Raw genomic sequence first — 288,358 nt, 5'->3', positions numbered from 1 at the left:
GGGAAGTCCAGGAAGAGCCAGCAGCTTCATGGCGTTCCTGGCAGGACCATGCCTCCTGCCTGGAGCTGGAACGAGACTCCAGATGGTTTCTAACTCTCCCTCCCTGGGGTCCTGTCAGCCCTTCCTTGGCCCATGGCTACTCCTGCTTCTCAGCACTTGCTTGCATCCCCTCCCCTCCCCTCTGCCTGAGCCAAGAGCCTCCTCCAGCTCAGCCCCAGGGAAGAGCGCTGTCCTGTGGCCTCTGCGAACTCAGCCCAAAAGCAGTCAAGTATTGATTTGAACCCTGTGGGTTTCTTGAGCTCAGGGCCCATAGAGTGTTCTTTAATGCTGGGTGCTGAGGTTTGAAGGTTGCCTGTTTCCTTCTTTTAAAAAAAAAAAAGAGAATGTTTATGCAAATCCCTGTGCTTTATCCTTTCCCGCCCCTCCCCCATGCACTCTGTCTTTCAGTTCAGTTCTGTTCAGCCGGGTCAGTCGTGTCCAACTCTTTGTGACCCCATGGACGCCAGGCTTCCCTGTCCATCACCAACTCCTGGAGTTTACCCGTCTTTAGTACCCAGCTAAGGTCCCCTGGAGAAGGAAATGGCAACCCACACCAGTACCCTCGCCTGGAAAATTCTATCGACTGAGGAGGCCTGGCGTGCTACAGTCCATGGGGTCGCAAAGAGTCGGACACAACTGAGCGACTTCACTTCGCTGCACTTCAGTTTCATCAGAGTACAACTGGACACTCAGAGGGAGAGCGTCATGAGAGGCGCTGATTCAAACTGCAGTGCAGCTCCGAGCCGTCAGCACGCCACGTGGCTTGCCTTTCAGGTGCCCTGTGGGTGAGGTTTCCTCCTCTGGCACTGATGGGCGTCTGCAGCGGGGATCGTGAAGCCGGGCTCCTCTTCTCACGCCGCAGTTCCCTCCCGCAAGATCTCTCTGCTTGAGCCTTCTTCAGAATCATCTTGTCTACCGTATCAGCGACTGTGCTGGCAAGCCCAAAGCCAAAGCAATGAGATGTTAATGAGCAACAGCTAGATGCGACTGAGTCTAAGCGAATCAGTGTTCCCCAAAGACCTCTGCTGCGTCTTTGTGTACTTCTTCCCACAACCTGATCTTTGCAAGAATAGTGAAAAATTTTAAGCGTTATCACCAAAGTATTCTTCCTCAGAGTTAAAAAATAAAATAAAATAAACATTCTGTAGTGATTCCAATTCAGTTGAATTTGGTGTTTCTCCAGCTGGCAGGACAGCAGATGGAAGAGCTGAGCTGCTCTGAGCAGAAAGTTCACACCGTGTTCCAAACAAGGCAGATACGGAGGACACTAATGAAGGACCAGGCTGTGTTGAGACAGGAAGAAACCTCAGCAGCATCGACTCCTACCCCAGATTCTGTTGTTGAGGAAATAGGCCAAAGGCTTGTCCGAGGCCACCCAGCCAATTCTGGCAAACCGAGGACTAGGACCTGAGCTCCTGGCACCTAGTTCCATTGGTGCTGCCTGGAAGTTTTCCTGTGAATCTTTCCTTTATATTAATACAGACTTGAGGGTATGCTTGAATTTATTTGAAGTCTTTCATATTACCTCTAAAAGTCCCATCAATTTTGCATTTTATAAGACACTTCAGCCATGTTTCCCACGATTTAAGCATAATATTCACCAGGTTAGCCTTTCCCCACAACTCCTGGAGGAAAGTCCACGCTCCCAGTGTTACCCCAGGCTTCTCATATCTCGTGGAACACTGCTGTGGATCCTGGTTACAGAAGCCTTCCAGACGGCCTCATGTGATTTCCAGTAAAGCTGTTAATGTGCCACTGTTGTCTCTAGTGGTGATTTATTACGACTACGTTAGTTTGGTCGATACTCAGATCTGATGACCATGTGGAATGGATCTGAATGTTGGGTGTTGGCAGCTCTGCACTCACTGCTCATCTCAGCTTCCCTCCATCTGGCTGGGTTGTTGCTGGGTTTCACATGTGCTGTCTGTTGGACTGTCTCTTCTCCAATCTCTGGGGGTGGAGGGTGCTGAGAAGAATCATGAAAAACCACTGCTTATCTCTGGGCATCTGTGCATGCTGTTTCTTCCCACCATAATGCTTCTTTGCCAGTTAAGGGTCCTGCTGATTCTCCCAAAAGTGCCAGATGTCACTATCCTCATCAGGTTCCCTTTCTTCATCCGCTTTGAAAGGCATCTCCGGTTCCTGTGTTACAAACACGTGTTACGGGGTCTCTTTCTTTCTTGAAAACTGTTTGTTGATCCTTCCACTTAGGTTTTAAGCTCTCTGAAGGTGTGGCTCTGTCATTTTTGCGTCTCCAAATTGTTTGTTATGTCTTTCATCTAGTAGTCATTTCATCAGTCTTGGTTGACTCGAACGTCTAAGTCAGGAAAAAGCCTCATTTCAGATGGCTTTTAGCATGGAAGACTTAGGAATGTTCTCACGTCTGTTTTATGTTATATTAGCATTAACAAATGTTCCACTCTTGATATTTCTTTCCCCACAAGCGTTTTTCCTTCAGGGAAGCTCAGTGTGAAGGATCACGCTGGGGACACACAGCAGTCCTAACAGAAAGAGTGAATGCTCTGTAAGGAGTGTGTGTTCCAGAATGTTCTTTTCCAAAGTAAGCCCTGCCCGTCTCACTCCCTGAGGATAGGCACGACATCTTTGTATGCTGAGCACCTTGCCACCAGAGGAAGGGCCGAGTCTGCTTGGCCCCAGCCAAAGGGATGCAAGGGGCAGGGCTGACTCCCAGGGAGTACTGTCCTACATGCTTAAAAAAAATAATTTATTTTATATATTTATTTGGCTGTGCTGGGCCTTAGTTGCAGCGTGCGGTCTTCTCTTGTGGAGCACAGGCTCAGTAGCTGTGGTACACGGGCCTAGCTGCCCCACATGGGAATGTTGAACCTGTGTCCCCTGCCCTGGAAGGCAAATTCTCAACTGGGGAAGTCCCTGTCCTACATGCTTTGACAGGGTGGAAAACCACATGGCCATGACTGAGCTTAGTTATCTAGGTCTTTGCAAACCACACCTCAATTCCTGAGAGAGATAATATGAAAGTGTTTCTAATTATTACAAGGGGGAAACCCTACAAAGAGTCTGCATTAGCCAGAGCATGCCTGCCCCAGTCTCAGGGGCTCAACACCAGAAAGTGTTATTTCTCCATCTGTCCCCGGTGACGCGGGTTCCTTGGGGGTGTGGGTGAAAGGAAGGGTACTTTGCTGCATCAGGACCCAGGCTCCTTCTATCAGTGACTCCATCATGCCCTAGGGCCTCAAGGCCTTTTCTGAATCCTCCACAGCTGGCTGGCAAAGGAGGCGGTGGAGTTTCCATACCCTGGAAATGGCATTCACTGCTTCTACCTCCGTGCTGTCGGCTAGACCCTGGTCATATGGTCCAAGTGACTGCAGGGAAGGATGGAAATGTAGTCTAGTTTTCAGAAGAAGAGAGAATAAGTTTGTTGATTATCTAGCCAGTTATCACACGGACCTTGCTGGATTCATTACTGTTAATACAATTTGTCTTTTAAACCTGATATCAGTTATTAAATTAACCATTATAGGAAAGGTTCTGTGAAGGAAATAAATGGATTTTCCATCCCTGCAAAACCTTCCCTGATTCCCCCTCTCTCTTACCAGCTCTGGCCTCTCTGATGATCTCTGCCTCCTTCCATCCTTGTGGCTTATGACCTAGATCTGTGACCATGTCCTTGAAGGGTCTGCATGTCCATGATTGATAACTCCCACCACACTGCATCACACACCATGGACAATCCTTAGAGATTTACAGATTTATAAATGACTGAAGTCTTAACTCCCTTACCCTCACTCCAATACACCTGACGTTAGCTGAGTTATATACACGTGGCCACACCTCATGCACCCACACTGATGGTATAGTCCAGCCTCCAGGTTAGGACTAGAGAACTAAGTGACTATAAATTGCTAGACTATAAATGCCAAATTATATAGACATAGACAGTTACACGTGTTCTTTAAAAATATCATATTAATGTTTTTCTCATCTGAGTTGGAAGGTGCATGAAAACTATGGCCTGAGATTTAGCTCCGCTAACAATAACCTCGTGTATGCATTGGCACTAGGCGAATGGAAGCAACAGGTTTCATCTGTGTGTCTGGGAGACGGAGAGCCAGCAGCGTGTGGAACATGGCCCCTGCACCCTCTGCTACGGTAAGCCTGGAGGCGCTGCTGGTCGGATTGATGTCTTCAGAGCAGGGTGAATTAGCTGGTGGCCACAGGCCAGCTCTGCTCTGCAGATGTGTATCAGTTTTTCTTGGGAAGTCAGAATGGGCTGGAGCGTCTCAGACACAGCATTCCTTTGTGGCCACAGTCAGCCAGAGATGCCGGTGCTTGCCCCCTTTGGAGAGCAAGTGTCAGCAAATGCCCCGCCATCCGGTCCCTCCCCCTCCCTGGCTTCTCATCCCGGCCCCTCCGCCTCCTTACCTGTCCTGCCAAGGCCCCTGGATATGCCTGGGTTTGTGTCCCTTCCTCATTGGCCTGTTAGTGTGATGGGCAGACCACTGAGCTCAGGTCAAGATCCTTGAGTTCTCGGCCTGGAACTGCCATTGGCCACCAGCAGGGTCTCGGAAAGACCCCAGCTTCCCACACCTCACACCGGCCTGGGCACAGAAGTAGCAGTGCTGCTGAAACCCACGCACACCCACATGTGAAGAGCTGTCCTGCACATCACCTTCCCCTGGGGCCAGCCCGAGTCCTGGACAGGAAAGCGAAAGGGAATTCTGCAGCCATCTCTACTAGGTCCACCCTAAGTCCTAAAGCTGTCGTGAGAGGCATGGCTCTGAAAACCTGGTCAGATACAAGAACTGCTGTTCATAGGGCGTGTTACAGCTGATGAACTTCTTTCCCGTTCATTATTTTGTTTAACACTGTGGTCCGTCTGGGCCTCTACCCTCTCCTGCACAAGTGAAAACCCAGCTGGGGTTTATGGAGCCTGAGCTTTGTTCTGAGCACTTGCGTATATTAACTCACTTTAAAGTTAAAAACTGCACAAACAGCTTCATAAGGCAGGTTTATTATTATGAGTATCATTATCTCCATCAGTGGAGAAGGAAATGGCAACCCACTCCAGTACTCTTGCCTGGAAAATCCCATGGATGAGGAGTCTGGTAGGCTACAGTCCATGGGGTCACAGAGTCAGACTCGACTGAGCGACTTCACTCTCTCTCTCACGTTCTATCTCCATCAGACAGATGAGGAATCTGAGTAATCTGCCCCAGGTCACACACCCAGTAAGAGGCTGGCCTGACTGTACCAAGTAGAGGGGCTCTGAACCGAGGGATTAGGAAGCCATGTGGCCTAGTGGTTAGAAACATTAACTGTGGAATCAGATATACTCTCAGCTCTTCTTCTGAAAAACAGGGGTGTTTATTTACAGCGCCCATCTGCTGGCCGAAGTCATTCCCAGGCAGGCAGCCTTCAGCAGCGGCTCTCCCTACTGAGCGCCTGGAAGCGTGTCTGCCTGGAAAGGGAAGGGACACGTGGTAACCCCGCTTCTCCTCCACAGATCAGTGCCTCCCGGCCCCGAAGTGCGGGCGGGGCAGGCCCGGGCCTCTGCAAGTGGATGCGGACATTGCCTTCGTGGTGGATGGCTTCCGGGGCATGGGCGCCAACCTCTACCGCGCAGCCTTGACCCTGGTGGACGCCATGCTCGACGAGCTGGAGGTGGCTAGGCAGCCGAGCATGTCTCCCCATGGAGCCTGCGTGGCCCTGGTGACACACATGGCCTCCGGCTTCTGGCCTGGAGACGGGCGGTGCCCCGTGCTCGAGTGCTTCCACCTGACCGCGTATGGCCACCAGACGCAGATGCAGAGGAGTGTCCGCGAGGCTGCGGGCCACCTGCTGTGGGAAGCCCCTGCCCTGGGTCATGCCCTGGAGTGGACACTGCGGAAGGTGCTTCTGGCCGCCCTGCTGCTCCAGAGGGCGCAGGTCCTCTTTGCCATCATGGCCAGTGAGACCAGCAGCTGGGATGGGAGAAGTTAAGGACTCTGTCCCTGGAGGCCAACTGCAAGGGCATCACTCTGTTTGTGTTGGCCTTGGGCCCGGGCGTGGGGACCTGTGAGCTGGCAGAGCTGGTCCACATGGCCAGCTCCCCCTTGGAGCAGCATCTGCTGCTCCTAGAAGGGGTCTCAGAGGCGGAGGTGGCTTATGCCCTGGGCTTCACGTGGGCCTTCCTGAACCTCTTAAAAAGTGAGCGGACGGGGATGCTGGGTGGGGTGGGAAGAGGCAAGCACAGAGCCTGGCATATGGGTGGGTGGGTGCCCATGCCTTCACCCTTGCTGAGCTGTAGGCTGCCCCATGGTCTCCACCTCTAGGGGAGACCCCAGGGAGCACCCCGCTTCCTGAAAACCCTAAGCTATGTTGCCCTGACACGGTGCCAAGCTTAGTGCTAGCTTCTTGTCTGGTGGCTGGGAGGCCTCAGGTTTCCACTGAATCTTTTGATTTTGTCGTTTACCAGAATGAGGATAAAAATCTCTTCTCTATTTGTGAACCTATCTTCAAATATGTGCGTGGAAGCACCACTGCTGTACGTGCATAAAGAATAGTTGCTGCTATTGCTGTGTCCGGTGATCCAGAATCCACTGCTATACAACAGTGCTTCTCAGATTTTGACATGCACAGGCTTTTCCTGGGGATCTAGTTAAACTTTGGATTTTGATTCAGTGCCTCTGAGCTGGGGCCCGAGAGTCTGCATTTTTAAAAAAGATTTCACTGAAGTATAGTCAGTTTATAACATTGTTCATTTCTCTGTGCAGCAAAAGTGGACAGTCCGCATTTTAAATAAGCTCCTGGTTGATGCTGCTGGTGCAGGGACCATAATTTGAGTAACCAGAGCTTTCAGGGATTTTCTAGGAAATGAGGGAGACAGGACAGGAATCTGGAGCCTCCCATCTCAGGTTGGAGTACTGGTGAAAAGTGCTGTGACCGTGCCTCTTGGCCAGAATTCTTCCCTGTATCCTGTCCTACTTCCTCACTTCCAGTCAGAACAAGTTGGATGAGATTTATGGGTAACTGGCACCAAATCTGTATCCTTGCATGATGATGGAGATGGTTAGGACTGGAGGGTGGGTATTTGCAGGAGTTTGTCTTGGGCTTTGTCCAACTGTGCGAAGTCCCAAACAACTCATGTGTGGGTGCCTCCTTGTGACATGGGAGGCCTTCCTGCCCTCTTTGCTGGGAGACATCAGCTTCTCAGTTTATAAGCGGGTATGACATCCTGTCACACGAAGCTCCGCTGTCACGGAGGGAATAAAGGCAGTCTGATGGACGCCTTAGAAATAGAGACACAGCACGCGTGCCTCTGCAACTTGAGAGACATGGACATTAATGACTCGGTTCTAGTCTAAGCTTTGCCACTCAAGAGCTGTGTGATTCTAGAAAGGGCAGTGAACCTTGAGCTTCCTTACCTTTGCAAAAGGTCAAAGAAGGAATTGTAACAATGACTGAAGACTTAGTGATTCTTTGAGGGAGAAGGAGGCCAGAGGATTATTTTTCCAGTCTGTTTTCATTTCATTTTATTTTACATGTTTTATCACATTAGGTTCATTTCATATTTTCTTCTGTTCTTTTATGTTGTGATTTTATTTTATATTGCTTATACAAAATAGAATTCATTTTGTACTTTTATTTTACTTTTTATTTTATTTTTATTTTTGTATTTATTTTATGCTTTGTTTAAGTCTTTTTGATTTTATGTCAATGGCCTTTTTTGTTTTGTATTTTATTTTGTCATACTTTATTTTTTTATATGTTGTATACTTTAATTGATTTTATTATGCCTTATGTCTTAATGGATAAGGTCTTTAATGGATTTTGGTCTTGTGCTTTATTTTAGTTCATTTTGTTTTTGAGTTTCATACTATTTTATGCTTTATTTGATGTGATGTTTTATTGCATTTTTAGGTGGCACTAATCAGTACCCACCTCCAGAGCTCATTGAAAAGTGTGGGGGCCCAAGCCGAGGGGACACCTTGCTGCAACACATCTTGCCTGTCAAGAGGTAGGCTGAGGGCAGGGCTGGGCTTGTCCCACGGCTCTGTGCCCTGCAGGGACTGTCTCCTTCAGTTCGGTTCAGTTCCATTCAGTCGCTCAGTCGTGTCCGACTCTTTGCGACCCCCATGAACCACAGCACGCCAGGCCTCCCGGTCCATCACCAAATCCTGGAGTTTACCCAAACTCACATCCATTGAGTCAATGATGCCACCCAACCATCTCATCCTCTGTTGTCCCCTTCTCCTCCTGCCTTCAATCTTTCCAAGCATCAGGGTCTTTACAAATGAGTCAGTTCTACGCATCGGGTGGCCAAAGTATTGGAGACTCAGCTTCAGCATCAGTCCTTCCAATGAATATTCAGAACTGATCTCCTTTAGGATGGACTGGTTGGATCTCCTTTCAGTCTAAGGGACTCTCAAGAGTCTTCTCCAATACCACAGTTCAAAAGCATCGATTCTGCACCCAGCTTTCTTTATAGTCCAATTCTCACTTCCATACATGACCTGGAAAAACCATTGCCTGTCTTCCTCAGGTCATAGGCAAACCAGTCCTTGACTCAAACCATTGGGATTCAGATGCTCCTGTGTTTGATGATTCTGATATGGTTTGGTTTCTGTTTTCTTATTTTTCAATAGTAAGAGTAATACAGGACCAATAAAACTCAAGGAGCATGTAAGTGTATTAGAGCAAACAGTAACAATTTTCCTATCCACTGCATTTCCCATCCTCTAATCCCACGTCCTGGAGGTAAAATTGATAGTGCTAAACATATTTTTCTGATGTTTGTCCCAACACCCCTGCAATCCGAAGACAACAGCTGGTTTGATAATGAAGCCATCAGCAGATATCCAAGCCTGAAGCTCCCCGAGCCCAGTGGTACCGAGTGGGACTCACCTCCTCATTCTCCCAGTCTTTTGTTTATGCGCATGTTGCCCAAGCGCCAGTTTGGCAAATCTGGCCTTACTGATGATTTGGAAGCACTCAAAGCCGCAGGCTCTTTTCGAGAGGAGAATAGAGAAGCCACGTTGACGTCTATCACTCAGCGAGAAGCACTTGAGAACTATGAAAAGAGCGGCTACGCTGCTGAAGGAAACCGTCAAAAAGATCCAGCAAAACTGCCAAACACTGGAAAAAAAGAGAAATTCAGGCCATGTCTGTGGTAAAAACCCAACTACCCCTTGCTCCTTGGGTTGAATTTACCTTTAAAAATCTTTAGCTTAAAAAAAAAAAAAATTCCTGTGCACTGTGTTAGTAGGCAGAGATCAGCTTTTTATAGTTTGCTTGCAAGAGCACAGATTCGTGTATGCAGCTAAAAATAACTAGTTTAAGGAAATAGTAGAAGGCTGACTTTTATTTGACTATAAATATGGAGCTAACAGAAGCTGTCTCAGGGAATGTTACAGAGTCTCACCCCATGGAGTGTCTGTACTTCATTGTGGAAACAATGATCTATTGCAGAAGTGGGGAACATACCCTTGACCTTGAGGGAAGATGCTCTGGCTTGTAGGAGGCTCCTTCATCTGTGAGTGGCCACACGTATTCTGACCGAGTTTAAGGAACATTTTGGATCCATCTAAGACTGGCACCCCACTGCAGTACTCTTGCCTGGAAAATCCCATGGACGGAGGAGCCTGGTAGGCTGCAGTCCATGGGGTCACTAAGAGTCGGACATGACTGAGCCACTTCACTTTCACTTTTCACTTTCATGCATTGGAGAAGGAAATGGCAACCCACTCCAGTCTTCTTGCCTGGAGAATCCCAGGGACGGGGGAGCCTGATGGGCTGCCTTCTATGGGGTTGCACAGAGTTGGACACGACTGAAGCGACTTAGCAGCAGCAGCAGCAAGACAACCATGCTTCCTTGGTGGCTCAGATGGTAAAGAGTCCACCTGCAGTGCAGGAGACCTGGGTTTGATCCCTGGATCCTGAAGATCCCCTGTAGAAGGGAATGGCAACCCACTCCAGTATTCTTGCCTGGAGAATTCCATGGACAGAGGAGCCTGGCAGGCTACAGTCAGTGGGATCTCATAGAGTCGGACACAACTGAGCTACTAACACTTTCATTTTTCAAGGCAACTGTAGCATTAATTTTGGATTATAGCCAATGCCATTGCCACCTCCTACATGGGATCAACAAATTAAGCCAAGCAGTAAACACATTAGAAAGAGATCTGAGGGCATTTGATCCTGAAGTTTCTAAAAGGTAGGGAAAGGGTAGCTGAGAGTTTCTAGTGAGTGGTATGGTCAGTCTCGCTTAGATTAGAGGAGAGGTCGCCTCCCAGACGATTTGAAGGTGCCTGCGTGATTCTGTCTCTGGTGCTCTATCTAGACGGCCATGGAAAAGTTATTTCCTCTCTCTGCAGCTCAGTTTTCTGATCTGTAAAATGGGGATTATGTGAGTGCCTACGTCATGGAGTTGTTTTGAAGATGAAACTTGATAATTCATATGTTTGCCACACAGTAAGCATACAAGCTAGCTGCTAAGATGCTGATTTGTCCTATATGTCTTTTCCAAAGAAAACACATATCCAGAGGAAAGGAAAAACCAGACAGACATGTGAATACTAGGCAGGACAGTAACATTTCCCCTCCATAGGCTAGGCATTAACCACAGAAAAACTTGTCTTGTTGAGTCTTACGCTTTTGGTGTATAATGTCTGCCAAGTGTGCTAAACGTTACTAAGGCAGTGGTTTTCAATCTTGGCTGTAAATGAGAATCATCTGAGAATTTTTAAGCATTCTCACTGCCCAGACTTCATCCCAGAACAATCCAATCAGAATCTCTAGGTGTGGAGCTGAGCCAGTGATCCTCCCGAGCAACTGAGAGTGAGAAATACCCCAGTGAGTCTTTCCCCACAGAATCAAGGTGAACAGGGTGGGAGAGAGCCGCCTCGTGATCAAGCTCAGTGCTATTTGCAGGGGCGTGACGGTTTCCAGAATTCCTCGGAGCTCTGTCCCTTGGCCCTGGCCGGTGCCCTCTCCCGCTGTTATCCCAAGGTTGTCCTGAGCCTTTGCCTCCTCCTCACCCCCCTACCTCCATGTCTCCTCCTCTAGCACCTGCCCTGTTTTCCTGGTTTCAGAAGTAAAGTCAGCCAAGTGCAACCTCCTGCAACTCCCTCCAGTCAGAAGAAAGCTGTCTCTTGACTTTAAGGGTGTGCAGAAAGCCATCAAGGGACCAAAGGGCTCGTCAGTCCTCGCTGACTGCAGCTCCTCAGGGCTGAATCACTGCTGCCCACTGCCTTCCTCAAGTCCTCTCCTGTGTTAGCTGCAGAGACGACACAATTTTTGAAATTCATTCTTTATTTTTTTAATGGAAATATAGTTGATTTCCAGTGTTCTGTTAATTTCTGCTGAGTGACTCAGTTATATGTGTGTGTGTGTGTGTGTGTGTGTATTCTTTTCCATTGTGGCTTATCACAGGATATTGAATACGGTTCTCCGTGCTTTACAGTAGGACCTTGTTGTCTATCCACTCTATATGTAATAGCTTGCATCTTCTAACCCCAGACTCCCAGTCCATCCCCACCCTAGCCATTTTCCTCATAGCAACCACAAGTCTGTTCTCTGTGTAAGTGGGTCTCTTTCTGTTTCACGGATAATTTTATTTGCATCATATTTTAGATTCCACATATAAGTGATATCATAGGGTATTTGTCTTTTTTTCTGATTTATTTCCCTTAGTATAATCATCTGTAGGTCCAACTGTGTGCATGTGTCTGAAGTTGCTTCAGCCGTGTCTGACTCTTTGGAACCCCATGGACTGTAGCCCACAGACTCCTCTGTCCTTGGGATTCTCCGGGCATGAGTTCTGGAGTGGGTTGCCATGCCCTCCTCCAGGGGATCTTCCCAATCCAGGGACTGAACCCACATCTCTTATGTCTCCTGCATTGGCAGGTGGGTTCTTTACCACTAGCACCACCTGAGAAGCCCCTAGGTCCAATGCTGCAAATGGCATTCATTGCTTTTCATGGCTAATGTCCCGTTGTACCCATGTACCATATATTCTTTACCCATTCATCTGTTGATGGATATTGGGTTGTTTACATGTATTGGTGAATTGCAAATAGCGCTACTGTGAACCTTGGGATACATGTATCTCTTTGAATTATATTTTTTTCCCCCAGATATATGCCCAGGAGTGGGACTGCAGAAACATATGGCAACTCCATTTTTAGTTTTTTTGAGGAACCTCCACACTGTTCTCCATAGTTGCTACAGCAATTTATTAATATATTCCCACCCACAGTGTAGGAGAGTTCCCTTTTCTCCAAACCATCTCCAGCATTTGTTATTGGTAGACTTTTTAAAAAAAGTTAATTTATTTTTTAATGGAAGGATAATTGCTTTGCAGAACTTTGTTGTTTTCTGTCAAACTTCAACATGAGTCAGCCATAGGTGGACATATATCCCCTCCCTCTTGAACCTCCCTCCCATCTCTCTCCCCATCCCACCCCTCTAGGTTGATACAGAGATCCTGCTTGAGTTTCCTGAGACACATAGCAAATCCCTGTTGGCTGTCTATTTTACACATGGTAATGTCAGTTTCCCTGCTACTGTCTCCATGCATCTCATCCTCTCCTCCCCTCCCCCTGTGTCCATAAGCCTGTTCTCTATGTCTGTTTCTCCACTGCTGCCCTGCAAATAAAATATTCGGTACCATCTTTCTAGATTCAGTATATATACATTAGTATATGATATTTATCTTTCTCTTTCTGACTTACTTCACTCTGTATAATAGGCTCTAGGTTCATCCTCCCCCTTGGAACTGACTCAAATGCATTCCTTTTAATGGCTGAGTAATATTCCATTGTGTATATGAACAACAGCTTCTTTATCCATTCATCTGTCAATGGACATCTAGGTTGCTTCCATATTCCATCTATTGTAAACAGTGCTGCAGTGAACATTGGGGGTACATGTGTCTTTTTCAATTTTGCTTTCCTCAGGGTATATGCCTAGGAGTGGGATTTCTGGGTCATATGGTGGTTTTAGTTCTAGTGTTTTTAAGGAATCTCCATACTGTCTTCCATAGTGAATCAATTTACATTCCCACCAACAGTGTAAGAAGGTTCCCTTTTTTCCACATCCTCTCCAGCATTTATTGTTTGTAGACTTTTTGATGAGGGTCATTCTGACTAGTGTGAGATGATATCTCATTGTAGTTTTGATTTGCATTTCTCTAATAATGAGCAATGTTGAGCATCGTTTCATGAGTTTGTTAGCCATCTGTATGTCTTCTCTGGAGAAATGTCTGTTTAGCTCTTTTTCCCACTTTTTTATTGGGTTGTTTGTTTTTCTGGTATTGAGTTATCTGAGCTGCTTGTATATTTTGGAAATTAATCCTTGTCAGTTGTTTCATTTGCTGTTATTTTCTCTCATTCTGAGGGTTGTCTTTTCACCTTGCTTATAGTTTCCTTCCCTGGTGACTCAGACGGTAAAGCATCTGCCTACAATGCAGGAGACCCGGGTTCAATTCCTGGGTTGGGAAGATCTCCTGGAGAAGGGAATGGCAACCCACTCCAGTGTTCTTCAGTTCAGTTCAGTTCAGTCGCTCAGTCGTGTCCAACTCTTTGCGACCCCATGAATTGCAGCATGCCAGGCCTCCCTGTCCATCACCAACTCCCAGAGTTCACTCAGATTCATGTCCATCGAGTCAGAGATGCCATCCAGCCATCTCATCCTCTGTCGTCCCCTTCTCCTCCTACCCCCAATCCCTCCCAGCATCAGAGTCTTTTCCAATGAGTCAACTCTTCGCATGAGGTGGCCAAAGTACTGAAGTTTCAGCTTTGGCATCATTCCTTCCAAAGAAATCCCAGGGCTGATCTCCTTCAGAATGGACTGGTTGGATCTCCTTGCAGTCCAAGGGACTCTCAAGAGTCTTCTCCAACACCACAGTTCAAAAACATAAATTCTTCGGCGCTCTGCCTTCTTCACAGTCCAACTCCCACATCCGTACATGACCACAGGAAAAACCATAGCCTTGACTAGACGGATCTTAGTCGGCAAAGTAATGTCTCTGCTTTTGAATATACTTTCTAGGTCGGTCATAACTTTTCTTCCAAGGTGTAAGCGTCTTTTAATTTTATGGCTGTAGTCACCATCTGCAGTGATTTTGGAGCCCCCAAAAATAAAGTCTGACACTGTTTCCACTGTTTCCCCATCTATTTCCCATGAAGTGATGGGACCAGATGCCATGATCTTCGTTTTCTGAATGTTGAGCTTTAAGCCAACTTTTTCACTCTCCTCTTTCACTTTCATCCAGAGGCTTTTTAGCTCCTCTTCACTTTCTGCCATAAGGGTGGTGTCATCTGCCTATCTGAGGTTATTGATATTTCTCCCGGCAATCTTGATTCCAGCTTGTGTTTCTTCCAGTCCAGCATTTCTCATGATGTACTCTTCATAGAAGTTAAATAAGCAGGGTGACAATATACAGCCTTAATGTACTCCTTTTCCTATTTGAAACCAGTCTGTTTTTCCATGTCCAGTTCTAACTGTTGCTTCCTGACCTGCATACAGATTTCTCAAGAGGCAGGTCAGGTGGTCTGGTATTCCCATCTCTTTCAGAATTTTCCACAGTTTCTTGTGATCCACACAGTCAAAGGCTTTGGCCCAGTATTCTTGCCCCCCTCCCCCAAAAAAGGGGCTCAAAGAAATATTTGGATCTTCCCTGGTGGCTCAGATGGTAAAGTGTCTGCCTATAATGCCTACCATGTGGGAGACCCGGGTTCAATGTCTGGCTCGGGAAGATCTCCTGGAGAAGGAAATGGCAACCCACTCCAGTATTCTTGCCTGGAAAATCCCATGGATGGTGGAACCTGGTAGGCTACAGTCCATGGGGTCGCAAAGAGTAGGACGCGACTGAGTGACTTCACTTTCACTTTTCACTTTATAGTTTCCTTTGCTGTGCAAAAGCTTTTAAGTTTAATCAGGTCTCACTTGTTTATTTTCGTTTTTATTTCCATTACTCTAGGAAGTGGGTCATAGAGGATCTTGCTTTGATTTAGGTCATTGAATGTTCTGCCTATGTTTTTCTCCAAGAGTTTTATAGTTTCTGATCTTACATTTAGGTCTTTAATCCATTTTGAGCTTACCTTTGTGTGTGGTGTTAGGAAGTATTCTAATCTCATTCTTTTATACGTAGCTGTCCCGTTTTCCCAGCACCACTTAATGAAGAGGCTGTCTTTTCCCCATTGTAAATACTTGCCTCCTTTGTCAAAAATAAGGTACCCATAGTTGCATGGATTTATTTCAGGACTTTATGTCTTGTTCCAATGGTCTATATTTCTGTTTTTGTGCCAGTTCCATACTGTCTTGATGACTGTAGCTTTGTAGTATTATCTGAAGTTAGGAAGTTTGATTCCTCAAGCTCCATTCTTCTTTCTCAAGACTGCTCTGGCTATTCAGGGTCTTTTGTATTTCCATATGAATTGTGAGATGTTTTATTCTAGTTCTGTGAAAAATGACATGGGTACTTTGATAGGGATTGCACTGAATCTGTAGATTGCATTTGGTAATTTAGTCATTTTTACAATATTGATTCTTCCTTCCCTGGTGGCTTAATGGTAAAGAATCTGCCTGCAATGCAGGAGACCACATTTAATCTCAGGGTTGGAATGATCTCCCAGAGAAGGAAATGGCAACCCACTCCAGTATTCTTGCCTGGGAAATCCCATGGACAGAGGAAACTGGCCTCCATGGGGTTGCAAAGAATTGCACACAACTGAGTGATGAACACTTGCACACTTGCACCCAGGAATATGGAACATCTCTCCATCTGTCTGTATCATCTTTGATTTCTCTCATCAATGTCTTATAATTTTCTGTATACAGCCTTTTGTCTCCTTAGGTAGGTTTATTCCTAGATATTTTATTCTTTTTGTTGCAATGGTGAATGGGATTGATTCCTTAATTTTTCTTTCTGATTTTTCATTGTTAGTATTAGAAATGCAAGTGATTTCTGTGTATCAATTTTATATCCTATGACTTTGCTAAATTCACTGATTAGCTCTAGTAATTTTCTGATACTGTCTTTAGAGTTTTCCATGTAGAGTGTCATTTCATCTTCAAACAGTGAGAGTTTCACTTCTTTTCTGATCTGGATTCATTTTATTTCTTTTTCTTCTCTGATTGCTGTAGCTATTACTTCCAATGCTATGTTGAATAATAGTGGTGAGAGTGGATACCCTTGTCTTGTTCCTGATATTAGGGGGAATGCTTTCAGTTTTTCAACATTGAGAATAATGTTTGCTGTGGGCTTATCATATATGGCCTTACTATGTTGAGGTAGAGTTCCTTCTATGCCCATTTTTTGAAGAGTTTTAATCATAAATGGGTGCTGAATTTTGTCGAAGGCTTTTTCTATATCTATTGAGATTATCATATGGTTTTTATCTTTCAGTTTGTTAATATAGTGTTTCACATTGATTGATTTGCATATATTGAAAAATCCTTGCATCCCTGGAATAACCAAACTTGATCATGGTGTATGAGCTTTTTAATGTGTTGCTGAATTCTGTTTGCTAAAATTTTGTTGAGGATTTTTGAATATATGTTCATCGGTGATATTAGCCTGTAGTTTTCTTTTTTTGTGTTGTCTTTATCTGATTTTGGTATCAGAGTGATGGTGGCCTTGTAGAATGAGTTTGGAAGTGTTCCTTCTGCAATTTTTTGAGAGAGTTTTAGAAGGATACGCATTAGCATTTCTTTAAATGTTTGATAGAATTCTCCTGTGAAGCCATCAGGTCCTGGGCTTTTGGGAGATTTGGGGGGAGATTTTTTTTTTTGTCACAGTTTCGATTTCAGTGCTTGTAATTGGGTTCTTCATAATTTCTGTTTCTTCCTGGTTCAGTCTTGGAAGATTGAACTTTTCTAAGAATCTGTCCATTTCTTCCAGGCTATCCATTTTATTGCCATACAGTTGTTCATAATAGTCTGTTATAATCCTGCCGGGAGCCAGTGTGAGGAACTCCGCCCATGGCAAAGGTCATGAGGAAGGAGCCTTGGCATACGCAAAGGTGTGATCAAGCCTCAGGAAACCCCCTGTTCCTGAGCATCTAACCCCAAAACCAGAGTCTGTTTTATGCTCTCACCTATACCTCTGACTTTACAGGGGGCTCTCCCCCATAACCGTTTCTCTTGGAGAAGGAGTAAACGCGCAGCTCCAAGGCAATAAAAATTCCTGGGCGTGACAAGAGTGTTTCAGCTTACGGACTCCTCTGAAGGTTATCTAGCCCACCTGTATAGGTTCATCTGGCCACATGTGATTGTTTACAGCCTCCCAATCTGAGAGGCACGAAATGTTTTAGACTTATTAAAGGCGAATTCTTTTGGGGAGTTAGAAATTATTAGTATAATGGGTTGGTTAGGAATTATACTGGTGAAGGGTTTTTCATTTGTTGTGTCAATAATTGCTACTAATTCCCTGCTCTGGATGGGACAAGGGTGTCTCAGGTCAAACCTCTCTGCTGACAGACTAGCTTGTGTGACAAGATTATCCATACTCCTGCCACATGATTGTTTACTACCTCTTAACCATAAACAGCACAGAGAGTTTTGGAGTATTTTGAGAGTCTTAATTAGCATAGGGCTTTTTCTTCTTGTTGAGTCAATGATTGCCGCCAGGCCTCCATATCCTTAGGCACCTGGGAATATATTAATCAATGTATTTGGAATATAGCAAAGGAAATATAGTAGTTTTTGATGTTAGCAATACTAGACTTTTTGAGTTAATGGATTTTCTCTTTTGTAATAGATCACTGTGCTTTGTTATAAATCACTGTGTCCTTGCTATGTAAGAATGTAACTTTATCATATCTTAAGACTAAATAGATCTTAAGGGGAGCATTGGTGAAAGGATTTTCATTTGTTGGGCTGATGTTTGCTGCTAAATCTCCATGTTCCCTACTCTTATAATGAATATAACTAACATATAGGAGAAATAAGTATTAACCTTTAAGCATATAGGAGAAATAAGTGTTAACCTTTAAGACTAATCATGTTAACCTTGGGTTAAATAAATTCCTTTCTTGATTGTAACTCACTACACCCTCACCCTATAGGAATGTAACTTTATTTGGAGGGTGGTGCCTGGTTTAAGAAAAAACACCCTTGGAAGAAATAAGTTTTTTGGTTATCAGAAAGAAAGGATCATAAAATGTCAGCAGGTCTCACTCATGGCCAGAAGATGATGTACCTTTTTTATACATTTATGTGAAGCACCTGATTTTGATAAATATCAGGACTGCTGACCCCCGCGTGACTCTGTATTCATCCCTATGTGTAACAAAACGTATATAAGCAAACCCCAAAATAAAGAAATTGGATCAGTTTCCGGAAAGACTGACTCCCCCATGTCGCTTCTTTCTTGCTTCCATTTTTCTGGCTGAATTCCCATCTGGAGCATGGATGCTATTCCACGTAATCCAAGTTATTCAGCTTCTTTTTCTCCACTAATCTTCCTACTACGCTATCCATTTCTAATCTCTCTATATCTGTGATTAAATATGTATTTTTCCAAAGACACTGACTCCATCCCCACCTTTGAATCACCCTGGATCCACCGGGGCTGGATCCCGGCATAATCCTTTGCATTTCTGCATTGTCTGTTGTAACCTCTCCTTTTTCATTTCTAATTATATTGATTTGATTCTTCTCTCTTTTTTTCCTGATGAGACTGGCTAGAGGTTCGTCAATTTAGTTTATCTTCTCAAAGAACCAGCTTTCAGTTTTATTAATCTTTACTATTGTTTCTTTCATTTCTTTTCCATTCATTTCTGCTCTGATCTTTATGATTTATTTCCTTCTGTTAATTTTGGGGGTTTTCTTGTTCTTTTTCCAGTTGTTTTAGGTATAAAGTGAGGTTGTCTATTCGATGTTTTTCTTGTTTCTTGAGGTAGGATTGTATTGCCATAGACTTCCCTCTTAGAACTGCTTTTGTTGCATCCCATAGGTTTTGAGTTGTAGTGTTTTCATTGTCGTTTATTTCTAGTTTTTTGATTTCCCTTTTGATTTCTTTAGTAACCTGTTTGTTATTTAGAAATGTATTGTTTAATCTCCACGTGTTTGTGTTCTTTACAGTTTTTTTTTTCTTGTATTTTCTAGTATTTCTAGTATTTTCTTGTATTATGTAGTCTTGTAGTGTGGTTGAAAAAGATGCTTGATACGATTTCAATTTTAAATTTCTTGAGGTTTGATTTGTGACCCAACATGTGGTCTATCCTTGAGAATGTTCCATGTGCACTTGAGAAGAAGGTGTATTCTTCTGCATTTAGATGGAATGTCCTGAAGATATCAATGAGACCCATCTTGTCTAATGTATCATTTAAGACTTGTGTTCCTCATTAATTTTCTGTTTTGGTAATCTATCAATTGGTGTAACTAGGGTGCTAAAGTCTCCTACAATTATTGTGTTAATGTTGATTTCTCCTTTTATGTCTGTTAGTGTTTGTCTTATGTATTGAGGTGCTCCTATATTGGGTGCATAAATATTTCAATTATGTCTTCCTCTTGGATTGATCCCTTGATCATTATGTAGTGTCCTTCCTTATCTCTTGTGATATTCTTTAAGTTCTACTTTGTCTGACATGAGAATTGATACTCCAGCTTTCTTTTGCTTTCCATTTGTATGGAATATGTTTTTCCATACTCTCACTTTCCGTATATGTGTATCTTTAGGTCTGAAGTGGGTTTCTAATAGACAGCATATATACGGGTCTTGTTTTTGTATTCATTCAGCCAGTTTGTGTCTTTTGGTTGGAGCATTTAATCCATTTACATTTAAAATAATTATTGAAATATGTGTTCCTATTGTCATTTTCTTAATTGTTTGGGGTTTATTTTTGTAGATCTTTTTCTTCTCTTATATTTCCTGACTATGTAAGTCCTTTTAACATTTGTTGTAAAGCTGGTTTGGTGGTACTGAATTCTCTTAACTTTTGCTTATCTGAAAAACTTTTTATTTCTCCATCAATTTTGTTTGAGATCCTTGCTGGGTAGAGTAATCTTGGTTGTAGATTTTTCTCTTTCAGTACTTTAAATATATCCTTCAATTCCCTTCTGGCCTGCGGAGTTTCTGCTGAAAGATCAGCTGTTAAACGTATGGGGTTTCCCTTGTAAGTTACTTGTTGCTTTTCTCTTGCTGCTTTTAATATTCTTTCTTTGTGTTTAATCTTCGTTAGTTTGATTAAAATGTGTCTTGATGTGTTTCTCTTTGGGTTTATCCTGTATGGGAGTCTTTGCCCCTCTTGGATTTAATTGACTATTTCCTTTTCCATCTTGGGGAAATTTTCAACTATAATCTCTTCAAAAATTCTCCCATACTCTTTCTTTTTTCTCTTCTTCTTCTGGGAACCCTATAATTCAAATGTTGTTGCATTTAATATTGTCCCAGAAGTCTCTGAGACTATCCTCAGTCCTTTTCTTTCATTTTACTTTATACTGCTCTTCAGCAGTTATCTGCACCATTTTATCTTCCAGCTCACTGATCCATTGTTCTGCTTCATATATTCCATTATTGATTCATTCTAGAGTATTTTTAATTTTAGTAGTTGTGTTGTTTGTCTCCATATGTTTATTCTTTAATTTTTCTAGGTCTTTGTTAATTGATTCTTGCATTTTCTCCATTCTGTTTTCAAGGTTTTTGATCATCTTTACTATCATTATTCTCAATTCTTTTTCAGGTGGTTTGCCTATTTCCTCTCCATTTATTTGGACTTCTATGTTTCTAGTTTGTTCCTTCATTTGTGCAGTATTTCTCTGCCTTTTCACTATTATTTTTTAGATTTAGTGTTTTTGAAGTCTCCTTTTTCCTGGCTTCAAGGTTGAATTCTTTCTTCCTTTTGGTTTCTGCCCTCCTAAGGTTGGTCCAGTGGTTTGTGTAAGCTTTATATAGGGTGAGATTTGTGCTGAGTTTTTTTTCCCCCCTCTGATTGGCAGGGCTGAGTGCTGCCCTAATCCTGTCTGCTGATGATTGGGTTTGTATTTTTGTCTTTTCTGTTGTTTGGATGAAGCATCCTGCACAGGGTGCTACTGGTAGTTGGGTGATGCCAGGTCTTGTATTGAAGTGGTTTCCTTGTGGGAGTTCTCACTGCTTGATATTCCCTAGGGTTAGGAGTTCTCTGGTAGTCTAGGGTCTTGGAGTTGGTGCTCCAACTCCAAAGGCTCAGGGCTTGATCGTGAGTTTTCCGTGTTCTACACGTTCTTTCCTGGTGTTCAGGTACTCTTGTCTGCTCCCAGCTGGTGTACTGTAAGCACTTCTGTGTCTGAAGGTGTATTTCTGATGCATTTGTGGAGAGAGATGTACTCCATGTCCACCTACTCCTCCACCGTCTTGTTCAGTCTTTGGTAGACTTTTAAATGATGGCCATTTTGACCAGTGTGAGGAGGCACCTGTATTTTGGTTTGCATTTCAGAGACAACATCCTTATCTTTTCTTCCACTTTTGACCAGCCCATATTTGTGGGCTCCTTTCTCTAGGTTCATTCTCATTGGGCATTCAGGTATCATGGAGTCTGAAGTTCATAGAACTTAGGGGACCGTCAGTAAGAAAAAGATAGAAAATTACTTAAGGACAAAATTAAATACTTATTTTGAAGAGGAGTATACACATATGGGCCCTTTGTGCATTAGGGCCTTGAAGCTTAGGCTTCATTAATTTCATGGCAAATCCACCATGCCTTCCCCAAGTCTTGTCTTCAGACCTCGAAGCTGATTACACATACTACCGGGCAAGCTTTACTACCATGACTTCAACTATCCCCTCTGGATAAATGTTTCCAAATCCATGTCTTGCAGCTTTAACTCTGTTCTAAGCTGCAGACCAGTATGTTTAGCTGCCCTCCAGACTGTATCACTGGAAATGCTGACAGTCATCTCACACAAATCAGTTTAATCAGACTGGCCTTGCCTGCCCTTAGACCATTCTCTCCCTTTATTTCTATACCGGAAGGAGCCATGCTGGCCCAGGAATGGAAAACCAGGCCCATGTACCACCAGTCATTCTCCACTCACCACCGAATCCTCAGTTGGGAACCAGGTCTTGGCATGGCTCCCTCCTCGGCATGCCTCGGACCTGCCCCCTTCTCCACATCTTCCCAAGATATCTCCTGCCATCCATCTCACGTGGAATTGCAGTGGTCTCTAATGGGTTTCCTTCCTTCCCATTTGTTCTTTCCCCAGTTCCATTCTGAAGACCAACTCATTTTTTCCACGATGCAGATCTAGCCATGTGATTTCTCTTCCTCTGTAGTCCCCACTGTTATGAGAGCTTGTCCGGGTGCCTGGGTAAAGCACACAGGCTTCTACATGGTCCCAAGAGCCTCACTGGCCACCACTGCCCTGAATACACATCTTTTGTGCCACCGAAGTAATCCTTTTATCTTCTTCTTTACCCTGTGTCCTCCTTCCATCTCTCCCATCACCTGCCTGTCTCCGCATCCTCTCCACAGTGTCCATCTGGACCATATCTGCTTGTCTTTTACTGCTCAGGCCCGTATTATTTGAACTTAGAGCCCTCTTCAGTCCTAAGTAGTGTTAAGCTCCCATGGCTTCCTGCATCTCAGGCCAAATTCTGCTCGAGTTCTGGCCCCTTTTGCTGTATCTAGTTGTGAAGAATTAAATAAACATCCTTTCTCTTCTCAGCAACCAGGCTGATTTGGTATACTTTCAGTTTCTGTGGTATCTCCAGAGTACACAGATCTATTCTGCGGTTTTCTCCTCCGGGTAGGACTGTTATAGGACATACACTGGGAGGCAAAACTGACCTCGGCAAAGTTGCATTTTCCCCGTCATTACTGTCTGTAACTTTCCAGAGCTTTTCTGTCTCTCCTCTCATTTTCTTTCCTTTCTTCCTGAATTTCATGGACTTGTTTCAATAAAACTGACACCTGCTGCAGGGTTCTTCTGAAACAACAAAAGTTAATACTCATGGTGAAAATAGCACCAAATATAAAATTGGAAGCTATCAATAATTATGTGGGTAAAATGGCCCCTGATACTATATCATACAGATTAAAAAAAAAAAAAAAAAAAGAGGAGTCTGAGGCTTCCTGAGTGTTAGGTTACAAAGAACACCTTAGATATAATTAGTTCACTTACCTAGAGTTGCACCACACTATTTCCATTTCCATTTCAATAATTTGCAATTGAATCAAAGGAAAAATGTAGTTCCTTGGTTGCAATAGCCACATTTCTAATGCCCAGCAGCCCCATGGGCTCCTGTATTGGATGGGGCTGATATAGAATGTTTCCCTCATGGCACCAAGTTCTGCTGGGTAGTGCTACCCTAAGAAGTATAGTCTAGAAGAAGAGACCTATGTTGATTGCCTCAGGCTAAAGACAAGGGTGGGGCTTCTAAAGAGAAAACCACAAAGGGTCACTGGGAAAAGTGTGTGATTTGTTACGCTAGTGCTTGGCGGGTCTGTTTGGAATCAGTTTGTGATGGTAGAGGTGGGGGCCAGCTGATTGTTGAGCCCTGAGTCTATGTGTTGATCTGGCAGAGCACAACGGTCATCCTGGGTTGTTTTCCTGTTGATCACCCCCACCTCCCATGTTTTTGGAGAAGCATTTTCTCTGGTTTACCCTGGGCACTTGCTACTTGCTGTGTTACACCCTCCATGGAGGCATGGAACAGGCTAGTTCTGATGTGCTTATTTAAGGTAGAAGACAATTCCCAGGAATATATCTCATTTGCTGGGAGCCAGCACATCTGCATACTCAGGAAAGCTGATCTGTGCTGATTATGCTAGTGGGAGGTGAGTAGGCAACTTCCCGGGAACAGACCATGAATTTCTTTCTGAAGACAACATCCTCTTTATTTGGCAGTACTTGGAAGGCTGAGGGGAAATTATTTGGAAGACACCATCATTCTGCACTTATAAGACAAGGATATTTTCCTCCAGTATAGAGTGTCCCAAGGAAATCTGTTCTCCCTAAAAGATAGCGGTTACAGACCTGGGAAAATTCATGTCTGGTTTAAAATTTAAAATAGGCATTCCAGATCTTGCTCTTTCAACGGGTGGAATCCCAATGCTATTTTCCAGGGACATTGTATTTTTCTTTTAATAGATAACTACTTGGGCAAGTGTCAGGCTGAAGTAAATAATAAATTAGCTTGATTTGCTTAGGCCTTTAGAAGCCTGGAACATTGGGGATTAGGCAAGGGATTAAGCGATGGTTTGGAAAAAAAGGGAGATAAGCATGATAAGCAAGTGAGGAGTTCTCTTGAATTTTGTCAAGTGCTTTTTCTTCATCCGTTGAGATAATCATATGATTTTTACATTTCATTCTGCTAATGTGGTGATCATGTTTATTGGTTTGTATATGTTGAACCATCCTTGCATCCCAGAGGTAAATCCCACTTGATCATGATATACGATCCTTTTAATGTGCTGTTGAATTTGGTTTGCTAGTATTTAATTGAGAAAAGCTTTATTGATTCACTCATTCACTCATTTATACATTGTCTGGTATATCTGCCATATACTATACACCGTGCCAAAGAATAGCTCTAATTGTATTACCCTTTCACATACGTTATGTGACACTTTATGACAAACTTGTAATGCAGTTTTTTTTTTTTTTAATATGTAAGAAATGAATCACCAGTCTATGTTTGATACAGGATACAGGATGCTTGGGGCTGGTGCACGGGGATGATCCAGAGAGATAATATGGGGTGGGAGGTGGGAGGGGGGTTCATGATTGGGAACTCTTGTACATCCGTGGCTGATTCATGTCAATGTATAGCAAAACCAATACAGTATTGTAAAGTAAAATAAAGTAAAAATAAAAATAAAAAAATTTCAAGATAATTCTGATATGCATCTGGATTTTAAAAAGTGATTACAGGTTTTTCTATTAGATTCTAATTTTAGTGATATAGAGTTCTATTATTTTTCTGTTGACCAATCACGATACAATGGTATTAAGTGAGCAACAATTACATAATCTCTTCCCTTGTGGCTCAGTGGGTAAAGAATCCACCTGGAGTGCGGGAGACCCCAGTTCAATTCCTGGGTCAGGAAGATCTGCTGGAGAAGGGATAGGCTACCCACTCCAGTATTATTAAGTTTCCCTTGTGGTTCAGCGGGTAAAGAATCCACCTGCAATGCAGGAGACCTGGGTTCAATCCCTGGGTTGGGAAGATCCCCTGGAGAAGGGAAAGGCTTACCCACACCAGTATTCTGGCCTAGAGAATTCCAGGGACTGTATAGTCCATGGGGTCACAAAGAGTCAGACATGACTGGATAACTTTGACTTTCACTTTCACTCTAAGTTACATAATTACAATAGTAAAAGATGTTTATCAGTCTTTACAAATAGTAGCCAGTCACCCCCCCCACCTCAAAAAAAAGATAATTACAATTGCAAGCCATAATGGAAGCATGACTAACTTAACAATATAAAACAATTACATACAATTTGAGGGGAGGGGGTGTCAAGCAAGTGATGTGGTAAGTGGAAGTGCATACAAGCACATGCTTTCATCCACCCAGCTAGTCTATGCCTTTTGGTTGGTGCATTTTAATCCATTTACATTTAAGGTAATTATCAATATGTATGATCCTATTACCGTTTTGGTAATTGTTTTTGGTTTATTTTTCTGTAGGTCTTTTCCTTTTCTTGTGTTTTCTGACTAGAGAAGTTCCTTTAGTATTTGCTGTAAAGCTAGTTTGGTGGTGCTGAATTCTCTTAACTGTTGCTTGTCCGGAAAACTTTTGATTTCTCCATCAAATCTGAAGGAGAATCTTGCTGGGTAGAGTATTCTTGGTTGTAGGTTTTTCCCTTTCATCACTTTAAATATATCATGCCATTCCCTCTGGCCATTACCACTTCTGGCTTGTAGAGTTTCTGTTGAGAAATCAGCTAATAGCCTGATGAGAGTTCCCTTGTATGTTATTTGTTGTTTTTCCCTTGTTGCTTTTAATATTTTATTTTTGTCTTTCATTTTGTCAGTTTGATTACTATGTGTCTGGGTGTGTTCCTTCTCGGGTTTATCCTTGCAGGGACTCTCTGAGCTTCTTGGACTTGATTGACTATTTCCTTTCCCATGTTCAGCAAGTTTTCAGCTATTATCTCTTCAAATATTTTCTCAGGTCCTTTCTCTGTCTCTTCTCCTTCTAGGACCCTACACCAACTAGAATGCGAGTGTTGGCGAGTTTAATGTCCCAGACGTCTCTTATGTTGTCTTCCTTTCTTTTCATTCTTTTTTCTATATTCTATTCTGTGGCAGCGATTTCCAGCATTCTGTCTTCCATCCTTTTGCCTCAGCTATTCTGCTATTGATTCCTTCTAGTGTGTTATTCATCTCTGTTTGTTTGATCTTCAGTTTATTCTAGGTCTTCGGTAAACATTCCTTGCATCTTCTTGGTCTTTGCCTCCATTCTTTTCCCAAGATCCTGGATCATCATCCCTGTCATTATTCCGAATTCTTTTTCTGGAAGGTTGCCCGCCTCCACTCCATTTAGTTGTTTTTTCTGGGATTTTATCTTGTCCCTTCATTTGGAATGTAACTTTCTGCTTTTTCATTGTGATTATCTTTCTGTAATATGGTTTTTGTCTTAGCTCCTGTGAGACTGTGCTTCTTCTTGCTTTTTTCCTGTCTGCACTCTGATGGAGGAGGCTAAGAGACTGTGTAAGCTGCTCCATGGGAGTTACTTACTGGTGATGGGAAAAATAGGTCTTGCTCTGGTGGGCAAAGCCTTGCTCAGTAATGCTTAAATACCATTATTTACTGATGGGTGGAGTTGTACTCTCTCCCTGGTAGTTGTTTGGCCTGAGGCGACCCAGCCTTGGGGACTATGGGCTCTATGGTAGGGTTAGTGGTGAACTCCAAGAGGGTTTACACCAGGGGGGGTCTTCCAGTGCCCCCATCCCTGTGGTGAGCCCCTGCCAACTTGCGCCTCTGCAGGAGGTCCTCCAATGTTAGCAGGTAGTTTTGGTTCAGTCTCCTGTGGGGTCACTGCTCCTCTCTTCTGGATCCTGGTGCACACAAAATTTTGTTTGTGCCCTTCAAGACTGGAGTCTCTGTTTCCCCCAGTCCTCTGGAAGACCTGTAATCAAATCCTGCTGGTCCTCTAGGGGATTTCCAGTCCCTTTGTCAGATCTCTAGGCTGGGAAGCCTGATGTGGGTTCAGAAACTTAATAGTGTGAGAATTTCTTTGGTATTATTGTTCTGCAGTCTGTTGGTCATCTTCCTGGTGGATATGTGCCGGGGTCCAGCCCCAGTGGATCCAGGGAATTCAAAGCGGGGACGGTGTTGGCGAGGGAAAAAACTTATTTATTAATATAAGATTAGATTAGGAAGAAATAGTATAGTAGGAAAATTAAGTGGAGAAAAGAGGCTGAATAACTTAGTTTATGGGGAAAACCAATAAAACTTCGAGACCAGAAGTTTTCACCATCTACGTTAGGCCACTAGCGCCAACTTCAATATTGAAGGGTGCCCCGCCTTAGGCTCCCTTCATGTGGGTCTTAGAAGCCAGGGCAAGTAAGTACACGTGGTGAGCCTCCTTGCTCCAGATGGGAATTCAGCCAGAAAAGGAGAGAGAGGGAGAGTGAGAAAAAGGAGAGAGAGACATGGGGGGAGCCAGATTCCAAGAAATTAGGCTGAGAGACTAGTCCGAGAAACTGGTCCATCCTTTATTGTTCAGAAGGCCTTTTATACTTTTGATAATGCATGGAGATCAATGGGTAATACAAAGTTATGCAGTGTTAGCAGTCCAGACTCTTATCAAAACCAGGCTTTTCTCTCGGCATACCTAGTTGTATACACAAATCTTAGGTGATTTACATCATCTTCTGGCCAAAAGGGCCAAATAACATTTTACAGTCCTTTTCTGATAAGGTTTTTCAACCTGAAGACTTATTTGTGTTGTTCTTATCAAAGTCTGGTGCCACTCTCAGAAAGCACTAAATAAAGTTACATTCTTACGTAGTGGAGATACAGCAATTTATAACCAGTAAAATGAGTACAGTGAATTACAACAAAACAAAAGTAATTAACTCAAAAGTCTAGTGTTGCTAACATCAAAACTACTATATATCTTTTTCCATACCCCATTTACATTGATTAACATCCTCCCAGGTGCCTAAAAGATGAAGAATATGGAGGCCTGGCAGCAATCATTGAGTCAACAGTGAAAACCCATCACCAATATGATTTTTAGCTCTTTAGAAAAGGCTCTGTATCTTTAAGATGCTTTAAGCTTTGTGCCTCTCGCAGCTGGGGGGCTGTAAGCAATTCACAAGCTGTAAGAGGTCCGGGGGAACCTGTTAGGCAAGTTAGAGAGTTATCAGAGGGGGTTTAATGGAAACATCCCTTTCAAATGCAGAAGACTAAAGCCCTGGGTTGACTTTTTCCAGAGAATATCAGGAGAGCAGAGTACAAAGGCCGGCAGATTTTTGGTTTTGGGGTACGTGCTCAGGAAATACCAGGGGGACATCCTGAGATCTGACTTGCCTTGTGCATCAGATCTCTGCCACGTGACCTTGTCACGGGTGGGATTCCTCATGCTGGCTCCCGGTAGATATGGGATTTGATTTTATCATGAGTGCACTCCTTCCATCTTGCTGAAGCTTCTTGTCTTTGGCCATGGGATATCCTTTTTGGTGGGTTCCAGTGTCTTCCTAAAGATGGTCGTTCAACATCTAGTTGCGATTTTGATGCTCTAGCAGGAGGAGATGAGCGCACATCCATTTATTCCGCCATCTTGAGCTGGAAGCCTATTCCTAGTTTTTTAAGGAATCTCCATCATGTTCTCCATAGCTGACTGTATCAATTTACATTCCTACCAACGAGGCAAGGGGGTTCTCTTTTCTCCACATCCTTTCCAGCATTTATTTTTTTGTAGACTTTTTGATGATGGTCATTATGACTGGTTTGAGGTGACACCTCATTTCAATACAGGAAGAAAGCTAGAAAATTCACGAATATGTGGAAATTAAACAATACACTCATGAGCAATTAATAGGTCAAAGAAGAAATAAAAAGGGAAATTAAAAAATATCTTGAGATAAATGAAAATGGAATTGTCATATTCCAAAACTTTGGCGTGTAGTAAAAGCTGTCCTAAGAGGTTAGTTTATAGTGATACATGTGTACAGTAAGAAAAGAGAAATCTCAAATAAACAACCTAAATTTTCACCTCAAAGAGCTAGAGAAAGAAGAGACTAAGCCCAAAGTTAGTAGAATGTAGGAAATAAATATTGGAGCAAAAACTAATAAAATTGAGTCCAGAAAGATAATTGAAAAGATCCATTAAAGCAAACGCTGGTTTTCTAAAAAAAAATAAATAAAAGTGTCATGTCTTCAGGAAGATTAAGAAAAAAATAAAGGCTCAAAACCAGAAATGAAGGGGGAGGCATAACTGATACCACAGAAATACATGAATCATAAGAGATGTGGTGCTAGTTATAAAGAACCTGCCTGTTGATACAGGAGATGTAAGAGACAGACATGGTTTCGATCCCTTGGTTGGGAAGATCCTCTGGAGGAGGGCATGGCAATCCACTCCAGTATTCTTGCCTGGAGAATCCCATGGACAGAGGAGCCTGGTGGTCTACAGTCCATGGGGTCACAAAAGGTCGGGCACAACTGAAATGACTTAGCTCACTCACTGCGTGAACAGTTATACGCTAACAAATTAAATACCCTGGAAGAAATGACTAAATTCCTGGAAATATACAACTTACTAAGACTGAGTCATGAAGAAATAGAAAATCTGATGAGACCAATAAAGACTAAGGAGGTTGAATCTGTAGTGAAAAAAATCTCCCCACTAAGAAAAGTGAATGAGTGTCAGTCTCAGGCTATTGATAGTAATGCTATTGCATAGAAATGCCTGGGGATACTCCCCTGAGCTGATACCACTTGCAGTGAGCCCCGATGAATGTTTTCCTGACTCGAACTAATGTTGTGGCTGAGTTGGCCCATGCAGTTCTTATGATCGCAGGATGCACCTCAGTGACAACTGTCAGGGACCTTTAAGAAAAACAAGGCTTATTATAAGCCTGGAAGGCATACAGTATGCCCAGGGCCACACAACAAAGTTGCAGTAGAGACAGTGTATACAAGCCTGGAGTAATGCCTTTATTAGGGCTGACTGTGGTGTCCGGAAGATCTCCTGGAGAAGGAAATGGCAACCCACTCCAGTACTCTTGCCTGGAAAATTCCATGGATGGAGGAGCCTGGTAGTCTACAGTCCATGGGGTCGCAAAGAGTTGGACACAACTGAGAGACTTCAATGTCAATGTCAATGTGTGATGCCTAAGGTTTCACAAACTCACTCTTTTTTGGTGAAATTAAAACATAAGAGGAGAAACACAGGGTGACTCAAATGATCAGTTATCTAGGTCCCCCAGGGCTTTCTAGGAGGAAAGATTCATGGGTGGGGCAGCCAGGCTCTTTATCAGTTGTGTAGCTGGTGATGTGTCTGTTTGAGATAGAAGTCTTTGAAATGGTTGCAATGGCAGTTAAGAGCATAACATCAGTTCAGTTCAGTTCAGTAGCTCAGTCGTGTCTGACTCTTTGCGACCCCATGAATCGCAGCACGCCAGGCCTCCCTGTCCATCACCATCTCAGTCCATTGAGTCCGTGATGCCATCCAGCCATCTCATTCTTGGTTGTCCCCTTCTCCTCCTGCCCCCAATCCCTCCCAGCATCAGAGTCTTTTCCAATGAGTCAACTCTTTGCATGAGGTGGCCAAAGTACTGGAGCTTCGGCTTTACCATCATTCCTTCCAAAGAAATCCCAGGGCTGATCTCCTTCAGAATGGACTGGTTGGATCTCCTTGCAGTCCAAGGGACTCTCAAGAGTCTTCTCCAACACTGCAGCTCAAAAGCATCAATTCTTTGGCACTTAGCCTTCTTCACAGTCCAACTCTCACATCCATACATGACCACAGGAAAAACCATAGCCTTGACTAGATGGACCTTAGTCGGCAAAGTAATATCTCTGCTTTTGAATATACTGTCTAGGTTGGTCATAACTTTTCTTCCAAGGAGTAAGCGTCTTTTAATTTGATGGCTGCAGTCACCATCTGCAGTGATTTTGGAGCCCCCCAAAATAAAGTCTGACACTGTCTCCACTGTTTCCCCATCTATTTCCCATCAAGTGATGGGACCAGATGCCATGATCTTCGTTTTCTGAATGTTGAGCTTTAAGCCAACTTTTTCACTCTCCTCTTTCACTTTCATCCAGAGACTTTTTAGCTCCTCTTCACTTTCTGCCATAAGGGTGGTGTCATCTGCATATCTGAGGTTATTGATATTTCTCCCTGCAATCTTGATTCCAGCTTGTGTTTCTTCCAGTCCAGCGTTTCTCATGATGTACTCTGCATAGAAGTTAAATAAGCAGGGTGACAATATACAGCCTTGACGTACTCCTTTTTCTATTTGGAACCAGTCTGTTGTTCCATGTCCAGTTCTAACTGTTGCTTCCTGACCTGCATACAGATTTCTCAAGAGGCAGGTTAGGTGGTCTGGTATTCCCATCTTTCAGAATTTTCCACAGTTTATTGTGATCCACACAGTCAAAGGCTTTGGCATAGTCAAGAAAGCAGAAATAGATGTTATTTCTGGAACTCCCTTGCTTTTTCCATGATCCAGAGGATGTTGGCAGTTTGATCTCTGGTTCCTCTGCCTTTTCTAAAACCAGCTTGAACATCAGAGTGTAACATCAGGCACTTTTATTACAGTCAAAAAAAATGAAATGTCACGCATTATAATAGAGCCCAGATGGTTTCAGTGATGAATTCCACCAAACATTTAAAGAATTAACACAACCCTTCTCAAACTCTTCCGAAAAGTTGACAAGGATTAGACACTTCCAAACTCATGTTACGAGGCCAACATTACCCTGTCACCAAAGCTAGATAAGAACACTGAAAACTAAAGAAAAGAAAACTATAGACCATCCTCTGCCGTCCTCTTCTTCCACCTTCAATCTCTTCCAGCCTCAGGGTCTACTCTAATGAGTCGGTCCGTTGCATCAGGTGGCCAAAGTATTGGAGCTTCAGTTTCAGCATCAGTCCTTCCAATGAATATTCAGGGCTGATTTCCTTTAGGATTGATTGGTTTGATCTCCTTGCAGTCCAAGGTACTCTCAAGAGTATTCTCCAACCTCACAGTTCAAAGCATCGATTCTTCAGTGTTCAGCCTTCTTTATGGTCCAACTCACACATCCATACATGACTGCAGGAAAAACCATAGCTTTGACTAGACAGACCTTTGTCACCAAAGTTAATGTCTCTGCTTTTTAATATGCTGTCTAGGTTTGTCATAGTTTTTCTTCCAAGAGGCTAGTGCCTTATAATCTCATAAATGCAGTCAACATCTGCAGTGACTTTGGAGCCCAAGAAAATAGTCACTATTTCCATTGTTGCCTCATTTACTTGCCATGAATAGATGGGACCGAATGCCATAATTTAAGTTTTTTGAATGTTGAGTTTTAAGCCAGCCTTTTTCATGCTCCTCTTTCACCCTTATCAATAGGCTGTTTAGTTCCTCTTTGCTTTATGGATTAAGATGGTGCCATCTACATATCTGCATGTCATCAGCATATCTGTTACCATACAGTGTTCCTTTTTTTTTCCTCCTGAGCTCTTGTAGCTCCTTTCCTCCTCTTTTTAGCATTTTGCTCCCCACTTGCTTCTAAACTCTTGATGTGAAACAAACAAAAAAAGCCTTTTCCCCTTTCATTCATATTCTTTATTTGATTTTAAAGAAAGTATTAGTTTAATATTTTCTTCAGCTGATCAAGAAAGATTAGCTTCCATGAAAAGATGACCATTAATCAAAGAAACATGAGCTGGAGACTATGAGAAAAATATTGAAAGATACAGATAAACTCAGTATAGCAATAATAAGAGAACAATGAGTCTGCAAAGCAGAAGAATATATTGAACAAATAATTTTATTCAAATCAAATAAAGAAGATGAATTAAAGGAATTATGATCTTTTTGTACCAAAAGCTTAGAGAAGTGAGGTAAAAAGAAGATAGGGAAAAATACTAAAATGAGAAAAAATGAGTTGGAAGAGCACAGGAAAAAAACATAATTAAAGGAGAGACTGAAGCCTTTACATTATTATAACCATATTAGAAACAGAAAAATAAAATAGAAAAAAAGAGTTTAAAATAATCCAAGAGAAAATAATAGAAAAAGAATTTTATTTATATGTAATTAGTATCCTTGAATCCAGGTTGAGAAAAATCAAACATGAAAAATTCAAACAAATAAATTAAGAGAATTTTTGTAAAACAGATATAATTAAGCAAACATCAGAACTTTTCTAGTTACCATGACTGAAAAAACAAATGATCCCCAAATCTAGGGATGTAAAAACTGTTTGTCATGTTCACTGATACTGTGGATTGTGAATATGCATTGGGCATGGTCAGGAGAGCTTGACTCTGTTCCACAGTGTCCAGGGCCTCAGCTATGGAAAACAGAGAGCATCTCTTCCACTGTCTTCTATTTATCAACGTGGTCACCAAGCCTTGTCTAGATTCAAGGAGAAGGACCGTATACATTATTGCTTTAGAGAGTGTTAAAGAGCATTTGAAACTGGAAATATTGCTGTGGTCAGTTTTGCAAAACAATCTCACAAAAATAAAATATGAGATATAACTATAGATAAAATGCAGGTAAAGGAAACCTGAGAAAATATTAAAATGCAATATTATTAAAAACTTAGATAAAAGATAATTTTCTAGAATTTAGTGAAATTGACTTGAAACAGGGAAAATGAAATAAGCTAGTAACCAGTAAATAAACTAAATCTGAAATCAAAAGTCTTTCCACTCAGAAGACACTGAACCAGTATCTTATAGGTAAGTTTTATCAAATTTTCTTTTTCTTTTTTTTCCCTAGAACTTTCAACATTAAATAATGCATATATATGATTTTTTTCCTCCCTGGATTTAATAGTCAAACTATTAAACAGTCAAACTATGTTATCTCTATTAGATATTTAAGATTGTAAAATTATAAATTGAACCTAAGAAAAACATGCAATAAAAATAAATTGCTTAATGTATGTCAAGCACAACAGCAAAAAAGGAAAGAAAGAGAAGTCATGTGTTTAATTTTTTAAACTTTTAATTTTTAAACTTAATTTTTTTCACTTTGCTTCTGTGATGTTCAAATTTTCAAGGAATAGATTACCCATATCTTACCCCCAAGTGAATTCCAAGGATAGGAAAAAAAATTATTCAACTATTTCATAAAGCTAGTATAAACCTCATATTAAAAACAAAAAGGACCATACAATATAACAAAATTATTGCAAAAATCTTAAATACACTATTAACTATTTGACTTGTTGCATATGAAAAGATATCTCATATTCAAATAGGATTTATCCCTAGAATCCAAGGATGATGTTGACAAGATCCATCATGGTAAGATATCAACAGAATAGAAATTGTATGATCATCTCATAATTATAAAAAAGGTATTTGATAAAATACAACATATTTATGATTTTTAAAAATTCTTACTTTCTTAACCTATAAAGAGGAACTACCAACAACCATAGGAAATATTATACTTAATGGCTAAAGTTTAGAAATATTTCTGTTAAGTAAGGGGAGAATATTGATGCTATCACTTCCTCTTTCATCCTTTTACTAGAGATTCTTACCAATGAAATAAGACCAAAAAAGGAAACATTAGGGTATAATTATTAGAAAGAAGGGGACAAAGTAAATTTTATGGACTTGAAAATGAAAATCAAATGGGAATAGCAGTGGTGGGGAAACTTGTAAGAGTGTTCTCATCATTCATAGTAGGATATCAATTGGAAATAACATGTAGTTAAAAACAACCCGCTGCCCATGATCTCATTATTTTTTTTATGACTATGAGCTTTTTTTTTTTTTTAACTTAGAGGACTATGCAATACTTTAAGGAATATTTTTTGTCCTGAAGAAGTGTCTGCGTTCATGTTCAGCAATTCCCTTGCTTTTACTTACTTTTAAGTTACTTATGCTTGTGTTACATTCAAGCTTTCAGACTTTGATGGATGAAAACATGGCATATGGATTTCTGTTTCTGACTATGATAGAGTTAACTGATATTTACTACCCTCTTGCTTTAATCAAACATAAAACTGGTCAAAACATACGCAGCAGCTATTTTCAAACAGTGAACAGTACACACAGCTGTAATCCTCAAGAAAAAGGAAAACATTCACACCAGCTGTCTGCACTGAGGCTTTCCCAAACTGCAGCACAGGAAAGTGGATTCCAGAAACCAGGGAGCTGCTGGGGTGCCCTGGAGAAACAGCAAAAAGGGAGAAGTGAGGAAAGGGGTTTCTCCAGAAATCTCTGGGGACCTCTTGAGCCTTTGGTTGAATTTTAATTGGGTTGATGCAGCCCACTAGGACAGAAGCAGAAGGGTCGCTGTGGATTTGTGAGCTAAATGGGAGACTTCTGAAGTCACAAAGTGCTGGGAAACATTGGAGTCTAACCAAACAGGCTGGAGAGGCTTGCAGAATGGAGGAGACCCCCAGTTGAGATCCGAGAGAGGACAGGATAGAGCAGAGCTCAGGAGCTCTATAATGGGCTACTCTAAACCTACCCTCACAGAGTCCAAAGGAAGGAATCTGACTTGTCAGTAAGCTAACTGCCCTATACAACAAAATTCAGCATTCATAAATAAAAGTGACCCGTAGGTACTGTGTTGCACTGCTTCATGTCATTTCTTCCCATCTGTCCCTGACTTCCAACCTTCCTTGCTTTATTCTTTCCTTCTTTCCTTCGTCTCAACTTTCTCTGTTTTTTTTTTTTTATCAGTGTTTTATGTTAGCATCCTAGAATAAATTAGATAGTGTCTATAATTTTCTATGCTCTTGAACAATTGCCATAATATGGGAATTTTCTAATGATTGATTCACCCCATTCATAGTACTATCTGGGTGTGGTGGTGAAGTGGTTATTTTAGGTTTATTTTGAGAACTTTTGTAGTTTATCTTAACATTGTTGGTTTATTAAGGTTTTCCGCTACTTAAGATTATTTGGGGAATTAATATCTTCCGTCTTGGTCAATGTTAATGTTTATTGGATGAAGCTATTCGTAGTACTCTTTAATTTCTAATCCCATTCCTGGGTGTAGCCTCACAGTCTCAACTCGAAGTTATTCTATATGGTCTCGTTGTTATTATAAGAATGACAAACATTTTGTTAATCTTATTACTCTTTTCACAGGATCAGACTCTGGTGTCATTGATCATCTTGCTCACTTTTTAAATATTATTTTTTGTTTTCATTTAATATTATCTTTTCAATTTTTAAAAGCATCTTCCTTTCATTTTATCCTGTTTGTTTATTGTTTTGCTTTGAAAGCTTTTTTCACTATTAATTTGAATGTTTTGTAATCTGCTTTTAGTGTTCCACATGGGTATATTCTAACTTTGACAATCCTTAAACCTTAAACCTTATTGAAAATTTTCTCATTCACAAGGTATTTATTATCTCCTGTCTATGAAATCTGAAGAAATTGCTGCACTTTGAAAGTTTTTTCTTACCATCTTTTAGGTTGCCTCCAAACATTTACTTGCATTTTTATCTAGGGTCAAGTTTTATGATATTGGGCTTCTGTTCTATGTTTTCATTACTACAGTAGTCTAGTCTTAATTCCATACTAAAAATAATCAGCAGCCTCCATTTATCCTTTCAGCTTGTGACTTCTTTATCATGAGTCCTTTAAAAGTTATTTTCCATTAGTTATCTAGTTCTTTTAATCACTTTTCAAGACTCGATCTTCATAAAAGCTCATGCTTAATGTTTTGAGTCATTACATTTTTGCAAAAAAGCCTTTTGATTGTTTTCAAGTGCAGAGGCCCACTGGCTGGTGACTAATGCAGAGTCCAATCAGGGAAGTAGAATCACTATGAGCTCGGGATATAAGATGCAGTGTACGAGTCAGATTCTGTAATTGTGGCAGATCCGGAAAGTCAGATTGGGAGTGAGTTGGAGGACATGGGACCTCACAACCTAGGATGTCAAGCCTGCCATGGAGGCCAACCTGCAGAGGAAGCGGGTGCACAGGGAGCTCTGCCTCTGTGTGGCTGCCACCCCTGCCAGTCTTCTGTCGAGCAGCTCGTGTTCAGCTTGGGTTGATGAACAGGACCATCAACTGGGAAGATCCAGAGATGAAGCAGAGAGAGCAAGGATAAGCTGCATTATCCCCGCCGGTACCCACATCCTCACCAACCCTTGTCACTCTGTTTAATCATGGCAGCCTTCAGCGACCTTCTGGGCTTCCCTGGTGGCTCAGATGGTAAAGAATCCCCTTGCAAAGTGGGAGACCAGGGTCGATCCCTGGGTTGGGAGGATCCCTGGGAGAAAGAAATGGCAACCCACTCCAATGTTTTTGCATGGAGAATTCCATGGACAGGTTACAGTCCATGGGGTCACAAGGAGTTGCACACGACTGAGTGACTTTCACTTTCACACTTTTTTCAGCGACCTTCCCTTTCAAACTTCCAAATCGCAAGCAAATGTCTCTTCTGTCCAAATTGAGCCTGTAATCATACAGCGAAGAGAATTCCAGGAAATGTGGTTTTAAATGAACTGACACAGTACCAACTGCTATAATTGGGTATAAGCATTTTTGTAGTTTTATACAGCTTTGGATTCATATGAATACTCTTAACCTCCTTCCCCACTTTATAACACATACTTCAGATCATAAAATATACATTAACATAAATTTTTAAAAATTTTATTTTATTGAAGTACAGTTGATTAGTGTTGCTTTAATTTCTGCTGTACAGCAGAGTGACTGAGTTATACATATATATATATATTCTTTTTCATATTCTTTTCTGTTATGGTTTATCACAGGATACTGAATATAGTTTCCAGCTGGGCCTTGTTCATCCATTCTCGGTGTAATACTTTACATCTGCTAACCCCAAACTCCCAGTCCACCCCTCCGCCCCTCCTCCACCTTGGCAATCGCGTCTGTTCTCCGGGTCTGTGAATCAGTTTCTGTTTCATAGATAAGTTCACTTATTTCATATTTTAGATTCCAAATATAAGTGATATCACATAGTATTTGTCTTTCTCTGTCTGGCTTGTTCCACTTAGTATGATAACCTCTAGGTCTATCCATGTTGCTGCAAAAGGCATTATTTCATTTTTTTTTAAATGACTGAGTCGTTATTAACATACATTTTAACTTCTTTTCTGTTATATATAACGTATGTCCGGTTAAAACAGATGCTTGTATTTACATCTGATCATCTGTTTTTTGGAAGGGCTCTGAATCTCAGAAGCTTTTATTTTTATTGCAAACATTAAATGGGTTTTCTTTGACCTATTTAAAAAGTTGTTTTATTAAACTTTCTATTATTGAATACTTCTTACAAATTTCATTTTCTTGTGGTATCTTCTTTAAGTCCAATGCCAATTAATCTATTTACATTTTTAATTTAAGTATTATTAATTATTAACATTGAACAATAACAGATCATTTTTTTTTTCCCTTTGTATCATTGTCAAACTTTGAGGCTTCCTCAGGGCAGAAGACCTAAGTAGACATGTCCTCAAAGAAGACATACAAATTGATGTTTAACATCACTAATCAGTAGAGAAATGCAAATCAAAACCACGATGAGACATCAGCTCACACCAGTCAGAATCAGTTCAGTTTAGTTCAGTTCAGTCGCTCAGTCGTGTCAGACTCTTTGAGACCCCATGGACTGCAGCATTCCAGGCCTCCCTGTCCATCACCAACTCCTGGAGGTTACCCAAACTCATGTCCATTGAGTCAGTGATGCCAACCAACCATCTCATCCTCTGTTGTCCCCTTCTCCTCCAGTCAGAATGGCCATCATCAAAAAATCTACAAACAATAAATGCTGGAGAGGGTATGGAGAAATGAGACCCTCCTACACTATTGGTGGGAGTGTTAATTGGTGCAGCCACTGTGGAGAACAGTATGGAACTGGTGGCTCAGGTGGTAAAGAATCTGCCTACAATTCAGGTTACCCAGGTTTGATCCCTGGGTCAGGAAGATCCCATGGAGAAGGAAGTGGCAACCCACTCCAGTATTCTTGCCTGGAGAATCCCATGGACAGAGGAGCCTGGCAGGCTACGTTATAGTCCATTGGTTCACAAAGAGTTGGACATGACTGAGAGACTAACACTTTCTTTAAAAAAAAAAAAAAAATAGAGTTACCATATGATCCATCAATCCCACTCCTGGGCACATATCCAGAGAAAAGCATATCGAAAGGATATATGTGCCCATGTTGATTGCAGCACTGTTTACAATAGCCGTGGCATGGTAACTGAAATGTCCAGCTACAGATGAGTGGATAAAGATGTGATACACAAATGCAGTGGAATCGTACTCAGTCATTAAAAAGGATAAAATAGTGGCATTTGCAGCAACATGGATGGACCTGGAGATAATCATATCAAGTGAAGTAAGTCAGAGAAAGACAAATATCATATGATATTGCTTATATGTGGAATCTAAAAAAATGGTACAAGTGAATTCTTTTACAAAATAGAAACAGGTTCACGGATTTAGGGAATGAATTTATAGTTACTGGAGGGAAGGCTGAGGGGGAGGGATTGATTGGGAGTTTGGAATTGGCATGTACGCACTGCTATATTTAAAATAGAAAATCAACAGTGGCCTAATGCATTAAAAAATTAAAAAAAATATTTTTAAAAAGCAATTTGGAAGCTTATTTTCTCTTTCTGGGGCTAAAGCAATTCAAATAGTGCCAAGTCTTTGTATTTTATTTCAAATGAAAAATTGACTAAAATATTTGAACCTTTTGTTCTTTTCTGGGGGAGATGTAGAGTGTAAAGAAAGAATTTCTTTGGAAACTTAGTCATCTTCCCTTACGGATTTAATTCATTTTTTTCCCTATCTCTTAAGACAGTTTTAATAATTGCTATCTTAAGACAGAAAACAATCCTTTCAATCCAGATGGGAATGGTAATGTAAATTAGTCTTATTGAAAATAGAACTTCATAGAGTTTTTTAATCATTTATTTATTTATTTTTTACTTTACAATATTGTATTGGTTTTGCCATACATCAGCATGAATCCACCACGGGTGTACACGTGTTCCCAATCCTGAACCCCCCTCCCACCTCCCTCCCTATACCATCCTTCAATTTCATTGACATCTAGACATGTACTGTACAAATATTTTTCAAATTTGTTGTAACACTTGTGATGCTACCTTGTTCCTACTTCATGTTAGTCTTTTTTTTTTTAATTTAAACAAATTTTCAAATTAAAAAAAATTTTATTGAAGTGTAATTGATTTACAATGTTGTGATAGTTTCTGGTGTACAAGCAAAGAGATTTAGTTTTACATCCTTTTTCTGTCATTCTTTTAATGAACTAATAATTTCAAGTATACTTAACAGTTTGCTTATATCTGATGAGTCTATTATCTAAAGTTCTGAGACTCTAATTATAGTACACGTTGCTTCTGCAGACTCTTGGTCATGGTGGACTGATATTCGCTTCCTTCTTTGTTGCTTTATACTTTGCTTCCTAACTTTGTGTGTGGGCTTATGTTAAGACAGAATTTTATGCCATTAGAATCCTGTGAGCCCTACGTTAAGTATATGTCTTTCCAGAGAGGATTTGTGTGGGCTTTTGCCAGGAATCCTGGGGTTGTTTTTAATCCAAGACTTTTTATGAAAAGTTCTTAGCTTGGGGATCTAAGATCTTACATAGTGTGTTTAAACCCCTGTCCTGTGTGAGAGCAGATCTTTGCCTGTAAATTATAACATTTCTTCCTCCTATTCAGGGCCCAGGGCAAAGTGGATGAGTTCCTTGTCATGTCCTTTTCTGCAAAGAATTGTTCTTTTCTGTTACCCTGTCTCACCATGACAGCATCTCTTTGAGAGTCTTGGTTTTATGTAGAGGTCTCATTCCAACCCCTTGTATCACCCAACACTTTGTCCTATTCCTGAGGGGTCATTGAATTTTAAGTCCCTTATTTTCTGTAATTGGCAAATTATGTCACGATGCTTTCAGTTTCTTTTGATTTTCCCTAGTGGCAGAACAGGGTGAGGAGCAGGGGTGCGGTGGGGAGTGGGAGGTGGGTGTTCCTGTCACTGTCTTCAAATTCAGGTATAGAATTTAAAAGTTTAGTGTATTTCACCAGTATTTCTAGTTGCTTTTGAGAGGTTCCTCCAATATACATATATAGCACAAAACGTTAATGAGATTGGAAATCTGACACACAGTATTTATTTCATCTTTTGTTTAAAATTTAACCTTAATTTTTAATAAGATTTTACTGGGATATTGATTAAGAAATCCGTGGGTTCTAGTAAGGTAACTGCAGAGGACAGAATTTTCTTTCCCCTTTTACCTCCTCAATGCACGGAGGAGGCAATGGCACCCCACTCCAGTACGCTTGCTTGGAAAATTCCATGGACGGAGGAGCCTGGTAGGCTATGGTCCATGGGGTCATGAAGAGTTGGACACGACTGAGTGACTTCACTTTCACGCATTGGAGAAGGAAATGGCAACCCACTCCAATGTTCTTGCCTGGAGAATCCCAGGGATGGGGGAGCCTGGCGGGCTGCCGTCTATGGGGTTGCACAGAGTCGGCCGCACACGACTGAAGCGACTTAGCAGCAGCAGCAGCCTCAATTAAAGGTCTCCAAAGACAATCATATTCAATATTTTCTCTCTCTCTCTTATTTTGGTTTAAAATTCTTACACATCTTCCTTGATTTATAATTATAAACATTATTTATTGAATTTCTACTACAGGCTTTCTTTTTTTTATTTCTTTTTTCGGGCTCACTGGCCTTCCTTGCTGCATGAGGGCTTTCTCTGGCTGCAGCGAGCTGAGGCTACTCTCTGCAGTGGTGAGCAGGCTTTCTGTTGTGGTGGCTCGTCTTGTTGCGAAGCACAGGTTCTTGGCACGCGAGCTGCAGTAGTTGTTGACTACAGGTTTTCTTAATCACATTTGTTTTCCTTCTCCACATCTTCCAAACAATTTTACCTATTTAGAGGAGATAAGTGCTCAGTGTTTCTATTGTGAGGATTATGTAAACATTATTCTCAGTAGAGCCATGTCTTGTATGTTTCATACAACTTCTTTGGGATTAATGGTTATTTCTATTATCGATTTTGTCTGATAGTCATTGGTATGTGTATGACTATTTCATTGCCAAATGCTGTGAGAAGTGTAACTCTTTTCCAGATCTCTTCAAACATAGTTATTCTATCCATTTTTACCTTTTTACCTCTCGAGCCCTGGGCCCTTCTGCTCTAGCCGGGACTGGCTGTAAAACTGTCACCCTGGGAATTGTGGGGTGGTGATTGCCAAGAGTGGGAATGTTGCCAAAACTTAGCCTCTGCTCATTGGTGCCAAATAGAAATGCAGGAACAGTTTTGGGTGAAGTAGAAAAGAGTAGTTTTTATTGCTTTGCCAGGCAAAGGGGGCCACAGTGGGCTATGCCCTCAAGACTGTGTGACCTACACTGGAGGGGGTAGTGAGCAGTTTTTAAGGAACAGGATGTGATCAGCTCATGGACAGTTCTCAGATTGGTTTGCCTCGAGGTGAAGTTTCAACCATCATCAACCTTCTGGTTTCAACTAGTCTAGGGTCTATGTTTTTGTGGTCAGTGATTTTCATCTGGAGGAGGTCTGCTTCCTGAAGAAAAAACTTAGGCATGCATGCCAGGTGTTTATTTATATCTTTCAGGCAACTGGGATTTTTCCTAATTCTGCTATGTGGCAGAATTACAGTCTAAATTGTTACCAGATCCCTAGGCCAACAGCTAGTGTTTGTTTCTACATCTTCACACTTCCCAATCATTAACTCTTGAATCAGCATTTTACTTCAAAAGACAAGAATACAGAGACTTATACACAGTTTCAGGAATAGCATTGGTTGTTTGGATTACAGAAGTATATGCACTTATTAAAGCTCAGCCAATGCACACTTCATTTGTGTATTTAATTGTATGCAAATTTTATGTCAAAAGGAGATGCATAGCAAATATTAAACTTTATTTAATGGTACAGTGTCTGAAGCATTTAGGGGAAATGTATTGATGTCTGAAACCTTGAAATGCATCAAAAAGAAAGATGAATGACTAAAGGGACAGCTAATTCTTTGTCAAAATAAGTAGAATAAATAGTTAACGGTAGAATCTACATAGAGGGTATACTGTAAAATTCTTCCAACTTTGCCATATATTTGAACATTTTTATAATAAACTATAGGAGAAAACAAGAATGTAGATAGCAAAATGAGTTTGTCTATGTAGTGATTTCAACAGAAGCTCAAGATAAATGTATCAACTGAAGAAGTATTGGTGAGGAACCAAGAAAGAATGTATGAAATATTATGTGTTAAAAGATAAACTCAACTCCCTGCCTTTAGAAGAATTTTTCAATATTCTGTCTTAAATATGATCCAAATCCAAGGCAACTGGTCAGTTTGTCTGTTTCTCTTTTAAGGAGAGTCAGTAGAGTTATGCATGAAGAAAAAAGTGGAAATCCTATAGAATCTAAAAAACAATGAAAGAATGAACTATTTACAAAACAGAAATAGTCTCATAGTGGTAGGGAAAAAACTTAATGATTGTCAAAGGAGATAGCGTGGTGGGGCAAGTTTGGGATTAACATATCCACACTACTATACATAAAGTAGGTAAACAATAAGCACCTCCTGTATATCACAGGGAACTATATTCAATATCTTGTAATAACCTATACTGGGAAAGAATCTGAAAAGAATAGATAGGCAGATAGATGTATGTATAATGGAATCACTTGGCTGCACACCTGAAACTAATGTAACATGCTTTCTTATAGTTGTAAATCAACTATATTTCAAAAACTTAAAAAAAAAAGGTAGACATTTTAGAGACAGGAACTCCTCACAGGAATCAAAGGACCCATAGAAAACACTTCTGCTGCAAGTGTCAGCTCTCCCAGAGAATCAGAGGTTTTTATTCAGCCTCCGCATGGAAGATTCTTTGAGTTAGAATAACTGTTACACTGACAGCTTTATTTTTGCCAATTACTTCAACAGTCATTGACAATCACACCAAATAAGTAGTGTATTCAGAAGACAATTACAGAGGACCCTGGGTTGCTACAGTGACAGACCAGCCTGCCAGACTTAATATTTCCTCTTCCAGCTCCTTATTAAAATAGACTTAAAAAAGAAAAGAGAAACAGATAAAAACTGGCAAGCACACTGGAAGAAGAAGATAAGAGAGGCTGGGCTTGGAGTGGAACTTCTTCTGAACACATCATTTTGGAATGGCCAAGGAGCACCATCTGAGACCATTTCCTTGTCCACCTTTTGCAACAGAGAATTCAGAGCCCCTCAGAGAACTGAGGAAAGATTTGAGTGATGCATTTCTAAATCTTGGGGCCCACTGACTGAAAAATAGTGAACTTCACTCCAAAACCCGATCTTCTGCCCTCCTTTTACCCCATCAGCACCTCTTCTCCCCCATATTAATGCAGAAGTTCATATTCCTAATGAAAAACATGTCAGGAGTCAAAGGAAGGCAAAGGTTCATTGTATCCTAGGGTTCTTTGTCATTGAAGAAATCCACCAAGCAATTACAGAGATAGGAAAAATCCGAGGATCAGTGCTTGCCGAGCATTTATTGTTCCCTGCACTGTCATTCACTGGAACAACAGCTGTGGACCTCTGGCTCAGAATTAGAGAGCTCTGGCTGCCAGACCAAGAGAGCACTCACTCTCAGGCTGGCAGGATTATGCTAAATGAACACAATTAGACTTTATTAATTAAATTAGTGACTGTTCAGGCCTACCTGATGTCCACATCTGGGGCTGAGATGAGGAGGCTGCCAGCATCTGAGAGAAGAGCCAAGGGACCTGAGGACATTCCACAGCGTCAGATTCCAGGTAGATCTCTCTCCTTTCAAAGTACGAAACCTCTGTGGGTATTCTATAAGGATAATGTAACACAGGGGAAAGGAAATGCTTTCCTAAAGCCTCTGAGAAGTACAAGTACTAATATTTGAAAATAGTTTAAAAAAAAAACCCCAATTTTAAAAAAGCAGTTGTGGGATGGGGTGGGAGATGGGATGGAGTTTCAAGAGGGAAGGGGACATATGTATACTTATGGCTGATTCATGTGGATGTATAGCAGAAACCAACACCATATTGGAAAGCAGTTATACTCCAATTGAAAATAAATTTTAAAAAGGCAGTTTTGGTTTTCTTCCTAAAAGATGAAAAAGATCAAACCTCTACAACACAAAACTGGACATACAAGGAAAGAAGTGAATCTCTGTAGTGTATCTCTGAAGTGCATCTCTGCCTTGACGTGAAGGCAGAGTACAAAGTGTGCTGGCGTATATAAGGAAATAATACAAAGAAAGCCAAAACATGATAGAATACTTCAACGCAGTGATAGTCAAAAGCAGAAAACTCTATCATGGTACAGAGAACAAATGTGGAACACTTCCAGAATGCACAAGGGAAAAATGAAGGGAAGAAAATGATCATGAAGTTGGTGGATATAGGAAAGAGACAGTAGAAATTTTGTTTCAATAAAGTAAATAAGAAAAACAAGGACATGGCATTGACTAACAGTGGGGAAAACACCATCCAGATCTAAATGGAACCTTGAATTTAAAATTTGAGAAGGCTCTGTTGTGTCTTTGGGGGAAATCAACAGAATAAACAACACTTGGAACTATCCTGGTGGAATTTTTAATATTAAAAGAGAAAGAAAAAATTCTCTAAGTATTCAGGTTGAAAAGGAAAGTTATATGTAAAAATAAAAATATTGAGATCAAATCAAGATGGCAGAGTAGACAGACGTGCACTCATTTCCCCCAGTGAGAGCACTGCAATGGCAACTAGCCATTGAACAACCATCAGTAGGAGGGTGTTGGAACCCACCAAAACAAGATAATCTATGTCCACAAACAAAGGGAAAGCTGCAGTAAGATGGTAGAAGGGGCCATGCACTATAAAATCAGATCCCATTCCCACCTGGTGTGTGACCCACAAACTGGAGAATAAGAACTCCTTAGAAGTTCTCCCACTACTGTGAAGGTTCTAACCCTGGGTCAGTCTTCCCAGCCTGGTTAGCTGGCTAAGGAACTGGGAATTTCCAGGGAATCTGACTTTGAAAGCCAGTGGGATTTGATTATAGGACTGGGGGAAACTCAGAGAATCCACTCAGAAGGCACAAACACAATCTTGCGCTCCCCAGGACCCAGGGGAAGGGAGCCATGACCCTAGGGAAGACTGAGCCAGATTTCACCTGCTAGTACCGGAGGGCCTCCTGTGGAGATGTGGGTCAGCAGTGGCTCGCCATGGCGATGGGGGCACTGGCAGCAGCAGTCCTGGGAGGTGCCCCTTGGCAAGTGAGCCCTCTTAGGGGTCACCATACAGACTAAAATGGGTGGGAATGGGAGAATTTAATTCAGATGAATATTATATCTACTACTATGGGCAAGAATCCCTTAGAAAAAATGTAGTTGCCCTTGCAGTCGACAAAAGATTCTGAAATGCAGTATTTGGGTGCAGTCTCAAAAGTGACAGGATGATCTTGGTTTGCTTATGAGGCAAACCAATCAGCATCACAGCAATCCAATTCTATGCCCCAACCACTAATGCAGAAGAATCTGAAGTTGACTGGTTCCAGAAAGACCTGTAAGATCGTCTAGAACTAACACACACACACACACACACACACACACACACACAATCCTTTGCATCATAGGGAATTGGAATGCAAAATAAGATATTAAGAGATACCCAGAGTAACAGGCAAATTTGGTGTTGGAGAACAAAATGAAGCACGGCAAAGGCTAATAGAGTTTTGTCAAGAGAACACACTGGTCATAGTAAATACACTTTTCCAACAACACAAGAGATGACTCTACACACGGATGTTACCAGATGGTCAATATCAAAATCAGACTGGTTTTATTTTTTGCAGCCAAAGATGGAGAAGCTCTATAAATCAGCAAAAACAAGACCTGGAGCTGACTGTGGCTCAGATCATCAGTTCCTTATTGAAAAATTCAGGCTTACATGGAAAAAAGTAGGGAAAATCATTAGGCCATTCAGGTATGACTTGAATCAAATCTGCTCATCACAGAGGAGGTGATGAGCAGATTCAAAGGAGAGATCTGATAGACAGAGTACCTGAAGAAATATGGATAGAGGTTCATAATGTTGTACAGGAGTCAGTGACCAAAACCATTCCCAAGAAAAAGAAATGCAAGAAGGCAAAGTGGTTGTCTGAGGAGGTTTTACAAATAGCTGAGAAAAGAAGAGAAGCAAAAGGCAAGGGAGAAAGGGAAGGATATACCCAATTGAATGCAGTGTTCCAGAGAAGAGCAAGGAGAGACAAGAAGGCTTTCTTATATGAACAGTGCAAAAAGATAGAGGAAAACAATAGAATGGGAAAGACTAGAGATCTCTTCAAGAAAATTGGAGATATTAAGGGAAAATTTCATGCAAAGATGGACACGATGAAGGACAGAAATGGTAAGGACCTAACAGAAGCAGAAAGGATTAAGAAGAGGTGGCAAGAATACACAGAAGAATGATAAGAAAAAGCTCTTAAAGATGCAGATAACCTGATGGCATGATCACTTACCTGGAGCCAGACATCTGAAATGTAAAGTCAAGTGGGCCTTAGGAAGCATTACTATGAACAAAGCTAGTGGAGGTGATGGAATTCCAGCTGAGTTATTTCAAATCCTAAAAGATGATGCTGTTAAACTGTTGCACTCAATATGTCAACAAATTTGAAAAACTCATCAATGACTGCGGGACTGGAAAAATCAGTTTTCTTTCCAATCCCAAAGAAGAGCAACACCAAAGAATGTTCCGACTGCTGTACAATTGTGCTCATTTCACACGCTAGCAATGTCATGCTCAAAATCCTTCAATCTAGTCTTCATCAATACATGAACTTAGAATTTCCAGACTTACAAGCCAGGTTTAGAAAAGGCAGAGGAACCAGAGATCAAATTGCCAACATTCATTGGATCATAGAGAAAGTAAAGGAATTCCAGAAAAACTTCTGCTTCATTGACTACACTAAAGCTTTTGACTGTATGGATGACAACAAACCTTGGATGACAATTAAACTCTTAAAGAGATGGGAGTACTAGACCACCTTACCTGTCTCCTGAGAAACCTGTGTGTACATTAAGAAGCAAAAGTTAGACCTGGACATGGAAAAACTAACTGGTTCAAAATTGGGAAAGAAGTTCAACAAACCTATGTATAATCATTCTGTTGATTTAGCTTACATGCAGAGTCCATCAGGTGATATGCTGGTCTGGATGAATCACAAGCTGGAATCAAAATTGCTGGGAGAAACATGAACAACCTCAGATACATAAATGATACCACTCTAATGGCAGGAGAGGGAGAGGAACCAAAAAGCCTCCTGATGAGGGTGAAAGAGGAGAGCGAAAAGGCTGACTTGAAACTCAACGTTCAAAAAACTAATACCATGACATCCAGTCCCATCACTTCTTGGTAAACAATGGACGCAGTTACAGATTTTATTTTCTTTGGCTCCAAAATCACTGTGGACATTGACTCTAGCCATGAAATTAAAAGAAACTTACTCCTTGGAAGGAAAGCTGTGGCAAACCTAGACAGCATATTAAAAGGCAGAGACATAACTTTGCTGACAAAGGTCCATGTAGGCAAAGCCATAGTTTTTCCAGTAGTCATGTACAGATATGAGAGTTGGACCATAAACAAAGTTGAGCACTGAAGAATTTGTGATTTCAAATTGTGTTTGAGAAGACTCTTGAGAATCCCTTGGACTGCAAGGAGATCAAACCAGTGAATCCTAAAGAAAATCAACCCTGAATATTTATTGAAAGGACTGATGCTGAAACTAAACTTCAACATCTTGGCTACCTGATATGAAGAGCTGACACGTTAGAAAAGACCCCAATACTGGTAAATAATGAAAGCAAAAGGAGAAGGGGTGGCAGAGGATGAGATGATTAAATTGCATCACCAGCTCAATGGAAATGAGTTTAAGCAGATTCCAGGAGATAGTGAAGGACACGGGAGCCTTGACTACTGCAGTCCATGGGGACCCAAAGAGTCAGACAGAAGTTAGCAATGGAACAAGAGTCTGTACACCCAACCTAGACTCCAGGGCTCGGTCGCTTCAGGTCAAACAACTCACAGGGAGGGAGCACAGCCCCAACCATAAACAGATAATTGGATTCAAGTTATACTGAGCATGACCCTGCCCACCAGAACAAGACTTAGTTTTTCCCATCAACCTCATCCACCAGAGGGCGGACAGAAGAAGAATTATACCCTTACTTCTAGGAAGGAAACTTATGACCAACCTAGACAGCATATTAAAAAGCAGAGACATTACTTTGCTAACAAAGGTCCATCTAGTCAAGGCTATGGTTTTTCCTGTAGTTATGTATGGATGTGAAAGTTGGACTGTGAAGAAAGCTGAGTGCCAAAGAATTGATGTTTTTGAACTGTGGTGCTGGAGAAGACTCTTGCGAGTCCCTTGGACTGTAAGGAGATCCAACCAGTTCAGTTCAGTTCAGTTCAGTTGCTCAGTTGTGTCCGACTCTTTGCGACCCCATGAATCGCAGCATGCCAGGCCTCCCTGTCCATCACCAACTCCTGGAGTTCACTCAGATTCACGTCCATTGAGTCAGTGTTGCCATCCAGCAATCTCATCCTCTGTCGTCCCCTTCTCCTCCTGCCCCCAATCCCTCCCAGCATCAGAGTCTTTTCCAATGAGTCAACTCTTCGCATGAGGTAGCCAAAGTACTAGAGTTTCAGCTTTAGCATCATTCCTTCCAAAGAAATCCCAGGGCTGATCTCCTTCAGAATGGACTGGTTGGATCTCCTTGCAGTCCAAGGGACTCTCAAGAGTCTTCTCCAACACCACAGTTCAAAAGCATCAATTCTTCGGCACTCAGCTTTCTTCACAGTCCAACTGTCACATCCGTATATGACCACAGAAAAAACCATAGCCTTGACTAGACGGACCTTTGTTGGCAAAGTAATGTCTCTGCTTTTGAATATGCTATCTAGCTTGGTCATAACTTTCCTATCATGGGGTAAGCGTCTTTTAATTTCATGGCTGCAATCACCATCTGCAGTGATTTTGGAGCCCCCAAAAATAAAGTCTGACACTTTCCACTGTTTCTCCATCTATTTGCCATGAAGTGATGGGACCAATGTCATGATCCTTGTTTTCTCAATGTTGAGCTTTAAGCCAGCTTTTTCACTCTCCTCTTTCACCTTCATCAAGAGGCTTTTTAGTTCCTCTTCACTTTCTGCCATAAGGGTGATGTCATCTGCATATCTGAGGTTATTGATATTTCTCCCTGCAATCTTGATTCCAGCTTGTGCTTCTTCCAGCCCAGTGTTTTTCATGATGTACTCTGCATAGAAGTTAAATAAGCAGGGTGATAATATACAGCCTTGATGTACTCCTTTTTCTATTTGGAACCAGTCTGTTGTTCCATGTCCAGTTCTATCTGTTGCTTCCTGACCTGAATATAGGTTTCTCAAGAGGCAGGTCAGGTGGTCTGGTATTCCCATCTCTCTCAGAATTTTCCACAGTTTATTGTGATCCACACAGTCAAAGGCTTTGGCATAGTCAATAAAGCAGAAATAGATGATTTTCTGGAACTCTCTTGCTTTTTCCATGATCCAGCGGATGTTGGCAATTTGATCTCTGGTTCCTCTGGCTTTTCTAAAACCAGCTTGAACATCAGGGAGTTCATGGTTCACGTATTGCTGAAGCCTGGCTTGGAGAATTTTGAGCATTACTTTACTAGCATGTGAGATGAGTGCAATTGTGCGGTAGTTTGAGCATTCTTTGGCATTGCCTTTCTTTGGAATTGGAATGAAAACTGACCTTTTCCAGTCCTGTGGCCACTGCTGAGTTTTCCAAATTTGCTGGCATATTGAGTGCAGCACTTTCACAGCATCATCTTTCAGGATTTGAAACAGCTCAACTGGAATTCCATCACCTCCACTAGCTTTGTTCATAGTGATGTTTTCTAAGGCCCACTTGACTTCACATTCCAAGATGTCTGGCTCTAGATTAGTGATCACATCATCATGATTATCTGGGTCATGAAGATCTTTTTTGTACAGTTCTTCTGTGTATTCTGGCCACCTCTTCTTAATATCTTCTGCTTCTGTTAGGTCCAGACCATTTCTGTCCTTTATCGAGCCCATCTTTGCATGAAATGTTCCCTTGGTATCTCTAATTTTCTTGAAGAGATCTCTAGTCTTTCCCATTCTGTTGTATTCCTCTATTTCTTTGCATTGATTGCTAAGGAAGGCTTTCTTATCTCTTCTTGCTATTCTTTGAACCTCTGCATTCAGATGCTTATATCTTTCCTTTTCTCCTTTGCTTTTTGCTTCTCTTCTTTTCACAGCTATTTGTAAGGCCTCCTCAGACAGCCGTTTTGCTTTTTTCCATTTCTTTTCCATGGGGATGGTCTTGATCCCTGTCTCCTGGACAATGTCAGGAACCTCATCCCATAGTTCATCAGGCACTCTATCTATCAGATCTAGTCCCTTAAATCTATTTTTCACTTCCACTGTATAATCATAAGGGATTTGATTTAGGTCATACCTGAATGGTCTAGTGGTTTTCCCTACTTTCTTCAATTTAAGTCTGAATTTGGCAATAAGGAGATCCAACCAGTCCATTCTGAAGGAGATCAGCCCTGGGATTTCTTTGGAAGGAATGATGCTAAAGCTGAAACTCCAGTACTTTGGCTACCTCATGCGAAGAGTTGACTCATTGGAAAAGACTCTGATGCTGGGAGGGATTGCGGGCAGGAGGAGAGGGGGACGACAGAGGATTAGATGACTGGATGGCATCACCAACTCGGTGGACGTGAGTCTCAGTGAACTCTAGGAATTGGTGATGGACAGGGAGGCCTGGTGTGCTGCAATTCATGGGGTTGCAGAGTTGGACATGACTGAGCGAGTGAACTGACTGAACTGACCCTCCAGAATGAAAACCACAACCATAGAAAGTTAATGGAAATGAGAAGGCAAAGGATTATCTCCCAAATGAAAGAACAAGATAAAACCCTAGAAAAACAAATAAAGTGGAGATAGGCAACCTTCCCCGAAAAGAAGAATTCAAGCTAATGACAATGCAGATGACCTAGCATCTTAGGAAAAGAATGGAGAATATGCAGGGAATGTTTACCAGAAATCTAGAAGAACTGAAGAACAAACAGAGAGAGATGAATCACATAGTCAGATCAGTTCAGTCGCTCAGTCGTGTCCGACTCTCTGCGACCCCATGAATCGCAGCACGCCAGGCCTTCCTGTCCATCACCATCTCCCGGAGTTCACTCAGACTCATGTCCATCGAGTCCGTGATGCCATCCAGCCATCCCATCCTCGGTTGTCCCCTTCTCCTACTGCCCCCAGTCCCTCCTAGCATCAGAGTCTTTTCCAATGAGTCAACTCTTCACATGAAGTGGCCAAAGTACTGGAGTTTCAGCTTCAGCATCATTCCCTCCAAAGAAATCCCAGGGTTGATCTCCTTCAGAATGGACTGGTTGGATCTCCTTGCAGTCCAAGGGACTCTCAAGAGTCTTCTCCAACACCACAGTTCAAATGCATCAATTCTTTGGCGCTCAGCCTTCTTCACAGTCCAACTCTCACATCCATACATGACCACAGGAAAAACCATAGCCTTGACTAGACGGACCTTTGTTGGCAAAGTAATGTCCCTGCTTTTGAATATGCTATCTTGGTTGGTCATAACTTTTCTTCCAAGGTGTAAGAGTCTTTTAATTTCATGGCTGCAGTCACCATCTGTGGTGATTTTGGAGCCCCAAAAAAATAAAGTCTGACACTGTTTTTACTGTTTCTCCATCTATTTCCCATGAAGTGATGGGACTGGATGCCATGATCTTCGTTTTCTGAATGTTGAGCTTTAAGCCAACTTTTCCACTCTCCTCTTTCACTAACTTATATGCAGAGTACATCATGAGAAATGCTGGACTGGAAGAAACACAAGCTGGAATCAAGATTGCCGGGAGAAATATCAATAACCTCAGATATGCAGATGATACCACCCTTATGGCAGAAAGTAAAGAGGAGCTAAAAAGCCTCTTGATGAAAGTGAATCATTTAGTAGGAGGAATGAAAAGCAGAGCCACTGAGGCAGAGGGATGGATAAGTGACCTGGAAGACAGAATGGTATATATCAATACTGTAAAATAAAATATAGAGAAAAGAATGAAAAAAAATGAAGATAGCCTAAAAGTCCCCTAGGACAACATTGAATGCTCCAACGTTCACATTATAGGGGTTCCAGAAGGAGAAGAGGAGAGAAAGGAATCTATTTGAAGAGATAATAGCTGAAAACTTCCCTAACGTGGGAAAAGAAATAATCAACCAAATTCAGGAAGTGCAGAGAGTCCCAGGCAGGATAAACCCAAAGAAGAACACACTGAGACACATAGTAATCAAACTGATAAAAATTAAAGACAAAGATAAAATATTAAAAGAAACAAGGGAAAAGCAACAAATAACATAGAGCAAAACTCCCATCAGGGTATCAGCTAATTTCTCAACAGAAATTCTACAAACCGGAAGGGAATGGCATGATATATTTAAAGTGATGAAAGGGAAGAATCTCCGAAAAGAATAATCTACCCCGCAAGATTCTCCTTCAGATTTGATGGAGAAATCAAAAGCCTTCCAGACAGGCAAAAGTTAAGAGAATTCAGTACCACCAAACCAGCTTTCCAAGAAATGCTAAAGGAACTTATCTAGTCAGAAATCACAAGAGAAAGAAGAAACCTACAAAGAATAAACTCCAAACAATTAAGAGAATGGTAATATGATCACACATATTGATAATTACCTTAAATGTAAATGGATTAAATGCATCTACCAAAAGACACAGACTGGCTGGGTGGATGAAAACATGTTCATATATGCACTTCCACTTACCACATCACTCTACTTAAGCTCCCAAATTGTGTGTAATTATTTTATATTGTTAGGTTAATCATGTTTCCATCACGGCTTGTAATTGTAATGATCTTTTTTTGGGGAGGGGTCTGGCTATTAATTGTGAAAAGTGATCAACATCTTTTACTCTTTTGATTATGTAACTAATATCCATTTAAATACCATTGTATCACGATTGGCCAACAGAATGTAATAGAATTCTCTATCCCTAAATCTACCATTTAATAGAAAAACCAGTAATCATTTTTAAAATTCAGATGCACATTAGAATTACTTTGGAGCTTTTTGAAAAATACAAATGCGGATGACAAATGCTCTTTCCTCCAAACTCCAGATGTGATTCTAATGAGCAGCCATGTTTAAAACTAAATGAAGTAAAGACAATCTCTTTAACAAGTGGTGCTGGGAAAACTGGTCAACCACTTGTAAAAGAATGAAACTAGATCACTTTCTAATACCGCACACAAAAATAAACTCAAAATGGATTAAAGATCTAAATGTAAGATCAGAAACTATAAAACTCCTCGGGGAGAACATAGGCAAAACACCCTCAGACATAAATCACAGCAGGATCCTCTATGATCCACCTCCCAGAATTCTGGAAATCAAAGCAAAAATAAACAAATGGGATCTAATTAAAATTAAAAGCTTCTGCACAACAAAGGAAAATATAAGCAAGGTGAAAAGACAGCCTTCTGAATGGGAGAAAATAATAGCAAATGAAGCAACTGACAAACAACTAATCTCAAAAATATACAAGCAACTTCTGCAGCTCAATTCCAGAAAAATAAACGACCCAATCAAAAAATGGGCCAAAGAACTAAATAGACATTTCTCCAAAGAAGACATACGGATGGCTAACAAACACATGAAAAGATGCTCAACATCACTCATTATTAGAGAAATGCAAATCAAAACCACAATGAGGTACCACTTCACACCAGTCAGAATGGCTGCGATCCAAAAATCTGCAAGCAATAAATGCTGGAGAGGGTGTGGAGAAAAGGGAACCCTCCTACACTGTTGGTGGGAATGCAAACTAGTACAGCCACTATGGAGAACAGTGTGGAGTTTCCTTAAAAAATTGCAAATAGAACTACCTTATGACCCAGCAATCCCACTGCTGGGCATACACACCGAGGAAACCAGAATTGAAAGAGACACATGTACCCCAATGTTCATCGCAGCACTGTTTATAATAGCCAGGACATGGAAACAACCTAGATGTCCATCAGCAGATGAATGGATAAGAAAGCTGTGGTACATATACACAATGCAGCATTACTCAGCCGTTAAAAAGAATTCATTTGAATCAGTTCTGATGAGATGGATGAAACTGGAGCCGATTATACAGAGTGAAGTAAGCCAGAAAGAAAAACACCAATACAGTATACTAACACATACATATGGAATTTAGGAAGATGGCAATGACGACCCTGTATGCAAGACAGGAAAAAAGACACAGATGTGTATAACGGACTTTTGGACTCAGAGGGAGAGGGAGAGGGTGGGATGATTTGGGAGAATGGCATTCTAACATGTATACTATCATGTAAGAATTGAATCGCCAGTCTATGTCTGACGCAGGATACAGCATGCTTGGGGCTGGTGCATGGGGATGACCCAGAGAGATGTTATGGGGAGGGAGGTGGGAGGGGGGTTCATGTTTGGGAACGCATGTAAGAATTAAAGATTTTAAAATTTAAAAAATAAAACACTAAAAAAAAAAAAACTAACTGAAATATATGATGATATTTTACTTTTGTTTCACAGTTTCTTTTTCAACCTAGCTTGTCTCACATTTTCTGTTTCAAATTCAGTGCTCCCATTTAATTTGTTTATGTTTTCCAATTTCTCTGCCTCTCTCTCTCTATTTTTTTTTATTCTTTCTCAAGACTTTATCAAGTGTAGTAGAAAAGTTTTTTGTGTGTATATATATATATATGAAAACTTATGATTTTTGCTCAGATAGATCATTTGACAGTTTGATTCCTCTCATTTGACAAAATATGAATAGAATGTTAGATTTCTAATTTACATTCACTCAAAATTTTGATATAACTCCACTTATTCTGGTATCTAGTATTACTGCTCAAAGTCTAGAAAGCTTATTATTTTTGCTGTTTAAAAAAATTTAATGAGGTTTGAAACTTCTAATCCAACTCTGAAAATATAAAGAAACACTGATTGTAAAAACAGCAACAACAGAAAGCAGTAATACAGTGCTACAGTATTATTAACCAAATTACACAGATTTTGATCAGATTTCACAAAATTTAATGCTAGTGTCCATTATTTGTTTCATACCTTATTCAAGATTCCACTTTGTACTTAGTTGCCTTGAACAGTTTCAGCTGCATGCAACAAATTCTGATAACTTCTCTTTTCATTTTTATTCTGTTACAAATATTTTATATTTTCTTTGTTATGGATTCTTAGATACACCCATCATTTAAAAGTGGACATTTAATTTTCAAATTCATGTTTTTTAAAAAAGTAACCTTGATGTCCATCTAGTCAAGGCTATGGTTTTTCCAGTAGTCATATATGGATGTGAGAGTTGGACTGTGAAGAAGGCTGAGCGCCGATGAATTGATGCTTTTGAACTGTGGTGTTGGAGAAGACTCTTGAGAGTCCCTTGGACCGCAAGGAGATACAACCAGTCTATCCTAAAGGAGATCAGTCCTGGGTGTTCATTGGAAGGACTGATGCTGAGGCTGAAACCCCAATACTTTGGCCACCTTACTCATTTGAAAAGACCCTGAGACTGGGAAAGATTGAGGGCAGGAGGAGAAGGGGACGACAGAGGGTGAGATAGTTGGATGGCATCACTGACTTAATGGACATGGGTTTGGGTGGGCTCCGGGAGGTGGTGATGGACAGGGAGGCTTGGCGTGCTGTGGTTCATGGCGTTGCAAAGGGTCAGACACGACTGAGCTACTGAACTGATCTGAATTGATATTAATTTATCATTTAAATGCTTTCTTCTCTGTAATCACCCTCTCTATTTTTTTTTTTTCTCAATATTTAACCTTCTTGAGGCTTTCAATGGCTAGGTTAAAGATCTCTGTTGGTAAATGTCACATTGCAATTGAAAATAAGTGGGTTATTTTCAACTATCTGTTGATATTGATTTCTAACATAATTCCACAGTGATAAAAGAACAGACTTTGTATGATTTCAGTACCTTCAGACCACAAAACTTGTGAACCCTACTTTATGGCACTGGATATGTTCCAGTGCCTTGTGGTTTATAGCCTGTGGAAACTTGAATAGAATTTGTACCCTGCTGCTGTGTGAAAATTATATAAATATTAATTACATTGATTTGGTTCATAGTGCCTTTCAGACCTACTATATCCTTTTGCTTTTCTGTCCATTCATTCTATTATTTTTTGAGAGTTTGATATTGATTGTCCAACTAAAAATCTTAATTTGTATACTTAAAAAATAATTGCAACAGTGGAACTGTATGTAACTTTGTTCTGTATTTTCCAAGTTTTTTGTAAATGTGTTATCATACTTTCATAATTTAAAAAATAAAAAAATGAAAACATTAGTCTGATCACAGATTATTTCTCTCCCTGCAAAATTTAATTCCAGAAGACAGTGGAGTAAGATCAACAATGTTTTAAGGGAGAAAAAAAATGACCCTCAAATTCTATACTTCATTAAATGTTATGAATGTCTAAAAGTCAGAGGCATCTAAGATATGTAAGAACTCAAGAAAAGTAATAATTATTTTTCCCTTCTTAAGAAAACTTCTCAATAATGTATCCAGTAAATTAAATGAATAAAAAATTAAAGGAAGTGTTCTGATTCTGGAAATTTCCTATAACCCGTGTGTGTGTGTGTGTGTGTGTGTGTGTGTATGTGCGCACGTGTGCTTATAAGTCACTCAGTTGTGTCCAACTCTGCGACCCCATGGAGTGTAGCCCACCAGGCTCCCCTGTCCATGGAATTCTCCAGGCAAGAATACTGGAGTGAGTTGCCATTACTTTCTCAAAGGGATCTTCTCGACCCAAGGATTGAACCCGGGTCTCCTGTATTGCAGGTGGATTCTTTGCCCCTTGAGCTAAAAGGGAAGCCCAATAGCCCACTTCTCTCACTAAATACACTGAAATAATCTGGAAGGCTGTTCTTGTGTGAGAGCATCCCTATGCAGGCTGCATATGCCCGGTGGCTTTGGTCGGAGAGCTGGATCTGAAATGAGTACAGGCCACATCACCACGTGGGGTGTGCTTGCAGCCACCACCTTGTTGGGTGGTAGGGCTGAAAGAAATGCAAAATGGCTGTCTGAGGAGGCCTTACAAACAGCTGAGAAAAGTAGAGAAGCAAAAGGCAGGGGAGAAAAGGAAAGATATACCCATCTAAGTGCAGAGTGAGAGGGTAACAGGCAGGAAGGCCAGGGGTCTCGAAACAGAGGAAATAGGCTGCAAATGTCACATTTTTTTCTCTTAAAATTCTGTGTGCCTTGACAACACCTGGTTCCGCCTGAACTTAACTTTTCTCAAACCGTGAGCTAACTGATGCGTTTTCTTATGGAAATGTTTTTCTTAAGCTATGTTAATGGAACTATGTATTTGCTTTGGAATTTACCTTTCCTAATAATGGTTTCCACTTAAGACTAAATTTTTTTCTTTTCTCAAATCTTGGGCTGATAATAGCTCAACAGACCAGTGTTCATATCAATTGTTTTATGGCTGGGGGATGACACACCTCTTCCATCCTATCTCAAAAATGCATATTGTGGGAGAGGGGCCTGGTGAAACTCCGTCAGGCTTGAGGTGTCTCTATTATCTGATTAATAGTTTTCTAACAGACATAAGACATCTGGCTGAAGACTAGCAGGGGGCACTCTTTCTGCTCACTTCTGATGTCTATGTCAGAAGATTTTCCCATCTCTTTTATACTTTAATAAAACTTTATTACACAAAAGCTCTGAGTGATCAAGCCTCGTCACTGGCCCTGGGTTGAATTCCTCTCCTCCAGAGGCCAAGAATCTCAGCATCTGTCATGGCTCAACAACAACCTTTCAAGAGTTCCAAAGAATACCAAGGAAAGATAAGAAAGCTTACCTAAGTGAACAGTGCAAAGAAATAGAGGAAAACAATAGGATGGGAAAGATCTCTTCAAGAAAATTAGAGATAACAAGGGAACATTTCATGCAAAGATGAGCACAATAAAGGACAGAAACAGTATGGACCTTAAAGAAGAGGAAGATATTAAGAGGATGCAGCAAAAATACACAGAAAAGCTATACGAAAAAGATCTTCATGACCTATATAACCACGATGGTGTGATCACTTAGCTAGAGCCAGACATCTTGGAGTGCAAAGTCAATGGGCCTTAGGAAGCATAGATGAGCTATTTCAAATCCTAAAAGATGATACCATTAAAGTCCTGCACTCAATATGCCAACAAATTAGGAAAACTCATCAATGACCACAGGACTGGAAAAGATCAGTTTTCATTCCAGTGCCAAAGAAGGGTAACGCCAAAAAATGCTCAAACTTCTGCAGAATTGCACTCGTTTCACATGCTAGCAAAGTAATGGTCAAAATTCTCCAAGTCAGGTTTCAACAGGATGGAAACTATGAACTTCCAGATGTTCAAGCTGGAATTAAAAAAGGCAGAGGAATCAGAGATCAAATTGTCAACATCTGCTGGATCATAGAAAAAGCAAGAGAATTCCAGGAAAACATCTACTTCTGCTTCATTGGTGCAGGAGGGCCTAGAGAAGCTATCCCACATTGAAGGCCAGGAACGGCGGTGATAGGGAGAGACCCCTCGTCCAAGGTAAGAAGCAGTGGCTGTGCTTTGCTGGAGTAGCCGTGAAGAGATACCCCACGGCCAAGGTAAGAGAAACCCAAGTAAGATGGTTGGTGTTGCAAGAGGGTATCAGAGGGAAGACACACTGAAACCATACTCACAGAAAACTAGTCAATCTAATCACACTAGGACCCCAGCCTTGTCTAACTCAATGAAACCAAGCCATGCCTGCGGGACAACCCAAGACCAGCGGGTCATGTTGGAGAGGTCTGACAGAACGTGATCCACTGGAGAAGGGAATGGCAAGCCACTTCATTATTCTTGCCTTGAGAACTCCATGAACAGTATGAAAAGGCAAAATGATAGAATACCAAAAGAGGAACTCCCCAGGTCATTAGGTGCCCAATATGCTACTGGAGATCAGTGGAGAAATAACTCCAGAAAGAATGAAGGGATGAAGCCAAAGCAAAAACAATACCCAGTCGTGCATGTGACTGGTGATAGAAGCAAGGTCCGATGCTGTAAAGAGCAATATTGCATAGGAACCTGGAATGTCAGGTCCATGAATCAAGGCAAATTGGAAGTGGTCAAACAAGAGATGGCAAGAGTGAACATCAACATTCTAGGAATCAGCGAACTAAAATGGACTGGAATGGGTGAATTTAACTCAGATGACCATTATATCTACTACTGTGGGCAGGATCCCTCAGAAGAAATGGAGTAGCCATCATGGTCAGCAAAAGAGTCCGAAATGCAGTACTTGGATGCAATCTCAAAAACGACAGAATGATCTCTGTTCATCTCCAAGGCAAACCATTCAATATCAGAGTTATCTAAGTCTATGCCCCAACCAGTAATGCTGAAGAAGCTGAAGTTGAACGGTTTTATGAAGACCTACAAGACCTTTCAGAACTAACACCCAAAAAAGATATCCTTTTCATTATAGGGGACTGGAATGCAAAAGTAGGGAGTCAAGAAACACCTGGAGTAACAGGCAAATTTGGCCTTGGCATGCGGAATGGAGCAGGGCAAAGACTAATAGAGTTGTGCCAAGAAAATGCACTGGTCATAGCAAACACCCTTTTCCAACAACACAAGAGAAGACTCTACACATGGACATCGCCAGATGGTCAACACCAAAATCAGATTGATTATATTTTATGCAGCCAAAGATGGAGAAGTCTATACAGTCAACAAAAACAAGACCAGGAGCTGACTGTGGCTCAGATCATGAACTCCTTATTGCTAAATTCAGACTCAAATTGAACAAAGTAGGGAAAACCACTAGACCATTCAGGTATGACCTAAATCAAATCCCTTATAATTATACAGTGGAAGTGAGAAATAGATTGAAGGGCCTAGATCTGATAGATAGAGTGCCTGATGAACTATGGAACGAGGCTCGTGACATTGTACAGGAAACAGGGATGAAGACCATCCCCATGGAAAAGAAATGCAAAAAAGCAAAATGGCTGTCTGGGGAGGCCTTACAAATAGCTGTGAAAAGAAGAGAAGCAAAAAGCAAAGGAGAAAAGGAAAGATATAAGCATCTGAATGCAGAGTTCCAAAGAATAGCAAGAAGAGATAAGAAAGCCTTCTTCAGCAATCAATGCAAAGAAATAGAGGAAAAGAACAGAATGGGAAAGACTAGAGATCTCTTCAAGAAAATTAGAAATACCAAGGGAACATTTCATGCAATGATGGGCTCGATAAGGGACAGAAATGGTATGGACCTAACAGAAGCAGAAGATATTAAGAAGAGGTGGCAAGAATACACAGAAGAACTTTACAAAAAAGATCTTCACGACCCAGATAATCATGATGATGTGATCACTCATCTAGAGCCAGACATCCTGGAATGTGAAGTCAAGTGGGCCTTAGAAAGCATCACTACGAACAAAACTAGTGGAGGTGATGGAATTCCAGTTGAGCTGTTTTAAATCCTGAAAGATGACGCTGTGAAAGTGCTGTACTCAATATGCCAGCAAATTTGGAAAACTCAGCAGTGGCCACAGGACTGGAAAAGGTCAGTTTTCATTCCAATTCCAAAGAAAGGCAATGCCAAAGAATGCTCAAACTACCACACAATTGCACTCATTTCACATGCTAGTAAAGTAATGCTCAAAATTCTCCAAGCCAGGCTTCAGCAATACGTGAACCATGAACTCCCTGATGTTCAAGCTGGTTTTAGAAAAGCCAGAGGAACCAGAGATCAAATTGCAAACATCTGCTGGATCATGGAAAAAGCAAGCGAGTTCCAGAAAAACATCTATTTCTGCTTGATTGACTATGCCAAAGCCTTTGACTGTGTGGTTCACAATAAACTGTGGAAAATTCTGAAAAAGATGGGAATACCAGACCACCAGACCTGCCTCTTGAGAAATCTATATGCAGGTCAGGAAGCAACACTTAGAACTGGACATGGAACAACAGACTGGTTCCAAATAGAAAAAGGAGTACATCAAGGCTGTATATTGTCACCCTGTTTATTTAACTTCTATGCAGAGTACATCATGAGAAACGCTGGATTGGAAGAAACACAAGCTGGAATCTAGATTGCCGGGAGAAATATCAATAACCTCAGATATGCAGATGACACCACCCTTATGGCACAAAGTGAAGAGGAGCTAAAAAGCCTCTTGATGAAAGTGAAAGAGGAGAGCGAAAAGGTTGGCTTAAAGCTCAACATTCAGAAAACGAAGATCATGGCATACGGTCCTATCACTTGATGGCAAATAGATGGGGAAACAATGGAAACAGTGTCAGACTTTATTTTTTGGGGCTCCAAAATCACTGCAGATGGTGACTGTAGCCATGAAATTAAAAGACGCTTACTCCTTGGAAGAAAAGTTATGACCAACCTAGATATTATATTCAAAAGCAGAGACATTACTTTGCCGACTAAGGTCCGTTTAGTCAAGGCTATGGTTTTTGCAGTGGTCATGTATGGATGTGAGAGTTGAAATGTGAAGAAGGCTGAGTGCTGAAGAATTGATGCTTTTGAACTGTGGTGTTGGAGAAGACTCTTGAGAGTCCCTTGGACTGCAAGGAGATCCAACCAGTCCATTCTAAAGGAGATCAGCCCTGGGTGTTCTTTGGAAGGAATGATGCTAAAGCTGAAGCTCCAGTACTTAGGCCACCTCATGCGAAGAGTTAACTCATTGGAAAAGACTCTGATGCTGGGAGGGATTGGGGGCAGGAGGAGAAGGGGACGACAGAGGATGAGATGGCTGGAAGGCAACACCGACTCGATGGACGTGAATCTGAGTGAACTCCGGGAGTTGGTGATGGACAGGGAGGCCCGGCGTGCTGCGATTCATGGGGTCACAAAGAGTCGGACACGACTGAGTGACTGAACTGAACTGAACTGCTTCATTGACTATGCTAAAGCCTTTGACTGTGTGGATCACAAGAAACTGAAAAATTCTTAAAGAGATGGGCATATCAGAACACCTTACTTGCCTCCTACAAAATCTGTATTCAGGTCAAGAAGCAATAGTTAGAACTGGACATGGAACAATGGACTGTTCAAAATTGGGAAAGGAGTACATCAAGGTTGTATATTTTCACCCTGTTTATTTAACTTATATGCAGAGTACATCATGAGAAACGCTGGGGTGGAAGAAGCACAAGCTGGAATCAAGATTGCTGGGAGAGATATCAATAACCTCAGATATGTAAATGACACCACCCTTATGGCAGAAAGTGAAGAGGAACTAAAGAGCCTCTTGATGAAGGTGAAAGAGGAAAGTGAAAAAACTGGCCTGAAACTCAACATTTAAAAAAAGCAATATCATATCATATGAGCCTATCACTTCTTGGGAAATTGATGGGGAAACAATGGAAATGATGAGACACTATTTTCTTGGTCTCCAAAACCTCTGCAGATGGTGACTGCAGCCACGAAATTCCAAGATGCTTACTTCTTGGAAGAAAAACTATGACAAACTTAGACAATGTATTAAAAAGCCGAGATGTTACTTTGCCAACAAAGGTCCATCTAGTCAAAGCTATGATTTTTCCAGTAGCCATGTATGGATGTGAGAGTTGGACCATAAAGAAGGGTGAGCACCTAAGTACTAATGCTTTTGAACTGTGGTGTTGGAGAAGATTCTTGAGAGTCCCTTGGACAGAAAGGAGATCCAACCAGTCAATCCTGAAGGAAATCAGTCCTGAATATTCATTTGAAGTGAGACAGTCATTTCCTAGGCAGGTTGATAAGAAGTCTAGGGGTCCCCGACGAGAGAGGGGTCTGGAATTCTCAAGGAGGAAGAAAGGACAAACTTTTTTCCTTATCTACTTTCCTTAGGATTATATAACAACAATGTATTCTGCCTGAGGACAGTCTCTGGATTAAACCTTCTGGCTAATTCTGTTTTCTTAAAATGTAAATTATGCGAGTAGGTCTGGTGAGGTCTTTACAAACTCCAGACATTCTTTGGATTCATTGGAGAATATATAACTTCATTGCTAACACTAACAAGGGGGTACTCTTTCTGCCCCCTTCTGATGCCTATGTCAGAAGCTTTCTCTATCTCCTTTATACTTTAATAAAACTTTATTACACAAAAGCTCTGAGCGATCAAGCCTCGTCTCTGGCCTCAGATTGAATTCTTCTCCTCCAGGGGCCAAGAATCCCAGTGTCGTGATTCAACAACAACCTTTCAGAAGGACTATGCTGAAATTGAAGCTCCAATATTTTGTCCACCTGACGCAATGAGCTGACTAATTAGAGAAGACTATGATCTTCTCAGCATAGTCCTTCTGAAAGGTTGTTGTTGTGGCTCAGATGGTAAAGCATCTGCCTGCAATGCGGGAGACCCAGGTTCGATCCCTGGGTTGGGAAGATCTCCTGGAGAAGGAAATGGCAACCCACTCCAATACTCTTGCCTGGAGAATTCCATGGACGGAGGAGCCTGGTAGGCTATAGTCCATGGGGTCGCAGAGTTGGACACGACTGAGAGACTTCACTTCACTTCACTTCATGATCTGAGAAAGATTGAAGGCAGGAGGAGAAGGGGGTGACAGAGGATGACATGGTTGGCTGGCATCACTGACTCAATGGACAAGACTTTGCGCAAGCTCTGGGAGATTGTGAAGGGAAACCTGGGGTGCTACAGTCCATGGGGTTGCTAAGAATTGGACATGACTGAGCGACTGAACAACAAGTGCTGTTTGGAGTTGGAGGGGCTACAGCCAAAGCCAGATGCAACCTGGGTGTCTCATATGCTCAGTGGCTATCAGTGCCTTATGAGGAACAGGGGCAGGTCCTGAGGTAGCTGGACCAGGAGCCCTGAGGGAGTTGGGCTTCTCCTGGCCGTGAGGGCAGTCTCTAACTTGACTGGGGTCTTGAGTGGGGCCTGAGGGCTTGAGGCTGCACTTCTTGGGTGGTTTCCCTTTTCCCCTAGCATATGTGCTATGGTTAGAGATTGTTTGGTCCATGGTGTTGCTACTCTACCGAGCTGGGTTTGCTCTCTCCCAAGTGTGTGCAGGAACGTGGGTGGCAGATGGCTCTCCTTGCTTTAGAGCTAGTCTAATTCCCTCATGAGTGAGTGCACTGATGCAGGGGGCCTGGCAATGGCAGACTGCATCTTGGTCAGAGGCACACCTGGGGATCTGAGTTGGCTCCACTCCCTCCGAGTGTGTATACCTTAATTGGCCATAGCAGCTTCTGCCTTAGTGGGGAGCAGTACTGGACAGGAGGGGCTGGAACAGGAGCTCAGTGCAGGCTGGAGGTGTGCTAGGCTTGTCCTGGCAGGCTGGCCATAGCCCTGGTTAGATTTTAATCTGCTTCCTCCATGCCGTTGAGATAGGAATCTGAGTTCTCGTCTGCAGAGCAGAAGAATGGAATCCGCAGACACACCAACACTCATGGTAGAAAGTGAATAGGATTTATTAGCTTTATTAGGATTTATTTATTATAGGGGAGGAAAGTACAAAGCTCTCAGCATAGGCCCTGAGAGGGGGGAAAGAGTCCTCCTAAGGTGGGACTTACAGTAGGTTTTATATCCTTCCTTAAATCAAATTATTTCTAATCACTCAATTTAAACATCAATATTCTTAACATTTTTATGGCTTCTCTTGATCCTTGGATTAAGTCACCACCCTTTTTCATGCCATCTGACCATTTTATGATGGACCAGATGTATGGGGTTAAGATTAATGATCACCAGTTGTTTTTCCCCTCAATCATAAGGAACAGAATTTAATTATTGCTCTTCCCTGGATCTGAATGCTGATAATTTGTCAGCATTCTGAATGCTTCCCTGGTGGCTCAGAGGGTAATGCAGGAGACACAGGTTCAGTCCCGGGGTTGGGAAGATCCCCTGGAGGAGGAATGGCAACCCACTCTGGTACTCTTGCCTGGAAAATCTCATGGACAGAGAAGCCTTGTAGGCTACAGTCCAGGGGGTCGCAAAGAGTCAGACAAGACTGAGCAACTTCACTTTCAATTTTTCAGACTAAAGACACATTCCAGGAATTCAGGACAATGGAGCAGGATGTTTACTGAAAACAAGAGTGAGATCTCAGAGTTCTACACTGACTGCCTAGTAATTTCTGCCTCAATCCCCTCCTTTAGAGATGGAGACTCTAACTGCCATTGTGGGGAAAGGACTGATGACTGATCTGGCATCTTTGAGCTGTGTAGGGGCATCATTAAGGGATGGCAGTTAGGTCTCCACCAGTTGGACGATCTAGTGGACCTTGGTATATGATCTTAGGCTCCATTTCCATAACCATTTGAAGTTTGATAACTTCTAGGTGAGACATTACAAAGCAAGAGAGACAATTTTGAATACAAGGGCCAAAAAGCAATAAGGGCAAAATGAGGCTTCCCATCAGGACCAGGGGTTTCCACCAGGTGGAAATTAATACCCAGTTCCATAGGGCAGTCCCAGAAGGAGAAGTGGAATCAGCCATTGCCTGGACTTGGCTTTTCATATCTTTTGAAAATCAGGTCCTTCTAAGAGTGACAGTAACCAAGGCAGTCCGTGAATGGAGGACAATGGTAGGGCTCCACAAGCTCAACAATCCAATCACTTTTGGAACATTGCATAAGCATGTGCCCATGAAATGAAAACGTTATCCTGTGTCCAATCTAAAGGGACTTGGGAGTTCATTATTACATTAAGAAGGACAAAAATAGAGTAATGTTTGTCTGAGCATGTTGTGTTAGAAGAGTACCGGGGCCCTTCTTGAACAGTCCTTTCAATCCTTCTAAGGGGGTGTATTGATATTCCAAGCACTGAGAATTTTCCTGTGAGTTTTCCTCAGGGGGTTCTCAGATTGGATGGTTCTCATGATTTTCTCCTGGAGAATTCCAGGGCTGTATTGGTGTGTGATGAATTCAAGCATTGATACCTGTAACTTTAACAGTGGTGGGTAGAGAGAATAATAGAATAGGATCCCTCCTAGGTGGGAGTTAAGGTGGGACTATTGTCAGAAATCAGGTCCCCAGGATCATATAAGGACTTTTTATTTTCTTTTGTTGTCAGATCCCATTTACTAGGGATTGCAACTGTTTTTGAAAAGAAGCTAAGTTAGGGACATGTTTTGTTAGTTCAGCCATTTCTTGGTCTAGAAGTAAATCATTTTTGAGAAATGGCCTCCCATATAGCATTTCAACAGGGCTAAGTCCCTGTGACTCTGGAGTATTTCTTATTCTCACTAGAGCTAAAGGAAGTAAGGAAGTCCAGGAAAGGTGTCTCTTGTGAGAGTTTTTGTAAATGTCTCTTTATCATATCATTAGCTCTTCCTACCTTTCCAGAGGACTGAGGCCCCAAGGCACAATGTGAGTGAAATTCAATCCCTAGGGCCTGGGAGAAAGTGAAGTGAAGTCACTCAGTCATGTCCGACTCTTTGCGACCTGTGGACTGTAGCCTGCCAGGCTCCTCTGTCCATGGGATTCTCCAGGCAAGAATACTGGAGTGGGTTGCCATTTCCTTCTCCAGGGGATCTTCCCAACCCAGGGATTGAACCCGGGTCTCCTGCATTGCAGGCAGATGCTTTATCCTTTGAGTCAAGAGGCCCTGTGTTAATGTAGCCTTAAAGGCCGTGCCATTGTAATTTTGAATTCCACACATCAGGCCATGATCTCATGTATTAAAGTTTTAATAACTCCAGAAGTGTATGATGGTTATTTCTCTGGGCAGTTTAATTGCATCTAAGAGGTGCGTAATTCCTTAGTAGTATTTAATGGGACTGCCATCTGTGGTTTTAAAGTTTCTTTCCTTCCAGATAGCAGTGTGAAGGACTAAGTAAGCATACTTAGGGTGAGTATAGATGCTCACTCTCCTGTCAGTCTCCAGCTCTGAGGTTCTGGTTAAAGCAATCAATTCAACTATCTGAGTGCTAGTTCCAGGGGGTAGAGGATTACTTTCTAAAAGTTTAGATCTGACCACTGTGTATCCTATCTTATGTTCTCCTTTTTCCATGAAGGAGCTGCCATCTGTATAGTTTCATCAGGATCTTCTTTTTTTTTTTAATAAATTTTTTTAAAACTTCAGCTGCAATGAGAGGTAATTTTTAACTACAGTTTGGTAAAAAAAAAATGTCTGCTAACACTATCGTCACTCAGATGTGGGGAAACACCACTCATGCAGGTAAGCAGGTAAGCAGGTACAACCTTATGAAACTCAATCAGTAACATTTCTTTTTTTTTTTTTGCAGTTTCTTATATGATATTACGCATGTTACAATGCCACCTTCTCCCACTCCCACAGAGTCCAAAAGACTGTTCTATACATCTGCGTCTCTTTGCTGTCTCACATAGAGAGTTATCATTACCATCTTTCTAAATTCCATATATATGCATTAGTATACTGTATTACAAAAGTAGGAAGTCAAGAAACACCGGGAGTAACAGGCAAATTTGCCTTGGAATTCAGAATGAAGCAGGGCAAAGACTAATAGAGTTTTGCCAAGAGAACGCACTGGTCATAGCAAACACCCTCTTCCAACAACACAAGAGAAGACTCTACACATGGACATCACCAGATGGTCAACACCAAAATCAGACTGATTATATTCTTTGAAGCCAAAGATGGAGAAGCTCTATACAGTCAACAAAAACAAGACCAGGAGCTGACTGTGGCTCAGATCATGCACTCCTTATTGCCAAGTTCAGGCTGAAATTGAAGAAAGTAGGGAAAACCGCTAGACCATTCAGGTATGACCTAAATCAAATCCCTTATGATTATACAGTGGAAGTGAGAAATAGATTGAAGGGCCTAGATCTGATAGATAGAGTGCCTGATGAACTATGGAATGATGTTCGTAACATTGTACAGGAGACAGGGATCAAGACCATCCCCATGGAAAATAAATGCAAAAAAGCAAAATGGCTGTCTGCGGAGGTCTTACAAAGAGCTGTGAAAAGAAGAGAAGCAAAAAGCAAAGGAGAAAAGGAAAGATATAAGCATCTGAATGCAGAGCTCCAAAGAATAGCAAGAAGAGATAAAGTCTTCTTCAGCGATCAATACAAAGAATAGAGGAAAAGAACAGAATGGGAAAGACTAGAGATCTCTTCAAGAAAATTAGAGATACCAAGGGAACATTTCATGCAAAGATGGGCTCGATAAAGGACAGAAATGGTCTGGACCTAACAGAAGCAGGAGATATTAAGAAGAGGTGGCAAGAATACACAGAAGAACTGTACAAAAAGGATCTTCACGACCAGGATAATCACGATGGTGTGATCACTCACCTAGAGCCAGACATCTTGGAATGTGAAGTCAAGTGGGCCTTAGGAAGCATCACTATGAACAAAGCTAGTGGAGGTGATGGAATTCCAGTTGAGCTGTTTCAAATCCTGAAAGATGATGCTGTGAAAGTGCTGTACTCAATATGCCAGCAAATTTGGAAAACTCAGCAGTGGCCACAGGACTGGAAAACGTCAGTTTTTATTCCAGTCCCAAAGAAAGGGAATGCCAAAGATACTCAAACTACCGCACAACTGCACTCATCTCACATGCTAGTAAAGCAATGCTCAAAATTCTCCAAGCCAGGCTTCAGCAATACGTGAACCGTGAACTCCCTGATGTTCAAGCTGGGTTTAGAAAAGGCAGAGGAACCAGAGATCAAATTGCCAACATCCACTGGATCATGGAAAAAGCAAGAAAGTTCCAGAAAAACATCTATTTCTGCTTTATTGACTATACAAAAGCCTTTGACTGTGTGGATCACAATCAACTGTGGAAAATTCTGAAAGAGATGGGAATACCAGACCACCTGACCTGCCTCTTGAGAAATCTGTATGCAGGTCAGGAAGCAACAGTTAGAAGTGGACATGGAAAAACAGACTGGTTCCAAACAGGAAAAGGAGTCCGTCAAGGCTGTATATTGTCACCCTGCTTATTTAACTTCTATGCAGAGTACATCATGAGAAACACTGGACTGGAAGAAATATGAGCTGGAATCAAGACTGCTGGGAGAAATATCAATAACCTCAGATATGCAGATGACATCACCCTTATGGCAGAAAGTGAGGAGGAGCTAAAAAGCATCCTGATGAAAGTGAAAGAGGAGCGTGAAAAAGTTGGCTTAAAGCTCAACATTCAGAAAACAAAGATCATGGCATCTGGTCCCATCACTTCATGGGAAATAGATGGAGAAACACTGGAAACAGTGTCAGACTTTATTTTTTTGGGCTCCAAAATCACTGCAGATGGTAACTGCAGCCATGAAATGAAAAGATGCCTACTCCTTGGAAGAAAAGTTATGACCGACCTAGATAGCATATTCAAAAGCAGAGACATTACTCTGCTGACTAAGGTCCGTCTAGTCAAGGCTATGGTTTTTCCTGTGGTCATGTATGGATGTGAGAGTTAGACTGTGAAGAAGGCTGAGAGCTGAAGAATTGATGCTTTTGAGCTGTGGTGTTGGAGAAGACTCTTGAGAGTTCCTTGGACTGCAAGGAGATCCAACCAGTCCATTCTGAAGGAGATCAACCCTGGGATTTCTTTGGAAGGAATGATGCTAAAGCTGAAACTCTAGTACTTTGGCCACCTCATGCAAAGAGTTGACTCATTGGAAAAGACTCTGATGCTGGGAGGGATTGGGGGCAGGAGGAGAAGGGGATGACAGAGGATGAGATGGCTGGATGGCATCACTGACTTGATGGGTGTGAGTCTGAGTTAACTCTGGGAGTTGGTAATAGACAGGGTGGCCTGGCATGCTGCGATTCATGGGGTCACAAAGAGTCAGACGTGACTGAATGACTCAACTAATACTGTATTGGTGTTTTTCTTTCCGGCTTACTTCACTCTGTATACTCGGCTCCAGTTTCATCCACCTCATTAGAACTGATTCAAATGTATTATTTTTAATGGCTGAGTAATACTCCATGGTGTATATGGACCACAGCTTTCTTATCCATTCATCTGCTGATGGACATCTAGGTTGCATCCATGTCCTGGCTATTATAAACAGTGCTGCGATGAACATTGGGGTACACGTGTCTCTTTCAATTCTGGTTTCCTCAGTGTGTATGCCTAGCAGTAGGATTGCTGGGTCATAAGGCAGTTCTATTTGTAGTTTTTTAAGGAATCTCCACACTGTTCTCCATAGTGGCTGTACTAGTTTGCATTCCCACCAACAGTGTAAGAGAGTTCCCTTTTCTCCACACCCTGTCCAGCATTTATTGCTTGTAGACTTTTGGATTGCAGCCATTCTGACTGGCATGAAATGGTACCTCATTGTGGTTTTGATTTGCATTTCTCTGATAATGAGTGATGTTGAGCATCTTTGCATGTGTTTGTTAGCCATCTGTATGTCTTCTTTGGAGAAATGTCTATTTAGTTCTTTGGCCCATTTTTTGATTGGGTTGTTTATTTTCCTGGAATTGAGCTGCATGAGTTGCTTGTATATTTTTGAGATTAGTTGTTTGTCAGTTGCTTCATTTGCTATTATTTTCTCCCATTCCAAAGACTGTCTTTTCACCTTACTTATAGTTACCTTTGTTGTGCAGAAGCTTTTAATTTTAATTAGGTCCCATTTGTTTATTTTTGCTTTTATTTCCAGTATTCTGGGAGGTGGGTCATAGAGGATCCTGCTGTGTTGTATGTTGGAGAGTGTTTTGCCTATGTTCTCCTCTAGGAGCTTTATAGTTTCTGGTCTTACGTTTAGATCTTTAATCCATTTTGAGTTTATTTTTGTGTATGGTGTTAGAAAGTGATCTAGTTTCATTCTTTTACAAGTGGTTGACCCGTTTTCCCAGCACCACTTGTTAAAGAGATTGTCTTTACTCCACTGTATGTTCTTGCCTGCTTTGTCGAAGATAAGGTGTCCATAGGTGTGTGGATTTATCTCTGGGCTTTTAATTTGTTCCATTGATCTATAATTCTGTCTTTGTGCCAGTACCATACTGTCTTGATGACTGTGGCTTTGTAGTAGAGCCTGAAAGGCTTGTCTTTTAAGTCCTCCTTGGCTGAGTAAGTTAAAGCTGGGACTCGATGGCAATCATGTTCTGGCTTCTCATCTAATGATTCAGGAAGTAATGTTGCTGAGTTTAAGGCTGAACAAGTTTTTAGCTGAATTATGAGTCCTTCTAAGAGCAGGGATTGGCATCTGAGAATCAGATTGTCAGATAGCCATAGCCCTTCCTTAGAGCTTAAAATTCCAGAGTTAGTATGTGAAATATAGGCTGTCAGATCTTCACCTATAATTAACTTAGTAGCTTCAGGAATTAATAGAGCTACTGAGGTCACTATCCCTGGGGTATAGAATTGAGCTCTTTGCCTAAATAAGAAACAGATTCTTGTGAGCTTCCTTTGGGTTGAGTTAGAACTTCCAGTGCTATTCCTGATCTCTCTGTTACAAAAATATTAAACTGGTCTCCTGTAGGCAGGCTAAGGAACAGTATGAAAAGGCAAAAAGATAGGACAATGAAAGATGAACTCCCCAGGTTGGTAGGTGCCCAATATGCTACTGGAGATCAGTGGAGAAATAACTCCAGAAAGAATGAAGAGATGGAGCCAAAGCAAAAACAGCCCCCAGCTGTGGATGTGACTGGTGATGGAGGTGAAGTCCAATGCTATAAAGAGCAATATCGCATAGGGACCTGGAAAGTTAGGTCCATAAATCAAGGCAAATTTGAAGCGGTCAAACAAGAGATGGCAAGAGTGAATGTCCACAGTAGGAATTGGCGAACTAAACTGGACTGACCATTATATCTACTACTGTGGGCAAGAATCCCTTAGAAGAAATGGAGTAGCCATCATAGTCAACGAAAGAGTCCAAAATGCAGTACTTGGATGCAGTCTCAAACATGACAGAATGATCTCTGTTCATTTCCAAGGCAAACCATTCAATATCAGAGTTATCCAAGTCTATGCCCCAATCAGTAATGCTGAAGAAGCTGAAGTTGAACCGTTCTATGATGACCTACAAGAGCTTCTAGAACTAACACACAAAAAAGATGTCCTCTTCATTATATGGGACTGGAATGCAAAAGTATGAAGTCAAGAAACACCTGGAGTAACAGGCAAATTTGGCCTTGGAGTACAGAATGAAGCAGGACAAAGGCTAATAGAGTTTTGCCAAGAGAATGCATTGGTCATAGCAAACACCCTCTTCCAACAACACAAGAGAAGACTCTACACATGGACATCACCAGATGGTCAATACAAAAATCAAATTGGTTATATTCTTTGCAGTCAAGATGGAGAAGCTCTATACAGTCAGTCAGCAAAAACAAGACTGGGAGCTGTCTGGGGCTCAGATCATGAACTCCTTACTGCCAAATTCAGGCTTATATTGAACAAAGTAGGGAGAACCGCTAGGCCATTCAGGTATGACCTAAATCAAATCACTTACGACTATATAGTGGAAGTGACAAATAGATTCAAGGGATTAGATCTGATGGAGAGAGTGCCTGATGAACTATGGATGGAGGTTTGTGACATTGTATAGAAACCCCAAGAAAAAGAAATACAAAAAGGCAAAATGGTTGTCTGAGGAGGCCTTACAAACAACTATGAAAAGAAGAGAAGTGAAAGGCAAAGGAGAAAAGGAAAGATAAAAGCATCTGAATGCAGAGTTCCAGAGAATAGCGAGGAGAGGTAAGAAAGCCTTTCTCAGCAATCAATGCAAAGAAATAGAGGAAAACAACAGAATGGAAAAGACTAGAGATCTCTTCAAGAAGATTAGAGACACCAAGGGAACTTTCCATGCAAAGATGGGCACAATAAAGGACAAAAATGGTATGGGCCTAACAGAAGCAGAAGATATTAAGAAGAGGCGGCAAGAATACACAGAAGAACTGTACCTAAAAGATCTTCATGACCCAGATAATCATGACGGTGTGATCAGTCACCTAGAGCCAGACATCTTGGAGTGCAAAGTCAAGTGGGCCTTAGGAAGGAAGCATCACTATGAACAAAGTTAGTGGAGGTGATGGAACTCCACTTGAGCTATTTCAAATCCTAAAAGATGATGCTATGAAAGTGCTGCATTCAATATGCCAGCAAATTGGGAAAACTCAGCAGAGGCCACAGGATTAGAAAAGTTCAGTTTTCACTCTAATCCCAAAGAAAGGTAATGCCAAAGGATGTTCAAACTACTGCACAGTTGCACTCATCTCACATGCTAGGAAAGTAATGCTCATAATTCTCCAAGCCAGGCTTCAACAGTATGTGAACAATGAACTTCCAGATGTTCAAGCTGGTTTTAGAAAAGACAGAGGAACCAGAGATCAAATTGCCAACATCTGTTGGATCATTGAAAAACTGATGGAGTTCCAGAGGAATATATACTTCTGCTTCATTGACTATGCCAAAGCCTTTGACTGTGTGGTTCACAATAAACTGTGGAAAATTCTGAAAGAGATGGAATACCAGTCCATCTGACTGGCCTTCTCATAAATCTTTATGCAGGTCAGGAAGCAACAGTTAGAACTGCACATGGGACAGCAGACTGGTTCCAAATCGGGAAAGGAGTACCTCAAGGCTATATACTGTCACTCTGCTTATTTAACTTATATGCAGAGTATATATCATGAGAAATGCTGAGCTGGAGGAAGCCCAAGTTGGAATCAAGATTGCCAGGAGAAATATCAATAACCTCAGATATGCAGATGACACCACCTTTATGACATAAAGAACTAAAGAGTCTCTTGATGAAAGTGAAAAAGGAGAGTGGAAAAAGTTGGCTTAAAACTCAACATTCAAAAAACTAAGATCATGGCATCTGGTTCCTCCATGGCAAATAGATGGGGAAATAGTGGAAACAGCAAGAGACTTTATTTTTGGGGCTCCAAAATCACTGCAGATGAACTACAGCCATGAAATTAAAAGATGCTTGCTCCTTGGAAGAAAAGTTATGACCAACCTAGAAAGCATATTAAAAAGCAGAGACATTACTTTGCCAACAAAGGTCTGTCTAGTCAAAGGTATGATTTTTCCAGTAGTCATGTATGGATGTGAGAGTTGGACTGTAAGGAAAGCCGAGCACCGAAGAATTGATGCTTTTGAACCATGGTGTTGGAAAAGAGTCTTGAGAGTCCCTTGGACTGCAAGGAGATCCAACCAGTCCATCCTAAAGAAATCAGTCCTGAATATTCATTGGAAGGACTGATGCTGAAGCTGAAACCCCAATACTTTGGCCACCTGACTCATTTGAAAAGACCTTGATGCTGGGAAAGATTGAAGGCAAGAGGAGAAGGGGACAACAGAGCATGAGATGGGTGGATGGCATCACTGACTCAAATGGACATGGGTTTGGGTGGACTCCGGGAGTTGGTGATGGACTGGGAGGCCTGATGTGCTGCAGTCCATGGGGTCGCAAAGAGTAGGACATGACTGAGAGACTGAACTAAACTGAACTGAAGGCAGGCTAAAAGTCTTAAACATATGTATTTCTTTAGGTTCCCATTGTAATACCTTTAGTCTCTTTTAGTAAGTTATATAAAGATCAAGGCAGCTCTCCATATCTGGGAATCCAAATCCAGTGGTAACCAGTTACGCCAAGGAAACCACAGAGTTATCTAAGAGTATTAGGGAGAGGACATTGCAAAATATCCATTCTTTCTTTTTCCAGGACTCAAACTCCATGACAGAGTTTGATCCTAAATATTTGTCTTCTTCTTGGTGCATTTGAGCTTTTGATTTTGATATCTTGCAGCCACACGAAGCTAGATAGTTAAGAAGGTCACAGGTGGCTTGGTTACATTTTTTTCTCTGTGTCAGCACAAAGGAGAATACCATCTATATATTGATCAACTTTTATAGATTCAGTTGCCCAAAGGCAGCTAGGTCTTTGGTGAAAACCTGTCCAAACAAGTGAGGGCTATCTCTAAATCCTTGAGGCAACACTCTCCAAGTTAATTGAGTAGAGGAATCAGATGCATCCTCAAAAGCAAACAAAAATTGTGAACTTTGAGCTAAGAGTCTGCCCCCCCCCCCCAAAAGGCATCTTTTAAATCTAAAATGGTAAAATAAATGGCTGTTCTTGGGATTTGGGAGAGTACAGGATAGGGGTTAGGCATTACTGGATGTTATGGAGTTACAGCTTCATTGATGAGGCTGCTGCTGCTGCTGCTAAGTCACTTCAGTCATGTCCGACTCTGTGCGACCCCATAGATGGCAGCCCACCAGGCTCCCCCGTCCCTGGGATTCTCCAGGCAAGAATACTGGAGTGGGTTGCCATTTCCTTCTCCTATGCATGAAAGTGAAAAGTAAAAGTGAAGTCATTCAGTCGTGCCCGACTCTTAGCGACCCCATGGGCTACAGCCTACCAGGCTTCTCCATCCATGGGATTTTCCAGGCAAGAGTACTGGGATGGGGTGCCATTGCCTTCTCCGATTGATGAGGCAGAGGTCCTGAAGTAGTCATTCCCCACTAGGCCTTTGGGCTCCCAAAATAGGTATATTACATTTGATTAAGAGCCCCTGTCCTTTGAAGTTTTCAATCAAGGAAATGAGTCCCTGCTTTAGACTTCTAAAAGCACTTCTAAGCAGTGCTTTGGACTGCTTTAGAGTCTGAGTTTGGAGGTTATTGTTTCTGGTGAGGAAAGTTAATAGGATTTTTAAGAGTTATCCCTATTGGTTGAGCTAAAATGGCTCTTCCTGTCTTTCCTCCAGTTGCCCAGACTTCGGGGTTCATTTCTATTTCTGCCAGGGTTGTAAGTGTAAGTTTTCTATAGATCCTATTTCCATATGGATTGAAGGGTGCATGTTAGATAGAATATCTCTTCCTAGGATGAGGGTTGGGCTTTCTGGTATTATCAGAAAGGCATGAGAAAAAAGAATGGAATCCCAGTTACAACTCAACTCTTATTTAAATAATTTTGCAATCAACTTTCCAGAAATGCCCCGTAGAGTAGCTGACTTAGTAGAAGGAGGACCCGCATGAGAGAGGGGGTCTGAGAAAGTGGCTTCTGCATCGAGTAGGAAGTTAACAGGATGGGCTCCTACAGTTAGAGTCGCCTGAGGCTCCTGCGCAGTGATGAGGACAGGAGACAAAGCGGGAAGCCCCAGGCCGCATCAGTCTTGATCCTGGGTCTGAGTTTCTGACCCCGGAAACCTACATCCTTTGGGACAGCTCTTCCAGTGATCTCCTTTGCAAGTGGGGCAAAGCCTCGGTGGTGGCCTCTGCTTGCCTTGGGGACATTGTCCATTAAAGTGGCCATCCTTGCCACAATGGAAAGAGGCTCCACATTTTTGCTTTTGCCTCCCACCTTTGGAGCCCTAAAGTTAACTCCCTGCAGGCCACAATGAGAGCTTCGGTCTTTCTCTTATCTCTCCTTTCTTTTTCCTTATGTTCCTCCTGATCTCTGTTAAATAATACTGACGTGGCAGCTCTTAGGAGGCACTCTAAATCCATATTGGGGCTGAGGGCCAATTTTTGGAGTTTCCTCCAAATATCTGGAGCTCATTGAGTAATAAATTTGTCTTTAAGAATAAGTTGACCCTCTGGGGAATCTGGGTCCAAATAAGTGTGTTTTCTCAGTGCCTCCCTGAGCCTTTCCAGAGAAGTTGTGGAATTTTCCTTCTTTTTCTGAGTCACCCCAGATAATTTGGAGTAGTTTAAGGGCTTAACTAGTGATTTTTTTAAGCCTTCCTTAATGCAAGTGATAAAGTGACCTCTCTTCCAGTCATCACTGTCTTTGTCATGGGTCCAGGTAGGGTCAGCTATGGACACTGCATGGAGTCCTGCAGGTAACCAGGCTGATTCAGTTCAGATCTCCCCTGTGTGCTAGTAACATGCCACTCATCTCCGCATTCCTGTACATCTTAAATTACTCTACTTCTTCCTTGTCCGTAAGGGTGCTGTCAGGATTAGCATAACATCTTTTCCATGCCATTTCAAAAGATTGGGTTAGACCCTGGAAAACGCTTACATAATTGTCAGGATCTTCAGTAAAGCATCCTAGGTCTAATTTAATCTGTCTTAAATCTTGGAGGGGGAAAGGGACATAGACTTGCGTGGATTCCAAGTCTCCTTTAGGAACTTCCTGTAATGGAAGGAGGGAAGGATATAGCCTAGAGATCACTGGGGTTGGTTTAGGAGCTGCTGGAGTAGGAGCTGTTGCTGGTGCCAGAGGTGCTACCAGAGATTGTGAAGGCTCCTGTGGGCTAGGTTTGGGCAGCCCTGGATAAGGGGGGACAGTTTGAACCTAAGAGTTTGGGGTAACTTATAGGCAGCGTAGAAGGAACAAGCCCACAACTCCTGCAGTGTTTTCTCTCAAGACAAAGAAAACCTATATACATGGAACTTCTGACCATTTTCCTTCTCATCTACAAAAGAGGTCTAGTTGGAAGATGGCATTACAATTAAGTGAGCCCTCAGGGGGCCATTTTTCACCATCAGATAGATCGAATTGAGGTCATGCCTCAGTGCAGAAAAAGATCATATGTTTCTTTAACAGGGTGTGAGGGTCAAACTTCTTCCAGTTCTTCAGTATGCATTCTAAAGGTATCTAAAGCTTTAGGTATCTAAAGGTATGCATATCTAAAGCTGGGTATGGGACTCAAAGAGGTTGCTCTCATCTGAAAGAGAGAAGACCAGCGCCCAGTGCTCTTTGTCTTTTCTCTGGTTCCTCTGAAAGAGGGTGTCCCCTCCTCGTGGAGTGGAAGCAAAGAAGCAGCAACGGTGTGTGTTTCCCTCAACTTTGGAGTGCACCTGTGCTTGACCACCCTTATCTGGGTGCCCTGGGCCTTTGTCCTCTTCCTATCTCTATCTTCCCTTCCACCTAGAGATAGATAGAGTGAGAGCCCAGACTGGTGGACTTCTTATGCTCCTGAACACGAGTGTGCCTGAGCTGGAGTTCCCCTAAAGCAAGCTATGCGATGCACAAGCTTAGGAATATTTACGCACGCTCCAAAACGATCCTACCTTAAGTGAAAACTCTCACGACCTCTAGATGTTAGGAAAGAGACATGGTAGATGTCCTGCAGTCCTCACTGAGGCAGCAGCCTAGCAGAGGTTTTGATCAGCACCTCCAGGTCAATCAGCTGGTCAATACCGAGGCCCAAGGCCACTGTCTTCTAACTCTTTCTGCCTTTGGGACTCAAGCAGACTTGTGAAACAATGAGTGGTTCCAGAGACCATGCAGCTAGATTAGGTAACAAGAGGCAAATACCAGAGCTGAGAGTGAGTATCTGTGCTTACCTCGAGCAGGCATTGAGGAATCCTGGGTGAGCCCCCAAAAGGTGAGATGGGAATGTGAGTTCCTGTCTGAAGAAATGAAAAATGGAATCCATGGACACACACTCATGGTAGCAAGCAATTAGGATTTATTAAAGAGGAGGAAAGCACAAAGTTCTCAGCATAGACCCTGAGAGGGGGTTAAGTATCCCTCTAAGGTGGGACTTACAGCAGTTTTTATATCCTTCCTTAAATCAAATTATTTCTAACCAATTTAAAGGTCAAGATCAGTTCGGTTCAATTGCTCAGTCATGGCTGACTCTTTGCGACCCCATGGACTGCAGCATGCCAGACTTTCCTGTCCATCACCAAGTCCCAGAGCTTACTCAAATTCATGTACATCAAATCAGGGATGCCATCCAACAATCTCATCCTATCTCATTCCCTTCTCCTCCCACCTTCAATCTTTCCCTGCATCACGGTCTTTTCCTATGAGTCAGTTCTTCCCATCAGGTGGCCAAAGTATTGGAGTTTCAGCTTCAGCATCAATCCTTCCCATGAATATTCAGGACTGATCTCCTTTAGGATGGACCTGGTTTGATCTCTTTGGGGTCCAAGGGACTTTCAAGAGTCTTCTCCAACACCACAGTTCAAAAGCATCAATTCTTCACTGCTCAGCTTTCTCTCTAGTCCAACTCTCACATCCATACATGATTACTGGAAAAACCATAGCTTTTACTAGATGGACATTTATTGGCAAAGTAACATTTTTGCTTTTTAATATGCTGTTTAGGTTGGTCATAACTTTTCTTCCAAGGAGTAAGCATCTTTTAATTTCATGGCTGCAGTCACCATTTGCTGTGATTTTGGAGCCCAAGAAAATAAAGTCTCACGGTTTCTATTGTTTCCCCCTCTATTTGCCATGAAGTAATGGGATCAGCTGCCATGATCTTCATTTTTTGAATGTTGAGTTTTAAGCCAACTTTTCCACTCTCTTCTTTCACTTTCACCAAGAGGTTATTTAGTTGTTCTTTGCTTTCTGCCATAAGGGTGGTGTCATCTGCAAGTCTAAGGTTATTGATATTTCTCCCTGCAATCCAGCTTGTGCTTCATCCAGCGCAATGTTTCACATGAAGTACCCTGAATATAAGTTAAATAAGCAGGGTGACAGTATGCAGCCTTGACATACTCCTTTCCCAGTTTAGAACCAGTCCATTGTATATTATTGGAGGTTAATTAAAATTGATTGATGAATCAATATACCTATATGATGGAGTAGCTGAGGTTTTGTTATATTTCAAAGTCACTTTACTTTCGATTATGAATCATTTGTTATTTATGGTAAGTTTGCTTTGATAAATTTACTTTAGAGGAAAGAACTAAAAATCAGTTTCATAGGGCAAATTGTACATACTACTAACTTCTGATTGGCATTTCATAATGACTTGTAATGACAGCAGATATACACAGAAGAGAAACTACACAAAATTTAATCTAGCTAGGTCTTTGTCAACCAGAATCAGAGGTCAAATTGCCAACATCCCCTGGATCATCGAAAAAGGAAGAGAGTTCTAGAAAAACATCTATTTCTGCTTTATTGGCTATGCCAAAGCCTTTGACTGTGTGGATCACAATCAACTGTGGAAAATTCTGAAAGAGATGGGAATACCAGACCACCTGACCTGACTCTTGAGAGATCTGTACGCAGGTCAGGAAGCAACAGTTAGAACTGGACATGGAACAACAAACTGGTTCCAAATAGGAAAAGGAGTACGTCAAGGCTGTATATTGTCACCCTGCTTATTTAACTTCTATGCAGAGTACCTCATGAGAAATGCTGGACTGGAAGAAACACAAGCTGGAATCAAGATTGCCAGGAGAAATATCAATAACCTCAGATATGCAGATGACACCACCCTTATGGCAGAAAGTGAAGAGGAACTCAAAAGCCTCCTGATGAAAGTGAAAGAGGAGAGTGAAAAAGTTGGCTTAAAGCACAACATTCAGAAAATGATGGGAAATAGATGGGGAAACAGTGGAAACAGTGTCAGACTTTATTTTTGGGGGCTCCAAAATCACTGCAGATGGTGACTGCAGCCATGAAATTACAAGACGCTTACTCCATGATAGGAAAGTTATGACCAAGCTAGATAGCATATTCAAAAGCAGAGACATTACTTTGCCAACAAAGGTCCATCTAGTCAAGGCTATGGTTTTTCCAGTAGTCATGTATGGATGTGAGAGTTGGACTGTGAAGAAAGCTGAGCGCCGAAGAATTGATGCGTTTGAACTGTGGTGTTGGAGAAGACTTTTGAGAGTCCCTTGGACTGCAAGGAGATCCAACCAGTCCATTCTGAAGGAGATCAGCCCTGGGATTTCTTTGGAAGGAATGATGCTAAAGCTGAAGCTCCAGTACTTTGGGCACCTCATGCAAAGAGCTGACTCATTGGGAAAGACTCTGATGCTGGGAGGAAATGGGGGCAGGAGGAGAAGGGGACGACAGAGGGTGAGATGGCTGGATGGCATCACTGACTCGATGGACATGAGCCTGAATGAACTCTGGGAATTGGTGATGGACAGGGAGGCCTGGCGTGCTGCGATTCATGGGGTTGCACAGAGTCTGACACAACTGAAGCGACTTAGCAGCAGCAGCAGCAAAGGGTCGGACACGACTGAGCAACTGAACTGAACTGAACCAGAATCATCTAAGCAAATTATCTCTTAATGCCTTAAGGCAGTGTTTCTCAAAGTGTGGTCCTAGGCTACACCTAACAAGTGGGAACTTGTTAGAAATGCGTATTTTCAGGCTTTGCCTTATACTTTTTGGATAAGAAAGTATATGAGGCACAGTCCAGCTGTTTTAACAAGCCCTTCAGGTGCTTTTGATATTCACTGATGCTGAGAACCACTGACCTAAAACATCCTTTGCATCCCATGAATTATTTTATTTCCTTTATATCTAATACTGCTCATACACCGTTCTTGGGAAATTAGAGAAAATAGCCACTCAAATAATTATTTTTGTGTTCAGATTGAGATCATCTAGAAGGGTTCTTGGCTCTTTAGAGCTGCTATCCACCCTACAAAGGCCAAAACAGGGCCCAAAGGCTGACACATCTGGGATCTGGAGTCCTGGACATCCAGCTGTGGGCTTGTTATCTTTGGATTCAGCCCTATCTCCAGTTTTGATCATCAGTTCCCAAGCATCCCCAGTTTCTTCTGACTCTCTTCCCCTGAGATGTTGTGGTTCTCTGTGACATGGCCTCAAACTATGTATTGTCTCGGGAATTTTCTCCTTGAAGAGCCCAGGAAGGCGGCCCACATACATCTGATGGAACCTGCCTCTCTTTCTGGTGCTGGTTCCATGGGGACCAGTAGTGAGAAAATAGTACCTATGGTTGAAAGTTGGAAGAATGTCATGTGTACTTAATTTAGTTAAGCCAATCAAAAGCCACTGTTCTCCAACAGGGAACAAACAGTAGTGAAAAAAAAAATGATAAAGTTTTCCACTCTTTGTTAACAGTTGTGGTAGCTTCAAGAAAGGAATGCCCGATAACACGCAGAAGGTATTGAGGTTTGGGGGCGAACAGAGGAATAGAACCCTCTGCAGGGGAAAGGCCAAGAGTAGAAGGGACTTAGGATAACATGTCTAATGAAAATTTTTATTAGATTGTTTTGCAGTGTGTGATATAAGTCCTATTTTGTTGCCCATTCAATGATCGTCAACAAAACCTATGTTGCTCATTAATCCCTTCAATATGAGTGAATTTTCTTTAGGGAGTTTGGCTCATGTTGAGTTTGGGGCGATTAAAAACAGTAAGGAGTGAACACGGAGTCTCCGTGTGGAACATGAGTGTGTGTTCTGTTGCTTCAGTCGTGTCCAACTCTGCAACCCCGTGGACTGTAGCCTGCAAGGCTCCTCTGTCCATGGGATTCTCCAGGCGAGAATACTGGGTGGGTTGCCACGCCCTCCTCTGGGGGATCTTCCCAAACCAGGGGTCAAACCCACGTTTCCTGCCTCTCCTGTATTGGCAGGAGGGTTCTTTACTGCTGGGCTGCAGGGATGCCCTTCAATCTGGGGAAATCTGGCCTTTGGGTTCCATTCCACTCAACATTCTTTGAGTGTTAATTTAAAATTATTCCCACAGAGGTGATGACTCCTGGCTATTTTCTAGATTTCTTAAGGCCAGAATAGAGACAGTGTTTTAATTAAAAAGTAAATCAGAGATGCAACTAGAGATTACCATGCTAAGTGAAATAAGTCAGAAAGAGAAAGACAAATACCATATGATATCACTTGTGTGTGGAATCTAAAATATGACACAAATGAACATATCGATTAAACAGTAATGAGCTCACAGACATAGAGAATAGGCTTGTGGTTGCCAAGGGGGTGGGGGCGGAGGAGGGAAGAATTGGGAGTTTGGGATTAGCAGATGCAAACTATGATATATAGAATGGATACAAGATCCTACTGGAGAGCACAGGGAACTATGTTCAGAATCTTGTGATAAACCATAACAGAAAAGGATATGAAAAATGATACATACGTATGCAAAACTCCATAACCGAGTCACTTTGCTGTTAGCAGAAATAAACATAATATTGTAAATCAATCATACTTTAATTTTTTTAAAAAAGTAAGTTATAGATGGAGTTGCTTTAAGAAAAATTTCCAAACAGTGATACTGCTGAATATTGTTATGCTTTCAAAAATAAAAAAGTGTTCAAGAATCAGATGGGGATGGCTAAGTTCCCTCATCTCTTTCTCTAGATGAAGGCTCCTTTTCAAGATCCATTTTCATTTGACCAAAAAGATAGGAATCATGGGCCCCTTACACAAGTCTTGTTCTATTTAAACCTGTCTAAAGACTAAAGAAGGCGGAATGCCAAAGAATTGATGCCTTGAAACTGTAGTGCTGGGAAAGACTCCTGAAAGTCTCTTGGATAGCAAGGAGATCAAACCAGTCAATCTTAAGGGAAATCAACCCTGAATACTTGTTGGAAGGACTGGTGCTGAAGCTGAAGCTCCAGTATTTTGATCATCTGATAGACACAGCCAACTCATTGGAAAAATCCCCGATGTTGGGAAACACTGAGTGCAGAAGGAGAGGGCATCAGGGGATGAGAGGGTGGCGTCACCGATGCAATAGACGTGAACTCGGGCAAATTTCGGGAGATGGTGAAGGACAGGGAGGCCTGGTGTGCTGCAGGCCATGGTGTCGCAAAGAGTTGGACACAACTGGCTGACTAAACAACAGCAACAACAACAAGGACTATACACTGGTCTCTTTTCCTGATATAAGCTTGTCAGGACACAGATGAAGTAGCTCACACTCCACTAGCCAGGTGGGCTCTAAGTGGTCTTTGGCTATTGTTTGCACAAAGGCTAAGGGCTTTTCCATCTCCCCCCAGTGCAGAGCTTGCCTCTCCTCAATTTTTCACATTTCTACATAGAGCTATTCAGTTTGGACTCAGCTTTCTCCATCTCACATGTTCCCATCTGCTAGTTAATCCTATTTTCCAAGTATGTGAATCTCTTCTAGTGAAGATGATGACTTTGTTTGGTTTAAGTAAACAGAAACCTCCTCCAGTTATAAGCATCCCCTTTCTTAGAAAGTTATTAGGATTGTGATGAATAAACAAAGTTTTTTTTTTCTCACATCACTAAAAGCTTCAGTCTTCCTCTCAAGGCACTCAAGCCAGAAGTCCAGCAGCCAGCTCCCATACTTCTCTTTCCTTCATATCCCATATCAGATTCAATGCCAAACCAAAGTAAGCTTGTTTTCAAGTTACAGCTAAAGTCCGGGCACTTCCATCCATATTCACAGTCACCACCCTAGTCAAAGCCCCCATTTCCTCTTACCTGGACCACTGCAATGATCTTCGGTTTGGTCCTCTGCTTCCGTGATCTCCATTCAATTATCACAAAGCCCACATGATGTTCTACTTAAAACGTAAAGGAAATCATGTCACTTTCCTGCCCAAAATCTTTCAGTGGTTTCTCAATGTGTTTAATAAAATCCAGACTCTGGAACAAGACTAGATAATACTTGACCATGCTTACTTCTCTAAGCATATTTTGTGCTATGCCTCCCTCCCCACTCCATGTTTTTCTTCACTAAATTGCTAATTTAGTTCAGCTGTATTGGGATGAATAGTGTTTGCAGACTCCCAAAGCTTAGCCTAAAACTTTAGCCTGTCAGTTCTTCTGATAGCTCATACTAAAGCGTACAACACTGGCCTTTTTGTGTCTTCACTAAAGCATTTAACCTTGGGTGAATATGCACCATGAGTTCAGCTACTACAGAGGTATGTCTTCCCCAGTTAAACTTGGAACGGTTTCTTACCTCTTCCAAGATATTAACTTGCTTTAGTGTTATGAGGAATCATGTGCATATTTCTTTCAACATTTTTATTCTTAATCTATAATAGAATAAAATGTATCACATAGGTAATGTGTTGTCATATCTTCCCAGAAAATACGAAATGTCTTATTTCTGCCTAGATTGTCACTGAAGAGTGTCAGACATTAAAAAAATAATCTTTACAGTCTTCAGTCTTAATCTTAAAATTTTCTGACTAATTGCTCAATGTCATTTTTTTTTTTTGAGGGAAACACAGTTGATAAAATCGTAACTGCATGACTAAATCCAATAGCCTGGTATGTGTCCTTTTAACCATCGGAGACCTCAGAGGATGGATAGTCAGTGTAGGACTTGCGTGAAAGAGATGGTAAAAAGGACACATCTGATCGTGCACATCAATCAGCCCCCAGGTTGATAGTTTTCTCTTGTCTTATTCTCAGATGGCAAACTCAAATTGGGTAATTTGAAGAGACTTTAGTAAAGTAACCTACTACAAAGGTGTAGGTAGGGGAGAGGAAGGACAGGAAGAAATGGTATGATAACTTAGTATATAGCATATAAATTTCTGTAGAGTTTGGCTCAATTTGCTACAGAAGTTAGTCTATTCTAATACATAAGTGATCTCTTAAAATTTATAGTTTATTTAAAATATGTTTAAAAATATATATCTCTATATAGTCCCAAATTAATTTTTAAATAGATAACAAAGGTACATAGATCAAAAAACAAAAGGAATGAGAAGTTTACAGTGTTCAGTCTCTCTCCCTTATTCCTTGAAGACAAGCAATCTTTTTATCTTAAATTTAAGTATAGTTGGTTTACAAAGCTGTGTTAGTTCTATGTGTCACGAAGTTATTCAGTTTATCTATCGTCTTTTTCATATTGGTTTCCATTATAGTTTATTGTAAGATCTTGAAAGTAGTTCCCTGTGGTGGCCCAGGTGGTACGGTAGGTCCTTCTTGCTTATATATTTTATATTTGGTAGTATGTATCTGCTAATCCCATCATGCAAAATGCTGAGCTGGGTGAAGCTCAAGTTGGAATCAAGATTGCTGGGAGAAATATTAGTAACCTCAGATATGCAGATGACACCATCTTAATGGCAGAAAGTGAAGAGGAACTAAAGAGCCTCTTGAGGAAGATGGAAGAGGAGAGTGAAAAAGCTGGCTTAAAGCTCAACATTCAAAAAACTAACATCATGGCATACAGTTTCATAACTTCATGGCAGATAGATGGGGAAAAAAGGAAGTAGTGACAGATTTTATTTTCTTGGGCTCCAATATCACTGCAGACAGCAACTGCAGCCATGAAATTCAAAGACACCTGCTCCTTGGAAGAAAAGCTATGACAAACCGAGACAGTGTATTAAAAAATGGATACATCTCTTTACCGACAAAGGTCCAGCTAGTCAAAGCCAGTAGTCATGTTTGGATGTGATAGTTGGACAACAAAGAAGGCTGAGTGCTGAAGAATTGATACTTTTGAACTGTGGAGAAGACTCTTGAGAGTCCCTTCAACAGCAAGGAGATCAAACCAGTCCATCCTAAAGAAAATCAACCCTGAATATTCATTGGAAGGACTGATGTTGTAGCTGAAACTCCAATACTTTGGCCACCTGATGTGAAGAACTGACTCATTAGAAAAGACCTAGATGCTGGGAAAGATTGAAGGCAGGAGGGGAAGGGGACAACAGAGGATGAGATGGTTGGATGGCATCACCAACTCAATGACAGGATTTTGAACAAACTCTGGGAAATAGAGAAGGACAGGGAAGCCTGGTGTGCTGCAGTTCATGGGATCACAAGGAGTCAGACACAATTGAGCAACAACAACAAATCTGCTAATGCCAAACTTCTAATTTATTCCTATTCCTGTCCCCTTTTTCCTTTGGCTTGTGAGTTTGTCTGTGTGTTTGATTCTGTTTTGGAGATAAGTTCATTTGCATCATTTTTTTTAAGAGTCCACATATAAGTGATATCATATGTATTTGTCTTTTGCTCTCTGACTTAGTGTGTTCATTTCTAGGTCCATCCACGTTGTTCAGTTCAGTTCAGTTCAGTCGCTCAGTTGTGTCTGACTGTTTGTGACCTCATGAATCGCAGCACGCCAGGCCTCCCTGTCCATCACCAACTCCCAGAGTTCACTCAAACTCACATCCATCGAGTCGGTGATGCCATTCAGCCATCTCATCCTCGGTCGTCCCCTTCTCCTCCTGCCCCCAATCCCTCCCAGCATCAGAGTCTTTTCCAATGAGTCAGCTCTTTGCATGAGGTGGCCAAAGTACTGGAGTTTCAGCTTTAGCATCATTCCTTCCAAAGAACACCACAAATGGAATTATCTAATTCTTTTTTTGATTGAGTAATAAATGTTCCACTGTGTATATGCACCACATCCTTTTTCTCCATTCATCTGTCAGTGGGTATTTAGGTTGTTTCCATAGGGAGCATGTATTTTTTCAAATTAGAGTTTTCATTGTTTCTGGTTATATGCCCAGGAGTGGAACAGCTGAATAATATTTACTCTGTTTTTAGCTTTTAGAGGCACCTCCATTCTGTTCTCCATAGTCTCTGCACCAGTTTATGTTCCCACCAGCAGCGCAGAAGACAAACGCAACCGATCTTATCAGTTCACTGTGAACCTATCAGAGATATACTAATGTATAAACAAGCAAATATAAATAGTGATTCTCTTTTCCCCTTTAAAACACAAATCTTAGTAAGAATTTAAGTGTTTATCCTTGCTTCTAAGAATTTTATATTTATTAAGTCATTGATTCCTCTATAAGCTATGTATTGTTGTAACTTTTAACTTATAGATGAGGAAGCTGAGGGACAGAAAAGATTACATACTTGCTGGAGATTACACAGCAAAGAAGGACTGGGAGTAGGATTTGAACTTCCGTTATCTCATTTCAGAGTCCATCTTCTTAACAGTCATTTTGTATAGCTTTGGAGATAACCAAGGTTAACATAATGGATACATCTTACCCTATGTAGTAAAAAACCCTATAAAGTGTTGTGCCTGTTTCTGAGTCCAACCTCACTCTGCTCACCACACATCAGGCCAATAAATCCAAGAGACTAGGTGTTGAGGCAAGGAGTATAACTTTATTTGGAAAGCCAGCTGACCAAGAAGATTGCAGACTAGTGTCTCAAAATAGCCATCTTATTGGGATCTGGATGCCAGGTTCTTTTCTAAAGCAGAAAGGAGGAGAGGTAAAGTAAAAAAAAAAGTTAATTAACCTAGTAAATATCTCCTGGAATGTCCAGCTTCATGGAAGGGATGTGTTAATTTCTTCCTTCCAATAGCCATCCATGGACAGGGAGGCCCGGCATGCTGCAGTCCATGGGGTCGCAAAGAGTCGGACACAACTGAGAGACTGAACTGAACTGATAGCCGTCCACAGGGGGACAGGGCTCTGAACAAAACCATTTCGTTTTCACATGCAGGCAGGGGGACAGTGTTCCCCAAGGCAGGCCGTTGTGTATAGACAGTACCCTTTTAGTGAACGAAAGCAACCGGAAGCAACGGTTGAAGTAAAAGAAATAGATCCAACCTGGAGTCACTTCTTCCCTGTAGCATATGCTTCCTATGACACAGTAATGCATTTTGAAAAATTCCATTTATTCCCTTCTACTGGTTTGGAAACTATGCACTCTTTGTTTTTTTAGTCATTACTGTTAAAAACATGCATTCTTACCACAACAAAGCCTATAGTGAATATTTCTATCCCCACTCAAAATTCAGAAAGAACTTGCGTTTGCTTTTGCTAGGTATCAGATGGTACCACAAACTTGGAAGCACATTAACTTCTATACTATACCTGAGTAGTATAAATCTCTATTCCAGACTCTTACCAGAGCAAGGCTATAGTTATCATTTCTCTGAAAATCTATTGTTATTATTTAATAATTTTTTCACCCAGAAAAGGAGTTGAAAGAGCTGCTTCCCATGTTGCCTCCCTTTGTAAGACTTTTTTCCCTAAAGGATCCTTTTTAAGTGACTCCTGACATGATTCTCTGTAAAGGCTACTCTTCCATTCCCTGAATCAGCGAATCATGAATCCCCCACACTCTGGGTTCCTGAAACTAGCTTTTGCTCCCAGAAGCACTACCTTTGTCCATCTTCGTCTGCCTCTGTAATTGAATCTTATTTTTAATTTTCTCCAGCCTTTAGAGATTTCTTGTAGTTTCTTATGAGCCCAGCAATGCATTTAAAATATATGCATTATAATTCAGTTAGAAGCTAGCTGATTATTTCATAATAATAGATAAAGAGCTTTTCAGAGTGCTTTGTGCGCCCTACCACTCAGGGCTTTGTACCTTTAACGAGAATATTTTAATGGAGTCTTGATGATTTTGGAACAAAGGCTAAAATATATCTTTGACATGGTCTATGAAGACCTCCTTAATGTAGACATAATTTTAAGTTTATTTTTGTTATCATTTTTAAAAAAATTATTTATTTTAATTGAAGTCTAATTACTTTACAATATTGTGGTGGTTTTTGCCATACATTCACATGAATCAGCCATGGGTGTACATGTGTCCCCCATCCTGAACCCCTCTCCCACCTCCGTCCCCATCCCATCACTCAGGGTCATCCCAGTGCACCAGCCCTGAGCACCCTGTCTCATGCATCGAACCTGGACTGGCAATTCATTTCATATATGATAATATACATGTTTCAATGCTATTCTCTCAAATCATCCCACCCTCGCCTTCTCCCAGAGTCCAAAAGTCTGTTCTTTATATCTGTGTCTCTTTCGCTGTCTTGCATACAGGGTCATTGTTACCATCTTTCTAAATTCCATATGTATGCATTAATATACTATATCTGTGTTTTCCTTTCTGACTTACTTCACTCTGTATAATAGGCTCCAGTTTCATCCACCTCATTAGAACTGATTCAAATGTATTCTTTTTAATGGCTGAGTAATATTCCATTGTGTGTATGCACAGCTTTCTTATCCATTTGTCTGCTGATGGACATCTAGGTTGCTTCCATGTCCTGGCTATTATAAACAGTGCTGTGATGAACACTGGGGTACACGTGTCTCCTTCTAATGATGTCTGGTAGCCAGCCCCCAAGGACTGCCCCCTCCACACACACACAGTGATTCTCATCTCCCTGCTTTATGCCCTACGTAGTCTTCTCTCATAGGCTGACCTATGGAGCCATGATTTTGTGGAAACGACTGTGTGACTTTCAGGTGAGAGCATGAAAAGTGGCTTCTTTTCTGCCTTGCTCTCCTGGGTCTCTCACTCAGGGAGTCGTTGAAGCAACCCTGCAGGACTCCACATGGTGAAGAGCTGGACCTTCCGTCTCCAGTCAAGCTTTCATCTGGCCAACAACTTGACTCTTAAGAAACTTGAGCAAAAACGACTGAAAGAAACCACTTCTGAATTTCCTGACTCACAGAAATTGTGTGAGGTGAGGTAGCAATAGATAACAAATACCATGTCCATCTCTTCCCCAGCACCAAATGCTTCACAAAGCAGGGAGTGTGAAGCTTTCCATTGCATGCCCTGTGCCCAGCGTATAGTAAGTACCCTATAAATATGTGTTGGCTCATGAATAAAGCAACATAAAGACTACATATCTGTGCCTTAGAGAGGACCAGGGAACCTCACAATGGAAGCTGCTGGGAAAATTACCCTGACATTATATAGCATTGTCGTTTTTTTGTTTTGTTTTTGGATCATAACTTTATTTTTTATTTCTGTACTTTCTGGCTGCGCTGGGTCTTTGTTGCAGCCTGTGGGCTCTTCTCTGCGGTGTGCGGGCTCTCTCTAATTGTGGGGGGGTGGGCTCTCTTGTTGCAGAGCTTGGGCTCGAGAGTGCACAGACCCAGTAGCTGCTGGCCTGTAGTTTTTTCTTTTTCTTTTTCTTTTTTTTCTAACAGACTAAGAAATTTTGGATCTAGAGTGTTCTAATTCAGATGATGCTCTATATGTGGGTTTTCAATATATTTGGACAGAGGATGAGGCCAATGGGGAACAAGCTAAGTAGTTCTCATCCTTAAGCTCTTTAAAAGAAAACAAGAAATGGCAAATGATCCAAAATGGCTTTGGTCCTATTCTAAACAAATAATTAAAAGTGGAAAAGACAAAGTGTTTTTCTAGAATCTGGGTCTCTGGATATTTCTGGGTCTGCATATTATATGCGTTCATTGTAGTTTCCTACAGTGGTGATGGTAATGGGGGTGATGCTGGCCCTGGAGATGGGGGTGAATGGTGATGATGGTGGTACTGTAAATGAAAATAAGATGAAAATGGAACAGCAAAACATGCTTCTATAGGAGAATTTTCTCTTTAGCTGATGGGTTTATCTCACGGACTTTTCCTTGCTCTGCTTTCTCAGTATGCTTTCCTTCTTTCTCAGCGTTCCTCATATCTTCCATCTGCTTGCCTTGTCTTTACCCTTTCAACAAATTGCAGTTTGAATCCTGCTTCCACTGGATGCTTTCTCTGATTTGTTTACCGTTCAGGGATCACTTGGATTTCTATTGCACTTGTCTGTGGATCCCTCATGGGCTTCTAGGCTGGGATTACTTTGTCTTTTGATTTATCCTTATTAGCAGGTGTACCATGTGCATGATTTTCTTATATGGAACAGAGAGCATTCTCAGTGGGAGTAGGAATCCCTCACTTAGAGTCACTATTTGGAGCAGTGGGGTCACAGCGAGTCTAAAGTAGGCCTGGCTGAGGAGGGATGGAGGTTAGTCTCAGAGTCCTTGAGGTTGAGGTTCAGTTTCAGACCCAAGGGGTCTAAGTACTCAGGCAGAGACACTGAGACTGTAGGGAGGCTAGCTGGGGAGGCAGGAAGATACAGCAGATGTGGAGTGCAGGCATGAAGATGTGGGGTCAGCTTGCTGTTGTTCAGTTGTTAAGTCATGTCCTATTCTTTGTGGCTTCAGGGACTGCAGCATGCCAGGCTCCTTTGTCATTCACTATCTCCTGGAGTTTGCTCAAATTCATGCCCATTGAGTCAGTGATGCTATCTAATCATCTCATCCTCTGCCGCTCCTTCTCCTTTTGCCTTAAATCTTTCCTAACATCAGTGTCTGGTCTCCTTGCAGTCCAGGGTACTCTCAAGAGTCTCCTCCAGCACCACAATTCAAAAGCATTAGTTCTTCAGTGCTCAGCCTTCTTTATGGTCCAACTCTCACATGTGTGCATGACAACTGGAAAAACTATAGCTTTGACAATATGGACCTTTGTGGGCAAAGTGATGTCTCTGTTTTTTAATACACTGTCTAGGTTTGTCATAGCTTTCCTTCCAAGGAGCAAGCATCTTTAATTTCACAGCACAGTCATTGACCAGAGTGATTTTGGAGTCCCAGAAAATAAAATCTCTCCCTGTTTCTGCTTTTTTCCATTTCTCCTTGCCAAGTAGTGATGGGACCAGATGACATGATCTTAGTTTTTTTTAATGTTGAGGTCAAGTCAGCCCTTTCACTCTCCTCCTTTACCCTCAGCAAGAGGCTCTTTAGTTCCTCTTCACTTTCTGCCATTAGAGTGATATTATCAGCATAACTGAAGTTGTCAATATTTCTCCTGGCACTTTTGATTCCAGCTTGTGCTTCATCCAGCCCAACATTTCTCATGATGTACTCTAAATATAAGTTAAATAAGCAGGGTGTAAATAAATTCAAAGATGCTTACCCTTTGGAAGAAAAACTATAACCAACCTAGATAACATATTAAAAAGTAGAGACATTACTTTGCCTACAAAAGTCTGTCTAGTCAAAGCTATGGTTTTTCCAGTAGCCATGTAATGATGTGAGAATTGGACCATTAAAGAAGGCTGAACACCAAAGAATTGATGCTTTCAAAATGTGTGGTGTTGGAGAAGACTCTTGAGAGTCTCTTGGACTGCAAGGAGATCAAACCAGTCAATCCTAAAGGAAATCAATCCTGAATATTCATTGAAAGGACTGATGCTGAAGGTGAAGTACCAATATTTGGCCACCTGATGCAAACAGCCAACTCATTAGAAAAGACCCTAATGCTGGGAAAGATCAAAGGCAGGAGGAGGAGGGGATGATGGAAGATAAGTTGGTTAGATGGCGTCACTGACTCAGTGGCCATGAATTTGAGCAAGCCTGGTGTCCTGCAGTCTGTGGGGTTGCAAAGAGTTGGACACAACTGAGTGGCTGAACAACAACAACAAAAATCTTGATTCCAGCTTGTAACTCATCCATCCTGGCATGTCACATGATGTACTCTGCATATAAGTTAAATGAGCAGGGTGACATTACACAGCCTTGATGTACTCCTTTCCCAATTTTGAAGCAGTCCATTGTTCCATGTTCTAACTGTTGCCTTTTGACCTGCATACCTGTTTCTCAGAAGGCAGATAAGGTGGTCTGGTATTTCCATCTCTTTAAGAATTTTCCAGTTTGTGGTGATCCACATAGTCAAAGGAGTTACCATAGTCAATGACACAGAAGTGGAATTTTTTCTGGAATTCTCTTACTTTCTCTATGGTCCAATGAACATTAGCATTCTGAGCTCTGGTTCCTCTGCCTTTTTAAAATCCATCTCATACATCTGGAAGTTCTCAGTTCAGGTACAGCTGAAGAGCACCTTGAAGGATTTTGAGTATAACCTTGCTATAATGTGAAATGAGCACAATTGTACAGTGGTTCGAATACTCTTTGGCATTGCCCTTCTTTGGGATTGGAATGAAAATTGACCTCTTCCTGTCCTGTGGCCACTGCTGCATTTTCCGAATTTGCTGATATATCGAGTGTAGCACTTTAACAGCATCATCTTTTAAAAATTTAAATAGCTCAGCTGTATTCCATCACCTCCACTGCTTTGTTCATAGGAATGCTTCCTAAGCCCCACTTGACCCCACACTGCAGAATTTCTGGCTCTAGGTGTGTGGCCACACCATCGTGGCTATCCAGGTCTTAGGACCTTTTCTCTATATAGTTCTTCCGTGTATTCCTGCCACCTCTTCTTATTCTTAGTATCTTCTGTTTCTCGTAGGTCCTTACAATTTCTGTCCTTTTTTGTGCCCATCCTTGCATGAAATATTTCCTTGGTATCTCCAATTTTCTTGAACCTCTAGTCTTTCTCATTGTGTGTGTGTGTGTGTGTGTGTGTGTGTGTGTGTTAGTCACTCAGTCATATCTGACCCTTTGAGACCTCATGGACTGTAGCCCGCCAGGCTCCTCCATCCATGTGATTTTCCAGACAAGAGTACTGGAGTGGGTTTTGCCATTTCCTTCTCCTCTCATCCTATGGTTTTCATCTATCTCTTTGCAGTGCATTTAAGAAGGCTTTCTTATCTCTCCTTGCTATTCTCTGTAACTCTGCATTCAGTTGGGTGTATCTATCTCCTTTCCCCTCACCTTCCACTTCTCTTCTTTTCATAGTATGAAATGCAAAATATATGATGCCTAAAGATGAGGCCTTCAAGTTGGAAAGCATCCAGTATGCTATAGGGAAAAAGCGAGGGCAATTACTAATAGCTCTAGAAAGAATGAAGTGGTTGGGCCAAAGCGGAAACAGTGCTCAGTTGTGAATATGCCTGTTGGTGAAAGTAAAGTCTGATACTTTAAAAATCAATATTGTATAGGAACCTGGATTATCAGGTTCACAAATCAAAGTAGATTGGACGTGATGAAGTAGGAGGTGGCAAGAGTGAACATCGACATTTTGGGAATCAGTAAACTAAAATGGGCAAATGTAATTCAGATTACCATCATAAGCTTGCTTCCCTGGTGGCTCAGCTGGTAAAGAATCCGCCTGCAATGCAGGAGACCTGGGTTCCATCCCTGGGTTGGGAAGATCCCCTGGAGAAGGGAAAGACTACCCACTCCAGTATTCTGGCTTGGAGAATTCCATGGGCTGTATAGCCTATGGGGTCGCAAAGAGTCAGACAGGACTGAACAACTTTCACTTTCACTTTTCACCGTTATACCTACTGCTGTGGACAAGAATACATTAGAAGGAATGGAATAGCTCTCATAGTCAAGAAAAGAGTCTGAAATGCAGCACTTGGGTGCAGTCTCAAAAATGACAATATGATCTTGGTTCGTTTCCAAGGCAAACCACTTAACACCACAGTAATCCAAGTCTATGCCCGACCACTAATGTCAAAAAAGCTGAAGTTGACTGGTTCTATGAAGATCTTCAAGACCTTCTAGCATCGACAACAATGAAAAAAGATGTCTTTTTCATCATAAGGGACTGGAACACAAAAGTAGGAACTTAAGAGATACCTGGAGTAACAGGCAAGTTTAGCTTTGGAGTACAAGATGAAGCAGGGCAAAGTCTAACAGAGTCTTGTCAAGAGAACACACTGGTCACAGCAAAAACCCGCTTCCAACAACACAAGAAAAGACTCTATGCATGGACATCACCAGACAGCCAATACTGAAATCAAATTGATTATGTATTCTTTGCAGCTGAAGATGGTGAAGTGTATATAGCTAGCAAAAACAAGACTTTGGCTGATGGTGGTTCAGATCATGAGCTCCTTATTGCAAAATTCAGACTTAACTTGAGGAAAGTATGGAAAACTACTAGGCAATTCAGGTATGACCTAAATCAAATCCCTTACTATTGTACAATGGAGGTGACAAATAGACTCAAGGGATTAGATCTGATAGACAGAGCATCTGAAGAACTATGGACAGAGGTTCGTAACATTGTACAGGAGGCAGTGACCAAAACCATCTGAAAGAAAAAGAAATGCAGGAAGGAAAAGTGATTGTCTGAGGAGGCTTTACAAATAGCTGAGGAAAGAAAAGAAGCGAAAGGCAAGGGAGTAAAGGAAAGATATACTCAACTGATGAGACTGATTCTGTGCAATTCTCTCAGCAATCCTTTTAGTCTTGTCTTCAGGTTAACTTGCCTCATGGAAGCATACCATACCATCAAGAGCAAGAGACTATCTTTATTCAAGGGCTTTCCATAAAGTATCTTACAGAGGAAAATTCCCTGACAGATGACACTACCCTTATGGCAGAAAGTGAAGAGGAGCTAAAAAGCCTCTTGATGAAAGTGAAAGAGGAGAGTGAAAAAGTTGGCTTAAAGCTCAACATTCACAAAACAAAGATCATGGCATCTGGTCCCATCACTTCATGGGAAATAGATGGAGAAACAGTAGAACAGTGTCAGGCTTTATTTTGGGGGGCTCCAAAATCACTGCAGATGGTGACTGCAGCCATGAAATTACAAGACGCTTACTCCTTGGAAGAAAAGTTATGACCAACCTAGATAGCATATTCTAAAGCAGAGACATTACTTTGCCAACTAAGGTCTGTCTAGTCAAGGCTATGGTTTTTCCTGTGGTCATATATGGATGTGACAGTTGGACTGTGAAGAAGGCTGAGCACCGAAGAATTGATGCTTTTGAACTGTGGTGCTGGAGAAGACTCTTGAGGGCCCCTTAGACTGCAAGGAGATCCAACCAGTCCATTCTGAAGGAGATCAATCCTGGGATTTCTTTGGAAGGAATGATGCTAAAGCTGAAACTCCAGTACTTTGGTCACCTCATGCAAAGAGTTGACTCATTGGAAAATACTCTGATGCTGGGAGGGATTGGGGGCAGGAGAAGAAGGGCACGACCGAGGATGAGATGGCTGGATGGCATCACGGACTCGATGGACATGAGTCTGAGTGAACTCCAGGAGATGGTGATGGACAGGGAGGCCTGGTGTGCTGTGATTCATGGGGTCGCAAAGAGTCTGGCACGACTGAGTGACTGAACTGAACTGAAGACATATGTTCACCGGAAGATCAGACACTAACTGGAGTGGCCTAAGATTACTTGAACCAATAGAATGACAAAGCGGAGATTACCCTGACAGTTTTCGATCAATCAAAGTCTATTCCAGGAACAGAGGTGAAATCAACTTCACCCAGTTTTCATAAATGCTATAAATGAGGAAAGGGTGGAACAGATGTGAACGTTCTTGTTTTTCAGTTGCTTGGTGGTGTCCAACTCTCGGCCATGACCCTATGGACTGCAGCACGCCAGCCCTCGTCCTTCACTATCCCCCAGAGTTGCTCAAACTCGTCTTTTGAGTCGGTGATGCCATCCGACCAACTTGTCCCCTTTCGTCCTCTTCTCCTGTCCTCTGTCTTTCCCAGCAGTAAGTTCTTTTCCAGTGAGTTGGCTCTTCACATCAGGTGGCCAAAGTATTTGAGCTTTAGCTTTAGCATCAGTCCTTCCAATGAATAGTCAATGGTTGATCTCCTTTAGGGCTGACAGGTTGTATCTCCTTGCAGTCCAAAGGACTCTCATGATTCTTCTCCAACACCACAGTTCAAAAGCATTAATTCCTCAGCGTTCAACCTTCTTTATGGTTCAACTTTCACATCCATACATGACTATTGGAAAAACCATAGCTTTGATTAGATAGACGTTTGTGGGCAAAGTAATGTCTCCTCTTTTCCATATGCTGTCTAGGTTGGCCATAGCTTTTCTTCCAAGGAGCAAGTGTCTTTTAATTTCATGGCTGCAGTCACCATCTGCAGTGATTTTTGAAGCCCAAGAAAATAAAGTCTGTCACTGTTTCCATTGTTTCCCCATCTCTTTGCCGTGAAGTGCTGGGACCAGATGCCATGATCTTAATTTTCTGAATGTTGAGCTTTGAGCCAACTTTTTTACTCTCCTCTTTTTTCACCAAGAGGTTCTTTAGTTCATCTTCACGTTTTGCCATAAGGGTGGTGTCATCTGCATATCTGAGGTTATTGGTATTTTCCCCTGCAATCTTGATTCCAGCATGTGCTTCATCCAGCCTGACATTTCACATGATATAATCTGCATATAAGTTAAACAAGCAGGGTGAGAATATACAGCCTTGACGTACTCCTTTTTTTATTTGGAACCAGTCCATTGTTCCATGTCCAGTTCTAACTTGCTTCTTGACCTGCATACAGGTTTTGCATGAGGCAGGTATGGTGGTCTGCTATTCCCATCTTTTTAAGAATTTCCCACAGTTTATTGTGATCCACAGTCAAAGCGTTTAGTGTAGTCAATGAAGCAGAAATTTTTCTGGAATTCCCTGGCTTTTTCTAGGATCCAACGAATATTGGCATTTTGATCTCTGGTTCCTCTGCCTTTTCTAAATCCACCTTGTACATTTGGGAGTTCTCAGTCCATGTGCTGTTGAAGCCTATCTTGGAGGATTTTCAGCATGACCTTGCCAGCATGTGAAATGAGTGCAGTTGTGCAGTAGTTTGAACATTCTTTGGCATTGCCTTTCTTTGACACTGGAATGAAAACTGACCTTTTCCAGTCTTTGACCACTGCTAAGTTATCCATATTTTTTGGCATAATGAGTGCAGCACTTTAACAGCGTCATTGTTTAAGTTCTGATTTAGCTCAGCTGGAATTCTATCACCTCCACTAGCTTTGTTCATAGTGATGCTTCCTAAAGCCCACTTGGCTTCACACTCCAGGATGTTTGGCTCTAGGAGAGTGATCACACCATTGTCATTATCTGGGTCATGAAGATCTTTTATGTATAGTTCTTCCATGTATTCTTGCCACCTCTTCTTATTGTCTTCTGCTTCTGTTAGGTCCATATCATTTCTGTTCTTTATTGTGCCCGTCTTTGCACAAAATATTCCTTAGGTTCAGTTCAGTACAGTTCAGTTGCTCAGTCATGTCCGACTCTTTGCAACCCCATGAATTGCAGCACACCAGGCCTCCCTGTCCATTACCAACTCCCGGAGTTCACTCAGAATCACGTCCACAGAGTCGGTGATGCCATCCAGCCATCTCACCCTCGGTCGTGCCCTTCTCCTCCTGCCCCAAATCCCTCCCAGCATCAGAGTCTTTTCCAATGAGTCAACTCTTCACATGAGGTGGCTAAAGTTCTGGAGCTTCAGCTTTAGCATCATTCCCTCCAAAGAAATCCCAGGATTGATCTCCTTCAGGATGGACTGGTTGGATCTCCTTGCAGTCCGAGGGACTCTCAAGAGTCTTCTCCAACACCACAGTTCAAAAGCATCAATTCTTCAGCACTCAGCCTTCTTCACAGTCCAACTGTCACATCCATACATGACCACAGGAAAAACCATAGCCTTGACTAGACGGACCTTAGTCGGCAAAGTAATGTCTCTGATTTTGAATATACTCTCTAGGTTGGTCATAACTTTTCTTCTAAGGAGTAAGCGTCTTGTAATTTCATGGCTGCAGTCACCATCTGCAGTGATTTTGGAGCCCCCCAAAATAAATCCTGACACTGTTTCCCCATCTATTTCCCATGAAGTGATGGGACTGGATGCCATGATCTTCATTTTCTGAATGTTGAGCTTGAAGCCAACTTTTTCGCTCTCCTCTTTCACTTTCATCAAGAGGCTTTTTAGCTCCTCTTCACTTTCTGCCATAAGGGTGGTGTCATCTGCATATCTGAGGTGCTTGATATTTCTCCTGGCAGTCTTGATTCCAGCTTGTGTTTCTTCTAGTCCAGCGTTTCTCATGATGTACTCTGCATAGAAGTTAAATAAGCAGGGTGACAATATGCAGCCTTGATGTACTCCTTTTCCTATTTGGAACCAGTCTGTTGTTCCATGTCCAGTTCTAACTGTTGCTTCCTGACCTGCATACAGATTTCTCAAGAGGCAGATTCCTTTGGTCTCTCTACTTTTTTTGAAGTGATCTGTAGTCTTTCCCATTCTATTGTCTTTCCTGTTTTTCTTTGCTTTTTCACTTAGGAAGGCTTTCTTATCTTTCCTTCTATTCTTTGGAACTCTGCATTCAGATGGGTTTATGTTTCTTTTATTCCTTTGCTTTTTGCTTCTCTTCTTTTCTCTTCAGACAACCATTTTTCCTTTCTTTTTCTTGGGGATGTTTTTGATCACTGCTTCCTGTACAATGTTACAAATATTAGATGTTGAGGAGACAAGTAAAATTCTGTTATAAGAACAAAAGGAATCTTAATGAATTCTAAAGCATGCATATCAAATAAGTCATGCTCAATGATTTTGTTATGCAATATAAATATAGATGGAAACATAAAATACACTTAAAAATAACTCAGGTTGGGGGCAGTCCTAAGATGGCGGAGGAATAGGACAGGGAGACCACTTTCTCCCTCACAAATTCCTCAAAAGAACATTCCAATGCTGAGCAAACTCCACAAAACAACTTCTGAATGCTGGCAGAGGACATGAGGCACCCATAAAAGCAGATCATTGTCTTCAAAAACAGGTAGGAAAAAATATAAAAGATGGAAAAAGAGACAAAGGAGGTGGGGAGGGAGCTCCATCCCAGGAAGGGAAGCCTGTCCTGGGAATGGAATTTTAACAAGAGAGGTTTCCAAACACCAGGAAACACTCTCCCTGTCATGTCTGTGGCGAGCCTTGGAAGCACAGAGGGCAACATAACAGGAAGGAAAAATAAATAAATAATTAAAACCAACAGATTATAAGCCCAACAGTAACTCCCCCAGCGGAGAAGCAGCACAGACGCCTGCATCCACCACTAACAAGTGGGGGCAGGGCAGGGAGGCTCGGGAGGTGCGGGCTGCAGTGCTTTGTACGAATTGGGCAGCAACGCTCCACGCATAACCAGAACGAACTAACTTGGGCTAGCAAACCAGACTGTGGGATAGCTGCCACGCAAAAAGCTCGAACATAAGACACCGCCAGGACCACGCACAGTACAAAGGACGGAACGGAAATAGCCGGCTGCAGACCATCCCCCGCTGGGGACAGGCAGCCAGAGCCGTAAGGGCTGGAAAGGGGCAATTGCAGCCCCAGAGAGACTTTACCTACCAAACTGCAAGCAGGCTTCTTTGCTAAGACTTCTGGAGGTGCTGGAGAGTCACCATCTGCCTCACAAGGGGCGCCAGTGGTGCGATCACCAAACACCTGAGATACTAGGACCTGGGAAGGGCGCAAAACACAGTCCCAACTGAATCTGCACCTCTGAGGGCTACCTGAGCACCGAACCTGAGCGGCTTAGACTGGGGAGGTGCACGCAGCCTAGGGCCGGCCTCAGACGGTTCCCAGCTGAACAACGTAGAGCTGGAGCGGTTTGTGTAGGGACAGGCCCAGCGGGGCTGAGACACTGCATGCACACGACAGTGCTATTTGTTTGCAGCATCCCTCCCTCCCCACAGCGCGACTGAACAAGTGAGCCTAAAAAAGAAAAAAAAAGTGTCCACCACTGCCCACCCTGTGTCAGGACGGAAATCAAACACTGAAGAGACCAGCAAACAGAAGAAGTTAAACAGAGGGAACGGCCTTGGAAGTGACCCCACACTGCCCGCAACACTAGAGAAAGGGCCAGATAAATCTTTACTATTTTTGCAATCATTCCTTTGTTGTTGTTGTTGTTGTTTTTAATTTTTTGTTGGTACTGTTGTGGGGTTGTTGTTTTTTCTTCTTTTCTTTTTCTTCTTTCTTTTTTTTTTTTCTAACTTTTTAAAATTGTTAAGTCCTCTATTTCTCCTCTAATTTTTATCTCTATAACCTACTATTACTTTTCAAAAAAAAAGACTCTATTTTTTAAAGCAAACACCGTATATAGTCTTTGTGTGGTTGTTTTTGGTGTTTTTTAAATAATTCTTGTGGCTTTGTTTTCTTTCTTTTCTTTTTCTTTTCTTTTTTCCTTCTTCTTCTTTTCTTTAATATTGTATTTTTGAAAATCCAACCTCTACTATAGATTTTTAATCTTTGCTTTTTGGTTTTTGTTGTCAATTTTGTACATTTAAAAACCCAAACTTCACTACCCAAATTTACCTGAGAGCGAGATTACTGGCTTGACCACTCTCTCCTCCTTTGGACTCTCCTTTTTCTCCACCAGGTGGCCTCTGTCTCTTCCCTCCTCCTTCTCTTCTCTATCCAACTCTGTGAATCTGTGTGTTCCAGACGGTGGAGAACACCTAAGGAACTGGTTACTGGGTGGATCTGTCTCTCTCCTTTTCATTTCCCCCTTTTATCCTCCTGGCCACCTCTGTCTACTTCCTCCCTCTCCTCTTCCCTGTATAACTCCGTGAATACCTCTGAGTGGCCCAGACCGCGGAGCGCACATAAGGAAGTGATTACTTGTTAGCTTGCTCTCTCCACTTTTGATCTCACCGCATCTCATTCCAGTCACCTCTAACTACCCCTTCCCTCTTCTCTTCTCCATGTAACTCAGTGAACCTCTCTGGGTGTCCCTCAATGTGGAGAAACTTTTCATCTTTAACCTAGATGTTTTATCATCAGTGCTGTATAGATGGAGAAGTCTAGAGGCTACTGTAAAAATAAAACTGAAAACCAGAGGCAGGAGGCTTAAGTCCAAAGCCTGGGAACATCAGAGAACTCCTGAATTCAGGGAACATTAAGCAATAGGAGCTCATCAAACGCCTCCATACCTACACTGAAACCAAGCTCCACCCAAGTGCCAACAAGTTCCAGAGCAAGACATACCACACAAATTCTCCAGCAACACAGGAACACACCCCTGAACTTCAATATACAGGCAGCTCAAAGTTACTCCAAAACCATTCACATCCCATAACCCATTACTGGTCACTCCACTGCACTCCAGAGAGAAGAAACCCAGCTCCACCCACCAGAACTCCAACACAAGCCTCCCTAACCAGGAAACCTTGACAAGCCACTGATACAACCCCACCCACAGTGAGGAAGCTCCATAATAAAGAGAACTCCACAAATTCCCAGAATATAGAAAGGCCACCCCAAACGCAGCAATATAATCAAGATGAAGAGACAGAGGAATACTCAGCAGGTAAAGGAACAGGAGAAATGCCCACCAAACCAAACAAAAGAGGAAGAGATAGGGAATCTACCTGAGAAAGAATTTCAAATATTGATAGTGAAAATGATCCAAAATCTTGAAATCAAAATGGAATCACAGATAAATAGTCTGGAGACAAGGATTGAGAAGATGCAAGAAAGGTTCAACAAGGACCTAGAAGAAATAAAAAAGAGTCACTATATAATGAATAACACAATAAATGAGATCAGAAACACTCTGGAGGCAACAAATAGTAGAATAATGGAGGCAGGAGATAGGATTAGTGAAATAGAAGATAGAATGGTAGAAATAAATGAATCAGAGAGGAAAAAAGAAAAACGAATTAAGAGAAATGAGGACAATCTCAGAGACCTCCAGGACAATATGAAAGGCTCCAACATTCGAATTATAGGAGTCCCAGAAGAAGAAGACAAAAAGAAAGACCATGAGAAAATCCTTGAGGAGATAATAGTTGAAAACTTCCCTAAAATGGGGAAGGGAACAATCACCCAAGTCCAAGAAACACAGTGTTCCAAATAGGATAAACCCAAGGTGAAACACCCCAAGACACATATTAATCAAATTAACAAAGATCAAACACAAAGAACAAATATTAAAAGCAGCAAGGGAAAAACAACAAATAACACCCAAGGGGATTCCCATAAGGATAACAGCTGATCTTTCAATAGAAACTCTTCAGGCCAGGAGGGAATGGCAAGACATACTTAAAGTGATGAAAGACAATAACCTACAGCCTAGATTACTGTACCCAGCAAGGATCTCATTCAAATACGAAGGAGAAATCAAAAGCTTTACAGACAAGCAAAAGCTGAGAGAATTCAGCACCACCAAACCAGCTCTCCAACAAATGCTAAAGGATATTCTCTAGACAGGAAACACAAAAAGGGTGTATAAACCCGAACCCAAGACAGTAAAGTAAATGGTAATGGGATCATACTTATCAATAATTACCTTAAATGTAAATGGGTTGAATGCCCCAACCAAAAGGCAAAGACTGGCTGAATGGATACAAAAACAAGACCCCTCTGTATGCTGCTTACAAAAGAGACCCACCTCAAAACAAGGGACACATACAGACTGAAAGCGAAGGGCTGGAAAAAGATATTCCATGCAAATAGAGACCAAAAGAAAGCAGGAGTGGCAATACTCATATCCGATAAAATAGTCTTTAAAACAAAGGCTGTGAAAAGAGATAAAGAAGGCCACTACATAATGATGAAAGATCAATCCAAGAAGAAGATATAACAATTATAAATATATATGTACCCAACATAGGAGCACCACAATATGTAAGACTAATGCTAACAAGTATGAAAGGGAAAATTAACAATAACACAATAATAGCGGGAGACTTTAATACCCCACTCACACCTATGGACAGACCAACTAAACAGAAAATTAACAAAGAAATGCAATTTTTAAATGATACAATAGACCAGTTAGACCCAATTGATATCTAGAGGACATTTCACCCCAAAACAATGAATTTCACCTTTTTCTCAAGTGCTCATAGAACCTTCTCCAGGATAGATTACATCCTGGGCCATAAATCTAAACTTGATAAATTCAAAACAATCGAAATCATTCCAAGCATCTTTTCTGACCATAATGCATTAAGATTAGATCTCAATTACAGGAGAAAAACTATTAAAAATTCCAACATATGGAAGCTGAAAAACACGCTTCTGAATAACCAACAAATCACAGAAGAAATCAAAAAAGAAATCAAAATATGCATAGAAACTAATGAAAATGAAAACACAACAACCCAAAACTTGTGGGACACTATAAAAGCAGTGCTAAGAGGAAAGTTCATAGCAATACAGGCATACCTCAAGAAACAAGAAAAAAGTCAAATAAATAACCTAACTCTACACCTAAAGCAACTAGAAAAGGAAGAAATGGAGAACCCCAGAGTTAGTAGAAGGAAAGAAATCTTAAAAATTAGGGCAGAAATAAACGCAAAAGAAACAAAAGAGACATAGCAAAAATCAACATAGCTAAAAGCTGGTTCTTTGAAAGGACAAATAAAATTGACAAACCATTAGCCAGACTCATCAAGAAACAAAGAGAGAAGAATCAAATCAATAAAATTAGAAATGAAAATGGAGAGATCACAACAGATAACACAGAAATACAAAGGATCATAAGAGACTACTATCAGAAATTGTATGCCAATAAAATGGACAACGTGGAAGAAATGGACAAATTCTTAGAAAAGTACAATTTTCCAAAACTGAACCAGGAAGAAATAGAAAATCTTAACAGACACATCACAAGCATGGAAATTGAAACTGTAATCAGAAATCTTCCAGCAAACAAAAGCCCAGGCCCAGACGGCTTCACAGCTGAATTCTACCAAAAATTTAGAGAAGAGCTAACACCTATCCTACTCAAACTCTTCCAGAAAATTGCAGAGGAAGGTAAACTTCCAAACTCATTCTATGAGGCCACCATCACCCTAATACCAAAACCTGACAAAGATACTACAAAAAAAGAAAACTACAGGCCAATATTACTGACGAACATAGATGCAAAAATCCTCAACAAAATTCTAGCAATCAGAATCCAACAACACATTAAAAAGATCATACACCATGACCAAGTGGGCTTTATCCTAGGGATGCAAGGATTCTTCAATATCCACAAATCAATCAATGTAATTCACCACATTAACAAATTGAAAGATAAAAGCCATATGATTATCTCAATAGATGTAGAGAAGGCCTTTGACAAAATTCAACATCCACTTACGATAAAAACTCTCCAGAAAGCAGGAATAGAAGGAACATACCTCAACATAATAAAAGCTATATATGACAAACCCACAGCAAACATTATCCTCAATGGTGAAAAATTGAAAGCATTTCCCCTAAAGTCAGGAACAAGACAAGGGTGCCCACTTTCACCACTACTATTCAACATAGTTCTGGAAGTTTTGGCTGCAGCAATCAGAGCAGAAAAAGAAATAAAAGGAATCCAAATTGGAAAAGAAGAAGTAAAACTCTCACTGTTTGCAGATGACATGATCCTCTACATAGAAAACCCTAAAGACTCCACCAGAAAATTACTAGAGCTAATTAATGAATACAGTAAAGTTGCAGGATACAAAATCAACACACAGAAATCCCTTGCATTCCTATACACGAATAATGAGAAAGTAGAAAGAGAAATTAAGGAAACAATTCCATTCACCATTGCAACGAAAAGAATAAAATACTTAGGAATATATCTACCTAAAGAAACTAAAGACCTATATATAGAAAACTATAAAACATTGATGAAAGAAATCAAAGCAGACACTAATAGATGGAGAAATATACCATGTTCATGGATCGGAAGAATCAATATAGTGAAAATGAGTACACTACCCAAAGTAATCTACAAATTCAATGCAATCCCTATCAAGCTACCAGCGATATTTTTCACAGAACTAGAACAGATAATTTCAAGATTTGTATGGAAATACAAAAAACCTCGAATAGCCAAAGCAATCTTGAGAAAGAAGAATGGAACTGGAGGAATCAACTTGCCTGACTTCAGGGTTTACTACGAAGCCACAGTCATCAAGACAGTATGGTACTGGCACAAAGACAGAAATATAGATCAATGGAACAAAATAGAAAGCCCAGAGAGAAATCTACACATACATGGACACCTTATCTTTGACAAAGGAGGCAAGAATATACAATGGAGTAAAGACAATCTCTTTAACAAGTGGTGCTGGGAAAATGGGTCAACCACTTGTAAAAGAATGAAACTAGATCACTTTCTAACACCACACAGAAAAATAAACTCAAAATGGATTAATGATCTAAATGTAAGACCAGAAGCTATAAAACTCCTAGAGGAGAACATAGGCAAAACACTCTCCGACATAAATCACAGCAGGATCCTCTATGATCCACCCCCCAGAATTCTGGAAATAAAAGCAAAAATAAACAAATGGGATCTAATTAAAATTAAAAGCTTCTGCACAACAAAGGAAAATATAAGCAAGGTGAAAAGATAGCCTTCTAAATGGGAGAAAATAATAGCAAATGAAGCAACTGACAAACAATTAATCTCAAAAATATACAAGCAACTTATGCAGCTCAATTCCAGGAAAATAAATGACCCAATCAAAAACTGGGCCAAAGAACTAAACAGACATTTCTCCAAAGAAGACATACAGATGGCTAACAAACACATGAAAAGATGCTCAACATCACTCATTATTAGAGAAATGCAAATCAAGACCACAATGAGGTACCACTTCACACCAGTCAGAATGTCTGCGATCCAAAAGTCTGCAAGCAATAAGTGCTGGACAGGGTGTGGAGAAAAGGGAACCCTCCTACACTGCTGGTGGGAATGCAAACTAGTACAGCCACTATGGAGAACAGTGTGGAGATTCCTTTAAAAACTGGAAATAGAACTGCCTTATGACCCAGCAATCCCACTGCTGGGCATACACACCAAGGAAACCAGAATTGAAAGAGACACGTGTACCCCAATGTTCATCACAGCATTGTTTATAATAGCCAGGACATGGATGCAACCTAGATGTCCATCAGCAGATGAATGGATAAGAAAGCTGTGGTCCATATACACAATGGAGTATTACTCAGCCATTAAAAAGAAATACATTTGAATCAGTTCTAATGAGATGGATGAAACTGGAGCCAATTATACAGAGTGAAGTAAGCCAGAAAGAAAAACACCAATACAGTATACCAACACATATATATGGAATTTAGAAAGATGGCAATGATGACCCTGTATGCGAGACAGCAAAAGAGACACAGATGTGTAGAGCAGACTTTTGGACTCTGAGGGAGAGGGAGAAGGTGGGATGATTTGGGAGAATGGCATTGGAACATGTAAACTATCATGTAAGAAACGAATCGCCAGTCTATGTCCAATGCAGGATACAGGATGCTTGGGGCTGGTGCGTGGGGATGACCCAGAAAGAAGTTATGGGGAGGGATGTGGGAGGAGGGTTCATGTTTGGGAATGCATGTACACCTGTGGTGGATTCATGTCAATGTATGGTAAAACCAATACAGTATTGTAAAGTAAAATAAAGTAAAAATAAAAATTAAAAAAACCCCCTCAGTTTAATAAAGGAAATTTAAGTTAAAGTGTATTTAGAAATGAATGAAAATGAGAAGACTACACAAAAAACCTTTTAATTGTAACTGGAGTTGTGTTCAGAGGAAATGTCTATAGCCTTAGATAAATTAATTTTTAGAAAATAGGGGGAAATGTATTGATAACAAGAAGCTGAATACAGGAAAATTGAAAGAAATAGTTAAGTTGGAGCAAAGATTAATAAAATAGAAAAGGGACATTTGATCAATAAACCAGGCAGTGGCAAAAATCATCCCAAAGAAAAAGAAATGCAAGAAGGCAAAGTGGTTGTCTGAGGAGGCTTTAAAAATAGCTGAGGAAAGAAGAAAAGCAAAAGGCAAGGGAGAAAGGACAGCTCTACCCAACTGAATGCAGAGCTCTAGGGATAGCAAGGAGAGAGAAGAAGGCCTTCTTGAATAAGCAAATAAAAGAAATAGAGGAAAACAACAGAATGGGAAAGGGCAGAGATCAGAAAATTGAAGATACCAAGGGAAAATTTCATGCAAGGATGGGCATAAAAAAGGACAGAAATGGTATGGACCTAACAGAAGCAGAAGATATTAAGAAGAGGTGCCAAGAATACACAGAAGAACTGTACAAAAAAAGATCTTAATGACTCAGATAACCACGATGGTGTGGTCACTGTCCTAGAGCCAGATATACTGGAGAGTGAAGTCAAGTGGGGCTTAAGAAGCATTGCTATGAACAAAGCTAGTGGAGGTGATGGAATTCCAGCTGAGCTATTTCAAATCCTAGAAAATGACACTGTTAAAGTGCTGCAATCAACATATCAACAAATTTGGAAAACTCAGCAGTGGCCACAGGACTGGAAGAGGTCAATTTTCATTCCAATCCCAAAGAAGGGCAATGCCAAAGAGTATTTGAACCATTGTAAAATTGTGCTCATTTCACATGCTAACAAAGTTAGGCTTCAGCAGTATGTGAGCTGAGAACTTCCAGATGTACAAGCTGGATTTGGAAAAGGCAGAGGAACCAGAGATCAAATTGCTAACTTTCACTGGATCATAGAGAAAGTAAGCGAATTCCAGAAAAAACATCTAGTTCTGCTTCATTGATTATGCTAAAGCCTTTGACTGTGTGGATCACAATAAACTGTGGAAAATTCTTAAAGAGATTGGAATACCAGACCACCTTATTTGCCTCCTGAGAAATCTGTATATGGGTGAAGAAGCAACAGCTACAACCAGATGTGGAACAATGGACATGTTCAAAATTTACAAGTGGTATGTCAAGGCTGTACATTGTCACCCTGCTTGTTGAACTTATACATAGAGTACATTATGTGAAAACCTGGGCTGGATGAATCATCAGCTTGAGTCAAAATTGCCAGGAGAAATATCAGCATCTTTAGATATGAAGATGATGCCACTCTCATGGAAGAAACTGAAGAGGAATGGAAAAGATTCTTGATGATGGGAAAAGAGGAGAGTTAAAAAGCTACTTGAAACTCAACATTTAAAAAACTAGGGTCGTGGCATCTGGTCCTATCACTTCATGGCAAATAGAAGTGGAAAAAGTGGAAGCAGTGACAGATTTTCTTTTCTTGGGCTCCAAAATCACTATGGATCATGTTTGAAGCCATAACATACTTAAAAGCAGAGACATCACTTTGCTGACAAAGGTCCATATAGTCTAAGCTATGGTTTTTCCAGTAGTCATGTACAGATGTGAGATTTGGATCATAAAGAAGGCTGAGCACTGAAGAACTGATGTTTTAAAATTGTGATGCTGGAGAAGACTCTTGAGAGTCCCTTGGATTGCAAGATCAAACCAGTCAATCCTACAGGATATCAACCCTGAATATTCATTGAAAGGACTGCTGCTGAAGCTCCAATACTTTGGCCACCTCATGGAACAGTTGACTCACTGGGAAAGTCCCTGATAATGGGAAAGATTGAGGGCAAAAGTAGCAGGGGAGTAGCAGAGGATGATGTTGTTACATGGCATCACTGACTCAACGGACATGAATTTGAACTAACCCTGGGAGATAGTGGAGGAAAGAAGAGCTGGTGTGCTGCAGTCTATGGGGTTGCAAAGAGTCAGATGTGACTTACTGACTACACAATAACAAGATTTCTTAAAAATTACCAGTGAAGAGAAAGTATTTTGAAAATTCTGTAGAAGAAAAATAGAAGACACAAATAACTTATACAAGGACTATATTCAAAATTGCTTAGAACAGTGACCATATAAATATTATGTATTTTTGTTGCTGATATATTGATATGGAGGACAGTAAGTATTTAGGATGATATGTAAACTTTTATGCCAATTATTCTAAAAATTAGGCTAGAAAGCAAACTTTTATAGAAAAATATAAAATATCAAGCCACCTGAATAGTAAGAAAATGTAATCAAATTTGAGGATCTAAATCAGTACCATGGCTGCAGTCAACATCTGCAGTGATTTTGGAATGCTCCCCAAATAAAGTCTCTCACTGTTTCCATTGCCTATTTGCCATGAAGTGATGGGACTGGATGCCATGATCTTAGTTCTTTGAGTGTTGAGTTTTAAGCCACCTTTTTCATTCTCCTTTTTCATATCAAGAGGCTCCTTAGTTCCTCTTCACTTTCTGCCATAAGGGCAGTGTCATCTGCATATCTGAGGCTATTGATATTTCTCCCAGCAATCTTGATTCCTGAACCTTGCCCTCACCCAGCCTTTAAATATTTTGCTGACACTCTAAGGGGAGTTTGGGTTATTTGAACACGAGCCACCTGTTTCTGCACGGCCCTGTGGTAAACCTTTCTCTGCTCCAAACGCTGATGTTTTGGTTTGCTTGGCCTCACTGTGCACTGGGCACATGAACTTGTGTTCAGTAACAGGGTAGGGTTCACATTTTTGGAAATACATCAATACTTCTCAGCAAGAATTAAGGAATGTAGAGGTAGAAGACAGTTGTAGAGTAGAAGGCAGAATGTAGGCTGGCTCATTCTAATGTTATCTCCTTATCGAAAAGAGTTGCAGAAATCCCAGACTGTAGAGGTTAATGAAAAAGCAAATAACTAGTGACGATTCTGGGAAAACATTTAACACTCCACAATTTTGAATACTAGAATTTTTTTTTCTTCTTTTATTCAATATCAAAGAGAAGGCAATGGCAACCCACTCCAGTATTCTTGCCTGGAAAATCCCATGGACAGAGGAGCCTGGTAGGCTGCAGTCCATGGGGTCTCGAAGAGTCGGACACGACTGAGCGACTTCACTTTCACTTTTCACGTTCACACATTGGAGAAGGAAATGGCAACCCACTCCAGTGTTCTTGCCTGGAGAATCCCAGGGACGGGGGAGCCTGGTGCGCTGCCATCTATGGGGTCGCACAAAGTCAGACACGACTGAAGTGATTTAGCAGCAGCAGCAGCATTCAATATCAAAGCCAGTTAAATGTAAGTCCAAATAGTCTACTTTCCGTGGTAACTAATTGAAAACTTGGTGATTTTAGTACTGGAATTCCTTGCAAAGTTGAGCTTAAAACTTCTACCTTCTGAAACAAATTAATGAATCTTTAGTAGAACAAGTGTAATTCCTAACAGAGGGCAAATTTTGCATTCTAACTTCTTTAGGAAAGGGTCTCCCTGGTGTCTCAGCTGGTAAAGAATCTGCCTGCAGTGCAGGAGACCTGGGTTCGATCTCTGGGTTGGGAAGATACCCTGGAGAAGGGAACAGCTATCCACTCCAGAATTCTGACCTGGAGAATTCCATGGGCTGTATAATCCATGGGGTCACAAAAAGTCAGATATGACTGAGCGACTTTCACTTCACTTCTTTAGGAAAACAACTGTTTCAATTTTACAAACAGAAGGAAGAAAAAAGAAAGCGTTGAATTCTGTAGAAAAGACTGTTGATCACCAAAACCACTTTTATATCATAGTGTGATTGTGAAACTTAAGTTGTAATTGTATTATAAGTAAAAACATTCCTATAATAATACTTTCCAAAAAAGCCAAATTCTGGTTGACTCCAATGCAGTTGGAATACTACTTCAGTTAAGTGTGGGGAAGGAACCACACCCTTCCCCTGAAGTGAAACAGGTCTCCTTGGGATTTCACTCTTGGTTAGAAAAGAATATCTCAGTTAATCCATCTTTGTCCACAGAGGGCACATGGATGCCACATGCGGGTGCAAATGCAAACAGCATGTGTGCTCTGCTCCTGGAAGGCGGGTTCTGACCTTCCAGCCCTGCCTGTCACTTTGTGTTTCCCTCGTGAGGCACACTTGCTGTTCAGTTGCTTGGTTCTGTCCAACTCTTTGGAACCCCATGGACTGCATCACGCCAGGCTTCTTTGTCCTTCCTTATCTTTCAGAGGTTGCTCAAACTCATGTCCATTGAGTCAGAGATGCCATCCAACCATCTCATCCTGTCATCCCCTTCTTCTGCCCTCAGTCTTTCCCAGCATCAGGGTGGTTTCCAGTGAATCGGCTCTTCACATCAGGTAGTACTGGAGCTTCAGCTTAAGCATCAGTTCTTCCAATGAATATTCAGGGTTGATTTCCTTTAGGATTGAGTGGTTTGCTCTCCTTGCAGTCCAAGGGACTCTCAAGAGTCTTCTCCAACACCACTGTTCCAAAGCATAAATTTTTTGGCCCTCAGCCTTCTTTATGGTCCAACTCTCACATCCATACATGACTACTGGAAAAACCATAGCTTACCTTTGTTGGCAAAGTAATATCTCTGCTTTTTTAATACACTAAGTTTGTCATAGCTTTTCTTCCAAAGAACAAGTGGCTTTTAATTTCATGGCTGTGGTCACTGTCTGCAGTGATTTTGGAGCTCAAGAAAATAAAATCTGTCATTGTTTCCATTTTCCCCCCATCTATATGCCATGAATTGATGGGATCAGATGACAGGACCTTAATTTTTTGAATGCTGAGTTTTAAGTCTGCTTTTTCACTCTCCTCTTTCCTTCATCCAAATCTGGACAGGATCTAAGACCCATCGATACTAAATGATCAATCCTGTGGGCAGGGGAGGGTGGACAGTGGAGACCAGCTCAACCAGGGAAACCATTCTTTGGCGCCTTGAGTTTTTTTCTGATTATTTTCTAAAAGTAATACTGGGTGGTGGTGTACTTGAGAACATGGCCTCTTCCCCCCACTCTGCTTTTGCTGGATTGTGTTCCTGGTTCTCATCACATCTCTTGGGGGACTGCTGAGGTGGGCCATGTTTGACAGCACAAGTCTGGTGGGCAGTGCCAGGGAAGGACAGTGAATACCAGCGCATCCTTCCCCCAACACACACACAAGAGGAAAGCCACTGGAGAGAGGAGACAGGTGAGGCGGGCAGGGTGTTCTGAACCCTGGGGGCCAAGATGAGACCTTTCCTCCAAACAGGACAGGCTGGGTTCAAAGCCAGCACTTTGGGGTATCCTGTGCAGAACACCCTGGGATCCTCACTCTACTAAGTAGATCCCAGAATTCTAGGTAAGCTTTGGTGGTGGTGGTGGTTTAGTCGCTAAGTTGTGTCCGACTCTTGCGACCCCATGGACTGTAGCCCACCAGGCTCCTCTGTCTGTGGGATTCTCCAGGCAAGAACACTGGAGTAGGTTGCCATTTCCTTCTCCAATGCATGAACGTGAAAAGTGAAAGTGAAGTCACTCAGTCAGGTCTGACTCTTCGTGACCGCATGGACTGCAGCCTACCAGGCTCCTCTGTCCATGGGATTTTCCAGACAAGAGTATTGGAGTGGGGTGCCATCACATTCTCCGAAGCTTACAGCAAAACACCATCTTCTGAGAAAGATCATTTTGCCCCTTACTAGTGAAAAAAAAAAAAAATGAAATCAGCCATTAGTTTTACACATATTTGTGTTCTCCTTGTTAAAAATTAATAATAAAAGGAAAAAGTCCTGACAGCTCTCCTTCCACTTCCTTCTCTCCATTCTTTCAGCCCCATTCTTTCTGAAACACACCTAAGAACCTCCTGATTCACTTCTGAAGCTATTCTGGAACGGAGAGGCCTGGAGCTCTAATGGTCCTTGCTAAGCAAGGGTCTTTTGACCTTTTAATAAACTTTCCTCTTGACCTTTGTGGAGGACAAAGGAGCCTGGCCTCCTGCAGTCCATGGGGTCACAAAGCATCAGACATGACTTAGTGACTAACAACAGCTTGACCTTTTTAATAAACTTTCATCAGTGTTCAGTAATTTCCATATTTCTTCAAGGACAATGGAGAAGATGGCGGGCTGAGCATTGAGGGGATAGGCTGAATTCAACTGCACAAGCTCGGAATAGGTTTATCCATAAAATCTCAATTGTGGGTTCATGTCAATGGAAAAGAAAGAAGCAAGCAAACACGCCATCCACCTAAGAACAGGCAATGCTTTTCAAGTGCATCATTGGGATCCCTGAGAAATCGAGTCTTCACTCCTGTTGCCCACCCCGCTCCCAGCCCCCTCCCAGCCCTGCCCTCGTTGGGAGCTGCTGGGGAGCTCCTGCCCCGTCTAGCCCAGCTTTGCCCTCTGCTCCCTCTCGGACCTCAGCTCCCCCAGACTTCGCCTGCCCTCTGGCTCTCTGAGAACGTTCTCTGGTTGTCTGCAGGCTGGCTTGGAGGAGACCGCAGAGTAAACCGTTGGAGCCAAATGGCGAGTCCTCAGCTCAAGTAGCAACAGTGACCTCAGTTCAGCAGATAAAAGTTGCCCTGGGTTTCTGAGAAACCGCTTTCTCAAGTTTTTTTTTTTTTTGGCAGCCCCCGGCTTCCTCCGAAACAGCTGCTGGCAGCTGCGCAAAGAGCCAACAGCTGGAGAGTCTCTGGACACTCACATGAAACCCACGAGGAATTAATGGTCCAGCTCAACCCCCGCCTCCCCCCCCCCCCACCCCCCGGCCGGTGGGGCAAGCCCAGCCAAATTCACCGGTCCGCGCGTTTTAAAGGGCCCAGCAGGGCGCGGGGCGCTCCGTACCACCCGCGGTAGAGCGGGGACCTAGCCCCGCACTTCCCCACCGCGCGCCGTTCCCGCGCCCAGGCGCTAGTGCCGCCCTTGGGAAGCAGGGGTCGTGCCCGCCGTTCCGAGGGGCCCCGGGCCCTGGGAAAGCTCGGTGAGTGCCCGTTGCAGGGGCTTGGGGCATAAAATGGGCGGAGGAGGGCTCCGAGGGCAGGTAGGTAGACGTGAGTACATCCTGGTAATTTTTGCCCCTGTAGGATGCTGTCAAATCCCAGACTCTAAGGAATTTTGCAAACTGAGACCAGGTTCTGAAAGGTTAGACTCTGAATTGAAAAGGATCGAATAGTGCTATTCGGTGTGTCCAAGGACAAGTAGCAGCTCCATCCCCTGGCACCTGGTTAGAAATGCAAGTTCATGGGCCCCACCCCACACCTGCTGAGCCTCAATCTCTGGGACTGGGGAGTATGTGTGTTAACAAGTCCTCCTGGAGATTCTGACCCTGCAGAAGTTTGAGAGCCACTGACTTAGAGGTCACTTGGGTCTAACACTTGGGCCCCTTACTCCATGCAGGAACCCTGAGGTAAACAGTGAGCCGTAAGGCATCAGTTACTGGGGTAGATTCGGACACTGCATCATAAGAACTTTGAAACACTCATAGTTTGTAGAAATTGCTACTCTGTACCAAGCTGTGAACTACCATCTCTGAAATTTCCTCGAAACAGCACTCACTAACAAACATCTCTGAGTTTCTGCTGTGTGTCGGGTTAAATTTTCTTTCAAAATGAAGAAGGGAGTTATCTGGCTCTTAAGATTTTCAAACTGCTAGCATATTTTTCCTTTAACCAGGATCTTTGTAATTTGGTGTAGTGTTTCATATCTCATTTTTATTTTGTTTTTTAGCATTTAATTGCTCCTTCTGAAGTTATTTATTATTGTTGTTAACTCAGAATGCCAGAATAGATATTTTGGAAGAGATGTATTTAGTTTGTGAGTGAGTTCTGAACAAAATTTTTAAGAAAAAAAAAGATTCACATTGGCAGGACATAGTTTTTATCTTTGTATTAGTTTATGTAATATATTTTACAAGTAGAATAAATTGGGATCCTGAAATTTCTTATGAATCAAAATGAGAGAGAAGATTTGTCCCCTTTTCTGAAAAGCCCAATGCCAGAGCTAGCTACCTCGTAGGAACTCTGAAAAGGAATCAGTTGCTATGGGGATGCCCCTTGGAAACAATTACGGGTGCCAGGTATGTCCAAATCATGTGGTTCCTCATTCTCCAAGGTTCTGAACAATTTCTGTAGATGAGGCTGTCTCTTCATCACTGCTGAGAACTTTACTCATGAAATATTCAGTGATGAAGTTTCTGTGAATGGTTTGCTTTCAATTGTGGGGTTTTTATTTTTGTGCGTTTTTTTTTCTGCTTCTCCTTTGGTGGCTTAATTTAAATATTATGTCTAAATCCACTACTGACTTATTCTGAGACTCTGGGAAAATGTTGTATATATTGCTCAGTTTCCTGGATGCAGGAGGTGTGGTCTTGAGGTGGCACTTGCCAGCATGATTTCAAAGTATCACTCCAGAGCTCCCTGCGTGCCGTATGGTTACAACTTGGACTCTACTAATGTGTTAAAGCAGAGAAAATGCTTAATTCGGTGACCATATAATTATGTATGTATGCATGTTTTAATTTAAAACATCTGAAAGGCTTGCTCACAGATGTCAAAGGCTAACTAAATTCTCTTTGAAAACAACTTTGGAAATGTTGGTAAAATTTTAAGCCATTCCTAGGAATGTCGTGAGCGTCTGAAAATAAAGTTTGCCCCGTAAACTTTTCTGTATTCCTCAGAATCATGCCTGTACACACTTGTTCATAAGAACTCAAGGAACATATAATCAGCATCCTTCTGTAACAAAGTACAAGGTTTATGACATATATCTTGTGTTCATGTTATTTTATGTTGTGATTTTCCACCTTCAAGTTCAAATCACCTTCCAAAAGGGAGGACTTTGGAATCCTGGAATATTTACCTAGAAGCCTTTAGCTCCAGCAGTGAGGAACAGAAATTCACTTGAAACGTGCGCTTTTCACGACACTGCGGTTTCCTTTTAGGATGCCGCTGTCAGTCTTGCAGGATCTAGCTTCAGGTCCTCTCTGAGCGGGTACAAAGGAGAAAAAGGTAAGAGCTGGGCAAAACCGGGACCTCGGATACAAACAAGATGCATGTCCCCCTCCCTCAGGAGGAAGAGCCAGCCTGTAGTGCCTGCGGCAGTTGCCAGCATTTTTGTTACTCCTGTCAATCCCTGGTGCCTGATGGCACTGCCCTAGATTTTTCTGACTTGTTCGAATTCTGACTTTTCAAGCCATTCATTGGAGGCGGGGGGGTTATTCGGTAATTCAAGACTGGGTCTCTGAAAAGCCACTGTAAAATGCCACATTATTTGCAGGGCCCAGATGATACCTTGAGCCTTCTCCCTTAGCATGGTTAACTAATTATCTTTGACAATAAGGGACATAAAGAGACCTGAATAGTGAGCTGCTGCTGCTGCTAAGTCGCTTCAGTCATGTCCAACTCTGTGCAACCCCGTAGACGGCAGCCCACCAGGCTCCGGGATCCCTGGGATTCTCCAGGCAAGAACACTGGAGTGGGTTGCCATTTCCTTCTCCAATGCATGAAAGTGAGAAGTGAAAGTGAAGTTGCTCAGTTGTGTCCGACTGTTAGTGACCCCATGGACTGCAGCCCACCAGGCTCCCCCGTCCCTGGGATTCTCCAGGCAAGAGTACTGGAGTGGGGTGCCATCACCTTCACAGGAGAGCCTTATAAAGACAGTGTAAGGCAGTGGAAAGAGCATCATCTTTACATTTAGAGAGACCTCAAGTTTTGGGACAAGATGTACTGCCTTAATTTCTCCATCAGTAGTACAGGCATAATTATACTACACAAAGAAATATTTTCTGCTGGGTCATCCACTTTCTGTGTGTATTTCATTGGCAAACTTTTGCGACAAAGGAGGTTTGAAAATGTGTTTTTGTAGCTGAGCATGTTGCCCCATTCATTGATATAGAGGTTCTCTTGATAAAGATGTAATAATGGGCAATGGGTAGGCAACTAGAAATCTATGTAGCTCAGATGCTGGACAAGAACGTACTTTGAAGAGCAAGTGACAGTGGATGTGTTGGGTACATGTGAGTGCATTGGAGAATAGAAGGTGAGAGAGAGAAAGTGCAATAACAAATTTCTAGGCAACTAGATGGCTTGAGGATGTTCAAGTCAAGCAGAAAGGCCCTGAAATAGAAACGCTCTAGGCATGATTGCTGTTGTTCAGCCACCAAGTCATGTGCAACTCTCCATGACCCCATGAACTGCAGCATATCAGGCCTCCCTGTCCTTCACTATCTCCTGGAGCTTGCTCAAACTCATGCCCATTGAGTCGGTGATGCCATCCACCATCTCATCCTCTGTCGCCCCCTCTCCTCTTTCCCAACATCAGGGGCTTTTCCAGTGAGTCAGCTCTTACCACCAGGTGGCCAGAGTATTGGAGCTTCAACTTCAGCATCAGCCCCAGCCCTTCCAGTGAATATTCAGGGTTGACAGCCTTTAGAATTGACTAGTTTAATCTCCTTGCTGTCCAAGTGACTCTCAAGAGTGTTCTCTAACACCACAGTTCTAAAGTATCAATACTTTGGAGTTCATCCTTCTTTATGGTCCAGTTCTCACATCCATACATGACACTGGAAAAAGCATAGCTTTGACTCTATGGACCTTTGTCAGTAAAGGGATGTCTCTGCTTTTTAATACACTGGCTAGGTTTGTCACAGCTTTTTTCTTCCAAAGAGTGAATGTCTTTTAACTTCATGGCAGCAGTCACCATCCACAGTGATTTTGGAGCCCAAGAAAATAAAATCTGTCACTGTTTCCATGATATTGTAATAATAGTGATAGCTCTATCTAGGTCTTGAAGCAGTTTATTAAATGATTATATCTAAATCTTGCAGTAATCCTGAAAGTTTTTTTTATTATTATTATACTTTATTTTACTTTACAATACTGTATTGGTTTTCCCATATATCAACATGAATCCACCACTGGTGTACATGAGTTCCCAATCCTGAACCCCCCTCCCACCTCCCTCCCCATACCATCTCTTTGGGTCATCCCAGTGCACCAGCCACAAGCATCCTGTATCCTGCATCGAACCTAGACTGGCGATTCATTTCTTACATGACATTATACATGTTTCAATGCCATTCTCCCAAATCATCCCACCCTCTCCCTCTCCCACAGAGTCCAAAAGTCTATTCTATACATCTGTGTCTCTTTTGCTGTCTTGCATACAGGATTATCGTTACCATCTTTCTAAATTCCATATATATGTGTTAGTATACTGTATTGGTGTTTTTCTTTCTGGCTTACTTCACTCTGTATAATCGGCTCCAGTTTCATCCACCTCATTAGAACTGATTCAAATGTATTCTCTCTAATGGCTGAGTAATATTCCCTTGTGCATATGTACCAGAGCTTTCTTATCCATTCATCTGCTGATGGACATCTAGGTTGCATCCATGTCCTGGCTATTATAAACAGTGCTGTGATGAACATCGGAGTACATGTGTCTCCTTCAATTCTGGTTTCCTCAGTGTGTATGCCCAGCAGTGGGATTGCTGGGTCATAAGGTAGTTCTATTTCCAGTTTTTAAAGGAATCTCCACACTATTCTCCATAGTGGCTGTACTTGTTTGCATTCCCACCAACAGTGTAAGAGGGTTCCCTTTTCTCCACACCCTGTCCAGCATTTATTGCTTGTAGACTTTTGGATTGCAGCCATTCTGACTGGCATGAAATGGTACCTCATTGTGGTTTTGATTTGCATTTCTCTGACAATGAGTGATGTTGAGCATCTTTGCATGTGTTTGTTAGCCATCTGCATGTCTTCTTTGGAGAAATGTCTGTTTAGTTCTTTGGCCCATTTTTTGATTGGGTTGTTTATTTTCCTGGAATTGAGCTGCAGGAGCTGCTTGTATATTTTTGAGATTAGTTGTTTGTCCGTTGCTTCATTTGCTATTGTTTTCTCCCATTCTGAAGGCTATCTTTTCACCTTGCTTATAGCTTCCTTTGTTGTGCAGAAGCTTTTAGTTTTAATTAGATCTCATTTGTTTGTTTTTTTAAGTAGATGTGTTTACTACTATTTCATTAATGAAGAAGCTGAGGCTTAAGATGGCAAGAGCACACGCCCAGTTAGTAGAGACCTACCCTGGACCTTAGCTTTGCTTTACTCCGTTCATCTCCTTAATAGAGAGGGAGCAGGTTGTAGAAGAAATGAGAGAATAAAGATGACTCTGTGATTAGCTAAGGAAAAAAGGAAAGAGGGAGGTAACATAGTCAAAAGTTTCAAACATAATGATATGAGAGTCTAGCCTACCTATCAGGGTTTCCCTGATAGCTCGGTGGGTAAAGAATCTGCCTTCAATGCAGGAGACCTAGGTTGGATCCCTGGGTTGGGAGGATCCCCTGGAGAAGGGAACAGCTACCCACTCCAGTATTGTGGCCTAGAGAATTCCATGGACTATACAGTCCATGGGCTCACAAAGAATCAGACACAATTGAGCAAGTTTCACTACCTGGGTGCAAATCAAAATTTCATCATTTAGTAGCTGTGTGACCTTGGTGGGGCTTCCCAGGCGGCAGAGTGGTGAAGAACCCACCTGCCAGAGCAGGAGAGGCAGGGTCAACCCCTGGGTCGGGAAGGTCCCCTGGAGAAGGAAATGGCAACCCACTCCAGTACTCTTGCTTCCAAAATTCCACGGCCAGAGGAGCCTGGTGGGGTACAGTCCATGGGGTCGCACAGAGTTGAACGTGACTGAACATGCACTTGCTTGGAGGAGATAGTTAACATCACCATCTTCTTTTATCTTATGGGCAAGTGGTAGTAGTGATCCACAGAGGCCATAGCTAAGAGAAACAACTAAAAATTGATTGAGTTAATTGAGGTTGCTGACAAAATTAATCCAGAAAAAAAGAATCAGTAGCTTCTGTATAAAGTAGTAACAAGCAGCTCAAAGTATAATGAGAGGAAAATGTCTGTTCCCAATATCAATAAACTACAAAATAGCTGAGAACCATGAATGTGAAATGTGTTCAACCGACTTCTGTTGGATCCTAACTTTACTCCCCTTGCCCCTCATCCCTTTACCCCCAAAGCATATTCAAAACCTGCACAAAAAACCCAAAGCACCAATGTGGGTATTATGCAAAACTGCTTCCAATAAAGAAGGAAGCATTTGGTATATGCCAAACAGAGATTAAGAATTATTCCATAAAAAGAAGAAAATTACTCTGAATTCTAAGGCATTAGAGAAAACAGGTTTATAATAAAAGTGGTCAAAAAATGTAAGACATAATGAAAGGGAAAGCCAAGAAAGGCACAAAAGGAAAATAAAACTATTACAAAACCAAAACCCATGTTAGAAGCAACTAGATATAAGTCAACTTTGTGGAAAATTGAGCTTTGACTTAAAGGGCAGTTTGGGGAAACATTTCCCAGATTGCAGAGCATATGAACAGAGGAAGAAAACTGGTTAAGGAGAGTAATGGTGATAGAAGACAAATAACAGACAAAAAGCACAAAACTATGTGGCTTTCCAGGAAAAAAAAAAAGAGAGAAAGACCAAAGGGAAGTGAAAATAAATATAAAACATATTGCATGTCTTTGGTCTCAAACTATCGTTAATTTCAAGATGCACCATTGATTTAAAAATAGCTTTCAAGAGAATAAAAGTAAATGATCAATCACTGCATGGACATGTTACTTACAAGTTATTTCTTAGTTTGAGAAACACCAAATGTGAAAAAGAAATCTTTTAATTGAAGAAATATGGAATTAGATGAAAACTTTGCCAAAGTAAAAGAACATCTGAATTGGCAGATCAAAATTCTCAGTCTCATCATGTTCCAGAAAGGCAAGAACAAAGATTAGCATGGTGTTATTGAGATTAATAGATACATTATGTGGGCAGAAAAATTAAAAATAAATTAGGCTAACCAAATGAATCATCTCAGTAACACCAGCTTCTGGAAGACAATGACTCAGCAACAGAGAACTAAAGGAAAAATGAAATGGATGAGACCCAAGAATATATAGCCACATTCTATATATGGCTTGTGCTCAATTTCTGTTAAACAGGACTGATTTAGAGTGCTGGCAAGTTGGAAATGTATCAGAAAGACATTCACAATTATGACAGACTTCAGAATATATGACTCAATCCTTCACTACACAACGTGTTTTCAGAGGACCAGCATCCTTTAGGGTCTTGTTAAAAATACAGCATGCACTGCAGAGCTATTGAATCAGAGCCTGCATTTTAAAAAGACACCCAATATCTGGACAAAACTTTAAATCAAAAAGATATATGCAAGACTATGTTCATGCAGTGCTATTCACGATAGCAAGACATGGAGAGCACCTAAATGCCCATCGGCAGATGACTGGCTAAAGATGTGGTACGTATAGACAGTGTGGTACTATTTAGGCAAAAAAGACAGTGAAATAATGCCATTTGCAGCAACGTGAACGCACCTAGAAAGTGTCATACTAACTGAAGTAAGTCAGAAAAAGAAAGGCAAATACCACATGATATCCGTTATACGTGGAATCTAAAATATGACACGAATGAGCCTATGCAAGAAACAAACAGACTCACAGACATAGAGAACATTCTTGTGGCTGCCAAGGGGAGATTGGAGCGGGGAGGGATGGAGTAGGGATTTGGGATTCAGTTCAGTTCAGTTCAGTCACTCAGTCCCGTCTGATTCTCTGCGACCCCATGGACTGCAGCACACCAGGCCTCCCTGTCCATCACCAACTCCCAGAGTTTACTCAAACTCATGTCCATTGAGTCAGTGATGCCATCCAACCATCTCATTCTCTGTCGTCCCCTCTTCCTCCTGCGTTCAGTCTTTCCCAGCATCAGGGTCTTTTTCAATGAGTCAGTTCTTCCCATCAGGTGGCCAAAGTATTGGAGCTTCAGCTTCAACATCAGTCCTTCCAATGAATATTCAGGGTTGATTTCCTTTAGGATGGATTGCTTGGATCTCCTTGCAGTCCAAGGAACTCTCAAGAGTCTTCTCCAACACCACAGTTCAAAAGCATCAATTCTTTGATGCTAGATTTCTTTACAGTCCAACTCACATCATACGTGACCACTGGAAGAACCATAGCTTTGACTAGATGGACTTTTGTTGGCAAACTAATGTCTCTGCTTTTTAATATGCCTTCTAGTTTGGTCACAGCTTTTCTGCCAAGGAGTAAGTGTCTTTTAATTTTGTGGCTGCAATCACCATCTGCAGTGATTTTGGAGCCCCCCAAAATAAAGTCAGTCACTGCTTCCACTGTTTCCCCATCTATTTCCCATGAAGTGATGGGACCGGATGCCATAATCTTCGTTTTCTGAATGTTCAGTTTTAAGCCAACTTTTTCACTCTCCTCTTTTACTTTCATCAAGAGGCTCTTTAGTTCTTTGCTTTCTGCCAAAAGGATGGTGTCACCTACATATCTGAGGTTATTGATATTTCTCCCAGCAATCTTGATTCCAGCTTCTGTTTCTTCCAGTCCAGCGTTTCTCATGATGTATTCTGCATAGAAGTTAAATAAGCACGGTGACAATAGACAGCCTTGACATACTCCTCTCCTGATTTCAAGCCAGTCTGTTGTTCCATGTCCAGTTCTAACTGCTGCTTCCTGACCTGCATACAGATTTCTCAAGAGGCAGGTCAGGTGATCTGGTATTACCATCTCTTTCAGAGTTTTCCACAGTTTGTGGTAATCCACAGAGTCAAAGGCTTTGGCATGGTCAATAAAGCAGAAGTAGATGTTTTTCTGGAACTCTCTTGATTTTTGATAATCCAACAGATGTTGGCAGTTTGATCTCTGGTTCCTCTGCCTTTTCTAAATCCAGCTTGAACATCTGGAAGTTCATGGTTCACGTACTGTTGAAGCCTGGCTTGGAGAATTTTGAGCATTAATTTACTAGCATGTGAGATGAGTGCAATTGTGCGGTAGTTTGAGCATTCTTTGGCATTGCCTTTCTTTGGGATTGGAATGAAAACTGACCTTTTCCAGTCCTGTGGCCACTGCTGAGTTTTCCAAATTTGCTGGCATATTGAGTGCAGCACTTTCACAGCATCACCTTTTAGGATTTGAAATAGCTCAACTGGAATTCCATCACCTCCACTAGCTTTGTTCATAGTGATGCTTTCTAAGGCCCACTTGATTTCGCATTCCTGGATGCCTGGCTCTAGATGAGTAATCACACCATCGTGATTATCTGGGTCATGAAGGTCTTTTTTGTACAGTTCTTCTGTGTATTCTTGCCACCTCTTCTTAATATCTTCTGCTTCTGTTAGGTCCATACCATTTCTGTCTGTTATCGAGCCCATCTTTGCATGAAATGTTCCCTTGGTATACCACAATTTCTTTATCCATTCACCTGTCGATGGACATTTAGGTTCTGCTAAGCTGCTACTGCTAAGTCACTTCAGTTGTGTCTGACTCTGTGCGACCCCAGAGACGGCAGCCCACCAGGCTCTGCCATCCCTGGGATTCTCCAGGCAAGAACACTGGAGTGGGTTGCTGTTTCCCTCTCCAATGCATGAAAGTGAAAAGTGAAAGTGAATTTGCTCAGTCGTGTCTGACTCCTAGCGACCCCATGGACTGCAGCTTACTAGGCTCCTCCATCCATGGGATTTTCCAGGCAAGAGGACTGGAGTGGGGTGCCATCGCCTTCTCCGCATCTAGGTTCTAGCTATTGTAAACAGTGCTGCAATGAACAATGGGGTACACGTGTCTCTTTCAATTTTGGTTTCCTCATCAAAAAATCTACAAACAATAAATGCTAAAAAAGACTGTGGAGAAAAGGAAACATTCTTGCACTGTTGGTGGGGTTGTAGATAGATACAGCCACTGTGGAAGACAGTATGGCAATTCCTTAAAAAACTAGGAATAAAACTACCATATGACCCAACAATCCCACTCCTGGGCATATACCCTGAGGATTTTTTTTAAACATGGTGTGGGGCATGAGAAGATTAGCCAAGATGGTGTGTTCAGACTCTCTCTCCTTTGTTTTGTAAATAATGACTATGTAACAGCATTGGATGGCATCACCGACTCAATGGATATGAGTTTGGTTAAACTCTGGGAGTTGGTGATGGACAAGGAGGCCTGGCGTGCTGCGGCTCAAGGGGTCTCAAAGAGTCGGACACGGCTGAGCGACTGCACTGAACTGAGCAGCTGAGGTCATTTATAGCACTGCGCACACACGTCATGAGGTACTCATTGGTCACGGGCAGCTGTGTGCAGTGTGCCTTTTCACCTGGAAAAGCCCTGAAGGGTTGTGTGAGGTTATGTTGTGTTACGCTGTGTCTGCTGCTACAGCTGCTGTGTCAGCCAGGAGAGAACCAACACACCTGCAGTTCCTGCAGCTCTCCAGGCTCTCAGCTCATGCCTGGCCTACCCGGGGTTCAGCAAACAGTGCAGGCTGTTCAGTGTCCAAATTTGCTGGCTTATTGAGTGTAGCACTTTCACAGCATCATCTTTTAGGATTTGAAATAGCTCAACTGGAAATCCATCACCTCCACTAGCTTTGTTCGTAGTGATGCTTTCTAAGGCCCACTTGACTTCACATTCCAGGATGTCTGGCTCCTGACAGCAAGACAACTGGCATCAGAAACAGGATCAGCAGTACAACTGGCATAGTCGGCAGGATACCCAGCGGGTAGGGGAGCCTGAGGCTCCACTGGATGGAGAAAGCCAGTGGCCACCAGATAGCATGTGGTACTGGGTGACTGTGGTCCTCTCGGGCGTCGGCTCTGGTGGAAGGCTGGGAGGCAGTGGACGGTTCACCAGAGAGCACTGGAAAGGTGTTATGAAGGTGGTGAGTTCCCCTTTACTGAACATTGCTTGGAAGAGTTAGAGCAATGTATATTGGTGTTCGAGCAAGAGCCCTGTGGCGGTGAGGAAGCCGGCATCTCTGACAGCCAGGCGGTAAGTGTTGGTGACGAAGAACCTTCTGAGACGGCGGGAATGGATTCACGCTGCCAGCCCCGCCGTGTGGTCCAATGTGGGAAAGCTCCCGGATATTATGAGTAAATGGCATACCCATGCCGACTTGACCCAAGGGGTGAGAGAACTGGGCATGAAGCAGTCAGTATTTAACCCAACGACCTGAGGCCCAGATGATGAGCATTTTTCTGGCGGCATTTGATACACCACTTGGAACAATGCCCCACCTACCTCTTCTGGATCCCTGCCTGCTCTTCTTGCACCCTATGGGCCCCCCTCCTCCCCCCTATCTGTGAAGGCACCTCAGTGGTGGCTCGCTTGGGAGAAACAGAGGGGCGGCAGCAGGCAAAAGGTGTCAGGAGTGTGAAGACCCCGCTGCGGGGCTGAACCGGGAAAGGCCCCGTCTGGGTCATGCGGATGCAAACGTGGGCTGATTCGTGCAGAGGTGTACTGTAAAGGCTGCGTCCTCTTTTGCAAGTTTAGAACAGTGTACGGTGTAAAGTGTAAAGGCTGTGTCCTGTGACGTGCTTCTGACCTCTGATTCTCTTGCAGACTTAGAGCAGTGTGAACATATTCCACACTCAACAGTAGAACATATTCGAAAGCATTTGGAATAGGGTTAGGGTTTGGGTTAGCATTTGGGATATGCGGGTGGGCTGTGAAGGCCACAAAAACCCCCTCTTTGGTGGACCCGGCACCTGTGGTGTGTTTTGCAGGTCCTTAATAAAAGTCCCGCAGGAGTGGGGTTGCCTCTGCGGAGGCCTTCCTGCACTCCCACGAGGACAGACAGTGGACCGGACTTGGCCATGGCAGATAAAGGCACTCCACCTATGAATGGTGGCCCTTCTAGCCCCGTGAGGGCGAGGACTGCCACATGCGTTCCAGGTGACACCCGGAGTTGGGTTTTGCTACGTGTTGGGGATGTAACAGCTTGTTCTTGTAGCTGATGCAAGAAGTAAATCTAAGGGTCAGCGTTACTCCCCAAGGGAAAATCGCAGATGGGCCGGGCGTAGAATGTGAGGCGAGAGACCCTGAAGGGGTGGAGTGCGTGGAGAGGGCAAATTAGCCGGGCTGGCGTGTTCAGGCTCTCTCGCCCCACGTTTTGTAAATAATGACTATGCAACAGCTGAGATCGTTATAGCACTGCGCATGCGCGTCGTGAGGCGCTTGCTTGGTCTGGGGTTGCTGTGCGCAGTACGCCGCGTAAGCCTCACCTGGGAAAGCCCTGAAGGGCTGTGTGCGGTTATGTTGCTGTGCTGTTCGCTGCTATGGATGATGCGTCAGCCAGCAGAGAGGCTGTGTTACGGCTTTCATGCCAGAGAGGAGAGAATAAACGCATCTGCAGTTCCTACAGCTCCTCTCATTTTCTTCCAGCCTCTCATCTTGCGCCTTGCCCTACCCTGGTCCAGCGAGCAAGGCGGACAGTGTGAACAGCAAGACAACCGGCGTCACAAACAGCATCAGCAATACACATGGTTAGAAATATATGTTACAAACTAACTGCCAGCATATCACACTTTAATGGTGAAGCATTTGAAATTTTACCATTAAGTTAGGAACATTAGCAACATCATTATTTAACATTACTTTCAAAGTTCTGGTCAATATAACAGGATAAGATAATATAAGAGATAGACATTTAGGAAGGAGAAGACAAAGTAATCATTATTTCCATTTAAATTCAGAATATACTAGGAAAGTCTAGATGACTCAACAAGAGTGTTCAGGAAAGTGGCCAGTATAAATAATTATTTAGTAAAGTGAGTAGAAGAAGAGATTCCATTTATAATAACAACAAAAAATATAAAACACTCAGGACTGTGTATATTCATGTTAAGAGTGTATCCAGGGCTGCTGCTGCTGCTGCTGCTGCTAAGTCACTTCAGTCATGTCCGACTCTGTGCGACCCCATAGATGGCCGCCCACCAGGCTCCCCTGTCCCTAGAATTCTTAAGGCAAGAACACTGGAGTGGGTTGCCATTTCCTTCTCCAATGCATGAAAGTGAAAAGTGAAAGTGAAGTCGCTCAGTCATGTCCTACTCTTAGCGACTCCATGGACTGTATTCCACCAGGCTCTTCCATCCATGGGATTTTCCAGGCAAGAGTACTGGAGTACTGTGGGGCAGGAGTACTTGCTATTGCCTTCTCTGGTTTCCAGGGCACTACAAGACAAACACTGATGAGGGGAAATGGCTCTTAAGAATCTTAGGTGTATAGTTCATAGGAGAAATAAAATTTGCAAGCTCACTAGTAATTATAGGGATTCAGAGAGCCATGAAGTAATATAAATTTCCCTCTTGATTCAGGATTCCAAAACTTCAACAGTGTGTGATGAGAATGGGAAGAAATAAGTTCCCATATGTTCCCAGGGAGATGTAATTTAGTACCACATTTTTGTTGCAGTTGTTTAATTTTGATTATAATTTTAGATATACATTCCCTTGACCCAGAGTTTCCCCTCCTAGTAAGTGTTTCTATAAAAATACTTTTCCCTTGCGCTGTGAAGTTTATTGCAACATTGCTCAGAATTGTGAAAAAATTGGAAACATTCTAAGTATTCATCTATAGAGAGTTGGCTAAATGAGTTAGGATACATTGGTATAGTGGAGTACTTACTGTACAGCTGTTAGGAAGAATAAGGTAGATACAACAGCGGCATTAACAATAATCATTGTTAACAGAGAGTTAACAATAATCATTGACCAATCAGAAAGGATGTTGGTTTCAACTAGTGTGACAATACTGGTCAGGGACAATTATTATGGACTTTCAAATAAGAAAGTGGATGAACAGCTAATATGAATATTGATAAAGTATGAATGAGGTAGATACATTTAGGAAGAATAATTAAGCCAACAATTGGTTTTAAAATTTAAAAATTCATACCGAGCAGGATAATAGAGATTAAATCATAATATTAAACTTGTCTAACTATTCAGTGCAAATGCCAAACAAAATTTTATTGAAACACAGCTTTATAGGGCCAATTTATCCATTCAGTACAGAAGGCATAGAGAACAGGGCCCACAGAAGTCAATGAAATGCCTGAATTTCTTTAAAAGATAGAAAAAAAATCAAATTTTTAGGGTCAAAATATTTAATTTTTTTCTCACATCAGGAAAACAATGCAATGTTAGAGCCCACAAAAGTCTATTAATTTTTGCCAAAACAAACAAAAAATAATTCATGTATCTAAAGTTATTTAAATATAGTTTTTAATTTACTTTTGTATTGGGAGGGAGCCCATAAGCCAGAAGTTGGTAGGCCCCACAGAAGGCCTAAAGCAGTTCTGCAGCCATGCTGGTGTGCTTGCATACTGTCTGCAGCTGATTTTGCAAGTGCGGAACGGAGTAGTTATATTGTACACAAAGTCCAGGAAAACTTTCCTGATCCTTGGCTTAGTGTATTAGTTCTCATGCTGTTCAACAAAATCATCTTTATAAACTGAATTTTACTTTTCATACTATGCTGACCATGAACTTTTAAGAAAAAAGTTGTATTTTTTAAAATTCTTTGTATTAAAGAAGGAATGACAACTATGGCAGTTAAAAATTTTAGAAGGGAATAACAATTTAGAAGGAAAATCACCAAATAACCTATATTTAGATTAAATTATCTTCATGCCAGACTTCACAAAAAATGTAAAGAGAATGAAGGCAAAAAGGAAATTTTAAGGGAAAAAAAAAATCTCCAAATAATATGCTCTTCCAAATAGACAAAAGTGGCAGAAGACATCTGCCTTCTGTGGCATGGACGTAGCATAGTGACCTCATGAATAATTCAGCAGCTGACAGTGTTAAGAGTATTGTTCCTGAGATCTAATGCCTAATTCTGCTACTCAAGTTTAAAGAAAACAATAATAACTCACAAGCTTGGCATACAATTTTAGATTTATTTTTGGATTCCTCAAATTTGTATTATGATGGGTCTATTTTAGCTTAGACTAAAAAATCTTAATTTTAAGATTCAGACTCTTGGCATTCAGGTGTCATAGGCCATGACTCATTTATTCATAAGAAGATTTCTGGAAGATTATTTCCAAACTGGTATGAGTTTTGTCTCTAGGGATGGGAATGTGTATCGTGTGGTTTACCAACATGGAAGGGCAGTGGAAATGGTCCATGTGGCTAAGAAGGATCAGATTGTTACCAACACTGATTAGAACTGTCAGCTCATTGGGACACTAGGAAGCAGGTCAAGTTGGGTTTAGTAATGTTTTTAAAGTCTCTGTGTACCCCTTTATGCCTATTCCAGGTCAGACCACTCCCACTTCCCTGCCCTTGGTACACCATGCTCAGGGTCACATAATCTATCATCCAAACTGGGCACATCAACTGTATTGATGTATAATTCATGTACAATATAATGCATCCATTTTAAGTGTATTTTTAAAGTTGTTTTGGCAAATGCATACTTCCATGTAACCACAGTCAATACAGAGAGCATTTTTATCATCCTTGGCAGATTCCTAATGCCCAAACTAGGCTCACAGAAAAATTGAACAGGAGGTACAGGAAGTTCCCATATGCTCCCTGCCCCCACACATGAACACACACAGCCGCCCCCCACGCCCCCACCCAACTGATTCATTGGTTATAACTGATGAACACATTAATTAATTGTATTAACTGTCTTAATTGTATTAACACATCACTATCACCCAAAGCGCATAATTCACATTAGGGTTTACTCTTGGTGTTGCATATTCTATGGGTTTTGGGACGTGTATAATGACACGTATCCACCATTATAGTATCATAGAGAATAGCTTCATTCTCCTCTCTCCACAAGTGCTGGCAACCTCTCATCTCTTCACTATTTCCATAGTTTCCTTTGCCAGAATATTGTAGAATTGGAATCATATAGAATGTAGCCTTTTCAAATTGGCTCTTTCACTTATTAGTATTCATTTTAGATCCCTCTAAATCTTTTCATAGCTTGTTAGCCCATTTCTTTTTACCACTAATATTCCATGGTCTGTTGTATCAAAATATATTTATCCATTGCACCAAAATGTATTTATCCATTCACCTATTGAAAGATATCTTATTTGCTTCCAAACTTTGGAAATTATGAATAAAACTACCATAAATTTATCCATGTGCGGATTTTTGTGTGAGTATAAGTTTTCAACTCATTTGGTTAAAAACTAAGGAGTGTGATTGTTGGATCATATGGTAAGACAATGTTTAGTTTTGTAAGAAACTAACAAAGTGTCTTCCATAAGGGCTATACTGTTTTGCACTCCCATCAGCAATAAGAGAGTTTGTTTCACTTCATATCCATGCCAGCATTTTGGCTGTCAATAATTTGGATTCTTGCCATTCTAAGAGATGTGTGATGTTACCTGATTGTTTTAATTTGCAATTCTTAATAATATACAGTGTGGACTATCTTTTCATATGCTTGTTTGCCATCTAGTGTATCTTCTTTGGTGAGGTGTCTGTTCAGATTTTTGCCCACATTTTAATTGTGTTGTTCTCTTACTTATTGTTGAATTCTAAGAGTTCTTTGTATAGTCTGGATAGAAGTCCTGTGTCAGATACGTGTTTTGCAAATATTTTTTTTCCAGTCTGTGACTTGTCTTCCCATTCTCTCGACAGTGTCTTGTGCAGAGCAAGGGTTTTGTAATGAAGTCCAGCTTATGCATTATATCTTTCATGGATCTTGCCTTTGATATGGTATCTAAAATGTCATTATCAAACCTGAGGTCAAACAGATTTTCTCCTATGCTACCTTCTAGGAGTCTGATAGTTTTACATTTTACTTTGAGCTTAATGGTCCCCACTGACTTACTTTTAGTGGAGGGTATAAGGTCTGGGTCTAGATTACTTTTTTGGAGGGGCATGTGAATGTCCGGTTTTTCAACATGGTTTGTTGAAAAAAATAGATTATTTCTCCATTTTATTGTCCATGCTTCTTTGTCAAAGATCCTTGACTATATTTGTGTGAGTCTATTTCTGGGCTCTCTATTTTGATCCCTTCTTTTACCAAAACCACACTGTCTTGCTTACTGTAACTTTATAAGAAAAAAATCTTGAAGTCAGTGTCAGGCTTCTGATCTTGTTCTTCTTCTTCAGTGTTCTGTAAGCCACTCTGAGTCTTTTGCTTCTCTGTATACATTTTATAATCAGTTTGTCAATATCCACAAAGTAACTCATTGGGATTTTGATTGGGGTTGCACTGAATCTATAGATCAAGCTGGGAATAAGTGATGTCTTGATAATCTAAGTCTTCCTATCCATAAACATGGAATACCTCTCCATCTATTTAATTCATTCCTCAGAGTGTTATAGTTTTCCTCACATAGATCCTATATATATTTAAAAAATTTATACCTAAGTATTTAAGTTTTAGAGATACTAACATCAATGGCATTGTGTTTTTAATTTGAAATTCCAGTTGTTCATTGTTGGAATATGGGAAAGTAATAGACTTTTTGTATATTAACTTTTTATCCTGCTACCATAGTTCCAGGAATTTTTTGTGGATTCTTTGGGATTTTCTACATAGATAATCATATCATCTGCAAATAAAGACAGTTCTATTTCTTCCTTTCCAATTGGTATGCAAATGTTAAGAAAATTCCTTCTATTCCTAGTTTGTATTTTTCTTTATGTATCTGATGTGATGAATTATATAAATGATTTTTGAATGTTGAACCAGGCTTGCATTCCTGGAATAAATTCTACTTCACCATGGTGTATAATTCTTTTCATACATTGTTGGCTTTGATTTGCTAACATTTTTTGAGGATTTTTGCATCTACATTCATAAAAGATACTGGTCTGTAGTTTTTCTGTTTTGTAATGTTTTATCTGGCTTTGGCATACAGGTAATTCTGGCTTCATAGAATGATTTAGGCAGTATTCTCTCTGCTTCTATCTCTTGGAAGAAATTGTAAAGAACTGGCATAAGTGTTTGGTAGAATTTACCAGTGAACCTGTCTGAGCCTGGTGCATTCAATTTTGGAAGGTCATTAATTGTTGATTCAATTTATTTAATATATGCGATCTATTCTGATTGTCTGTTTGTTCTTGTGTGAGTTTTGGCAGGTTGTGTCTTTCAGAAAATTTGTCCACTTCATCTAGGTTATAAATTTGTGAACATAGAGTTGTTCATAATCGTCCTTGCAGTCATGGAATTTAATATCCTTTCAATGTCCATGTCCAGATCTTGAGTTCCTTAGAGCAAAATTCTGGCTTAAATTGAAGAAAGTAGGGAAAACCACTAGGCCACTCAGGTATGACCTAAATCAAGTCCCTTATGATTATACAGTGGAAGTTATGAGTAGATTTAAAGGATTAGATCTGGTAGACAGATTGCCTGAAGAACCATGGACAGAGGTTTGTAACATACAGGAGACAGTAACCAAAACCATCCCAAAGAAAAAGAAATGCAAGCAGGCAAAGTGGTTGTCTAAGAGACTTTACAAATAGCTAAAGAAAGAAGAGAAATAAAAGGCAAGGGAGAAAGGGAAAGATATATCAAACTGAATGCAGAGTTTCTGAGAACAGCAGGGAGAGATAAGAAGGCATTCTTAAATAAGCAGTGCAAGGAAATAAAGGAAAACAACAGAATGGGAAAGACTACAGATCTCCTCAAGAAAATCTGAGAGATCAAGAGAACATTTCATGCAAGAATGGGCATGACAAAGGACAGAAACAGTAAGAAGCAGAAGAGATTAAGAAGAAATGACAAGAATACCGCGGAACTATACAAAAACAGTCTTAATGACCTGGATAATCCACAATGCTGCAGTCACTTACCTAAGCCAGACATTTTGGAATATGAAGTCAAGTGGGCTCTAGGAAGCATTACTATGAACAAAGCTAGTGGAGGTGATGGAATTCCAGCTGAGCTCTTTCAAATCCTAAAAGATGCGGCTGTTAAAGTGTTGCACTCAATATGTCAGCAGATTTGGAAAACAGCAGTTTCCACAGGACTGGAAAAGGTCAGTTTTCATTCCAATCCCAAGGAAGGGCAGTGCCAAAGAATGTTCCAACTACCATATAATTGTGCTCATTTCACATGGTAATAAGGTTATGCTCAAAATCCTTCAAGCCAGGCTTTGGCAGTATGTGAACTGAGAATTTACAGATGTACCAGCTGGGTTTGTAAGGTTTAGAAAAGGCAGAGGAACCAGAGACCAGATTGCCAACATTCATTGGATCATGGAGAAAGCAAGGGAATTCCAGCAAAACAACCACTTCTGCCTCATTGACTATGCTAAAGCCTTTGATTGCATGGGTCACAAGGCTGTGGAAAATTCTTAAAGAGATGGAGTAGCAGATAACTTGACTTGTCTCCTGAGAAACCTGTATGCAGGTCAAGAAGCAACAGTTATAACCAGAGATGGAACAGTGGACTGGTTCAAAACTGGGAAAGGAGTACGACAAGGCTGAATGTTGTCACCCTGCTTATTTAACTTCTATGCAGAGTACCTCATGTGAAATGCTGGGCTGGATGAATCACAACCTGAAATCAATATTACCAGGAGAAATATCAGCAACCTCAGATAGGCAGATGATACCACTCAAATGGCAGAAAGTGAAGAGGAACTGAAGAGCCTCTTTGAGGGTGAAAGAACAAAGTGAAAAAGCTGGCTTAAAATTTAAATTTTGAAAAAACTAAAATCACGGCATTTGGTTACATCAGTTCATGGCAAATAGAAGGGAGGAAAGTGGAAGCAGTGATAGATTTTAGTTTCTTGGGCTCCAAAATCAGTGCAGATGGTGAGTATAGCCATGAAATTGATAGACACTTGTTCCTTGGAAGGAAAGCTATGACAAACCTAGACAGCGTGCTAAAAAGCAGGGACATCACTTTGCCAACAAAAGTCTGTATAGTGAAATCTATGCTGTTTCCAGTAGTCATGTACAGATGGGAGAGTTGGACCATAAAGAAAGCTGAGCACCCAAAAATCGATGCTTTCAAGTTGTGATGCTGGAGAAGACTCTTGAGAGTCCCTTGGACAGCAAGGAGATAAAACCAGTCAATCTGAAAGGAAATCAACCATGACTATTCATTGGAAGGACTTGTGCTGAAGCTGAAGCTCCAAGGTAGTTGGCCACCTTATGGGAAGAGCCAACTCATTGGAAAAGACTGTAATGTGAGGAAAGTTTGATGGCAAAAGGAGAACGGGGTGGCAGAGGATGAGATGGTTAGATAGTATCACCAACTCTATGGACATGAATTTGAGCAAACTCTGGGAGATAGTGGAGGACAGAGGAGCCTGGTATGCCCATGAGGTTGCAAAGAGTTGGAGAAGATTTAGTGGCTGAGCAACAGTAGCAACGATGTCCATGTCATCTAGGTCATGTCCCTTCTTTAACTTCTGATGTTAGTAATTTGTGCCTTTTTTCTCTTAGTTACGCTGCCTAGAGGTTTCTAGATTTACTTGATCTTTTCAAAGAACTTTCTGTTTTGTTGATTTTTTTCCCTCTGTTTCCTGTTTTCAATGTCATTGATTCTGTTGCATTAAAAAAAATTTCCCTTTCCTCTCTTTGGATTTAATTTTCTCTTCTTTTTAAACATTTTCCTAAAGCAGATGCTTATATGATGCTTAGATGATTGATTGTAGATCTCTCTTCTTTTCTGAAATATACATTCAATACTCTGGATTTCCCTTTAAAATACTACTTTTGTTGCATTCCACAAATTTGGATAATCTGTTTTTTCATTTTTATTTACTTCAAAGTATTTAGAATTTGTTTTTGAAATTTCGTCTTTAACCCATATGTTGTTTAAATGCATGTTGTTTACTCTCCAAGCATTTTGGTACTTTCTAATTCTCATTATTGATTTCTAGTTTAATTCCACTGTGGTGTAAGAGCAGATATTGTATAATCTGTATTTCTTTAAATTTGGTAAAGTGTGTCTTATGGCCTAGAATGTGGTCTATCTCAGTGAATGCTCTATGTGAGACTGAAAAGAATACATATTTTCAATTGTTGAATAATATATTTTATAATTGTCAATTACTTTCACAAATGTGCGACGGTTTCCTTACTGATTTTCTCTCTGCTGGATCCGCCCAATTCTGAGAGAGGGATGTTGACGTTTTCTACTATAATGGATTGATCTATTTCTCCTTACAATTCTATTGGGTTTTGTCTCATTGATTTTCATGCCCTGTTTTTAGATGTATATACATTAAGGATAACTCTGTCTTCTTGGAGAATTGATCCCTTTATTGTATTGTCTGTCCTTATCACTGATAATTTTCCTTACTCGAAAGTTTGTTTTTCTGAAATTCATAGCATTTCTCTATCTTTTAGCATATTTTTTCCATCCACTTTCTTTACTCTATTTGTGTCTTCATACTTAAAGTGGGCTTCAACTACATATAATAGGGTCTTTTTTGGATACATTCTAATAATTGCTGTCTTTTAATGGAAGTAATTAGACCAATGACATTTATAGTGATTATTGATATAGTTGGGTTCCCTTATCTATATAACAAACATATATAGTTTGTTAATTTTCTACCTGTTGCCCTTGTTCTTTATATTTGTGTCTTCTACTCTTTTTATGTCTTTTGATTTTTTAGTTAATTGAGAATTTTATATGATTCCATTTTTTCTTTCTTAGTGTATCAATTATCTTTTAAAAAAACCTTTTTAGTGGTTGCCCTAAAATTTGCCCTGGGTTTTTACAGCTAATTCAAATAATACTATATTACTTCATGGGAATTGCAAGTATGTTTTAGTAACCTTGCAGGCTTACTTGGTGGCTCAGAGGTTAAAGCATCTGCCTGCAATTGGGGAGACCTAGGTTCGATCCCTAGGTTGGGAAGACCCCCTGGAGAAGGAAATGGCAACCCACTCCAGTATTCTTGCCTGGAGAATCCCATGGACGGAGGAGCCTGGTGGGCTACAGTCCATGGGGTTGCAGAGAGTCAGACACGACTGAGCGACTTCACTCACTCACTCACTTTAATAACCAAGCATCCCTAACTCCTCCCTCCTGTCAATAATCAGTGCACTATTGTGTCATTCACTTCAAATATATGAAAGGTATAATCATCCAATACATTGTTGATGCTACTATTTTGAAGAAGCTCTTATCTGTTAGATCAATTAAAGAATAAGAAAAATAAAAGTTTTAATTTTAACTTCATTTATTCCTTCTTTATTGTTCTTGTATTAACAGAATTTTCTTATTTTCTATATTCCTTTTTGTTAAATTGAAATATAGTTGATTTACAATGTTGTGTTAATTTCAAGTGTATATCAAAGTGATTCAGATATATGAGTATGTGTATATATATACTTTTTTTCAGATTCTCTTCTCTTATAGGTTATAAAAATATTGAGTATATTTTACTGTGCCACACAGTAGGTCCTTGTTACTGATTTTATTTATAATTTTTAAATATTTTATATAAATTAAATTATATTTTATATCCATTATTTATAAATAAATTGTTTATACATTTAAGTTTGATTATAAAAATACAGTAGTGTGTACTGTATACTTGATGCTCTGGCTTCTGAGACCTTGCTGACCCAAGGAGGGACTGTCCTCCCCCAGGATTAACTAATTCCTAGAAATAGTAGGACTTGCCTGCCAACACTCCTTAGATGTACAAACCAGTGAATCCTGAGTCTGCACCCTCTCCTGCCTCCTCTTATTGGACTCTCGAACCCTGGGACACTAGTCACCTTTCATTGCCACCCCAGTAACATGTACTTGGCAGCAAAGGACCGCCCCTACAATCTAGACCCCACTGAGCTTTCTCAGACTATTCACTTCTAAGTCTGTGTAGCTCGCCATACCTCGCCTTGCCCATTTCCTCCCAGGAAAACCAGGATCGGCTCCCACCCACCTCTCTCCGCCTGCCCCTGCCTCCTCAGGGCTTCCCTGTGTGGCCCTGCATGATGTGTCATGCCTCTGTTTCTAACAGCCTGTGAGCACAATAAAAACGTCTTCCTTTTTAGCAATCACCTTGTGTCTGTGCATCTTTCTATGTCTGATTAAAACATAATTTGTGTCTTCATGGAGATCCAAATTGCTGACCTATATTATTTTCCTTCTCTCTGAGAGCTTCTTTGAACATTTCTTGCAAATCAGGTCAGCTAGTGACAAATTCTCTCATTTTTTTCTTCTTTGTTTGTTTGAGAAAGTCTTTATTTCTCCCTAACTCTTGAAGATAGTTTCACAGGTTGCAAAATTCCAGGTTTTGGGGGTCTTTTCTTTTTCTCTCAACATTTAAGATAATCCACTCCTGGGACTTCCCTGGTGGTCCAGTGGTTAAAAATTTGCCTTTCAATGCAGGGGACGTGGGTTGAATCCCTGGTTGGGGAAATAAGATCCCACATGCTGTGGTGGGGAGATGAAGTCTGTGCACCCCAGTTACTGAGCCTGTGCACTCTAGAGCCCGTGTTCCAAAATGAGAGAAGCCTGTGTGCCTCAACAATGCAGTGAAAACCCAGCACAGAAAAAAAAAAATGTAAACTAAATAAAAGAGTCTGTGCCAACCTCCTCTTGTTTGTGTGATTGCTGAGAAGTCAGATGTAAGTTTTGCTCCTCTATAGATAATACGTTTGTTTTTTGTTTGTTTGCTTTTGGCAGTTATTCTGTTATTTGAGCTTCCTGGATCTGTAGTTTGGTGTCTGACATTAACTTGCAGGAAATTCTCAATCGTTACTGTTTCGAATACTTCTCCTCTCTTCTCCTGCTGGTATTTCCACTACACATTTATTATGCTTTTACTAGTTGCCCCCTAGTTCTTACATGTAACATTCCATTTTTTTTTCCTTTGCGTTTCAATTTTGGAAGTTTCTATTGATAAATCCTCAAACTCAGAGATTCTTTCCTTAGCTTAAGTCCAGTCTACTAATGGCTCCATCAGACATTCTTCACTTCTGTGACAGAGTTTCTAATCTCTTGAATTTGCTGCTTGCTTCACACATCTGTTCTCGCATGCTGTCTACCTTTTTCATTAGCGCCATTAGCATATTAATAATTTTTTATTTTCAGAGAGTTCTCCTTTGAGTGTAATTTTTTTAAAAAGATATACAATAACAAGCGTTGGTGAGAATGTGGAGAAGTTGGAACCTTTATATCTGCTGGTAGGAGTGTAAAATGAGGCAGCCACTTTGGATAGCAATTTGGCAGTTTCTAAAAATGTTAAACATAAAGCTGGCATAAGATAAAAAATTCTTCTAGGTGTCTACCAAAAGAAATGAAAACATATACCCACATAAACATTTGTACATGAATAGTCATAGCAGCATTATTCATAATAGCCAGTAGGACAATCCAAATTTCCCACAACTGGTGAATAGTTTATATGTTGTATATCCGTATAGTAGAATATTGTTGTTCTTCAGTCACTAAGTCACATCTAATTCTTTGCAACCCCTTGAACTGCAGCACTCCAGGCTTCCCTATACTTCACTATCTCCTAGAGTTTGCTTAAACTCAAGTCCATTGAGTCAGTGATACCTTTCAACCATCTCATACTACTCAAACGTAAAAGGAATGTCACAACACGGATAAATCTTGAAAGTGTTATGTTAAAGAATCCAAACACAAAAGGCCACATGTTATATGGTTCCATTTATATTAATGTCTAGAATGGGTAAATCCATAGAGAAGAAAGCAGATCAGTGGTTACCAGGAACTTTGGGAAGGGGAGAATTAGTAACTGCCGATGAGTATGGGGTGTCATATTTGTGTTATTAAAATGTTCTGGAATTAGTGATAATTGATGCAAATCCTGCTAATAAACTGAAACACATTGAATTGTCCACTTTAAAGGGTTAATTGTGTAGAATGTGAATTATATCTTAAAAATAAAACTGATTAATAAGTAAAATATATGATGTTAGAATATGATGACTATAGATTATTGATTAATAAGTCATTGATGACATGATTCAGCTACTAACTACCAGGGAGCCTCAATTTCTTCTTTGGCAAAATAAGGGTTTAGTCTAAATGATCTATAGGGTGACTTCCAAATCTAGTTTCCAGTGATTCCCTCAATCTTCCTGCATGATTAGCAATTTCAAAATAACTGTTGAAAGGTCCACTCTAGAACAAAATACAGCCCTTATACTTTAGGTGTTTCATTAGAGGCATCTCTATTCTTGAGTATTGGTTATTTTATGTATTTCCCTATTAATCAAAACAACTTTGACTTGGTAGAGTTTCTGGAAGATTATAATTTCCCATGAAGAATATTTCTAATTGATTGTGAGTTCATGAAGAGAAATACGGAAGTTAAAGTAATTTACAAAATTGGGTATAACCAGAACTGACAGAACGATTTTCACAAGGGATTAATGAAGAAAGAAACGTGGGTAGCTGTTGGATTTTTGAGCCAAGTTGTGAACGTATACAATAGTTACTGTTGACATGAAAATACATAATCAAGAATAGTGACTTCATAAATTCTGTGAGTTCATAGATTTTGCATAAAGCTTATAGAACAGTGCTTGAAGTCTGGTCTCCATGATCACCTGTCTGGGTTAGGATGCTGGATTCACCACTTATCAATACCAAGCCACCTGTGCCTGTTTCCTTATCTGTCATGTGGATATATTCACTTCATGGGAAATAGACAGGGAAACAGTGGAAACAGTGTCAGACTTTATTTTTTTGGGCTCCAAAATCACTGCAGATGGTGACTGCAGCCATGAAATTGAAAGACGCTTACTCCTTGGAAGAAAAGTTACGACCAACCTAGATAGTATATTCAAAAGCAGAGACGTTACTTTGCCGACTAAGTTCCGTCTAGTCAAGGCTATGGTTCTTCCAGTGGTCATGTATGGATGTGGGAGTTGGACTGTGAAGAAAGCTGAGCGCCGAAGAATTGATGCTTTTGAACTGTGGTGTTGAAGAAGACTCTTGAGAGTCCCTTGGACTGCAAGGAGATCCAACCAGTCCATTCTGAAGGAGATCAACCCTGGGATTTCTTTGGAAGGAATGATGCTGAAGCTGAAACTCCAGTACTTTGGCCATCTCATGCGAAGAGTTGACTCATTGGAAAAGACAAGGAGAAGGGGATGACAGAGGATGAGATGGCAGGATGGCATCACAGACTTGATGGACGTGAGTCTGGGTGAACTCCAGGAGTTGGTGATGGACAGGGAGGCTTGGCGTGCTGTGATTCATGGGGTCGCAAAGAGTCGGACACGACTGAGTGACTGAACTGAACTGAAGATGGTTTTGAGGATTAAATAATAAGATGTATAAAGAACACTAAGAAAAATATCTGAGCCATGGTAAGGACACAGCAAACATTAGCATTAGAATAATTTTCAACAAATGGGCTGCTCTGGTGGCCCAGATGGTAAAGACTCTTCCTGCAATGCAGGAGACACAGGTTCAATCCATGGGTTGGGAAGATCCCCTGGAGAAGTTAATGGCTACTCACTCCAGTATTCCAGAATTCCATGGACAGAGGAGCCCTGTGGGCTACAGTCCATGGGGTTGCAAAAAGTTGGACCCAATTGAGCAAGTGCACACACACAGAGACATTTTCAAAAAACTCTCAAACACTTGATGAATACTTTCCTTGTAGTTCAGACGGTAAATAATCTGCCTGCAATGGAGACTTGGAATCTGCCTGTCAATGCAGAAGGCAAGAGACTTGGGTTCGATCCCGGGGTCGGGAAGATCCCCTGGAGGAGGAAATGGCAACCCACTCCAGGATTCTTGCTTGGGAAATTCCACGGACAGAGGAGCGTGGCAGGCTACAGTCCATGGGGCTGTAAAGAGTCAAATACAACTGAGCAACTAACACTTTTCACTTGATGAATGTTTTAAACCCCCCTGACACTGCTTTGACAAATAAAGTGTTTACAGTGTATCTTGTTCTAACTCAATTTTCTCAGTTATTTATAGTTATTTCTTGTTAAACAATGATATATTTCATATTATAAATGACTTTTTTACAGAATAAAAGCAAGAAAACTATATTTGCTTTTACAAGAAATATAGTTTCTTGAAATACACAAGAAATATATCTTAAAAAACTCTATGTTGTGCTTTTACAATATGAAAACAATGTTTTTCATATTGTAAATAACATTTTTTTTACAGAATAAAAGCAAGAAAACCATATTTTCTTTAAGAAATATATCTTAAAAAACTATATGTTTTGCTTTTACAATACGAAAACAATGTTTTTCATATTGTAAATAACATTTTTTTTTTTTTTTTTACAGAATAAAAGCAAGAATACTTCGCTAACAAAATGAAGATCCTGCTAATTATATTTGTTCCTCTCTTCTGGACGAAAACACTGTCATATCAGAGCCCAGGTACCAGTATATTTTATATTTATTGTTATTAGGAAAATAAATATTTTTATGTCTCAACAAATCTTTATTTTAATTAATAGAAACAAGGGATGGATTTCTTTACTGAAAAATTGAGGTAGACGGAATTTATTTGTAGTTGGTGATATACAATGTTGAGCGTACTTAAGCTTTCAAAGATGACAGAAGGCTATGTGCAAAAGCCATGAATTATGCTACACTTGGCCAGAAAAACTTCAATTATTCCCTGATTTTCTGAAGTCCTGATGTTCCATGTCTCTATGAATAGAGTCAGCCCATTTGTTTTGTAGGTCAGTTTGCAACTTGGCTTTAATAAAGGAAAGAAAAGGAAAAAAAGGAACCCCACAGAGGAAATTATATGTATATAATAATTAATATAAAACTTTCATATCCCATATATATGTAGAATATGAAAGCTAGATTTTTTGTATTTATAAAAACATCACTCAAAGAAATATTTTTAACTCTGCACTGTGCCACCCTCAGATTTCCTGATATCAGGGTCACTTTTAAAGAAATACCTTGCTTAGTTAAACACTTACGAGCAGATCACTAATTGGGAGGGTGGAGGTGGCTGACCATTTCTGCTAGAGTCAACACTGGTGGTTTTTCCCATTGTCCAGACTCTCTTTATGAGGTATGAATACACTTCCCCACCCCTAGTTGCTGTGAATATTGCCTACAGTGTCTCACAGCAGTACCTCACTTTCTCAGGAGAACTGCCCTTGGCTTTCCCAGAGCCACCTCACCCAGGAGGTTATGGCTGTAATCCTCCAATCCTTCTCTCCAATTCTTGGGGAAGGTCTGTAGCTGATAACTGACTCCTGTTAGTCGCTAGATTGTGTCCGACTTTTTTGTGACCCCACGGACCACAGCCAGCCAGGCTCCTCTGTTCATTCAGTATTTTCCCAGGTGAAAATCCTGGAGTTGGCTGCCATTTCTTTCTCCAAGGGATCTTCCCAACCCAGGGAATGAACCTGTTTCCTGGATTGACAAGCGAATTGTTTACCCTTAAGCAGGGGATGAAACTGTGTTTCCTACTTTGGCAGGTGGATTCTTTACCACTAAGCCATCCCTCTTGAGCCAAAGAGGGATGCTCTGGTGTGAGGAATGTACCAGAGTCTCCTCAAGTCAAGCCACACCTTGCCTCTCTTCCTCTGCCTCCCCTCAATCAAGCTCCCGTTTCCGACCTGCCTCTGTGATCTCCAGCGCAAGACGGCTGCTTCTTTGCTTGATACTATTATAAAAGTTGATTTTAATCCGCAGGCCACTTGGCAACTTCCTGACATCACATTGTTTATTCTTTTAGTATAATATCAAGTTGTTTGGGGTTCCACAACCAAACAACAAAAAAAATGTCAGTTGGTTGCCTTGGCACAGAGTTGTGAAAGAAAAAATCTGTTGTTAACATTGCAGAAGTCCTCTTGTTTGACACTTTAGCATAAGCAAGTACAGTTTCCTCTGTTTGACCTCCAGAAGACACTTTCCTTGGGATTCTGAGTTACCCTTAACACTAGGACATAATCTCAAAGGAGATGTGGTTAAAATATCAAGGCTAAACCATCACCTTACTTGTGTTTGTCGTCATCTTATTTTGATAGGGCCAGGCCCTGAGTATGCTGATGTGGTGTTTCTGGTGGACAGCTCCGACCACCTGGGAATTAAGTCCTTCCCGTTTGTGAAGGCCTTTATCAACAAGATGATCAGCAGCCTCCCCATAGAGGCTGACAAGTACCACGTGGGCCTGGCCCAGTACAGCGATGGGCTCCACAGAGAGTTCCTGCTCAGCACCTTCAAGAGCAGGGGCCCCATGCTGAACCACCTCAAGAAGAACTACGGGTTCCTGGGGGGCTCCCTGCGGATTGGGAAGGCTCTCCAGGAGGTGCACAGGGCCTACTTCTCAAGCGGGAGGGACAGGAAACAGTTTCCCCCGATCCTGGTGGTCCTGGCTTCCGCCGAGTCCGAAGATGCTGTGGAAGAGGCCGCCGCAGCGCTCCGCAAAGATGGGGTGAGGATCGTCTCAGTGGGGATGCAGGGGGCATCCGAGAAGACCCTGAAGGCCATGGCCACGGGCCAGTTCCACTACAGCCTCCGGACGGTCAGGGACCTCAGCACATTCTCCCAGAACATGATGCAGATTCTCAAGGATGCAGCTCAGTACAAAGATGGAGCAGCCCACTCTGATATAGAAGGTAAGGAGGCCCTTGGCTGAAGAGGTGTCCCACCCCCATGCAATCTGACCCAGAAAGCCATCTCCTATTATCTCTAAGGTGCCACCCACCAGAAATCTCTATTTCACGCAGAAATGTAGAAGACCTCCTTCTCATCAACTTTCATTCCGATCTCTTAAAGCTAAAAGAAGACTACCACAGCTTCTCGTTTGGAAAATGCTCTATTTATGTCTTAGGAAAGTTCTCCATAAGACCTCCCAACAGAAGACCTTTGAGTACAGATAGTTTAGTTAGGGGGTAATCCTAGAAAGCCTTAGCAGAGAGAGGGTGATGTGAGACAGGAAGCCACGCATGCAGTGTTGATAAGCAGGTGGAACAGGTCAGCGCACTCATGGAAGGCGCCCAGTGAGTATACTGCCCTGCTGGGGGGGTCCAGTCATTCCATCCAGAGTGAGGTAGAAAGAGTTTCTAGCAAATGGATTTTCCTGGCTGCCTCTGCACTCAGTTGATAATGAGAGGCTATTCTCAGCAGGTGCTATCTAGTTCTAAGACTCAAGGAAGCCACTTGGTGTGGTAAAAAGTGCCCTTGCCTCAGGTCAAAAAGACGCAGACAATGCCACTAGCTGGCTGTGAACTTGAGGAAGTGATGTCGTCTCTGTGAGCCTTGCATCAGCACCCTCATTTGTAAGATATAAAAGTTGGAATGATCTTGAAACTTTTTTCCTGCTCTCATTCACCAATTCCTTGGATATCACTATGGACTGATTTTGTAATCAGACCAGGCTATGCCTTAATAACAACCTACTCCAGTGTTCTTGCCTGGAGAATCCCAGGGACAGGGGAGCCTGGTGGGCTGCTGTCTATGGGGTCGCACAGAGTCGAACACAACTGAAGTGACTTAGCAGCAGCAGCAGCAGCGTGCCTCAATAAAAAGTAGACTTCCCGAATAAGAAGTTTATTGATTTCTCTTGTAACATTGCAGGATTAGTGCTCAGGTTGACCAGTTGTTTTGCTTCTATTCAAAGAATTAGGCTTGTGATGGCTCTTCCATCTTCAAATATTACTTTCGAGGTGCCCTGGGAATTGGTATGCAACTGGTGAAGGGGAAAAAGAGGGAAGGTCACCTATGGGATGAGTTTATGGGCTAAGCTTAGAAGAGGCACACATTCTGCTCACATTTCTTTGGTATGATCTTAGCCCCATGGCAACACCTAATTACAGGTAAGGCTGGGAACTATGTCTAGTCCTGTGAGCAAGAAGAGGAAATGGGTTTGGGTAAGTATTGGGCAGGCTCTGTCACAGTTAGTGTTGCCTCTGAAGCACCAGGAAGTACTTTTACCTCCACTTTTCCCATCCTTCATTCCTCCTGCCTTGGGGGAAATAGCAAGTTCTCAGAGCACGTGTACTTCTCCTCCTAGAGAGAAAACCCTCCTGTGACCCTTCCCTGGTGGCTCAGACAGTAAAGATCCTCCTGCAATGCGGGAGACCTGGGTTCAATCCCTGGGTTGGGATGATCCCTTGGAGAAGGGTGTGGCAACCCACTCCAGTATTCTTGCCTGGAGAATCCCCATGGACAGAGGAGCCTGGCAAGCTACCATCCGTGGGGTCACAAAGAGTCGCACATGACTGAGTGACTAAGCACATGAATGAAATGTGACCCTTCACCTTGGGAATCTTGGAGATTTTACAATCCTGTAGATAGCCTGAGGTCTCCATGACAGTAGTGCTTTACCACCTTCTTAGAAGGCTCTGGGTACTGACTGTGTTTCTCTCACTCCTCCTGATTTATTTCATAGCAGTATATGGTTCAACAAGGGTTGCTTGTCAGGATGCTATCCTTCCCTTTGAAAATGAAAGTGTTAGTCACCCAGTGATGTCTGACTTTTTGCGACCCCATGGACTGTAGTCCACAGGCTCCTCTGTTCATGGAGTTCTCCAGGTAAGACTATTGGAGTGGATTGCCATTCCTTTCCTGATCCAGGGATTGAACCCAGATCTTCCACATTGCAGGCAGATTCTTTACCATCTGAGCCACCAGGGAAGCCTAGAGGTTAAGAATAGGGTTTTGGAGTCTGCATTCAAAGCCTGGCTTGGCTGCTAAGGGCGTTGAGTAAGCTGCTTAACTTCTGAGCTCCAGTTTCCTTACCTATAAATTGAGGATAATAGTGTTGGCCTTATGATATGAGTGATATGACTTGTATGGAGTTTGACAAACAGTTTGTAATAGCTATTTGCAAATAAATGCTGAGCTGAGCAGACCATGTGGAAAGTTTGTTTTAGCCATATAATTGGGGGGGGGGGGCAGTTCAGAGTACATTAGGAGGTTTATGAGAATTATAATTCCACAAATACTTCTGAGCTCCTACCAGGTACCAGGTACTGGAGAGATAGAGATAAATAAGATATGTCTTTTGGCTTCTAGAGCTCACTATTTTATGGGTAGTTTTTGGCAAGATTTGAGCTTATCTCTCAGCTGCACTTATCACAGTTATGGTTCCCTCATCTGTGCCTGGAGTGGGTATTTTCTGTGCATGTGATATACTCTCCCCTGCATTCCGGATTTATAGAGCCAACTGCTTACCTGGCATCTTCAATAGATCTCAAACTCAGCATGTCTGAAACAGAGCTCTTGACTCCTCCCTCCAACCTGTTCTTCCCCCTATCTCCCCTACCCTGGAACAAGACACAACCAACATCCTCTCAGTTGTTCATGTCAAAAACCTAGGTGCTTTCAACACTTTCTTTTTGTTTCCCAACACATATCTAATTTATCCTCAAGTCCACTCTATCTCTAATTCATGTATCAAAAGTACTCTTGTTATCTTTGCCCAAGAACCATTCTCTATTTCCTGTATTAGGGCAATTACTTTTAAGTAAATTTTAATGAGTTCATTGTCTTCCTTCAGGAACTAGGGTGATATTTAAAAGATGTAAATAAGGTCATGTGAGTCCCATATGCTTGGACCTGGTTCCCTCTGACCTCATCAGTCATCATTCCCCTCACTCATTGGCTCTGGCTACTCTGAGCGTCTTGCTCGTTTCTACTTCTTGCTTTTCTTTCTGCCAGAATTATTCTTTTATTTTTCAAACAATGTGTAGCTGAATCTTTCTCTTTGCCTTTCTCAACCTAAATGTGATCCTTTCAGAGAGGCCTTCCCTAACTTATTTATGTTTCAGATAATTGAGTTCTTACCCCCCATGGCCAACATAGGGCAGCTCATTTGAGACACCTGTTTTCTTCTCCTTGTTAGCATTTATTATGGTCTGAACTAATATAATCTATTTTTCTGTCTTCCCCATAGAGTAAGAACTCCCTGAAATCAGAGATATTTCCATGAACTCATACCTATATCTCAGCATTTGAAAGTGGTGGTAGTTCATACTGGTAATGGTGGATTTGGAGGTGGTGGTTGGTAGAGGTGCTGGTAGTCATGCTGGTGGTGACGCTGGTCGTGAAGATCATGGTGATGGGATGTGATAGGAAAATAAGACACATTGTTCAGATAGGGGATAGCGTTTCAAGGTCTCTGAAATCAATGGCCAGTGTAAATTTTGCTCAGAATTTTTGTATTTTTTTCAGCAAAAAATTGCTAATTCTATTTATCATGACTCCCTCCATTTTCCCTAATGATGTCTGACAATCTATACAGCAGCTTTCTCACTCTGAGCCAGGGGTCTGTACTAACCTACCTGCTTTTTCTCTCTCCATAGTCCCCTTTCCCAGGGCTTGTAAGAAAGATTCGATTGCCGACCTCATGTTTCTGGTGGATGAGGCCGTTGGGACCACAGAGAATCTAAGGCTCCTGCAGAACTTCCTGAAGAACATCACCTCCTCCATGGATGTGCAAGACAACTGCCTGCGGCTTGGACTTATGAGTTACAGTGACAGAGTCAAGACATTTTCTCTTCTGAGCTCGAGCACAACCCAGTCTGAATTTCAGCAGCAAATCCAGAAGCTTTCTCTGCGGGCTGGGAGATCCATTGCTGGAGCTGCCATTGAGCAGCTGAGGAGGGAAGGCTTTTCGGCATCACATGGCAGCAGGCGGGCGCAAGGAGTGCCCCAAATAGCAGTCCTGGTTACTGACAGGCCATCGGACGACAGCGTGCGTGAGGTGGCCCTCGACCTCCGGCTGCAGGATGTAACCGTGCTTGCCGTGGGTATTGAAGGGGCCAACAAGACCCAGTTGGAAGAAATAGTGTCTTACCCTCCACAGCAGACCATCTCCATGCTGCGGTCCTATGCAGACTTGGATAATTACAGTAAGAAGTTCTTAAAAAAGCTCCAAAATGAAATATGGTCCCAAATCTCGACTCGTGCTGAACAAATGGAACTTGATAAAACTGGTATGTTTAAAAAAAAATACTTTTCATATTATAAAAGTAATAGGAGCAGTTGTCAAGGGTGGGAATAGGGGCAGGCTCAAGGACTTACTGTAATTGGGTAAAGGAATTTTGGGGGTTATGAAAATATTCTAAAGCTAGATTATGGTGATGGTTTCACTTTATACATTTTCAAACCTTATGACTTTCCTGCTGCTAAGTCACTTCAGTCATGTCCGACTCTGTGTGACCCCATAGGCAGCAGCCCACCAGGCTCCCCTGTCCCTGGGATTCTCCAGGCAGGAACACTGGAGTGGGTTGCCATTTCCTTCTCCAGTGCATGAAAGTGAAAAGTGAAAGTGAAGTCACTCAGTCGTGCCCGACTTTTAGTGACCCCATGGACTGCAGCCTACCAGGCTCCTCCATCCATGGGATTTTCCAGGCAAGAGTACTGGAGTGGGGTGCCATTGCCTTCTCCAAACGTTATTAAATGATTGCAATGGATGTTTAAGCATGTAAGTCATACTGGGATAAAATATAAAAATTGTAATTATAAAATAGTTTAATAGTGTTGATGAACATAAAGAAAAAAAATAAAATCTCTTGTAGTCTTATCTTTCAGATAAAGCCATTCTCAACATTTCTCTTATCTTTTAGTCTCTTCTCTCTCTCGACGCTCATGGACACACAAACACATGCACACACATTTAAAAAAAAATGATGTAACATGGGTATCAGTGCTGTTGAAGAGAACTTTATGTAATGATGAAAATGTTCTTTGTTTTCACTGTTCAGTAAGGCAGCCACTAGCCAACTTTGGCTATTGAGCACTTGGAAAGTGGCTAGTGGAACTGAAGAAAATGAATTTTAAGTTTAACTTAGCTTTAATTTATTTTTATTTTAACAGCCATATGCTGGTGGCTGGCATATTGGAGAATGCAGGAAAACACTGTTGGGTACTTGTATCATTTACAATTACTTCTGAGTGTGACTAGCAAAAGGAAAAAATATAGCAGTGATTTAGATACAGTAAAATGATTTTCTGTTTCACAAATAAGTCCTTGAGGGAGGTATAAAGAGCTGGATGGTACACCAGGGTCACTGTCTAAGTTATTTTCTTGTTTGTGGTCTCTATTCCCAGTTTCATAATCCAAGATAACTGCTCCTGGCATTACATTCACATCCAGCAACTAGAATGATGAAAGAGAGGGAAAAGGCACGGTTCCCCCTCCTTTTCTTCAATGATATTCCCGGGAATTACACATACCATCTTTGCTTACATCCCATTCATTGGCCAGAACTTAGTCACGTATCACTCTTCATCAATGTAATCTTTATTTGGGGCAGCCAAGTACCTCGGCAAATTACTAGGGCCTAAATTAGCTGAGAAGAGAGAATGGATGTTAGGGATAATCAGGATGATATGCCGTAGTCCCTTTTCTATCAGCCTTATACCATGAGCTTTTGTCCACCTCTTTAAATATTCATTGACAATATTCTTTTTAGGTTGGGAGTAATAATATTCCATCCTCTGGGTATAACAGAATTTGTTTGATATATCCTAAATTGTTGGATATAGAGGTCATTGCCAGTATTCTGCTCTTATGAAAATCTTAGCAGGGATCCTCATTATACTTATATCTTTGTCCACAACTGAATCTGCTATAGCCTTACCAAGTTCTTTTCAAAGGTGCCAGGACAGACAGACAAAACATACTTGATGTGACCTCGAGTTTATCTAGTTCTGAGCTCTCTGCTGTCTTCACACATTTCCCTGCAATAAAACGCTTTCCAATAATTAGACTCAAATTTGGCAGCACCCACCTGGAAAAGAGTCCTCCAATCGTATTAAAGGTTAATTTTAAATTCACATTAGTCAGCTGAAAGTGTAAGGATCCAGTCCTGGGCCAGCCCTGACTTTCCTTTTGTGTGTATACATTACACAGCAGCAGCAAAGAACCAGTGTCCCATTACCTCCTGCGTGATACAGAGAGGAGTCCTTCAGAGTGGCAGCTGCTTTGCTGTAGTATAAAGTTTAAGGCATAGGGGATGTGTAGTGTGGTTCCTCTCAGAGAGTTCACAATTATGTGACAAAAACTATTGTTGCCATTATAGAATTTCTAAATGGGAAGAAATGGGACCAAGGCTAGGACAAGGGCTAGCCTTATCTTTCATAAAACCTCAGTAAGTGGCTTCATATTCATTCAGTGGCTCTCAAATATTGGTACCTGACTTAGGTTGGCTTCCTCAGATGTAGATGTCAGGTAAGGATTCACGTAAAATTGATGTATCAAAAATATACCCAGGAAAACTGGAGATCAGTAGGGAAGTGAGGATATGGGACCAGGAAGGGCAAGATGGTAAGCAAAGTCCCATGGAGGGCCAATTCCACCGAACCATTCTAGAGACAGTGTGGGTTAAACCTTAGAGTTGTCCTAGTCAGGGGGCAGTGTAACCAAAGAATTTATATTCCAGCACAGAGGAGGAAATGTTCATTTCCAGACGTTTCTGGCTCAAGTAAAAACCAAAAAGGATTTCAACAACCTGAGCAGCCAACCACCTCTAGATACTGGTGCTAGCTGTTTAAATGAACGTGCTGGGAACTGGTTACACAAAAATCCTGGTAAAGGATTTGAGGGGATATTGGTGGAGCACCCACAGTGTCTACTATGAATTTATCAGGGCTTCCTGAGGAGATATTGTTAATAATTCAGTGGCCCAGTCCAATGACTCAGTGTCTGCAGGTAGGGCAGGCATTTTAGAAAGCTCTCCAATGAACTCACACTAGCAATATCTGAGAACCACTACCTCAGTGAATTTGCCATGGTCTGCAGTGAGACAGCTTTACCATTTCAAAATGGTCAAACAGACAGCCAATCTCTACTGACTTAGTCACTGCTGTGGCCACCACCTCTGACGCTGTCTTCAATTTATTTAATGGAACTTCATTAAAGCAAGGAAAAATCTCACATTAACCAAACCAGGAGACTGATGGATGAGAAAAGATGGATGATTATCTTTGTAATGAAACTATAGTGCCAGGGACCTGGACACTGGAGACCATATTCCTCTGAGAAATATAGTCTCTCCCTGTAGACATATATACAAGTGGGAAGCTAGGCTGTAAGCAAAAGATTGCTGGAGGATGTGGAATCAGAGCAAGGGAGTTAGTTTTATGACTTAAATGTCTTGTGGTGTTTAGTCAGGGGAATGATTCTATTTTAAAGTCCAATACATAGATCCGTATCTCTAGATAACTGTGCAGGTGAGACCTTGCCCCAGGGGACACATTTTTCTTCAGCCCTGTCCAACTGAACTTTTTAGATGGATATATTCTGTAATTACACTGTCCCATGTAATAGCCACTAATCACATGGAACTGTTAAGCACCTGAAATGTGGCTTTTGCAACTGAAGAGTTGAATTTTAAATTTTATTTAATTTTAAGCCGTTTAAGTTCACATGTTAATAGGAACATGTGACTAGTGGCTAGTGTATTGGACTGGCACAGCTCCAGGATGGGTTGGATGGGCACTGCCATGGTTACCCCCTGGGACTTGAATTTTTCTCTCCCTCATTACTGATCACCACTTTTCTTTATTAGATATATAAATCAATTCATTCTGGTCTCTATCAAGTGTTTCTGTCTGGGGATCACACTTGTCTTTTGCAGATAACTGCTTACCTTTCCCCTAGTACTTTATATGTCGATTTCATAGTTTAATTCTCAGAGTCAAACTTATTTTCAGTGTTTCTGATTTCTCAAGAGCCAACTCCCCATAGCCTGAAGTAGTGTCAACAGCTATAAGTTACCAACAAGCTATCAAGAAAGAAAATATTTCTGAAAAGACTAAATTGTCTTGTATTTTAGAGACCTTTTCACATACTCAACCAGGGAATTGTACACTTAACCTAAAATTTAAAGGTATATTTTTTTTCTTCTACCCAATTTAAAAAATGGCTAAGTAGAGTAGGGAAGAGACTGTTAGGAAAGTTAAAGCACTTTTTGACAGAGCATCTGCTCAACAAAGGAAAAATATTGAGAGCTCTTTGATTTACAATTTCCTGTTGAAATCTTGTGATGTACCAGGCCTGAACTGGGCAGAAGCAGAAAACAAGGCCAAGTCTCTGCCCTCAGGGAGCTGACATTCTGTGTCAGGAAACAGGCTGTGCTCAGGAACGAATGAATAATAAAGTAATTTCAGGAAGCAATGGGCCTCATAAAGACAGTAGGCAGGGTAATGGGGTTGATGATGATGATGTGCTTTAGCTGGAGGGGAAGAGAAGGACTTCTAAAGAACCAACGTTTGAGTTGACAGATCCATGAGATGAGAAGGGGCCAGCCTGTGAAGATTCGGGGGGAAGAATATTTCAGGAAAGAGGGCAGGCACAAAACTACAAGAGGAAGCCCAGTGTTGTTGAAACACAGTGAGGAAGATAAAGAATTGCTAGTTCTCTTATGGCTTGGCTGGCAAAGAATCCCCCTGCAATGCAGGAAACCAGGGTTCGATCCCTGGGTTGGGAAGATCCCCCGGAGAAGGGAAAGGCTACCCGCTCCAGTATTCTGACCTAGAGAATTCCAAGGACTGTATAGTCCATGGAGTTGCAAAGAGTCAGATACAACTGAGCTACTTTCACTCACTCACTCAGAAATAGGATGAGAAAGAAAAGGAGGAAAATATTAGTGTTATTTTTCATTTAAAAATTCTAACTACAGTGATAAATCATTTAAGTAGAAGAGTAATATGGTCTGGTTCTAGTTTTAAATACATTATTCTATTTGCTCCAGGTAGAAGAGGTTATTGGGGAAGTAAGAACAGAAGGTCATCTGAATCCATTTCTCAAAGGAATGATAAGGCATAAATTACAAATGCAGGCAGGTGTCAATATCAGAAAATCAATCTTAACTAAAAGCCTGGAGGTTTGGGAATCTGGTTCTTAGTCTTTAATTCACTGACTGCATGACCTCAGTGACCGGGCCTCACTCAGTTTCAATTTCCTCACAAGGTCGTGGTAAGTTTCACAGGAGAAAATGGGTCTGAATGTGCTAAGTGAAATGTCCAGACCTCAACTGAAGTGTCCTCATTCTTCAGAAGCTGTTACCGAATCCAGACTCACTCTGCTCTTGATACACAATAGGCCAGTAAATCTGAGATACGAGGTGTTAAGGCAAAGAATAACAACTTTATTTGGAAAGCCAGCAGACTGAGAAGATGGCAGACTAATGTCTCAAAATAATCATCTTACGGGGCCTGGATGCCATGTTCTTTTATAGAACACAAAAGGGGAGGAGGTGAGGAAGTAAAGTAAAAAGATCATAAGTTTTGCAAGCATCTCCTGCAAAGGCCAGACTCAGGGAGGAGGGGTGTGTGTATTACTTTCTTCTTTTTTCAGCCATTCACATGTGGACAGAGTCAGAAATGTTTCCCTGAACAAAGGCACTTTAGCGTACCATCCAGGCAGGGTGGCAGAGTTCCCTAAGCAGGCCGTTATGTATAGACAGTACCCTTTTAGTGAACAGAAGCAACTAAAATAAAAGAAACAGATCCAACATGCAGTCAGATTTTGTTCTGTCCTGTAACAGCTTCACAGCCTCAGGCTCCTCTCCAAATCGTCCTGCGAAGTTCTCTCCAGGTTCTCTCCAGAGAATTAACAGAGAATGTACTTTCTGTTTTCAATTTTTCTGCAGGCTGTCTGGACACAAAAGAGGCTGATCTCTATTTCCTCATCGATGGCTCAAGCAGCATTCAGAAAAAACACTTTGAGCAAATCAAGGAATTCATGTTGGCGGTGATAAGGATGTTTAGCATTGGTCCAGACAAAGTTCGAGTCGGAGCTGTGCAGTATTCCCATAAGAAGAAAGTGGAATTTGATATCAATGACTACCTTAATGATATGAAATTAAGAAAGGCTGTTTTTAACATCAAGCAACTTAAGGGCAGCACTCTAACTGGGGCAGCCCTGGATTTCATGCTGCCACTGGTGAGGAAGGGAAGGAAGCAGAGGACGAATGAGGCACCATGCCACCTCATTGTCTTGACCGATGGGATGTCTGGAGATGCTGTCCTGGAACCCGCTGAGAGACTAAGGGCTGAAAATATCACCATCCATGCGATTGGTATCGGGAAGGCTAACAGAACACAGCTGCAACAAATTGCTCGGGAAGAGGAAAGGGTTAGCTTTGGGCAGAACTTTGATTCTTTAAAAAGCATCAAGAATGAAGTTGTTCACAGTATCTGCACTGAGAAAGGTAAGCAAAACAAAAAGGCTTTCTTATCTGTACTTTCTTAGTTGTTTCAGGGGCACTAATAGGCCACGTAGAGGAGTGATGTGACCGTTTGTCTGGCTCACGTTTTGCTGAAGAGGTTCAGCCCCTGACTCTAAGCCAATTGCCAAGGTGGGAGAATCCCTCTGTGGACAGCTGCCCTGAGGCCATCTTGAAAGCTGTTAAGTGAGAAGGCTGCTAAGGATGCTGCTGCCTTCACCAAGCCCACTGCCATGGAGGTGAAAAAAAGTGAGAAAGTGAAAGTGTTAGTTGCTCAGTCTTGTCCAGCTCTTTTCCACCCCATGGACTGTAGCCCGCCAGGCTCCTCTGTCCGTGGAATTCTCCAAGCAAGAATACTGGAGTGGGTTGCCATTCCCTTCTTCAGGGGATCTCCCTGACCCGGGGACTGAACCCAAGTGTTCTGCACTGCATGCAGATTCTTTTACCCTGAGTTACCAGGGAAGCCCTATATCTGTGTGTGTGTGTGTGTGTGTGTGAGAGAGAGAGAGAGACACACACACACTAATGGAGGCAGATGAGAACAGTGGAAAGAAAACGGGCTCTGGTTTTCGGTGGGTTAGGATTCAACTCATTTCATTACTTGAGACTTGTACTTGCTCATCTATAAAATTAGGACAGTACCTCCATCAGAGTATCCTTACAGTAAATACCAACTGTTATTTCTTTATTATGAAAGTGTACCTAAGTATATATGTAACCTCTGCTTATTTTTATTTATAATGCAAACACATACTTGCATTTTTGTTCTGACTAAAAATTAAGTAACAGAAGTTAGGAAGAACAATGTGAAAATTCCTGCTGTGGACCTTGAATGGGTTACTTACCGTCTACTTGGCTTGGTCCTGTATGTGCAGGCTTATTATGAAGCTTAAAGGAAATAATGCATGTGGCGCATTTAGAGGAGGGCTTAGCCTATGGTGAGTGCTACATAAAATGTAATTATTGTAAAAGTTGGTCAAGGTGTTCATCAGTATGGAAAAGAAAAGGATTCTCACTTTACTTGAACTTACAAAGGTGAAACTGTGCTGGAATTTTCTTTGAGTCACTAAAATCCAAAGAAAAATAAGCCAGCAAGTAAGTGACATTGGCAGTAAAATCCTAAGCCATAACTTTATTGATCTTTCTCGTCCTGTTACGGGCAGGAGTAAAGCTGGGTCTTCAGGATGTCTTAGAAACAGTATGAATTCAAGTTCCTTTATGTTTCCTGGAGTTGATGCCAAGGAAAGTAAAAAGATTTCAGGAAAAATAAAATAGATTGCATTTTAGGTCTTTTCAAAGGCAGGGACCAGTCCAAGGAGGGACAGGATATTTATTATTTGTCAAGTAGTTGCAGTCCATGTGCCCAAACCCTGGCGCACCTGAAGGAGGAGATGAACTGTGGACAAGGAAATGAGCCACAGGATGGTGAACAGAGAGGCAGAAAAACCAAGATGCCGAAGCTGGGGGGCCTAGAGAAAAAACGGATTCCTCTCAGAGAAGACGTGGATGGAGTGAGGCATGGGGTATCTATTCACGGGCAGGTTAAGAGGCTCTAGCAAAACGGCCCCATTCCACGCAACACAGAATATGGTTTTTCTCTTGTGTAGTTGTCCGGGGTGAGCAGTCCAGGTCTAGCAAAGAGGCAGGTCCTTTTGCAACACATAGTAACTATCTGTAGGTCAAAGATGGATCTCCACACCCCATCTTCCCTTTGTGGAAAGGGAGATAGGACCAGGGGCATCTCATCAGGCTCAACTGTTTTATTGTTCAGACCCAGAAGGGGTTAAATCACTCCTCCTCATAGCTACTAAGAAATCCGCAGTCCCAGGACCACATCTAGCTGCAAGGAAGCCTGGGAAATGTAGTCTTTACCTGGGTGGCCATCTTCCTGGTTGAAATTCTTTTATTGACATAGAGGAGTGGGAGATGACAAGGTTCAATTCAGTTCAGATGCTCAATCGTGTCCAATTCTTTGCGACCCCATGGACTGCAGCACTCCATGCCTCCCTGCCCATCACCAACTCCTGGAGTTTACCCAAACTCAAGTCCATGGAGTCAGTGATGCCATCCAAACATCTCATCCTCTGTCATCCCCTTCTCCTCCCGCCTTCAATCTTTCCCAGCATCAGAGTCTTTCCCAATGAGTCAGTTCTTCACATCAGGTGGCCAAAATATTGGAGCTTCAGCATCAGTCCTTCCAATGAATATTCAGGACTGATTTCCTTTAGGATGGACGGGTTGGATCTCCTTGCAGTCCAAGGGACACTCAAGAGTCTTTTCCAGCGCCACAGGTCAGAAGCATCAATTCTTCGGCCAACAAAGTTCCATCTAGTCAAAGCTATGGTTTTTTGATGAGGAGGTAGACCCTGTGGATAGTGAGTGCATGTAGAAATCTCCCCCTCTGACATGTTATTTGTGGAAGAGAGCATTCCACACTTCCCAGCACCGGGCATTTGCCAAGACCCTCAAACGTCTTTGGCAACTTCCCTGTTCACAACTTTCAAAATGGCCCCAGGGCAGCGTCGATCTCAAATGGTTTTAATCCCCCTACTGGGCCTTATGTTGTTGTTTTCCTGGTTGTTTAGTCTCTATGTCATGTCCAACTCTTTGCAACCCCATGGACTCTAGCCTGCCGGGCTCCTTTTGTCCATGGGATTTTCCAGGCCAGAATACTGGAGTAGGTTGCCATTTCTTTCTCCACAGGATCTCCCTGCTTCAGGGATTGAACCTACATCTCCTTCATTGGCATTTGGGTTCATTAGCTCTGCGGCACCAAGGAAGTTCCTGTGGACCTCATATAAATTATTAAAAAATAGTAAACATACAGAAATTTGCTGTATGTCTCAGGGAACTAAAACAGGGGGTCTGTATCAACCTAGAGGGGTGTGATGGGGAGGGACATGGGAGGGAGTTTCAAGAGGGAGGGGATATATGTACACCTATGGCTGATTCATGTTGAGGTTTGACAGAAAACAACCAAATTCTATACAGCAATTATCCTTCAATTGAAAGTAATTAAATTTTTTAAAAAAGAAAGTAAAAAAAATAGTTGGCATTTTTTAGTTCTTCTATGGTGGATGATAACTGGTCATATACAAAAAGTATGGGATAGATTCTGTGAGGACTGAGGAAGGGGCTGGTAAGAGAATGGCAGTGATAACTAAAGAAGGGGTTAAGACTAAGGAGATACATGCTAAAGACAACATGCTTACAATTTATGCTATATATATATATGTACTATGGTGCATATGTGTGTATACATATGTAAATATACATATGTACACACACATGGCTTCCCAGGTGGCTCAATGGTAAAGAATCTGTCTTCAGTGCAAGAGATGCCAGAGATGTGGGTTCCATCCCGGGGTCGGGAAGATGCCCTGGAGGAGGGCATGGCAAGCCATTCCAGGATTCCTGCCTGGAGAATCCCATGGACTGAGAAGCCTGTCAGGCTACAGTCCACAAGGTCTCAAAGAGTCAGACAGGACTGAAGCAACTGAGCATGCATGCGCACACACACACACACACACACACACACACACACACGAATTAATAGCACTTTTTCATGGCTTATAGAAACTGATCTATGTGTGTATATATGTACAGATATGTATGAGGTGGAAGTGCAAGGATTAGTCACTCAGTTGTGTCTGACTCTTTCTGACCCCATGGACTGTAGCCCACCAGGCTCCTCTGTCCATGGGATTCTCCAGGCAGGAATACTTGAGTAGATAGCTGTTCCCTTCTCCAGGGGATCTTCCAGACTCAGGAATCAAATCTGGGTCTCCCACACTACAGGCAGATTCTTTATCATCTGAGCCACTATATATATGCATATATATGCCCACTTCCAGTCCATATCAACACATTTTATGTATTAATAAAGTAATAGTCCCTGTTGAATGGATATGTGCTTACTAATGTACTTATTATCTCTAGTAAAAACTTTTCACCCCAATTTCTAATATTGATATTTTTAATTGCTTTAAATTATCCCAGAAAAAAATGCTATATAAAGGTTACTTAGAATTTTGGGCTTCAAGAATACACATTAAACCCTGAAATATTAGTCATATTAGTGCCAAAATTGATTACTTTTCTCTGACTTTCTTTGTTGATCACCACGGCATCCTTAACACATGGCCTGATGCTCGCCATTTCATACACTTCAAGAATTATGAATTATGAGAGTGGGAAATCCAGCTGCAGAGGCTGCAGCCCCACTCGCCAGTGGTTGAGGCGCCCCTGATCTCGGGGAGGGGAAGGCCGCTCTGGTCCAGCCATCCACATCCTTCGGCTCCCCCTCCCCTTTTATTTAAAAAAAAAGAATTATGAATTATGAATAACTGTATAATGAGTGCATGCATAAGTGAGGGAATGAATATATACTTTAGAAATTGCATTTCTTCTTTGAAAAGTTTTAGATAATCTTCAATGAATTTCTGATTTAGGGTTCTAGTCAGCAGACTACTACAAAAGAAGCAGATAAAATTTTCAAATGCAGTGGTAGTTGCTTGAGTTAATTTTTGATATTTACTGATTAAAGTATTTATTTCTGCTTTACTGTCTCTTACATATTCTGATAACCATGCCAACCTGGTATATTTCTGGCCTTTTTGATTACATGCAGGATGTGAAAGCATGAAGGCTGACATCATGTTTCTGGTGGACAGTTCTGGCAGTATAGGACCTGAAAATTTTGAGAAAATGAAAACTTTCATGAAAAACCTGTTAGATAAGATTCAGATTGGTGGAGACAGAAGCCGAGTTGGTGTAGTCCAATTCAGTGATTATAGTAAGGAAGAATTCCAGCTTGACAAATACTTTACACAAAAAGAAATTTCTGATGCAATAGACAGCATGACCCCCATCAGTCAGGGAACTTTGACTGGAAGTGCGATAACCTTTGTGGATCCATACTTCACCGAGTCCAAGGGGGGCCGCCCAGTGGTGAAAAAGTTTCTCATCCTTATCACTGATGGAGAAGCCCAGGATGATGTGAGAGACCCCGCAAAAGCTCTTCGGGACAAAGGTGTGGTCATCTTCTCCGTGGGGGTGTACGGGGCCAACAGGACGCAGCTAGAGGAGATCAGTGGGGACGGCAGCCTGATCTTCCACGTCGAGAACTTCGATGATCTAAAGGCAATAGAGAGTAAACTCATCTTCCGCGTGTGTGCTCTTCATGGTAAGTGACCCTCTTATCCTTCAGGATGCAAGCTGTTGGCTTTATAGTGGGGTGGACAGACACTTGGACTCCAGGCTTGGCCTCTAACTGGACTTTGGTGTTAAGTGTTGGACTTATCTATGCTACGTTAAAAGCCATGACCTCAGGGCTGTATACTTGTGTGAAATACCCAGGGATATTCCAGAATAACAGTTTTGTCTGCTAATTTGGCAACATATAGTCTGATTTTGATGACTTCAAATAGACATACCAAGAGAATACTGGAATGGGTTACCATGTCCTTCTCTAGGGGATCTTCCCAACCCAGGAATCGAACCTGCGGCTCCTGCCACTTCTCCTGCACTGCAGGCAGGTTCTTTACTGCTGAGCCACCAGGAAGCCACATATACCAAGGAGGTCTCAGAATTTTACATTAAATTTCCAGCTTTTTAATACCTGTATACCTAGATTTTCCAGTAAGTTTTTAATCCCAAATGATTCTCCCACATTGTTTCTTGGCTACCTATAACCACTGTTAAGTATGTACACGTAAGAATGTGTAATTAGAAATATACAGCCATCTTCCTCTCAGTTAAATTAAGTCCAGTATCCAAAGCAGAACTCTGCACCTTCTTTGTATTGTAAAGATACAGTGTATATTTTTATTCCTTACATTAGTCTTCTTACCCTCTCTCAGCTAAGGAGTTTCCATTTGCCTGTTCATATACGTATCCTTTTGGAAAATTTTAATTTGTTACTTTCCTTAAAGTGATCGCTTGGCATTATCACTTTTATCTGACAAAGTATAGTGCTTTTCAAATTGGATTAAGCAACCTTAGGTTTGAGCCCATCAATTTTAATGACTTGTGTCAGAACTTGCTGTAAATTCCCATGTAAGGCTAACACCACCAGTACTTTTAAATCTATCACGTGCTGTTGTTATCTGTGTTTTGGCTACAACTAATAGAACAAACCAAAACCTTAGTCAGTTTGTTGTGTGTTGTTCCTATGGCAATAGAAACCTCCTTTGGACTTTGTTATTCAGGATTTTGTGTGTGAAAATTTCAGAAGGTTAACAAGTAAGATCTCTTAGTGTAAACTGAGCTTTAGGCAATGGCCTTAAGATTTCTCTTGGAAAGGCTTAACTGGAATTTTTCTTCTTCCTCCATGAATGGCAGTAATTCCCAAACTCTTGGGATTGTGGAGACATTCTAAGAAGGGCTCACAGTAAGGCCACAGCCCCACCTTTGAAATCCAAAGGGGTCTTCCTGGCCTCTCTTCGCTGAGAAATGTCATGTTTGTGGAGGCCCTGTCTATAGCATAAGGTAGAATTTTAGCTGACTTGTACATTCAGTTTATAAATTTATCAGGTAAATATATAAATGTGTATCAAGTCAACTCATAAATATGTATTGAGTTATGACTCATTGCCAAATCATGGCGAGTCATTCTTCCTACATGGCCTGGGCTCATCTGCGATGGATGATCCTTGAAAACTTGGAGATCTCACTGCCAGAAATAAGGATTGGAGGTAAGGTTGGCAGGTAGAGGGTGAACCATTGGGAAGCATGTGCTTAAGCTACTCAGGGGAGGAAAAGTGTAGAAATAAGCCCATACTTTGGAGGCCCACCCAGAGTGGGTGCTTGGCTTCTAAGGAGGAGGAGGGCTTGGGGCTAGGGTGTGGTGACAAGTGCCTTAGCTCTTCCCCTGTTTGGGATTTTCTGGGCTCCAGCTTGGGAAAGTCAGAGGAAGGGCCACAAATGAACGTGAAGAGACATGGAGCACAGAGGAAAATTAATCTACTGGAAGCTGAGGCAACAGCTGGAGCTTGAAGGGGCAAGACAGAAGCTCCAAGGTTGTACACTAAGCCCCCGAGCCCTTCAAAAATGCAGGCCAGTCTGGCAAGAACCGGTCGTGGCTCACCACTGTACTACTTGACTCACCTCCTGACGTTCCCTTCCAGGTGAAAGCCTGCTTGGCAAACGTTGCTGTAAACGGCCTGAAGAGGTTTAGCAGAACAGAGTAGGGAGGTGTGAGAAGCGCTGATCTGATCATGGAGTTAGGAGTGCTCCTCTCTGATCATCATAGATGGGAGCGCCAGTGTTCTTAGAATCGTGATGTGGGCAAGGGGAACATCTCTGAGCCTGAAGTTTCTTTTCTCTTTAAAATGGCATCAGTCATCCCTAAGAGCGGTGAGGTGTCTGGCACGTGAGAGGTACAAGGCACACATAACTGATTTCCCTTCTAGGCGTCTGTGCAGAACGCAGTTCAAAAGTCTGTCACGCCTGCTCTCTTCTGCTTTCAGATTGTAAACGGATTCAGCAGTTAGATGTCGTGTTCGTGCTGGACCACTCAGGCAGCATCAACGCCGAGGACCAAGAAAACATGATCAACCTCACCATCCATTTGGTGAAGAAATCAGACGTGGGCCTGGACCGCGTTCGGTTCGGAGCGCTCAGATACTCAGATGACCCCGAGGTTCTTTTCTACCTCAACAAGTACTCGAGTGGACCAGCCATCGTCGAGCATCTGAGGAGGCGCAGGGATACGGCGGGAAGGACCTACACCGCCAAGGCTCTGGAGCGTGCGAACGACCTGTTCACAGAGGAGCACGGCAGCCGTATCAAGCAAAACGTGAGGCAGATGCTGATCGTTATCACGGATGGGGTGTCTCACGACAGAAACAAGCTCGGTGAGGCGGCCTCAAAATTAAGAAACAAAGGCGTCATCATTTACGCAGTGGGCGTAGGTGCGGCTGACCAAGTGGAACTGGAGACCATGGCAGGGGATAAAAACTACACCATCCACGTCAGCGGTTTTGACAAACTGAAAGATATTTACCTGCCTCTGCAAGACAGTATGTGTAACAACTCGCAAGAGGGTGAGTTGTGCTTTTAAAGTTGGTGTAGCAATACAAGTTTATGCAAAAAATAAGTGATTACGTTTGGCTTCCCGTCATCCAGATGGCATGGGCTGAACGTTCCTCTCCTCAGGCTGCCGGTTTTCTCATCTCTGAGAGAAATGCATTCTTGATTCAGCAAGATCTAAAGGTCCTTCGCTGCTGTACTGAAGACGCTGTAGGAGAAGTCTGCAGAAGTGTCCCTTGCTGTCAGGCCTCTCCTTTCCCTTCCCTTCGCTCTTCCTAGCGCCCTGTTCAGCCGTCCTCATCTCGTGGTTGCCCGTGCTGCGCATTTGCTTGATGGCCTCCATGCACCTACTCTGTATCAGGTTCAGGCCAAACTCAAGTGGAAAGCTTCATGCTTTAAACAGATAGACTTTTGTTTTCAAAGTTCCAAGACCCTCTAAGTGGGATTGTCAGCACCCTGTAGGACCACTGGAAGTCCAACCAGGGCTGTGAGCTTTTCTGAATCAAGGCCAGGAGTGGGATTGAATGGGACAACAGAGACCAGTTTCCAGGAACCAGGAGGGAAGGGGTCAGAGCTGAACCAGGAGATACCCCTGGGGTAGGGCAAGCTGGAGGCATCATGTCTGAGTGAGCAAGGGGTGAGATTTGCCACCTGACCTAAAAGCAGCGGAGATCAACCCGCCCTCTAGGAGCATCACTGTGCCTCCTTGGAAACCTGGAATCCTTCCCAGGTAGTGGCCTGGTCCTCCCCACATGGCAAACGCATCAACCAACCAGCTAGCTTCCTTTCTTCTTTCTGTTTCCCTCCCTTTTTCCGACTTCCTTCTTTTTTCCCTTTCCACCTCCCTTCCTTCCTCTCTATTAGCTTGAAACCTACTTCTGTTTCCAACACAAATCGTGGTTTGTCCACTGACATTGACCCACTCCCTTCTCTGTGAAATCATCCAACTCCAAACAAAACCTCCTCCCAAATCTTGTGTCAGACCAGCATTTACTGGGCTGAGTAAAACTACGTCTGATCTCCACAACCCCACTTTACTTAAGTAAGCAATAAATTCAGATTCTTGGTTTCAGATACAGAATGTGGGTATCCTCTCTAAGAAAACATGACTGTCCCCAAGGCATCTTTCTAATACAAACTGGGCCATGTCACTGCAGCTTATGGCAGGTGAAGTTAAGTTAAGTCGCTCAGTCATGTCTGACTCTTTGCAACTCCATGGACTGTAGCCCACCAGGCTCCTCCGTCCATGGGATTCTCTAGGCAAGAATACTGGAGTGGGTTGACATTTCCTTCTCCAGGGGATCTTCCTGACTCAGGGATTGAACCCAGATCTCCTGTATTAGAGGCAGATGCTTTAACCTCTGAGCCACCCTAAACTCCCGAGTTCCAAGTAGGTCCTGCTGACATCTCCAACCTCAACTGCCCCCTGCTTCACAGCCTCTCTAGTCATCCTGAAGTCCCTTCATCTTCGCGTGCATCACTTACCCAGCACAAACACACCAGCCTACGGCTTCCCCTGGCTGCATCTGGCTGGCTTGTCACCTTTCAGGTTTTGTTTGCCAGTTTTCTGACCCAGCACACATCAGTGCCCCTGCTGTGCCCCCTGACTCCTGCACCTTCTATTTCTCCTGATGGTAGCATCTAACACATGCTTGCTGCTTCCTTATTTGTCCTTGTAACAAGACTGAGTTCATTGGGCAGGCTGGGACTCTTATTTATCACTGGATCCCCACCAAATCTAGGACTATTAGTAGGACTAGAGTCTTTTCCTTGTGGACTGCTTTCTTCTCATCTCCCACACCTACTTTTGGAGGTAGGTGTCAAGCCGGAGTTTTGAGATAGATGTTGAGATAATAGAGTCTAACTTTTGGATGCAAGATGTTTACTGGGGGGGGGGGGGGCACAGCTCTGAAGGAAAGAGGGGGAAGCAGAAGAGGGAAAAGAAGTCCACGATGCACACCCCATCATCTCAGTTACCTTCACTGAGCACTTTAGTACAGCCCCATCCCAGCCTTTGCATTTGATGGAAACTGAGCGTAAAAGATCATTCCTCGTTTTGGGTCATGTCACATGGGACTTCAGAAGGACAACCCTGTAACCAATGTTGACTAGCACTTGTCCATGAAATTTCAATATATGGGCTATGATATTATTAAAGCAATTTGTAGTAGAAAAAAGTGATGGATTTAAGGATAAAAGGGATCCAGATACCAGCTCTACTGGAGAGTGATTGCCTATTCTGAGGCACCTTAAACACTGGATTCCTTTTCTCTACCTAAGATCAGAATAATTCCTCATAAAGTGGTCATGAATATTAACCATTGTAGTATGCTAAACACATTTTTAAAATGATAATTTTCAGCACAAATGTAAAGTGGTGGCATTAATAATAACAGATTTACCAATGGCACTTGAGTACAGTGGCAGTCAACTTGGGTGGATGTTCCGGTATGGGGGTGTTGAATGGATTTCAGGCCTTTGCAATGACCTTTCAATGACTATAGTCAATCTGGTCAAACTTCTTCCTTCCTTTCTCAGAGTAGCTTTCAGTGTCCTTTCAGATGTATCATGTAAATTATTAAATTTGAAACAAAGCCTATGAACCTTTTCCTCAGCACTACTTTCTCTTCTCTTTGAGGGCCAATTGTGATCTCTCATCTGTTGTCTTGTCTCAGTTTGCCATGACTGTGAGGATTTAGTAGAAGCAATTAAATATTTGAGTGAAGGGAAAATTTAGAATGATTGTTGAGGACAATCAGTGATTTATTTTTCTTCAATTGCAGTCTGTAACATTCCAGAAGCTGATGTGATTTTCTTTTGTGATGGCTCTGACTTCGTATCTGATTCAGACTTTGTTACCATGACAACTTTCTTGTCGGACTTAATCGATAATTTTGACATTCCGTCTCAGAGGATGAAAATTGGGATGGCCCAATTTGGGAGCCGCTACCAAGAAATTATCGAGTTACAGAACTCTCTGACTAAAACCGAATGGAAGTCTCGGATTCAAGCTATCACCAAGAGCAAGGGCCGTCCGCGGATAGACTTGGCCCTGAGACAAGTGAGCGTTATGTTTGAGCCGTCCGCTGGTGGCAGGAAGAACGCTGGTGTCCCTCAGACTCTGGTGGTCATCACATCTGGGGCTCCCCGCTATGATGTATCAAAGGCAGTGGAGGCCCTGAGGGAAGCTGGCATTTGCATCCTGGCTCTGGGCATAGGAGATGTTTACAAGGAACAGCTCCTGCCGATAACGGGCAGTTCTGAAAAAATCATCACTTTTCAAGACTTTGATAAATTAAAGAATGTGGATGTGAAAAAAAGAATGGTCCGTGAAATCTGCAAGAGCTGCGGGAAAACCAGTAAGTGCTCCTTCGCCCCTGCTTTGCTTTCGTTTGATTGCAGCTTCTTGGTTGCCCATTTCCCAGGGTGTCTTTGGGTGAACCTAACAGGATGTGGTTTAGAATAATATGCAATGAGAATAGGCGTCTCCTCTGTTTCCAAAAGTTTGGGATTGGCCAGCCTTCCTCAGAGGCAGGGGAAAGGGTTCAGAGGCCAGAGGACGCCCTGGGTTGTATGCCCAGGTCAGCCCTCTCCTCCACTACAATCCAGGGGTTATATTCTTCTTAACACTTGAAACTCAGCCTTCTATTTCTATCCTCTCTGCTTCCGGAAGTCCCAGAGCAATTCCCTGCATCCCACAGGAAGTAAGTAAAAAACATTTGCTGATTTTACTTTTTCCTATTTTAACTTTGTTGAACCATCTTGTAAGGGACTCAGTATGTGTGAGTGTGTGTGCACATCTGTGTACGTGTCTGTCTGTGTCAACTGTATCAGCACATGTCTGGTACATTTTCTTCTTTGAATGATGGCATTCATGTAATCATAACATAGGAAAGATTTGAATTGGCCTTGGGGATTATTTAATTTCCAAAGGTCACCAGGGCTGATGGCTGCAAAGGCCAGGTGCATCATGAAAGTGAGTCATGTGGTCTGGGACTGAAGAAAATAAATGCGAGCTGTGGTCCATCTGATGGGGATGCCATTCTTCAGCTCCAGCTGAGAGCTGTGTGCAGGACTCAGGTTCTGTACACTTGGGACTGGGAGTTGGGAGGACAGAGCATCAGTGAAGGATATTTTGTGGAATTTGTGCAACAGCAGAAATTCCCCACAGGCCTTCTGCTTCTAGACTTACTATGATGGAAGCCAGTTCTTTTACAAATCACATTGGTTTTTCCAAGCTGTCTGGTGGGGTGCGCACTGGGGGCAGATGACAGTGGTGGAGGAGTCCGGGACTGGAATCAGAAAGCCAGGGTTCTGGCTCTGGTTCAGCAGCAGCAGCAGCTTCCCTGCCTCACCATCTCCTCGTGTGTAAGACGAGCAACTGGACAGGGTCATGGGTGACCAAGTAGCAACTCGCTGCTGAATTGAGTTTGTCCTTCTTGGTGTTGTGATCTCATGAAATTAGTTGATAGTATTTACAGACTCTAGGTTTTGCATTAAAATGTAGATTTCAGGCTTCTCTTTGAAAAAATCAGACAGTGTGACCGGACTGGGCCCCCTTTTGCACATGGTGACTCTCAGTTGGAAGTGAATGGTGATCAGATGGGTCATTGCTCTGCATTCACTTTCTCACCCACTGCCCACTTGACTTGATAACATGACCCTCTTGTCCTTTGTTGCTGACTGAGTTGATGGCCTCTGGACTAAGTAAACTCTAAGAACGATCCAAATATTTTCTATTTTATAATTATATTCATCATAATATGTCCTCATTAAATGAAGAAGATATGTAAGCACGCACACACACACACACACACACACACACACGAGGCCAGCCTGAGAATAAACCAGGATTAGACTTCAAATAGCCACTGAAATGTGTAACATTTGAAAGGGGACAGAAGAAACACCTGTATTGCATGCTGACCCAGCAGCTAGTACTCTCCTTATGAGACAGTTTTGGGTCCTGGAGACCCTCCAGCCCTAGACTGCGATGCTCCACCTTTTCAGAACCCTCTGCCCTTCCTTACTCCTGGCTGGTCATTAATGTGGCATTGTTTTCCTTGGTCTCCAGACTGCTTTCTGGACATTGTGGTTGGCTTCGACATTTCCACTCACTTGCCGGGCCAGCCACTGTTCCACGGCCACCCCCGGCTGGAATCATACCTCCCGGGCATCTTAGAGGACATCACCTCCATCAGGGGTGTCAGCTGCGGGGCAGGTGCAGAGGTGCAGGTGAGCATGGCCTTTAAGGTGAACAGTGGCCAGAATGCCCCTGCCAAGTTCCAAATCTACCAGCAAACAATATTTGACAGCCTCCTGCAAGTCACCGTCAACGGGCCGACTCACCTGAATGCGCAGTTCCTGCAGTCCATGTGGGACACGTTTGAGAATGTGTCCACATCCCAAGGACAGGTAACCAAGTCCCTTTCTAGCTCCCATTCCCATGTCCTTTCACTAGTTTCTCCCTCCCAGTTATACGCTTTGTTCTCAAGTCATCCCATTCTACGCTTTCCTCTTTCTCCAGGTGTTGCTCATCTTTTCAGATGGTCTTGGGGGTGAAAGCAAAATGATGCTTGAAGATCAATCGGACAGGCTCAGGGAAGCAGGTAAACTTGAAATTGAAAATGCAAATGAGGAAGCAGGGGATGCGCTGAACAAGTCTCTACCTACGCGGGTGCTCTGGAACTTGGGGTTTGCCCGGCCCCTTGAAGCAAAGGCCACTGGTGCCCTGCCCAACCCCTCTTGACCACACACGCATCCCCCAGATACTGCAAATGCCACAGTCAAGTGCTTATTCCTGTGACCTTCTATAGCCCGGTGCCTATGACTGACCCGACCAGTGACCTGATTCTTGGAGGGGAGGTTGGGGTTATAACATATTCCACCTGTTGGATGGAGGCAAGGGTTATTAATACAGAGGGCTATAGAAGCCCAGCACCCTTGCCTGAAGTGTACAGCCTGCGCTCCAGAGCCCCTTGGGAATCAGACCAAGGCGAGGACTTCATGGAGACACATCCTCGTCCACAACCTCCACTTCTCTTCGCTGCTTCTCTTCTCTACCTCAGTAAGCCAGGCACACACAGGTTCCTCTCCCAGATGCAGCTTCTAGGGAGCCTAAGACACTTGCTGTCTCTGCCTGTGATGCTCCATTTCTGCTCCCAGCTTATCTGAAACTATGACATGGACAGGGGAGGAGCAGCGAGGAGTGCTTTTCAAAATCTGTGATGCAGTCTTTCCCATGGAAAATCAGACACAACAGGAAGTGTCTTAGGCTCCCTAGAAGCTGCATCTGGGAGAGGAAACTGTGTGTGCGTGGCTTGCAGAGGTAGAGAGAGAAGCAGCGAAGAGAAGTGGAGGTTATGGACGAGGATGTGTCTCCATGAAGTCCTCGCCTTGGTCTGACTCCCGAGGGGCTCTGGAGCGCAGGCTGTACCCTTCAGGCAAGGGTGCTGGGCTTCTGTATCCTCCTGCATTAATTACCCTTGCCTCCATCCATGGAACTCTCCAGGCCACAATACTGGAGGGGGTAGCCTTTCCCTTCCCCAGGGGATCTTCCCAACCCAGGGATCACACCCATGTGTCCCATGTTGCAGGCAGATTCTTTCCCAGCTGAGCCATGAGGAAAGCTCAAGTGAAGTAGGTCAGAGAGAGAAAGACAGATATTTATGAAACAGATACAGACTCACAGACATAGAAGACAAACGTATGGTTATCAAAGGGGATAGTGGTCGGGGAGAGAAATCAGGAGTTTGAGATTAACATGTGCGCAACTATGTATAAGACAGATGAACAGCAGGGACCTCCTGTGGAGCACAGATACTGAAATATATTCGGCATCTTAGAACAACCTATGTGTGCATGTATATCAAGCTGAATAACTTGGCTGTGCCCCTCAAACTAACACAACATGGTACATTTTTTACACAATACTTCAATTTTAAAGTGGTGAAAAAAACTATGTTACTAACTACCATCTTAAAAAACATTCAGAAGAATTCTAAAGATAAGTAATACCCTTTCTTAAAAACTGCTTTCAAATGCCCAAGAACTCCATTAGGACTGGTGGTGAGGTATTAAACACAGCTTTCTGCTAGTGTTTTTGTGTAAGATTTCTCAGATGTCATGCTGAAGTCAGGAACCAGTGCCTCACGTGTGTACAAAAGACGCCGGCAATGCCGCTGTTGGGTTCTTCAAGGTCAAGAGCACTTCTTTCTCTTATTTCCCCCCTCTTTCTGATTCTTTGAATCATGTTCACTGAAAAAGGAAAGAAGATGGGCTTTCCTTCTTTGGGGGGTGTGATTCCTTGGGTTTTATCACCACTGTTTTTGCTGCCTAGGACTTGATGCTTTGCTGGTAGTGTCCTTAAATGCAACCGCTCATGACGAGTTTTCCAGCTTTGAATTTGGAAAAGGATTTGACTACAGGACTCACCTGACCATTGGAATGAAGGAACTGGGCAGTATGCTATCACAGTATCTGGTGAGTTGCTGAACAAAAACGCCACGTTATTCAAAATGCCCTGGGAGGTCTTCCCTGTGGTCCAGTGGTTAAGAATCTGTCTGCCAGTACAGGAGACATGGGTTTCAGGAATATTCCACATGCCTCAGGGCAGCTAAGCCCATGCACCCCAACTGCTGAAGCCTGAGTGCCCAGAGCCGGTGCTCCACAACCAGACAGGCCGCCACGATGAGAAGCCATACACTGCAGCGTAGTCCCTGCTTGCTGCAGCTAGGAACGCCCGCGACAGTGAAGACCTAGCGCAGCCAAAAATAAATAGATAAATCTTTTTAAAAAATGCCCTGGGAACAAGACTGGAATCTTGATGAGTATTCTCAAAGATCCCCTCGTTTGCCCTAAATTCAGTACAAGGTCTTTAGCATATGAAAAAGTGTGACAGCCCAGAGCATTGGTCTTTGTTTCCCTGTGACCTTTCATCCTTTGTCATTTCACCAAATGAAAGCTGGGGGAACTAAAAACCCAACCAACCCCTAATCAAATGAAAAAAACCCCAGCAGTTTCTGCTGCAGAAATCCCAAGAAACAAGAGCCTGTAGACTAGGAACCAACCAGTGGTCATCTGTGTGGTGAGTGCCCCTTCTATAAATAGAGGCCATTTCCTTGCCAGTACAATTGCTAACCTGATGCTTTCTCTTCAAGGTTAAAAAAACCCCCAAAACCTTCTTACTCTCTTCAGTCCCTCACCCAACGAGAGAGGACGGGCTGTAGGTGGTGAATTATGATTTACGTCAGTTCAGTTCTCATGCGATGAATTTCCACACTGCAGCTTCTCACTCAGTGTTTCTTTTCCCCAGGGGAACATTGCAGAGAGGACGTGTTGCTGCAAGTTTTGCAAATGCGCAGGGATTCCAGGACCTCAGGGGATCCGAGGGCCCCAAGCCTCCCAGGTACCATTCAGTTGTGACACTGTTGTGCCTAATGGGCTTTGATTTAGTATAGATGGAACTGAGACTGAGTAGCTGGGTTTGCAGCCTCCACTAGATGCTGAGGCAATTACTCTGGGCCATTTGTGTGACTTCTCTGGGGTAGGAGCCAGATCAGAAAGGCTCGCATTTAAAAGAAAATTATTTTATTGAAGTATAGTTGATTTGTAATGTTGTGTTAATTTCTACTATATAGCTAAGTGATTCAATTATACACATATATATAGAGAGAGATAGATAGATATACATTCAGTTATACATATATATACACACACACATTCTCTTTCCATAAGCCTATAATAAACCATTTATTATAGGATATTCAATATAGCTCCCTGTGCTCTACAGTAGGAACTTGTTTATCTGTTTTATATATAGCAGTGTGTATCTGCTAATCCAGACTCCTAGCTGATTCCTCCCCTCCATCCCCTTTGGTAGCCATAGGTTTGTTTCCTATGTCTGAGAGTCTATTTCTGTTCTGTAAATGCATCCACTTGAATAACTTCTTAAATTGCACGTGTACATGATATCATAAGACACTTGTCTTTCTCCTTCTGGCTTACTTCACTTCCTATGATGATCTCTAGGTCCGCCCACGTTGGTGCAGTTGGCATTATTTCATTCTTTTTATGGTTGAGTGATATTCCACTGTATAAATATACCGCATCATCTTTACCCACTCCTCTGTCGATGGACATTTGCGTTGCTTCCATATCTTGGCTATTGTAAACAGTGCTGCTATTAACACTGGAGTGTGTGCCTTTTCCAGTTAGAGTGGTTTGTTTTTTTTTTTTTTTTCAGATATTTGCCCAAGAGTGGGGTCACAGAATTGTATAATGACTCTATTTTTAGTTCTTTGAGGAACCTCCATGCTGTTTTGTTTCCTATAGTGGGTGTACCAATTTTCATTCCTACCAACAGTGTGGGAGGGTTCAGAAGACTCGCTTTTGATTCTACTATTAAGTATGACTCCTTTTTTTTTTTTTTTCCTTATGTAGACTTTGGGGTATTGCTCCTTGGCTTTGCAATTTAGACTTTAGACAGTTTGAAAGGTGGTAAGAGGTGTTAGAGATGGTGGGGGAAGTTTTGCTTCATCAACAATGGGTCATGATTGAACTACAAAAAGAGTGTAGCCTTGCAGAGCCTTGCCCTTAAAAAATGAATCACACAGCAATAGCATAAATAAATATATGATATATAAATACATCATATATATATCATGGTATTTTTATTCAGTGAAATGCTCTAAGGGAATGAAAATGAATGAACTATAACTACACATGACAACAGGTATAAATTTTATAAATACAATAATGGCCAAAAAAAAGGCAAAACACAGAAAAGTGCATATGGTATGGCGGATTTATAAAAAGGTTGCAAACAGGCAAAACCAAAGACTTGGAAATATCATCATAAAAGCAAGCATCTGTTCCCAGGGAGGGGGTGGGGACTGCTTTGCGATTGGGGTAGCTGCCAAGTGTGGGTATCAGCAATGTCTTATTTCTTGGCCCGGGCAGTGGTTACACTGATATTCACTTCATAACAATCAAGTCGTACCTTTATAGTCTATTTACTTTTATGCACTTTTTCAAATGCATTTTAGATCTCACAATGAAAAGGAGTCTGGTTTATTTGAAGGGCTTAAAAATGATTCTTGCTCAGGGGTCACACTGTCCATCCTTGTGAAAGGATAATTGATCTCAGCCTTTTTACTGACTTCTGTTAAATTTTTTAATTAATAAATTTATTAATATATTTTTGTGGAAACACGGTTGATTTGCAATGTTGTGTTCATTTCAGGTATACAGTATGGTGATTCTTACACGTGTGTGTGTGTTCTTTTTCAAACTCTTTTCCCTTATAGGTTGTTACAAAATATTGAGTGGAGTTCCCAGTGTTATCCAGTAGGACCTTATTGATTACCTGTTTTATTCATAGAAGCGTGTATACATTAATCCCAAGCTCCTGATTTACCCCTCCCCTGGACTTTTGACTGAGTTGCGATGTTTTGTTCAGCACAGTTTCCTCTCTTGTTATGTTGCTGGAGACTAGAATTCTGTTCCAAGAGTGCAGCCTCCCAGTGTACTGAACAGACAGTGGGGATCTGTGTTAGCGGGTGAGGAAGGGAAATCCTTGCCAAAAATAAACCAGGAGACAATGAAACAGAGAGGGAGAGAAGACAGCAGATTACAGCAGATGGAGCTGATAGGGAGAAGGCTCCTTCTTGTCCTCAAAAAAAAAAAAACCACCAAAGAAACAAAACAAACAAACAAAAAAAAGAGGAAGAAAGTAAAGTGATGTCTTTGGAAATGTTCTCAATTTGCCTGCTGAAGGGGTCATGCTAGACACTGCTAACCTCCATGCAACCCCCCAGGCACAGACCTGGCCCTGAAGGACGTGGGGGCTCCAAATCCAGCCTTCTGGAGGAATCAGGAGGGCCGCCTCTGCAGGGAGCTTCAGAGCCAAGAGCCAGGACCAAAGCCAGCCCCAGCGTTTGTCCAGCTCTCCCCAAACTCATAGCTGTGCTTGCAAAACTACAGCAAGGCTGGAGGGAGGGACTTGCCTGAAATGCCTAATGTAACAGGTCTGAGTTGATGAAGGATGACTAAGATGGGTTTTTCTCTTTCCCCGCAGGGCTTTCCAGGTATGAAAGGCAGCAGAGGACACAGGGGAGAGGAGGGAGAGCCTGTAAGTTTTTCTGATTCACTGCCCAGCACACTCTTTCTTTTTCCATTAAAAAAAACTTTATTTTCCAGAAGGAGTAGTGGGGTTTTGTTTATATGCTTTTTGTAGTTTGAGGGGTGGGATGGGCTGCTTTTTTCCCCCTTCCCTTTGTCTGCGTCACGAGCCACTTGCTGAATCTACTTTTGGGGGAAGGAAGGGAGCAGACTCACCCATGTTTTGCCTGGCACATTTTTGGGGGGTGGCAAGGAATTGGGCACCCTCCCTCTGCCCCCGCGTGTGGTGAAGGCTGAGAGGACATCTCTCTGGACTGGTAGCCCAGTGCCTCCAGTGTGGAAAGAGAAGTGGGCAAAGCACCATATGGTGTCATGGTCCTACGCTGCACAAGGCTTTTGAACTTCAATTGTTGACTCCCAAACCATAACTCTCTCTTGGTTCATCGATCAAATTATAAAAATGGATTTGGAGGAATGGAAACCACTTGGGTGGCTCCACTGGGATGGGGAATTCAGGAGGTATCCAACCTGCATCTCCACCCGCTTAGAACCCTTGTCTGCATAGCAAGTTGTGATTAAAAGTATAGCCTCCAGCGTCGGATGGCCCAAGGCTGACCTAGACCTTAATAGGATATGTTAAGTTCTTGACCTTTGGTTTTCTTGTCTGTCAACTTATAAATTCCTCTAAGACTATAGTTTACCCACCCTGTACCTGTGAGTGGTTATGGAGCAGACTGAGCCAGTCAGGATTTGAGTGAGGGGAAGAGTGTCACCCACTGCCGGACTGTGAGCCCGCAGCTGGCTGAGTCCAGACAGCGGGGACATTTTGGTTCCTCTTATCACCTGCAATGTGGGAGATGTGCGTTCTATCCCTGGGTTGGGGAGATCCTCTGGAGAAGGGAAAGGTTACTCACTCCAGTGTTCTGGCCTGGAGAATCCCGTGGACAGAGGAGCCTGGCAGGCCACAGTCCATGGAGTTGCAAAGACTCGGACACAACTGAGCCACTTTCATTCGCTCTAACTTTCAGCAATCTGCGGCCATGAGTGAGGTTTCCTGCTTTTCCTGCAAACAATCCTCAGTAAGAATAAAGAAAGCAAAGCAGTGAAAGGAAAATTGCCTCTCCCGTCACCTACCAGGAAGGAGAGAACTAAGTTCCTTGCTAGCATTTATCCACACAGCAAACCATGAGCACCTTCTGTGCACCCAGGTCTGAGCCAAGCCCCCAGGACACAATGCGGAAAGAGACAGCTGGGGATTCCAGCTCTCAGGAAACACAGTATTGCTCTTCTCTTGAGACTCCTTTTATTCTAGCCCTTGTGTGTGCATGCGTGCTAAGTTGCTTCAGTCATGCCTGACTCTTTGCAACCCCATGGACTGTAGCCCCCCAGGCTCCTCTGTCCATGGGATTCTCCAGGCGAGGATACTAGGGTGGGTGGCCATGCCCTCCTCCAGGGGATCCTCCCTATCCAGGGATCGAACCCAGATCTCCTGCATTGCAGGCGGATTCTTTACCATCTGAGCCAGCAGGGAAGCCCATTCCAGCCCTGACCTGTATTTTAAATATTTCCGGGAAGAAGCTGGACTAATGAGAGATGCGCAGGCCACTGACCTTGGGTGCTCTTCCCTGTGTGGGTGTTCTAATTTGGGGGATCTTTAACTGGGGAGTCCTTCCTGTGAGCACTGGCTTGAGGCAGTGTCACTTCCGATCGGCTGCTTCTGCTCAGCTCCTGTCCCCTGGAACCAATGGCTTCTCTGCCATGAGTCATGGTGATTTTTCCAGGTTCGTTGGGGCCTGGGCAAGATGTCAGGGCCAACATGGGTCAGGGGAGCATTTGAAATGTGGCTGCAAAGTAATGTGACTTCAGACCTTTGGCTGTGCTTTCTGTTGAGGGGAGGGGAGCGGCTGAGCTCACATCATACGTTAGTGTGATCTTGGATCTGTACAGCAGCACTGAAGGGAAAATGTTTGAATCCAGGGGAAACACAGAGCTAATGAACCAGTGTGCAGAGGAGTTTGCTTTAACTGGAGCTCAGAGTGCCCTGTTCTGGCTTCACTCTGGAAAAAGTAAACAGCTGGCAGCTTTCTGGCAAAATAATCACTATGGATATTTGTTTGGGTACCTTTCCCTAGGGAACTCGAGGAGAAATTGGACCTCAAGGAAGCAGAGGGGGTGCAGGATGCCCAGGGCAGCAGGGTCAGAAGGTAAATGTTTCCTTTTAAACTCCCTAAGGCATCTTCTGTCTCTCCTCCATTCCCTCCCTCTTCCATCCCTCCCCCCACTTTCCCTGTCTCTAATTATATGCTAGTTTCTTCCTCTGCAGATTAAGTCTCTTTAGTCATTTCAAGAAATTATGAGCATTAATTAAATTCCACCCATAACCTCTTTGTGGCTGTATAGCCAAAAGTAACTAAAGGAATACACAGTCACTTTTAATGGAAGCAGCCGCTTCCCACCCCAACAGGCTGTGAATCCATGTTCAGTCTTTGACATGCCAATAAGAGATATTTAATCTTTTACAGGGAGCCAGAGGATTTTCTGGATATAAGGTATGTGTGGTTACTTCTCAGTCAAATTTGACTTCCTAATGGGATTAGTTTACCCATTAGGTGGCAACGATCTGCCTTGTCTGTCTTTCAGGGAGAACACGGAGAGGATGGGGTCGATGGACTGGATGGGGAAGAGGTAAGCCGTTTTTCTTCAAGTGCCACAAAATCATCATGAGAGCGAGGTGTCTCTTTAATGGGAATTTCGTTTGCTTTGTCTTCTTTCAGGGCTTTCATGGACTTCCTGGGAAGAAGGGAGAAAAAGGTGATGCAGGTTCCCAGGTAACACTTTTTCGTACACCAAAGAAGGAGAATTTGGCATTCGAGATAGTCTTAACTGTAGTGTGTCAGAGGTTATGAGGAAGAAAGTGGACAGCTGACTGACATACAGTGGAGCCTATTACCACTGAATAGATGGTGCATCCCCATTTGGGGCAAGTGGGTAACTATGCAATTTTCAAGAATTTCCACGCTAGAAAGATCCAAGGCTTGCAAGAATCTGTGAGCATGCTTTTTGGAAGTCTGCAAGTGAATCCATTTGCCCATCAGCCACTTGTTTTCTTTATTGCATCCAAAAAAAAAAAAAAAAAAAGGCTAGAGAAAGGGACAGAATTATTTTGGTGGACTTGCCATAGCAAATCACAATTTTATATATATATATATATATATATATATATATATATGTTTATTTATTTTCAGTTCACTTCAACACTCAATGTGTGTCTCCTTGGTTCCAAGCAGCTCTCCTTTTATGTTCTGATTCACTTATTTATTAAATACTTTTGAATACCTGGCGTGTGTCAGGCACTGAGTTATGTATAAAAGACTCAGATGAACCAGACTGTCCTTGGCCTCAGGGATCCTCTGGTGTGGTTGGGAAGACAGAGATATCAGTAGCTAATGGAACGCAGGAGGTGGTTGGGATCATGGTACAGGCAGCTGTGTGGGCCCGGAGAACAGTGGGGAGGGAGTGCAGGAAATCTTTCTGGAGGAAATGATCCCTGAACTGAAGATGAATAGGAATTAACAAGACATGGAAAGAGGGCATTCCAGACAGAGGGAGTGGTCTTTTTAAAATTTCAATTGGAGGCTAATTACTTTACCAGGGCTTCCCTGGGTGCTCAGTGGTTAAAGCGTCTGCCTGGAATGCGGGAGACCCTGGTTCGATCCCTGGGTCGGGAAGATCCCCTGGAGAAGGAAATGGCAACCCACTCCAGTATTCTTGCCTGGAGAATCCCATGGACGGAGGAGCCTGGTAGGCTACAGTCCGTGGGGTTGCAAAGAATCAGACACAACTGAGCGGCCCCACTTCCACTTCAATTACTTTACAATATTGTGGTGGTTTTTGCTGTTCATTGACATGACTCAGCCATGGTGTGCATGCGTCCCCCATCCTGAACCCCCTCCCTCCCCGTCCCAGCCTCTAGATTGTCCCAGTGCACTGGCTCCAAGGGCCCTGCTTCACATGTTGAACTTGCACTGGTGATCTGTTTCACATGTGGTGATATGCATGTTTCAATGCTATTCTCTCAAATCATTCCACCCTCACCTTTTCCCACACAGTCCAAAAGTCTGTTCTTTATATCTGTGTCTCTTTTGCTGTCTTGCATATAAGGTCATTGTTACTGTATTAGTGCTTTTCTTTCTGACTTACTTCACTCTGTATTCAGTTCAGTTCAGTCGCTCAGTTGTGTCTGACTCTTTGCGACCCCATGAATCACAGCACGCCAGGCCTCCCTGTTCATCACTCAAACTCACGTCCATCAAGTTGGTGATGCCATCCAGCCATCTCATCCTCTGTTGTCCCCTTCTCCTCCTGCCCCCAATCCCTGGAAAACCCATAGCCTTGACTAGACGGACCTTTGTTGGCAAAGTAATGTCTCTGCTTTTGAATATACTATCTAGGTTGGTCATAACTTTCCTTCCAAGGAGTAAGCGTCTTTTAATTTCATGGCTGCAATCACCATCTGCAGTGATTTTGGAGCCTAAAAAAATAAAGTCATTCTGTATAGTAGGCTCCAATTTCATCCACCTCTTTAGAAGTGATTTAAATGTTTTCTTTTTAATGGCTGAGCAAAATTCTATTGTGTATATGTACTACAGCTTTCTTATCCATCCATTTAAGCAAAGACACGGAGGCTTGGGGGGCCCTGAAAGTTGTTCTGCCTGGTATGAGTGTTAGGGTTCAGGTGGAGGGAGTTGGGGTTCAAAAGGAGTTGGGAAGAGCTGGGAAAGGCACTGGTGAGCCAAGGAGAAGCAGTCTTGGGATGGATCGCGGCCATAGGGAATGCGGAGCCTTAAAAAGGTTTTAAGCAAGGAGGTCACAATCCAATTTGCATTTTAGAACTATTCCATGACAGTAGCATGGAGGATGTGTTGGGGATGACATAGATGCAAGGCAAAGATGAGAGGTGGATCTGTATTAATCAGGGTGAGAAGTGCTGAAGCCTTCAAATGAAGCAACAGACAGAAGACACATTAAGGATGTAATAGGGTCGGGGCTGGAGTGAGGTCCTGGCGTGCGAAATTTAAGGAAGCTCTTATTCTCCGAGTGATAAGAGTGGGTGCCGCCCAAATGTTGTACCCTTGGTTTCTTGTTTTGTCTCACCCTGGCTCTGGCTCCAGGATGTCAGATTTATTCAAATTAACTAAAATGAAAAATTCTGCTCTCCTGTCGTGTGCTTGACGGCCATCTATGGCCAGGGGCTAGTGTACTGGACAGTGTGGATGGAGAACCTCTCCGTCTCTGCAGAAGGTTCTAGAGGGTGGTGCTAGACTTTGAGAGTTTTTACCTTTTTTCGGCCTCATTATGAATAGTCCTGACCGTAGGTTTCAAACTGGGCTTGGTTCTGCCGGAGAGGCTGAAAGGAATCTAGCTGGGATAGAGGAATGTGAATCATTTTGTCTGATGGATTTTCTCCCCTCCAAATGCCACAACGCTTGATATTTTAACACCCTCCTGCAAGCTAACTTGGAGCTCATTTTATTTTATTTTATTTTCAGGGAAGCCCAGGTTCCAGAGGTCCCCCTGGGGGATATGGAGAGAAGGGTTTCCCAGGGGATCCTGTAAGTTTCTGGGGCCCAGATGGTCCTGAATTGTGTAGTTACTCCACATTTCCTGTCTTTTTTTTCTCTTGTGTTTCCACTAACCTGTAGGCAAACACATGACTTGGGAGGGGTGTAGTAGATACTGACTGGGGCTTATTTGTTTGAGGTAAGCCTGCATATGATCCGGGCTGATTATATATAAAAACTCAGAGATGGGAACAAAACTTCCATCTTATTCATTTTGAGACTTTCTAGTTCCTTTGGGAACAAAATTTCCATAATTTTGCTTACTGAGTTTTCAGTCCCATAGATTCCCTAACGCAGACTCGATTACAGGGGAATCTTGCTACATCTTTGAATGAGTGGCATAAGCTTGTTTGGATGGGTGCATTAGTGAAGCTACCAGTACAGGAACGGAAAATCACTGTAACTTCAGCAAGCACTCATAATTCTTCATTTTTCACTAAGCCTCCTTCAGATTTACTTTCATCTTTAAAAAAAAAAATTGTGTTTCAAATATGGAGAATTTTTCTCCCACCTCTCATTATTTAGCCCAGATTAGTTTACTTCTTGAACATTGTACTATTTTGAGAAAAAAAAGAAAAGGCTGATATTTCTTGATTCTAAAGTGCTTTTTAAATCTTCCTCTAGGGTAATCCAGGACAAAGCAACAACATCAAAGGACAAAAGGGCTCCAAAGGAGAGCAAGGAAGACAGGTAATTGGATCTATTTAATGTATATGAGTTGAGGAATTCTGAGGCTTTCTTAAAGTCTAAATTAATTATTTAGTAAAATACATACTTTCTTTATAATTGAACAATCACTCCTAAGTTTAAGAGAGCTTTATTTTCTTAGAATAAGGCATGTCTGTAGTAGCTTATATTGCTTTGGGCAAAATCGTCACATTTCTGGCAGGTGACATTATGATACGGGGAAACCAGTCATAGCTGTGCATGTTGCTATATCATTTTCCTCTTTAATACACGCATGCCCATAGGGTTAATGTGCAGAAATGTTCTGGCGTGACGCATCTGTTCAGTTTGATGGTACTTGATGTTGTTATGCTGATGCCTCTGTCACTTCTTCAGAATCTTTTGCCTTATGATCTTGGGGGAACGATTTTCTTTCCAGGGTAGAACCGGGCAGAAAGGGACGCAAGGCAGTCCTAGCTCCAGAGGGAGCAGGGTAAGTATTTCCATGGACATTTATCGCCCCTCCTTATCACCTGAAGATGCCACAGAGGCATTCAGAGTATGTGCCCCTGCAGTCAACTGAGCCAGCAGTCCCATCTTGACGCTGTTGTCATTTGGGGTCAAGATAGCTCAGTTGGCAAAGAATCCAACTGCAATGCAGGAGACCCCCGTTCTCTCCCTGGGTTGGGAAGATCCCCTGGAGAGGGGAAAAGCTACCCACTCCAGTATTCTTGGGCTTCCCTTGTGGCTCAGCTGCTAAAGAAGCCACCTGCAATGTGGGAGACATGGGTTTGATCCCTGGGTTGGGAAGATCCCCTGGAGAAGGGAAAGGCTACCCACTCCAGTATTCTGGCCTGGAGAATTCCATGGACTGTATAGTCCTTGGGGTCGCAAAGAATTGGACACGACTGAGCAACTTTCACCTTCACAATTCCTTGTTTTGAGGGTCTTTCCTATGCATTATATGATATTTTGCAGCATCCTGGTCTCTACACACTAGATGTCAGTAGCACCCACTTTCCTGAGTTGTGGCATCCAAAAATGTCTGCAGATCTTGCCAAATTTCAGTCGAGAATAGTGATGGGGGGCAGATTGCTCCTGGTTGAGAAACACTGTGATGGTGTGTTTTTCCCTTTCCACCTTCTGGAAGCTTTTAAATGTCTTCAAAGAGAGCCAATGATTTTCACGTAAAAATCCTCCTCCAGTAGCTCAGCATCTTTGAGCTTTTTAAAGAGCATTAAGAAATATATATCTCCCCTGGTAGTTCAGAAGGTAAGGAATCTACCTGCAATGCAGGAGATCCGGTCCAGTCCCTAGGTCAGAAAGACCCCCTGGAGAAGGAAATGGCAACCCACTCCAATATTCTTGCCTGGGATAATCCCATGGACAGAAGAGCCTGGCTGGCTACAGTCCACGGGGTCTCAAAGAGTCGGACATGGCTAAGTGACTAACACTCAGATATACTCTCTTCCTCTTTGTATATCACCAGTGGGAAAGATAAATCACAGATATTAATAAATTCTTCCTGAATAAACCAAAACATTGGTGATTAGGGCTGAGCCAGTGGCAATCTTGAGATGCTGCAGGCAATTTTGAAACATCCCGTGTGATATAAAGCCTAAAACAGAAATGTTGGATTTCCCCTTCTTTTTAAAGAACAACCAAGAAACCACTTTCCCTTCGTGGACTACTGAAATTAGAGAGCATGTTTATAATGTGTTAGAAACCCGCTCATCGTGCATTCAGATGGAGCTCATAAAAAGAAATGATGTGCAACATCCTAGATTTGGCCCTGGGTTTTGGTCAACAGAATGCTTGGAAACACTTGGCTTCCTTTTCTGCTATAAATTCGGAATCGTCCTGCCACTTTGAAAGCCGTGGCTTTTGCCTCTCTCTCTGGGAGAGATAATGGGTGAATGTCCAAATTCCTCCTGCCTTTGTTTATCTTGACTCAGTTCTTAAGGGAAAAGGTCTCCAGTTGGATGGCTTAGGCCTCCCAATGCTACTAGTGAAATTCTTTGGGACGTTGCCCTCCTCTCCACACAGGATAATTCAAAGTAATCAGAGGAAGCAAGAGATCAGCAAGATGAACTAAATGCTATAAATCTTAAAGATAAACGTGTCGTCTTGTTGGTTTGAAACAGCTTTATAGCAGTCACCATCAATCAGCACCTTTTAAAAAAGGTGCTGGGGCTGGTTAAAGGATTACTACTTGGACAAACCAAGCATTGGCTTCAAGTCGCTTCATGGACAGGAGGCTCAGCTTGTTTCTGCCATCCTCACCCACTTCTCTGACCATCTCCTCCTCTAACCTCTTTTCTCTTGAATTAAACAAGGCAACACGGATGGATATAAAGCAGTGGCTTTTCTACCTCTCTTCCACCTTCCCAGTGAAGGCTAGACTTCTCTCTGATGGTCAGAGGATCTTAAATGGATGACAAATGCTAAAACCATAAGCAAACCTAAGACATCTCCTCTTGGGTGACACAATTTCAATCTTTTTAAATTAAATTGTTGCCCCAGCTCTTGAGAAAGCAATGGATCTGTGTACTAAGAACCAGACCATTTGAAAGCATGTTCCAGGCCCATTTGGGGGCTTCCCTGGCTCAGATGGTAAAGAGTCTGCCTGCAATGCAGGAGGCCTGGGTTCAATCCCTGGGTCAGCAAGATCCCCTGGAGAGGGAAATGGCAACCTACTCCAGTATTCTTGCCTGGAGAATTCCATGCATAGAGGAACCTGGTGGGCTACAGTCTATGGGGTTGCAAAGAGTTGGACATGCCTGAATGACTAACACATTTTTCTTCCAGGCCCATTGCCTTTGGCCCATCAGGCACAAGGAACGCTTATAGATACTAGTATTCATACTCCTAGAGCACCTAATTTGTGCCAGGTCCAGTTCAAATCACTTTCAAATATTAATTTGTTTAATCCTCATCACAAATCTATCAGGTAGAAATTATGATTATAGCCATTTTACAGATGAGAAAAAGCAAGGGACCTTGGACAAACTGGCCAGGATTAGAATAGGTAGTGAATGTTGGAGCTGGGGTTTGAACCAGGGTGTCTCACTCCTCACCAGCCAGGCTCAGGTTTACTGTGCAATTGCTCTGAGCCACCCAGGCTTCAAAGGGCAAGGCTGAGCTCACAGCCGTCCGGCTTCTGAGGACACGTCCCTAAACATGGCGCTGCACTGTCTGCATACAGAATGAATGTTGTTTCATCCTTGCTTTTTAATGGAGTGAGAATTACGACATCACGAAACAGGAACTTCAAACTTCACTGTTTCTTCTGCACGTTCATCTGTCAAGCATTCTGTGAATCACATCAAGGCACAAACAGCTGACAAATTATAAATGGCAGGTTCTCTCAACGGGTATTTGCACTTTATGAGCAAAGAGTACCTGAATCAAGCAGCAGAACCTCGCTGGAGGAATTCTAATCGTTAGCCAACCCGGTGGAGGTGATATTTGGTTAGCTGGTTTATTCTAAGAAGATTCAGGAGCTGGGCAGTTGAAAGAAAACAGCTGTTCTACAGTCATTTCCACGGCTACCTTTCCAAACAAATGTAGGGGAAAACTTTTTTTAAGTATTTGTTTTGTACATGAAGTAATCATCGTTCGCGTATCCCCACACAAGTAGATTGATGGGTGAGATGTCCTTCCGGCAACTTCAGTGCGGCAGAGCTGGGAGGTGAGGGTAAGGACAGACCTCATCATAGCTTTTCAGGAAAAACGTTAGGATCTGGGGCTTGGATATCTTCTTCTGGCTTAGCCACCCTCCGGAAAGCAGAGATAGCCACTAGGTGGAGAGCCTGCCCTGGCAACATGAGGCTGCTTCTGGAGATGTGCTGATGGATTTTGGCTTCAGACCAGCTTTTCTCTGACGACCCTGATGGTGGCATTGTACCAGCACATGGACCCCATCGGCCATGTCCTCCTCCTCGGATTCCGTGGAGTCTAACCCCTTGGGCCCATGAGGGGCACTGCGTGTAATGATGTTTCACTCTCCCCTAAGATATGACCAGGGACTGGGACCGAGAGCAGAGGACATGTCACAGCTTGTGCTCAGGCAGGAAACCTCTGACTAGCAGACAGTACTTTGTGGGACTTGCCGGAGTGGGTGGGCATCGGACAGGTGCTCTGGGATGATCTGATTCTCCCAGAGAGTTGTCAGCCTAGAGCTGAGTCTGGACTGACTTTTGGATTGGTTTGCAATCAATCCCCCAAATGTTAGTTAGTAATTAAGTGCCTGGTGTGTAAGTTTGTCTTTGGAGAGTGGCTCGGGGAAGCCGTTTCTGCAAGCTGCCCGTTACTCTGTCTGTCAGGAGCAAGAGAGGTCTGATTGCCTCTAAGGAGCCTCCGTCTAGACACCCACTCACTAACCCTCTGTCTTTTCTGATCCAGGGGAGAGAAGGCCAAAGGGGAGTCCAGGGTGCCTTGGTGAGTAGCCTTTCTCTCCCGTCCTCTATGGGAGGTGGGGCCAATGAGTTAGCATTTGATAAGGGTACTGCAGGAAGTGCAGAGCCCTGGATATGAGCCCTCCCAACTGGTGGATCCAGTGTCCATCAGTTAGGCTGCCAGACATAGGACAGACCTAAAGTAAGGCAAGCCTCCTTCATGAACACCTCAGAGACAGGGGACCTGTGCAGTTCTGTAGACTCTGCTGTTCACACACCCTGGGCTTCGTCTGCAAGGCAGTGAAATTCTGTCTTAGAGTAAGCGATGACCTGGAGTTCAGTCATTAGACAGCATGGAGAAGTACAATCCCAAGCCAAGAGGGGCACGATCCAAGTCAGACAAGACAGTTCCAGGTACCATGCCATGGAGCACTAGTACCATGAAGAGAAAACCTGTATGGGAACCATGTGAAGAGAATCTTAACACCGAAAACTCATCCATCAGGGGGAACCGGGCATGCCTGGACCTCAAGGCGCATCAGGAGCTGAAGGACTTCAAGGCTCACAGGTGTGTTGGAATATTTATAATGCTGATAATAATGCTGTTATTCTGATGGGAAGATGTAGTTCTATATAAAAATGAAGTTGCCCCTACTCTTCTCCATCGTACATGTCTCAGGGATTCTGCATTTCCCATTGCAGGTAGATGACTTTGCCCCATTTTTGCAGCTCACTGAGGAGGAAAGCTTGCTCTTGTGTGTACCCGGCATCGTGTCTACATTCTAATCTTAATGAATTATTGAGACCTTAATACTTTGGCACTAATAAGTATCCGGATCAACTAATTGGTTTTACTTAAGTGAGGTCCTGCACACAGACTCCCATAAAGGAAAGTTAGAAATTGGCAACTGTTACTCACCTCTTCTGAAGCTAGCTCTATGCGGAGTGACAGTGCTTCCAGAATATCACTGATAGTGCTCCATTTGAGGCATCTGCATTTTCTCTCGGTCATATCATTAGTGAGATACGCATTGGAGTTGCGACATCTCTTTCTTTTCCATGTCAAACATATGCCAAGGTCACCCAAGAGAGTGGCTTTAGCACAAGGGGAGTTGGTCATCTTGCTGTTCTTTGGAACTCTGCATTCAAATGCTTGTATCTTTCCTTTTCTCCTTTGCCTTTTACATCTCTTCTTTCTCAGCTATCTGTAAGGCCTCCTCTGACAACCATTTTGCCTTTTTGCATTTCTTTTTCTTGGGTATGTTCTTGATCACTGCCTCCTCTACGGTGTCACGAACCTAGATGATCATTCACCTAGAGCCAGACATCCTGGAATGCAAAATCAAGTGGGCCTTAGGAAGCATCACTATGAACAAAGCTAGTGGAGGTGATGGAATTCCAGTGGAGCTATGTCAAATCCTAAAAGATGATGCTGTGAAAGTGCTACACTCAATATGCCAGCAAATTTGGAAAACTCAGCAGTGGCCACAGGACTGGAAAAGGTCAGTTTTCATTCCAGTCCCAAAGAAGAGCAATGCCAAAGAATGTTCAAACTACTGCACAATTGCACTCATTTCACACACTAGCAAAGTAATGTTCAAAATTCTCCAAGCCAGACTTCAACAGTATGTGAACTGTGAACTTCCAGATGTTCAAGCTGGTTTTTAGAAAAGGCAGAGGAACCGGAGATCAAATTGCCAACATCTGTTGAATTATAGAAAAAGCAAGAGATTTCCAGAAAAAAGTATACTTCTGCTTTATTGATTATGCCAAAGCCTTTGATTATGTAGATTACAATAAAGTATGGAAAATTCTGATGGAGATGGGAATATCAGACCACCTTACCTGTCTCCTGAGAAATCTGTATACAGGTCAAGAAGCAATAGTTAGAACTGGACATGAAACAACTGACTGGTTCCAGACTAGGAAAGGAGTACATCAAGGCTGGATATTGTCACCCTGCTTATTTAACTTATATGCAGAGTACATCATGAGAAATGCCAGGCTGGATGAAGCACAAGCTGGAATCAAAATTGCTGGGAGAAATATCAATAACCTCAGATACACAGATGATACCACCCATAAGGCTGAAAGTGAAAACAAACTAAAGAACCTCTTGATGAAAGAGGAGAGTGAAAAAGCTGGTTTAAAACTCAACACTCAAAAAACTAAGATCATAGCGTCTGGTCCCATCACTTCATGGCAAATAGATGAGGAAACAATGGAAACAGTGGCTGACTTTATTTTCCTGGGCTTCAAAATCACTGCAGCCATGAAATTAAAAGACATTTGCTCCTTGAAGGAAAAGCTATGACCAACATAGAAAGCATATTAAAAAGCAGAGACATTACTTTGCCGACAAAGGTCTGTCTAGTCAAAGCTATAGTCTTTCCAGTAGTCATGTATGGATGTGGGAGTTGGACTATAAAGAAAGCTGAGTGCTGAAGAATTGATGCTTTTGAACTGTGGTGTTGGCGAAGACTCTTGAGAGTCCTTTGGACTGCAAGGAGATCCAACCAGTCCATCCTAAAGGAAATCAGTCCTGAATATTCATTGGAAGGACTGATGCTGAAGCTGAAACTCCAGTACTTTGGCCACCTGATGAGAAGAACTGACTCATTGGAAAAGACCCTGATGCTGGGAAAGATTGAAGGCAGAAGGAGAAGAGGACAACACAGGATGAGATGGTTGGATGGCTTCATCAACTCAATGGACGTATTTGAGCAAGCTCCAGGAGTTGGCGATGGGCAGGGAGGCCTGGCGTGCTGCAGTCCATGGGGTCACAAAGAACTGGACATGACAGCCAGCCTAAGTCCCTCCCCAGCCTTTGTCGGGAGAGGAGTGATGTTGCCTCAGCCCCTCCAGGGTTCCTATGATGCTCAGGCTATGCACCAAGGTGAGCCAGGGGCTCTGACCACCATTTGCCCTGAGCAGCCAAAACATCTTACAGCTGCTGTTTTGGTGATGAGAAGCTACACTAGCACCGCTAGTTTTCCCTTCCATGCGAGAGAACCATATGAGAACCAAACAACTGATGGGAAGTAGGGCAGAAAATATGTTTTAATTCCTCTGATAGAGATCTGCTGTGAAAATGTCCTTTTGTGCTAACTTAGATTGCTGGGAGAAATATCAATAACCTCAGATATGCAGATGACACCAACCTTATGGCAGAAAGTGAAGAGGAACTAAAAAGCCTCTTGATGAAAGTGAAAGTGGAGAGTGAAAAAGTTGGCCTAAAGCTCAATATTCAGAAAACAAAGATCATGGCAACCGGTCCCATCACTTCATGGGAAATAGATGGGGAAACAGTAGAAACAGTGTCAGACTTTATGTTTTAGGGGCTCCAAAATCACTGCAGATGGTGATTGCAGCCATGAAATCAAAAGACACTTACTCCATGGAAGAAAAGTTATGACCAACCTAGATAGTATATTCAAAAGCAGAGACATTACTTTGCCGACTAAGGTCCGTCTAGTCAAGGCTATGGTTTTTCCTGTGGCCATGTATGGATGTGAGAGTTGGACTGTTAAGAAGGCTGAGCGCTGAAGAATTGATGCTTTTGAACTGTGGTGTTGGAGAAGACTCTTGAGAGTCCCTTGGACTGCAAGGAGATCCAACCAGTCCATTCTGAAGGAGATCAGCCCTGGGATTTCTTTGGAAGGAATGATGCTAAAGCTGAAGCTCTGGTACTTTGGTCACCTCATGTGAAGAGTTGACTCATTGGAAAAGACTCATGCTGGGAGGTATTGGGGGCAGGAGGAGAAGGGGACGACAGAGGATGAGATGGCTGGATGGCATCACTGACTCGACGGACGTGAGTCTGAGTGAACTCAGGAAGATGGTGATGGACAGGGAGGCCTGGCGTGCTGCGATTCATGGGGTCGCAAAAAGTCAGACACAACTGAGCGACTGAACTAAACTGAACTGAACTGAGAACAACTTGCTTTCTCTTTCACACATTGAAGTTCTTTGGCCCAATAACTTGCCACATCAACGGAGTCCGTCTGCCTATTGTTTGTGCCTCGCTTTCTTCTTCTGTAGGTTTTATTTCTTCTTTAAGTCTCTTTTCCATTTCTACCCATTACAGAGGGATAAGGTCTTATACCCAGGCAGGGAATTTCTTCATAAAAGCTGCTCCACTGAGTCTGGATCTCCCAGCATCTTCTTTTCTGAGACAAGCTTAATCACGGTGCTGAAGGGCTGGACTGTTTCCATGCGTGTCTTTCAAGAGCAGCAGCAAAGAAAGTCACTTTTCATTGACTTCACTGCATTGTGTTTCTTTCGTTACCACCAAAGGGAGCAAGCGGACCTCCAGGCAGGAAAGGAGAGAAGGGGAACGAGGGACACAAAGGACCTCAGGTGCGTGGCTAAGGTGGTCTTGTCAGTGGCCTCCAGCCTTCCTTCTCCTCTTGCTTCGAAAACATCTTCGCCTAGAGATTATTCTATATTATCTAGATGTGGAGTCTTTCATTTGAGGATTCAATTGGGAAAAACTGGGGGAAAAGTACTCAGCACAGCTCAGATTCCGTGTTCATTCCCCCTTCCCCTTTCCTGGGGTTTGATTTGGAAAGCACAGACCTACTCCATCTGCCTGAAGAAAGCCTTTAGGAGAATGCACAGCATGCTGATTCAGGAACATTTAAAAACCTGATATATTATTCAGGCTTTTCTAACTTTTGAAAATTATCTGTGCCATGCCTGTCTCCATTGACGAGAGATATTTGAAACTGACTCTACCAAGATCGCTTGCTACCCAAATTAGTTCAGCTTTGAATTCACCCTCTGAAGCTACTTGGTTCCTGAGTTTCTGACGGTGAATAATGAGAGTGTGGATGGGAAGAGATTCATATGAAAATCGTTCTGAATCTGTTCACTTTTTCAGTGCAGATGGCGAGAGGCTAGAAGGCAAGGGATACCTGTGTTTGCTTAGTGATCTTCCCAGCATGTTTGTGAGAGACCCTTTGGTCCCCGTTGCAGGTTCGGGACACATTCAGCGTCCTTTTCACACACGTGGGTGGCGCAGAGCACAGAAGTGACAAGGACAGCCCAATGTCGTGTTCTAGCAAGATCAGCTTGTTACACGGTGCCACATTCAGAAATGATGTGTGTTGTGTCTAGGGTGCCATTTTAAGTTCTCGCTAAGGCCCCTTTTGGACTAGCCACATCCCTGTAAATAAGGACTTGGGCTCCTTTAACCGGGACTGAAGCCCAAGGCGTCTGGTTTCAGGTTGGGTCTCTTCTTAAGCAAGTATCAAGAAGTCAGCAGAAATGACACAAAAGCCAGTCTATTCTGACGGATTTTGTATGAATTGCTGCAGTGCCAACATCTGTGTTTCTTGTTTTCTTTCAGGGTGCTCCTGGACCAGCAGGAGATAAAGGGAGTGTTGGAAGGCCTGGTCTTTTGGGGAAAAAGGTAAATTCCTACAGATTTCAAATGCAGAGAAAAGAGGAGCTCCATTTTTTTTTTAATTTTCATGTTTAATTCGTCACATGATCCAGGCACCATCAACCACTCACCCATTTTCTGCAACAGATTCTTTTCCTTCCCTGCGAAATTGCCTCATTTCACTAGGAGAGACACGGTGTATTCACCTATCCTAAAGCAACTCTCATAAACTCAACTCCCTGGTTTTCTGAATGCATCAAGGCACTTGTGGCAGAGTCGGCCAGGGACATGGGGGATGTCAGAACTCAAATCCGTTCATGCATACAGTCCTCTGTTTAACTCAGCCTGCCTTCCTGGAAGTGTCCTTACTGGAGATCCCTAGAGAACAGACCACTGGCCTGTTCAGTATCTCACGCCCCTGCTCAGAACCTTTCAGAGGCTCCCTCCTCCAGGGCGGCTTCATGGGCCTGAGAGCCATTCAGTCATACAGGGGGCCTCACTTAGAAGGCACCTGTGCTTGGCTTCATGCTCTGCTTTCACTGTCTGGAAGGTCTTTGCATTTGGGTTAAGGGTCCATGCTTCCATTTGGGACCCAGAAATTATGTCACTTGTCCTAACTTCCCGGAGGCCCTTAGGAAAATCTCCAAACTTTCCAGTAGCTTCAGTTTAGTTGCTCAGTCGTGTCCATCAACAACCCCCAGAGTTTACTCAAACTCATGTCCATTGAGTCAGTGATGCCATCCAGCCATCTCATCCTCTGTCGTCCCCTTCTCCTCCCGCCTTCAATCTTTCCCAGCATCAGGGTCTTTTCCAATGAGTCAGTTCTTTGCATCAGGTGGCCAAAGTATTGGAGTTTCAGCTTCAGCATCAGTCCTTCCAATGAACACCCAGGACAGATCTTTAGGATGGACTGGTTGGATCTCCTTGGGGTCCAAGGAACTCTCAAGAGTCTTTTCCAACACCACAGTTCAAAAGCATCAATTTGTCAGTGCTCAGCTTTCTTTATAGTCCAACTCTCACATCCATACATGACTATTGGAAAGACCATAGCTTTGACTAGATGGACCTTTGTTGGCAAAGTAATGTCTCTGCTTTTTAATATGCTGTCTAGCTTGGTCCAATAGCTTAGAAGACTCTTTGACTCTATTTAATTCTAAAGCTTCCTCCCTCATCTTGCTCCTGTGTAGTTGCCCCGGCTTTTCAGTTTACCTTCCCTTCTCTATACTCATTCTTCCCTTGGTCCTTCTTCCAGCTCGCACAACTCACACTTTAAGCCTCAGCATCCCTGTTTCCCTCCTTTAGGCAGCCAGCCTGCCAGCCCCACCAAATCTGACTTAGAGTCCCCTTCTCTCTGCAGCCATGGCACCCTGAACTTCACCATGTGGTATCAAATTGCATAATTGTCTCTCTTTCTAACCAGAGTATTCTTGATGAGGGAGAACCATGTCAGCTGTGTTCAACAGTTCCTTTTCCAGGACAATAAATAATTGTTGGATGCGTGAATAAATCAGCAAATGAATCCACTCTCCCTGGAGTAAATTTTCCACTCGTTCCCATCTCCATTGGTCCGTCTAGGGCACTGGGAAAGCAGTGCTGAGTCCTGCTTTGTGCTAGTGTGTCCTGCTTGCCTTCAGGAAGATCATCTGTTGTTTCCTACACTCCCTTTCCTTACGGAGCACTCTGGACATTCACGGAGAACACAGAGTGTCCCCAGCGAACAGACAGAATGTCGTATGGTGGAAGCCAGGCTTGATTTTTACTGATCTGAAGCTCTTCTTGCCTCACTCACTAGGGAGAACCTGGGATTCCTGGAGATCCAGGGCCAGTGGGGCAAGTGGGACGGCGAGGAAAGCAGGTATGAGGTTTAAGCACCCCCACCCTTTCTCAGTTCTGAGGGCTCAGTGAAGGGAAGAGGGCTGATATGATCCGTTCAAGCAGCTGGGTCCTGAAGATGTTTTGGGACCTCAGAGGAAGATGTGAGGACATTCCTCTGGCTCCCTGCAGCTTTCATTCTGCAGCTGGTCTGTCTGCTGAAACAAGGGGAGAACAGCTGTTAACAAGGAAAGCGGAATGCAGAGAGAATAATGGATGAGTTCAGTATGTTAACAACATATATGGCCTTGTCAGTTGCAAGTCAGGACAGCCAATTTCCCTTGAGTTCCTGCAAAACTCCAGAGTGATGAGAAGAGGGGAGGATCAAGAAAGATCAAGAAATAGGGTACCTGTCTTAGTGTCTCTGGCTGTGCCAGGATCTCAGTAGTCCACTGAGCCACCAATATAGGAAAAATTAGGAAAATGTTTATTTTATTCTAAAAAATAATGTTTATTAAAATGTTGCACGTAGATATTGTAGAAAGTTGGGTAAGCGTAAAACATGGGAAACGGGGAAGAAAAATTACCCATAATCCCACCATTTTGATATATGTAATATTGATATCCTGGGATACCAAAAAACTTCTGTTTTTCCCTATTAACATTGTATCGTGAGCATATTTCCAAGTCATTACATTTTCCCTCAGTGTTGGCTTTTAATAGCTTCAAAATATTCTACTGAATGTACATGTACCTTAGCTCATTTGACCGATTTCTTATTTCTGGATGTTCAGTTTACTTTCAGTTTTTCACTGTTTTGAATAGCACAGCAATGAACATTCTTGTATGTAACTAAGTTTTTAGATGAAGCCATAATTAATTTCTACATAGGAATTTCTAGAAGTAGCATAGCTAGGTCAAGGAATATGTACGTATTAATTAAGGCTTTAAACCCTATTGCAAGATGCTCTTAGGAAAATTTAAACAAGGTATGAATTGTTGTTATTCAGGAAAAGTATTTGCTTCAGGGCATACGTACCAACAATAGTCATTGTCCTTTTTTTCCTTCTTTACCAATTTTATCTCATTACTGTTTCAAATTGCATTTCTTTGGTTACTAGTGAGGATAACAATTTTCCTTAGTTTATTGGCCATTTATAATTCTCTGAGGAGTTCCTCACCCAGTGTTCTTTGGACTAGCTCTTCATTTTACAGGAAAGTAACCACTGCTGATCTGTGTCTAAATGGCCATCCCTCTGCCTCCTGCAATGTCTGAAAAGCAGAGCTGGCCGGTGAAGTACCAAGGCCATACCAGGAAGTGCAGAAAACTGGGCAACATTTATATTTTAAGAGTTCAAGGTCGTCACCAGGCCCCGTCCATGTGGAAGTCCCCAGGGCTCTGCTCCTGACACCATATCTCCCCAGTATAAGTCACAATTAATTTTCACTCTTAAGAAACTGAAATAAACTGATATGTTCACAGGGTGACTATGGCATCCCAGGCTACGGTCCTGTGGGACGAAAAGGAGTCAAGGTAAATATGGAAAACAATTATTTCTGTAATTGGTGAAAGTCTGTCGCTTGTGTCCAACTCTTTGTGACCCTGTGGACTGTAGCCCACCAGCTCCTCTGTCCATGGAATCCTCCAGGATTGCTGGAGTTACTCCACAATATTGGAGTGGGTTGCCATTCCTTTCTCCAGGGGATCTTCCCAATCCAGGGCTCAAATCCAGGTCTCCTGCACTGCAGGCATATTCTTAACCATTAAACTTAATAATAGAAGAAATGGTTAGACTGCAGAAATGATTTATTTATGTTCTCTGCTGAAAATTGCAGGGTCCACGAGGATTCCCTGGAGATATGGGCCAAAAGGTATGGTGCACACGAGCTTGTCAAACTTGCCGTGATCTTGACCTTCTACATGAGAAGGAAGATAAGTCAGTGGATCTGAATGAAACAGGAAAAAAAAAAAAAAAAAGGCAGGATAATTGGTTGCCTGAGCTTAATGAGAAAAAGGACCATACTTAACTCTTACGAATCCTTAAGTTGGAAAAGATGTCCTTCACTGCCTGATATTCCTTGTCTTGAAACCCTACCTCTAGGTACCCCCTCAAGTTCACTCCTTTGTCTTTTTCTTGATTTCTCTACCCTGGTGATCTCATGCAAAACTCTTAGCTTCTGCTATTGTCCTTTGCCCTTCATTATCATGGCTTCACTTCCTCTTACCTGAAAGATTACAAGAGCCTTCTCTTTGGTTTCCTACTTCCAAATTTAACCTGTCTCAGTTAGTTCAAAACACTACCGTCACCTGATTTTTTTCCAAGGTATGGCTTTGTTATGTTACTTTCTTGATCAAACATCTTCTGGAATTCCTCATTGCCTATTGAATTTGACCTCCAAGGGCTGCGACCAGATGCCCCTTCCATTTCAACCAGAGTAGCTCAGGTTATATGTGTTCTATACACTGGAATTCTGTGATAAGATTTCTTTTAAAAATCTTACAAATGAACTTATTTGCAAAATAAACCTACAGACACAGAAAACAAATGTGTGGTTACCAAAAGGGAAAGTTGGGGAGGGATAAATTAGGAGTTTGGGATTAATATATACACTCTGCTGCTGCTGCTGCTGCTAAGTCGCTTCAGTCGTGTCTGACCCTGTGTAACCCCATAGATGGCAGCCCACCTGGCTTCTCTGTCCCTGGGATTCTCCAGGCAAGAATACTGGAGTGGGTTGCCATTTCCTTCTCAATGCATGAAAGTGAAAAGTGAAAGTGAAGTCGCTCAGTCGTGTCTGACTCTTACCGACCCCATGGACTGCAGTCTACCAGGCTCCTCCATCCATGGGATTCTCCACACTCTACTATAGATAAAAGAGATAACCAACTGTATAGTATAGGGAACTATACTCAATATTTTGTAAAAATTTTTAAGGAAAAAGAATCTGAAAAAGAATATATAGATATGTGTGTGTGTGTGTATGTATAACTGACTCTGCTGTACACCTGAAACTAACATCATAAATCAACTATACTTCAATAAAAAGTCAAATAAATAAATAAAATTATCCTGTCTAGAAGAGTGGCTTCCAATCATTGATGGAAAATATGGGTGAAAAAATAGAATGTCTGAGCTAATTGACTCAACCTCAGTATAGAAAAATAGCCAAGTTTTGAGTCCCCTTAAAACTGCTTTTAATTGATGAATTACCAAAAGAGATTCTTTCCTAGGTGGAGAAGGGTACAAGAAGGGACTATATAAATAACTTTTAGGATAGGAGTTCTCATTGTAAAGGACCAATTTTCTAATTTGCTGATAAAGAGAAAATTAGCATATTTCAATTTACAGATAAATGCGAAATTAGCTTATTGATTAAGGGCTAAATTAGTTTTCCACCCAAGTCAGAATAAATTTGTTTTTACTTTTAACTTTTTGAGAAACGACTCAGGAATTTAGGAAGTAATTCATTGTTTGGTACTTTATAAAGTCAGTACCCCATATGTTTTCCTTGATTTTCAAGCAGTTCTCTTTAGGTATTTTTAGTCACTGATGGAATAGCCAATGGATTGATATTTATGCATAAATGTTTGTGTTCTCAGACAATTAAAATAGTTTCGGGAATATCTAAGTGTATCATTTAGACTTAGTTCTAAACGATAAGAGGAGATAACATTTAATGTTTAGTATGTGATATAGTTACAAAATCAACTAGGCTTTGGTTTGGAGAGAATTATTTTCATATTTTCATAGCAAGCATTTTAACATCTTGATGTCTTACATTTGAATCTTTAGGGTGATGCTGGTGATCCTGGAATTCCTGGGGGGCCTGGACCCAAAGGATTTAGAGGATTAACAGTAAGTGGTCTGCAATTGCAGAAATAATAAATATTTCTTTGAAGATTCTGCCTTTTATGTTATAATTATAAATGTGGATTGTCAATCCAACCCAGGGTTATCTGAAATGCCACTTCCTAGCTGTGTGATCTTCAACACAACTTTTCAGGGCTCTATTGCTGTAACATGAGAGTTAAACTTAATGACACCAAAAGTCACTTTGAGCTCCAAAATTCTATGGTTGCATGAATCTGAACTATTTAAGTTTTCACAGATTGATAACAAGCTGTTCCAATAAATGCCAGTGTCTTCCAGTCTTTTCTAAGACGTATATTAAAGCCCAGAATATTAGCCCTGCGAGTGGAAATCTTCCAATGTGAAGGAGCTGACATCTTCCCACTGTGTCCTGGAGCGTTTTCTGACTATTCCAGTTCCTAGAGCCGTGGTCACTTGAGGTGTTCATTTTAAGGGAGTCTGTTGAGATGTTCTAATAGCAAAGTGCAGAGTGTTATAATTATTGAAAAACAAAACACTGAGACAAGCATCCTTTCATTTTAAAATTGAGTGTTCTATCAATGGTCATTAGCATTGTGAAAGAGATGCAATTCAGTAGATCCAATTTACATCTGGTTGGATAGTTTTCATTAGCATCTGTTTCCATTACCTTGAATTATGGGAAATGATACAGCCAACCCATGTCCTAATGTGTGTGGGGAGTTACTTTTCTTGTTTGATCCTTAGCAGATGGCAGGTTTTTATTACGTTTCCACATGCTCTAGGATATTTGCTTTTTTAAACGCTAATTCTAGCTTATGACTGATTCAGATTTAAGTGCACAGCCAGTGCCAGAGCAAAGGATGTCACTAGATGAAGAAGCTAGGAAGGAAATGGATGTTTACCAATTATTAAGAATGTCGATTTAAAGAGGCTCTTGATGAAAGTGAAAGAGAGGAGTGAAAAAGTTGGCTTAAACCCAACACTCAAAAAACTAAGATCATGGCATCTGGTCCCATCACTTCATGGCAAATAGATGGGGGAACAATGCAAACAGTGACAGACTTTATTTTGGGGGGCTCCAAACTCACTAGTAAAGTAAAGCTCAAAATTCTCCAAGCCAGGCTTTAGCAATACATGAACCGTGAACTTCCAGATGTTCAAGCTGGATTTACAAAAGGCAGAGGAACCAGAGATCAAACTGCCAACATCTGTTGGATTATCAAAAAGGCAAGAGAGTTCCAGAAAAACATCTATTTCTGCTTTCTTGACTATGCCAAAGCCTTTGACTGTGTGGATCACAATAAACTGTGGAAAATTCTGAGAGAGATGGGAATACCAGACCACCTAACCTGCCTCTTGAGAAACCTATATGCAGGTCAGGAAGCAACAGTTAGGACTGGACATGGAACAACAGACTGGTTCCAAGTAGGAAAAGGGTCTGTCAAGGCTGTATATTGTCACCCTGCTTATTTAACTTATATGCAGAGCACATCATGAGAAACACTGGGCTGGAAGAAATATGAGCTGGAATCAAGTTTGCCAGGAGAAATATCAATAACCTCAGATATGCAGATGACACCACCCTTATGGCAGAAAGTGAAGAGGAACTGAAAAGCATCTTGATGAAGGTAAAAGAGGAGAGTGAAAAAGTTGGCTTAAAGCTCAACATTCAGAAAACTCAACATTCAGAAAATATCATGGCATCCGGTCCCATCACTTCATGGGAAATAGATGGGGAAACAGTGTCAGACTTTATTTTTGGGGGCTCCTAAATCACTTCAGATGGTGATTGCAGCCATGAAATTAAAAGACGTTTACTCCTTGGAAGGAAAGTTATGACGAACCTAGACAGCATATTCAAAAGCGGAGACATTACTTTGTCCATCTAGTCAAGGCTATGATTTTTCCAGTGGTCATGTATGGATATGAGAGTTGGACTGTGAAAAAAGCTGAGCACCAAAGAATTGATGCTTTTGAACTGTGGTATTGGAGAAGACTCCTGAGAGTCCCTTCGACTGCAAGGAGATCTAACCAGTCCATCCTAAAGGAGATCAGTCCTGGGTGTTCATTGGAAGGACTGATGCTGAAGCTGAAACTCCAATATCTAGGCCACCTCATGGGAGGAGTTGACTCATTGGGAAAGACCCTGATGCTGGGAGGGACTGGGGGCCGGAGGAGAAGGGGACAACAGAGGATGAGATGGTTGGATGGCATCACCGACTCGATGGACGTGAGTCTGAGTAAACTTCAGGAGTTGGTGATGGACAGGGAGGCCTGGCATGCTGCGATTCTTGGGGTCGTAAATAGTTGGGCACGACTGAGCGACTAAACTGAACTGAACTGAAACTCACTGCAGATGGTGACCTCAGCCATGAATTTAAAAGATACTTATTCCTTGGAAGAAAAGCCATGACCAACCTAGGCAGCGTATTTAAAAGCAGAGACATTGCTTTGCTGACAAAGATCCATATAACCAAAGCTATAGTTTTTCCAGTAGTCATGTATAGATATGAGAGTCGGACCCGAAAGAAAGCTGACAGCCAAAGAATTAATGCTTTTAAACTGTGGTGTTAGAGAAGACTCTTGAGAGCCCCCTGGACTGCAAAGAGCTCAAACCAGTCAATACTATAGGAAATCGATCCTGAATATTCATTGGAAGGACTGATGCTGAAGCTCCAATACTTTGGCCCCCTGATGAAAAGAACTGACTCATTGGAAAAGACCCCAATACTGGGAAAAATTGAAGGTGGGAGGAGAAGGGGACGGCAGAGAATGAAATGGTTGGATGGCATCACTGACTCAATGGACATGAGTTTGAGCAAGCTCCAGGAGTTGGTGATGGATGGGAAAGCCTGGTGTGCTGCGATTCATGGGATCACAGAGAATCAGACACGACTGAGTGACTGAACTGAACTGAACTGAAGAATGGCTATTTAGAATTAAAGATAAAAATTATAGAATCATCTCAATAAATGCTGAAAAAACATTTGACAAAATTCAACATCTTTTCCGTAGAAAAACTCTTAACAAATTAGGTATAGAAGGAATGTACGTCAACATAATAAAGGTCACATACAAAAAATCTGCAAGTAACATCACACTCGACAATGGAAGGTTGAAAACTTTCCTGCTAGGACCAGGTACAAGACGAAAGTGTCCACTTTCTCTACCCTATTCAACATAGTACTGGAAGTCCTAGCTAGAGGAATTACACAAGAAAAGGAAATGAAAGTCATTCTAATGAGAAGGGAAGAAGTAGAAGTGTCTATTTGCAGTTATGTGATCTTATAGATAGAAAATCTTAAAGACTCCATCAAAAAGCTGTTAGAACTGATAAATTCAGTAAAGTTGTAGGATACAAAATCAGCATAAAAAAATACCTTGTATTTCTAGACAATAACAATGAACTGTTGGGAAAATTATTTCGTCTCTGAGTTCTATGAGTAAAAAGGATGGCTATTTATATTAAAGTAAGGAATTTGCTTGGCTTGGATTATTTTTGCTTTTTCTAAATTTTAAAAAGCAATTATAAGGTCTCCTTAAGGCTGAGGGAGTCCCCATGGATAGAGGATGTGGAATCTCATGTATGTTTCTCCCTGCAGCTCACGGTAGGCCTGAAAGGTGAAGCAGGCTCTCCTGGACGCCCAGGCCCCCCTGGACGGAGAGTGAGTACACTCAGGAGAACTAAGTCGTGTGTGGCTTCTTAGGATGCCCGATGGAACGGGCACAGAACTCAAAGTCAGAAACACTGGGTTCAAGTCCAGGTTCTGTTTCTTGCTTCCTGGGTGCCCTTGGACGGGTCTCCGGGTGTATTAGTTTCCTTCTAAGATGATAATGACAGGTCCTGTTTGAACCACCTCCAAAGGCAGCTGCTGTGAGGATCAGATAATCAAATGTGAATGCTCTTTGTAAACTATAAAATTTCAATACAAATATGAGCTGTGACTATTAATTTTTAGGAAGTTTCAAAACAGGGATAGAACTGCATAAGCTTCATTAAGGTGTCCTGACAAGTTGATCAGTTTCCCAAGCCACTGTTATTACGTTCCTGAACTCATGATTTAGATGCTAAAGAGATATGGAGATAAAATTGCAACTTTCCTCTGTGATTGAATTACAAGAGATTCAATTACCTTTGAAGCATTCCTGAGCAGAGCCAGGCTCATCGCTCACTGGCAAGACAGCCACATCTCTATTCTAGCACCTTTTGTGTTACTGTGATATTAACCTGTTTCTCCCCTCCTGAAGAGCACAGTCAAGTAAGAGCGAAATGTTGCCAGCGCCTGTGTTTTGTGTGTGAGGTGCAGAAAGCAGAGTGTAAGGGAGAGAAGAAATTGCTTCTCTTGTTTTGTGCAGCATGACTGTTTTCTGACTACCTGGAAGGGCCCTTTAACTTGCAACTTTATAAAGGAAACAAAAACATGGATCTTCTGTGGAAAACTGAGTCTATAATAGAATGAGAATCAACCAGAGTAAAGGATACTCTGATATAACCTTTTCTTTCTTTTGCATGAGGTAACTAGTGACTGTTGTTAATCACATGGGTGAGAATCTATTTCCTGGGTCAGTCCGGACTGGTCTCCTTTCCAGATTCTGGAGCTCGCCCTGGGGGTCCCACATCTTCCTGCTCTTGTGTTTGGCCGTGCTGGTCTAGACTATGGCTTCTCTGTCCCAGGCCTGTGGTCCTTAGCTTCTCCTGAAGATGTTGCTCCAAGTTATTCCAAGTCTTGGGACCTACTCTCTGTTATCTGGTCTTCTGTAGGATGTGGGCTGTCTGTCCTGTTCATTAGCTGGAAACTGTTCCTCCTTCCGTTTAAATGGCTGAGCATTCTTTTCTGCTTTCTGTTGTCACTTGGAAAGGGAAGACTGAGACTCTGCAACTTTTAGTGAGATGCATATTTCCTGATTTGGATCAGGAAGAAAATATGCCCCCAGAGGGTAAAATCATGGAGACCATCACAGTTCTGGTTAACAGTAGCAGCACACAGAGGAACTCAGCACTAAGCAGACATTTATTTAGCTGCTCATTGGATGGATGGATGGATGGATAGATGGACGGATGCTCAAGTTGTCGTTTAGAAAGAAGTTCTTACACTGATGTCAGTAGTTGAGCTTCTGGAGGGAGAGTCAGTGAAATTGTATAGCAGTCATGAACATGTTATAACATTTTCTGAAGCTAGCATCCTAGCTTTCACTAGCTGCCCAAAGGGATTCATATGTGCAAGCACATTAAGAAACAAATGCCAAGAAGAAGGCTGATCCTCTTAAAAGGAATTAAAAGAGAAAAAGAGAAAAACTCAGTGTCAAGAAAGGCTGCTGAGTGTGTTTAGGAGCCTTCCTTGACTCATCTCACCCGATCATGTGTACTCCTTCCACCCAACACCTTTCAGGATTTACCGGCTTGGTGTGCATGCTCCCCTGTGGAGTGTCCATTTTGCTATGTAATTGCCTTTTTCACATATAGGGTGGCTGTGTGCTGCTGCCAGAAATTTAAATATACTTCAGTAAATGCCTCTCCTTCATGCTATTCCTTGGGAAGCTTACTGTTTATAATTTTAAGTATTCTTACAAGAAATGCCTTCTAAATGTTCTATCCCAGTCTAGGTAGATATTAGCTTAATTGATCACACACTGAAACAGAAAGGTTTATACTCTTGGTGTGTGTGAGGAAATAGCATTGAAGACTCCAGTTCTTCTACTAATAACTTGCTCTGTGTTTGTTTTCCTAGGGCCCTAAAGGGATGGCAGGGCAGCCCGTCCATTCTGTATGTATCTCATTATTCACACCCACACAAAATGCAGCCCATTCCCTGGGAAATGAATATGGCCACTTGGAAATCACCATGCTCATGTTTCTTGTTTTCTCCCTCCTTTTCCACATACAGCAATGTGATCTAATCCAGTTCATGCGGGACCATAGTCGTGAGTATCTGTGTGTGTCTTAGGGCAGCAGTGATGGGTGAGGGCACTTAGGATGAAAACTGTGTGGGGATGCGGAATCAGTAGGCTGGACTCGCTGGTGGAGAAGCCATATGTCTTTGGCAGCAGGCTTGCTCTGAGTGCCTGCTGTGGGAACAGCTCATGACAAAGGTGGAAGGAAGAGACACAAGCCTTAGCTTAGAGGTGTACTTTCTAGAGGGAGAGAAAACACGCCCGTGAGATATGATGTGACCAACTCAAAAGGTGTGTGACTTAGCTCACACGGATAGCAGTTATGTACCCGGGCCTGGAGTGCATGATGTTAAAAGGGAGACGGTGGTGGTTTGAGGTTATATATATGCTGTTGGTGCCTGATTGCTCAATTGTGTCTCGTGTCTGACTTTTTGAGGCCTGATGGACTGAGGCCCACCAGGCCTGTCTGTCCATGGGATTTCCCAGGCAAGAGTACTGGAGTGGGTTGCCATTTCCTTCTCAAGGGGATCTCCCTGATCCAGAAATTAAATCCAAGTCTCCTGCGTTGGCAGGCAGATTCTTTCCCACTGAGCCACCAGGGAAGCTCCTATATGTACACACACACGTGTGCACGCACGCACACACACACACACTCGCGCACGCACACAGAAACACTGGAAACAAATATGAGAAGAGAAATCGGGAAAATGTAGCCATATATTATGTTCGGATGATAGACTTTTAGGTGGTTTTCTTTCTTCGTGTTTCCATTGTGGTTTATAATCATGCCATACACTCACAATCAGAAGAATAGAAAATCCGAGAGACTTACTGAAGGAGATTAGATAAAAATGGAGTCTGCAGATGTATGGCCAGGAAAGACCAACAACAGAATCAAGTCTGAAATACCGTAAGACCAGATGGGGAGAGGTTTGGTACCACCGTGGGTGAGCAGGCAGAGGAAGAGTTGTGAAGAAACTAGATTGGTAGGAAGAGGTGAAGCGTCTCCACATTTCAGAGGGAAAGGAATGCTGCGCAGACCCTAAAGTGAAAGGATCTACAGGCAGCTGATGAGATGGAGTCCTTTAAAGGTGAGAATCAGGGAAGAAACTCAGAAAGCTGGAGTCACTAATGTCCTTAGAGGCGCAGGGATGGATGAGATTCCCAAGAATGTGCAACTAGAGAGACAGATATGGAAACCCAAGGGATGAGCCCAGGGAGTTGCCCTAGCAACAGGGTGGACCTGACCGCAGAAAAAGGCATTGCGGAGAGTCCTGCCGAGTTTGGGCAGCTTGGGAAAAGGCAAAATGCAGCCAACGGAGAGAACTCCAGAGTGAGGTGTTGGGTGGGGTGGGGCAGGGAACCCATGTCAAAGATGTCTCTTGAAAGCTGAATGGCTCTCCAGCACAGTGAGGGGGTGAGAACCAGCCCCGGGCTCAGGGAGAGAACAAGGGGAGGGCCACTGTGGAGAGAAGAGTGTGTGACCTAAATCAAGGACGACCCGAGAGGTAGAGGGGTGGGGAGGTGAGTGCCCGCCTTGGAGGATTTGGGCTTTGAAGGGCACTTTCCAATACTGCCTGAAAGGAGTTAGGAAGTTCGGTGGTGGGAGGGAGTGGGCAGGATTTGTAACCAGACCATGGAGCTGCAGAAAGCAGAACTCAGATGGGGAAAAAGACCTTTGGAGCTAATTCAGACGGTCTTCCTTGATGGCTGACACCCAAGGCCCTGCAGGGTTAGAATCGTGCTCCATCGGGGTTGTTCTTCAGCCCTAGAACAGCTCTAGCCACCCTGGGATGAGGGCCTGGGCCCTGGGAGGCTGTGGAGAATGGGGAGAGAAAGTGGTGGTTGGAATAACATAGGAGGGCCCTAGTAATTAGAGTTTTAGAAGAAGAGACATAATAAACAGGACTTGCAGGAAAAACTAAATATAAAAATATCAATAAAATATAAATACATATATACATAAAAATATAAAACAAGACAAGCAGCTTTGCCAGACTGAAGCCCAGACAAAAGTGTCTGTTCCTAGAGTCTGTGCTTCTGGCATCGCAGCTGGGCTGGAGGTTAACCAATGGGACTTCTCAGTCAGAAGAAGGAGTCTATTTCAGGCCTGGAGATGCAGAGGAGGCGGTGGGCCCTGTGTGCCCTCTGCTGACCCTCAGCATCTCAACAGCTGCTGGATAAAGACGAACAAACGTGCTCATAGGACTGACGTGAGGGGGCGCGGGCTGTGGGCGAGCGGGCTCACAGCTGGGTTGTTGCCAGGGCTAGCAAAGTCTTTCAGTGTCTTGGCATAATCATTTGCTTCCAGGGTGTTGCGTAAAAGGAGCATGGAAATGGTTAGGCTTGTGCTTAAAGATTTACCATTATTTCCCCCTGATTCGTCTCACACTTACCAAGCAAATCACTTGGAGAAACCAGATGCTCAGGAGAAAGCCTTGGGTGTTCCTTCTGTCTGGATACGGAGATCACTCAAACACAGGAGCTGTATTTTTCTTTTTTTTAAGCAGAGACAAAGTTCATTTGGAAATCCCCACAGTTCAGCAGAAAAATAGAGATTCCCAAGGTGTTCATCAAGGAAGACAAGAAGACCACATATTTTAGTCCTGCCCTGCTGAACGGCTCTCAGAAGGCTGTAAAAAGAGAGACAAAACAAATTTAATTTTAGCTATCATGCCATTTGATCAGAGGCTTATCTGTTCTGTTTCTAAAACAAGTGATCAGTGATTCAAATTCTAACCAGAGTTCTGGTAATGTCTGCTGGCCAGGGCTCACAAGGAGGAAAGGTCAGGAAGACCCATAAAATAGTAGAATTCTGTGTCCATCCTCCTCTCACTTTTAACCTTGACTTCCTGTAATTAGGAGTTAGCTTCATTTGCAATAAGAGCTAAACAGAATATTAAGGTTTGTTGAAATTTTGTTTTGGGGGTTATTGTCAGTCTGAATCCCAAGAATGTAACAGACTCTCTCTCTCTCTCTCTCTCTCTCTCCTTTTTATAGCTTGTTGGGAAGGTGAGTATTCTTACCATATTATTTCTCTTGCTGAACTACTTCCTGCATTCTGACAAGCCCACATACACACTACTATATATAAAACAGACTACCAGCAAAGACACTGTATAGCACAGAGAACTCTGTTCAATATTTTATAATAACCTATAAGAGAAAAGAATCTGAATATATATATATTTATATATAAATGAATCACTTTGCTGTAGGCCTGAAATTTATACAACATTGTAAATCAACTACACGTCAAAAAGTAATAAAGTAACAGTAAAGATAAATGGGCTAAAGATTTGAAAAAGGACTTCATAAAGAAAAAAAAAACCTCTCATCCCCATGAGAAAAGGGACTTCTAACCTCTTTGCAGACACACATTATGACTGTAACTGTACGCATCATGTTTGGACCTGGCTGTAAAATGCTGACCACCTGGTCCCCAGCCCCTTCACAAGCTGAGCTTTCTAAGTGCTGCCACAGTTTCCAACTCATTCTCTTCACGGGGTAGGTTCTTTGCTGCTGAGCAGTTCAGGGCAAGGCCAGGTGTCTGACCTCATTCTGTTGCTCCATCTGCTGCTAAGTCTGTGGACACTGGCACCTTGGACCGGTGGTGACTCCTTTCTTCCCTTTGACCTCCATTCACACCTCTCACCTCCACGTGTCCACCACTGTCAGCCTGACCCGGAGGATGGAGGAGGATCTTTCAGGGCCTCGACTGCAGCTGGCGTACAGTGATCCCTCAGATGATGTTGCCCCTGAAACCAGTTAGGTCAACTCCAAGACCTCCTGGTCTCCTAGAGGCCTGTTGAGATAGAGTAACAGGATTTTTGAGCTCATCCCGAAGTTTGGTGCCGTTCCCTTTAATCCCCCCCCAAATCTGATGTCTAAGAGCTCAATAAAACTTCATGGATTTGAGTTAAATTTAGCAGGTACCTTGCTGGTGCTAGGAAAGCGAGAGTAAAAATAAATGGAAGTTGGTACTGCCTTCTGGGGATATCTGTGATGGTGGGTCATCTATGAAGATACTTATCTACCATTTTGTTACGCATTTTTACTATAAGGTTAGGAAATACGTGCTACAGTCCATGAGGTTGCAAAGAGTCAGACATGACTTTGCAACTGAACAACAAGAAACAAGATACCATTTTTCTCATTTTGTTTTTCATTGTTGGGTTTCATATTTTTAAAATTCCTTCACAGTAAAATGTCTTGAATCAAAACACATCTTGAAATCAACACTTTCTCCACTATTTCTATTACTGAGGACAGCGGTTGGCAGATGGGATATTTTGAATGTAATGTGCTTTGGGAATAAGCCAGATTGGGGAGAGTAAAACAGCCTGTGTATATGGAGGGTTGGCTAATTTTTAAATAATTTCTTTTTCTCTTCCTGTGTTCAGACTTTAACAAGGCTATTATTTATAATCATAGAGGAGACTCCCTGTGAAATTCCCAAGGTGCAGTTATCGTAAAACCATTAGGACTGAGTTGGGGGTTACAGACAGCTCAGTGCAAGTCTGCCGTGGCCCCTTCCTCCTGACACCGTGGCTGTCATCCCAAAGCCCCTGAAATCCCCTCTCCCCAGAAACAGCCTCTTTGTCCTCTGAAGGATAATCCCCAAGAAGAATAATGATCACCGTCTACCTTTCGATATCACGAGCCTCCGCAGACAAGCTCCTCGAAGGTAGACCTGTGTTTGTTCATCTTCACATGTACCTCACAGTGCATGTTACCCTGCATGTCACATGATGAATACTCAGGTATTTGCCACATAAATGGAGGAAAATCTTCTGGCTGACTTTATCATTATTAGTAGGTCATTTCTGAAGAGTTTTTTTTTTTTTTAAGAGAATAAGCTTTCAGATTTTCCGAAAAGCCATAGTTTCCTTTTAAAATTTTCCATAGAGTAAAATTCACTCTTGTTCAGTTTTTACACATGCATGATTTGTATAATCACCACCACAATCAGGATACAGGATAATTCCATCAGCCCAAACACTCCTTGCAGTTTCTTTTTAAATAGAAGACAGATGGTAGATGGTGAAGTCTGAACATTATATTGCCAGATATCACTATTCTGTATTTAGGTAACACCGTAGGCTAACAAAGCAGAATCCTTTCCCTGCTTTACACATGGATAGCTCTGATTCTAGATTTCATGAGAGCTGCATTTTCCCAGACCTCAGTGTCAACTGTCTCACTGGAGTAAATGGAATGGGAATGCCTTTTGACCCAGTGAAACACCTTAACACTTCTGACTCTCATTTTTGTAGAAAAGTGTCCTGTGTATCCAACAGAGCTGGTATTTGCCCTGGACCAGTCCAATGATATCACAGAGCAGAGATTTAATGAAATGAGGGACATCATCACTTCTGTTGTCGGCGACCTTCACATCAGGGAAAGTAATTGCCCCGTGGGAGCAAGAGTTGTTGTGCTTTCCTACAGCTCGGGCACCAGCTACCTCATCCGTGGGTCTGACTACCGTAGCAAGAAGCAGCTTCTTCAGCTTCTCTCCCAAATAAAATATCAAAACTCTGGGGAAGTCCGAGACATTGGGAATGCGATGAGGTTTGTGGCTCGGAACATCTTTAAGCGGACGTCTGCAGGAGTCAATGTGCAGAGAGTTGCTGTGTTTTTTAGCAACGGACAAGCTGCAAGTAGGTCATCCGTCATCACGGCCACCATGGAGTTTAGCGCCTTGGATATCAGCCCCGCAGTCTTTGCTTATAATGAAAAGGTCTACCTCGATGAGGCTTTTGGGGTAAGTACCTCCCTTGGCAATGTCTTTATTTTTAGATACTGGTACTGGCAGAATAGGAATACTGGGAAGTAGGAATCAAGTGGTCTCTTGACCCCCTTTGCAATTTTCATAGCTGTCTTGTTGCCAGAGTCCTTGAAATCCAATTTCTAGTAAACACTGAACTGAATGCATCTTATCTCCAGATAAGGTAAAAATCGAGAAACTGAGGGCCAGATTGCTGAGTGACTTCTCCCATTTTGTACAGCTACTAAGCGGCTAAATCAAGCTTTGAACTTGAGTTTGTCTGATAGAGAGGGCTGTGTCTTCTGCTGATCTAGTATTTCTCAAATGTGCCATCTCTTGGCTGTGTCTCATTGAACAACTGGTCTTAACCTATGATGGGTGATGTTTAAGGGACTTTTGAACCCTTAATGTTGTGTAAAACTTTGATGTGTATGAACCTTTTTCCCAAGAGGAGTTCTGTCCCTTTTGGAGTCACAGATTCTCATGGGATCTGTGCTTCCCTCTTTCTCCCACCAAACATAAGAACTTATCCATCTACTGTTCTGCTGTTCTAAAATTGTTCCTATTAACCATGGAATACATGCTCCTAAACCTGGGGGGAGCCATTATGTTTTCCAAGAGATTATAAAGATCTATTTTGCACAAATACACACGTGTGAGTACATGCTAATTCGCTTTAGTCGTGTCCAGCTCCTTGAGACCCTATGGACCATAGCCCATCGGGCTCCTCTGTCCGTGGGATTCTTCAGGCAGGAATACTGGAGTGGGTGTGGAGTGCCATGCCCTTCTCCAGGGGATCTTCCCAACCCAGGGATCAAACCCACGTCCCTCAACATGGTCTGCATTGGCAGGCGGGTTCTCTATCACTAGAGCCAACTGGGAAGCCCACAGGTACATGTGTTTCTACTATAAAAAGAAAAGCCCTCTATAACATGAAGAGATTTAATCTCATAAGAAAAACACAATTATTTTTGAAAATAGGAGCCTTTTGAAAATAGGACTCTTTTGAAAAGAGTCACAGTTGATCCCGACAGAAAGAATTGTAGAAAGTTAAAGTATTTTTATAAAAATATTACCTCCCTATATAGATTATGTATTTATTTGTTTTCTTATGGTTTGTGTCCCCCCACTGGAATATAGGGTAGAGCATTCATCTGCTTTGTCTATTTCTGTATCTCCAGCACCTAGAATAGTACCTATTTGACATTGTATGCACTCAGTGAATATTTGTTGAATGAACAAATGAATGAAGAGCATGTGGTTGACTCCTGTGAATAAACTTACTTGATTTACCAGGGTTGCAATTAATGTTTTGGGCTTCCCTGATAGCTCAGTTGGTAAAGAATCCTCCTGCAATGCAGGAAACTCCAGTTCGATTCCTGGGTCAGGAAGATCCGCTGGAAAAGGGATAGGCATTTAATGTTTGACCCAGGGGAGCAGCAAGATCAATACAAAATTATACCAAAGCATCCAGTTTCATAAAAATTAGAGAGTAGAAATGTAGTAGCTACTTTCTAACTATAAGGCTGGAATGATTATAAATATTTCAAAATGCTTAGCACTTTACAGAAAAACAGAGGGGATGGTTTTTCTAATCTGTTAATTTCTTGAAGGGGAGGAAACAAAAGCAGGAGCATGTCTGTGGATCGAGAGATCCACTCATCACCTGAGAATGATTTATTTCTTCCATGTAATCAAAGTATCTGTGATGCATGGTGCCTCATACAAAGTAAATGCCCAATGTACAGTCATTGAGTCACTGAATGAATAAATTAAAGTATAGTTGATTTACACATTGTGTTAATTTCTGCTGTACGGCAAAGAGACCCAGTTATACATATATAGTCATTCTTTTTCCATTATGGTTTATCACGATATTGAATATAGTCTCCTGTGCTATACAGCAGGCTCTTGTTGTTTATCCATCCTATATGTAATAGTTTGCATCTGCTAACCCCAAACTCCCAATCCTTCCCTCCTCTGCACCCCCTCGGCAACCACAAGTCTTTTCTCCATATCTATGTGTCCGTCTCTGTTTGGTACATATGTTCATTTGTGCTGTGTTTTAGATTCCACATATAAGTGATATGATATTTGTCTTTCTCTAGGTCCATCCATGTTGCCAGAAATGACATTATTTCATTCTTTTCTATGGCTGAGTAGTATGGAATAGACTGTTTTTCTTTTGAACGTTTTATTTTGTATTGGGGTATAGCCGATTAACAATGCTGTAATAGTTTCAGGTGAACAGTGAAGGGATGTATGACTGGAATAGACTTTTACTTGGAATTTGTGATCAGGGAAATCCAGTTGACATCTGAAAGATGCACCTTTTTCTATTAATAGAGAGCATGCTGCTACTGCTGCTAAGTTGCTTTAGTCGTGTCTGACTGTGCGACCCCATAGATGGCAGCCCACCAGACTCCACCATCCCTGGGATTCTCCAGGCAAGAACACTGGAGTGGGTTGCCATTTCCTTCTCCAATGCATGAAAGTGAAAAGTGAAAGTGAAGTCGCTCAGTCGTGCCCGACTGTTAGCAACCCCATGGACTGCAGCCTACCAGGCTCCTCCATCCATGGGATTTTCCAGGCAAGAGGACTGGAGTGGGGTGCCATTGCCTTCTCCGAATAGATAGCATAATTGGGTGGAAATAGTGGTATGCATGCGTGCTGAGTTACTTCAGTTGTGTCTGACTCTTTGCAACCCTATGGGCTGTAACCTGCCAGGCTCCTCTGTCCATGGAATTCTCCCAGCAAGATCACTGGACTGGGTGGCCATGCCCTCCTCCAGGGCATCTTCCTGACCCAGGGATGGAACCCACATCTCTTATGTCTGCTGCATTGGCAGGTGGGCTCTTTACCACTAGCGCCACCTGGGAAGCCCAGAAATAGTTGGAATCACTACTTAAAGAAGTCAAAGGTGACTTGTGAATGTAAAATCTCTACAGGACCCAACTCCAGAAGCTGATGTATAGCACATAATCAGCTGGTACATAATCAGAAACGTGCAAAAATTCAATGCAGAATTTCAGGTCAATGGCACCCCACTCCAGGACTCTTGCCTGGAAAATCCCATGGACGGAGGAGCCTGGAAGGCTGCAGTCCATGGAGTCGCTGAGGGTCGGACACGACTGAGCAACTTCACTTCCACTTTTCACTTTCATGCATTGGAGAAGGAAATGGCAACCCACTCCAGTGTTCTTGCCTGGAGAATCCCAGGGACAGGGGAGCCTGGTGGGCTGCCATCTATGGGGTTGCACAGAGTTGGACACAGAGTTGGAGATAGGAATGAGGTTTTAATATCTAACCCAGTGTGTGAATCTTGTGGTTATCTTGTGGCAGTTCTCTTATAAAATTGAGCTGCTGATACAGTTTCTACGTTTCCTTAGGTTATGTTTAGGATCAGAGGGGGATAGTTTGTATGTGTGAGTGTGTGTTTGTATGTGTGTGCATACATGAAGATGCATAGAAGAGAGCAATGAGCAACAGTGCAAGGTGATGGTGACCGGTCAGGTGTTTTTCAAACTCTTGAAGTGGGTGCGCAGTGAATTCTTGATGATGTTACCAAGTCCAAGCTTGCTCTGCTTGTTGAACAACAGGCCAGTAAATCTGGAGACAAGGTGTTTAGGCAAGTTGTAATGACTTTATTTGGAAAACTAGCAGGCAAGATGACCAACTAATGTCTCAGAATAACCTCTGAAAAGCCATCTTATTGGGGTGTGAAGGCCAGTTTCTTCTATGAAACACAGCGGGGAGATGGGAAGTGAGGAAGTAAAGTAAAAAGGCCATTAATCTTGCAAATATCTCCTGGAATGATCAGCCTCAGGTAGGGATGTGTTAATTTCTTCTTTCTTGCAGCCATTCACAGGCGGACAGAATCATCTGTGACTCTGAACAAAGACACTTTGGTTTAACATTCAGGCAGAGGGTCAGGGTTCCCCAAGGCAATTATGTACGGACAGTATCCTTTCAGTGAACAAAAGCAATGGGAAGCAAACGTTAAAGTTAAAGAAACAGATTCTCCCCTGTAACAGTGATGACTAAAGAAAACAATCAAATGAGCATATATTTCTTTTTCAATGCAGTTTGACAACACAGGAACATTTCAGGTGCTTTCTGTTCCTCCAAATGGGGAATATGCTCCATTAGAAAGGCTTCAGCGCTGTACACTTTGCTATGGTAAGACTAATGAAAAATCATTTATTGGGCTGAAACACGTAAATGCCTTCTGGGTGAGTTATTAAATCTATCTTTATCAAAGATTTTTGATTGTAGATTCTATTTTAAGTTTTTCAGTCTTTCAACACCATATGTCAGGGTTTCAATCTCTGTAATGTTGGATGTTTCCACAGAATGTAAAAATTAGTTCAGAAGATTATCCCAATTGATTTGGCTCTTCCTGGGGACAATGTATAGGTTGTATCAAATGCTTCTGAAATATTAAAAATATTTTCTAAATGAGTTTGGACATGAATTATAGACTTCAAATATACATGTTACTTATATCTACTTTCAACAAAGATGTTCCCAAATTGTCTGCTAGTGGTCTTAGAAATTAGGAAGTTGAAAATTCCATATTAATTTAAATGATAAGGTATTGAAGTTGAAGAGGTATTGATCAGATGATTAATTTTTGATGATCAGTTCCTTATTCACTGGAAGATCTCAACCAACAGTGTCTCCTTGTGCCAACACTGAACCAATGGTGAATCTCTGTGTTTTCAGATAAATGTTTTCCAAATACTTGCAAGAAAGAAATCGTCTTACCTGAAAATTCGTACATGGATGTCGCCTTCCTCTTAGACAATTCCAGAAATATAGCAAGTGATGAGTTTAAGGATGTGAAAGCCTTGGTGGGCTCAATGCTTGATAACTTTGACATTGCCTCTGATCCTATGGTCTCAGACTCTGGTGATAGGATTGCCTTGCTGAGCTATTCTCCTTGGGATAGGAGAGAGAAGAATGTGGTAAAAACAGAGTTTGAGTTTACAACTTATAACAGTCAAGCTCTGATGAAAAGGCACATTGAGACTAACCTCCAGCAGCTAAATGGGGAAGCCACCATTGGCCATGCCCTACTGTGGGCCGTGGAGAATCTCTTCCCAGCAACGCCCAAGCTAAGAAAATACAGGGTCATCTTTGTGGTCTCCGCTGGAGAGAATCGTGAGAGAAAGGAATTCTTGAAGAAGATGGCTCTGAGGGCCAAGTGTCAAGGCTATGTCATATTTGTGATTTCCCTGGGTTTGACACCCGAGGAGGACATGAAGGAGCTGGCCAGTCACCCGCTTGATCACCATCTGATACAGCTGGGGAGAATTCATAAACCAAATCTGGATTATGTTGTGAAGTTTTTAAAGCCATTTGTGTACTCAGTGAGACGTAAGTCACTATTTTTTTTTTTTTGGTCTCTTTGTTTTAATAAATTAGTGTTTGTTAATAGTATTGATAACCCAAGATATCCCTGTATCTATAGCTTACCAAAATATATGAATGAGGTGGTGAAAGGGTGAGAGGAATAGGACACGTCTTGGTTATACCCTATTTATACCTGAGTCATGAGACCTCTTTCATGATAGAATGTCTCTTAGCCAAAAATCTCAGCACTATAACGCTGAGTCACAAGAGTGACTTCAGATCTCCTAAACCACACTTACTCAACCTAAACAAGTTCTTGCAGCCCTTATGTGGTCTCCAGGCTGAACATTTAAATAAAAGTTTTCCCTGCTACCCCTGGTTTATTTCCAATCTTGGCATACCTGGAGACCTGTGTGAAAGTGCCACCCTCCAAAAGTCTAAGCATACAAATCACATAGGAATCTTGTCAGAATGCAGGTTCTGATTCAGCATGTGTAGGGTGGAACCTGAGATTCTACATTTCTAACAGGCTCCTCAGCAATGTCAGTGCTTCTGGTCTACAGATCATACTTGGAGTAGCAAAGTTCTAGGCCAATGCACTACAAAGTGTCACCCATTGGACCAGTGTTAGTCCATAAGCTGAAGAGTAAAGAGAGAAATACACAAATTGATAGCAAGCATCTAGAAACTTTTAGAGCAATTTGACATGGCCACATTATACAAGTGTACGAATGTGTACTTTGACTCAATGAACAAAAGATAAACCAAAAGGATCAGTCTGCAAAGGGCTGGAAATAAAAATACCTTGTCCTTCACCACAAGTGGTTCAATAAATGCTCTTTCCAGATAGACAGTTCTCAGCCGGGGATGATTTTGCCCCCCAGATAGCATTTGGAAAAACCTGGAGACATTTTTATTTGTCACAACTAAGGGAGAGGATACTACTGGTGTTTAGTGGGTAGAGACCAATGCATCCTTGCTAAGTCACTTCAGTCATGTCCAACTCTTTGTGACGCTAGGGACTGTAGCTCTCCAGGTTCTTCTGTCCGTGGGATTCTCCAGGCAAGCATACTGAACTGAGTTGCCCTGCCCTCCTCCAGGGGATCTTCCCAACCCAGGGATTGAACTTGCTTCTCTTATGTCTCTTGCATTGCCAGGCTGGTTCTTTACTACTAGCACCACCTGAGTAGAGACCAAGGAGGCTGCTAAACATCCAACAATGCGTAGGATGCTTCCCCCACAATAAGGAACAATCCAGCCCAAAATGTCAATAGTATTGAGGTTGAGAAACCCTGCTGTAGAAGACCCCATGAAATCAGTGCTGAACCTCTTCTTTCTGAGAATCTGACAGGTGTAGAGTTAGGTTCTGCTGGAACCAATTCCACCACCTTAGGATTCCAGAGTCACCCTAGTATTCAAGGAATCTCTAACACTACCATGGTGACAACATCTTGGGAGCTCACTCTTCATTGCAGAAGGAGCTTCTCTTTTTTCCTGCAATTCATGTTTGATTGACGAATCCAATAATTGCCCCTTGGAGAATATCATGTTATTTCTTTACCTCTAAATCCTTCCATTGTAATGCACCATTATATTATGAAAGAAGAAAGAAAAAGTACTTCCAAGTAAATGTTGATACTGACTTCCCTGTGAGAGTTTTTTATTTTATAGTCATTGAAAGAGTTATTTAAGACAGACTATGATATGTCGCTCTTATGCATGTACAGAAAGGGAATATACAGGTAGTGCTCGTGGTAAAGAACCTGCCTACCGATGCGGCAAACATAAGAGACGCAGGTTCCATCCCTGGGTTGGGAAGATCCCCTGGAGGAGGGCATGGTGACCCACTCCACTATTCTTGCCAGGAAAATCCCATGGAAAATCCCAAAGAGACACAGCTGAGCGTGCATGCACACATACATGGAATAGACTTGGTTAAAGCATTCTGAAAACTTCTTATTCAAAATTTGATCTTGTGAGTTCTTTCTTAAGAGCCATCAATCAATAGCCATCTTTTCCCATGTGATATTGTTCTTTATGCCATCAAGACCTTTTGTGTCTTCTTAAAAGTTTTTTTTTATTGGAGTGTGTTGTGTTAGTTTCAGGAATATAGCAAAGTGAATGTTATACATATACATATATGTACATATATGTGTACATACATATACACTTGTTTTTAGATTCTTTTACATGCAGGTCATTACAGAATTCCCTGTGCTATACAGTAGATCCCTATTAGTTATCTATTTAATATGTAGTAGTATGTATATGTCAATCCTGACCTCCCAACTTATCACCCTTCCTGATAATCACCATGGAGCAGCACTTTAAAAAGACTCCACAAAACAACCCCAAGCTGGTCTTGCTGGCCTATTAAGTTAGGCCTCACCATTATTCGAGCTGGCTTTTCCATGATTGCCTTCTGAGCCGTGTTGTTAAAGGTGTGGCATTCACTGCCTTTCCATATCCACTTGATTTGTAGAGGTTGAAAGTCTCTTTTACTACCCAGAGTTTTTTTCTACAATTCAACAAGTTTTGGAGCTGGCACATTTACTGCTCCCACACGCACAAGTGAAGACAATGGCATCACAATTCCTTCCTCATCAACAATAGCTTTCAGCCTCAGTTAATTAGAAGACAGTTTCATTTTAAAGAAACAGAAATGCTGCTCATCTTAGAACCAGAGAAATATGATTATTATAAAACCATAAGCATTCGCAGATGTTTTCATGGAGTCTTTGATCCTTCAATGGTCAAAGGTCTCCTTTCACTGAAACGGATTTATTTTCCTGAATAAGGAGGGAAATTATATACTTCTCAGTATCCCACAGTTTATAGAACAACAATGGGAAGAGGTAAGGATATATTATTTAGGTCAGTAAGCTAAAATCTCTCCTGGGACTATTTTCCACCCTAGGAAATCAGTGTTAATTGGTGCAGAAACACAGACATAGCATTATGTAATAAAACATTACCTCTTCTATATTTCAGCTATTAGCATAAGTCTGAGTGAAGGAAGTTTTATAGAATTAGAATAAAAATTTCCTTAGATCATGTCAGCCTGAACATATGGAAATCAAATGTCTCTGGCTCACAATGAACTTTTCAAATGAGCAGTTTGAGGAAGTCCCTGGTAATTCTCTGGCTGAAAAATGTTCTATAATCAAATTCTGAATGCTATTTCCAGTTGCTACTATTTTCTGTTCTCATGCCAGCCAAATTGTGCTGAAATATTTTAGTGACATTTATTGCTTCATGAAGATTCCTACCGCAGTTCTCTTCCCCGTAGCACATACAATTTATAGTTTAAAATTTAACTATCGCTTTCCTCTCTCAATAGGAGGATTCAATCAGTACCCACCACCAGTGCTTGAGAACATCTGCAAACTCATTGATTCAGAAGATGAGGAAAATCAAAGCATCAGTCTCCCGTGAGTTGGAAAGCTCTGATATTAATCAGTGACCGTTGATTGACTGAGCCGTGTGTAACCGGCTGATGTCAGGTATTAGGTGGAGGAAGCTGATGAGGTCTCTGATGAAAGGCTCTTCATGTGTTCCACAGTCTGTGGCAGAAGTTACACGTCAAGCATGCTTTCTGGATTGACGGATTCTATGACATCCTCATTAGCTTATTGCATTTTTGCTTTAAAATTCATGGTTTATTTCCATATTGAAATTTTACCCCAGAATAGAACCCAGAATTCAGCCTCACCTATCTCAACCTCACTTCCCATCTCTCCACATCATGAGCACAGAGTTCCGGCCACACTGGACTCTTGTCTGCTTTGGGTGAACTGCTCTTCCACCCTTCTGGACCTCTGGTCACACTCCCTGAGACCTTGTTGCTCCTAGTGAAGCCCTACTATCCCTCAAGGCCCTGATTGAAGGCTTTTCCTCTTCAAAGCCCATCTTTACTCTCAGCCAAAATCAAGAGTTCTTCCTTTCTTAATTCCGTTTTACACCTCTGCTGTGGCGTTTATTACAGTTTATCCCGTTGTCTTGTCTCCCTGGAGCCTGGGGTTCTGTGTGGTTCATTGTTTCATTCCAAAATCGTAGTATGAAAGACCCCCATGACATCATTGTATATGTACTCAGTTCAGTCAGTTCAGTCGCTCAGTCATGTCCGACTCTTTGTGACCCCCAAAATCGCAGCATGCCAGGCCTCCCTGTCCATCACCATCTCCCGGAGTTCACTCAGACTCACATCCATCGAGTCCATGATGTATCCAGCCATCTCATCCTCTGTCATCCCCTTCTCCTCCTGCCCCCAATCCCTCCCAGCATCAGAGTCTTTTCCAATGAGTCAACTCTTCGCATGAGCTGGAGTTTCAGCTTCAGCATCATTCCTTCCAAAGAAATCCCAGGGCTGATCTCCTTCAGAATGGACTGGTTGGATCTCCTTGCAGTCCAAGGGGCCCTCAAGAGTCTTCTCCAACACCACAGTTCAAAAGCATCAATTCTTTGGCGCTCAGCCTTCTTCACAGTCCAACTCTCACATCCATACATGACCACTGGAAAAACCATAGCCTTGACTAGACGGACCTTAGTCAGCAAAGTAATGTCTCTGCTTTTGAATATACTATCTAGGTTGGTCATAACTTTTCCTCCAAGGAGTAAGTGTCTTTTAATTTCATGGCTGCAGTCACCATCTGCAGTGATTTTGGAGCCCCCAAAAATAAAGTCCGACACTGTTTCTACTGTTTCCCCATCTATTTCCCATGAAGTGATGGGACCAGATGCCATGATCGTCGTTTTCTGAATGTTGAGCTTTAGGGCAATTTTTGCTCTCCTCTTTCACTTTCATCAAGAGGCTTTTTAGCTCCTCTTCACTTTCTGCCATAAGGGTGGTGTCGTCTGCATATCTGAGGTGATTGATATTTCTCCCGGCAATCTTGACTCCAGCTTGTGTTTCTTCTAGTCCAGCATTTCTCATGATGTACTCTGCATAGAAGTTAAATAAGCAGGGTGACAATAGACAGCCTTGACATACTCCTTTTCCTATTTGGAACCAGTCTGTAGTTCCATGTCCATTTCTAACTGTTGCTTCCTGACCTGCATACAGATTTCTCAAGAGGCAGGTCAGGTGGTCTGGTATTCCCATCTCTCTCAGAATTTTCCACAGTTTATTGTGATCCACACAGTCAAAGGCTTTGGCATAGTCAATAAAGCAGAAATAGATGTTTTTCTGGAACTCTCTTGCTTTTTCCATGATCCAGCGGATGTTGGCATCTCTGGTTCCTCTGCCTTTTCTAAAACCAGCTTGAACATCAGGAAGTTCACGGTTCATGTATTGCTGAAGCCTGGCTTGGAGAATTTTGAGCATTACTTTACTAGCATGTGAGATGAGTGCAATTGTCCTGTAGTTTGAGCATTCTTTGGCATTGCCTTTCTTTGGGACTGGAATGAAAACTGACCTTTTCCAGTCCTGTGGCCACTGCTGAGTTTTCCAAACTTGCTGGCATGTTGAGTGCAGCACTTTCACAGCATCATCTTTCAGGATTTGAAACAGCTCAACTGGAATTCCATCACCTCCACTACCTTTGTTCATAGTGATGCTTTCTAAGGCCCACTTGCCTTCACTTTCCAAGATGTCTGGCTCTAGATTAGTGATCACATCATCATGATTATCTGGGTCGTGAAGATCTTTTTTGTACAGTTCTTCCGTGTATTCTTGCCACCTCTTCTTAATATCTTCTGCTTCTGTTAGGTCCATACCATTTCTGTCCTTTATCGAGCCCATCCTTGCATGAAATGTTCCCTTGGTATCTCTAATTTTCTTGAAGAGATCTCTAGTCTTTCCCATTCTGTTGTTTTCCTCTATTTCTTTGCAGTGATTGCTGAAGAAGGCTTTCTTATCTCTTCTTGCTACTCTTTGGAACTCTGCCTTCAGATGCTTATATCTTTCCTTTTCTCCTTTGCTTTTCACCTCTCTTCTTTTCACAGCTATTTGTAAGGCCTCCCCAGACAGCCATTTTGCTTTTTTGCATTTCTTTTCCATGGGAATGGTCTTGATCCCTGTCTCCTGTACAATGTCATGAACCTCATTCCATAGTTCATCAGGCACTCTATCTATCAGATCTAGGCCCTTAAATCTATTTCTCACATGTCTGACTCTTCGTGATCCCATGGACTGTAGCCCATCAGGCTCCTCTGTCCATGGCATTTCCCAGGCAAGAATACTGGAGTGTGAGGCCATTTCCTTCTCCAGAGGATCCTCCTGACCCAGGGATTGGATCCACATCTGCACTGGCAGGGAGCCTTTTTTTTTTTTTTTTTACCACTGAGCCATCAGGGAAGCCTGCACATGTAAACAATTTTCTTTAAATTTTTATTTATGAATGAATACACAAATAATTAATCTGAATGGATCTTGAACAGCCTGTTTGGTTGCTCTGTGCTTCTCTATTTCACAGACCTTGGATCCCTGACTGTAGCCTGTGAAAGCCCAGAGTTAGGCCCATAATGGCCCTGCCTGGTCACATGGCAATTAAGTAAAGAGCTTCTCAGAATAGATGCAGTCTTCCCCGTATATCCAGGAGCAAAATGGCAAGATTAAAGTGTTCCTGTCATGTCAGTAGTGTAACAGGAGCATCTATCAGCTCACACCTCCTGAAGGACAATACGGCACTGATGTCCTACGAAGCAGGGTTTCCTAGTGTGGAATAGACAGTAATCTCATTTAAAGGAAAATCCATTCTTACAGAGCTATATTCTAACATAATGTCATTTAGGCGTGTACAGAAATAAACTAGCTGAATACCATTTGTGTGGAGTTCCTAAGCAACTATCAAACAAAAACAAATTTGTACATCAAACCCAAGGAAATTCAATAAGACACTAATTTAATGTATTGGATGATTCTGTTTTGCCCAAATAGAGTTCCTAAAAACAAAAAAGCATTTATAGCCAAGACATGGAAGTTATCTGAATGTCCATTGACAGATGAATGGTTAAGGAAGATATGGTACACACACACACACACACACACACACACACACCCACACACACACACACACACACACACACACACACGATGGAATATTACTCAGCCATAAAAAATGAAACAATGCCATTTGCGGCAACATGGATGGATCTAGAGGTTATCATACCACGTGAAGTAAGCCAGACAAAGAGAAACAAATATCATATGATACTGGTAATATGTGGAGTCTAAAAACGTGATAGAAACGAACTTATTTACAAAACAGAAACAGACTCACAGACTTAGAAAATAAACTTGTGCTTACCAAAGGGGAAAGATCAAGGAGGCGGGATAAATTAGGAGTTTGGGATTAACATATACACAATGAAATTAAAGTGAAGTAAATAAAATAAGTAATCAACAAGGACCTACAGTATAGCACAGAGAATGATACTCAATATCTTATAGTGACCTATAATGGAAAAGAATCTCTATGTGTATATATATATACACACACTCATATATATATATGTATGTAACAGAATCTCCTTGCTGTACACCTGAAACTAACAAAACATTGCAAATTAACCATACTTCCATACATTTTTAAAACGTAGTGCATATTGGTAAGATATATAAAACGATGCCAGCTGCAGTCACCTCTTCTCTCAGCTTGCCTTCTTGATCCCATCAGGCCTTGATTCTCCAGCGCTCGTCCTCACCTACACTGCCATAAAATGATCATTCCCGCTCTATGTCGTTATCTCATCTGGGTTTTGCTCGCTTTGAATGTATTATTGATATATTATGTCAGACTTTATTTCCTTTCCTCTCTCAACAGTTCAAGTACTGCCAGTGGGTGCCAAACACCAGTATCACTGCAAATGTAAACCTGGATTTGAAATTGCATATAGAGCTCTGGTAGCTTAGAGGGTAAAGCATCTGCCTGCAAGGCGGGAGACCTCAGCTTGAACCCTGGGTCGGGAAGATCCCCTGGAGAAGGAAAGGACACCCCACTCCAGTATTCTTGCCTGGAGAATCCCATGAATGGAGGAGCCTGGTAGGCTACAGTCCACGGGGTCGCAAAGAGTCAGATACAACTGAGCGGCTTCACTCAGTCACTCATAGAGCCATTCATAAAATAAGAATAAAATTATATTGAATATGTTTTTATAATTGTCTAAATAAAAGCAAAAATATTTTCAAACTATCATTCTCACTCCAAAGATGTAAATGTAAGTTCCATTTTAGGAGGAATGATGTCAATGAAATATGCTTTATATAATCTTACTCCTCTCAGGGAAGTTAATAGTAACTTAAACGACTATATTCTAGGTTTTCTGTGGAGACTGATATCAGTCTGAGACACACTATTTGGTTTTCCCAAGAAACCTATGAGTTTCTTGTCATTTATCCAAAACTCAGTGACAAATTCAGTTCAGTTCAGTCGCTCAGTCATGTCCGACTCTTTGCGACCCCAAGGACTGCAGCATGCCAGGCCTCCCTGTCCATCATCAACTCCGAGAGCTTGTTCAAACTCATGTCCATTGAGTCAGTGATGCCATCTAACTATCTCATTCTCTGTCATCCCCTTCTCCTCCTGCCTTCAATCTTTCCCAGCAACAGGGTCTTTTGAGTCAGTTCTTCTCATCAGGTGGCCAAAGTATTGGAGCTTCAGCTTCAGCATCAGCCCTTCCAATGAATATTCAGGACTGATTTCCTTTAGGATGGACTGGTTGGAACTCTTTGCAGTCCAAAGGACTCTTAAGAGTCTTCTCCAACACTACAGTTCAAAAGCATCAATTCTTCGGTCCTCAGCTTTCTTTATGGTCCAACTCTCACATCGATACATGACCACTGGAAAAGCCGTAGCCTTGACTAGACAGACCTTTGTTGGCAAAGTAATGTCTCTGCTTTTTAATATGCTATCTAGGTTGGTCTAACTTTCCTTCCAAGGGGTAAGTGTCTTTTAATTTCATGGCTGCAGTCACCATCTGCAGTGATTTTGGAGCCCAAGAAAATAACTGTCACTGTTTCCACTGCTTCCCTATCTATTTCCCATGAAGTGATAGGACCAGATGCCATGATCTTAGTTTTTTGAATGTTGAGTTTTAAGCCAGCTTTTTCACTCTCCTCTTTCACTTTCATCAAGAGGCTCTTCAGTTCCTCTTCACTTTCTGCCATAAGGGTGGTGTAATCTCCGTATCTGAGGTTATTGATATTTCTCCTGGCAATCCTGATTCCAGCTTGTTCTTCTTCCAGCCCAGCGTTTCTCATGATGTACTCTGCATAGAAGTTAAATAAGCAGGGTGACAATATACAGCCTTGACATACTCCTTTCCCAATTTGGAACCAATCTGTTGTTCCATGTTTGATTCCAACTGTTGCTTCCTGACCTGCATACAGATTTCTCAGGAGGCAGGTCAGGTGGTCTGGCATTCCCATCTCTTTCAGAATTTTCCACAGTTTGTTGTGATCCACACAGTCAAAGGCTTTGGCATAGTCAATAAAGCAGAAGTAGATGTTTTTCTGGAGCTCTCTTTCTTTTTCTATGATCCAACAGATGTTGGCAATTTTGATCTCTGGTTCTTCTGCCTTTTCTAAATCTAGCTTGAACATCTGGAAGTTCTTGGTTCACGTACTGTTGAAGTCTCTCTTGGAGAATTTTGAGCATTACTTTGCTAGCATGTGAGATGAGTGTGATTATGCATTAGTTTGAACATTCTTTGGCATTGCCTTTGATTTGTTTCATTTGATTTATTTGATTTATCTCAAAGTATTAAATAGTATTTCATAGGCTCCAAGCAAATGGGGGGAAAGGGGAGGATAACTGGGAATTTACAAAAATGTATCAGTATATGCTTTTTAAGAAATGAAGTATAGTTGATTTACAATATTATATTAGTTTCTGGGGTACAGCACAGTGATTCAGTACTTTTATAGATTATATTCAAATTTGTTACAAGATAATAGCTATAAGTCCCTGTGCTATACAAAATATTCTTGTTGCTTATCTATTTTATACATAATAGTTTCTTATCTCTAATCCCATACCGCTAACCTGCCCCTCCCCCCATCTTCTAGTTTTTTCCCTGTGTCTGTGAATCTGTTTCAGTTTTGCTATATACATTAATTTATACTATTTTTTATATTCCACACATAAACAATACCATACAGTATTTGTGTTTTTCTCTCAGACTTACTTCAGTTCAGTTCAGTCGCTCAATCGTATATGACTCTTTGTGACCCCATGAACTGCAGCACGCCAGGCCTCCCTGTCCATCACCAACTCCCGGAGTTCACCCAAACTCAAGTCCATCGAGTCAGTGATGCCATCCAGCCATCTCATCCTCTGTCATCCCCTTCTCCTCCTGTCCCCAATCCCTCCCAGTATCAGGGTCTTTTCCAATGAGTCAGACTTACTTAACTAAGTATTAATATTCTCCAGGTCTATTCATGTACCTTCACATGGCAATATTCCATTCTTTTTATGATTGAGTAATATTCCATCATATATATATATAGCACATCTTCTTAAACCAGTCATCTGTTGATGGGCACTTGGGTGCTTCCATGTCTTGGCTATTGTAAATAATACTGCTATGGACATTGTGGTGCATGTATCTTTTCAGATTAGTATTTTTTAGTGATTTTGTTTTCTTCTTATATATGCCCAGGAGAAGAACTGCTGGATCATATGGAAGCTCTCTTTTTGTTTTTTTAAGGAACCTCCAATACTGTTCTGCCAAACGGCTGTGCCAGTCTACATCCCCACTCAGTGTACAAGGATTCCCTTTTTCCATATTCTCTCAACCATTTGTTATTTTGAAGTTTTCTATTCTGACAAGTGTGAGGATATATCTCATTGTGGTTTGTATTTTTCTGATGATTAGCAATGTTGAGCATCTTTTCATGTGCCTGCTGGCCGTCTGTATGTCTTCTTTGGAGAAATATCTGTTTAGGTCTTCTCTCTTTTTTTAATTGGATTTTTTTTTTTTTTTTGCATGGAGTTGCATGAACTATCTACCTCTTTTGACTATTGACCCCTCATAAGACATTTCATTTGCAAATATTTTCTCCTGCTCCCTATGTTTTCTTTTAGTTGTATCAGTGGCTTCCTTTCCTGAGCAACAGCTTTTAAGTTTAATTAAATCCTGTTTGTTTCTTTATTTTTGCTTTTATTTCTTTTACCTGAGAAGACAGTTCCAAAAAATATTGCTCTGATTCATGCCTATGTTCTCTTGTGAGAGTTTTGTGGTTTCTGGTCTTAACATTTGTTTTTAGTCTATTTTGAGTTTATTTTTGTGTATAGTGTAAAGAAATGTTCTAATTTCATTGTTTTACATACAGCTATCCATTTTCTCACACCGCTAGTTGAAGAGATTGTATTTTCTTCATTGTACATTCTTGCTTTCTTCTGTCATAGGTAGATTAATTGGCCATAAGTGTGTGGGCTTATTTCTGGGCTCCCTATTCTGCTTCATTGATCTATGGATCTGTTTTTGTACCAGTACCTTGCTATTTTGATTATTGTAGCTTTGTAGTATAGTCTGAAGTCTGGGAGAATGGAATCTCCAGCTTTTTTTTTTTTTCAAGCTTGTTTTGGCAAGTCAGGATCTTTTGTGGTTTCATTTGAATTTTAGGATTTTTTTTCTAGTTCTGTGAAAAATTTTAATGGATATTTTGATAGAGATTGCATTGTTTTGTGTGGCATGTCCATTTTAACAATATTAATTCTGCCAACCCAAGGGAAAATGGTATCTTTTATTTCTTTGTATCATTTAAAATTTTCTGTATCAATGTTTTATTATTTTTGAGTATAGGTCTTTTCCCTCCTTGGTAGTTTATTCTTTTTGATACAATTTTAAATGGGATTGATGTTTTGCTTTTTCTTTCTGAGAGTTCATTATTAGTATACAGAAAAGCAATAGATTTCTTTATATTACTCTTGTGTCCTGTGACTTTGCTTAATGCATTTATTGGTTCTGATACTTTTGGGGTAGAGCCTTTAGGATATTCTGCATAAAGTCTCATTCCGTCTGCAAATAGGGACAGTTTTGTTTCTTATGTTCCAATTTGGATGCCTTTTATTTCTTTTCCTTATCTGATTGCTGTGGCTAGAACTTTCAAAATTACATTAAATAGAGGTAGTGAGAGTGACTATCCTTGTCTTGTTCCTGAAGTTAGAGGAAAACCTTTCTGCTTTTCTCGGTTGCATATGATGTTAGCTGCAGATTTGTCATAGATGGTCTTTATTATATTAAGACGTGTTCCTTCTATATTCACTTTGATCATGAATGGAGGTTGAATTCGTTAAATGCTTTTTCTGCATACATTGAGATGATCGTGTGGTTTTATGTCTTTCCTTCTGTTAATGTGGTATATCACACTGATTGATTTGTGTACTTTCTGCCATTCTTGTGTCCCTGGAATAAATCTGACTTGACATGTGGTTTATGATGCTTTTATATACTGTTGGATTCAGTTTGCTAACATTTTGTTGAGAAGCTTTGTGTCCTATACTCATCTAAGATGTTGGCATATAATTTTCTCTTTTTTTCTGGAGTGTCTTTGGTTTTGGCTTCAGGATATTGGTGGACTTGTGGAATGAATTTGGGAGTGTTCTGTCCTCTTGAATATTTTCAAATAGGTTAAGAAGGATAGGTATTAGTTCTTCTCTACATGTTTAGTAGAATTCCCCTGTAGTATAATGAATCTTAATGAATTATTTGATTGAAATAAGCTTAGATGTTTAACACCCAACTATCTTTCTAAGAAATAATTAAGTAACCATATTAAATCATTGGGATGTTTTGTTTGCATTCCCCCAATACAAATAAATCTAAAACTTCTGTGAAGTTTAAACTTTTCCTAAAGTTTTAGTTCACCTAAAACCTCCCTTTTTATCTTCTAGATTTACTCCTGCAGCTTATGATATTTCTTCAGGAGAGAACATCATTGGCCAGGAATTGAGTGCTCAGAGAGATTCATCTTTGGTATTGGAGGACAACGGAAGCAGCCATTTGGTTTACATTCCAAGCCAGATGCTTATGCCACAGAAATCAATGACTAAGTATGAAAAAGATTGGGATTCTGAAGCAATTGCAAGTCTCACCTCTGGTAAGGAAATGAAAAGTTATACTGAATAACTTGATCTTCTTTAACAGTAATAGAGAATCAAATAAACAAGCCTGGTATAAAAAGCAACTTTTTTCAAGTTCAAGATGGTGGCTACAACTGCTGTTTTTATTTGATTTGAAGATTTAAACGGTCACAGGTACCACTCTGAAATCACTGGTGAGCCCTAAGAAACGTCCCTGATATTCTCACCAAATTTAAGATTTCTCTAGAAGCCACAATTTAGGTTAGTGTGATGTAGAAGGAAGCAATATAGAGAAATAGCATGGCAAAGGTGGAATTAAAATAACTTTTAAAAGTTGGCCTGGCCAGTGCCCCAGAATTTGTGATTGTATAAGAAGGTATAAGGGTTTTTTTCCCCACTGGAAATAAATTATATACCCCACTGTCTACTCTATACATTTTAATGGCAAAGCAGAAATGCTTTTTGTCAGAGTTTAATAGTTTCAAACAAATCAGATACATAGAATTTTGGCTTTATTTTCATTTTAAAGAGTGACATTCTAAACAGACTGTTCAGCTATTCCATCTATGCATCTGGATTCTTCCAAAATGCTCATTTGGCCAGAGTGCAAACTTTTAATGCATTATATCATAAGCATCATGTGTATTGTTAGCATATGCAAGTTTGAAAGAAAAGGGGGCCAATTGCATGCTGGTTATTCACAAGAATGAGGAATACTAATTCTTAGTGACTCCCTTGGATAAATAAATGTGCTTTTCTTTGGGCTCAATTCTCATGTCCCCATATTTCTCCCTATTTCTGAAATATATATGCTTGAATTTTAGCTTTAAAAATCACTAAAATTTCCTTTATAGAAGCTAGAATTCAGAATTTAAAAGTCAATCAATCACTAGTTGAAAAATAAGACTTTTTAAGAAAGGTAATGGGGTAGAACTGTATGTATATAGTCACTTGACTTTAGGGTATTCAAGTATGTGCATTGCTTATTTAAAACAGATATTATCATTATATAGACATAGCTTAAAGAAGAGAACAAAAAATTGTTTTTCTTAATGAATGCAGTTAATTTGGGGTATTCATTTTAATGATATGGGAATTAAAACAGTTCTCAAGGCACAGGAATTTATCATGCTCAAGTTTTAAAACCAGAAAAAGAGAAGTTCTCTTGGCAGTGTTGAAATACTAAATGGTCATTTGTGATAGTATGGTTAGAGGTAAGCACTTTAAATTCTGATAATTCAAAAGTGTGTACCTCTTCAAGAAAGGCAGAAATAATTGGATACTTAAGGGAAAGAAAAAAAAAGAAACTCATCTTTGCAGCCATCTTTAACGAACATTGTTCAGTAATAATAGAAAGACTTTTCACTTGGTTTTTCAGATGTCTGGGAATGGGGATACTCATGAAAGTACCAGTTGAAGGTCTAATTTGGCTGAAGAAATAATTGTTGCATGGCTCTATAGGGAAAACTGTCAATTTTCTCTTATCCCCACCTCGCACAATTTCTCTTGCAGGGGGTTAAAGTGTGTTGAGAGTTCCATGGAGGTTTATGTCAAGTTGTAATTTCCTGGAAACAGAGTCTCAGACCTATGGATTATATATATACATTCCTTTATAATAAATCTGAGTATCAGATCATCATTGTTGTCTAGGGACTTTGTACTGTTCTTATCTTTCTGATTTTTCTCTTTAAAATCATTGTTAGCTAGTTGTTGAAAGCTGCTAAGAATTTCCTGTATAACGTTCCATCCTCAAGGAGAAGAAATTGTAGTTCAGATATTTTATTTAGTCACCAAGAGATGAGCTTTGATACGTTCCAGACGTATTGCACAAATAAAAGGTTGATAACGTCCATATGCTATGCATATTACTCATTTATAATGTGATCCACGTGGTCAGTAGCTAATTTTTGTGCCCTTGAACTGAGAGCCCTGCGGAAGTCAGGAATCTTAACCATTTAAGAATTTTTAGAGTTCCCAGAGTACTGGAGCTGGCAATGAGTTGCGTATCACTCTCTTTCATAAGAAACGCAACCACTGTCTCTTTACCTAGTCCTCTCCTTTGCTGCTTCCTCTCTGCTCTGGTTTCCAATTCATCTTTAATTCCGTCTTCTTTCCTGGTCCTCTCCACTCCTTCAGTTCAGTTCAGTAGTTCAGTCACTCAGTTGTGTCCGACTCTTTGTGACCCCATGAATCACAGCACGCCAGGCCTCCCTGTCCATCACCAACTCCTGCAGTCCACCTAAAACCATGTCCATCGAGTCAGTGATGCCATCCAACCATCTCATCCTTGGTCGTCCCCTTCTCCTCCTGCCCTCAATCTTTCCCAGCATCAGGGTCTTTTCCAAAGAGTCAGCTCTTCACATGAGGTGACCGAAGTATTGGAGTTTCAGCCTCAACATCAGTCCTTCCAATGAACACCTGGGTCTGATCTCCTTTAGGATGGACTGGTTGGATCTCCTTGCAGTCCGAGGGACTCTCAAGAGTCTTCTCCAACACCACAGTTCAAAAGCATCAATTCTTCTGTGCTCAGCTTTCTTCATAGTCCAACTTTCACATCCATACATGACCACTGGAAAAACCATTGCCTTGACTAGATGGATCTTTGTTAACAAAGTAATATCTCTGCTTTTTAATATGCTGTCTAGGTTGGTCATAACTTTCCTTCCAAGGAGTAAGCGTCTTTTAATTTCATGGCTGCAATCACCATCTGCAGTGATTTTGGAGCCCAGAAAAATAAAGTCAGCCACTGTTTCCACTGTTTCCCCATCTATTTCCCATGAAGTGATGGGATCGGATGCCATGATTTTTGTTTTCTGAATGTTGAGCTTTAAGCCTTTTTCACTCTCCTCTTTCACTTTAATCAAGAGGCTTTGTAGTTCCTCTTCACTTTCTGCCATAAGGGTGGTGTCATCTGCATAGCTGAGGTGTTTGATATTTCTCCTGGGGATCTTGATTCTAGCTTGTGCTTCTTCCAGCCCAGCATTTCTCATGGTGTACTCTGCATAGAAGTTAAATAAGCAGGGTGACAATATACAGCCCTGACGTACTCCTTTTCCTATTTGGAACCAGTCTGTTGTTCCATGTCCAGTTCTAACTGTTGCTTCCTGACCTGCATACAAATTTCTCAAGAGGCAGGTCAGGTGGTCTGGTATTCCCATCTCTTTCAGAATTTTCTGCAGTTTATTGTGATCCACACAGTCAAAGGCTTTGGCATAGTCAATAAAGCAGAAATAGATGTTTTTCTGGAACTCTCTTGCTTTTTCCATGATCCAGCGGATGTTGGCAATTTGATCTCTGATTCCTCTGCCTTTTCTAAAACCAGCTTGAACATCTGGAAGTTCACAGTTCACGTATTGCTGAAGTCTGGCTTGGAGAATTTTGAGCATTACTTTACTAGCGTGTGAGATGAGTGCAGTTGTGTGGTAGTTTGAGCATTCTTTGGCATTGCCTTTTACAGCAGCTCAAAGACAATTTGTATCAGAATTACCTGGAAACTCCTAAGCACAGATTCCTAAGCCCTTCTCAGTACTACTGCTTCGTATTTAGCGGGGTGTATGGTTTTATAACCACCCTAGCTGATTTCTGTAGGTACTCGTTTTTGAGATCCACTGTCCTTCTCGAAGCATATCTGTAAACCAGCAGCATCAGCACCACCTGGAACCTAGAACTGCACTCGTCCTGGCTCTGCTGAAGCAGAAACTGGGGAGGTGGGGCTCAGCCCTTTGGCTTAAGTTGAAGAATCACTGTGCATGCTACCACTTTAGTGTGCCAGAGCTGCTCTGTGCTCTCAGCTAAAATGAACTGAGTCACTACTGATGGTATCACAGAACAGAAGAATGCCCATTGCCAAAGGGATCCAGGTGAACTGGATTATAATTTTATTTTACTCATCCAAGAACACTGAATATTCATCCTCCCATCTATTCATTTAACATCTACCTAACAAAATATTTTTAAGATCTGAATATGTAGAGATTATGGAGAAGGCAATGGAACCTCACTCCAGTACTCTTGCCTGGAAAATCCCATGAATGGAGGAGCCTGGTAGGCTGCAGTCCATGGGGTCGTGAAGAGTTGGACACGACTGAACGACTTCCCTTTCACTTTTCACTTTCATGCATTGGAGAAGGAAATGGCAACCCACTCCAGTGTTCTTGCCTGGAGAATTCCAGGGACTGGGGAGCCTGGTGGGCTGCCGTCTATGGGGTCGCACAGAGTCGGACACGACTGAAGCGACTTAGCAGCAGTAGCAGCAGCAGTGATACCATTACACATTTTGACCAAGACCTCCACAATATAAAAATTTCTTGGAAAATTCAGTTCCTCTTAATTACTCACCAATGGATTATATATAGTTCTTTGGAATTATGTAATGAAAAATGATGGTTTAATCCTAATTAAATTCAGCTGTTGACCCAATGGTGCTGCTGCTGCTAAGTCGCTTCAGTCGTGTCTGACTCTGTGCGACCGCATAGACGGCAGCCCACCAGGCTCCCCCATCCCTGGGATTCTCCAGGCAAGAACACTGGAGTGGGTTGCCATTTCCTTCTCCAGTGCATGAAAGTGAAAAGTGAAAGTGAATTCACTCAGTTGTGTCCCACTCTTAGCAACTCCATGGAATGCAGCCTACCAGGCTCCTCCATCCATGGGATTTTCCAGGCAAGAGTACTGGAGTGGGTTGCCATTGCTTTCTCCAAACCAATAGTGAGCTTAGCACTTTCATTAAAGATGCTGTGTTAATTAATACTTAAGGCATGATTAGCTTACTGTCAAGATTAAACAGGGACAGGATAATTTTTTAAAATGTGAAATACCAATCCAAACTCAGCCTAGGGCTCACTCATAGCTTTAGGTGGTCTCTGTCCTTAGGACAACTTCGACTGATGTTCTTTTCAATGAATTTTATTAAGTAATGAGAAGGAACACTGCCGTCTTAAAACTAGTCTGGAGTTGTTCACAAGGGAATTTGCCTGGATTTTACTTTATGTTTTTATTGGGTTGGACAAAAATTTCATTTGGATTTTGCTGTAACACCCAAACAAATTTTTTGGTCGGTCCAATATTTCTTTAACTTGACTGTGATCTATAGTCAGCTTTTTTTTTTTTTAAGCCAATGTATCATTTTACTTTGAATCGATCATAAGGTAGTAAAGCTGGAAAGGTGTTTAGTGATTTGTGGTTGTCGTTGTTCAGTCACCAAGTCATGTCAGCTCTGCGACCTCATTTAGGGGTTAGCTCTTGCAAATTCACCTGGAGGTGATTCCATCCCACTCCACCCTAAGAGGCATATTGAAGTGTCTGGAGACCCTTTAGTTTTCATAACTGGAAGGTGCTACTGGCATCTAGTGGGTAGAGGCCACAGATACTGCTTAGCACCCTGCAGTGCCCACTGGACATTCCCTCACGACAAAGCATTATCCAGTCAGAGTGTCACTAGTGAAAGAAATCCTGTTAGGAGAAACTCCATGCCCTCAAGATTATGAAACCAAAAGACTAGTTCAGTATAGGACTCATGATTTCTACACTCTGTCCACAGTTTCCCAGTACATCCTCAGGATTCTGCTAGTTTTTAAGAAAAATTATACAGATACTATCATACCATATAAGATTTTATTACAGTCACAAATCAAACAGTTTAGCAAACTGAGATGTTTGTGTGTGGAATACATTCTTTGGCATGTATGCTTACATGGCCTTCCCAGGCAGCTCAGTAGTAAAGAACCCATCTGCCAGTGCAGGAGATGCCGGAGACGTGGGTTCAGTCCCTGGATCAGGAAGATCTCCTGGAGGAGCAAATGGCAACCTACTCCAGTACTCTTGCCTGGGAAACCCCATGGACAGAGGAGCCTGGTGGGCTACAGTCCATGGGGTCACAAAGAGTTGGACATAACTGAGTGCACACACACACACACACACACACACACACACACACAGAGGTTTACATAGTTTTATTCAGTTACATATCCTGCTTTTCACATGTTATACATTTTCCATATTGCTGCAAGCTTCATACTGATTTTTCTGTGCTCTCATAATGTTTCTCTCAGTGAAGGAACGTACTTAGCTGTTTACCTCTTGAACACTTAGCTTGCTTCCAATTTTTGCTGTTATGTGTTGAATTTGAATACATATATCTTCTGCTACACTAAAATCTGTACTGAAATGCAGCAGAATTGGCTTCTGAGTCACCCAGAACTTAAAACCGTCCCCTAGCTGAACATCCTACTTTCATATTAGTACATGTGCAAAAGAGGTCAGTGGTAGAATTGGGGTTATGTCTGAACTGTAGTGACATGTCTCATGAATGTTTTAGGAAATCTCAACCATCTGGATGCTCTTTGGGAGATAAACTGAGTCTTCTGTTCATATTAAACTCTAGACAGGTTGTGGCATTCACTTTTGTTTGGGAATTTATTGTATAGTTATTACAGTTTGGGTGGCTTCCTTGAAGATTTTGAGTATGGCAGAACTAATGTGAACTGCGAGTTCAAGATACGTGGATGATTTGACTTCACAGGTTGCTTTCTGTGGGTCTCATGCGATCATTTGTTGCAATTACTAAAGCAATGTCCTACAGTGTTAGCAACACTTTTTTCATCGGGACCCTTTGATAATGGAATAAGACGTGGATAGCTGAAGAAATGATTGGGTGATGTTAGTGGTGGCTATGGAGGAAGCAGTGGTAACCCTTACCATTGGTATGTGTTAGTCGCTCAGTCGTGTCCAACTCTTTGCGACCCTTGCGTCCCCATAGACTAGCCTTCCAGGCTCCACAGCCCATGGAATTCTCCAGGCAAGAATACTGGACCAGGTAAGCTATTCCCTTCTTCAGGGTACCTTCCCAAACCAGAGATCAAACCAGTGTCTCCTGCATTGTAGGCAGATTCTTCCTGTCTGAGCCACCAGGGACACCAGGGCTTACTATATAGGAAAGGACTCTGCCAAGCATTCAAGTGAATTTCCTATGAATACTAATGCAGCAAATATGTATTTGGCTCCTGTTCTGAATTAAACCCTATGCTAGTCTTAGATTAAAAAAAAAAAAAGGTTCAGATGGAGGCCCTGTCTTAAAAGGAGACTATAGTCTGAGAGAGTATACTCTGTGTGTACGAAAAAATAAATGCCTAATACAAGTCAGAAAGCATCCAGTTCAAGAAAGTGCATATGGAATGCTTCGGGGACCAATATTGATTTCAGCATTGCATATACTGTCTCACTTGATGGAACAATGCATTAGGAAAAATAGTAACTAATAATAGCAATAAGTTACTGCTTATTTACTATGTGAAACTACATACCAGGCACCGTGCTAAACTCTTTATAAATGAATACATGACTTCATTTCATCCTTACCCCCCAAATCTATTATTATTATAATGACTATTATATTTTACAGATGAGGACACGAATGCAAAGAACCACAAGCACAAATTAAAAGCAGCAGAACCAGAATTCAAACCCATGCCCCTTTCCACAAAAATGCTAACTCTTTAAAATTTTTTTTTAATTGGAGGAAAATTGCTTTACAATGTTGCGTTGGTTTCTGCCGTCTAACAACTTGAATCAGCCATAATTACACATATGTCCTCTCCTTCTTGAGCCTCCTTCCCCTCCTCCCATCCCTCTCCTCCAGGTTGTCACGGGGCACCAGGCTGGGCTCCTTGTGTTATACAGCAGCTTCCCACTGTCTGTTTTATACGCGGTATTGTATGTACATCACTGCTGTTCTCTCAGTTCGTCCCACCCTTTCCTTCCCTCTCTGTGTCCACAAGTCATTCTCCACTAAGTTCACCAGTAGCGCTTTTCTAGATTCCATATGTGTGTGTTAATATACGATACTTGCTTTTCTCTTTTTGACTCCGTTCACTGTGTATACACTCTGTATTCATCCACCTCCGTAGAACTGACTCAGATTCACTCTTTTCATGGTTGAGTAGTATTCCTGTCTATATGTACTACATCTTTTTTTATCTGTTCATCTGTAGATGGACAGCTAGGCTGCTTCCATGTCCTGGCTGTTGTAAATAGTGCTGCAGTTTACATAAGAGTACATGTGTCTTTTAGAATTTTGGCTTTCTCAGGGTATATGCCCAGGAGTGAGATTGCTGTATCATATGGTGGATTTATTCCTGGTTTTTAAAGAAATTTCCATACTGTTGCCCATTAACGTTATATCAGTTTTAGTTCAGTTCAGTCAGTTCAGTCGCTCAGTCGTGTCCGACTGTTTGCGACCCCATGAATCGCAGCACGCCAGGCCTCCCTGTCCATCACCAACTCCCGGAGTTCACTCCAACTCACGTCCATTGAGTCGGTGATGCTATCCAGCCATCTTATCCTCTGTCATCCCCTTCTCCTCCTGCCCCCAATCCCTCCCAGCATCAGAGTCTTTTCCAATGAGTCAACTCTTCGCATGAGGTGGCCAAAGTATTGGAGCTTCAGCTTTAGCATCATTCCTTCCACAGGACACCCAGGACTGATCTCCTTCAGAATGGACTGGCTGGATCTCCTTGCAGTCCAAGGGACTCTCAAGAGTCTTCTCCAACACCACAGTTCAAAAGCATCAATTCTTCGGTGCTCAGCTTTCTTCACAGTCCAACTCTCTCATCCATACATGACCACTGGAAAAGCCATAGCCTTGACTAGACAGACCTTTGTTGGCAAAGTAATGTCTTTGCTTTTGAATATGCTATCTAGGTTGGTCATAACTTTTATTTACATTTCCACTAAGAGTATAGGAGGGTTCCACATCTTGTCTCCACATCTTCTCCAGCATTTGTCTGTAGATTTTTTGATAATGGCCATTCTTGCTGGGGTGAACTGATAGCTCATTTTAGTTTGATTTGCATTTTTGTAATAAGCGCTGGTTGAGCATTTTTCATGTATTTATTAGCCATGTGTATGTGTTCTTTGGAGAAATGTCTGCTTAAGTCTGCCTGTTTTTTTACTAGGCTGTTTGTTTTCCTGATATTGAGCTGTATGAGCTGCTTATATATTTTGGAGAGTAATCCTTTGTTCAGGTGTTTCATCTGCAATTATTTTCTACTGTTCTGAGGGTTGTCTTTTAATCTCTATAGTTTCCTTTGCTTTGAACTTTTTAAGCTCTGACCTTTTATTAGGTTACATTGTTTATGTTCATTTGTATTTCCTTTGCACTAGGAGATGAGTCAAAGAGGATATTGGTGCAATTTATGTTGAAGAATGTACTGCCACTGTTTTCCTCTAAGATTGTTATAGGTTCTGGCCTTATATTAAAGTCTTTAATCCATTCTGAGTTTCTTTTTTTGTATGGTGTTAGAAAATGTTCTGGTTTCATTCTTTTACATGTAGCTGTACAGTTTTCCTAGCACTGTTCATTGAAGAGATTGTCTTTTCTCCATTGTACATTCTTGCCTCCTTTGTCAAAGACAGGTTCCCCATAGATGTGTGGGTTTATCTCTGGGCTTTCTATCTTGTTCCATTGGTCTATATTTCTGTTTTTTTGCCAGTACCATACTTTCTTGATAACCGTGGCTTTGTAGTATAGTCTGAAGTCAGGAAGGTTGATTTCTCCAGCTCAGTTTTTCTTTCTGAAGATTGCTTTGATTATTCAGATCTTTTTTATTTCCATATAAATTGTGAACTTTTTTGTTCTAGTTCTGGTGAAGAATTCCACTGGTAGTTTGATAAAGATTACATTGAATCTGTAGATTGCTTTGGGTAATATAGTCATTTTCAAAATATTTATTCTTCCGATCCAAAAGCCTGGTATATCTCTCCATCTGTTTGTGTTGTCTTTGATTTCTTTCATCAGTGACTTATAGTTTTCTGTATACAGGTCTATCGTCTCTTTAGGTAGGTTTATTCCTAGGCATTTTATTTTTGTTGCAGTGGTGAGTGGATGGTTTCCTTAATTTTTCTTTCTGATTTTTCACTGTTAGTGTATAGGAAAGCTAGGAATTTCCTATACACTATTAATTTTATATCCTGCAACTTTACTATATTCTTGATTAGCTCTAGTAATTTTCTGGTGACATTTTTAGTGTTTTCCATGTACAATATCTGCAAACAGAAAGAATTTTACTTCTTCTTTTTCAATCTGGCTTCCTCTTATTTCCTTTTATTCTCTGGTTGCTATGGCTAGGACTTCCAAAACTATGTTGAATAATAGTGGTGAGAGTGGGCATTCTTGTCTTGTACCTGATCTCAGAAAAAATGCTTTCAGTTTCTCACCACTGAGAATAATGTTTGCTTTGGATTTGTCATATATGGTTTTTATTTTGTTGAGGTATGTTCCTTCTATGCCTACTTTCTGGAGAGTTTTTTTTTTAAATCATAAATGAGTATTGAATTTTGTTGAAAGCTTTCTCTGCATCTATTGAGATGATCATGTGATTTTTATCTTTCAGTTTGTTAATATGGTATATCACATTGATTGATTTGTGTAGATTGAAGAATTCTTGCATCCTTGGGATAGAGCCCACTTGATCATGATGTATCGTCTTTTTAATGTATTTTTGGACCCTGTTTCCTAGAATTTTGTTGAGAATTTCGGCATATGTATTCATCAATGACACTAGTATGTGATTTTTTTTGTGTGTGTGGTTTGTCTTGTTTTGGTATCAGGATGATGGTGGATTAGTAGAATGAGTTTGGCAATTTTCCTTCCTCTGTAATTTTCTGGAAGGGTTGAGCAAGATATGTGTTAGCTCTTCTCTAAACTTTTCATAGAACTTGCCTGTGAAACCATCTGGCCCAAGGTTTTTGCTTATTGCAAGATTTTTTACTACAGTTTTGATTTCTGTTCTTGTGATTGGTCTGTTCATATTTTCTATTTCTTTCTGGTTCAGTCTTGAAAAGTTTTAATTTTCTAAAAATGTGTCCGTTTATTCAAGGTTGTGCATTTTATTGGCACATAATTGCTTGTAGTAACCTCTTATGATACATTGTATTTCTGTGTTGTCTGTTGTAATTTTTTCTTTTTCATTTCTAATTTTATTGGGTTGACTCTTTTTTCCTTGAAGAGTTTGGCTAATGATTTGTCTTTTTTTTTTTTTTTCAATCTTCTCAAAGAACACGCTTTTGGTTTTATTGATTTTTGCTATTGTCTCTTTCATTTCTTTTTCATTTATTTCTGCTCAGATCTGTATGATTTATTTTCCTCTACTAACTTTGGGGTTTTTATGTACTTCTGTTTCTAATTGCTTTAGATGAAAGGTTAAGTTGTTTATTTGATGTTTCTCCTTTTTCTTGAGGTAGGTTTGTGTTGCTGTAAACGTCCCTCTTAGCACTGCTTTTACAGAATCCCACAGGTTTTGAGAGGACAGGTTTTCACTGTCATTTGTTTCTAGGTATTTTTTTTTAATTCCCTCTTTGTTTCTTTACTGAACTCTTGGTTATTCAGAATAAATAACTCTTGGTTATTTATTCTCCATATATTTGTGTGCTTTTTTTTCCTATAGTTGATACCTAATCTTATAGCACTGTGGTCAGAAAAGATGCTTGTTACAAGATCAGTTTTTAAAAAAATTTACCGCAGCTTAATTTGTGACCCAAGATGTGATCTATCCTGGAGAATGTTCCATGTGAACTTGAGAAAAAAGTGAAATCTACTGTTTTTGGATGAAATTTCCTGTAGATATGAATTAGGTCCATCTGGTTCAATGTATCCTTTAAAGCTTGTCTTTCCTTCCTAGTTTTCCGTCTGGACGATCTGTCCATTGGTGTAAGTGGGGTGTTAAAGTCCCTACTGTTACTGTGTTACTATCAGTTCCCTCTTTAATAGAAGTAGTAGTGGTGGTGTTAGTCACTCAGTCATGTCCAACTCTTTGTGACCCCAAAGACTGTAGCCCTCCAGGCTCCTCTGTCCATGGGATTCTCCAGGCAAGAGTACTGGAGTGGCTTGCCATTCCCTTCTCCAGAGGATCTTCCTGACCCAGGGATCGAACCTGGGTCTTCTGCATTGCAGGCAGATTCTTTACCATCTGAGCTACAGCAAACCATTGACATAATGAGAGACACTCCAGGTGATTTTCTTTCTATTCCATTTGTATTTTTCAATTTGCCACAATTGATGGATAATACTATTAAAAAAAACTAACCAGTTTTCTGTGAAAACAGACTCCTCAGGTGCTTCTACACAGGTATACATATGCACACACATATACAATAACATAGCATATATATATATATATATATATATGCTAAACTGAATAAGCCTTTCTAAAAATCTCTATCTTCTTAAAAATAAGTACTTTTTTGCTGTCTGGATCAGTCATCACACAAGGCTTAATATGTAGGGCAACATATATATAAAACCAAACACAATTTTCCTGGCTGTGACCAACATGGAAAAATAACAGTTATTAGCATTTGCCTCATGTATTGAGATACTTCTATGTTGTACACATCAGTTCAGTTCAGTTTAGTCACTCAGTCGTGTCCGACTCTTTGGACCCCATGAACTGCAGCACCGCCAGGCCTCCCTGTCCATCACCAACTCCTGGAGTCCATCCAAACTCATGTCCATCGAGTCAGTGATGCCATCCAGCCATCTCATCCTCTGTCGTCCCCTTCTCCTCCTGCCCCTAATCCCTCCCAGCATCAGAGTCTTTTCCAATGAGTCAGCTCTTCACATGAGGTGGCCAAAGTCCTGGAGCTTCAGCTTTAGGATCATTCCTTCCACAGAACACCCAGGACTGATCTCCTTTAGAATGAAATGGTTGGATCTCCTTGCAGTCCAAGGGACTCTCAAGAGTCTTATCTATATATATTTATAATTATTATACATTCTTCTTGAATTTATGCCTTGATCATCATATAGTGTCCTTTCTTATCTCTTGTAATGATCTTTATTTTAAAGTCTATTTTATCTGATTTGAATATTGTTATTCCCAGTTTCTTTTGATTTCCATTTGCATGGAATATCTTTTTCCAGGCCCTCACTTTCAGTCTGTATGTGTCCTTAGATCTGAAGTGGGTCTCTTGTAGGCAGGAAATACAGGGGTCTTGTTTTTGTATCCATTCATTCAATCTGTACATTTAAGATGATTATTTTGTGTGTGATTCTATTACCATTTACTTTATTGTTTTGTGTTTGTTTTTGTGGGTCTTTTCTTTCTCTTGTGTTTGCTGTGTAGAGAAGTTCCTTTAGCAGTTTTCCTCTAGCTGGTTTGGTGGTGCTGAATTCTCTTAACTTTTGCTTATCTATTAGAGTAATCTTGGTTGTAGGTTTTTTGTTTTTTTGTTTTTAATCACTTTAAGTATATCCTGCCACTCCCTTCTGGCCTGCAAGTTCCTATTGCAAGGTCAGCTGTTAGCCTTATGGGGATCCCCTTCTATGTTATTTGTTGCTTTTCCCTTGCTGCTTTTCAGTATTTTTTCTTTGTGTTTAATTTTCATTAACATGATTATTATGTGTCTTGGTGTGTTTCCTGTCTGGGACTCTCTAGGAGTCTAGACTTGGGTGGCTGTTTCCTTTCCCACGTTAGGAAAGTTTTTGACTATAATCTCAAATATTTTCACATACCCTTTCTTTTTCTCTTCTTCTGAGACGCCTATATCTCGAATGTTGGTGTGCTTAGTGTTGTCCCATAGGTCTCTGAGACTGTCCTCATTTCTTTTCATTTTTTTCTTTATTCTACTCTGTTTCAGTTATCTCCAGCATTCTATCTTCCAGCTCACTTATCCATTCTTTTGTCTCAGTTATTTTGCTATTGGTTCCCTCTAGTGCATTTTTTTTTTAATCTCAGTTGTTCATTGCTGATTGTCTATTCTTTATTTCTTCTAGGTCTTTGTTAAACATTTCGTGTATCTCCTCAATCTGTGCCTCCATTCTGTTTATCTGTGCCTGCATTTTATTTTCAAGGTTTTGGATCATCTTTGCTATCATTACTCTGAATTCTTTTTCAGGTGGACTGCCTATTTCCTCTTCATTTGTTTGGTCTTGTGGGTTTTTACCATGCTTCCTCATTTGCTGCATGTTTCTCTGTCTTTCCTTCTGTTTGATTTACTGTGCCAGGGGTCTCCTTTCTGCAAGTTGCAAGGTTGTAGTTCCTCTTATTTGTTGAGCCTGCCCACCAGGAATGGAGCTGAACCAGTGCCTTATGAACGTTTCCTGGCTGGGGTGACTTGTCCCTATGTTCTAGTGGTTAGAGTTGCGATAAAACTAAAAAGTACTGTAAAAACAGAAAAAAAAAGAAATAATTTTATTTAGAAATAAAATGTTTTAAAAAGGAAAAATTGCATCAAAAAATAAAAATTTAAGGATTAGTAAAGAAAGAGCAATGTTAGAATAATACAAAAGATGAAAAAGAAAATATATGTGGAGAAAGTGGTAGTAAGAAAAATGTCCTCCTGAGTCCTCCAATGTTCTCTCCACACAGTGAGCTCCAGCCAATCTGCTTAATCAGGAAGTCCTCCAGTTTTCTAGGCAGGTCTCTAGACCTGCTGTGTGGTCAGCTCAGACTCAGACTTGGCCTTACTCCAGTTTGTACTTGCTCCCAAACCCCACAATTGTCCCCAAAGTTCACAGTCTCAGGCTCATTGCAGGGATTTAATCCTATGCATCTGTGGCTGCTTGAACAAATCCCCTTTCTTTCCTTTGCTCACACGGCTGCTGGTGCCCCTCTTTGGTTTGGGGCCTGCCTCTGCTTGTAGGCCACCGTTCAGTGTCTGTTCCCCTCCCAGACCAAAGAGGGTCCAAGTAGCAGTTTACTAGGGCTCACTTGCTCAGTCAGGCCAGGGAGGGGGGCGGTGTGAAAGCCGTAACTGGGGTGTTTGGGGAGCGCCTTCTGCAGCCGAGGCCTGTGGGAAGTTGCTCCAGTCTGAGGTGGGTCATGTGCTCTCCCAAGGGAGCTGGCCCTGAGTCATGTGTCCCTTAACAGAGGCCAATTACATAGGCTTCTAGGAAGGTGTGGGCAGTAGCTGTGCCCAGTCAGGGCTTGGTGACAGCTGATACCTCTGGGGTTGGGGCTGCAGTGGCAATGTTTTGCCTCCTGCCTCAGGCACTCGCCCTGGCTCTGGCAGCGGCCAGTTGGCTTGCATTCCCCTCTCTGGATCATAGACTGCACTCACATCTAGTTTGCCTCTGATGCTCTTGCTGGCTTTGGCAGCAGCTGGGCATATCTACTCCTGCGGCTGCGCAGTTCACAGCTGTGGCCTGGGTTCACAAAGGTGAGTTCCTGAGATCTGAAAGCATGGGGAGTTAGAGATCTCTCTGGGAGTCCCAGGCTTTTCCCGGGACTCCCTCCCCTCTGTTGTACCAGGCCCTTCAGAGTATCTTCACAGCATTCAACCCCGGTCCTCTCCCTGGGGTGGCACCCTCAGCACCCAGCCCCCATTCACCTCAGTGGGTGTGCAAACTGTTTCTCTGCTGGGAAGTGCTGGTCAGCAATGATCTCTGCAGTGAATTCTCTGTTTCGCCTTCTGAGCATCTGTTGCTGCTGAGTTCCCCTCGAAGGTCCTGAAGCTCCCCTGCCCATCCCTGCCTGTGAGGGAGTTTCTGAGTGTGCAGAGACACTTCCTGCTTCATGTCCCGCTCCCTGGGGTGCAGGTCCCTGTTCCGAAATCCTTTGTCCCTTTTCTTTATCTTTTGCCCTACCTCATTCTGAGGAGACTGGCTTGCCTTTTTGGAAGTCTGGAGTAATGTGCTATTGTTCCTGAAGGTGTTCTGTAGGAATTGTTCCACAGAGATGTATTTTTGATTTTGTGGGGAGGAAGGTGATGGCTCCATCTTACTCCTCCACCATATCGAAAGCTGCCACCTGCCCCCAAATGCTAACTTTTAACAATGCAAGCTGTGTTGTCTGGCAAGGACATTGTCTGCATTTACAAATAAGGAAATATATACAGTTGCTAAATTTGAGGAGTATCATGTCATCATTGGGAAAGTTATTTTTAATTTTAGTGGTACAACTCAAGTTCTAGATTTTAATTTAATTTTTTAAAATTCCTGCTTATAGCTCATTTAGAGGACATAGACCAGAATAAATTGGCTTTATAAACTGCTTATAAACGCATCCAGAAGTCAGAGCGCAAAATAACACCATTAAAACCATGGTGCTACTGTATACAATAGCCAAGACATGGAAGCAACCTAAATGTCCATAGACAGATGAACAGGTAAAAAAGATGTGGTATATGTGTGATGTGTATATATAGACACACAGTATGTATATATAAACATTATATATATAATACACATACATTACATATATGCACATGCATTACATATGTATATACACATTATATATATACACACATATATGTATACACACATTATATATAGAGAGATAGACATTATACATATACTATATGCATACACATTATATATATAGACACATATATATATAATATAATGTTAGCTATAAAAAAAGAATGAAATAATGCCATTCACAGCAAGAAGGATGGACCTAGAGATGATAATACTTAGTAAAGTAAGCCAGACAAAGACAAATATATCACTTACATGTGGAGTCTAAAATATGAGACAGATGAACTTATTCATGAAACAAACAGACTCACAGACAGACAACAAACATGGTTACCAAAGGGGGAGGGATGAATAAGGAGTTTGGAATTAAAATATACACATATATATATAGTATAAATTTATACATAAATAGATAAATATCAAGGATCTACTGTATAGCACAGGGAACTACATTCAACACCTTGTAATAATCCATGATAATTATGTATAACTGCAGTCAACACCTTATAATAATCCACGACGGTTATGTATAACTGAATCACTTTGCTGTACACCTGAAGCTAACACAACATTGTAAATCAACTGCATTTCAGTGATAATTAAAGGATATCTAGTGACAGATCCAGGAGGTTAGGGTGTAAATGACCCCTAAGGCTTGCATCACTTTTCTCAGTGTGCTAGTGCCTCTCTGCAGATTGTGGTTTCAGAGTGTGACGTGGACGGCAAGAGTGAATCCTGTGGGCAAAGTGCCACCTAGAAAAGTCACAGCCAAGAGGGTATTTATTCTGTCTTCTGGGAAAAAGATGAAATTTATTTTAGGACCATGTCTCCTACTTGTTCAGGCAAACGGGGGAGAGAGGAATTCATTCAACAAAACAAGGGATTTAAAAATATGTCTCAATTTCCCTTTGGCATAAAACAAATGACACACAGTCAGAGACACACATGTGCTCCATCCTGTAGCTTCACTAGTGACCTCACCAGAAAGGCCTGGGGTGACAGTATTAAATGGAGAGGCATGTAAATCATCACAACTTCTCCCCAGTTAAGTATGTGTAAACACAACAGAATGGGCTTGAATGCATGTCCCTTGTGTTCCACTAATACCAAGTGGCTTTGCATTTTGGGGAAATTCTGGCTTGCAGAATACAGTATCATAGGTAGGATTTTCAAATGTCTGAGACTTCTATTTTTTTTCCCCCCTCTAAATATTATATTTATAGAGTAACTAGGATATGCTTGGCACTGTGAAAATTTTATTTAATTTTCTCAAAAAACATAAGGTTATAATTTATTATTATGAAAGTGAAAAAAGTGAAGGCACTCAGTCGTGTCCAACTCTTTGCAACTTTATGGGCTGTAGCCTACCAGGCTTCTCTGTCCATGGGATTTTTCACGCAAGAATACTGGAGTGGGTTGCCATTTCTTTCTCCAGGAGATCTTCCCGACCCAGGGATTGAACCCGGGTCTCTCACGTTGTAGGCTATATATTTTTAAAGAATGAAACGGAGGCATGGAAGAGACTCAGGGTCACAGAGCTAAAAAAAAATGGATTAAATGAGCCTCAAACTCCAAAGATTCAGCTCATACCCATTGCTCCATAAGGCCTAGGGAAGAAAACATTGAAAATTTATTTAGTTGCCTAGTTTTGAAAGAAAACTTTCTTTAGTAGTTTCTATCAGAAAGAATAGCATTGACAAAGACCCTGGTTCCTTAAACCAGGTCCTGGGGCCTTTGGCTAGGTGGTTAATGTGTTCCTTAATGTTTTTGCTCCACACTCAAATCTGATAACCAGGTCTTCTAAAGGAGTTAAACAAAGCTGGGTGCAAATCCCGCCTCTCCCACTGATAGACTATCACTTCTTGGCCAAGTCACTTGCTCCCTCCAAGCCTCAGCTTGCTCGTCTGTAAAACGGGCATGATGATAATTTCACCCTCACAGTGCTATGTGGAATATTAAATGAGAGGAGATAGGCATGGAGCTGAGCACAAACTCTGAAGCTCATTCAACACTCCAAAAATGGAAGAATTGAAATTGAAAGCATTGCCAGTCTCATGGGAAGCCTTACAAAAAAAAGATGAAGTTGAAATATGTCTTTTGTAGTCCATGTGAACAGAAAAATACATATACAGCAGCTGCATTGTCTATGTGGCTTGCCTGTTGGAGAACACATGACTGATTCTGGCCACTGGACAAATCCAAGGCAGATCACAAGATAACTTGTGCATATCTTGACATTTCCCACAACCATGAAAGGCATCATAGCTCCACAGCATCGCAATCCCCGTCCAGATGGTCCAGCCCTGTAGATGCTCCTTTCTCCCTAAATTCCCTTTCCATCTCCACTTCTCCTGAAAGGTGCTGGACCACACTCAGCCCTGTGGATGGAAAATTAGGCTAATCTCTGGGGGCGCTTCCCTGGAAATCCAGCTGGGTCCCTCATTCCTCTCAAGCCATATCAAGTGAGTCAGCCCTTCCTCCTCTTCCATTCCAAGGAATTTATCCACAGAGTTGGAGATGAGTATTTGGCTTGGTGACATTACCAGAAAATACACAGCATTGCTCTGAGTGATAGGTATTCCTTATCCACACTTCTACCAGACTTCGCTATTATTGAAAAAAAAAAAGTTTTTTAAAGGCCCAATCTTTCCAAGTAAGATACTTTAGACTCAGAATAATTGTAAGTGATTATTTAGTGTTGGGCTAAATTTTAGAGTTTAGCACTTAGCTTCTTTTATTCTCATTTTAATCCTTTAAATAGGTAGATAACCTATTTTTAGAGATTTTAGAAGTGAAATACGTCTCTACATATCCCCATTTATTTGCCATGAAGTGATGGGACCAGATGCCATGATCTTATTTTTCTGAATGTTTAGCTTTAAGACAATTTTTTCACTCTCCTCTTTCACTTTCATCAAGAGGCTCTTTAGTTCTTCTTTGTTTTCTGCCTTGAGGGTGGTGTCATCTGCATATCTGAGTTTATTGGTGTTTCTCCCGGCAATCTTGATTCCAGCTTGTGCTTCATCCAGCTCAGCATTTCTCATGAAATATTTCCATGTATTATATATATAATACATTCATCAGTTGATGGATACTTAAGTTGCTTCCATAAATTAGCTATTATAAGTATTGCTGCTATGAACATCAGAGAGCATGTATTTTTTTGAACTATTGTCTTTACTTTCCTCAGATACATACTCAGAAGTATGGATCACATGATGGTTCTGTTTCTGTTTTTTTTTTGCTAGAAGCTCCATGCTCTTCCATACTGACTGTGCCAATTTATATTCTCACCAACCATGTAGGAGAGTTCTCTTTTCTTCACGTCTTTACCAGCATTTGTTATTTGTGGACTTTTTTAAAAGGCATTTTTACTTTATTTATTTATTTTTGACACCAAAAGCATTTTGTATTGGGATATAGCCAATTAACAATGTTGTGATAGTTTTAGGTGAACAATGAAGGGACTCAGTCATACATATATGTGTATCCATTCTCCTCCAAACCCACTTCCCATCCAGGCTGGCACATGACATTGAGCAGAGTTCCATTTGCTATACAATAGATTTTTTTGGTTATCCATTTTAAATATCACAGTGTATACATGACGTTCCCGAAGTCTTCAACTATCCCTTCCCCCTGGCAAACATGAGATCATTTTCTAAGTCTGTGAGTCTCTGTCTTGTAAGTAAGCTCATTTGTATCATTTCTTTTTAGATTCCACATATAAGGGATGCGATATGAGGTTTCTGCTTCTCTGTCTGACTTACTTCGCTCAGTATAACATGCTCTCCGCCCATCCAGGTTGCTGCAGATGGCCTTGTTTCATCCCTTTTAGTGGTGGGTAATGTTCCACTGTGTCTATGCATCACGTCTTCTTTATCCATTCCTCTGTCAATGGACATTTAGGTTGTCTCCATGTCTTGGCCATCATAAACAGTGCTGCAATGAACACTGGGGTGCATGTATCTTTGGGGGCCATGCTTTCCTCTGGATATATGCCCAGGAGTGGGATTGTAGGTTCATATGGTAGTTCTATTTTTAGTTTTTTAAGGAGCCTCGCACTGTTCTCCACAGTGGCTCTACCAATTTACATTCCCACCAACAACTGCAGGAGGGTTCCCTTCTCTCCACACCATCTCTAGAATTTGCTGTTTGTGGATTTTTTTTTTTTTGATGATAACCATTCTGACCAGTATTAGGTGAAATCTCATTGTAGTTTTGATTTGCGTTTCTCAAATGACTGGCAATTTTGAACATCTTTTCATATGCCTATCGGCAATCTGTATGCCCTTTATAGAGAAATGTCTCTTCAGGTCTTCTGCCCATTTTTTGAGTGGCTTCTTTGTTTTAATGCTATTAAGTGTCATAAGCTGTTTGTAAACTTTGGAGACTAATCACTTATCAGTCACGTCATTTGCAAATATTTTCTCCCAATCTGTGAGTTTTCTTTTCATTTTGTTTATTGTCTCCTTACGCAAAAGCTTTTGAGTTTCAGTGGGTTCCATTTGTTTATTTTTGCTTTTATTTCCATTATTCTGGGAGATAGATATAAAAAGATGATGCTGTGGTTTGTGTCAGAGAGTGGTCTGCCTATATTTTCCTCTAAGAGTTTGTTATTTGTGGACTTTTTGATGATGGCCATTCTGACAGGTGTGAAGTGATATCTCACTGTGGTTTTGATCTATGTTTCTCTGATGATTAGCAATGTTGAGCATCTTCCCAGTGCCCGTTGGCCATCTGCATGTCATCTTTATACAAAGGTCTCCTTGCCTTCTGCTTATTTTTTCACTGAGTTGTTTTTTAATATCGAGTTGTATGAGCTGTTTATATGTTGTGAATATTAACCCTTTATCATTTATACCATTTGTAAATACTTTCTCCTATTCAGTAGGTTGTCTTTTTGCTTTGTCAGTGGTTCCCTTTGCTGTACCAAAGCTTTTCATTTTAATTATGTCCCATTTCTTTATTTTTGCTTTCTTCTTTCTTTGCCTTAGGAGCCAGATCCAAAAATTATTTCTACAACTTATGTCAAAGAGTACATAGCCTATGTTCTCTTACAGGAGTTTTGTGGTTTCTGGCCTTACAGTTGAGTCGTTATCCAATTTTGACTTTATTTTTGTATACGGTGTGAGGAAATGTTCTGATTTCATTGTTTTTGCATGTAGCTGTCCAGTTTTCCCAGCACCACTCATTGAAGAGATTATCTTTTCTCTACTGTGCATTCATTCTTGCCTCTTTTGTCATAGATAGGTTAACTGACCACAAGTGTGTGGACTTATTTATGGGCTCTCTATTCTGCTTCATTGATCTATATGACTGTCTTTGTGCCAGTACCTTGCTGTTTTGATTACTGTAACTTTGTAGTATAGTCTGAAGTCTGTGAGCATGGTATCTCCAGCTTTGTTCTTTTTCTAGATTTCTTTGGCAATTCAGGGTCTTTTGTGGTTTGATATGAATTTTAGGACTATTCTAGTTCTGTGATAAATGATTTTTAGACATAGGTAGCTGGAGATTCATTAAACATAGATAGAGATAGAGTTTCATTAAATCCATAGATTGCTTTGGATAGTACAGACATTTTAACAATATTAATTCTTCTAATTCATGAACATGAGATATTTTCCATTTATTTGTATCATCTTTAATTTCCTTCATTTATCAATGTTTTATAGTTTTCAGGAGATAGATCTTTAACTTCCTTGGTTAAGTTTGCTTCTAGGTATTTTATTCTTTTTGATGTGATTTTAAACAGATTGTTTTCTTGTTTTCTCTTTCTGATAGTTCATTATTAGTGCATAGAAAAACAACAGATTTCTGTATATTAGTCTTGCATCATACAATTTCACTGAATTCATTTATCCTAATAGTTTTGGTAGAGAGTTTTCTATATATAGTATCATGTCATCTGCAAATTATGACATTTCTACTTCTTCCCTTCCCATTTGTATTCCTTTTATTTCTTATTCTTATTCTTGAGATTTCTCTCACCGGGACTTTCTCTACTATGTCAAATAGAAGTGTCAAGAGTGGGCATCACTGTCTTGTTCCTGGGGATTTAAAATAAAACCTTTCAGCTTTTCAACCTTTCATATGACGTTAGCTGTGGGTTTGTCACAAATGGGACCAACTTATGAAAAACATATCTTTTATTATGTAGAGATATGTTTCCTCCATATCCACATTTTTGTTTTGTTTTTAATTTATCTTTGCTAATTGAAGTCTAGAGATTTACAGTGTTGTATTAATTTCAGGTGTACATCAAACTCATTCAGTTATATGTGTGTACGTGTTTTTTTTAGGATTGTTTTCCCATATAGGTTATTACAGAATATTGAGATAGTAACCTGGGCTGTGAAGTTGTTATCATGGTTGTATGTTGAATTTTGTCAAATGCTTTTTCTGCATCTGCTGAGGTGATCATGTGGTTTTTATCGTTCCCTTTGTTAATGTGGTGTGTCATACTGATTAATTTGTGGATATTGAGCCCTTCTTGCCTCCCTAGAATAAATCCCACTTGATCATAGTGTCTGAGCCTTTTTGTGTATTATTGAATTAAGTTTGCTAATATTTTATTGAGGGTTTTGCATCTATATTCATCAGGGATATTGGCCTATAAGTTTCTTTTTTGTTGTGTCTTTGTCTGGTTTTGGTGTGAGCATAATGGTGGTCTTGTGGAATGGATTTGAGAGTGTACCCTTCTCCTCAATTTTCTGGAATAGTTGGAGAAGGATAGGTATTAGTACTTCTTTGTATGTTTGGTAGTATTCCCCCAAGAGGCTGATCAGTCCTGGGCTTTTGTTTGCTGGGAGTGTTTTTTAATTACTAATTCAGTTTTACTGCTAGTGACCAGTCCATTCAGACTGTGTATTTCTCCCTGATTCAGTACTGAAAAATTGCATGGTTCTAGAAACTTATCTATTTCTTCTAGGTTGTCTATTTTATGGACATGTAAATGATTTAAAAAAAATTCATTGGAGTATAATTAATTTACAATGTATGTTACCTTCTGCTATACAGCAAAGTGAATTAGTTATTCATCTACATATATCTGGCTTCCCAGATAGTGCTAGTGGTAAAGAACAGGAGACATAAGAGACATGGTCTTGATTCCTGAGTCAGGAATGTCGCCTGGAGAAGGAAATGGCAACCCACTCCAGTATTCCTGCTGTGAAAATCCAATGGACAGAGGATCCTGGCCAGCCACAGTCTAGGGGGTCCAAAGAGCCAGACACAACTGAAGCAACGCAGTGTGCACACATCACACACATAGATATATCCACTCTTTTCAGACACTTTTCCCTTATCGGTCATTATAGAGCATTGAATAGAGTTCCTTGTGCTATGCAGCATGTCCTTACTAGTTACCTGTTTAATAAACAGTAGTGTGTATGACATGGAACTGTTGATTGTGGTATCTCATGATGTTTTGTATCTCTGTGATGTCAGTTGTAACTTCTTTTTTTTCATTTCTACCTCTTCCTCTTCTACCAGAACATTCATGAAATATTTTTTCTTATGTTTTAACTAAGTATGTCAATTGGCCTTTTTTTTTTTTTTTTCAAGTCAAAGCAGAGATTCTGGTAACAGAGCAGGCAATGATTAGCCAACTCCAGGGTTGTAAGCTCAAAAGGAAAGAAATATCCATTTAACTAATATTCACAGATCCTGATACACTATTGCCAAGAGCTCTAGAAGAGGTTTTGTTGGTATTTTAGGGTTAAAGTATATTACATAGCATCTATTGCATAGACAAATATAATATCTATGCTTTGGTCTGCACTTCCAATTTTATATTGAGTAATTTGATCAAGAAATTGATATTGATAAAAAATTCCAAGAAGAATTTGAAGCTAAGTTCCTGGTGGAAGATTGGAGATCCATACATGTCAAACATACTCCTAATATGTAAAATCCTGATTTATGACTATGAATGTATTGATAAAAGTCTGGTACATCAATGACACCTACTGACCTGGGGAGTTCATCTTTCAGTGTCATAACTTTTTGCCTTTTCATACCGTTCATGGGGTTCTCAAGGCAAGAATACTGAAGTGGTTTGCCATTTGCCTTCTCCAGTGGACCACGTTTTGTCAGAACTCTTCACCATGATCCGTCCATCTTGGGTGGCCCTACATGGCATGGTTCATAATTTCATTGAGTTAGACAAGGCTGTGGTCCATGTGATCAGTTTGACTGATTTCCTGTGATTGTGGTTTTCATTCTGTCTGCCCTCTGAGGGATAGGGATAAGAGGCTTATGGAAACTTCCTGATGGGAGAGACTGACTGTGGGGGAAAGTGGGTCTTGTTCTGATGGGCAGGGCCATGCCTAGTAAATCTTTAATCCAATTTTCTGTTGATGGGCAGGGCTGTGTTCCCTCCCTGTTGTCTGACTTGAGACCAAACTATGCATAACCTCAGATATGCAGATGACACCACCATTACAGTAAAAAGCAAAGAGGAACCGAGGAGTCTCTTGATGAAAGTGAAAGATGAGAGTGAAAAAGCTGGCTTAAAATTCAACATTCAAAAAACTAAGATCGCGGCATCCAGTCCCATCACTTCATGGCAAATAGATGGGGAAACAATGGAAACAGTCAGAAACTTTTTTTTGAGGGGGGTTCCAAACTCAGTGCAGATGATGACTGCAGCCATGAAATGAAAAGGCACTTGCTTTTTGGAAGAAAAGCTATGACCAACCTAGACAACATGTTAAAAAGCAGAGATATTACTTTGCCAACAAAGGTCCACCTAGTCAAAGCTATGGTTTTTCTGGTAGTCATGTACGGATGTGAGAGTTGGGCTATAAAGAAAGCTGAACACTGAAGAATTGATGCTTTTGAACCATGGTGTTGGAGAAGACTCTTGAGAGTCCCTTGGACTGCAAGGACATCCAACCAGTCCATCCTAAAGGAAATCAATCCTGAATGTTCATTGAAAGGACTGATGCTGAAGCTGAAATTCCAACACTTGGCCACCTGAAGTGAAGAACTGACTCATTTGAAAAGACCCTGATTCTGGGAAAGATTGAAGGCGGGAGGAGAGGGGACAACAGAGGATGAGATGGTTGGATGGCATCACCGACTCAGTGGACATGTATTTGAGCAAGTTCTGGGAGTTGGTGATGAACAGGGAAGCCTGGTGTGCTACAGTCCATGGGGTCACAAAGAGTCAGACATGACTGAGCAACTGAACTGAACTGACATCAGTGACAGTTTTCATAGGAATATCTCAAACAAGATGATCAGTTCTTATCTGTTAGAATGCCCAAGATGAAGTAACAGGAACTGGATTTACCTACCGATTCAAATAACAAAAAGGAATACATATGTTTATCAGTTCATTTTATATACATATATATGAAATGAAACAACAATTGTCGGGACACTGGACATCAGGAATAAAAGACAGTGATCCCTGCAAGATGAGAAGCAAATGAGATGGTCCCTACAATTGCTCCAGTTTACTGCCAAGGGTTTCCAGGCCATGGTACAGGAAAGGGAGTTCAGGTGGAGCCCAGTGTACTCCTTGAGATGAGCAGACAAAGCTGAGAGCCTGGGGAGACCAAAGGATGAGAGGTAAAAGGACAGAGTACCAGAGAGGCATGAGCTGTGCAGAGAAACACAGAGCTCTGCAGAGGATGCCTCTTTGTTATTCATCAGAGTGCTGATAGCACAGGAAATGTGAGGAAATGACCCAACTGGGGAACATCCATCTAGAAAGGATTAGAGGATAATTTCCATTGCTCACAGGGTCAAGGATAGTGCCTTTTACCTTTAGAGAGATGGGAAAAACTCATAATTTATAAAGCACTAGGGAGAAACTTCAGAAAGGTCTTATTTCAGTAGTAGGAAATAATTAGCCTTAAATTAAGTACCACTCTGGACATACTAAACAAATCATAACGCCAATGCCCCAAAGGATCAAACTGTTTCCAAGTAGCTTCACTGCCTCCCCAAACAAAGTATATGAACATTTATAGGAATGCAAAAGTATCCCATATCCAAAAAAAGCAAATTTCATAATGTCTGGCATAAAAAGCAGAAAAAACATATAATCAAAGCACAATCACTCAAAACCAAATCAGAACTAACAAAGATGTTAAAAATTAGCAAATATACTAAAAGTTATTATAACTAAATTCTATATATTAAAAAGTTAAGTAGAAACATAGAAAAGGTAAAAAAAAAATTTAAATACATTTGTAGAGATGAAAGCGACAGTGTGTAGGATGAACAATATACTGGATGGGATTAATAAGAAATTAGATTTGATAGAAGAGAAAACTAGTGGCCTTGAATATGTAGCAATATAAATTATTCAAAATAAAACTCAAAGACAAAAATGATTTAAAAAAATGAGAAGACCCTCAGTGGGTTTCAATACCCTCTCTCAATAAGTGGCCAAGACATGGACAGAAAATCAGCAGGAAGAATATCATAGGCTTGAAGAACACCATCAATTAATTTGACCTAATTTATATTAACAGAACACTGCACACAGTAATAACAAATGCAAATCCTTTTCTTTTTAAGGATAAAAATTTTGTGGAATTTTTTAAAAATTAATTTTTGTTGAAGTATAGTTGCTTTACTCACTGCTCTGTGCTGACCTAAATGGAAAGGAAATCCAAAAGAAAGAGAAGATATATGTATATATATATATAGCTGATTCACTTTGCTGTGCAGCAGAAACTAACACAACTATAAAGCAACTATTTTCCAATAAAACTTAATTATAAAAAATTCCAGAAATACACATTGTTTTCAAGTACGTATGAAACATTTACCAAGATAGACCACATTGTGTATCATAAAAACATTCTCAAAACTTTAAAGGACTCAAGTCATTCCAAGTATATTCTCTGACCTAAGCAGAATTAAATTGAAATCAGTTCAGTAGCTCAGTCATGTCTGACTCTTTGCAACCCCATGAATTGCAGCATGCCAGGCCTCCCTGTTCATCACCAACTCCCGGAGTTCACTCAGACTCACATCCATCAAGTCAGTGATGCCATCCAGCCAACTCATCCTCGGTTGTCCCCTTCTCCTCCTGCCCCTAATCCCTCCCAGCATCAGAGTCTTTTCCAATGAGTCAACTCTTCGCGTGAGGTGCCCAAAGTACTGGAGCTTCAGCTTTAGCATCATTCCTTCCAAAGAAATCCCAGGGTTGATCTCCTTCAGAACGCACTGGTTGGATCTCCTTGCAGTCCAAGGGACTCTCAAGAGTCTTCTCCAACACCACAGTTCAAAAGCATCAATTCTTCAGCTCTCAGCCTTCTTCACAGTCCAACTCTCACATCCATACATGACCACAGGATAAACCATAGCCTTGACTAGATGGACCTTAGTTGGCAAAGTAATGTCTCTGCTTTTGAATATAATATCTAGGTTGGTCATAACTTTTCTTCCAAGGAGTAAGCATCTTTTAATTTCATGGCTGCAATCACCATCTGCAGTGATCTTGGAGCCCCCCAAAATAAAGTCTGACACCATTTCCACTGTTTCCCCATCTATTTCCCATGAAGTGATGGGACCAGATGCCATGATCTTCGTTTTCTGAATGTTGAGCTTTAAGCCAACTTTTTCACTCTCCATTTTCACTTTCATCAAGAGGCTTTTTAGTTCCTCTTCACTTTCTGCCATAAGGGTGGTGTCATCTGCATATCTGAGGTGTTTGATATTTCTCCTGGCAATCTTGATTCCAGCTTGTGTTTCTTCCAGTCCAGCGTTTCTCATGATGTACTCTGCATAGAAGTTAAATAAGCAGGGTGACAATAGACAGTCTTGACGTACTCCCTTTCCTATTTGGAACCAGTCTGTTGTTCCATGTCCAGTTCTAACTGTTGCTTCCTGACCTGCATACAGATTTCTCAAGAGGCAGGTCAGGTGGTCTGGTATTCCCATCTCTTTCAGAATTTTCCACAGTTTATTGTGATCCACAGAGTCAAAGGCTTTCGTATAGTCAATAAAGCAGAAATAGATGTTTTTCTGGAACTCTCTTGCTTTTTCCATGACCCAGAGGATGTTGGCAATTTGATCTCTGGTTCCTCTGCCTTTTCTAAAACCAGCTTGAACATCAGGGAGTTCACGGTTCACGTATTGCTGAAGCCTGGCTTGGAGAATTTTGAGCATTACTTTGCTAGGATGTGAGATGAGTGCAATTGTGCGGTAGTTTGAGCATTTTCTGGCATTGCCTTTCTTTGGGATTGGAATGAAAACTGACCTTTTCCAGCCCTGTGGCCACTGCTGAGTTTTCCAAACTTGCTGGCATGTTGAGTGCAGCACTTTCATAGTATCATCTTTCAGGATTTGAAACAGCTTAACTGGAATTCCATCACCTCCACTAGCTTTGTTCGTAGTGATGCTTTCTAAGACCCACTTGACTTCACATTCCAAGATGTCTGGCTCTAGATTAGTGATCACATCATCATGATTATCTGATGATTATCTCTATACAGTCAACAAAAACAAGACCAGGAGCTGACTGTGGCTCAGATCATGAACTCCTTATTACCAAATTCAGACTTAAATTGAAGAAAGTAAGGAAAACCACTAGACCATTCAGGTATGACCTAAATCAAATCCCTTTTGATTATACAGAGGAAGTGAGAAATAGATTGAAGGGCCTAGATCTGATAGATAGAGTGCCTGATGAACTATGGAATGAGGTACATGACATTGTACAGAAGACAGGGATCAAGACCATCCCCATGGAAAAGATATGCAAAAAAGCGAAATGGCTGTCTGGGGAGGCCTTACAAATAGCTGTGAAAAGAAGAGAGGCAAAAAGCAAAGGAGAAAAAGAAAGATATAAGCATCTGAATGCAGAGTTCCAAAGAATAGCAAGAAGAGATAAGAAAGCCTTCTTCAGCGATCATTGCAAAGAAATAGAGGAAAACAACAGAATGGGAAAGACTAGAGATCTCTTCAAGAAAATTAGAGATACCAAGGGAACATTTCATGCAAAGATGGGCTCAATGAAGGACAGAAATGGTCTGGACCTAACAGAAGCAGAAGATATTAAGAAGAGGTGGCAAGAATACATGGAAGAACTGTACAAAAAAGATCTTCACAACCCAGATAATCATGATGATGTGATCACTAATCTAGAGCCAGATATCTTGGAATGTGAAGTCAAGTGGGCCTTAGATAGCATCAATATGAACAAATTGAAATCAGTAACAGGGTAATCTTTAAAAAAAAATCCCAAGGTATTTGGAAACCAAGAAAGCCCTTTTAAATAACCCATGGCCAAAGAAGAAATCAAAGGGGAAATTAGCAAGTATTTTGAAAGTAATGAAAATAGAAATCACCATATATCAGAATTTGTGAGATTCCACTAAAGCAGTACTTTGGAGATCTTCAGTTCAGCTCAGTTCAGTCATTCAGTCGTGTCTGACTCTTTGCAACCCCATGAATCGCAGCATGCCAGACCTCCCTGTCCATTACCAACTCCCAGAGTTCACTCAGACTCATGTCCATTGAGTCAGTGATGCCATCCAGTCATGTCATCCTCTCTCATCCCCTTCTCCTCCTGCCCCCAATCCCTCCCAGCATCAGAGGCTTTTCCAATGAGTCAGCTCTTCACATGAGGTGGCTAAAGTACTGGAGTTTCAGCTTTAGCATCATTCCTTCCAAAGAAATCCCAGGGCTGATCTTCAGAATGGGCTGGTTGGATCTCCTTGCAGTCCAAGGGACTCTCAAGAGTCTTCTCCAACACCACAGTTCAAAAGCATCAGTTTTCGGTGCTCAGCCTTCTTCACAGTCCAGCTCTCACATCCATACATGACTACTGGAAAAACCATAGCCTTGACTGCTGCTGCTGCTGCTGCTAAGTCGCTTCAGTCGTGTTCGACTCTGCAACCCCATAAACGGCAGCCCACCAGGCTCCCCCTTCCTTGGGATTCTCCAGGCAAGAACACTGGAGTGTGTTGCCATTTCCTTCTCCAATCCATGAAGGTGAAAAGTGAAAGTGAAGTCTCTCAGTCATGTCTGACTGTTCGCGACCCCACGGACTGCAGCCTACCAGGCTCCTCCGTCCATGGGATTTTCCAGGCAAGAGTACTGGAGTGGGGTGCCATTGTCTTCTAGATGGACCTTAGTTGGAAAGGTAATGTCTCTGCTGTTGAATATGCTATCTAGGTTGGTCATAACTTTTCTTCCAAGGAGTAAGTGTCTTTTAATTGGAGATCTTGCCTAGCATTAAATGCCTATACTGGTAAAGAAGAAAGATTTCAAATCAGTGACATCAATTTTCATTTTGAGAAACCAGAAAAAGAGGAACAAGTTAAACAAGGTAAGGAGAAATAAGGAATAATAAAATTCAACAGAAGTCAATGAAATAGAAAAGAGAAAATAAACAAAATCAAAGAGTTTTTTCTTTTTTTTTTTTTTTTTCTATAAGAGCAATTAAATGGGTCAAACTCACCGGTGAAAATGAAAAAACAAATCACCAGCATCAGGAATGAGAAGAGACATATTCTAGGGATTTTAAAAGGATAGTCAGGGATCATTGTCAGCAGTTTTTGCTTATGTGTGTGTATACTCAGGTTTTCCCAATGGTGCTACTGGTAAAGAACCTGCCATCTAGTGCAGATAGGAGACAAAGCTTTCGTCCCTGGGTCAAGACGATCCCCTGGAGGAAGGCATGGATACCCACTCCAATATTCTTGCCTGGTGAACCCCATGGATATAGGAGCCTGGGCGGCTACAGTCCATAGCGTCACAAAGAGTTGAACACAACTGAAGTGACTTAGCATGCATGCTCTTGTGTGTGCTCAGCCACTCAATCATGTCCAACTCTTCTGTGACCCCAAGGACTGTAGGTTTTGACTATTAATTAGACATTTTGGGTGAAATAGACAAATTACTTGCAGTACACAAATTACCAAAGCTCACTCAGGGAAAAGTAACCTAGATATTTATTCCTAAACCTATTAATGAAAATTGAATTCATAGTTCAAAACTTTCCATAAGGAAATCTCCAGGCCAAGATGACTTCACTGATGAATTCAACAAAACATTTAAGGAAGAAATAGTATCAATTCTACACAAACTCTCCCAGAATATTAAAGAGAAAGGAACTCATTCTTTGAAGCCAAAACCACACAAAGACATTACATGAAAAGGAAACTATAGACCAACATTCCTTGTAAACATGGATGCAAAAGTTCTAAACAAAACTTTAGCAAATCAAATCCAACAATGTTAGATTAATTGTGGCAATCATGATACATGTATACTTATATCAAAACATTGAATACTTTGTTATTAATTTTTCCATTCAATTTTTAAAGTTTTTATTAAAATAGAGTTGATTCACAATGTTGTGTTGGTTTCAGGTTTACAGCAGAGTGATTCAGTTATAATACATATATTCATGTGTGTATATAGATACATTCTTTTAAAAATTCTTTTCCAGATAGGTTCTGACAAACTACTGAGTGTAGGTCCATATGTTGTATGACAGGCCCTTGTTGCATAGTCGTCTGTATATACGAATCCCAAACTCTTAATTTACCCTCCCCACATTTTCTCTTTGGTAACCATGTTCTTTTTCTGTATCTGTGAGTCTATTTCTGTTTTGTAAATAAATTCATATGTATCATATTTTAGATTCCGCATATAAGCAGTATCGTAGGATGTTTTGTCTTTCTGGGGCCGGGTTACTTCATTTTGTGTGATAATCTCTAAATGAAGTACCCATCCCTGTTGCTGCAAAGGGCATTCTTTCCTTCTTTCTTACGGCTGAGTAATATTCTATTGTGTGTATATACCACATTTTCTTTATCCGTTCATCTGTCAAGGGACACAGGTTGCTTGCAAGTCTTGGCTATTGTAAATAGTCCTGCTATGAATATTAGGGTGCATGTATCCTTTCAAATAATAGTTTATTTCAGATATATGTTCCAGAGAAGGGTTACTGGATCAAATGGTAACTCTATTTTTAGTTTTTTAAGGAACATCCATACTGTTCTCCATAATGGCTATACCAATTTATATTTTCACCAACAATTAAGATGGTTCCTTTTTCTTCACACCCTGTCCATCATTTATTATTTGTAGAGTTTTTGATGAACATTGTGCACCTTAAACACATACAAATTTTATTTATCAGAAATAATCCTATAATAGATGAAAAAGATAGTATGGAGTTGGCCCTAGGAATGCAGAAATCATTGCACATTTGAAAGTCATCTGATAACATTTGCCCTGTTAACAACATCACTCATGATATTGTTTTTCTGCATTCTATTTCAATATTAAACTTCTGTGGCATTTGTAAAGGTTAATCAATTAATTTGTGAGGTTGTCATGAGGATCAAGTTAAGTAATAGATACAAAGCCTTAATAATGGGCCAAGCACGATTGGACAGCAATACATTTTTGCCAGTTAGGAATCTACTTCTTGCTTGATTAGATTCACAAACACATCTCTTTCATAGGGAAAAAAAAAAAAAGAACATTGATCATGTCTTTCCTATATTTCTGAGCTGGCATTTCCTGTTGTGGCCTCACCAAACAGCCATTGTCCCCATGATTTTGGACATGATTTCATGACCCTTTAGAGATACTTGAAGTGCTGGCCTCCAACAAGATAAGAAGTTAGCATTAAAGTGTAAACTGAGGCACTATTTCCTTCATTGAGAAAGTCTTGCTACAATAATAATAAAATCAATGAAATAATCTGTGTGCTTAGTGAGGTAGTTGACTTACTTACATCATGGTGCAACTTACATCTCGTCACAGGCCAGTAAACTGTTTGTGGATTGGCAGTTTGACTACCAAGGTCTTAGAGTATGTCGTGTCTTACACAGAAGTTGGATTCTGAAGTCAGCATTTATACTTGCTCTCATTGCGTCATACTATGGCACATGTTTTAAACATGTATATAAGGATGTCATCAATAAATGTGACTCTGACATATTTGCTTTTCTCTTGGGGTCATTGCGTATAATGAAATCTCATGCAATATGTACTCCAAATTTTGCAGCTAAAAAATAGTTTTAGTTACAACTAAAGTAGTAAAAATAGCTGTATGTTTCTTACCTTGCTTATATGAAAATAGCAGGAGGATCAATCAGTCCTTAGACAAAGATCAGAGATGGGGTAAGTTTCTTCACATGTGACAATATCTGTTGAATGATAGTGGCTCTCCACACATTGTGTAGAGATGAACTTGGAGAATGTATCTGAGAACAAGTGCTTATATTGACTGGTAACATCTACCGTGGGTATGGGGATGATGTGTGATAATACCACATACTAAGTATTGCCATCCTTGGCTAGGAATTCCAAGTTTATCCTCCTACTAAAAACAGTGACTTGGGTTATTCTGTTGCAGGACATGAAAACCTTGGCAGAAAAGAAGAACCAGGTCTTACTTATGAAAGTAGAGATGCCTCTCTTCAAGAATATTACATGGATGTGACTTTTCTCATAGATGCTTCCAAAAGAATAGGAAGTGATGAGTTTAAGGAAGTGAAAGCTTTTATAACCTCAGTGCTTGATTATTTTCATCTGGCCCCAGATCCGCTGACCTCCACCTTAGGGGACAGAATAGCAGTCCTGACCTACTCTCCTCCAGGCTATATGCCCGACACAGAAAACTGCCCTGTCCACCTAGAATTTGATTTGGTCACTTACAACGATATGCACCAAATGAAGCGTCATCTCCAAGACTCCCTTCAGCAGCTCAATGGAGATGTTTTTATAGGCCATGCCCTCCAGTGGACACTTGACAATGTCTTTGTAGGAACTCCCAACCTGAGGAAAAACAAAGTTATCTTTGTTATATCTGCTGGTGAAACCAACCCTTTAGACAAGGAAGTCTTAAGAAATGTATCTCTGAGAGCCAAGTGTCAGGGCTACTCCATATTTGTGTTTTCTTTTGGTCCTCTACACAATGACAAGGAATTAGAAGAACTAGCCAGCCACCCACTGGATCATCACTTAGTCCAGCTTGGCCGAATCCACAAGCCAGATTTGAACTATATCATCAAATTTGTCAAGCCATTTGTTCATTCAATCAGACGTAAGTCATTAAAGTTTTCTTTTCTGTTGCTTTTGCAATAGATATCTCTGTGTACAATCCACCAGTAACATGATTCTCATTTTTGTCAAGAGCGGTGGAGTCTTAGGTGTGAGTAGGAGGCGATGAGAAAACCACAGAGAAAACCCCAGGTCCTAGTGACCTTGAACTCTGCTGTCTCACTGTCAAGAAACTAATAAGTATCTTTTAACCCTAACCTGTGAGGGCTTATTATGTGTCAAGTCTTTTAAAGGATTGGATCATTTAATCCTCGTAATGGCCCTCAAAGGGGAGTAGTAATATCCCCATTTTACAAGTGAGAAAACTGAGGTTCAGAGACATTAAATCAGTTGCTCAAATGCTCACAGTTAATAGTTAGCAAATGCTAGACTCAATCCTATGCATTCTGACCCAAAGTTGTGCTCTTGTCCATTAAGCTATAGTTTAATTACTAAAGCCTTAATGAAAGTATTACAGTGGCATCACTTTAATAAGTCATACTCCACTCGCACCACCTTCCACCTGCTCCAAGGACTTCTCTTTTACCTTGTCACTGTAAGCCAACTTTGGTTCTGGCTTGAATTATTAAGAGCCAGGGGCATGAATCTCTTGTAGAGCCTCTGTCTCAGACAGCTGGCTCAGGCACAGCCAGGCACAGGGTTTGAGGATATCTTTGCATAGTAGGATTTGAGAGAGGCTTCCCAGTCTCTGTCCATGTGCCATAATTCCAGACATGGTTATAGTAGCAAACCTAAGAGCTGTAGCATCAAGCCAGTCCTGGCCAGTGCCGGGAATTAGGAGTGCAGCAGAGACCACACTGAACATTTAGCTACACTAAACTTGTAGCTCCCACAAGTTTAGTGGGAAATCACAGGGATACAGATTTTTCTGGTGTTCATAGAGCCCACGGCTCACAGAACCCTCAGAAATCTTGGCATTTAGGATTTATATTTAGTGGCAAGCTTGTCATTTGCAAAAAAAAAAAAAAAAGCCTTCTTCCAACCTCAAGATAAATAAGGCAGATAATTTCGATAGTTAATGCTGTCTTTCAGAAAGTCCTCCTTTCAGAAGGAGAGAAACAGATGATAGAAGGGGTTAAGAGTTATCCTTGAATCATATCACAAGCCTGTAACACAGAGAGCATAATTTTTGACTGAATCACTGCTACATCTTGCTGACTTTGCCAGTGAGGTTTTGCAAAGTCAGAAGGTGCATACTTTGCTGAGTCTCTTATAAAATTAATTTGCTCTTGGAAACACCCCCAACTACAGGAAAAGATGAACTGACTTTGGGTGATAGAATATGGAAGGGTAAAATTTAGACTAACTGTCCACTCTCTCTCTAGGTGCCATCAACAAATATCCCCCTGCAGACATGAAACCCAAATGTGTTAACATCACCTCTCCCACTCCAGAGAATAATGGCATAGGAAACACTGTATTGTGAGTTGACAAATTCACAGTTTGGGTCATATTACCACTAGAAAAAGTCCTTAAGAAAATAATTTGAAATAAATGGTATTTTAGTTTTTAGGATGCAAGTTTGGTTGTGGGGTATGCCTGTGTGTGTGTATGTGTGTGTGTTTTAAATGTTCCTGATTTGTGACAACATCACAGATCTGGTGTTAATAGCACATAGAACATGATGCATATTAGGAAGAACCATATTTCTATTTCTGTAGTTTTTATGAAAGAAAGGGGCTATTAACACCTTATTAATAACTATATAATATCATTCAAATACTGGGTACTGTCAAAACAGAAAACTTATATATCAAAGGTTAGATGTAATAGTTTTAGAGAATAAGAAAAAAGATAAAAAAGAAAAACTCATAAAGTGGCAACAAAAACATACCATTTTGAAACAGTACCCATATGGAGCCTGGCGGAAAGAATTCTTTTAAGTTTGATTTTGCAAAGTCCAATCCTAAGTACTCAGTAAAAATTCAGTAGTGAAAATAACATGGTTTGGAGCCCTAAACCATGGGCACAAATGTTTAATTTCCCTTTGGAATATTAAAAAGTTGCCCCTCCAGTCAGATTTCTTACACAAACTACATTTGGACTATTCCAATAACATGCATAAAATTGATTCCTGTTACCTTAACTGCCTGTAACTACACTGAATCCTGAAAGGGACTTGGTTAACCTATGTTCCATCACTTTTCTCTGTTACCTTAGCCTTCTTCCTGAGGTATATGAAATTGAGATGGAGAGCAGTGAGCTCTCGGGTGAACCCGATTCCCAGCAGCAGCATTTCTTTGACTTAGGGAACAGTCATAGTCACAGTTCTGGGATCACCACTGATTTGATCCAGAGGTTATACATGCTCTTTTCATCTGGGGAACTGATGAGGGAAGACAAGAAAGAGGCACATTCAGAAGAAATTACATCTCCAGCAAATGACAGACAAGATGAAAAAGGTAACCTTGAGTGCCAAAGAGCTGACAAGCCTGAAATACCCTTGTTTGTCTGGATTTTCCCTGGTAGAAGATGAGCAATTAGAACTTATCGGGATGAGTAGAGATGGCATAATAGAGCCATTTATCATCTAGGCTATGTGGGGTCCCCAAAACAAGGGGACAAAGGAGATAAAACTCAAGAAGGGTGGAAAAAGGGGGCCACTGGTGTTGACAAAACCAGAACTAGACAAAAATGCCTGGGGTGAGTCAAGGCGTAGAAACATAAGAGGGGCAGCGGGGAGGACCACAGGTCCTGGGGAGCAGGAGAAGCTCCCCAGGGGAGAGGGAAGCTCCCTGGGGAGATGGGCGAGGAGAGGAAGTGGACGTCAGCCTCCAGAATGTGAAGGCTGGGGGTCTGCTTTATCCCTTGGTGACCAGCGCATTCCTGGCTTGACATGTAGGCTTCTGGCTGAGCCCCAGTGCAGCAGAGACCAGACAGGACACAGCTGCTTATGGTTCTGAGGTCTCTGTGTGCTTCTTAGGGTGCATGGGGAAGTGGCTCTGAATGCACAGCTAAAGAGAAAATAGAGACGGAGAAGAGGCAGCCACGACTGGTTTCAGAGCAACTGTTCACAATCTCTGTTGCGCACCAAAATCATGGGAGGAATTATTTTAAAATAAATATTCCTGAATATCTACTAAAGGTGAAAATATGCATATCCTATGACCCAACAATTTTACTGCAATGTCTATACCCAACAGAAAAATATATGTTTTCTAAAGGTCAGGTATGAGAATGTTCAGAGCAGAATTGTTTGTAACGGCCTCAAAGTGATGACAGAGATGCCCAGCAGTGATATGATATACATTTGTACAGTTATATAAAAAAGCACTATATGTGTGTACATTATGTACAGAATATACTCTATCTGCTGTGCTGTGCTTAGTCACGCAGTTGTGTCTGAATCGTTGCGACCCTATGGACTGAAGCCTGCTAGGCTCCTGTGTCCATGGGGATTCTCCAGGCAAGAATACTGGAGTGGGTTTCCATGCCCTTCTCCAAGGGATCTTCCCAACCCAGGGATCAAACGTAGGTCTCCCAAATTACAGGCACCTTCTTTACCAGCTGAGCCACCAGAAAAACCCAAATATCAGTTCAGTCAGTTCAGTCATTCAGTTGTGTCCGACTCTTTGCGACCCCATGAACTGCAGCACGCCAGGCCTCCCTGTCCATCACCAACTCCCAGAGTGCATTCAAACTCATGTCCATCGAGTCAATGATGCCATCCAACCATCTCATCCTCTGTTGCCCCCTTATCCTCCTGCTTGCAGTACTTCCCAGCATCAGGGTCTTTTCCAATGAGTCAGTTCTTCACATCAGGTGGCCCAAGTATTGGAGTTTCAGCTTCAGCATCAGTCCTTCCAATGAATAGTCAGACTGATTTTCTTTAGCATGGACTGGTTTGATCTCCTTGCAGTCCAAGGGACTCCCAAGAGTCTTCTCTAACATCACAGTTCAAAAGCATCGATTTTTTGGTGCTCATCCTTCTCTATGGTCCAACTGTCACATCCATACATGACTACTGGAAAAACCATAGCTTTGACTAGATGGACATTTGTCAGCAAAGTAATGTCTCTGCTTTTTGATATGCTGTCTACGTTGGTCATAGCTTTTCTCCAAACAGCAAGCATCTTTTAATTTTATGGCTGCGTCACCATCTGCAGTGAGTTTGGAGCCCCCCAAAATAAAGTTCTCACTGTTTCTATTATTTCCCCATCTATTTGCCATGAAGTGATGGGACTAGATGCCATGATCTTAGTTTTTTAAATGCTGAGTTTTATGCCAGCTTTTTCACTCTCCTCTTTTACTTTTATCAAGAGGCTCTTTAGTTCTTTTTCACTCTCTGCCATAAGAGTGGTGTCATCTGCATATCTGAGGTTATTGATATTGCTCCTGGAAATCTTAATTTCAGCCTGTGCTTCATCCAGTCTGGTGTTTTGCATGATGTTCTCTGCATTATAAGTTAAATAAGCAGGGTGACGATATACAGCAATGACGCATTCCTTTCCCAATTTAGAACCAGGTCATTGTTCCATGTCCAGTTCTAACTATTGCTTCCTGACCCGCATACAGATTTCTCAGGAGGCAGGTAAGGTGGTCTGGTATTTCCGTCTATTTAAGAATTTTCTACATTTTATTGTGATCCACACAATTAGTCAATAAAGCAGCAGCAGATGTTTTTCTGGAACTCTCTTGCTTTTTCCATGATCCAGCAGATGTTGGCAATTTGACCTCTGGTTCCTATGCCTTTTCTAAATTCAGCTTGAATATCTGGAATGGAAGTTCATTTCACGTACTGTTGAAACCTGGCTTGGAGAATTTTCAGCATTACTTTGCTAGGATGTGAGATGAGTGCAATTGTGCAGTAGTTTGAACATTCTTTGGCATTGCCTTTCTTTGGGATTGGAATGAAAACTGACCTTTTCCAATCCTGTGGCCACTGCTGAGTTTTCCAAATTTGCTGGCATATTGAGTGCAGCACTTTCACAGCATCATCTTTCAGGATTTGAAATAGCTCAACTGGAATTCTATCACCTCCACTAGCTTTGTTTGTAGTGACGCTTCCTAAGGCCCACTTGACTTTACAGTCCAGGATGTCTGGCTCTAGGTGAGTGATCATACCACTGTGGTTATCTGGGTCATGAAGATCTTTTTTGTACAGTTCTTCTGTGTATTCTTGCTATGTCTTCTTAATATCTTCTGCTTCTGTTAGGTCTATACCATTTCATCCCCTATTGATCACATCTTTGCATGAAATATTCCCTTAGTATCTATTGTTTTTTTGAAGAGATCTCTAGTCTTTCTGCTTCTATTGTTTTTCTCTATTTCTTTTCATTGATCACTGAGGAAGCCTTTCGTATCTCTCCTTGCTATGCTTTGTAACTCTGCATTCAAGTTGTTATATCTTTCCTTTTCTCCTTTGCCTATAGCTTCTCTTATTTTCTCAGCCATTTGTAAGGCCTCCTCAGACAACCATTTTGGCTTTTTGCATTTCTTTTTCTTGCCGATGGTCTTGATCACTTCCTCCTGTACAATGTCACAAACCTCCATCTTTTAGTGCTTCAGGGAATCTATCTATCAGATCTAATCCCTTGAATCTATTTTTCACTTGCATTGCATAATCGTAAGAGATTTGATTTAAGTCATACTTGAATGGTCTACATTGCCAACAAAGGTCCGTCTAGTCAAGGCTATGGTTTTTCCTGTGGTCATGTATGGATGTGAGAGTTGGACTGTGAAGAAAGCTGAGCACCAAAGAACTGATGCTTTTGAACTGTGGTGTTGGAGAGGACTCTTGAGAGTCCCTTGGACTGCAAGGAGATCCAACCAGTCCATTCTAAAGGAGATCAGTCTTGGGTGTTCTGTGAAAGGACTGACGCTAAAGCTGAAACTCCAATACTTTGGCCACCTCATGAGAAGAGTTGACTCATTGGAAAAGACTCTGATGCTGGGAGGGACTGGGGGCAGGAGGAGAAGGGGACGACAGAGGATGAGATGGCTGGATGGCATCACCGACTCGATGGACATGAGTCTGAGTGAACTCTGGGAGTTGGTGATGGACAGGGAGGCCTGGTGTGCTGCGATTCATGGGGTCGCAAGGAGCGGATACGACTGAGCGGCTGAACTGAACTGAATGGTCTAGTGGTTTTCCCTACTTTCTTCAATTTAAGTCTGAATTTTTCAATAAGGATTTCATGATCTGAGCCACAGTCAACTCCCGTTCTTGTCTTTTTTTCTGACTGTATAGAGCTATAGTACAAGAGTACTGGCAAGAGAACTGGAGTGGGGTGCTATTGCTTCTCCAATATATATATATAGTACATAGTAAATACATATGTTTTGTGTATTTATTTATAATGTATATATAGATTATTTTACTATATATAATGTATACATACATTATATATATTAATATAAACTATATACACTTTATATACTATAGAGAGAAAAGAAAATAGAAAACTCAAGCCCCTTCACAATAATGTATGTATACACTGTATATATAGTAGAATAATATATATATATTCCATGTATACTTTATATACATATACATGTTATTTTCATATATGCTATATATATCAGATATGAGTTTAATTGTAGATAATATATGGAATATAATAAAATGAGAGAAATTATGGAAAGCAAGAGGTGAGGATAGAGAAAAATATAGAGAGGAGAGAGAAGATAAGATGTAAGAAAAGGAAAAGGAAAAATAAATATAAACCTGATGAAATATCTGATCTGGTTGAGAACAAGTGTTTGAGGGTCTCCTGCCAAGGCGTGGGCTGGCAGTAGCCTGCCGCAGAAACAGCGGTCCTGGGAGATGCATCTTGGTATAAGTCCTCTTGGAGGTCAAAAATACCATGTCATCACTCACCTAGAGCCAGACATCCTGGAATGTAAAGTCAAGTGGGCCTTAGGAAGCGTCACTACAAACAAAGCTAGTGGAAGTGATGGAATTCCAGATGAGCTATTTTAGATCCTAAAAGATGATGCTGTGAAGGTGCTGCACTCAATATGATAGCAAATTTGGAATACTCAGCAGTGGCCACGGGACTGGAAAAGGTCAGTTTTCATTCCAATCCCAAGGAAAGGCAATGGCAAATAATGTTTAAAGTACTGCACAATTGCAGTCATCTCACACGCTAGCAAAGTAATGCTCAAAATTCTCCAAGCTGGCAGCTTCAACAACACGTGAACCATGAACTTCCAGATGTTCAAGCTGGTTTTAGAAAAGGCAGAGGAACCAGAGATCAAATTGACAGCATTCACTGGATCATCAAAAAAGCAAGAGAGTTCCAGAAAAATATCTATTTCTGCTTTATTGACTATACCAAAACCTTTGATGATGTGGATCACAATAAACTATGGAAAATTCTGAAAGAGTTGGGAATACCAGACCACCTGACCTGCATCTTGAGAAATCTGTATGCAGGTCAGGAAGCAACAGTTCAAACCAGACATGGAACAACAAACTGGTTCAAATAGGAAAAGGAGTATGTCAAGGCTGTATATTGTCACCCTGCTTATTTAACTTCTATGCAGAGTACGTTGTGAGAAATACTGGACTGGAAGAAACACAAGCTGGAATCAAGATTGCCAGGAGAAATATCAAACACCTCAGATATGCAGATGACACCACCCTTATGGCACAAAGTGAAAAAGAACTAAAGAGCCTCTTGATGAAAGTGAAAGAGGAGAGTGAAAAAGTTGGCTTAAAGCTCAACATTCAGAAAACAAAGATCATGGCATCTGGTCCCATCACTTCATGGCAAATAGATAGAGAAACAGTAGAAACAGGGGCAGACTTTATTTTCTTGGGCTCCAAAATCACTGCAGATGGTGATTGAAGCCATGAAATTAAAAGACGCTTACTCCTTGGAAGAAAAGTTATGACCAACCTAGACAGCATATTAAAAAGCAGAGACATTACCAACAAACGTCTGTCTAGTCAAGGCTATGGTTTTTCCAGTGGTCATGTATGGATGTGAGAGTTGGACTGTGAAGAAGGCTGAGCGCCAAAGAATTGATGCTTTTGAAGTGTGGTGTTGGAGAAGACTCTTGAGGGTCCCTTGGACTGCAAGGAGATCCAACCAGTCCATCCTAAAGAGATCAGTCCTGGGTTCTCACTGGAAGGAATGATGCTGAGGCTGAAACTCCAATACCTTGGCCACCTGCAAAGAGTTGACTCATTGGAAAAGACTCTGATGCTGGGAGGGATTGGGGGCAGGAGGAGAAGGGGACGACAGAGGATGAGATGGCTGGATTGCCACCGACTCGATGGACATGAGTTTGAGTAAACTTCAGGAGTTGGTGTTTGACAGGGAAGCCTGGTGTGCTGCGATTCATGGGGTCACAAAGAGTTGGACTTGACTGAGCGACTGAACTGAACTGAGCTGATGTATGGATGTGAGAGTTGGACTATAAAGAAAGTTGAGTGCTGAAGAACTGATGCTTTTGAAATGTGGTGTTGGGACTCTTGAGAGTCCCTTGGACTGCAAGGAGATCCAACCAGTCCACCCTAAAGGAAATCAGTCCTGAATATTCATTGGAAGGACTGATGCTAAAGCTGAAACTCCAATACTTTGGCTACCTGATACGAAGAACTAACTCATTTGAAAAGACCCTGATGCTGGGAAAGATTGAAGGCAGGAGGAGAAGGGGACAACAGAGAATTAGCTGGCTGGATGGCATCACTGACTTGACGGACATGAGTTTGAGTGAACTCTTTGAGTTGGCGATGGACAGGGAAGCCTGGCGTGCTGCAGTCCATAGAGTCACAAAGAGTCGGACATGACTGAGTGACTGAAGTGACTAACTGAGAGACTGTAAACTCCAGGTCTGGGTCACCTCAGGCCAAACAACTGACAGGGAGGGAGCGCAGCCCCACCCATCAGCAGACAATTTGATTTAAGTTTTACTGAGCCTTGCCCATGCCCACAAAGCAAGACACAATTTTCCCCACAGCCAGTCCCTCCAATCAGGAAGCTTGCATAGCCTCTTATCCTCATCCACCAGAGGGCAGACAGAAGAAATAAGAACTACAATCCCAGCAGCGTCCAGAACTAACACCACAATCACAATCACAGAAAGCTAACCAAAATGAAAAGAAATAGGATTATGTGCCAGATGAAGGAACAGGATAAATCCCCAGAAAAATAAATGAAATAGAGTCATGCAACCTCCCAGAAAAAAGATTTCAGAATAATAATAGTGAAGATGATCCAGGATCTCAGAAAAAGAATGGAGAAGATGCAAGAAATGTTTACCAAAGACCTAGAAGTACTAAAGCACAAACAAACAGAGATGAACAACACCCTAGAAGGAATCAATAGCAGAATAACCGAGGCAGAACAGAAAAGTGACCTGAAACACAGAATGGTGGAAATCCATAGTGCAAAACAGAATGTAGAGTAAGAGCGAAAAGGAACGAAGACAGCCTAAGAGACCTCGGGGACAACATTAAACGCCCCAGTATTCATATTATAGGGGTCCCAGAAGGTGAAGAGAAAGAGACAGGGACCAAAGAAGATGTTTAGAAATGAACAGTCTGGAAACTTGAACAATATAAAAAGGTCTAACATTTGTTTCATTGGTATTCTAGAAGGAAAGTAGAAAGGGATCCATTCAGGGGAAAAAAAAAAAATTGAAAAAGTAATCGCCAAAACTTCCCAAATTTGGTAAAAGACACAATGTTACAGATTTTAAAAGTTCAAAGAAAACCCCACTCAGACATATTAAAATCAAACTGCTGAAAACGAAAGAGAAATACACAATCTGGAAGCAGTAGCTTCCCTGGTGGCTCAGATGGTAAAGCACCTGTCTGCAATGCTGGAGACCTGGGTTCGATCCATGGGTTGGGAAGATCCCCTGGAGAAGGGAATGCTAACCCACTCCAGTATTCTTGCCTGGAAAACCCCATGGACAGACTAGCCTGGCGGACTACGGTCCATGGGGTCATAAAGAGCTGGACATGACTGAGTGATTAAACACAACAGTAAGGAATATAATTAACAATGTAAGCACAGGAATTACAGGCAGAGTCTTTACCATATGAGCCACCAGGGAAGCCCTCCACTTCTGTATGTGTGATGTATAATAAAATAGAAAAATGGACAAAACTTCTGAAGGGGAGAAATTATGAGAAACAACAATAAATGAGAAAGTTATTGATAATGCTTACTTGATTGCAATCCTTCTGATTCTACTAATCTTGGCATTTTCAGCCATAAACTACCTTGAAATACCAGAGAATGTGATTTAATTGATATGAGTGTGGGCTTGGCAATTGAATGATCAGCAAATATCAGGCCGATTATAATGCATAGATGCATTTGGGAAACACAGATTTAGGGGGTTCTTTCCCATACTTGGGCTGCCCCATTGGCTCAGTGGTAAAGAATCCACCTTGCAATGCAGCAGCTGCAGGAGATGGTGGTTTGATCCCTGGGTGGGGAAGATCCCCCAGAGAAGGGCATGGCAACCCACTCCAGTATTCTTGCCTAGAGAATCCCATAGACAGAGGAGCCTGGTGGGCTACAGTCCACGGGGTCGCAAAGAGTTGGACATGACTGAGAAACTAACACTATCACTATAGAAGTGGATGCTTTCTTTAATCATTTCTCTCAGAGAAGTCTAGCTGATTGATTGATTTGGTGACTTGGTCAGCCCTGCTCCTTGAAGTCCGTCTGAGTCTCTTCAGAAAATCTCACTTTGGCTTTCCTCTTAGGCTTATGAGAAATTGGCATTTGAAAATCAAAAAAGCTTTAGAAATCTCTGAGCTGTACTGTGTCTTTTTATAGGTAAGGACATAGAAGATGCAGACATCTGAAGCATCTTCCCAAAGAACATCACAGCACCTACTGCTTTGTCACAGTGATTCATACTCTATAATTATGTTTATAAAACAAAAGTACACCTTAAAGCTTGAAAAGGAGATAATAAAACCTACCTCTGGTTGCTGAAAGGTTGGAAATGATACCTTTAAAGCTCAGACTACACACTGTGCCTGGTACATAATCAACTAGGCTTGTCCTATGAATTACCTGCCTGGTAATATGCTTGACAATTAAAAATAAAAATCTATTGTGAAGAACAGTCAGAATTTACACTGCTTTGCTCACTTTTGTTTTCCGAAAGAGAGTGGGCTTTTCTTTTTACCTGCCCATTTTTTCCTGATGTTTTCATTTTAGCCACCTACTTAATGTCCACACTTTCTATTTGCTCATCATAATGTACATTTGAAAGGTTTTGATGATTGTTTTGAAAAGTGTATCTGTATTCATTTTTCCATTATGCCAACCCCGGGACTCTTTCTTAGCCTTTATTTTTCCATCATTGAGTGCATTGTCTCTCAAAGTGTGGTCCTTGGATGAAGAACATCAGCATCATCTAGGAATTCATCAGAAATGCAGATTCTTGGAGTCTACCAAAGACCTACTAAGTCAGAAGCTTGGGTCAGGGCCTTCCAGATGACTTTGATGCAGGCTAGAGTTTGCCAACCACTGACCTAATGTACAGACCTTGAGCTTGAATTAGTCTTCTTAATGGGGGTCCTGTCACTAGATACTACAAGTATTGGGGAAAAATCATGTTTCTGTAAAATACTAATAAGTAGGTGGGTTTTTTTTTTTTTTTGCATGATTTCTCATTGACTTTAATGAGCTCATTTTCATTGTAATTCTGAGAGAAGGAAGGGCTAATAGTCAGCCACTTTGACCACTTTGATTTTGTTTCAGGGAGCATCTTTTCAGACTCATGTTTTATAGAAACCACTTTGGGAAACAGTAGTTGAAAGAATGAATCCAGAGGAACAGACACGAATTTGTATCTTATTTCTGCCATTACTGGTCATTTGATCTTGGGCACATTGTTTTGCCTAAGAGTCTGTTCTCCACCTGGGGTAACAGTACCCTACATCATAGGTTAATGTGTGCAGTAAATGAACGTAAAGTGCTTTAAACAGCAGTTTGCAAAGAGTAAAAGTTTAATAAATGTTAGGTCTTGTTTAAGATGATGAAGATGATGATGATGATGATGGCAGCCATAGTGGAAAGAAGGCTAAACTGAGAATAAGGAGATCCAGATGCTAGTTTTGGTTCTGTCAGTAACTAGCATTGTGATCATGAAAAGTCACCTGATTGCTCTGGTCCTCAACTTTCTTTTTTGTATTATGGAGGCACTTGGGCAAGGCTACTGTATTTTATACTTTAGGGACGCTGGGGGACATACAAAGACTTTCAAATGCGTGGATTTCTAAGAAATAGCGCTAAAGGACTCTATCTACCTGAGAATGGTTACATATGAAGAATCATGGAGATCTTCTTTCCTGTATGGCCTTTTACAAGTGCCCCATGTCACACACACACACACACAAATGGCACGTTTCTCAGTCATTCTAAATGTTTGCATGACAATTTCCCAGGTGTAAATTCTTCTTAGGGAAGCACAGGCTGGAGGACGTGTTGTCAAACAAAGTGCCAATTAAATATTGGATCTGTTCTATACATATGTTTCTCTTTTGCTGTCTCACATACAGGGTCATCGTTACCATCTTTCTAAATTCCATATATATGCATTCAGTTCAGTTCAGTTCAGTTCAGTCTCTCAGTCGTGTCCGACTCTTTGCGACCCCATGAATCACAGCATGCCAGGCCTCCCTGTTCATCACCATCTCCCGGAGTTCACTCAGATTCACGCCCATCGAGTCTGTGATGCCATCCAGCCGTCTCATCCTCGGTCGTCCCTTTTTCCTCCTGCCCCCAATCCCTCCCAGCATCAGAGGCTTTTCCAGTGAGTCAACTCTTCACATGAGATGGCCAAAGTACTGGAGTTTCAACTTTAGCATCATGCCCTCCAAAGAAATCCCAGGGTTGATCTCCTTCAGAATGGACTGGCTGGATCTCCTTGCAGTCCAAGGGACTCTCAAGAGTCTTCTCCAACACCACACTTCAAAAGCATCAATTCTTTGGCGCTCAGCCTTCTTCACAGTCCAACTCTCACATCCATACATGACCACAGGAAAAACCATAGCCTTGACTAGACGGACCTTAGTCGGCAAAGTAATGTCTCTGCTTTTGAATATGCTGTCTAGGTTCGTCATAACTTTTCTTCCAAGGAGTAAGCGTCTTTTAATTTCATGGCTGCAGTCACCATCTGCGGTGATTTTGGAGCCGCCAAAAATAAAGTCTGACACTGTTTCCACTGTTTCCCCATCTATTTAGTATACTATATTGATGTTTTTCTTTCTGGCTTACTTCACTCTGTATAATAGGCTCCAGTTTCATCCACCTCATTAGAACTGATTCAAATGTATTCTTTCTCATGGCTGAGTAATACTCCATTGTGCATATTACCACAGCTTGCTTATCCATTCGTCTGCTGATGGACATCTAGGTTGCTTCCATGTCCTAGCTATTATAAACAGTGCTGCAATGAACATTGGGGTACACGTGTCTCTTTCAATTCTGGTTTCCTCGGTGTGTATGCCCAGCAGTGGGATTGCTGGGTCATAAGGCAGTTCTATTTCCAGTTTTTTAAGGAATCGCCACACTGTTCTCCATAGTGGCTGTACTAGTTTGCATTCCTACCAACAGTGTAAGAGGGTTCCCTTTTCTCCCCACCCTCTCCAGCATTTATTGCTTGTAGACTTTTAGATCGCAGCCATTCTGACTGGCATGAGATGGTACCTCATTGTGGTTTTGATTTGCATTTCTCTGATAATGAGTGATGTTGAGCATCTTTTCATGTGTTTGTTAGCCATCTGTATGTCTTCTTTGGAGAATTGTCAGTTTAGTTATTTGGCCCATTTTTTATTGGGTCGTTTATTTTTCTGGGATTGAGCTACGGGAGTTGCTCATATATTTTTAAGATTAGTTGTTTGTCAGTTGCTTCATTTGCTTATTTTCTCCCATTCAGAAGGCTGTCTTTTCACCTTGCTTAGAGTTTCCTTTGTTGTGCAGAAGCTTTTAATTTTAATTAAGTCCCCTTTGTTTAGTTTTGCTTTTATTTCCAGTATTCTGGGAGGTGGGTCATAGAGGATCCTGCTGTGATGTATGTCGGAGAGTGTTTTGCCTATGTTCTCCTCAAGGAGTTTTATAGTTTCTGGTCTTACGTTTAGATCTTTAATCCATTTTGAGTTTATTTTTGTGTATGATGTTAGAAAGTGTTCTAGCTTCATTCTTTTACAAGTGGTTGACCAGTTTTCCCAGCACTACTTGTTAAAGAGATTGTCTTTTCTCCATTGTATATTCTTGCCTCCTTTGTCAAAGATAAGGTATCCATAGGTGCGTGGATTTATCTCTGGGCTCTCTATTTTGTTCCTTTGATCTATATTTCTGTCTTTGTGTCAGTACCATACTGTCTTGTACTGTGTCTTTGTAGTAGAGCCTGAAGTCAGGCAGATTGATTACTCCAGTTCCATTCTTCTTTCTTAAGACTCCTTTGGCTATTCGAGGTTTTTTATATTACCATACAAATTGAGAAATTTTTTGTTTTAGCTCTGTGAAAAATGCCGTTGGTAGCTTGATAGGGATTGTATTTAATCTCTAGATTGTTTTGGGTAGTATACTCATTTTTATTATATTGATTCTTCCAACCCATGAACATGGTATATTTCTTCATCTATTTTATAGTGTTCTATATATAGGTCTTTTGTTTCTTTAGGTAGATATATTCCTAAGTATTTTATTCTTTTTGTTGCAATGGTGAATGGAATAGTTTCCTTAATTTCTGTTTCTATTTTCTCATTATTAGTGTATATGAATGCAAGGGATTTCTGGGAGAGGGAGAGGGTGGGATGATTTGGGAGAATGGCAGTGAAACATGTATAATATCATATATGAAATGAATCGCCAGTCCAAGTTCGATGCATGATACAGGATGCTTGGGGCTGGTGCACTGGGATGACCCAGAGGGATGGTCTGGGGAGGGACGTGGGAGGGGGGGTTCAGGATGGGGAACACATGTACACCTGTGGTGGATTCATGTTGCTGTATGGCAAAACCAATACAATATTGTAAAGTAATTAACCTCCAATTAAAATAGATAAATTCATATTAAAATCTTCAAAAAAATAAAGGAACTAAGCAGAAAAAACAAACGAATAAATAAACATTGGATCTGTAGGCCTTTTTTACACCAGGTAAGAATTCAGATCTTTCCCATCCTGTACATGTTTCTGTTACAGAGGACATGTGTTGCTAGAGCTTGGGTAGTGGAACTCATGTTTGGATATTCTGAATCTACATATATGACAGAGTGAGCATGACTGGAGTTATGATACATTTCATTTATTAAACTGGTGTGTTCCATTTCCCTTGTCAAAGGATACAGCTTTCCCGAGTGAAAATTCTGAGAACAAAGCAGAGAGCATTACAAGAGAAACATCGAAAGAGAGCAAGCATGGTTTCACCACACCAAAAGAATCGTAGCAAGAGCCTTAATCATTCAAGTATTTCAGAATGAAATATCAGAATGTCATAACAGAGATCCTTAGCAGTATATTTATTTCAAATGGAAAAAGGAATCAGACTCTCTGTAAAGTGGAAATTGTTTTACAGTAAGGACTAGTTGGTTGGTTTTACTATAAAGCCTAGTTCTGGCAATTAGACTACATGGGGATATGTCCTTAAAAATGAATGAGCTAAGTTGCAGCTTCAGAATTCTGAAGAAAAACTATGTAAAACAGAAAAACTATGTAAATCATAAGAAATTATTATATCAAAGAAAGTACATATCCAATGTGCTCATTTATTACATAACTGGAAGTTTATACCTCTTAATCCCCTGAATCCTTTCCAGCTTCCACCCATTTGTTCTCTGTATCTATGAGTCTATTTTTATTTTGTTTCGTTTGCTTATTTTGATTTTTAGATTCCACAAATAAGCGAGATCACATGGTATTCATCTTTCTCTGTCTGACTCATTTACTTAGCATAAAACTCTCTAGATCTATCCATGTTGTCACAAAGGGCAAGATTTCATTTTTATGGCTGAGTAGCATTTCATTATATAGACATATACATTATATATATATTTCATTATTTATTTATATATACACAATACACATTTATATATATGTATATGTATATATAAATATTCTTTGTATATTTTGCATATTAATCCCTTATTGGACCTACCCTTTGCAAATATCTTCTCCCATTCAGTAGAGTGCCTTTTTTTGTTTTGTTTTGTTTTGTTGATAGTTTCCTTAACTGCAAAAGTTTTTTTTAGTTTCATGAACTTTCATTTGTTTATTTTTGCTTTTGTTTCTCTTGATAAAGAGTCAGTCCTTTAGGAAAGCATGCTGCCTATGTTTTCTTCTAGGAGTTGCATGATTTCAGAGTTAAGTTTTTAATCCATTTGAGTTTACATTTATGGTGTGAGAAAGCAGTCCAGTTTGATTCTTTTTTATATAGTTATCAGCTCAGTTCAGTTCAGTTCAGTCACTCAGTCGTGTCCGACTCTGCAACCCCTGAATCACAGCACGCCAGGCCTGCCTGTCCATCACCAACTCCCGGAGTTCACTCAGACTCACATCCATTGAGTCAGTGATGACATCACTGTCGTCCCCTTCTCCTCCTGCCCCCAATCCCTCCCAGCATCAGAGTCTTTTCCAATGAGTCAACTCTTCACATGAGGTAGCCAAAGTACTGGAGTTTCAGCTTCAGCATCATTCCCTTCAAAGAAATTCCAGGGCTGATCTCCTTCAGAATGCACTGGTTGGATCTCCTTGTAGTCCAAGGGACTCTCAAGAGTCTTCTCCAACACCACAATTCAAAAGCATCAATTCTTCGGCACTCAGCTTTCTTCACAGTTCAACTCTCACATCCATACATGACCGCTGGAAAACCATAGCCTTGACTAGATGGACCTTTGTTGGCAAAGTAATGTCTCTGCTTTTCAATATGCTATCTAGGTTAATACAGTTTTCCCAAAATAATGTATTGAAGAGGCTTCCTTTTCTCCACTGTGTATGCTTGTCTCCCTCTTTGTAGTTAAATTGACTATATAAACATAGGTTTATCACTAGGCTCTCAATTCTGTCCCATTGATCTATATGTCTGTTTTCTTCTAGTATCATACTATTCTGATGACTATATTTTTTTGTAGTATATTTTGGAATCAGAGAGCATGATGCCTATGGCTTCACTCTATTTTCCTCAAGGCTCATTTGGCTATTCAGGGTCTTTTGGGTTTCCATACAAATTTTAGAGTTAATTTGTTCTAGTTCTATGAAAAGTGCCACTGATATTTTGATAGAGATTGAGTTGAATCTGTAGATTGCCTTATGTAATATAGTCATTTTAACAATATTAATTCTTCCAATTGATAAGCATAATAAATCTTTCCACCTATTTGTATCATCTTCAATTTCTTTCATCAATGTCTAATGGTTTTCCAAGCTATTCCTGTGATTTGTGCTTCAGAGTTTTCTTGACTAGAGGCTTTCTTACTCCTTCACAGAGTGTTGATTGGTCAAGAGTTGCCTTGAACTCCCAAGTACTCTGGCTCTATGAGGTTAAAGTCAGTAGCTGGACACCAGCATTCCAAAGACTAGTATGAGCTGATGCTGGAAGCCAAAGCTCACAAGGAGGTGATCAGGGAAGAGTGGGGAAGAGGGATAGGAGGGGAAATTACTGCCCAAAAAGTTAGAAATTAATGCTAAAAAAAAAGAGGGATTCTGGGCAGAATCTTTCTATCTCTGCACTTTTCTTTTACCAGTCACTAAATATGTTAAGCATCAAATTTCAGATCATCAATGTATTGGTATTTTCCCAGGAAGAAGTATATCTATACTTCCATTTACATGTTGTTCTTTCATATCTATGATCACACCACTATTTTATCATGACTATTGAAAATGGCAAAACTATGCCATTTTTTTTTTCTTATGTGGCATGAAAAGGAATAGACTCTAAAGGGAATATTTTAAATAAATCCAGTGACATTAAGAGCAACACATATTTTTGTTTTGCAGATGGTGAAGACACAAGATGATCATACCAGAAAAGAACATAGCTCCATTGGCATGAGAAATTCCATGTGATTCTAACTAGGAAGTATACATCATCTATTAGAAGTGGAGTCATAAGTGGCAAGAATTTTTCAAGACTAATAACATGTTAAATTTGTTCTGTTCCGAATCTAAGGGAAAGACTTCTCTGAGTGAAGACATCAATGAGCAGATCGAAGAAACTAGGAATGATTTCATTTCTCCCGAGAATTGGGACACTTGACTTTGAAGAGTTAACTGAATCCTTTCTCTGACATCTCTGTAATGATGCACCTGCCTACAGGATATTTTTGTCATAATTTTTTATCATATCTATATCTCAAATTGGACTGGATTAAAAGGGATTTTGGATTAGAATTTCCTAGGAATGTCTTCTGTTTTTGAGAAATGAAAATCCATGCCCATGTCTTCATTTCTGGTATGTCCCTAGAGCTGCATTTAACACTGATTAACCTGTAAAACCCCATCTGTCCAGCTGCTACCATCATAGACAATGTTTGCCTTTTCCAGGACATTTACAAAACAATGGAATTTGTAAGGAAGAAAAAGTGAGATGAGGCTAATTTTATAAAGTGCTATTGTGTGCTGTGATCATCTGTTTTACACTTTGGCATGCTTTACTCTGTACTTGATTTTGGCTGCGAACAAAACAAAACATTATGGAAAAACATGAGTACTCTATGTGACAGAACTGTTCTTGGGAATTACAATGTTAGCAAGACACAAGTTCTGAAATAAAGACAAGTTTGACATGGACACTTGTTCTGTTCATTTTTGCTTTCCTGTAGTCCAGCGCAGACCCATTAGACCAGCAGTGCAGGATAATTACCAAGTCAGTGAGTATATTTTTAAAGTGACTATGTTAAGGGGGTACTACTAAAGGCATTTTTATACTTTTTCTCTATTATTCTCCTTAATAATACTCTTGTGTTCAAATAATTTTTCAGTAATCCAATCAACTAATTCTAGGTTGTTGAAAATTTTTACAGTAGCCTTTACTGCTCTCTGGGAAGTTCTAGAGCAAACTCTACTCATTTAATAAAGTTTTATTTTCCCCTAAGAGTACATAAGATCCCTAAATCTAAAAGTGACATGGGTTATCAACAACATGAGACCTGGAGGGAAGGGGTAGGGAGGGAGGTGGGAGGAAGGTTCAGGATGAGAGGGACACCTGTATACCCACGAATGATTCATGCTGATATATGGCAAAAATCATCACGATAGTTTAAATAAATGTCCTCCAATTAAAATTAATTAATTTGAACTTAAAAAAAATGTGAGGCCAACTATGGTGAACCGTATCAAGGTTCCCTAAAAAACTAAAAATAGAGCTATCATATAATCCAGCTATTCCACTCTAAGACATATATCTGGAGAAAACCATAATTTGAGAGGATACATGACCCCAGGGTCAATTCCAGCACTTTTTATAATAGCCAGGACATGGAAGCAATCTAAATGTCCATCAACAGATAAATAAATAAAGGAGCTGTGGTACATGTATAAAATGGAATACTACTTCCTCGCATGTAGAATCTTTAAAAAATGATACACATGAACTTATATACAAAACAGAAACAGACCCTAGACATGGAAAACAAAGCCATGGTTACCAAAGGGGAAAGGGAGTGGAAGGGATAAGTTATGAATTTGCGATTAACAAACACATTATTGTATACAAAACAGATAACCAACAAGGACCTACTATATAGCACAGGGAATTATACTCAAGATTTTATAATAAGGTGTGAAGGAAAAGAATATATATATATGGACTTCCCAGGTAGCTCAAACAGTAAAGTGTCTGCCTACAGTGTGGGAGACCCGGCTTCAAAGCCTGAGTCGGGAAGATCTCCTGGAGAAGGAAATGGCAACCCACTCCAGTATTCTTGCCTGGAAAATCCCATGGATAGAGGAGCCTGGTAGGCTACATACAGTACATGGGGTCACAAAGAGTCAGACACGACTGAGCAATTTCATATATATATATATACACACACACACAGACACGCATACATGTATATACATGTATGTGAAACTGAATCACTTTGCTCTACAATGGAAACTAATATAATAGTCTAAGTCAACTACACTTCAATTTTTTAAAATGTGAGGCCAGACAAATTCACATGATGCTGAGGAGAGAATGAAATGTCTTGTCTGAATAACATCCTTAGCCACATCTGGCTAGATTTATGATGCTCATGTCCTACAACCCAGCAAAATTACATTAGATCTACACGCCTGTAGAAAGTCTTACATAAGATACTCAAGGAATCAAATACAAGTACGTTCACTGCAACACGGTGTGTTTTAGTGAAGACGTGAACCAACCAAAATGTCCTAAATGTGGGATATGCATAGAATGAATACAATACAGCCATTAAGTTGATAAGCTAGAGCTGCATTTATGGACAAATCTTGGAAAGAGGTGCAGAAGGATACATTATGACATCATACATGCTGCTGCTGCTGCTGCTAAGTCACTTCAGTCGTGTCCGACTCTGTGTGACCCCATAGATGGCAGCCTACCAGGCTCCCCCGTCCCTGGGATTCTCCGGGCAAGAACACTGGAGGGGGTTCATCCTAAAACCTGAGAAGCAACATCATGCATTGTTTATGAGTACCCACAAATGGAGATAGAGCATATGTGGAGATGATAAACACTAAATTCAAGACAGAAGTTATCTTTCAGTGCGGAGGGGTAAAGCTAAGGTCCTACTGTCATTATAATGCTTTATTTCTTTACCTGGGTGGTGGAGAGTGAGTTTTCCTTGTATAATTTTTTATATATTTTTGGATGCCTGACATATTTCATGATGTAAAAAGTGTAAGCCAAGTCATGGAAATAAATGTAAAATTCAAGTAAAGCTTTATGCTATACCTAGAATCATGTTAAGATTGTGAGGAAATAATACATATATATACAAATATATATATATATATGTATATATATATTTATTTATCAGTTCAGTTCAGTTGCTCAGTCATGTCTGACTGTTTGCGACCCCATGGACTGCAGCACACCAGGCCTCCTTGTCCATCACTAACTCCTGGAGCTTACTCAAACTCATGTCCATTGAGTCGTTGATGCCATCCAACCATCTCATCCTCTGTCGTCTGCTTCAATCTTTCTCAGCATCCAATGAGTTAGTTCTTTGCATCAGGTGGCCAAAGTATTGGAGTTTCAGCTTCAGCATCAGTCCTTCCAATGAATATTCAGGACTGATTTCCTTTGGGATGGACTAGTTGGATCTCCTTTCAGTCCAAGGAACTTTCAAGAGTCTTCTCCAATACCAGAGTTCAAAAGCATCAATTCTTCAGTGCTCAGCTTTCTTTATAACCCAACTCTCACATCCATATTCTCTCTTCTATATATATGTATATATAGAATATATACATATATTCATATATGTGTATGTACTTATATACATATACATGTGTATGTGTGTATACACAGATACATATATGTATATATGTATATCTATATATGCATGCTGCTGCTGCTAACTCACTTCAGTCGTGTCTGACTCTTTGCGACCCCAGAGATGGCAGCCCACCAGGCTCCCCTGTCCCTGGGATTCTCCAGGCAAGAACATTGGAGTGGGTTGCCATTTCCCTCTCCAATGCATGAAAGTGAAAAGTGAAAGTGAAGTCGCTCAGTTGCGTCTGACTCCTGGCGACCCCATGGACTGCAGCCTACCAGGCTCCTCTGCCCATGGGATTTGCCAGGCAAGAGTACTGGAGTGGGGTGCCATATGCATATATATTATATATAGAATATATACTTATATATAGTCCAGAAACCTTGACTTAATGAAAACTCCTCAGGGCAAGGATCATTTTAATATAAAACATAAAACACCTTTAACACCAAGCATCAGGGAAACTTTTCTCCTTCATTGGTATATAACAAAATTTGAATCAATGTATAAAATTAGTTTCAATTTTGATGTGAATTTTGTATCTGAGTGGTCACAATTTGATGCATACAAGAGGTAAAAATGGTGAAATTAAGCGACATTGACTGGAGGAACAATTGCACTGTAAATATAGGAACTTTTAAATAGGTGTATTGTGTATTTTGAACATTCAAGCCAAAAGCAGAATACTGGAATTTGTGCTGTTGAGAACCAACAACAGAGAATGATCACAGGATGATAAAAATACATGAATACAAGGCAAGGCTACTAAGTAGAGCCAGTAATTGCTTTGGAAATCAAAGAAGGAATAAAAAACACTTGGGATTTGAATAACTGGGAGAAACTTCAAAGAAGAAATAGAATTCACATCAGGTCTCTCCCTCCATTTCCTTTAAGAAAACAGTACAAACTCCTTCCATGTCTTAAACGATTCTGCAAAGTCTGGCATTTTTCAGCCTAATCTCTCTCCCCTGCAAGGAACCTCTTCCTCTCCCTATCTCTCATTCATCCTCTGGTTGGGTCTCACCTGCTTGAAACACCTTCCATAAATTCTTGAAGTTAAGCAGGGTAACCACCCTCCCCTCTGAAGTCCCACTATATATTCTCCCATTCCTGGATTGTTCCCTCTGGGTCCTCATCAGTTCAGTTCAGTTAATCTCAGTCGCTCAGTCATGTCCGACTCTTTGCAACCCCACGGACTGCAGCACGCCAGACCTCCCTGTTCATCACCAACTCCCGGAGTTTACCCAAACTCATGTCCATTGAGTCAATGATGCCATCCAACCATCTTATCCTCTGTCTTCCCCTTTTCCTCCTGCCCTCAATCCTTCCCAGCATCAGGGTCTTTTAAAATGAGTCAGCTCTTCACATCAGGTGGCCAAAGTATTGGAATTTCAGCTTCAGCATCAGTCATTCCAATGAACACTCAGGACTGAGCTCCTTTAGGATGGACTGGTTGGATCTCCTTGCAGTCCAAGGGACTCTGGGAAGCTTATACTGGTATACTGGCTTGCCCATCCACTTCTCTATGTCCCCAAGGGGCACCGAAGTGAGCATCCCTATTAGTTCATCACTGTATCCCCAACATCCCAGATGGTCCCTGGCACTTAAAAGGCACCCAATAAAGACTGAATGAATGAGCAAACTCATCTTGAAAGAGAAATGTAGTTTAGTTTGATGGGGAAGTTGGAACTGGCATGAGAAATGACAAGGACAAGCTGAGAAAACAGAAGAGAAATATGTGTGCTTGTGCACTGGAGTGGGGAGATTGGGAGTGTGTGAGCAGAGCTTGGAAGGGACCCAGAGTGGCTGGGTTGGAAATTTAGGGACTACTGCAAGCTGAGGCCACAGCATGTATTGTTAGTTGCTGAAAAGTTTTATTTTTTAAGCTTAAGAGAACCTTAACAAACTTTAAAAAAAAAAAATCTTGAACCACTTCCCAGTAGCCAACCTGTTTGAATTCAGAGTGTTCTATAAACAAAATTGCATGCTCTCAGAAAGGAACCAAACACATGCATTAAGCACACATTTCCCCAGGGATTCTGTGAAGAAAAGACCCCTAACTGAGTCTTGACATGGATGATACATTGCAGAACAGCTGGTCAGAATAACAGATGACTAATAATCCTGTGATACTTCTGGAAGACTTCATGTGACATTTAAAATCTGATTCCTAACTCTTTTATCTGAGTGTGAGCAGTGGGGGTGAGAATTTGAATAGTCATAGTTGAAAATTTGTGCAGCCTCTATGGGACTCCCTCAGCTAGAAACTCTTTCCATCTCTGACCCAGAACTCTGGAATGTCATTCTGACTAAATTTCTCCTTCAGCCCCTCTTTGACCATACTTGCACCTCTCCTTTCATGATATGCTAGGATCTTAACAGAAACTCAATAATTATTTTTCTTTGCTCAGAAAGGGGTCAATGAATAAGCCCTGTCTTGCTGAGCCTGGCTAATTTTCTACTTGGCTCCCTCTATTTTCCCAGGCTTTCACTTCCCAAGCTGAATTTGGATTCTATATTAAGAAGAAGTCTGATAAGAGCTAGAAGTTGTCCTCTACACAAATGCTGCTGAGAGGAAGCTCTCATCCCCTGTGATGAGGATAGCTGTGTGGGAGCCTGGTTCACAAGACAACTCTTTGAAGTCTCTTCTGAAGCATGCTGCTGCTGCTGCTGCTGCTAAGTCGCTCAGTCATGTCCGACCCTGTGCGACCCCATAGACAGCAGCCCACCAGGCTCTGCCATCCCTGAGATTCTCCAGGCAAGAACGCTGGAGAGAAAAAAAAAAAAAAAAGGTTGCCATTTCCTTCTCCAATGCATGAAAGTGAAAAGTGAAAGCGAAGTCACTCAGTTGTGTCTGACTCCCAGCGACCCCATGGACTGTACCCTCTGTCCATGGGATTTCCCAGGAGAGAGCACTGGAGTGGGATGCCATTTCCTTCTCCCTTCTGAAGCATATCTAAATAGAAAGCCCAGAGATAAGTCCATGCACCTGTGGACACCTTATCTTTGACAAAGGAGGCAAGACTATAAATGGAGAAAAGACAATCTCTTTAACAAATGGTGCTGGGAAAACTGGTCAACCATCTGTAAAAGAATGAAGCTAGAACACTTTCTAACAGCATACACAAAGATAAACTCAAAATGGATTAAAGATCTAAATGTAAGACCAGAAATTGTGAAACTCCTAGAGGAAAACATAGGCAAAACTCTCTCTGACATAAATCACAGCAGGATCCTCTGTGACCCACTTCCCAGAGTAATGGAAATAAAAGCAAAAATAAACAAATGGAACCTAATTAAGCTTTTGCACAACAAAGGAAACTATAAGCAAGGTGAAAAGACAGCCTTCTGAATGGAAGAAAATAATAGCAAACAAAGCAACTGACAAAGAATTAATCTCAAAAATATACAAGCAGCTCATGCAGCTCAATCCCAGAAAAACAAACAACCCAATCAAAAAAAGGGCCATGGTACTAAACAGACATTTCTCCAAGGAAGATATACAGATGGCTAACAAACACATGAAAAGATGCTCAACATCACTCATTATCAGAGAAATGCAAGTCAAAACCACAATAAGGTACCATCTCATGCTGTTCAGAATGGCTGCTATCAAAAAGTCTACAAACAATAAATGCTGGAGAAGGTATGAAGAAAAGGCAACCTTCTTAAACCGTTGGAGGGAATGCAAACTAGTACCACCACTATGGAGAACAGTGTGGAGATTCCTTAAAAAACTGGAAATAGAACTGCAACACGACCCAACAATCCCACTGCTGGGCATACACACCAAGGAAACCAGAATTGAAAGAGACATGTGTACCCCAATGTTCATCTCAGCACTGTTTACAATAACCAGGACATGGAAGCAACCTAAATGTCCATCAGCAGATGAATGGATAAGAAAGCTGTGGTACATATATACAATGGAGTATTACTCAGCTATTAAAAAGAATGGTGGATGAAACTGGAGCCTATTATACAGAGTGAAATAAGTCAGAAAAGAGAGCACCAATGCTGTATCAGTTCAGTTCAGTTCAGTTCAGTTGCTCAGTCGTGTCCAACTCTTTGCGACCCCATGAATTGCAGCACACCAGGCCTCCCTGTCCATCACCAACTCCCAGAGCTCACTCAGACTCGTGTCCTACGAGTCAGTGATGCCATCCAGCCATCTCATTCTCTGCCGTCCCCTTCTCCTCCTGTCCTCAATCCCTCCCAGCATCAGAGTCTTTTCCAATGAGTCAACTCTTCGCATGAGGTAGCCAAAGTACTGGAGTTTCAGCTTCAGCATCATTTCCTTCAAAGAAATCCAAAGGTTGATCTCCTTTAGAATGGACTGGTTGGATCTCCTTGCAGTCCAAGGGACTCTCAAGAGTCTTCTCCAACACCACAGTTCAAATGCATCAATTCTTTGGTGCTCAGCTTTCTTCACAGTCCAACTCCCACATCCATACATGACCACAGGAAAAACCATGGCCTTGACTAGAAGGACCTTTGTTGGCAAAGTAATGTCTCTGCCTTTGAATATGCTATCTAGGTTGGTCATAAATTTTCTTCCAAGGAGTAAGCATCTTTTAATTTCATGGCTGCAATCACCATCTGCAGTGATTTTGGATCCCAGAAAAATAAAGTCTGACACTGTTTCCACTGTTTCCCCATCTATTTCCCATGAAGTGATGGGACCAGATGCCATGATCTTCGTTTTCTGAATGTTGAGCTTGAAGCCAACTTTTTCATCCTCCACTTTCGCTTTCATCAAGAGGGCTTTTAGCTCCTCTTCACTTTCTGCCATAAGGGTGGTGTCATCTGCATATCTGAGGTGTTTGATATTTCTCCCGGCAATCTTGATTCCAGCTTGTGCTTCTTCCAGCACAGCGTTTCTCATGATGTACTCTGCATAGAAGTTAAATAAGCAGGGTGACAATATACAGCCTTGACATACTCCTTTTCCTATTTGGAATCAGTCTGTTGTTCCATGTCTGGTTCTAACTGTTGCTTCCTAACCCACATATAGGTTTCTCAAGAGGCAGGTCAGGTGGTCTGGTATTCCCATCTCTTTCAGAATTTTCCACAGTTTATTGTGATCCACACAGTCAAAGGTTTTGGCATAGTCAATAAAGCAGAAATAGACGTTTTTCTGGAACTCTCTTGCTTTTTCCATGATCCAGCAGATGTTGACAATTTGATCTCTGGTTCCTCTGCCTTTTCTAAAACCAGCTTGAACATCGGGAGGCTCAAGGTTCATGTATTGTTGAAGCCTGGCATGGAGAATTTTGATCATTACTTTACTAGCATGTAAGATGAGTGCAATTGTGCAGTAGTTTGAGCATTCTTTTGCATTGCCTTTCTTTGGGATTGGAATGAAAACTGACCTTTTCCAGTCATGTGGCCACTGCTGAGTTTTCTAAATTTGCCTGCATATTGAGTGCAGCACCTTTATAGCATCATCTTTCAGGATTTGAGATAGCTCCACTGGAATTCCATCAGCTCCACTAGCTTTGTTCGTAGTGATGCTTTCTAAGGCCCACTTGACTTCACATTCCAAGATGTCTGGCTCTAGGTGAATGATCACACCATCATGATTATCTGGGTCGTGAAGATCTTTTTTGTACAGTTCTTCTGTGTATTCTTGCCACTTCTTCATAATATCTTCTGCTTCTGTTAGGTCCATACCATTTCTGTCCTTCATTGAGCCCATCTTGGCATGAAATGTTCCCTTGGTATCTCTAATTTTCTTGAAGAGATCTCTAGTCTTTCCCATTCTGTTGTTTTCCTCTATTTCTTTGCATTGATCACTGAAGAAGGCTTTCTTATCTCTTCTTGCTATTCTTTGGAACTCTACATTCAGATGCTTGTATCTTTCTTCTTCTCCTTGGCTTTTCGCTTCTCTTCTTTTCACAGCTATTTGTAAGGCCTCCCCAGACAGCTATTTCGCTTTTTTGCATTTCTTTTCCATGGGGATGGTCTTGATCCCTGTCTCTTGTACAATGTCATGAACCTCATTCCATAGTTCATCAGGCACTCTGTCTATCAGATCTAGGCCCTTAAATCTATTTCTCACTTCCACTGTATAATCATAAGGGATTTGATTTAGGTCATACATGAACGGTCTAGTGGTTTTCTCTACTTTCTTCAATTTAAGTCTGAATTTGGCAATAAGGAGTTCATGATCTGAGCCACAGTCAGCTCCTGGTCTTGTTTTTGTTGACTGTATAGAGCTTCTCCATCTTTGGCTGCAA

The 288,358-nt window shown here is 41.5% G+C and overlaps 1 protein-coding gene across 2 annotated transcripts; it reads left to right on the top strand.

Moving 5' to 3' along the window:
• Nucleotides 115,514-279,450, top strand: COL6A5 (collagen type VI alpha 5 chain). Of its 2 annotated transcripts, XM_018052932.1 has the most exons (41): nucleotides 115,514-115,633; nucleotides 142,721-142,816; nucleotides 144,436-145,026; nucleotides 148,717-149,349; nucleotides 155,014-155,574; nucleotides 160,220-160,774; nucleotides 163,059-163,634; nucleotides 166,404-166,979; nucleotides 168,695-169,035; nucleotides 169,148-169,229; nucleotides 170,960-171,102; nucleotides 171,935-172,027; nucleotides 174,698-174,751; nucleotides 176,874-176,945; nucleotides 177,264-177,290; nucleotides 177,382-177,426; nucleotides 177,516-177,569; nucleotides 180,291-180,353; nucleotides 180,987-181,052; nucleotides 181,468-181,521; nucleotides 185,433-185,468; nucleotides 185,931-185,993; nucleotides 189,722-189,784; nucleotides 190,776-190,838; nucleotides 192,604-192,666; nucleotides 194,107-194,157; nucleotides 194,460-194,495; nucleotides 196,415-196,477; nucleotides 200,056-200,118; nucleotides 202,183-202,218; nucleotides 202,339-202,375; nucleotides 205,346-205,357; nucleotides 207,622-208,109; nucleotides 212,198-212,291; nucleotides 212,838-213,491; nucleotides 216,808-216,898; nucleotides 226,304-226,509; nucleotides 260,029-260,718; nucleotides 262,061-262,157; nucleotides 262,896-263,137; nucleotides 278,659-279,450. In XM_018052932.1, the coding sequence occupies exons 2-41, from the start codon at nucleotides 142,750-142,752 to the stop codon at nucleotides 278,676-278,678; spliced, it is 7,821 nt and encodes a 2,606-aa protein (XP_017908421.1). In that variant the 5' UTR covers nucleotides 115,514-115,633; nucleotides 142,721-142,749; the 3' UTR covers nucleotides 278,679-279,450. The 2 variants fall into 2 exon arrangements, with proteins under 2 accessions (XP_017908421.1, XP_017908430.1); XM_018052941.1 differs by lacking the exons at nucleotides 260,029-260,718; nucleotides 262,061-262,157; nucleotides 262,896-263,137.

The sequence above is a fragment of the Capra hircus genome, chromosome 1 (assembly GCF_001704415.2).
Source record: "Capra hircus breed San Clemente chromosome 1, ASM170441v1, whole genome shotgun sequence".
In the NCBI taxonomy this organism is placed as follows: domain Eukaryota; kingdom Metazoa; phylum Chordata; class Mammalia; order Artiodactyla; family Bovidae; genus Capra; species Capra hircus.
Note: the sequence above shows the minus strand (reverse complement) of the source record. Positions and strands in the feature narration are given on the sequence as shown.

What these genes read in the sequence shown, in the direction of transcription:
- COL6A5 (XM_018052932.1), top strand. Translation starts at nt 142,750, where the DNA reads ATGAAGATCCTGCTAATTATATTTGTTCCTCTCTTCTGGACGAAAACA. An exon ending in TGTCCACATCCCAAGGACAG is followed by an intron (nt 169,036 to 169,147) that starts GTAACCAAGTCC and finishes CTCTTTCTCCAG; the next exon opens with GTGTTGCTCATCTTTTCAGA. An exon ending in ATTTGTTCATTCAATCAGAC is followed by an intron (nt 260,719 to 262,060) that starts GTAAGTCATTAA and finishes CTCTCTCTCTAG; the next exon opens with GTGCCATCAACAAATATCCC.